Source organism: Zootoca vivipara, chromosome 1 (genome assembly GCF_963506605.1).
Source record: "Zootoca vivipara chromosome 1, rZooViv1.1, whole genome shotgun sequence".
Classification (NCBI taxonomy): Eukaryota; Metazoa; Chordata; class Lepidosauria; order Squamata; family Lacertidae; genus Zootoca; species Zootoca vivipara.
The window spans coordinates 96,157,326-96,392,822 of NC_083276.1; the positions used below are offsets into that span (position 1 = coordinate 96,157,326).

A 235,497-nucleotide genomic window follows, 5' to 3' on the forward strand; every position below is an offset into this window, starting at 1 on the left:
TCCATTCAGTGGTTTTATTTTATCCATCTTGTCTATTATCTGTCCAGTCAATTTCATTGAGGGCTCAGGTGCAGTGAGGCTGCAAGCAGCTGGGGGCTAACAAGGGAAGGTGAAATAATCACAGGGCAATCACTTTGGGATAAAATAGGCTACAACTTTATTGATTACAAATGTAAGAAACTCTTGGCATAGGCAATGGTTGTATATCCAGAATCACCCAACACGACTTCTGGTTGATTACTGAGTAGGGTTAATCCCAGGTTAAGGATCACCTCTTGATGTATATCTTTTCTTTTTTAATATGATTTTTAATTGAAATCTTTGAACGTATGTGAAATATACTCGGAGTCGAGAGTGAATTTCATGCTCTTTATTCAGCTCATAGTCATCAAGGAGGAGAAGAGAAGACGAATGGCTCTTTTCCCAAAACCATCTGCTTATATACATTATTTACACAATGGGCCTTGCGTGATTGGCTACTTCAGGGCTACACCTGTGGGCCAATTATATTGTGGATTGACTTCTGCCTGCAGCCTGATTGGCTGCTCCTACAGGCCAATCAGGTAGCAGATTCACTTCTGCCAGCCGCCTGATTGGCTGCTCCAGCAGGCCAATCAGGTTGCGGATTCACTTCCACCTGGAGTTGGATTGGGTAGCTCCCGCTGATTCTGAATCCTATTGTTCTAGGATTCAGCTCAGTACATAACACCCCTCCCCTCTAAGTTCCAGTCCTGCCCGGGAAGTTGCATTCGTAGTCCCCAAGGTCTGCTGGCCGCCTCCGTGTGCGTTGTGGCCTGGGGTGTTCCTTGGTCAGGGGTTCTGGTTCTGGCTCGTGTTCCGAGGCTGCTGGCTGTGCCGGGGCTGTCTGGTCTGGCGCCACTGAACCACTAGGTTGTAGCTCTGGTTCCGGTGTCCTTCCAGCCTCGGGGCGCCCCTCTGTGCCTACTGCTTCTGCTTCCCCTGCCCACCCCTCTCGCTCTACAGGCCTCACTGCCCTGCTGTCCCCTTGGGACCCCTCTGTCCCGCTCTCCTCCCGGGTTCCTCCTGGGAATCGTCGCCGTAGCTGGTCGCAGTGGCGGCGCCAACATTGCCCCCCTTCCGTTAGTACCTCGTACGACACGGGACCGGTCACCTTGGTGACTGTGGCGGGTACCCATGCTGGGCCTGCCCCAAAATTCTTTGCATACACTGGGTCCTGGGCCACAAATGTCCGGGGGTTCCTGCCTTTCCCCACCACTACCTCATCCTGAGCTCTGTCGGGGTGAAGTCGGTCCAGTCTAGTTGCAAGGCGCCGGCCCATTAGTAATTCAGCTGGGCTCCGGCCCGTCGTTGTGCTTGGGGTGCTGTGCTGTGCTAGAAGAAATGTGGCAAGGCGGTATTCCCAGTCCCCTTGTGTCATGCGGCGGAGGCTGTCCTTGGTGGTCCGCACCATGCGCTCCGCTTGGCCATTGGTGGCAGGGTGGAATGGTGCTGAGCGGATGTGGCGGATGGCGTTCTGCGCTGTGAAGGTCTGGAACTCCTCTGACGTGAATGCGGTTCCATTGTCCGAGACGAGGGTGTCAGGGAGCCCGTGGGTCGCAAACAGCTTACGTAGTACCCTGATGGCTGCCGCCGTAGAAGTGGATGGTACCAGTGCGACCTCCAGCCATTTGGTGTAGGAATCCACCACTATGAAGAATGTTTTTCCCTGGAAGGGGCCAGCGAAGTCCACGTGCAAGCGTGACCATGGATGTCGGGCGGACTCCCAGGGCTGGACTGGGGCCCTTGGGGGATCCGGGCGGGATTCTTGGCAGGTCTGGCAGTGTTGGACCCAGGCCTCTATCTCTCTGTCAATCCCCGGCCACCACACATAACTCCTGGCAAGGGCCTTCATCCTCACTACCCCTGGGTGTGTCTCGTGTAGGGCTGTGAGGACCCTTTTGCGGAGGGGCTGGGGAACAACAACCCTGCTTCCCCATAACAGGCACCCCTTGTGGGCCGACAGTTCATGTTTGCGGTTTGTGTAGCCAGCGAATTCTGGCCCGGGGCTGCTGCTGGGCCATCCTCGCCACACCCAGTCCAGGACCCGGGAGATGACCCTATCTTTTGTGGAATGGTGCGCAACTTCTTGTGCCTGAATGGGTCGGTCGGGAAGCAGCTCCAGGGTCATAACCTCTTGTGCAGGCGCTGGGTCGGGGCCTGTTTCTGGTAGTGGTAGCCTGCTGAGGGCGTCTGCGTGGCCCATCGCCTTCCCAGGGCGGTGGATTAGTGCATACTGGTAGCCGGCAAGGAAAATTGACCACCTGAGGACACGTGGAGACAACACTTGGGGGGTCTGCTTCTCAGGGGCAAACAGGCCAAGCAACGGCTTGTGGTCAGTCACTATGGTAAAGGGCCGCCCGTACAAGAAATCATGGAATTTTTTTACGCCCTTCACGATTGCCAGACCCTCCTTGTCAATCTGTGAGTAGTTTCGTTCGGCTGCAGCAAGCGTCTGGGAGAAGTATGCCACCGGCACCTCTCTTCCATCCGGGAGTTGGTGTCCCAGGACAGCGCCGATGCCATAGGGAGAGGCGTCGCATGCCAGCACCACTGGCAGCCTCTCGTCGAAGTGTGCTAAGACCGAGTTCGAGACGAGCAAGTCCTTGACTGCCTGGAATGCGGCCCTTTGTCGCTGGCCCCACACCCAAGGGGCCCTTTTATCTAGGAGTCTGTGTAGGGGCTCCGCTACCGCTGCCTTATGTGGAAGGAAGGCATGGTAAAAGTTCAATAGTCCCAAGAATGACTGAAGTTCGGGCTTGCTCTTGGGCGCTGGGGCCTCACAAATGGCCCGTACCTTGTCACCGGTTGGATGGACCCCTTCTGCGTCCACCTTAAATCCCAGAAAGTCCACCTGCGGCACTCCCAGTAAACACTTTTCCCGCTTCACCTTGAGGCCCGCCGTCTGGAAACGGTGCAGGACGGAGCGGAGGCGGTCCTCAAATTCCTCTGGTGTGGGCCCGGCGATCAGTACATCATCGAAGAAGGGGGTGACGCCAGGAATCCCTTTGAGGAGAGAGTCCATTAGATTCTGGAATATGCCTGGTGCCACGCTAACGCCAAATTGCAGCCGCTTTACTCTGAATGCCCCTCTGTGCGTCACAATCGTCTGAGCCTCTGCTGTGGCTTCGTCCACAGGCAACTGTTGATACGCTTGGGCCAAGTCCAGTTTGCCAAAGATTTTTGACCCAGCCAGGGTGGCGAGGACATGGCTGACCACTGGCACTGGGTATGCATGGGCCGTGAGAGCCTTGTTTATGGTGCATTTGTAGTCTGCACAGATGCGGACCGAACCGTTAGGCTTGACGGGTGTGACAATTGGAGTTTCCCAGGGGGCGTTGGGCACCGGCTCCAGCACTCCTTGCTCCACGAGCCGGTCCAATTCCTCGTCTATGCGGGGTTTCAGGGCGAACGGGACCCGGCGGGCCTTGTGTCTGATGGGTCGTACAGCGGGGTCTAGCTGTAGGGCAATGGGGGGTCCTGTATATCGTCCCAATGCCCCATCGAAAACCCCTGGAAACTCTTTGCATATGGCGTCCACGTCCACTTGTAAGCTAGTGCGGTTCACCCCGGTAACGGCTAGCCCCAGAGGTCCAAACCATGCCAGTCCCAGTAAGCTAACGTAGGGGCCCTTAACTACCAGCAAGTCCAATTGTTGCTTTCGCCCTCGATATTGCACCCTGAAGGTCCCCACCCCCATAGTAGGGACCTTACGTTTCTGGAAGTCCCGGAGGGTGAATGGGGCCGGCCTTAGTTTGGGACCCCCATTAGGGCACAGTTCCCTTAATGTTCGGGCCGAGATTATGGATAGAGTTGAACCCGTGTCCAGCTCCATGCGGCATGGGGCTCCCTCTATCTGTACCTCTATATAAATTTTCTCTGTGCTGGGATGGGGCAACTGGAATACCTGGTAGTCCGTGATCTCCGTTGAGTTGCCTCCAAACAAATCTAAAAAAAATATAGAATGAAAGGGGGGGGACAAGAAAGAAAGAAAAAAAAAGGAGGGAAAAGAAAGAGAGAGAGAAAAGAATAATATACAGAGCCCACTATCAGGGGTAGATCTTAACTCTTGTCTCACACAAAAGGGGGAGGACCTTTCCAGCTCTCAACGTGGAAGCTTCTAGGGTGGTCCCTCCCCTTACCTGGCCAATCCCCTGGCAATGCCTCCCCAGGCAGGATTGGGCAGTTGACTGAGGTAGACAGAGACCCCAAGTATCCAGCCTGTGGAGGATGAAGCCAGTGCAAACTACCAGGAGCCACACTGGGATCCAGGGGGCTGCGTGCGACCACACAAAAGTTCCCCCTCATTTGATATTAGGGGTGGTCATTCTACTTCCAGCCCCCCAGCCTGGGAGTTCTTCTCTTCCCTGCCTGTCATGCAGGGTTCTTCATCAGTCATCCATCATCTTCCTGACATATACCATATTGAGGTATTTGATTAGTCAGAACCATGGATGAGTCAGTGGAAGCCCCTGTGACCACTGGAGGAGGAAATAATATCCTTCCTGGTCCCACAGGAAACCAGCACCCCCACCCCACCCCCAGAGTCACTGTGACCTGCATCGGACCACAATCACTGCACATCAGGGGAAGAAGCAAGCAGTCCTTGTGTAACCCTGAATTCTACCATTACAAGAGTGCAGAGAAAATATTGTCTCTCTCCACATTCTCCAAATCACACATCACAACACACTGGTTTCAAGGGCAGATTTGCTACCTGAAGTAATTAGATGTCTGTTAGCTCTTGAAGCAAAATTCTGTTTACCCAACTGCCAATGACACTTTCACAGTTGTGATCCCACTCAAATCAAATGCAAGGAGAGCAACAAAGAACAGCCTGCCATTCCGCTATGGAAATAGGAGATCTTGCCACTGACTGAACTCTTTAACAATAACATTGTCTTTCCAGAATATTAATGTATCTCACAAGCTCTTAACCGTTTTCTCAGTGATGTTGATTGAAGGGCCTGAAGGAGATCAATAAAAAGTGCTGCATAAGGCTTATTTGTTTTAATCACCTTCAGATAAACCATAAGATATTGATCTTAAGCTTTTCAGCAGCTTGAAAAGGAGCCAAATCTTTATCAGTTTCTAATAGCATGCAGACATTCTGAGGACTAATACCACACTGTTAGGGAAAGTTCCATGTGCTGTACTACCATAGAAGCCTTGGAAAGCCAATCCTCCAGTTTATGGCTGCTTGCAAGTTTTTGCTTCCTCCCTTGCTGGTTGTGATGGAGAACTGGAGCTGTCAATAGATTCTGATTAATGGACAAGGAAACTAGGTAATGCTGCAGAACTTGATGGCTGAAAAACATATTTTTAATTTATTTCATAAAATTCATACACTGCTTGATTGTAAAAAACAAAACAAAAACTCAAAGCGGTTTACAAAAATTGTGACTTTTATCTCCCCTCCCCTTTTTTGGTTTCTGATGTTCTTTTGAACTCTGGTTTCTCCTCTTCATGATGATCTTATTTTGCAGTTTGAAAATATCTTGACATAGCTTTCAACTCTGCTTCAAATTTTGTAACCTACACTGTTCCTGTTGTCTTCACTGTTCCTTATTTAGTATGTTTCATCAACCCGTGCCTTTGAACAGCTGAAGTAAATGGCTGTATTCCATTAAGAGCTTAAATGAAAAGTAAACTACTTGTAGAAAACTTTTTTTAAAAAAGCTGCTCCTTACAACCTAGCTTTGTATGCATTTCAACAATAAACTGAGCACTCTGGAATAAATTTTTCATAAGCTAGTCTTCATTAAATAGCAGCACAAGATCAGCATTGACGTGAGCAGGGCACCCATCCATTAGTAGTGATGCAGCTTGGGCAGTTCATTTGATATGTAGAAAGATGTAACAGCAAGCAGTATACGGTATTCTAATTTCAATACATGCCAAAGAATACTGCAGAGTAATTGGAGATTTTTCATTGCAACGTCACTGAGGCTAGCAATGTTATTTAAGGGTATTGCTCACATGTGGAGTTGCATCATATGAAGGGTTCTAACATATTAATGATCACATAGTTTATCCCACAATTTACCCTAACCCTATCCCCTATCTACATTTTAACTTCACACAACTAACCTGTGAAACTGGTTAAGTCAGGATAAAAGGGAATGATTTGCTCAAAGTCACCCAGTGAGCTTGGCTGACCTTGAATCTAACACATTCCAACACTCTCCAGTCTGAGTCTATCCACTACAACACAATGGTTCTGATGATGTTTGGACAAAGTATAATAACTCCAAAGCCAAATCTGGTAGCCTCTGAAGCAATAACATCTAACCATTCTAGGAAGCATATACAGTAGATCCCTACTCAAGGGGCTGTGGTTTGGGGCAGCAGTTGTGTTGAAAACAAAACATTTGAATTTGATCGTAGATTATTTAAGTCCATGGAAGCCTGTCAGTGCAGAGAGTTGACTATACCCAATGACCTTTGTAGAGTTCTGTGGATTCCTATTACACTGAATTTATCATGATGAACCTTGCCTTCTACAAAATGTCATGCAACATTTAATTGTTTTATGACACAAATGGCATTTTCTTTTGCTGCCATTTAAACTGTGTTGAAAAGATATGTTCTACTTTTACTTCCTCTTCATACATCTCAACACAGCTGACAACTGCAAAGAAGTTTTCCACTACCTTTCCCTCAATAAACTGTTTCCATTTGTTTTGCAAGAACTGCAAGATCCAGTGCCCCAGGTTAACCACCTAATGTATATCATAGTTTGTGAAATGAATTTATGGTGCAATATAAATGCCTATGGTAAACTTAGCTTTTGACCTTTATTTAATGTGTACACTGATTGCTTCAGTATTTAGAGGTAAAACCTTTGAAGTTTAAGGTAGGTATTTTGACAAATAAAATGCCCTGCGTTGATTACTGTGCAGGTTAACATTTAAAATGTCAAACATTTGGGGGCATAGTCAAAATATAATTCTAACGTGTATGTCATTCTGTTGGAACAGCAAGAAAAAGCTAAAGTGCAAGAAGCAAAACGGGAACTAAAGCACAGGAAGAAATTCTTACTAAGCTTCTGTTTTTCTTCCTCCATTTTAGCTTTCTATTGCAAACATTTATGGCATTGTCCTTTGAAATACTTCTTTGAAGCATCACTTATGTAGCTGCTGTGGTAGAAAGTCAGAGGAGCTTTCAGGCTTCCAGGAAGAACATATACTGCTACTTTCTAACAGGACTTAACCATTTATTTTAATGTAGAACACAATCAAGGTCAGAGCCTCTAACAGCAGTCAGCCATCTTCACATAAACAACAACAAGCTGTTCTTCTCGTGCTGCCTCAGGAAGGTAGGTGGCATCTCCTACAATTATTAGCCATTCACTCTCCCAGTATTGAAAAACCTATTTGTTTATCCACAGAGCTGGCAGTGCTATTACGTAACATCAGGTCAGGCCATGGTGATCCGCATGAATGAAGAAAGAACTGAACTGGTGAAACCTCAGGGGGTAAACTACGTGCATCTACCCTAACCCAGATGTGCCCACCCAGATAGCACCAGTCCATAGCTGTCAAGTTCTCCCTTTTTTAAAGGGAAATTCCCTTATGCTGAATAGGCTTCCTCGCGAGAAAAGGGAAAACTTGACAGCTATGCACCAGTCCAGACTTGATACTGGGGTGGGCTTAGAGGGTCTGCACATGGTGCTTTGCCTGTGAGACCCCACCCCTTTTATTGAAGTTGGTGGAGATTGTCAAGGTGGGGCAACTGCAGACTTCTGTAGATAATATGGATTATCTAGACCAGGCACACCCAAACTTTGGCCCTCCAGATGTTTTGGACTACAATTCCCATCTTCCCCAACCACTGGTCCTGTTAGCTAGGGATCATGGGTGTTGTAGGCCAAAACATCTGGAGGGCCGCAGTTTGGGGATGCCTGATCTAGACTCATTCCAGTTTGGTTTCAGGCTTGGTCAGGGAACTGAAAGCTTTGCTTATCCTGATGGATTCCCTTTTATTTAGAATGGGATCAGCAGCATGCAACCTTATTCCATCTTCTCCTTCCCTGCACCTTTTGTTACCACTGACTATGAGATACTCCTGGACCAGCTGTGTGGGGACACTTTGTTAGAGTGGTTATGGTCCTACCTATGGAGCTGAGACTGGAAAATAGTAGCATGTTTTTCAGCTCCCTGGCAGTGGGCACACTTGGAATTTTGAGATACTGCTATTGGCACCTGGCACAAAATGGCTGCTGTGTTGTGTGTGACTTCCACATTGAAAACAGCATAAAAAGAGATGAAAATGGTGCAGATGGTCTCCCAAATCTCATATATGGTGGATTTCTGAGTGGATATTTGCTGAAACTTTCCACGGATGCCAGAGGGAGTACTGGTGACTATGGGCAGCAAGTTGACAACCCCTGTTCTAGGCAGATGCTCCATATCACAGTTCATTGGCTCCCCACAAAGCTGCACACAAGGTTACCTGCTGGGACAAACTTTGGTGATACAGCTCCCTGAGTGAGGACAAAATTTTGTGCCCCCCCCAGTCTTATTTTCACAACAATTCCTTTTTAATTCATTATTCTTTTTTAATTCATCATTATATTGTGCCCCCTCAGCTCAGCGGTTGGCAATGCCCTTGCTGAGGTTTATGTAGTATTTTGTGATTTGATGCTGCTCAGAATCTCAGAATATTAGATAAAATTCAAGTGTTCTAATCACTAGGTGTATTCTACCACTGCCTGAAACAGAGTAGGAAGGAAATCTGATGAAATTATTCAGAGTAATATACCAAGAGAGCCATGAAAAGACTCTGTAGCAAAGCTTTCCCCCCATTGCTTCTGTTGTTACTCATATTTCATCTGGATGTTCATTCACCATTGACCTCTTTGTAGCATGTTGTTAAATCAAATTTACTTGAGGTTAAATTGGTATGCTGCTTGGTGAGAGATTTTACTTTAAAGTCAAAGCTGACATGATGTCCCATCTCAAGAATAAACACTGAGACATAAAATATTATCACTTCTGTTAACTTCTAGAAAGGGGGTTTCAGGTTTCGGGATATAACTGGACGAAGCTCAGGAAGACATTCTTACTCCAGTGAAGTGGTGTAGTGATTGTTAGGTCATTCAGATGTTTCAGTTCCTGAAAACTGAGCACCAAGTGTTCTCAAGGCCACATTATGAATTCACATAAACCATTTGCTCTTTGGGCCTCATTCCAATGCCGTCCTGAAAAAGAGTATGGTACAATTTCTGATAATGTAATCAAAGTTTCCAAAGAATGTTTTTACATGTATTGTTTGGTCTTTGTATTGTTTGGTCTTATTCATGTGTGTACATTTCCAGTAACTTTTGAGATAGTAAAATAATGTCTATTTTTTCAAAAATAATTACCGCATTATTTAATGCGTTCCTACTTGTTACTGCTCATGAACCAAGACACTGTGCTTTATCTCGCTTCCTCCTTGTTGCTGTCCCTTAATTTACAAATAACAGTACAACCACTTACAATAATAAATTAATCACCTGGTGAGGATTTCCTTTTATGCCTGCATTTCCAGGCCTACACTAAATGGTTTTAGGTTTTGTTTTGTTTCATTTTATTCTTTTAGTCAAATAGGTGCCCAAACAGAATATTAAGTGCAATTTATAAGAGAATGTTGATTTCTTCTACAACAAAATCTGTGCTTTCTCTGATGGGAGCACCAATTGTCATAGTATACTCAGCATTATTATTATTTTGTTTTGTTTCATGAAAGAAAGATGTGCAGTTTTGTAGTTTAACAGCAATCCAATGAACACTTGCAGGGGAGTAAGCCTCTCTGAACTCATTCGTACTTATTTCCAAGTAAAAGAGTTTAGCATTGTGTTTTTAATCCCATTACCTATTCAGATAGATCCTATTTATCTAGGATTTGTTGTTGTTGTTTAGTCGTTTAGTCGTGTCCGACTCTTCGTGACCCCATGGACCATAGCACGCCAGGCACTCCTGTCTTGCACTGCCTCCCGCAGTTTGGTCAAACTCATGTTCGTAGCTTCGAGAACACTGTCCAACCATCTTGTCCTCTGTCGTCCCCTTCTCCTAGTGCCCTCAATCTTTCCCAACATCAGGGTCTTTTCCAAGGATTCTTCTCTTCTCATGAGGTGGCCAAAGTATTGGAGCCTCAGCTTCACGATCTGTCCTTCCAGGGAGCACTCAGGGCTGATTTCCTTAAGAATGGATAGGTTTGATCTTCTAGCAGTCCATGGGACTCTCAAGAGTCTCCTCCAGCACCACAATTCAAAAGCATCAATTCTTCGACGATCAGCCTTCTTTATGGTCCAGCTCTCACTTCCATACATCACTACTGGGAAAACCATAGCTTTAACTATACGGACCTTTGTTGGCAAAGTGATGTCTCTGCTTTTTAAGATGCTGTCTAGGTTTGTCATTGCTTTTCTCCCAAGAAGCAGGCGTCTTTTAATTTCGTGACTGCTGTCACCATCTGCAGTGATCAAGGAGCCCAAGAAAGTAAAATCTCTCACTGCCTCCATTTCTTCCCCTTCTATTTGCCAGGAGGTGATGGGACCAGTGGCCATGATCTTGGTTTTTTTGATGTTGAGCTTCAGACCATATTTTGCGCTCTCCTCTTTCACCCTCATTAAAAGGTTCTTTAATTCCTCCTCGCTTTCTGCCATCAAGGTTGTGTCATCTGCATATCTGAGGTTGTTGATATTTCTTCCGGCAATCTTAATTCCGGCTTGGGATTCATCTAGTCCAGCCTTTCGCATGATGAATTCTGCATATAAGTTAAATAAGCAGGGAGACAATATACAACCTTGTCGTACTCCTTTCCCAATTTTGAACCAATCAGTTGTTCCATATCCAGTTCTAACTGTAGCTTCTTGTCCCACATAGAGATTTCTCAGGAGACAGATGAGGTGATCAGGCACTCCCATTTCTTTAAGAACTTGCCATAGTTTGCTGTGGTCGACACAGTCAAAGGCTTTGGCATAGTCAATGAAGCAGAAGTAGACGTTTTTCTGGAACTCTCTAGCTTTCTCCATAATCCAGCGCATGTTTGCTATTTGGTCTCTGGTTCCTCTGCCCTTTCGAAATCCAGCTTGCACTTCTGGGAGTTCTCGGTCCACATACTGCCTAAGCCTGCCTTGTAGAATTTTAAGCATAACCTTGCTAGCGTGTGAAATGAGCGCAATTGTGCGGTAGTTGGAGCATTCTTTGGCACTGCCCTTCTTTGGAATTGGGATGTAGACTGATCTTCTCCAATCCTCTGGCCATTGCTGAGTTTTCCAAACTTGCTGGCATATTGGGTGTAGCACCTTAACAGCATCATCTTTTAAAATTTTAAATTATCTAGGATTACAATAACCTTTATCCTGTTCTTCTCTCCTAAACTGCCACTGTCTGTGGATAGAGATAGCATTGTTTGGGTGCTATAATTACTATATATAAAATTTCAAACCACACCACAAATTTGTCAAAGTCTGTTCTAGGAAGGCAGCAAGGTAGCAATGGTTTTGTTTCTTATAACTGTAAAGCATGAAAAATGCATTAGACAGAGGCAGGGATGGGTTGCCAGGTGGAGCAAATCTGCAGTAGTAGCCTCCCTACCACTTAAAGGCAAGCAGAGGAACAAGACAGACTCCTGTTCAGTCCTTCCCTCTCTCTGACTGCTGGTCAAAGTCCTCCCACCTCCTTGATGTGCATCTCCAGTCCACAGAAAGGGCAGAGGAGAGAGCCAGCATCTATTCTTCCCACTGCCTAGCATCTAGGGTTACCACACTCCTCTACGTCTGGGTGCCAATCTTACAGCCCCAACCCCCACTTGCTCCTTCTCCTCCTTCCTTGGTAGCAGCTCAGTTGGTAGAGCATGAGACTCTTAATCTCAGGGTCGTGGGTTCAAGCCCCATATTGGGCAAAATATTGCTGCATTGCATGAGGTTGGACTAGATGACCTTTGTGATATCTTCCAACTCTACAATTCTATGATTCCTCTTCTGTCTGAGGCTGCCAAGCCATGCAATTTCAATCTTGCTATTTCGATCTCTGCCCCACAAAATGTGAAATAAGAGAAATGATTGAACACTTTCCCACACCTCTTCTATTTTCACAAGCACATCCTTCTCTGTGTCCTGAAAAGAAAATATTTAAATTCCAAACCACCCATGGGAAGTTAAACCCTAACCAACAACACATCTTAACTGCTACAATGCCTGCAAATTTCACCCACTTCTATCAAAGGATTGGAGTGGAGTTATGGCCATTTGAAAATTTCCTAATAATTAATACGGGTGAGGAAATGAAGAAATGGCGGCCCTTGTGGAAAAACCACGGGGGGGGGGAACCTTCTGAAATTTGGTAGGATATATATGCCCTCAGAAGTAGAAACTTGCTGCAAATTTCATATTATTCTGTCCTTTTTACAACACACAAAAAGCACTTCGGATCAAGATCAATAATTAGTTTTTATGGTTTATAGCAAGAGTCAGAAACTTGTGGCCATCCGGGTGTTGCCAGACTGCAACACCTTTCATCCCTGAACTTTTGCCAAGCTGGCTGGAGCTGATGGGAGTGGAGTCCATCCTTGTTTTATAGAGAACTTAGACCCAGGTGTGACTTGTGATCCAGGTATCATGAAATTCCCATGGGAGTCTCCAGGATTATTCCAGAGGTGTTAGTTGTGGATTACATTCACAGGACACTATTCAGTCAAATGTAAGCTCATGCTTAGCTCTATCACATTAACAGTGATACTTAGAAGTGCTTTATTTTGGCTGAATCACACTCTTAGTGTTTTTCTCAAGTCTGCTCAGCTGCTGAGCTGGATTATAGCTCAAGTCTCTCAGGTACAAATATAACAATAGCCACTGAACCAGAGGAGCTCAGCTGTAAATGTATGTTTCAGTTGCCACACTGGTGTCTCTGGAGTTGCTGCCTTGAATGCCATGTGTTATTAACTATTGAGAAATTTGGATGGGAGAATAGCACTATTGGTGTTTTATATATGAACTACCTCCCTCCTTGTGTCCTTCAGTCTAGTATAATTAAATTGAGGGTTGGATTCTTCAAAGAACTGTGTTATGCAGTAACATGAATAAATGAATATATAAAATTAGATTAATTTCTTATATTGCAATTGTGATGATAATGCCCGTTCACATAGAGCAGTGTTTCTCAACCTTTTTTGGGCCACGACACACTTGTTCCGTGAAAAAAATCACGAGGCACACCACCATTAAAAAAGTTAAAAAAATTAACTCTGTGCCGCCCTATATTATAATTATGACTGTAAGAAACACTTGCCAAATATTGCTTTCCGGCGGGTCAGCACTGTGTATTGGCGGCCACCAGGCACGTGACAATGCAAATCGCCCTTCTCGTCGCTGCACATCGCGGCACACCAGCCAGCGTCTCGCGGCACACTAGTGTGCCGCGGAACAGTGGTTGAGAAACGCTGACATAGAGCAAGTTCATGTACTTCTTACTTAAATCTTACAGTTGAGAGGGGTGGTATGGATGGTGTGGTGCTTGTTTTTAACAGCAGCTTCATGTGCAGAATCAGAATATGAAAGTTTTAATGGGAGAAAAATAAATATTATCATTTACCATTGTCTGCACATCAAACTGGAAACCCTATTCTCACTCAGTTGTCAGAACACAAAAGGTGGCCCAAGGTCAATAGCACTTATTTCACACACAGAAAAGGTTTCCCACCTGCATGCAACTTTACGCGTTTTCTTTCTATGCCACTTTTCTTAATTTTACAAATTGATGTTTGATCTCTGCTTTGAAGGGTTGCCGAGCAGAGTGTTAACTGATCTAACAGCAGCAAATCCTTCTTGTAGGGAATCTAAATCAACTCCCTGTGTTGAGTTCTCCATCACTAAAACAGAATCCTCCCTCTTGGCTTAATTATAACAAAGCTTTTCTGTTGGAGAAGAAGAAAAGAAGTTACGCTGCCACCAAAATAAACAAACCTCATAATTCTTCTCCCAAACTGCAATCACTCAGCTCTCAATAGAATGAAACTTCACTTTATTGGGTTCATTTTCAAGGCTGTCATCTTTGCTCGCAACCCTGGGATGAACTCACTCCTATTGTATTCACAATGCCATCATGGCTATAGAAAGAGCAGAGCTGATCTGAAACACAGGTAAAATTGTCCCCTCAGCCTGCAGTCCTTCAAGTTTCCTCAGTGGTGTTGCCAATTTAAAGATGACAACTGTTCCTCTGAGATTCACTTTCCATCTGCCTCTGCTTTCAAAACACTCAACAACACTTCTACTCCTTAACTCCTAAATATATTCACTGATAGATTTTATGCACACACAAAATAAACCATTAAAAATTGCCGTACCTGAACAGATCATTGGTTCATCTGTTCTCATATTCTGCCTTGGCAGTATCTCAAAGGAAACTTAAAGCTCTCATTCTGCACCTGGCCAATTAAAAAGTGCTATATGTGAACAATGCCATTTACTTCCTGGTTACTTTGGCCACCTAAAAAAGAAAAAGAAACCTTTTATTGCCTAGTTGCAAAGGAGGGTATTTCTACAAATAGAGTTGTGCAATGTGTTATATATTCTCACAGGACACAAGCCAAGAGGAGCATAGCCAAGAACAACTTCAACGATAAACCAAACTTAAGTAGAACTAGGGGTAGGGACTCTCCAGCCCTGGGAGCCTCTTCAGGCCTTTCTCCATGTCCCTCAAGTGTTTTTGCCTGGCTGTATGTGTCTTTGAACTGTGATGCCTATTGTTTGCCTGAATGGAGAGAAGTCTTTCGCGCTGTAGACAACTCTGACTTGCATGACTCAAATGTAGCCTACTTTAAAAGGAGCATTTGAAACTGGGACAAAAGTGCTAGCATAATAATCAGGAAAACTATCATGGCTATAACCTTCTGAATGCACCCCTGTTGTTGGTGTCCCTGGTTTCCACTCTACTGTCCCAATGGGCACCAGCCACCACCACTGCACATTTTATTCAACACGACCTAGTCTGTTTAAAATTACCCTAATATGCCATCACTGTTTTTCTTATTCCATATGCCTGTTATTTGTCTGTGGGAAATGCTGTTTCAATTTAGTATGCTATATAAATCAGCTAATATTAACCTGCTTCTCCAGTGCACAGGGTATTATATTCAGGGCTGTCTCGAGCAGGTCAGGGGCCCTGGTGCAGAGGTGCAGAGATCGCTCCGGGCCCCCGCCCGCACAGCATGGCTTCCGCGCGGCTTTGTTGTGCAGCCGGCCCCATGCCCTAGCGCCCCGCGCCACCAGAACTGCACCTAGAGCCGGGCCTAATTATATTTTCTTAAGTGTGTTGTCTCCAAATGTAATCAGTTTACTGGATATTTATATGCAAGTCTGTAGAGCAAATCCAGGTGTGTTTCTGAACTCATTTTGGATGCAGTCTGTTCTAGAGGAAGCTACATCTGAAAAATAAAAAGGCATCATTCCAAGTGGCATAAATGTGTGCATAATGCAAAAAACGAAGAAATGTAATTCCTGCTTGGCTTAAAATTTATAGTGATAGAGAAAGTGAGAAAGAACCCCCTTAGGTCTCAGAATTCTGCCTTAAGAACACTAGGAACTATGTTCCCTTTTGGGACAAGGAGGCACAACAGAGGCGGTGGTGTCTTTATGATATATGCTTTATTTACACATATATACAACCTGAACCTAGATGGAGGGATTGTGGGGCATTCACATCCTAAGAGGGGCTTGTCCTTTCCAGCAGCACAGCATTGGATTCAGGGGCATCCTAAGCGCCCGCCACCCCCCTGTCTCTCTTTAACAGCCTCCTCAAGCCATCCAGTATGGCTGCTATCCCTCAGTCCCCATATGGAGTTATGCCCACTTCCTCCTCATTTCCAGCAACATTTGCAGAAAAACAACTACTACTCCCCTTCTACTTCCAGCAAACACACATCCCGGTCACACTGGCATGTCCGGAAGTGCGTAGAAGTGACTTCTGGCGCTGCAGACATTTTGGAAATGGGCACAGCGGCATCGGAAGTCACTTCTACGCATGTCCAGAAGTGAGTAGAAGCGACTTCCGGTGCCGCAGCGCTGCTGATCCCGGATTTTTCAATCTAGAACTTGGCACCTATGTGGAAATATAAACTGTTAAATGTTTAAAATATGCCCTTTAAAGGGAGTTCCAAAGTTTCTCTCTAGCAAAGAAAAAGACAACATGTTTGGCAAGTTAAAAAAGGGGTTACTTACAAACTCTTCAAAGGTCAGGTACATGTGCTTCAGAAAGTTGCACAGGCAGTAAAACTTGGCTTAGTTAAAAAGTGGTGAACGTTCCTAATTTACTGGTACAGTATAAGAATTCAAGAGTGAGAGCCTTGCAGTTTGAGCTGGAACAACCAGTTCAAACTTCTTTACATGCTGAGCAACTCAGGTAGACTGAGGAACAATAGGCTTGATTACCCATTTCCTCCCATGGTAAGGGAAGTGGACATAGCTATGGCTGGCAGGACAGTTTACTCTATGGTATTAACCCCTTCGTGCATTAATTAGTTTTAAGCGTGTTGATCAGGGATCCCCAAACTAAGGCCCAGGGGCCGGATGCGGTCCAATCGCCTTCTGAATCCGGCCCACGGACGGTCCAGGAATCAGCATGTTTTTACATGAGTAGAATGTGTCCTTTTATTTAAAATGCATCTCTGGGTCATTTGTGGGGCCTGCCTGGTGTTTTTACATGAGTAGAATGTGTCCTTTTATTTAAAATGCATCTCTGGGTTACTCGTGGGGCAAAGGAATTCGTTCATTTCCCCCCCCCCCAAAAAAAATATAGTCCAGCCCCCCACAAGGTCTGAGGGACAGTGGACCAGCCCCCTGCTGAAAAAGTTTGCTGACCCCTGGTGTTGATTATATGAGGCTGGTTATCCCAAGATATTCACATATATCATAATATGTGCCTTCAACATATGTATGCCTTTATTTGAGGGTTTATGGTGCTGTGGTCTAAACCACTGAGCCTAGGGCTTACCGATCAGAAGGTCGGCGGTTCGAATCCCTGCGATGGGGTGAGCTCCCGTTGTTTGGTCCCAGCTCCTGCTCACCTAGCAGTTCGAAAGCACATCAAAGTGCAAGTAGGAACCGCTCTGGCGGGAAGGTAAACGGCATTTCCGTGTCCTGCTCTGGTTCACCAGAAGCGGCTTAGTCATGCTGGCCACATGACCTGGAAGCTGTCTGCGAACAAACACCAGCTCCCTCAGCCTATAGAGGAAGATGAGTGCGCAACCCTAGAGTTGTCCGTGACTGGACCTAACAGTCAGCGGTAACTTTACCTTTACCTTTTTACCCCACTCTTAAACAAATTCCATGACTGGTTTACAAAAAAAAAACACCTACTAGGATTAAATATTAGCAAAGGGGTTGCCTTATAATGTCCCTGTAATTTCCCCAAATAACCATTTCCATGATGCTTGTCTGTTCAGCAGCTACTGGTACCTACCTGTGTGTCCTTAGTATTGCTTTGCTGATTCAGTGATGTCAATGAATAAGTGTTCTAGTATTCTAGTGAGAGCAGCATGGGCACTTCAGTTGGCAAAAAAGATACTCCCCTCATGGTAATTATTACAGTGTGGGAATATTTTGTCCAACATGGGGCTCAACCCAATGACCCTGATATTAAGAGTCTCATACTTTACCCACTGACCTATCCCAGAATGGAGAATACCATTCCTTCACCTTTGAATAACTACAGTGAGTCTTTGCATTGTAATTGGGACTTTGGGCCAGGTATTCCTGAGCCAGTGCCGCCTCTTTCAGACACTGACCACTCACTATTTGTGAAACATTCTTTTAATTATTTGAGACGCTGATTTTGTAAGACACGCTTGATGATACACCGATTTTCAAAAGATTTCACAAGGTGCCTTATGGCCGGGATATATATTGTTCTAGCAAATACGCACAATGGATTATAGCTTATGTTCTTAACTCTAATGCTCTAGCAGTCTGAATATAAAAAGAATCCTCAATAAATGATTTGCTGAAAACAAGGGCAGCTAGCAAGGGATGCTACTTTATTTCCAATATTATGAACCCCTTAACTATTTCTAAGATCAAGTGAGGACTCATTTCTTTCATTAAATCAAAACGGGGTGGGGGGAGGCATGCTGTTTCTATGCTGGTCTGTTTCTTCCAAGAAACAAGCAATATTAATCCCCCTTAATTGTGCTGCTTCATGCTCTGTTTTTCTTTGCCTGTCTGCAGTTCACACACAGAAATGCTCATTAGTAAGTGTGGGGAGTGGCAAGTTGCAGCACTTCCTTGCCAGAGAAACAGTGAAGGTGAATGACTGGGGCCTGCCTGTTGCCACAATAAATCTGTCTGCAGGAGAAAGGTGCAGCCTATGGCGTCAAGCTGCAGCCTGCAGCCCAGTTGTGTCAATGGACAAGAAAAGGTTTCTGTCTGACATGAGTCACCAGGCTGCAGACTTCCTACTAGCAAACAGATACATTTGAAGTTAATGGGTTTCATTTAGGGTTATTGCTTTAGAAGTACTAATTTTCCCAGAGCAACAAAACAAAAATTGAAATGATAGCAGGTTCAGCTTGCACTAGCGATTTACAAAATATATTGTTGTGTGTGAAGATATGTTGGGCAGATCCATCTTCAGATGGCTCTCTCCCTAGGAAATTAAAAACCTTTCCTTCCTGGTGCCCTTAATTTCCTAGACCATTTTTGTAGACCTTAACAATTGTGGTATTGGGGTGTATGTGTATTACAATGCATAGAGTGTTCTGGGCAGCTGTGGTGTGTGAGGTAGGGAGCTGCTGCTTCCTGGATGCAGTGGTACTGCCACTCCAGACTCCAGATGGGCTGGGGCAGGGTGGCAGTGAGGGTTGAGGAAGCACTAGGTTGGCAGCGGCAGGGGCAACTAGCTGCACCCAGCACTGCCAACCCATTGCTCCCCAATCCTCAACACCACCCTCCTTCACCCTACCAGTCATGGAGAGTGGCAGCACCACTGCAGCTGGTACAGTAGCACAGCTGCAGCCCCCTACCACGTACACTGTGACTTGTTTTGGAGAGGTGTCTCTGTCATGGTGAGTTCCTCAGTCCCCTCCCTATGCAGGCAACATAAGGGAAGTAGTGGAACAGAAACAGTACTTTATTGGTTGGCCCTAGTGGAGTTTCCAGGCTGCTCTGGATGTTTCTTCAGTTTTCCTGCAACATTTTGCATATTCTGGTTGTAGATTTCCCCTCCCCTCACTGACTGAGCAAGCGTTCAGTCCGATGGTTGTTCCATTGACATAGTGGCAGCCTGCCTCTGGTCTCAGCATTATATGAGTGTGGATTGTTCTGCTTGTCACCTATTCAGACGTCTGCCATTATGAGTAAAAAAAATTCACTGCAGTGTTTCTGAAGAAAAGCATAAGACATTTTATGAGAAGTTCTGAAAATGGCACGGTTTAAACTTCAAATAACCCAGAGCTGAATTTGTTTTAAATCACATTGATCCACTTTCGAAAATTGTGGCTTCCATTGGCTTTTAAAGACGGAAGCAAAACGGTTACTAAAACGCCCACCCTGCAAATGCCTGTGGGTTGAATTGCAAGCCGCACACATGGTGAAGCAATCAGAATGACCACCTTGCTGTATGCCAGATGCTGCATTCTCAAGGAATTCAACAAGCATGGGCCAAACTCAGCCCACCTTCTCAATGCATCCTCATAGCTTATGTAACTTGACCCCAGAATTTCTGGGAAGCCATCCTGAGACCTGGTGGGCAAATGTCCTAAGCGAGATTCTCCACTGGAATTGCATTTAAATAATTATTTTGCCATTTCCAACTTCCAACCAATGTCAGCTGCTGTCATTTTTAGCTGACATTTTTAGACGTTCTGAGGAAAATTCCTAGTTATTATTAAACAAAGTAACTTGCCTACTTATATAAACTTTTGAAATTGTCCTTCAATAATAATTATTTTTCTTATTTGGTGAAACTGCAAAGCAGGCAACTGTTAGCAATGTGCCCATTAGGGAGGACATTCTGAACTCTGGATGCAACTGCAGGAAAAGCCCCCTCCTTTGTGGAAACAAAGTGTGTCTCTACTAAAGAGTATACTTGGGTCAGGGCCTCTCCAGGAGATCTTAGGATTGGACAGGCTTGTATGGGAAGAGTCACTCTTTTAGGTATTTGGTTCCTAGTCATTTAGGGCTTTAAAGTTAAGCACCACTGCTTAAATTGGTCTCAGAAGTGAGAAGACAGCCAACATAGATCTTTCAAAGTAGGTTGAATAGGAATGACTCCAGCCATTCCTATCATTACTCTTGTCACCAAATCCTACACTAACTGAAGCTTCTTGGTGATATTTAATCGCCAAAAAATATGGACAAGTCTGATCAGTCATGATTTATATACTGAATATGAACAGGAATTGAACAAGAAAATTTAGACGTCTGGGAAAGCTTGAATTATTGGCTTCCATCTCTGAAATAGTTTCAGTAAGTCTCCCCCCCCTTTTTTTCTTGTTACAAAGTCCAATTAATGTGACCAGTTCATTTGAATTACAAATCACTAGCAACCTTAATTTCAAAATATATTGAAAAAGTTAACAGCACTCATAGCCTTTGCTCCCAGGGTCAAGACATTCTGCTGGTGAGTAGCTATTTCAATTAATGCCTCTGACAAACGTTCACCCTTTAAAACCAGCAAATATTCCTGGCAAAATATGATTTGAAATAATTTGGTTTTCTAGTGCTCAAGGTCTTTATGTACTTGCCTTACTCTTTGATATTTTTCTTATCATTACTTCCATGGCCTGACTTTAGGACTTTGAACTCCTAGAGGTAGCTTTCATCTTTATATGTGGTTGTAAAGTGCCATAGATATCCATTGAGCTACAATAAAACTGGCAATGAATAAGAAATTAGATCCTGAGCTTCTCAGAAGAGAACTGTATCTTTTTGTACTCTATAGTAATTTTTATCCACCTGTAACCCTTAATAAGGCAATCAGCAGTTCTTAAATAATAGAAATACTATAGAATGAGCAGTTGTTTCTACAGGAAAAACTTTGCCCTTTCCTGTGGTGAGGCAGAATATCTTTATACTTCAGGGCTAAAAGTTGACTAGGAACACATGATCTGCATTTAGTCAATATATTTGTTGCTAGACAACACCACTTCAGATTACATATGCAGGATCAGCTATGTAATGGTCCCCATAGGATAACTTCCTCCATATAAAAAATTACAATGTCAGGATTCTACTTTGTGACTTTATATCTCAATAGGAATATGGAAGTCCAGAATATAAGAATTTGAACACACTGCTTCTGCTATGAATTAGTGAACATTTGCATTGGGTAACATACATTAAATTTTGTAATATCAAATTTGTGGTCAAACAACAAAACCAAAAACTGATAACACCACATATACCCTGCCTCTGGATTCTGTTAGATCAAACCCAGCCCCTTCTGCATGCAAGGCATGTGCTCTGCCACTAAACTAGGGTCCCTGGACATTTTGTAGGTCAAATTCCACCAAGTTAAGCAGCAGTCAACCAAAACTACTGTATGAGAGAGAACCACAGTAGTGAAATACAACCAGAACTGCTGCAAAACTTCCTTGAATCCCCAACTTCCACAAGCAACCAAAAAATAATTCTGTTTTCTACTTAATGAAAAGCCTCCAAGAGGTCAAGGGAAATTAAGTCACGCTCCTCTCTGCCCAGGTAATAAATGGATCCTCTTCCTTAAACACAGGCCTGAGGTGCAATGGAAAGGAATTCAGAAAATCAGTAGACAGGGACTTGGTTGTTATATGGTGGTTCTGTTCTTACATCCTGATTTAATTGTTATTGTTTTCTTTTTCTGTTTAGTAAACTCCTGTGACCTATTGCTATGAGTGTTGTGTCCTATGCTGTGACTTACAGCTAAATTCTGCACATATCTATTAAAAAACTGCACAACACTACAATGTTTACCCAACAGTAAGTCCAGTTGAGGTTAGTGGGGTTTACTCCCAGATAAGAGGCTACAGGAATATAGCCTGACCTGATACACGCCTACTCTTAAAAAAAAAAAGTACCCTGGAGGACATTGGGGTTAAATTTCCAGCAAGCAGACACAGGATTGCGGACTAACAGTGCAATTATATACATCCCTACTTTAAAATAAGTACCACAGAGGTAAATGTGGCTTACATCTAGGTACATGGGCAACAGCAATCCTATACTTTCTATGGCTGGTATTCTATACCCACTTTCTTGGGGGGAAGCTCTGTTGACCTCAAGGAGAATAAGATCTGAATTACACATATGTAGGATCACTTCTGAATAGATTGAACTGTAAATCCCAGCATAAGACACAGCCATAGGTCTCAACAGTTTACCAAGCAGAAAACAAAAACCTTACTACAAGTTAATTAATTGACTACATTATTGGAATGCACTCTGTGTCAGGTTTCCCATGAAGATGGTCCAGAAGCTGCCTCTGGTGCAAAATACCACTGACCAGCTAGTATCTGGTGCAGCAAGTAGGGATGGGGGATCATATTGCTCTGATCTTCCAAACTTTGCACTGCCTCTTTGTGAGCTGCTAGACTGGTACAAAGCCTTGAATGACCTGGGGATCAACTACCTGAAGGAAAGCCTTCTCCTGTTTTCTCCCATACAATCATTAACATCGGCAGGAGATGCCTGCTTATTGTCCCACCACTGGCTATTGCTAGCTGGTCAGTGCTCCATGACACAAGGCAGGCATCCCCAAACTTGGCCCTCCAGATGTTTTGGGACTACAACTCCCATCATCCCTAGCCAACAGGACCAGTAGTCAGGGATAATGGGAGCTGTAGTCCGTTTGGGGGTGCCTGACACAAGGCATTCCCAGAAACAGAACCTATAACCTAATTGAGCTGTGAGATTATGGCTCTCCTGATTTCTGCTTGATAGTCCCCCCATACTGGATATTTTTAGACATTGTGTGTGTACACACACAACACCACCATCACCATCACCACCACCAGGCCTCTGGAGTATAACAAATTTTCCACTGACTGTGCTGCTTTGTTTTATTCAGTTTTAGTATGGTTGGTTTGTATGTTTTCTGTTAGCATTTTAAGCTACGTTTTGTTTGTTGTTACTGAAACCTGTATTGTTAGCCACCTTGGGTTCCAATTAGGATGAAGGGTGAAGTATACATCTATAGAAATAAATATATCTGTTTTTTCTTATAATCATTCATTCTTGACAATCGCCACAAACATTTCACATACTGAAAAGCATTCCAGAGAATGCAGGTCTGAACTCTGCTAACCTTATTTCACCTTAAGTCCTGAAACGGAATAGGGTTCACAAACCCACACACAAAACCTCTAGCATGATTTCTGCTGCTTTCTCTTCATGAAAAGAGCCTGTTTTATAAAGCATATGAATCACAGGAGAATACTTCTAAAGTTGCCCATCTTTTCTAACAAAATAAGGCTTTGATCACTAATAACCTATGAGCATTATAAATTCCAAATGTCTCATTAAATGTCAAGGGCTTTTTATACATATTATCATAGAATACTATATGCTACAATGTACAACTGCTGATTGTGCCAGCCTTCCTGGAGATAAAGACTTCAATGTTACTTTGTGAATTTAATTAAGTCTTCGGCAACTGCATTTCAGAATCTAATGTATGTGTCTCCCCTGAAAAACAAATTAGTAGTATTTTGTACCAGTTATGCTTTCATCCACAGCAATCAAGCAAATTGTACTACCTTACCATTTGGTTTTCTTCCATTACTATGGATAGTTTTCTTGCATTATAAGCTGCATTATTCAGGCTGGGTCTTGCAAATGGTACGGTACAACATGTACAAATATATATAAGGTTGTTTGGCTATTGGTCTAACATATTAACTTTGTTCTGAACACACATTGCAATCTTCATATGAGTTACACAGGAAGTAAGCCCCATTCATTCCAGTGGAAATACTCAACTTTTTAAAAACTTTTTTTAAAAAACAACAACAAACAAAACAAAACCCAGAGAATTTACACTGACCACCAGATGTCACCCATCTTCCATTGGTTGGCTTTATGCATCTGTCTTTAAAAATACCCCAAATGTTGACTCCAACAAATTATTTTGCCATTCATAAGCAAATAGGGAAGGGGCCATGTCTCAGTGGCAGAGCATGGGGTTTGCATGCAAAAATGGTCCCAGATTCAAGCCACAGCATCACAAGGTAGGACTGGGAAAGTCTCTTGCCTCAAACCCAGGAGAGCTTAGGCCGCCAATCTATGTTAGCAATATTGAGCTAGACAGCCTGATAGTCTTATCTCAGTACAAGGCGATTTCCTGTACCAAGTAACTTAGTACCAAGTAACTTAGACTGTGGCAATTCTTTTTTCTTTGTTGTACTACAGTTCAATTTTTCAATTATTAGTATTATTATTTTCTATTAAAATAATTATTTCTTCATGTAAGTCTGCACTCAGCGGAACAGTATGGCGTGGAATATCTTAGATTTATTTATTTTATTTTTTATTTTAAAAATTACTAAGCTTAGTAATAGCAAATATGCACACTGTATTCCCTGTTCTGGACCAAAAGGCATGAAGCAGGGAATAGAAAAGAGACCAAATAAATAAATAAATAAATAAATAAATGCCTTAAAAAAACCCAAAAACTTCCAGGTACTGGAAGTGACAAGTGCAAATGACAGTGCCCCTCTTTTAAAAGCCCAAATAGAATATGCTTATAGTGAACTCATTGCTCAAATATGCACTGTATTTTTTAAAAAAAAGGTGATTTGGCATGCCATGGGGTGTATAAACCTGTTTAAGGTTGTGTGCTATGGGCATTTAGTTTGGGCAAAATATGGTGCTTGGGTAAATAAAGATGAAATATAATAAGGATAAATGGAAAAAAAGATGAGAGAAAATAAAAGCACACGTGGTGATATGTTAAAAGCCCAGCAATTAGCATACACCAATGGTAAATTAAAATGTCACCTGCTCTACCGTAGTCTTCCTTCAGAACTAAGTTAAACATACCCTCTAATTTCAGTGATCCCCATTAAATAAAGCTGAAGGTAGAATCTTGAGAAGATTTTCTTTTTTCACTGTGAAATCACTAGCAGTTTAGCTTACAGGCTCCTGTCTGTAAAGGTCTGACCAAACTTACATGCTTTGATCATACTCTACAGTATCAATATCTAGGTCTGGGTAACAGTGTCTTACAGTTAGTGTCAGGCCTATAACATCTTTAACATTGAAATTTATGTCTTGGAGTATCACCATATAGTATTCATAGAGGGATGTAGCAAATCTATAACGGAAATATGATGAAACACACATCTTACATTTTAATCGTTGGGCAATCGATACAGAAAGATATTATTTTGAAATCTCAGGCTGCCAGATAGTAAGAGTGATGTCTCATTTATACCCTAGCCACCCTTTTCGTCTAAGCCATTGATTGTTTTAAACTGTCTTTTATCAGGCAAGTCCAATGCAGAGTTAGATTAATTGATTTCAGAGGGCTCCTGTACACCTAACTGCACAAATATGGCTGCAAGAACTATTAACAGCCGGCAAACACTCTAATAGAAAAGGTTATAAATTCCATCGGGAGAGGATAAGATTCATATATGTTAATAGGACTCTTCCATATAAATGACACTAAACTTATCCTTGCTTGATCTGCTTTCTTGATGGCTGTACTGTATTTCAGGCCACTTTGACAAAATGGAGAATATTTTAATTGATGGCTTAAAGAACAGTATATATAGCCAACATTAGTCATACTGGGAGTAGACTCACTTAAATCAGTTTGTCTACTCTGAATATGACTAAGGTTGGCTGATAATAACTTTTAAAGTATATATTACAAGGTGCAACCCTGACACAAAGCTGACATTGACACCCCAAAAATAGAACGTGGCAACTGATGCGTGGAGTGCTGGAGATGCCAAGAAGCATGTGTAGCTTGTTTTCTCCTCTTTCCACATCATTAAAATCTCACTTCTCTTTCTCTCCATTGTCCTTGTTTTCTTCTGCAGCAGGAATGGGCAACATGGTGCCCTCCAGATGTTGGTGGGCTACAACTGCCATGATTCACAGCCAGCAAGACCAATGATCAGAAATTTATGGTAGCTGTAGTCTGACAACATCTGAAGGGCATCATGTTGGTTACTCTGCTTTAAGAATCAAACTACGTGTGACATTTGTCATGTAGTTTGTCTTGGCATGACTGATTGAGCCAGATCTGGACCAAGACATGGTGTGAAGACATGCCCTTGCTGCATCCTGATTCACTTTGTCTCTGCCCCTCCCACCAACTTCAGTCTGATTTCAAGCAGCCACCTTCCTCTTCCTAGGCTTAGTCAATCCAGAGCTCAGCAGGGAAGGGGATGGGGCCCCGGGGCAAAACTATAATTGTTGGGTGTTGCCTGCCATTAGCTCTGGCTCCACCTGCTGCTGGTCACCTTGCAATGGAACCAGCCACCATTGCCACCATCATGTCCAAGTAAACAGCAGTGACACCAGTGACAGGAGGATGGGGTTTGCATTGCAGGGGATAGATGATCACCAGGGTCCCTTCCAACTACTGATTCTCATTGGTCAGGATTCCCCCTTACACTACACATGGGAGGGTCTATATCTGTATCATCTCACTTGTGAACAATGCTTGCAATGCATGACCATGTGAAACACCCCCAGGGATTCTTCAAAAACGTTTTGGGGGTGGCCATTTGTACCACAGTTATTCAATACATGATGGCTGGCAGCTGATTATGTCAACTGACTGAATTGGAAAGCGTTGCATTTAGGGGTTGGTGTTTGCTTGTTGAAGTGGTATGGAAATGTGATATTTGAGCCAGTCGCTCATTCACCACGTGTTAACAGCTGTCGGGCGTATGGGCCTTTATTGCGTGGGGAGCTGCACTACAGGGTCGTAGCTGGTTCTAAATCAGGCTCTCACCAAACTTCCCACTTCTAGTTCCGTAATGGGTATTTACGCAGAAAGCTCCGATTGTGGTTATGTGTTTTCCACTGCCGTGCAATGTGCACGTAATCTTCGTGCATGCATCATTTAAGTTTATGCCTTGGTACCTATTAAGGTACGAAACGCTGCACTGCAGAGCAGTCCATTGGGTTGCCTCTAGCCGCTTTGGGGCCGTGGCCAGCAGACGGGAAATCTATGATTGTCTGTGCTTTTTTTAAAGAAGGGGGGGGGGGAACGGGAAGTTTTAGGTTTATCTAACCGTATTATGTGTTAATGATGCCCGGTCGTCTCGGCGGCTAGGCGGGGACTTTTGCAACCACAAACGGAGAGGGTTTTGTGGGCAGGTTTTCCTGGGCAACGGGACCCGGGAAGCTGCAGATGCTTCCTGCTCATGCAGTGTTGTTTTACACACAGAGATGAAGGATTTAACCCCTTCATGCTGAGGACTTTCTGGAGCAATGTGGGACGTGCTGCCGCTCGGCGCATTAAAACGACAACAACGCGGCAGCCAAACGCTCACACGGTGTCATGCGCCTCCGTGGAGGCCTGCCAAGAGCCTCGCTCTCTCACAAGTCCTGATTTGCTGCGGTCTTTCTCCCATGCCGGTGGATACGAGTGTGGCACTTTGGAGACGCTCCCTTTCTCTCGCGGCAGGCGGCTCTCCCCCCACCCTTGTTGTTTTCGTTGCGCGCGCTCGCCGCCAGGGTGGGCACTTTGCAGACGCTCCCTAGCTCTCTGGCGAGGCGAGGCTGCTATACACGCTCCCGGCCGGGCGGGAGGCTCGTAGACGCTCCCTGCTCGGCCCGGGCTCCTTGACCCTGCTGCAGGAGCCGGCGTACAAGGAGCCGCCGAGCACGGGCCGCTCCGCGCAGGATTCCGGCGCTGCAGTCGCGAGCCTGGCCCTGGGAGAAGCAGGGCGCCAAGCGCCGACGCCTCCGACGCCACTACTGCGTTGCTCCAGGTCCGGCCTCCCCGCCAGTCCGGCGGGGGGGCCAAGCCCCGGCCGCGCTTGGGAGAGTAGGATGGGCGAGGAGGGCGGCGGGGAGACTCGCCGGCGAAACTGGTAAGCGGCGGGGTTGCGGGGCTTCTCTCTCTCTCTCCTCCACTCTGCTCTGCCTCCCTGTAGCCCGAGAGCAGCACCGGCGTGCTCCGGTAAGATCGCTTGGAAAGGCGGCTTCTCCCAGCGCCTCGAGGGCCCGGCGGGGTGTGCAACGGCGGCGGCGGCGTTGCCGGGCGCCGGTGGCTGGCGGGGAAGGATTGGGGGGGGGGGGGAGCGGAGTGCAGTGGCTCCGTCTCCCCTCCCTCGTTACTCCGCCGTAGTTAAACGTGCTGCTTCTCTCTCCCCCCCCCAACCTCTCTCTGTGTGGTCAGGATGGAAGCAGTTCGCCTTTCCTTGCCCGCATTTACGCGGGGGGTGGGGGGTGGAGAGCGGTGGAAGAAAGAGCGTACTATTCCCCCTCGTGTGCTGGAGCAGAGGCAGGCAGAGGAGTAGGTCTGCTCCTTTGCTTGCCTGCCTGCCTGCCTGCGCCTATTGGGTGGAGAGCGCGGTTAAAATGCTGCTTCGCCCTCGCTTGCCTTCTGGCGGCAGACCAGCTTTGCCAGGGCGCTCCTCTCTCGACGGAGGAATGGATGAGTGACAAGGTGGCTTCTGCTTCCTGCTCTCCAGCGCGTCCCGCGTGGTGGCCGCGTCCTGCGCACAGTCACTTCCCTGCTCGGGTATCTCGCTATCCCTTCCTCCACCTTGTCAGTGTGGACGACGAGGGTGTGTTATCTCCAGTCCCTTTGCCCTCTGCTTTTGTCAGGCAGGTAAGACCAACAAGGAGAGGGGGCTCTTTCCTATCATTAGGACAGTAATTGCTTATCTCCCCCTCCAATGCCCATTCTTCTTGGCCACGAGATATGCGGAACAGGTTGCCACACCTGCGTCTACTTTCCAGGTTGATGGAGTGGAGAAATAGGAACCTGGGAAGCTGCCATTGGGGCAGGTCGGTCCACATCGACTGGCAGCGCCTCTCCATGCTTGGGGATGCCCAGGATTGAACCCAGTACAGCTCCTGTACGCAAAGCAGATTCTCCAGCCCTTTTCATCTGCCTCCTACTAAGGGGCCTTTTCCCTTGGTGTGCCGGTTTCGCTCCCCTGCCTTGTGCGTCCCCCTGAGCAGAGTCTGCCACCTTGCTATCTTTTCTTGAGGGAATATAGTAAACATTATTCCTGGGATATATCAAAGTGTTTCAGTGGGATGAGGGAGCCCCCTTGGCTCTCTTCCTGGCTTTTCCAGGCTCTGGTTTGTAATGTGCACCGCTGTTTGCTTCCAGCCTTTGTCTTTGTGGACAGCTATTATTGGTCTTCCATGAAAGAAAAGTCTTTTTTCTCCTGTTCTCTTCCCTCCCCCCACCTCCCAGTGCCAACGAGCTGGTGGTGATGTTCCCAGCCCAATTTCCGAGGGAGGGATGCAGCTTTTGCCAGTAAAGATACTCCGCCAAGTATCTTCATGGCCTGAGGGATGGCTACAATGCCTTTTTTTCTGTGTCACCCAGCAGAAGGAACACTTGTTGGCCTTCTTTTACCCACCCTGCCTTCCCTTTGGGCCGGTGGATTATGTGATGCTTCCCTGAGATTGTAGGCAGAGATGGGGTGTGTGTGTGCGCGTTGCAGGGGACTATATCATTCATCTGCTGCATTTATACTCAGCCTTAATGTCAAAGCATTTGCATTGCAGGTATGTGCAGGAACAAAGGGGCCTGGTGTGTGTGTCCCCTATGGTGTGCACTTCAAGCTTTTCATTGCTCTTCAGGAAGAGCATTTATTTGCGCTTCAGGAAGAGACTCAGGGTGCATTCAGAAATTCAGCAGCTCAACTAGAGTTTGTATTTCCCTAAACCTATTGTTTCCCAACACACAAACACACAAATATATGGCTAGGAAGTCCATAGGGTACCTGAGGTCACTGAAAGGCATCTACAGCTTTTGCCTGGTGGTTGTAATATCTCTCTTTGTGCAATTGGAAATGACATGTGTCTGTATGTATGGCTAGGGGGTGGCAATTGGCCACACCAGCAAACTTGGCATGTCAAGATTATATTGACATTTTTATACTGAATTTCTATACTGCCCTTCATCCAAGGATCATAGGGCAGTTTACAGTATGAAAACACAAAAAATATATAGCATAGTAACAAACAAAAACAATAAGCTTCCCACCCCACGGAGAGTTTAAAAGGCCATATGTTGTTGTTATTTATTAAATTTCTATGCCCTCTGTTGCTGGGTAGTAATGTGACAGTGGCACCATACCTAAAGCTACTTCAGAATGTAGCACACTTCATGCTAAATGTGACAAAGCCAGAATGTTAAATCTGGGCATTAAAATTCCCAAGTCCAGTGTAGCATGCTGTCACATTTTTTTGCTAATATAAATGATAATTTTATACAGAATGGAAAAGAGCAGGGAGATGGGTTCATTCCACAGTGGAATTCAAATATAGCACAGCATGAAATGACAGTAAACAATGCAGGGAGAGCAAGCATACTCGTGATAAAAGATAATGAGGTATACTTGTGTTTCCCTAGGCAAGGATGGCCAAAAGGTTTATTATGCTCTGTGAGAGGAACATTGCGCAGAGCACAATGAGTAGGAACACTGGTTTTTAGTGTTGAAGTAGAAAATAACTTTGTGGTATTGACTGACTTCTGTATTTAGCCTCAAGTTTGCTTAAACTTCTTCATTGCCAATCAGAGGTATATAAGCATCCCAAAATGTGAAGTTGGTAGAGTGCTCCAAAATGTTTGTGATTTTGAAAGGATGCTTCATTTTTTGCATGCTGTGATTATGGTTACCGTTAATTGGTGAGGACTCTTTGAATTGTGTGTTATAACTTAAACAGTAGCTTATGGGTCCAATTCTGTATTCCTTGTATCTGCAAATTTCTCACAAAGGTCTACAGGTGTTCTGAGTGCTCATGTAAGGCTGCATCAGGACCTATATGTTTTTAGTGGGTAGAGTGGTAGAGATTAAAAATTCATAGAATTGTAGAGTTGGAAGGGACTCCAAGAGTGATTTAGTCCAACCCCCTGCAATGCTTGAATCTCAACTAGATCATACATGACAGATTGCCATCTAACCTCTACCTAAAAACCACCAAGGAAGGAGAGTCCACAACCTCCCAATGAAGTCCGTTCCACTGTTGAGTAGCTCTTACTGTCAGAAAGTTATTTGTCTTGTTTAGTTGGAATCTCCTTTCTTGTAACTTGAACCCATTGGTTTGAGTCCTACCCTCCAGAGCAGGAGAAAACAAGCTTGTTCGATCTTCCATTTGACAGTCCTTAAGACATTTGAAGCTGGCTATCATATCTCTTCTTAGTCTCATTTTTACCAGGCTAAACATACCCAGTTCCCTCAACCATTCCTCCTAAGGCTTGGTTCCAGACCATTTATAATCTTGGTCAGCCTCATCTACACACATTCCAGCTTGTCAATTTCCTCCTTAAATTGTGATGCCCAGAACTGGACACAGTAACTCCCAAGGCGCAATAGAGTAAGAGTATTACTTCCCTTGATCGGGACACTAAATGCAGCTTAAAATAGCATTAGCTTTTTTTGCTGCTACTTCACACTGTTTAAGCATGTTAAGCTGGTGGTTTTCTGGGATCCTTAGATCCTTTTCACATGGCAATTCAGGTGTCTTGTATTTGTGCCGCTGGTTCATGTCGTAAGTGTAGAACCTTACATTTTTCCCTATTGAAATTCATAAAAAAATATTTAATGGCTTAAATCCTCTGTTAACATATTTCCTAAATCTTGCACACTGAGGCACAGAAATATAGTTTGTATAGTTAATAAAAGTGAAGCATAATTTATTCATCTGTTAGAAAATAGGGTTTAAATACCAGTAATAATAATAATGCTACAATACAAATTTATAGATGTTTTCTTCTTAAAACAAACCTTATTGGAAGTAGAAAAATTTCTTAATTAGTTGCCCATTCAGTGTATCTAGTGTATCAGACTTCCTGCACATTATAGATAAATGTCCTATTGTGCTGCACTGCTTGAGTTCAAAAGTGCTGTGGTCTGAACCCCTCAAATCTCCCCACAGTCTCTTGGACTTCCCCAAATGTCATGCTATCTTCAGAGTAGAGCTGGGGGTAAAATCAGATGTCTGGTTGCTGAAGGATGCAAAATAATAAATAAAAATGAGACTGTGCCCAAATCTGCACTCCTGTATCCTCTTACCTGGAATAAGCTTAGCTGAACTCAGTGAGTTGACATGCATAGGATTGAGACAGCTATAATCTTTCTTGCACATCTTGTCTCCTCAGAATCATTTCCCCCCATCCTAGATTCTGAAAGTCTGTTAGCTTGAATGCATGTAAATATCATAGCTCTCTGTGCTAATAAAACCAAAATTCTACATGTTAGATGAATTATTGCTGCTTGTACATGTTCATCTTCTGTTGTTTTCTTGAATGGAGGTGGGGGTGCCAAGGGACTGTGTTGGCAGATGTGATGGCATGAGAAATGTGATTTGTCTATACTGTGACCTAATAATTCCCACAGCTGTATTTATTTATTTTTGTCTTTTGAGGAAAGAGAGAAAAAAAATCTGATCCAACACCCTTTGGCGTTGATGGGGAAACTCCAGTTGATCATAATTAAATTTAGTTAAGAAAATGTTAACATGCTCTGTTTTGTTCCTTAGGTCTATATGTAGCAACAGTCTCATACTCTACTGTTCTACTGGGAGTTCTTCAGACTCCCCTGAACCAAATTCATGGGGGCAAAAGATAAGGAAAAACCCCATTTTGCAGGAAGAATTCCTTTCACAGGGCTTCTCCTGATAGGAACTCATTAATTGAATTTCCCCCTAAGTCTCCAAGAGAACTGTTATTTTGGAGAGTTGAAATCCCTGCATTTCAGGGAGTTGGACTAGGGTAACCCTTGGGGGCCCTTTCAACCCTAGGCACATTTTGCGACAGGGAATTTCATTAGTGCGAGCAGTTTCTGAGCACTAATTCTGAGATTAAAACTGCAGAGTGGAAGGAAAGGTGGACCTTTTCCTGCCTCTGCACTTCCAGCTACTCTCTGAAGACTGGAGGAGAGACCCTCTTAAGAATATTAAGGGGGTGGGCAGGTGAAGGACTAGACCACGTGAAAAATGAACATCATATTTTAGCTGTCATTCATTCATTTTCAGCTTTGTATTCTTATTATAAAAAAGTGTGTCTAGGCATTCCGTTGTTGCGCCCATAACCTAGGTTTAAGGAGTCATTTAGCTCCTAGCTTTCATATCAGTTTCTAACACTGCTTCCAACTCTACAGTTCTTTGAGTCTATGAACCTGCCTAGTGCTTACCCTACCTTGAAAGTCATTACTCAAGGTGGCTTGCAAAATATAATGCCAAGTGTAAAATAGAAATCCATAATTAGAACACAATTTCCAGACTTAAAAGCCTGTAAATTGCATCAATAAGAGCCAAAACTTAACTATCCATTAAATCAAGTAACAAATTAATTTTGTTATGGCATCCATCAAAGATTGCAACAAGAGTGTTTTAAGACAGTAGGTGTCCATACCAAAAAGAATTAAAATGTTGTGACAGAGGTGACTACATAAAATTTCTGTGTTGTGCCTGTGAGCTATCCATCTGATTATGCATTTGTACTACTGGAGTTAAGTCTCTGTTGCTCTGTTTTTATTGAATCGTGTTATTTTTTTGCCGTGTGTGTGTGTGTGTGTGTGTGTGTGTGTGTGTGTTGTAAGCCTCATTGAGTTTTCTTAGCAGCCTAATGGACAGATATAAGCTTGTAAAGAGAAGAACAAAGTAATCTTCCAAGCATTGGGAATTTTTGTCCTGTTAGTTTAAAATGTAATGAAAACATGAAGGTTAGACTTAATTACAAAATTTGGCACAGATCAGAACAGCATACTAGTAGGTGTTACCACAACTTTTTGCATGTTTGTGTGATCATTTTTGGTATGGTTCACAGTATATTGTCTTATATAAATTATGAAGAACTCATTTTTGTGGGGAATTTTTTAATTATTAGAAGGGAGGAGCCAACAAATGTGCCTAGTAACTGGAATGGGCCATCTTTCTTGGTTTCTGCTCCACAAAGGGTGTCTTTTGTATCTGCCTGATTAGATTTACAAGGTTGCAGAGGCAGTCACATATGCCATAAATCGCTGACATTGACACCACGACAACTTGGGCCCCATTTTTGAATGTAGCACATATGGCTAGCAACTTGCTAAAGTCAGTTGCCAGAGACTAGGTTCTGCACTTGAATAGAAAGCCTGTAGATACACTGCCATCTACAGTCAGATGGCTTCTCCCCACCTCGAGTTCTGATTGCTTTTCCAGCACCGCAATCTAGACTTTTTGTAATTATATTCCTTTGACTACAGAGTTTCTTGCTAGCCATTACAGAGTAGCTATGTTCTGCTACAGTTGTTACAATTTGGGCAAAGTTGCTCAGGGCATGTTCATCTAAGGCAGGCATAGGCAAACTCGGCCCTCCAGATGTTTTGGGACTACAACTCCCATCATCCCTAGCTAACAGGACCAGTAGTCAGGGGTGATGGGAATTGTAGTCCCAGAACATCTGGAGGGCCGAGTTTGGCCAGGCCTGAGCTAAGGAACTTAAGTGCTGGAGACACATTTCTCAACCAGAAAGTTGAGATTCTTAAGAAATCAATATGCTAGTCATCATCAAAACGCAGGCTCTCAGTTGTCAAGCTAATTTAGGCAACTAGCCTGGTACATTTCTACATCTATCTTAGCACTAATGTCATAGCTGCCAAGTTTTCCCTTTTCTCGTGAGGAAGCCTATTCAGTATAAGGGAAAATCCCTTAAAAAAAGGGATAACTTGGCAGCTATGCTAATGTATTTTCTGCATTTCAGTATTACTTTCCTGTTAAGATAATTAGAGAAAAGATAAAAAGACGAAAGAGCCAGAGTCAAAAATGTTGTTATAAGGATGACATTGACTTTATGAGACTGGCAGTATGGTACATGTTGACGAAAATTCAGTACCAAGAATTTTTTTTGGTACATTCTTAATTTCCCAAGAAAAGAGAAGAAAGCTGGTAGCATTCTATAAATGATGCTTCTAATAATCTATGGGTGCTATTCAACTAAATTAGTTGAATCCATTGATTTCAGTGACTCTGCTCCTCCAGTTAGAGAAATAAAATTTGTACACCCTTAATTTTAAACTAATAAAATGACTGGTCTTATTAATCTAAAGCAGGCATAGGCAAACTCGGCCCTCCAGATGTTTTGGGACTACAACTCCCATCATCCTTGGCCACTGGTCCTGTTAGCTAGGGATCATGGGAGTTGTAGTCCCAAAACATCTGAAGGGCCGAGTTTGCATATGCCTGATCTAAGGGCAATATTGAACTAAAAGCTGTTTAAATCCTTTGATAGCTACTAAAAGTGTGACTTAACATTGGATATCATCATAATTTGGGGGTTGGTTTTTTTGGTGACAAGTCGTTTTATTGAAAAGATTTCAATTATAGATAATTTAAACATCATTTAAGAACAGTTTTCCTAGCAGCTTAAAGCAGGAGCAAATGAAAACAAAAAGTAAGAGATTTGAAATGCCTCAAAATAAACTAAATCCAGATGAGAAAAGGTGTGACAACTTTGTGAAAGCTCAGTAGGGATGAGGCCCTCCTCCATCCCAAGGATGGATATCCAGAGCCTTCTAATTTGCAGGAATTGTAACAGGTAGCAGGAAAACATTCTTGTGGTCAAGGGAACATGCGATAGCTGCCTTATACCAAGCCAGAATACTCATCAGTATCCTGAATACTGACTGGAAGTAGCTCTCTACAGATTCGGGCTGCATAATTTCACAGCCTACCTGGAGATGCAAAGGATTAAGCCTGGCACCTAAACCTTTGCATCATTGTCTTAGGGTAATTTAAATGCCATTACGCCAACAATACCGCCTTGAATTATGTTTCGTTGCTTGTCTCTGGCATTTTTGTATTGTTTTATTTTGCTATGGCTGTATGCTAACGCAATAAAGATTTGAGCATAAAAAAAGCCTGGAACTCTTTGCATGCAAAGCATGTATATGAGCACACCTGTTAGCATAAATGTATTCTGAAAGTTTATTTCTCCTAGAGCAGAGTTCTTAAAACTGGAATTCCAGGATGTTGGTGGACTACAACCCCCACCATCCTCAACCATCTTAGCTAATAGTAAGTGATGATGAGAGTTGGAAGTCCAACAATATCTGAGGGCACAAGGTTGGGGAGAGCTGTGCTAGAGGACTTTATGTGAAATTACCGGTGAAGTTGGAAAATATGATCAAATGACCCTTATATATGGACCTGGCACAAGAGAAAAGTGACAGTTTCCTCAAGTATTCATCTTTGAGTACACTTTATTTACAGCTTCTGTTGGAAATACTGAATTGCAATCAATTTGTGACCTTGAATTGCAGCTTTTGTTCTTGTGGAGTAGATGCTTTGCTAATGATGAAGTGGTTTTTTGTCTGTCTCTCCAACTCCTCCTTACCCTGTACTACCTTCCATGCTGTCTTCCCAGAACACCTTAGTCCCCCCAGAACAGATTCTTGGTGTGTGTTATGCAGGGGGCTTCAGTAGGAAAGAATGTAGCCTGTCCTCCTTTTACATTACAGTACTCTGTGATCATCACCTGAGGCTTTTCTTTTTGTGTCTCTCCTCCATGAGAGGTCTGGAGTGTGGTAACACATGAATGGACCTTTTCTGCTGTGACTCCCCATTTGTGGCATGCTTTCCACAGGGAGGCACCATCTTTACATCTATTTAGGCACCAGGCAAAAACATTCTTTTCCCAGACCTTTGGCTAATTAAACAATCTATGGCCTTTTAAATTGGGGTGGATTTTTTTTGTTCGTTATTTTTGTGTTTTTATACTGTGAACTGCCCTTTGATTCTCAGATGAGGGACAGTATATAAAACTGATAAGTAAATAAAATAAATTCAAAGTATTCTACAAATATATCACTCTAAATCTGTCTTCCCATTCTGCCAAACCTCTTCAGAGAGGATACAGAGCCTGAGAAGCAGAAGGAGAAAGTACAGTAGCACCTATTGTCTTTGGTGAGTCTTCTGCAGCAACTTTGGGCCAGACAACTTTGGCTGCACACAAACATGCAATCATATACTGTACAGTACTCCCCTATCAATCCATACCTATCTCTTTTCCTCCCATCTACACCCCAATTATCCTTTTTATTTTCAAGACGTCAGCAAGCAGAAAGAGGAAAGTTTTCAGGGTGGGACAAAAGGTTGGTGCTTTGCTTTTCAATAGTACTTACTATACTGGCCAAAACCCTTATCTATTTAGTGTTCTAAAAATTGCTCGAATGATCTGGACATTCTTAATTTGCCATTCTGTTTCAACAGTAACTATTCATATGTTTCCAGAAGCGCGCATACAGAATATGATCAGGAATGATGTCCTTTGATTTACTGCGAACTGTCAACAGTCTTTTTCCACCCTGCAGTGAAATTGGGAAAGGGGTTGTTTGTACATCTCTTGCCTTGCTTGCATAGTGCTTTCACTGTATGCTGTGTCATGTAATGTTTGAGCAAGAAGATGTATGCTTGTGTAAATGAAGGATCACCTTCTGAAATGTGGCACTTTTTCCTGGATCTTGGGCAAGTCAATTGGCAAATCGGGCCTTTTGGGGCAACTCTGGGGTTTGTAAAAGAAAAAGCTCAACAATTTTTGGAGTCTTCCTAAAAACTATAAACTTTTGGGGTGTCCTGGTTTTTACTTTTTGAAATATGGCAACCCTAATGGCAGGCAAGATAGGGCATAGACCTGGAGCAGGTTATTTATGGTGAGGTTCCCTGGGAAGTTGGTTGTGTTTCATTTAGGATTTCACTGAGCAGAAGCAATTTGTAAGTAATAGTGTGTGCTGAGAATAGTACAGATCTATGCATCTACAAAATGAAGTTGTCAAAATTAAGCAGGTAATCAATATGCCAACTGAGATGCCTACAAACTGACTTTAAAAACAGAACCTGACTTCTTGTCTTCCCATTAGCTTTGCTGTGAAAAAGACATATTTAGCTATAGGTGAAACTCGGAAAATTAGAATATCGTCGAAAAGTGCATTTATTTCAGTAAAGCAACTTATTTTTTATTTTTATTTTTACAAATGCTTTCTTTTGGAAATTCCACAGTAATAAAACAAATAGTTACAATAATACAAAAATAAACATTGCAATTACATTTCATGAATTACATTCCATTTATATTTGACCCGCCTAATGACAAATAATTACAATTACAACAAATAAAGGCTTGACATATCTTGCTTTGCATGTCATGCATCTATCTCATATATTGGTTTCCCCTTTTAAGTTGCGTTACTGAAATGAATGCACTTTTCGACGATATTCTAATTTTCCGAGTTTCACCTATATATGCAAGCCCAGTGATGATTGATTAGCCTTGCTTCAATCCCTCCATATTTTAAGCAGAGTGTTTGCCTTTTTTCATTTACAAAGAACTGAGTGTATGCTTATTCAATTAAATGTAAACCTGTTCCTTTTGTGTACCTTTTTTATTTATTTAAAAAAAGCACAAAGAAGTTTGTTAAAAAAACTATGATACTGCTCCAGGGATATGATGAATGGGTCATGATGTCATGAACTGAGCCAATTGGCCTACTCAGGTTATATGCATTTATACAGAACATATGAATACTTGGTTGGTTGCAGTTGAAGTTTCCAATTAGAAGCAATTTGTGAACTGAGCAGATGATTCACTTTTCACATTTCATGTTGTTTCTGTCTTATGCAATTTCTGGTGTTGGGCTTTGGGGTATGGTTCATTATGGGTCACACAAGTAAAAGCCAAAGCAAGCTAGAATGGATACAGGAGCCAGTGACGTAAATAAGGGATTCCACTATAATAGATTGGAATTTATATTCAGGCGGATACATGGGTTACCCATGCAGCCTCCCACTCAGTTATGTACCTTCATACTATGTCCCACCTAATCAAATGCTGACACTTGAGGAAAATTTGCTTTGCAGATAAGTTGACAATACAAAAAGTCTGCTAAAGTGCTCATAGGGTGGATCTACACACTGGGGGGGGGGGCAACCCCGCTATAAATAAGTCAGAAACTGTTAAAACTAAAGAAAAAAAGCTATGTAAAAAATGCATAGAAATTTGTTTTGCTCTCTGGCACCATCTGGTGTTGCATGTTTATAATGCATTCAAAATGTTGTTTTTTGACTAATGTAGCTGAGTCTTGCTTAATTAGATGTTTGAGTGCTTGCTTAATTAGATAAAATTGCATAGTCATTTATTTCTGTTTTAATAATCTAATATTTGTTATCTGTTGAAGGCTGGTGGCCAGAAGTTGTGTCTTTTAGTTTAGTTGTGTTTGTTTCCAGTTGTTTCATGATACAGCTGCAATGAAAGTATGTCAAGTATGTGGTTTTTAAGGACTTATTGAATAGGTTTAAAGTTTATGTGAATGTGTTTAACACCACTGCATATGGACTCACATCTGCAATCATAGTTTTCTGTATTCAAGAAAAACAAAAGGAGAACTAACTGGGTGAGAGAGGGTTAATGAAGGATTGCTGTATGCCTCCTTAACTTTTATATGGAGGTTGCTCTTAATATTTTAGCCTTCTACATTATAGTCTGGTAGAAGATTTATTCTTCCCATATCATAATTGGGATGTGACTCTGGGGGGTCAATGTGTGTGTGAAATGTTACATGTTGTAATCCTTTGAATCATTTGACTTCTTCTTCTCCTTTTTTTTTTTTTTACTAAAATAGCTTCTAAGTTTGTATTCTGGACTCTTGTCATGCAGTGAATCTCAGTCATATATAAAGGTTTCAGTTCTGTTCTTATTGTCTATTGGTGATGGTAATTAGCCTCTTGTTAGGCTTCAGTGCATCAGTAGGCCTCATTTCTTGTCAAGACATACTGTATTGGAGAGGTATGTTACCTCTGTATTTTGCATTATGAAGACCAATAAAATGACCTTTAAAATAGCCCGAGAGACCGTTGTGGTGTAATAATCTAAAACAAAAAAACACCCTTCTTCCTATTAATAGGGATGCTCAGAGAACATTATAAATAGATGGAATTCTTAAAATATTCTGGTAAAGGGATATTTATAGAAACAGACAAAGCCTTACATAAATGGCTGCTTTTACAGATACAGAGCTGTTTATGAACAGATACAGATTGTATTTCTGAGTAGTTTTTGGCCAGTATCATTTTTGTTTTGATTACTGACTTGGCCAATGAGTTTTACATTTTGTATACTGTACATGAAAGAGGAAGATGGTGTACGCAGTCAATAACAACAGGAGCCTTTTTTATAAAAAGGTTGGGTTTTTGAAAGCTGTAAGTTTGAACACATAAGATGAATCTTATCAGCTTTTCACTTACTTCCAAAACGACAGCAAAATGCCAATAACTTAAAATTTAATTTTTTTAAAAAAAATGCTTTTTAAAGAAAAATCACAAGATAATTTCTTAGTTCCAGTATTATTAGTAGAAACACACATTATAATCCTCATCATATATTTATATATTTATATTTGTATTTATATTGTATATATATTTACAGTGGTACCTTGACATCCGAATGCCTCGACTTACGAAGGTTTCGACTTACAAAGTTGGCAAACCCGGAAGTCTTTTTGCCGTGCGTGTGTTCTGCGCCTGCGCAGAAGCAGCGTGCAGGGTCGGCGCACGCGCAGAAGCGCAAAATCGCGCATGCGCAACATGGACAACCAAAGGTTTCGACTTATGAAGAGCGTCGCGGAACAGATCGCCTTCGTAAGTCGAGATACCACTGTATATTTGTTATATTTAAAACATTTTTTTTTCAACTGCGAGTGAGGCATTCCTTGGAGGCTGGATCTGCTGCCCCTATGGATATTGCACCTGAGGCAGTCACCTCACCTTACTTCATGGGTGGACCAGCCCTGAAAGTAAAGGTAGAGAAAGAGGATGCTAATTTTCACTGGACTTTTTTGCGGTCCACATGGATAAATCAGCAGAATGGGCATGAGGACAGGTTGACATCTTCCCTCAATTTCTTTACAACACTGGGATTGTGAGCAACTAGCACTGTGTGATATTAGTGGTGCTATTAGAGGAAGTCCAATCACAGCCTTTGCTAACCTGGTGCCTTCCAGATCTTTCAACCACATCTCCCACAGTGCTGTCTGGGGCTGATAAGAGCTGTAATTCAGACTATCTGGAAGACGCAACATTGGCAAAGGCTGTCCTGTTGCTTTAGGAGTAACAATGGGCTTCTCACTGTGTTTGCTACGGGCAGTAGGCCATCAGTGAAAGGATATCAAAGTGTAACATTTTGGATTGTCACTTTGTTTTTGTTGCACCCGAGTTAAGTTGTGATGTGCTTTGATGATTTAGGTGCCATGTTAACTCCCCCCCCCCCGGACTTTTATTGGTGAGTTTTGCTATACCAACACCAATCCTAGTTTGTCGATTAGTAATTATTGCGGTTTTCTTGTGAATAACGTTTTGATCTGTAAACTGTTTTAGGAGCTTATGGTTGACAGCTGAAATAGAAATTATATATATTTCTTGTTCACTTTGACTTCTGTATATACTTAATCTTTTTTCTTGCATTTTGTACACTTCAAGCATTTTGCATGTATTATCTCAGTAATCCTTACAACAATTTTGCAAAGCAGATCTGTAAAGGTGGTAGAAAGTGCAGCTGGGGTTCTGTCAGTGATGGCTTTCCTAAAGCAAGGTTCCATAGATCTTGCCTGGCTTTGATAGCTAGCCAGCTTTTGCAAGCCCCAGGACTCTGCATTTATCCCTGACTGGAGGGAGTATTCTGTTACAGTGACAATTGTGATAAATTTACATAAGAAAACAGAGCATGAAACAGTTTAGGAGGATGACAGGGAATTGCGCAGCATGGTTGCCTTTTTGGATAATCTGAGAGAACCTCTAAGTGCACCATGACAAGACAGATACCGCCCCCCACCCCCAAACCACAGCCATCCTCTAAATTCTTAGGAGAAGGGTAGAAGGGTGCGGGCATAGCTTCTTGGTCAGAAGTTGCCAGATCCTGTCTATTAAACTTGTGGGCTCTTGCCTAAGACCACCTAATGTATGCAGTAAGTTTGGACCAGTGGATTTACAGCTGCTTAATAATAATAATAATAATAAATAGCTACAGCTACTGGTGTAGGCACATCTTTTTATTATTGTTTATTTCAGTGTACAAATAACTAAAAGTTGATGAACTTTATGTTAACACATCTTTGGGGATTATAACACATCTTTTCTTCTCCCAGATATTTGCATTTTAGCTGAGAGTGATACATTCTTAGTTCTTCTGCAACAGTATGGGTCCAGTGAATATGTTGGTCACCCCTACTGATCATTCCATACTGTTGTTGAATCACTACAATTTCCATCTCAGTCATAAATTATTTAATGAGTTTCGGTAGGTTACCTTAATGTTTCCAACTTCCTGATTCCAACTCTTCCTGCTGTTTGAGGCTAGTGACTAATTTTCTGTCTGCTCCAGGAAAATGAAGCCTTTGAAATTTCAGCAGTCAGGGGAAGTCACTCTTAAGAGAGCTTCAATTATCTAGAATGGGAAGCTGAATGTTGTTCTTGATCTAGATAACACATCTTGTGAAATATATTGTATTTGTCTGTGTAACTCTCTAAAAGGCATGGATTTCTTTTTGGTTGCTGCAGAAAAGGCTTGACATGAGTAAGTGAATAATCTTCCGAAATCTTCATTGGCTAATCATAGCAAAGAGTGAGCAATCATTTCACTCCTATACTTATATCCTATATTATCCCTGAACAGTGTGTGCACAGGGGCGTAGGAAGGGGGGTGCAGCCCGCCCCAGGTGTCACCCTGAGGGGGGGTGACAAAATGGCGGCTGGCACTCAGGTGCCCGCAGGCTCTGTGCTGTCTGCCAGCTGCCTCCCCACCAGCTGTAGGGCGGCTGACGCCCCACGCCGTGCTCACCGTCCATATGGGCGATGCGCACCCTGCCCCTGTGGGCGTTTTGCCCTGCCCCTTGGTGCACCGCACCAGGTGCCTGAGAGCCTTCCTCTGCCACTGTGTGCATGCAATAATTTTGAAGCTGCAAAGTTTGGCATCCAGGGCTGAGTTTTGTGAAGTGGGAGAGCATTTACTTCAGCTACCTTTATTCTTGTAACTCCCTGAACTACGCACAAACACCGAGACTTTATTTTGAACCATTGCATCTTGCTTTTCCTCCCAAAGTAGATCAGAGCATAGTGTACAATAAGACACTTAAAAATAATAAAACACTAAGCAGTCTAAAATAATAACAGCAGAGCAGTCTAAATATCTAGAAGGGCTCAAAAGCCTGATATGTTTCAACTGCCTTCTAAACATAAGCAGCAAAGGAGCCATATGACATTCCTTAAAACTGCTCTAAGTGACCAATGTTATTGTATAATACTGATAAGGAATGTTTTTAAATGTTTGAAGCATACCATTATGCCCAGTAGAAAGGATGGGTACCGCTGGATACTAGTGGACTGTTGTGTTTCATTGTCTTGGATGAAACAACTTGTATCCAATTGATTTATATCACCCGCCTGCCTATAACATGACTAGTCCTACTCATTCTGGATTTCAAGGGTGTTTGAAATAATTGCTTCCCTGGATCAGGTTAACATGCCCTGTGGGCTCTGAGAATTCTTACTGAAGGGAGTTCAGAGTCCACTGATGTATCTTATTGCTAACAACCTACCATTTGTAAGCTTGTCTTAAGCCACAGAGCTCACTCCTTTGCATGGCTAATGGACAGTAAAGCCAGCAATTGCTGGAATTGAACTGAAATTGAACTGCCACTGACATAGGTGAGAAAGAACTCCCTGCTCTCCTGGCTTGGACCTTGTCTGATCCATTCCCAAATTTGTTTTTTGGAGGGAGGGGGAAAATGGATGCTTACAAGGAATGTTGGCTCTCCAAGACCACCAGATACTGCATAGTCAATCACCATAAGATGCTCCTTAGAGCAGGCATAGGCAAACTCGGCCCTCCTGATGTTTTGGGACTACAATTCCCATCATCCCTGGCCACTGGTCCTGTTAGCTACGGATCATGGGAGTTGTACTCCCAAAACATCTTGAAGGCTGAGTTTCCCTATGCCTGCCTTTGAGGGTAAAAAAATCTACATGCATAAGCCCATCACTGCTGAGATTGTAAAAGTTACTGGAACATGTTTGAAGCAGCTATTTTTAACTATGGTATGTAAACTTGCTGTGAGTACTTTCTTTTGAAGCTTAGTGTACATTTATTGCTTAATTTCTCAAATTCCCGGTGGGTCAGTGGTTTTTATTGGCGGCCGCCAGGCACGTGACAATGCAAATCACCCTTCTCGTCGCCGCACGTCGCGGCACACCAGCCAGCGTCTCGCGGCACACTAGTGTGCCGCGGAACAGCGGTTGAGAAACGCTGCTCTAACACATGAAGGAGTATCTCAGCAAATGAATGCACCGGTGTTCTGTCTTGCCCAAAATAAAATTACATTATTTTCCCCACTGCCATCATCTCCATGGAGATGTCCAAACTCTCAGTGTTTCATTTAAAGTTGCATTTTGCTGAAGGATTTGATACACATCTGTGCTTGTGTCAGCTAGGACTTGGATGGAGATGAACACCTTGTTAGCTTATCAGACTAGTCCTTTACATAGCTACTTTGCAGCCACTTTCATTCTTGACTGACCTAATTACACTAATAAAAAAATTCCTTCAGTAGCACCTTAAAGACCAACCAAGTTTTTATTTTGGAATGAGCTTTCGTGTGTATGCCCACTTCTTCAGAAGTGTATCTGAAGAAGTGGTATCTGAAGAAGTGTGCATACACACGAAAGCTCATACCAAAATAAAAACTTAGTTGGTCTTTAAGGTGCTACTGAAGGAATTTTTTTATTTCGCTTCAGCTCAGACCAACACGGCTACCTACCTGTAACTAATTACACTAAAAGACTGTTGCAGAATGAAAAAAAATAGTACAAGTCATCTTACACCTTACAATTTTTTTTGGTAGAACTTGTGCTCCCATTAACTTAAACCTTTAAGGTAGCTACTGAATACTGTATTAAATGGAAATGCATAGAAGTGGCAATAAGCTACTGAGAAATGTGATTGTAGAGTACAGTCTTACCTCGGGTTACAGACACTTCAGGTTGTACGTTTTTGGGTTGCGCACCGCGCCGAACCCGGAAGTACCGGAACAGGTTACTTCCGGGTTTTGGCACTCACGCATGCACAGAAGCACTAAATCACGCTTTGCGCAGAACCGCCGAATCGCAACCCGCGTGTGCGCAGACGTGGTGCTGCAGGTTGCGAACGCTGAGGGTTGCGAACGTGCCTCCCGCACGGATCATGTTCGCAACCCAAGCGTCCACTGTAAATAGAGTATGAGGCTGTTTCAAGTTAAACTCTGCTGTTTCGACTAATTTCCCATAGTTGCTTTACTCATCAAATTGGTTGAAAGCAGCATGGCGTTAGAGAAGGATAGCATTGATAACACTACTTCATAGAGATCAAGTGTACTTCATGCATACCAAGATATTGGCATACATGTAGCAGATGCCTACAGCCCTGAAAACAGTTAAGTCTTTTAGTAAGACAAGACAGTTATCCCATTTATAAGGAGGTGAGCTTCATGAATATTGCTGTGATTGAAATACATATTGATTTTAGTTTGTGTTTAAATTAGCATTGTACTGTGTCTGGAAAGAAAGACTGGCATGATTTGCATGTTGCATTAAACTGCAGTTAAAATAAACCATGGTTTTGTGTGAATGAGCAATATACTGGTGCATGTTGATGAAACTGAGAGTTCTTTGCTGGTCACCCACTCCTGTGATTGTCATGCTGCCAGGAAACAAGCCATGGTTTGGCTTGTTGTGTTTCAATACTGGCTCATGGTTTGTTTCTCTCCCAAAATGCCTCATAAGTGAAAGCTAAGCTTTGTTATGAAGCCATAGATTGCTTAAACTATGATTTAATGTAATGTGTGAACCAAGCAAGTTATTTACTCTACAGTCAAGGAATGACTATAAAGTTCTTGGAATTGCAGTCTGTCTCCTATGTGTTTACAGCTTCAGAATAAGCTTAAAACTGTTGCTGTTCAGACACCAGCAAACATTGCCTGCTAGCTTTAGCCACTATGAGGGAAATAATTCTGACTTGTGTAACCTGAAAAATCTGAATGCCATCATCAAGTGGGCTGGGATAAGAAGAGCTACTTCAGGGGTGCCAGTGGGGCTGTACATTTATTTTTCTTTGAACACAAATCTGTGCTACTTCACAAACTACTTTTGAAAGTCCCATCTATTTCCTGTTCCATGGGAGTACGTCCTGAAGTAGTACAAGCATAAAGCCTCAGGTACATGGAACTTGTACAGCTATTGGCATTCAGCCCTGGTATTATTGCTACCTGTCATTTGCAAGTACAGGTACCGGTAACTCACAATTTATGAGCATTTAACTTGTGCACATTGAGCTTTATACATTTGGAATTAAAATAAATAAATAAAAAGGGGGTGGGCATCCAGGGAAAAATGACTTTGGCAATTCCACTTGATATACCTGATATTGGCTGGGAAGTGCAGTTGGGGAGGAGTGTCAGTGGCACAATGGGTCAGTGTATCTGGCTGTTAACCAGAAGGTTGATGATTCAAGCCCACCCAGGGATGGCTGTGGGCAGGATTCCTGCATTACAGGGGGTTGGACTAGTTGACTCGGGGACCCTTCCAATTTGTATGATTCTATGACTCTCTGAGTGACTTACATGTTGATGTGACATTCTGTCTTGGTATTTGCTCAGTATATTAAAAAAAGGTAAAGGGACCCCTGACCATTAGGTCCAGTCGTGACCGACTCTGGGGTTGTGCGCTCATCTCACATTATTGGCTGAGGGAGCCGGCGTACAGCTTCCAGGTCATGTGGCCGCTTCTGGTAAACCAGAGCAGCACACGGAAACACCGTTTACCTTCCCGCTGTAGCGGTCCCTATTTATCTACTTGCACTTTGACGTGCTTTTGAACTGCTAGGATGGCAGGAGCTGGGACTGAGCAACGGGAGCTCACCCCGTCGCAGGGATTCGAACTGCTGACCTTCTGATCAGCAAGCCCCAGGCTCTGTTGTTTAACCCACAGTGCCACCTGCATCCCTGCTCAGTATATTAGGACACTATAATTAGGCAATTGGGGCTCACCTCCTCCAAATGCAACCTACTTGGCAAGTGCTTTGTGTTGAATCGTATCAAAATAGTCACAAGAATATAGAAAAACAAACAAACAAACAAAAATCAATTGAGAAGCAGTTTTGAAATGGCTTTGCCTTCTACAGTAATCCCAATGGCTGGTTCCAAATGGGACTTTGGGTTTATGTGTGTCAAACATAGCAAAGTTATTTAAAAATGAGGAGTTTCATAAGCAGTTTAAATATGGCATGAAAGTTCTGCTGCTAAAAGAAAAATAGTTATATGAAAAATTCAGCTAGACATGCCAAATCCTACTGTGCACCTAAAATAGCTCTTTGGATCCCAGTCTATGAAATATTTATTTAGAAAGTTATGTGAATTTACCTTTTGCATTCAGATTTTAAATCCTATTTTATTCAAATTTTCCTCTGCACTGTAAAACTAGCAAGTTCTTTTTCTTTTTTCTGTTTCTATTATTTTAATATTTGCTTGGTTTTGTTTCAAATGTGTATATGTACCTGTTTATGGAAAAATTAAAAAAGAATTCATTTTTTATATCTTATCTGCTTGCATTTTGTTCTGTAAAAAGCAGCAGAATGATTGTCTTCCTCTTCCTTGGAACTATGAAATGTGCTGTTTTCCCCTGTTGTCAAATTAAGCTTTCCCTGCTAGCAAGAAGAAGCATTACTGTAAGTTTTGAAGAGTGTTTATCCATCTGGAATTCCTTGTACAGTCTCTTTATCAGATAAAGTGGTTCTCAAGGTTATACTGACAATCATTTCCCTCAAACGCCTCTGCTGTATCATATAATACGATCTGTGGATTCCCTGTCTTTTACCTTCCAGGAAACGAGGGGAAGCGTGCTGCACATTTTGAATGGATTGGAAAATGAAAATATTGCCATGAAATATCCTAAGTGGGGGTTGGGGGGGGAGGATGTATGATGTGGCAGATGGTATACCACTTCTGAAGCTCTGCTGGCTTGCCCAAGGCGTGGTGCAAAATGTAAGGGGTTGGACTTACCCTGTGTGTATCTTTATTTTTCAATCTGGCTCCTATTTCACAGATGCTCCTATTTCACAGCTCCTCTCCAAAAAATGAAGGGAGCTTGGATTTAGCAGATCTGAAGCTTCCTCTGCTCCACCCCTAAAATGCCCATTTGGGGACCTAGCACTGGTTGCGTGCAGAAGCGTCATTGTCAATGTGGATTATACTACTGGGCTGGCTGCAGGTGTAGTAAGGCATATGCAGTGGATGTGCTCCTTTGCCAGCAGAGCTCTTCTCTACAAATAGAGAGGTGACACTGTTCCTTTTTAATCCCTTCTAGCTAGTTGATCTGGGGGTTAGGACACCTAGAATTGCAAGCTTCTGCACAGAACCTTCATGCTACCTCATGCTGCCTTGCTCCTTCCCCTCTTAGTATCTGGTAGTGTTTGGAAGCTAGGTGAGCAATGCTGCCCTGCTTGCATGCCACTTCTGTGTTAACATCAATAAATATATATAATAATCCCATTTTTAACAATGTAGCTCAGTGCTAGAGCAGCTACTTTGCATGAAGAAGGTCCCATATTCAACCCCCTATGTCTCCAGGTACTGTTGGAAGAGACTCTAATATGAAATCCTGAGAGTTGCTTGTATACAGTGTAGACAGTACTGAGCTATATGGACCATTGGTCTGATTCAGTATATAGGGCAGCTTTCTGTGTTTTCATGTCCTCAGACTCTAAAAGGTTCCATACCCCTGACTTAAGTTACAGTAATTCTAGATCATGTCTAAGTCAGATATGGCCTTTCTTTTTGCCCCAGTGCCCCAGCCCTCATCCTCTCTTCCTTCCTGGCAGTCAGAGTGTGTATTGCTTGACCTTTGTGTCAACCCTGGCTAATATTCTGAAGGTCATGCCAAACTGTCGGTTTTGCATACAAAACCTATAAATATGAAACCTAGCCTACCTTGGATAAGTTGCCTTCAGCTGGAATCAGTATTACATGCTTCTTCATTTCCAAGGAGGATATTGATTTCTGTTTCCATAATTGCTTCTTCCACAGCCCATAAGAGATTAACTACATGCCCGTTATACCAGCTGTGGCAAGACCTTGGCAGTTATATTCAAGATTTTCATTATTTAATTGTCTGCCATATTTATGTGTTATATGTTCTGATTGATAAACTATACAACCCCCCCCCCATATATATACACACAGAGAGAGAGAGAGAGAGAGAGAGAGAGAGAGAGAGAGAGAGAGAGAGAGAGAGAGTTTAAGTGATATACAGTATTGTGTTCTGATCTGGGCATACATTTTGAACCACTGTATATCATTCTGTTTTTCTTCTGATTCAAACTACTGTCCGGGCATATGTTACCCTTCTAGGGAGTTGGGTAGACAGAAATTGAGAGCTGGCAGAGCGGTGTGTCACAGTACCCTAGTCAGATTCCTCTACTTGCTACACTTAGTATCTCACTGCAGGTTTAACTCAGCCTGTGTTGGCAGCTAGGATTCCCTGGGCTGTCTTAGTGTTCATTTAGTCCCAGTAGTAAAGTTGGGAGAATTAAACATGCATTTGACCCTGCATACTTCATGAGCTTATGGTGCACAAGGTTAAAGGCTCTCTTAGAAGGACACCAGGGATGCTAGAGTGCCAGTGCCTGGCTGTATACACAACACTGTGCCACTTCCCACCCTTGAAAGCACTTGAAAGCATTCTCATTTTTTCCCTGTGTGGAGGAGGCAATATAGAGCTAAATATATCACTTGCCATTTTTATTCCTCCTTAAGGTGTTATATTAGTCAGTCTGGCTCCTAAATTTCATTTCATTTTGATTTAGTTTGGGTATTTATATCCTGCCGTTAAACAAATTCTCATGGCAGCTATATAAATATTGTCAGGAAGAGATTGTAACAGCCCCCTGAAATACAAGCAATACATCTAGAAAAAGATTTGGAAAAAGGTGTAGGAAAGGGGAAATGAAGATAGCTAATTAATACACTGTTTTTCTTTTCTTGCTTTGTGCACTGAATTTTAAAATGAGATGGAAAGGTTTTGATAAACCATTCAGGAGGGGAGCTCCGCTCATTTGATTTAGACCATCTTTTTCAATGGCGTTTTCAGATAAAAATTATCTAAAAGTGCCACTGAAGTCTCTGAGTGCTGTTCTAACATTGTAATTTGAAAATATCAAGTGTGTCTACCTTTTGTGAATGGTGTACAAAAGGACTGAAATTTGTTTTGCTTAGTTCCAGCATTTTTTCCGGTGATATATATTGAACTGATAATTCAGCTTGGGAGATTTGTGCAGCTGGGGTGGGGCAGAGAGGGTAAACTTGTGGTTTATTGGGGAAAGAAAAAACCCAAAGGTTCCTTACACAATCCCACCCTCCTTTATTCCTCTCTGCCTCTCTTAAGAAATTCATGAATAGTCTACCTGGTCTCTCTTATATTATTTATTGTTGCTTACCATTATTTTTCAGTGGTGCAACTTGCAATAGCTGCAGTATGGAGTTTGTTCAGGATTTCAGCTAGCCAGCAACACATCACATTCTAGTATATTTTATTCCATTCCTCTCCCCTTAATAGTCAATCAGGTTTTCATGTGTATTGATCATGCTAAATCTTTGGGAACACTCCACCTTTAGGTATTATTAGCATTGGTATTATAATATGGCATTGGTAATTATAATATGTTTATGGTGCTGGAGGAGATTCTTGAGAATCCCATGGACTGCAAGAAGATCAAACGTATCCATTCTTAAGGAAATCAGCCCTGAGTGCTCCCTGGAAGGACAGATCCTGAAGCTGAGGCCTCCAATACTTTGGCCACCTCATGAGAGGAGAAGACTCCCTGGAAAAGACCCTGATGTTGGGAAAGATGGAAGGCACAAGGAGAAAGGGACGACAGAGGATGAGATGGTTGGACAGTGTTCTCGAAGCTACGAACATGAGTCTGACCAAACTGCGAGAGGCAGTGCAAGACAGGAGTGCCTGGCGTGCTCTGGTCCATGAGGTCACGAAGAATCGGACACGACTAAACGACTAAACAACAACATATAATAATCAGCATTATTGCTATGGTTATCATTATAAATTTCTGCAAGCACACTGATCCTGCTGATACCCACATCTTTGTTGGTGCTATTTTGGCTATATAAAGAGAAGGTAGTAAATAAGAGAACATAATATCTAATAAATACCTCTTTAACTGCAACACACGCAAACAATGCACACGAACACACTCACCAGTTTTTTATGATCATCCTCATCAGTTCAGTTGCTGTCAAAATTGGGAAATGGCTGCATGAATTTTACTAGTTCCAACAAGTAGAAATCCATTTACAGGAACTTTTGCTATTTTAAATGCTTTCCTATATATATATTTTTTAAAAAAAATCAGTTTCTCTCTACACAAAGTCAGTCTCTTTAAATTGTATACCCATTAATTCAGGAGCATTCCAATCTCTCTTCACTGTTCACCTTGAAAGCAGAAATTAGTGATCTTTTGAGTCTGGAAACCTTAAAGAGAAACTACCGGTAGCAGACCCTTTGCTTGGAAATTAAACAAAGGGTCTGCTGGTTTCTCTTTAAGGTTTCCAGACTCAAAAGAGAGCAGGGCAATTAAAGGCACAGAAGTCTTGTTCACTATTGAGTCTGGTAACCCTATGTACCAAACCTGTTCAACAGAAAGATACAGAATGAATGGTTCAGCAAATTTTAGTTGCAGACATAGTTTTCTCCAAGTCACTGACCTGTTATTCTGTAGATGCTAATATTCAAGTTCATTGGGGCTTAGTTGTTTATCAGAGCTGCCCTGAAGTGCAACATTGCTGATTCCTAAGGGACAAGTGTTAAACAGTGACTTGCCTCCTTGGTCATGGTAAGTAAGAATTGCCTCCAGGTGAGCGGCTGAGAAGGTTTTTGTAAATGAGAGGACAATGCTTTTGCTTTCTCTTCCAGCCTCTTAAATTTCCACAAATTACTTATGCTGGTATGCATTTGTAGGTGGGCTACAAAATTTCTGTGGAATTATTTACAATAGTGTCTTAAGGTTAATTTTCTACCTTCTTTTAAAAATTGTGTGGTGATAATTGGGTGCTCCCTTTTTGTGAAGCTGATTGTTGTGTTAATAATAGTGGGAGAGAATGAAATGAGATGTTTTCCTTAATAGACCATCTACTTGCAGAGCGAAATCAGTGTTCTGCCAGTGGTGGGGGTGTAGATCTGGGCTATAATTGTTAAATGAGAATGTAGGTGGGTTTTTTCCACTTAAAGAGAAGAAACCTTCGTTGCATTCTTTTAATGGGAGCAGGGTGGTAAGTGCAAGGTGCTTAAGTGCAAGTTGAATGTCTGAATCAATACATTTTACAGTTGTACATTTTCCTTGATTTTTTTCTTCTTCAATCAACTACAGCTGAATTACTGAATTACTTTAGAGAGCTCACTTCAGTAGCAAGTAGATTTAAAATGAGGTCAGTACTCATAGAGTTGTCACTCTTGCGTAACCAAAGCAGATCTGTTGCTGGTTAAAGGGTTGTAATACTTGGTTAAGAAAAAGGTTGAGTTTCTTGTTGCTGTTATATTCATTTGAAGCCACCTGTGCTAAATACTATAAGCAAGGCAGTACAATAGTGAAAACCTAAGTTAACACTGATGTGATTTGTACATAGAAATCACGACTGTTTTATAAGCAAGCGTAAGAATTTAGATAGGAAACAAGTAGGCATCCTCCATCTGGCTTGCAGTAATTATATAAATTAAAGCTGTGTTTCTATGGCCTGCTTTCAGATAATTTTTACTGACATAATACATGCTTGATCCTCCCAGGGAACTTAATCTGGCCTCATTCTGCTGAGTGATGACATCACCATATACTATGCAACATAAGCTATTTGTTAAAGCAGAACCACAGCAATCTGTTTGGTTCCCAAGCTACAAGTGCAGTGTATTATATAATAGTCTGCCACTTGAGCTGAAGTTCTCTAGAGTTCATTTTGTGGATTGGCTGCTTTTGATGGATGGTAGCAAAGCAATTTGCTAATTTTGCTTCTGGTTTGTTTGCATCATGTTTTACTTGTTTGGGTCCTCCTTTTAGTATTTTTTGTTGGTCCCTCCCCCAAAAGTCTAAACTGGCTTCCCACTATCTCTGCACAAGGACCAGATGTTAGCCGAATGAAGGTAATGCGCTGTACAGTAAGGGCTGTTCAACGGTGGAACAGTCTCCCTTGGGAAGTTGTGGATTTTCCCTCCTTGGAGGTTTTTAAGCAGAGGTTGAATGTCAATCTGTCATGGATGCTTTAGCTGGACTAGATGACCCTTGGGGTTCCTTCTAACTCTACAATTCTATGATTCTATGGAAGGGAGGTGGTTTTGTTGATTATATTTTCAAATATTTTTTTCTGTTATGCAACTAGACTGGCCTCTGTACAGATGCAACATGTTTACGTACCTGGAGTTTTGTTTTGTTTTGTTGTTTTTGAAAATCACAAATGCTTTGTAGTAGCTTTTGAACACATGCCAACCATAAACTCACTACCTCAAAAGCCTCTCAAGGCCCTCATTGCAGTTTTCACAACTGGGAAGACTTCAGAAATGTTCATCTCTCCAAAAAGCTACTAAATATAAAACAAAACTATGATAATCATATTCTACATTAGAAAAAACAACAGAGTTTGATTAAAGAAAAGCCATTCCAAACCTTAATTTCAAGAATGTCTTTGCAATTTTAATATTTTGTTTCTACTTCACTTTAAAGTTCTCATTGTTAATATGTTGGTATAGTTGCATGGCTTTTAGCACTTTTTTGTAGTTGCACTTGTAAAAGTGCCACTTTCCACAGATTGACCCAGTTGAGTGGGCACATATGGGTTAAAGTGATCCTTCAAGTAAACAAGTCCTAAGCTGTAAAGGCCTTAAGGAGGGAAAATCCAAAATCTATCATAGAGAAGTTAATAACTGTGATGAGACAGACAAGTCTAATCTACATCTGGCCTGTCTGATTTTCCTTTTGTCTGATGATAGGTTCCTGATATCCAAAGTGGAATTCAGCATATGCATTTACTTATGTTGTAGAAATCAGCAGCAGGCTAGCACATTCCACTATGACCAATCGCAATACAGAAACAAATACTATTATTTCTAAACAGCTGGAAACTCTTGTATTCACCATCTCTTGCACTAGATTATAGTGTTATGAAGCTTCAATTAGTATAATTAGGTTGACAGCTGCACATTCACAATGAGTGAAAATCCAATTGTTGACTCTTCTGGATTGGACTCCCAGGACCTTATTGAATTACATCAGAAGGGATGTATTTGTTAGCGATGTGACGCATTTAAAGTACTGTAGAGAAAAGCTAAGCAAATAAACCAGGGTCGGCCCTAAGGCAAGGCTGGGTGGCGCAATGCGCCAGGGCGCCGGGCTGCCAGGGGGCGCCGCGCTGGGAAACGGGGGGGGGGGCGGGGCGGAGGGATCTTCGCACCAGGGCACCAGATATGCTTACGACGGCCCTGAAATAAACCATTGTTCTAGGGGCTTATGCTTGTAACTTAATTCTAAACTCTAATTTGTGAACCTGTTCTAAACTTGTAATAAGAGCACAATTATTATTTTTTTAAAGGTAGTAAAAGCTTTGCCTGCTGACTGACTTGTAGAATTACTGTTAGTGTTGTCTTCAATATAGAATGATCAGAAGAAGATTTCTTAAGCTAAATGTCAAAGAGTAAAAACTTGTATAAAGATACATTTTAAGAAAGGTATGTCGTGGCTTTTGTTAGGAAGTTGTCAGATTCCTTTTAACAGGTTTTTGTGTGTGGCATTTTTATAGATAAAGATGTAAAGTATTTTTGGTGGGGGGAATTGCCAGAAAAAGCCATGCTATGCAGACAGGTTAAGATAAATGTTCATAGCCGATGGTTTGAGTATGAACCCGTCAGACCTTTTATAGCTACTCACAGCCTCTAATTCAGTGGTTCCCAACAGGTGGTCCGGGGACCCCCAGGGGTCCGCGAGCTATGCCAGAGGGGTCCGCAAGATGCTATTAGAATAAAAAATATATTTCGTATGATAACAGATTTTTTGTTTTGGCCGCTTCCTGCATGAGCAGAGTCTAGCCTAGCGGAAAACTAGAATTAGATAGAGGTAGTAGTTCTGCTGTATGCCGTTAGGTGGCGCTTTACAAACACTACTGTTTTGCAAAGAGGCAGCGCGCGCATTCTACTAACGCTCACCTCCCCAAGATGCTTTGCGCGCGTCGGCTTCATTTGTGCGCTACTGCGCAGGTACCCTGTCTTTTTAATTTTAGGATTAGGAATTATTGGGGGTCCTTGTCACAATAGCGGCTCGATGAGGGGTCCTCGAGAAAATTTTGTTGGGAACCCCTGCTCTAATTTTCAAAACTTGCAGTAGCTGAGGGCGACATAAAGTGATACAGTAGATGTATGGTTGGCCAAAGTTGAAGAGGATAGTCCTTATATTTACTGTGTTTTGTTACCGTACATGTTTTTCCATATGAAGGGTTTTCTCCAGCAGCTTAGAATGAATACTCCTATTTTAGATGCCTAGGTACAAGAGTAGTCACTGTGATAGGGGAGTGCTATAGATTGGAACCATGTTCCCTACAGCAGCAGTACTGCCACATACCTAGATAATGTAGAGTTGGGGTGGCAGCAAAGTCAGGGCTGCAAAATTGCACCGATGGAGCAACAATGCAATATTCAGAGGATGGCTCCTGAATATGTATTAATGTTAAACATAGTTCCACGGTCTCAGAACTCTTTCTCCAAGGTCAGCAGGATCTGTGGGCATGACTGATTATAGAGCAAAGCTGAACCAGGAAGCCTCCAAACAAATGTGCATGCTTTAAATGACACCGCGTTTTCACATTGGATTGGCCTCTGAACGAGTGGGAAAGTTATGGAGTGGGGTGGGGGAGAGAGAATAAACACCTGTGGCCTGTCCTGTGCTAAAATCTGTTTTTCGAGTGAACAAAATATTATGATACAAACAATCAACAACTTGCTCATAAACACAAATAAAACTAAGGAGCTTGTGGTGGACTTTAGGAGACAGAAGAACGAGGTCCAGCCACTCTTGATTGACAGAATTTGTGTGGAGAGGGTAACAACGTTTAGATTTCTAGGCATTGAATTACAGGAGGATCTGTCCTGGAGTGTTAATACAAGGGGGCTTGTGAAGAAGGCACAGCAGAGACTGTATTTTTTGAGAATTTTAAGGAAAAACCATATTCCACAAAAGCTGCTGCTTGCCTTCTATCACTGTGCCATACAGAGCGTGCTCACGTACGGTTTATGTGTGTGGTACGGAAGCTGTACTTCCCAGGACAGAGCAGGGCTGTGTAGAATTATTAAAACAGCAGAGAGCATTATTGGCTGCTCACTCACCACCTTAGAACAAATTTACACCACCAGGTGCCATAGAAAAGCACTAGACATATCAAGAGATTCAGCGCACCCTGGTCACCATTTCTTTCAGCTCCTGCCATCGGGACGGAGATATAGAACAATGCAGGCAAGAACGAGCCGTCTCAGGAACAGTTTCTTCTCTAGAGCAATTTTGGCCTTAAATGGAAAGCCCGGACTTTGAAGTCATCTTATTTTACTTGTTATTTTGTAGTATATTTACTGTTTTTAATTAGCTTTTTGTAATTTTGGATTATGCGGAATGCTTTATCTGAGTGGATGTAGCAACCGAGTAATTTCGTTGTTCCCGCAAGGGGACAATGACAATAAAGATATCTTATCTTATAATCCTAATAAATAGCAGGAAGAATGAATACATAGAACCTGGAGCAAGCCACATTAAAATGAAGTCAAAGGCTTTTGGGGGGGAAAAACCTCTACAAATGATAGCAGAGGGGAGGTTAAGGAGATATCTTTGACAAAAGAATTCAGTCTCCCATGGCAGCCACAAAAAGCCCCTCTCTTGTAGTGACTAACATAGACCCTATCTGAGTTGGACTATGAATCAGAGTGGCCCCAGAAGATTATCTGCTTGCATTGCTAAATGTTTTCCCCTCCTCTAAATAATATGGCACATGAAGCATTTGCTAGCACATTGGTTCTGTACTCTTAGAAACTGTGTACATGGCAGAATGTGTTCTCTGTGTTGTTTCATCATTAATATAAACACTTTTATTCAGTTTTGGCTCTTAGATAGTTCCCCTCCCCACTCTTTTAAAAACTCATTTGAGACACTAATCTTGTCCTATTGGAGCTGTTCTTGATGCTTAAACTCTCTTCTATGTACTCATTAAGCTCACTGAATTCAACTTCTGCAGAGTTATTAGCTGCCTTACTTCATGTGTATGAAATGGCATCCTTTGTTAATTCAGACCTATAGACAGCAGCAGATCCCTGGAAAATTCTGTGTTCACAGATTGAGGTGGCACAATTGGTATTGCTCTCTGCTAAAACTCTTTTCCTTGAGTGTAAATCAGTGTCATTTGGTATGGTAGGCACACATCAATAGCTGTATAATTTATCTCAAGATGTGAGCTCGATTAAGTGCAGAGTGTCTTTGTAAACACCTGCAGGGTTACTGAATAATAATAAAAAAGAATCTCTTGGAAAACCTTGAATCATCCTTGAACACTTTGACACACCTTGTTGCATAAACATGTTTCCCTGAAATATGAAATTCTTTACTGGGGATACTTGCTTTTAAAAATGGTTTTTTTGTTTGTTTGAAGAACTAGAACTGCTTCCTGCCATGATATCCTCCTACACCTTTCCTGCAATTTAGTTTGCTGACACAGAACATTTATACTATGGATGGGGAATCTGTGGCCCTCCAGATGTCATTGGACTTTAACTTATACTGGCCTTAGCCAGCAGGGCCAATGGTTAAGGACAGAAGGAATTGTAGTCCAACATCTGGAGGGTCAAACATTCCCCATTCTTTGTTTATGCAAAGCTTGCCAATTATATCAAATTCAGTAAACAAATATTTTCACAAGTTTGTAAATATTCTACTATCTCCTAGGCTGGTGGTATTGGTGGGCTGGTCCCACTGATGCAGGTGATAAATAATGGTAATATTGTAAACTGAGGTTTTCCATTCTTCCCTGTCCTCTGCTTATTCCCCATTGACAGTTTTTTATGTAGTTTCTTGTTAAGGCAATCATTAGTTTTATGTACACACCTCTTCCCTTTTTATGGATTTGGTTCAACTTGCAAGCACCTGTCTTGCCCAAATTTTATTTATTTGTGCTGCATTCAACAGCAACCTGTTTAAGAATTGCTGTTCCCTCAGTCTGGGTGGAGTGCATGTCTCCTCGTACTCCTGCTAGAAACATTTATGGGATCGGGTAGTTAAAATAAAAATGGCGAGAAGAATGTACAGGGCGAGTCCTTTAAAAGAGGCCCCATGGATACAGAGTACACGTTTCTCGGGGCCTCTTTTAAAAGACTTGCCCTGTATTATTGCTGTGTGTGTAAGTAAGTAGGTGTAATTGAATTGCCTGAATTCTGCTGCTATCTGATCCCGTCCAATTGTACCTCCGTGATGTCCATGAGAAGGTAGAAAGGGAAAATGAGTTGAGGATGTACTATGCATTACATTTATAGTCTACTTTTCTTTCATCATAGAACTTGAGGCAATTTGCATAGGATTCCCAAGTAGGCTCCCTTCTAGGCACTCACAAGACACAGGCCTATTTAACTTCAGCAGAGTTGAAACACCATATGCTTGTAGAGCATGCTGTATATCAAGGGTTCTTCCCCAAGCTTCTATTGCTCCATGGTCAAATTTCTGCCTGTTGCTCATATGAGAAAGTCCATGGCCTTTTCAATATTGGTGCTTTTATTTCTGTAGTCACACTGTGTGGGTAGCAGAAAATGCAGAAATACGGATGAGGTGCTGGTGTTGACCTACAAAACCCTAAATGATTTTGGACCTTGCATCTCTCCCTGTGACAGACTGTCCTGTGCTTCTAGATCTATAGGTGAGCCCCTCATCCTCTTACATCACTCAGTGGAGAACATTCTGCAGTGACATGGGATGCAGAGCATTCTGAGTAGTGGTATCCCACTTTGAGAATGCCCTGCTCCTAGAGAGGCATAAGAGGCATGGGCAAGTATTTGTCATTTGGTTTGGAAGCTGCGGCTGGTGCAAAATATGGTGGCTCAACTGCTCACTGGGGCAAGACATTGTTTTACACTGCTGTTTGAAGAATTGCACTTGCTGTCAATTATGTGCTGAGTTAAGTTCAGCATGCTGGTTTTAGTGTATAGAACCCTATGCTGGGACCACCAGGAAACCTGAAAGATCATCTCACCACTTACTGTATTTACCCAATTCATCAGTGCACTCTATGGACAAGGATCTCCTGCAGATACCATCTTACCATTAGGTCTCTTCCATACAATGTAGCAATCAGGCCTTTAGTGTTGTAGCACCTACACTTGTGGAATTATTCCCCCATGAATATAAGGTCCTGTGTCTTTTCAGCACCTACTGAAGACCTTCCTATTCCAACAAGGTGATAGCTTTCCTAGCCTGCATCTATATTGGAGTTGTTTTTAAGTTTTGATTTGTTTTGTTTGGTTGTTTGTTTGCTTGCCACCCCGGTCTCTTTTGAGAGGAACAAGGTATATAAATTTAATAAATAAATAACTTTTCCAGCACTAGGTGAAAACTCATCTGTTTGCTTTTTGGAGTTGCTGTGAATTTTGTCATTACTGTAAGTTACTGCCCAGGCTGTGACTCCCTGTGTGTTTAGAGTGCTATATTTTTTTTATCTGCTTCCATAAGTTGTGCTGAATTGGTTCTACTGCCATGTTATTGTGCTGCTTTATTATATTGTAATCTGCCCTGGGGCCATATGATGAAGGGTTGGGTAGACATTCTCTTACAAATAAAATAAATAAATGTGTTCTCAGCTCCCACAAAGCTATGTGTTTTGGTGAAAGAACGTGTCAAGGAAAGAAAGCTGGTTGGCTTTGCAGCTTTCAGCAAAGAACCTGCAGTAAGCAGAGAGTAATACATTTCTCCCCTTTAGATTTGTCGTCTAATCTTTTACTTCTTACCTTCACTATGACCTGTATTTGTCAGATCCCCTGAGGCTAGCATTGTTAGTGAATGTGGTGACAGCTGTGCCATGTTAATGAGTCAGTAAAATGGGACAGTTGTCTGGCTGTTGCAACTCCTGCAGAATATTTATCAGCTTTGTCATATATTTTTTAAGGGCACATGTCCTGGTGCAGCATTGGTAACTTGATAAAAATAGAGAAGCAAGTGCACAAATGGCAGAAGGGAAATTGATTAATTAGAGTATGAGATCTTGAGACCTCATCAGAATGTGTTAAACCTTAGTAAATTTGCCTGCATAATGCTTAAAGTTTTTTGACAAACACAAATGAATTTGTTACTGTGGATTTTATTACACAGGGCATATTTAGTCTTCAGGCGCTAGCTACCAAAACAGCAGATCCATTATTGGGGTACTACACATAAGAACATAAGAAGAGCCTACTGGATCAGGCGATGGCCCATCTAGTTCAGTATCACGTTCTCACAGTAGCCAACCAGATGCCTATGGAAAACCCACAAGCAGGACCCTAAGCACATGAGCACTATCCCTTCCTATGGTTTCAAGCAACTGATATTCAGAGGCATACTGCCTGCAATGGGTGGGCGTTTATTTGTTGGGCATCTATATTCTTCAAGAAAAGAATCTAGACTACTGCCACATAACTAAGATTCCTGACGGTGGTCCAAATACTAGGATCACTTTTTAAGAACTATGTGAAAGCTCTGCTCATGTGAACAAAAAGTGAAGGTTTTGCTTGCCAACAGCTGTGTTGTTTTAAGCAGCAAAAATACACCAGTAATAGATTTCCTCAAGGGACTTGGAAATGTTATTGTGTGGGTTCTTCATTATTGTACTTAGTCCTAAGCCTGCAGATCAAGTGTCCTGATCAAGGGAAGTAATAGTCCTGTTCTATTCTGCCTTGGTCAGACCACACTTGGAATACAGTCATACCTCGGTTTAAGTACGCTTCGGTTTGAGTACTTTCAGTTTAAGTACTCCACAGACCCATCTGGAACTGATTAATCCACTTTCCATTACTTTCAGTGGGAAAGTTCGCTTCAGGTTAAGTACGCTTCAGGTTAAGTACAGACTTCCGGAACCAATTACAGTCATAACTCGGGTTAAGTACACTTCAGGTTGAGTACTTCGCAGACCTGTCTGGAACGGTTTAATCCACTTTCCATTACTTTCAATGGGAAAGTTCGCTTCAGGTTAAGTACGCTTCAGGTTAAGTACAGACTTCTGGAACCAATTGTGTACTTAAACCGAGGTACCACTGTACTGTGTCCAGTTCTGGGCTCTGCAGTTTAAGAAGGATATTGACAAGCTTGAACATATGCAGAGAAGTGAGGCCAAAATAATAGTGTCTTGAAACTAAGCCTTATGAAGAACAGTTGAAGAAGTTGGGTATTTTTAGCATGGAAAAGAGGAGACTGAGAGGAGACATGATAGCCATCTTAAAGTATCTAAAGGGATGTCACATGAAGGATGGAGCAAACTTGTTTTCTCCTGCTCTGGAGGGTAGAGCCTGAGCCAATGACTTCAAGTTAAAAGAAAGAAGATTCTGACATAACATTAGGAAGAACCTTATGATGGTAAAAGCTGGTTTGATAGTGGAAAGGCTCCATTGGAAGGTTGTGGACTTCCTGTCTTGGAGGTTTTTAAGCAGAGGTTGGATGGCCACCTGTCATGTATCATCTAGTTGAAATTCCTGCATCACAGGGGGTTGGACTAGATGACCCTCAGTGTCCCTTCTAACACTACAACTTTGACTCTGTTATTCAAGTATATGCTTTCCTTCTTTCAAACTAAACTGTTCTTCTGTTAAAGTAATCCGCATTCTGTTTAGATGAGCAGGAGCTGTGAAAATAACATTCCATTTAGAAAGAGGCATGTGTTATGAGGATTTGTTCATAGGTTATATGTGTCAAGGGAGTTCTGGGAGAAAATGGACAAGGGTGAACAAGCATCAATGAAGGGAAATTAATGCCTTAATTACAATGTTCCAATGCAAGATGAATACTTCTCATCTAGGAGCATGAACCACCGGGGTATAAATGCTATGCATTCATATAATTAGTAGTTGATATTTCAAAAGCAAAGCAAAGAAAATACTTGAAATGCCACTGATGTGTACAAAGGTATAAAATTGGAAGAACCCCCTCCCCAAAGCAAAGTAAAATAAGTGCAGTATTGATCAGTTCCACTTACAATGGGTGGCAGTGTTGCTAACTCTCTGCATTAAAAAATATTAGTTAGGATTCAAGTAGAGCCACTGCCACTGATTTGTTTTCCATTTTATGTCAATAATGATACATATTATAAATTAGACTAAATCCATCTGTCTTGAGGTTATGTGGTTTATGTATAGTTCATGTATAGAGAATGAATAGTTTTGGAATTATCATTACAAAAAAAGTGATGGGGGGGATATTAAACACTTAAAGCAATCTTCCAAGTGGTGATCTTTACAGCAGACCTATAAAGATGCCCAGTACAAAGTACGGTAAATTATGGTTCAAGGTGTTTTAGCAAGTGTTGATGTTTCATTATGGCTTTAATTTCAGCGTTCTATCTTACAAATAAAAATTGTCTTCACTGAAAATGTTCAGGGTTGAAACCTTTGTGAAGTCAAGGAAATTCACCCCCACCCTTACTTCAGTTACTGAATATGAAAAAAGTCACTGGCAGCAATTTCAGGAGTGTAGTCCAGTTGATTCAAACTAATGAATCATTTTATTCGATGTAGTTTTGGTTTGCTTTGCTTAGTATGGACCAGGGCCGGATTTAGGTTTGATGAGGCCCTAAGCTACTGAAGGTAAAGGTAAAGGAGCCCCTGACCATCAGGTCCAGTCGTGTCCGACTCTGGGGTTGCGGCGCTCATCTCGCTCTATAGGCCGAGGGAGCCAGCTTTTGTCTGCAGACAGCTTCCAGGTCATGTGGCCAGCATGACAAAGCTGCTTTCGGTGAACCAGAGCAGCGCACGGAAACACTGTTTATCTTCCCGCCGGAGCGGTCCCTATTTATCTACTTGCACTTTGATGTGCTTTCGAACTGTTAGGTGGGCAGGAGCTGGGACCGAGCAACGGGAGCTCACCCCATTGCAGGGATTCGAACCGCTGACCTTCTGATCAGCAAGCCCTAGACTCTGTGGTTTAACCCACAGCGCCACCATGGGGCCTTTTATATAGCAAGTGGGGCCCATTACTTACATCATAGGAGCCTACACAACACAAAACACTGTTGCTGTATGTAGGTTTTATTTTATTTGTTTTTTTATCTTATATTTTGTAAATGTACATCTGGTGGATTTTTCCTTTACATTTTTTGGGGAGAGCGGGGCCCTAAGCTATAGCTTGTTTAGCTTATACATAAATACATAAATCCGGCACTGGTATGGACTCTCAAGCTTCTTCCATTGCAAAATCTGGTGCCTCTGAACATCTTTGCCTTGAAGATTTTAACCAAGTATGAATTGAAAATATCTGTTCACAAAGTGGCATTTTAAGTCTGCAATCTTAAACATTGTTACTACGTAAGTGCACTAAAACAATTTCCACTAAGTTTCAACTACACATGTTGAGGATCAGGTTGTGAAATCTTAAGTTGCAACACTATTTCATAGAATCATAGAACTGTAGAGTTGGAAGGGACCCCGGGGGGCATCTAAGCCAACCCCTTACAATGCAGGAATATCAACAATTTCAGGAGAATGTAAAGTCGAGGAAAATTATCAGTTGAGAAGTGCACTGAAAATACAGCTCCTGAGAACTAGAACTTGCTTATTATGTTTATGTATGTTAGGCTAGGGACGCGGGTGGATCTGTGGGTTAAACGACAGAGCCTAGGGCTTGCTGATCAGAAGGTCGGCGTTTTAAATCCCCGCGATGGGGTGAGCTCCCGTTGCTCGGTCCTAGCTCCTGCCAACCTAGCAGTTCGAAAGCGCCTCAGAGTGTAAGTAGATCAGGCACCCCCAAACTTCGGCCCTCCAGATGTTTTGGACCTTAATTCCCATCATCCCTGACCATTGGTCCTCTTAACTAGGGATCATGGGAGTTGTAGGCCAAAACATCTGGAGGGCTGAAGTTTGGGGATGCCTGAAGTAGATAAATAGGTACCGCTAAAGTGGGAAGGTAAACGGCGTTTCCGTGTGCTGCTCTGGTTCGCCAGAAGCGGCTTTGTCATGCTGGCCACATGACTTGGAAGCTGTATGCCGGCTCCCTCGGCCAATAACGCAAGATGAGTGGCGCAACCCCAGAGTCGGTCACGACTGGACCTAATGGTCAGGGGTCCCTTTACCTTTACCTTTATGTCAGGCTAAGAGGTGATGGTATTGCCCTGTCTGTTCCAATAAATGAAATATGATCTGCTTTAACTAGAAACTGCTGACAGAATTGCTCTACAAAATTTTAAATCAAAGTATATGAGTATGCTTTACATACAAGCTGTGAATTGGTTTTTCCTATGTGAACAAAAATTCACCGAGTTCTAATATTTAGATACTGACTTGTGGGAAGTCTCTTGGTTTTCATGTTCATCTGTGTTAAAATGAAAGGTCTGCAAGTGCATTGTATGCAAGCTTCTTTATTTGAGGAAGTAATGTTGTACAGATTTTTTTGTGGTGATTACTGAGTTGGCTGCCGTGTGCAGATAAGAACACGCTGCTGTACTGTGCAATCACTGGCTTTCTATCTGTAAGCTTTAGAGTTGTTGCTATAAAAGACTAACCTTCTGCAGGTACTGTACATGACTGCAACAGGTTCCTGACCCTGGGTCCTCTGGGCTGTCAGTCAAAGATTCATACTATAAATTGCTACCCAGCTCTAGACCAAGAAGCAGCAGCAGCACAGGAATTCACAGGTCAGGTGAGAGTCATTGACCTCTATAAAAGCTTCCAGATCCAGTTGTCTCATTGATCTGATTAACTGGGGCAGAAGTGGGTAGACTTTCAGGTTTGTTTTAAATAGAAACTTGAGATCCACCAGCCAGAGTCAGGTTGAGGATAGTGGGTGGGTCTGAGCACATCTCAACCCAGGAATTTGTTTCTAGTGACAAAAGTGAGTTATTGATTTGTTGGCACACAAATCTCTTACTTGTTATACAGTAAGCTTTCTTTCTTCCAGCAGCTGAATTTAGAGAAACAATACTTTGTTGTATTAGTTAGTTACTTCGTATTGCTTAGTTAGTCATTTGGCTATACAGATTAAGGCTCTTTCTCAAGTTCATGTCTAAACATTGCTGCTGCTTTTACACCAATCATACTCTGTTTAAGAATGTTGGTTCTGGATTCTTAGTCAACATGGGTGGTGAATGTACAGCTTTTGATGGCAACCTGCTTGCACCTTTGCCTGTATTATTCTGCGAAGCACTATGTGTGGAAAGTGGAACTTGAGCCCCTAAAAATGACTACCTGGTTGTGTGCATGAGACTCATCCAAACCATATTGGAATGGAGGTTAACATATTTATGTTAGGTGACTGCCACAATTCAGCAGCAGTCCATTTGTTGAATTCTGTCCCAAGAGTGGTTCCCCTAATGCAGGCATTGCCATCTTTTGGATGCCAGGCGAATAAGTTCTTATTTTCCCAGGCAAAAATGGCCACTGGTATTGTGTTGGTTTTTGTGATATTCCTTTGGAAGCAGGGAAGAAATAATCTGTGTTGTAATTGATCTCCATGCGCGATTTTCTTAGTGTATTAGTTTTTTAAACAGATATATTCATTACAATTTTTTTTTTTGCGGCCATGAGTTGTATCAGGACTTCAGTGTTTGTAGAAAGCAATACATAAATAAATAATAATAGCAAGTACCCTGTGTCTAGACTTTGCAACTATCAAGAGGCAATGCATTGTTGCACATGAAATTGTTTGATGTCTTCTTATGGAAATTTTTGATTCTTTTAAAAAAAACACTATGATTTTGCTTGCAAACTGCATGGCAAAAGGCATGAGCAACTAGAGAGCTGAGCTACAGGTCTCCCTGCATTTTATTAAAGGGTGTTCAGGAAATGTTGAGAGGACTCCTTAATATCTATTCCTGTATCTAGAGTTTCAGTCTTAACAATGTAATTAATAGCTTGGCTTGAGTGTTGCCTCCCCTCCTCCCCTTTGACACAAATTGCAGGGATTGGAAGTTGCGGTTCCAGCTATACTTCTTGACTTACATATTATTGAACTAGTTCACCATTTCTCTTGTCAGTGCAGAGAGCAGGGTCAGGGACAGGCCATTAAAGCAATGGAATGGCAGCTAAATTATCTAGCTGCATTGGAATTATTAACTAAATGGCTACTCCTGGACAACAGGTAATCATTTTTCTCCAGGCCATTACCTCTGGATCAATTCAGATGCCATCTGAAACCATAGTTTGTGAAGCTTAAATCCAAACCTTTATTACCACTAACTTTCTATTGAAATACCTTCCTGAAGTTATCGGAAGTTAATGCAGACTGACTTGGGCATGTGAAACTAACAGTATTGTCGGCATAACAGCATGCATGAGAAATTATTCTTGCCAGAGATGCCAATAAATATTTTACTCTCTTTAAGTTATCTCGTTTATGTAAAAATTGAAACGAGATCTTACATGAAGCATTGTTTACAGAAATGAATGAGTAGAGCTCTTGGCAGAAGGACAGCAGGAAAAGACTACCGTATGGCTTCAGGACTTCCAAGCTATACTGTTGATGAGGTACTGGAATCACAGGGTGGGGTTGGATAGTACTAGTGACTAAGAATGTTAAAGAGTCCAACTCCACTTCTTCAGGTTCTGCTCTAGCAACAACAACTAAGCTTGTCTACTCTCTTACAGCCTCTCCCTTTCTCTGTCTCATGTTTGCAGTGCACTCATGCTGGTTTCGAAATGGCACCAATGTCCACAGCACTTTTCTGTCCAGTTAGGAATGCTGAAGCCAGCTGTACGTTGTTCTACACTTCAGTGTTTTCTTAAGTGCAGTACATAAATGACATTTGTAAAAGCTACACTTAAGTTTCCTTTAGAAACAAAGCATATGTATTTGATGAGTTCAGTAATAATTACTGAATAAATCTTGGCTACACATCCTGGTTAGTGAGACACAGCTTAACCATGAACCCAAGTTTGGAATACATGCTAAGCCAAACCTTGGCGTAGTTCAGCAAAGCCAGGGAGTACCGGTATACTGTATATTAAAAAAGACCAGGAAGGAGCAGTAAAAGTGGTTTTAAACTTTGCTGCTACCCAGGAGTCTCCATGTTTCCACAGTCCTGGTAAGCCCTGGGTGGCTTAGTGTGGTGTGCAAACTGGGGCATTTTCTCAGATGAGGCGGGGGAAGGTATTTTAGAGTGCAATTACAGTATTGACTTTGCAAATATTAGACAAAAGGAATCTGCATCAACTTTGGTCTGTACTGCTTGCTCCTAATGTAGCTATATAGATGTAAACTAATTTATATTAGCAGGTAGAAGCAACTGATTACACTCTTAAGGAATCCTCGGGTTGGTGTAAAATTCATTCCAAACTGTGCAGTAAGTGAGCCTGGGAAGTTCTGTTTTGAGAAGAGTAGCTTTTTATCCAGCTAGTCATTAAAATCAATTTTCTTTCCTACTTGATTCAATTTTTTTCCTAAGGCAGTAAAAGATTTCTGCTTATTCCCTAAACTGTCTGGCAGTCTGGGGAGAGTGCCAGTATAGGGGAAATGGAGGAGCTCTGTTTTGTAGTTAATGATATCAGCTGGAAAAATCAGAGAGGCTGTCAAAATGGTACGCTGTTGCCAAAACAGGTAATTCTTTAAACTTCATGTAATAGAAGCTGGTAGAGTAGGGGAAGAGGAAGTAGATTCTGATCTGAAAGTTTCATTTACTCACTCTGTGTGTGTGTGTGTGTGTGTGTCTGTGTGTGTGTGTCTGCGTATATGTTGTGATATGAGTAGCTTCTAAGGACAGGCAGCAAGCCAAAATAAGAGTTGTGGTATTATGTAGAATTTTAAAGTGGTCAGAGTTAAAGATATGCCTCATTGGGGCATGTCGGAGGGTGCAGGGGGAGAGAAGAAAGAAAACTGTGCAATCACATAAACAAGAGTAGCCAACACGGTGTCCTTCAGATATTGTCGGACTAAAACTCCCATCATTCCTGACCATTGGCCATTGCCGACTAGGCTGATGGGTGTTGGGAATTCAGCAGCACCTGGATGGCATCATTTCGGCTGCCCAATACAAACCATGATGGCCACATAAAAGCATTCTGCATGGAAGCTGTATTGCAAACTATGAATCTGTGTGAGCCTGAGTGCTGTTGAGCCATGAGCCTGGTGGCAGCCCTCCAAGGTGCCTGTGTGGGGGCCCCGTTGCACCTGAACCTGGCCCATATTTGAGTGAAATGCCTTTCATTATGATAGTAGGGAGAGGCTGTGTATTGTAGAAATTTATCTGGGTAGCAGTACAGCTATCTCTTGTTTCTGCAAGGCTGGGCAATGGTGAAGGAAGGATGTGGTGATGACTCAGTAGGCAAACGAATGAAGCTGCTTGCACAGTCAGGCCATTGTTCCATCTAGCTCAGTATTACAGTATCTACGCTTAATGGCAATAGCTGTCCCAGAGTTCTGGGCCAGGGATTGAACTTGGGACATTCTGCAGGCAAGGCATGTGTTCTGCCACATTAGATTGAATGGTTAGATTGAAGTTGTATCTACTGAGCATATCTCAGGATGAGGCCACCCAAGTACTTAAAGTGCTGTTAACCAGATTTGTGGCATGTAATGTACTCTCTGTTCTGCAAATCTGCCCTGCATATGATGGAAAAAAGAGCATATTATGTCATCTGCTTCTGGTGCACTCTTCTGAAATAAATTAAATTAAGCATCTTTTTTATATGAAATTGTTTACAGTTGGTAGAAAACATAGATGCAATTTATTTTTAGACCTGTGTAATAAGATTCTCTTTTAAATATTTATTTTGTGGAGGCGTCATGAGCAGCTCAAAGCTAAGGCTCAGTTGGCAGAAAATTGCTGTTAGTGCTTCTTTTAATCTTATGGAACAGGATCAGTTACTTTAGCAAAAACATCTAACACTAAGGCAAATAATTGTTTTCTGTTTTTATATATATTATATACCTTGTATGCAGATTGGTAGATATTTTTAGATCTGGCCTTTGAGTGGCTTTTTCTAGCCCGGGTGTGGGATTTATTAAGGAACAGCTTTTGATGGTTGATTAAAATGGACATAAGATCTTTTAAAGTCCTGTTGATTTAAGAAAAGAAGAAGAGACTGTTGGGTGATACCAGTGAGCCATCTAGTCCAGGATTCTGTTCTCACAGTGGCCAACCAGTACTATTGGAAGCCCATATGCAAGCCCTGAGCGCAGGAGTGTTCTTTCTCCTCACTTGTGAGGCATGCTACCTCTGCCAATGGAAGAGTTTCAGTGGGAGACTTAAGCATATGGTGCATATTCCTTTTGTTAACACTTAACTTTGGCTTAGTTGTATCCAAAGTTCTTAATTGTCACAATATTTGGCATGTAGCTGCCATATTCTTAATTCCTGGAATTTTGAATGGAATCAATTTCACCTGGGCCATCTTTCTTGTTGACCTGTTGCTCCTTACATATGTAGATCCACTTCTGAGTATTAACTCAAGAGTCATTTGAACCATTTCATTTGAATGCTCGATCAGCAGGAAACTAACAGGAAAATCACAGATTTTCCATTCTTAGAATGTACTGTTGGAGTTGGAGATTTCTTACAAATTAAGCTGTGTGTTATCTCTAACAATGGCATTAATGTGCCCTTCACTAGTTTTCAAGCCCTTGCATCTTTTTGTATTATTCTTTTGCATCTCTAACCAGTCTTCAATGTCTTTAATCTTTTTGTCATTATTGTTCAGCTTTGACAACACTGTCCTATCTTGTATCACTATAATGCCTGTGGCTTTGTCTTTGATCTTCATCCTTAGAAAATAGTATATGTAGCACTGGTGGGTGTTTTTTTAATATTATAGATATGTGTTGTGTGGAAATAAAATGGCTTAACAAGAACTGGATGCTCAGGGCCATATAATTTTCCTTGTTCGATATTACCATGCTGGTATTGAATTCCTTACAACCCAAGACTTAATCAGAGGTCCACAAATTATGGCTTTGCTTGGTAGCTCAAGCACTAATTCCTACTTTCCATCTCTGAGATGCAGTCCAACCAGGTTAGTGCAACAATAGTATTATCAATCTATAAGCACAGATATGGTGGAAATTATGTAAATAGGCTTATTTCCTCTCTTGCCCCCTTTTAAATCTAAGATTGATGTCAGTTTTGGCAGGGTTGTGTTGTAGTTGTTTTCCTTTGAAAAATTCCAAGACTGTCATGTTAGTTTAGGTAGTTAGCTTCCATTGGTGTTTTCTGGCAAAAACCATCAAATGTTGGGAAAGTGTGGAACTTAGCCAGTAAAATGTTTGTTTTAATTTTCTGTCTAATAAAAGTTGTAAAATGAAGGGAAGAATTTTTTTCACAAATGAGTCCTATGACATGTTAAATACTTCCCCCCCTGAAGTTTTCATAACAAGAAAAAGTGTACTTCTGAGATGAATCTACTCCCTCCCCCCAAGCTTTATCACTGAAAATATCTACCCACAGCTACATGTGTTTCATAGAATTGTGGAGTTGGAAGGGACCTCATCTAGTCCAACCTTGCACTGTACTTTCTTCTCTGACAGAGGATTGATGTCCAAGATCAGGGGATGGAGTTTATTTTGTAGCTCCAAATACACAGCATGACTCCTGCTTTTTTGTGTCACATTCCACCAGGGGTTCACCTCCTGAACTGGGCAATCTTCCTCCTCCCTAGGGGTACTGCCCCTGCATCTCTGTTCCAAGACAGTCCACTCTGGTCTAGTGAGAATTTCCTCATCTTGTTTGTGTTTATCAGAATTCATGAAAAAACTTATAAAACTTCATTTATTTTATTTTTATTTTATTACATTTCTATTCCAACTTTCCTTCAAGGACCTCAACTTGGCATACATGGATCTCCCCCACTCCATTTTGTCTTCAAAACCCACTACCAGTCAGTGTAGACAATAATGTGTTAGATGGACTTATAGTTTAACTTTGTATGAGGCAGCTTCCTATGTTCCTTAGGGCAATAAAACAGAATTTATTTACCCTTCTTCCTCTGTTCTTTATTTTAAGCTCTCTCAAGAGTAGTTCAGTTTGCGAGGCTCATGATGAGTTTTAATTGCCACATTACCAAGCTCTGAAGAAAACATTGGCTCCAAATTCATATGGGCAGGTGGTTAAGCAAATCAAGGGCAGCAAGGAAAAAGGGGGCACAAGTAGCTCCACTGTGACTATCATATAACTGTCTCTGGGAGTTATTGTGAGGCTTTTGTCTACACACATCATAGCCCAACAAATTTAACTTTTCCCCAGGAGCCATATCAGTTTAGTAACTATACAGATACCCAGCTGCGTCTCAGACATATGCCATGTTATGCTGTCAAGCTGATTATAATTATTACTTTAAATGAAATTGGGGGTAATTGTTTAGAACCTTAATGGAGTATTGTTTGTTTCTTGAACAAAACTCACAGAACTGTTAGTAGTTGTAGGACCGCTTTCCACATCAACATGTATGCTGAAGAGCTACGTTATCCTACAAAGGGTTCTGGAAGTGCTCAGTATGTTGAAGGAAAAGTATAATTTGGAAAAGTTTGTCCCCATGGGTAAACCCCTGATAGCTGCTGCAAATCCCAGGGTTTCCTGACACACTTGAAAACAATTGTTATCCAGGGAGCTGTAAATTTTGGCTTGGTAGCCAAACATCTTTTCCAGAAGCCAGGAAGTCTAACTTACTTATATCTATTGACCAAGAAATGGGTAAGTGCATCACTTCTGCAGCCTTTTCCCTTGGTGAGGTGGAGTTAGCGGGAAGGAGTAGCAGGCAGGCTGAAAAGTGTGTTGCCAGCAACACATTCCCTGTAATCCACGACACTGCATCGCAGCAGAAGTTGCAGGCCATTTCCATCTTCATTCTTTGCTTTCCTGAATTGCCTGATGATGGGAAGACTCCATGTTTGCCCCTTTCAGCAGAGTAGTAGGATCCCTGTTGGTGAGCGTTGGAGCAATATTATAAAACACCTCACAAAAAGCCCTATGAGTTCCATATCAAAGATGGGACCTACTAGTAACTAGACCAAATTAGTTTCTGCAGCTTCGGAACAAGGCATTGTAACCGTACTTGCATGTCACAGGGGAAATCATGAGACTACAACTGAGTTGACATCCAGATTTCAGCATCATCGTGGCGATTACATCCTGGAAATAGGAGTCATTTGCCCTCAAGCCAGCTTCTGCCAACTCTTTAAACCTAGTTACAGGTAGGTAGCCGTGTTGGTCTGGATCGAAGTAAAATAAAAAAAAATTCCTTCAGTAGCACCTTAAAGACCAACTAAGTTTTTATTTTCTTTAAACCTAGAAGACGAAGGGAGAACATTTGGGGCAGGTGAAGTGTTTTTCCGGGGGAAGCTCAAAGGGCATTCCTGCTTATTATTCTGTTCTTGTTATTACTGGCCAATTAAAGGCTGACCATAAGTTTGGGAAGATTCTGTTCAGACTTTGTAAACATGATATTAAATAGTGAGAGGCTCTGGAAGGCCTGTTGTTTTAAAGCCTCCATTTGTCTTCATGCAAATGATGATTCAGGGACAAGCAAAAAAAGAAAAAGAAAAAAGGTTGATCACACCATGAGAAAAGTGTCTGCTGATGGATTCATTTCTGTGGGGCTAAGCCGTGTAAGATGGCATGCTTGACAGAAAGTTGGAGAGGTTTCAAGATGCTCAGTGCAACCAAGGACTCCTGTATCTGTTAGAATCATGGGTGGTTGCCACAGGCCTGTTCAGCAGCACTCCAAGCACAAAGGAGACTTCTCCCTGCCCCCCACCCTGAAAATAGAACTACATTGCTTGCTCAAGGTTAAAAGTGATTTCATGTTGCATTATCTTAACGTCTACCCTTGTCAGTTCTCATACATGTCTATTTAGAAGGGAGGAAGTAAGTGTGTGTGTGTGTGTGTGTGTGTGTGTGTGTGTGTGTGTGAGAGAGAGAGAGAGAGAGAGAGAGAGAGAGAGAGAGAGAGAGAGGTATAGACCATGGCACTTAGAGCTTAGCCTCCTTCAGCCCATCTGCCTCTCATCTCTCTGCATAGTATATTTTTAATCATTTTCAGTAGAGGTTATTGTTAGAAAGCGGGAGGTGGCAGATATCACCGTATAAAGGAGGATTACCATCTGACATTAAGAAGGGAAGGACTTCAGTATGTAACATTGCAAGAACAGCCTGAGAAGAATGGAGTGTGACTATCTGTGGGCTGTCCATAAGGAGATGTGGGAGAGCAGCTGTTTTTGTGATGTATAGATGGGGGAACAGGATTGACCCAAGACCTCTTCTTTATTTTATGTATTTGAGAGCATTTATGCTGGCCACATGACCTGGAAGCTATACGCTGGCTCCCTCGGCCAATAATGTGAGATGAGTGCGCAACCCCAGAGTCGGTCACGACTGGACCTAATGGTCAGGGGTCCCTTTACCTTTACCTTTTTATAGATCACTTAATCTTGCAGCTTGAGGTGAAGCAGCAAATGGTTTTCTCCCCACCCCTGCCCTTGCACCTTGGGACTCAAGGTGCAAGCTTGGGCAGCTGAGGCAGGAAATCCCACAAGTATGGTACTACTCCCTCCCCTTGGCAGTAAAAATACAATAACAACTGACAATTTGCTGCACTTTGGCAACATCTGAAGTCATCAGCTGGATGCAACCATCTCTGCCAAGAGGACTGACAATAAACCATCCTCCTAATCTTTATAAGCGAATGATTAACAAAATATGAAATAATTATTTGTGGAAGTCACTCATTGATTTTAGGCTGTGTGTGTTCTTCGAAAAGATAAGCTTAAACTATATTTCCATTATATCACAGGATGAAACTGGAAACAACTTTCTTTTCCAAATTATCTACACCATTCTTCCCCAGTCTTAGGTCTCCACATGCTGTTCAGCCACAACTTCTATCATCACTGACCATTGACCCATTGGCTAAGGATGGTGTGGGGATGTGCATGTAGCAACATTGTGGCTGTGCATGGTTGCATAAATTGTGCTTGAATACTTCTGTTAGGGGAGGGGTAGTACCTTTGGTAGGGGATACATCATGCTCCTTCTGGGGAAGTTTGTCCATCTTTGGTCCCCAACCTGCACTCAGCTCTCACCTGTGGCTCCTAGAACCTGTCAGCCTGAAACAGTAGCCATACCCTGACTAAACCAGCAGCAAATGACATTTCTGTGTGGTCTGGCACCCGTCATGGTGTTCCGTGTGCCAGAAGCGATTTAGTCATGCTGTCACATGACCCGGAAAAGCTGTCTGCAGACAAATCGCTAGTTCCCTCAGCCTGAAAGTGGAGATGAGTGCCACATCCCATAGTCAGATTCAACTGGACTTAACCGTCCAGGGGTTCTTTACCTTTTACCTTTCAAACCAGGCTGGCTAAACCAGGTGAAGGTAGCTGGTGGGTCTCAAATGCTCAGTGAGTTAGGGACGTCCCCTGCATGCCAAAGACAGGCTCTGGAGGATTGAGTGGAAGAGACCAATAGTGGACCCAGTGGTCAAGAAGGCGGTTTGTGTACATGCTATAGAGGGAAATGAAGGGCAACCTGGGAAGGTAGCCCATCTCAGATAAGGAAGACTCTGATCCTAAACCTCTGCTGCTTTGCAGGATATATTCGGGAGAACAAAAGGCTAAGGCGTAAACCAGGCACCCCCAAACTTCGGCTCTCCACTGCAGCCAAGCTGGTGCCAAATGTATTGCTCTGCTTTTTTTTAAACCACATTGGCAAGGCCAAGAGGGGGATCTTGTCGTCTGGGCAGCCCAGCACCTCCATACTCACTGCCTATGTTTGCGCTCCAGGGTGATCACTTTGGTGCTGCTAACACAGCAGTTTGACTTCACTCCCCAGAGGCAGACTCCATTGTCTCTTGAGACAGATGGATGCTAACAACTCTTCTGTCCCAAATGTAATGTCTTGCACATATACTATAGGACATCAGGTGATAAGGTCAGCCCAGGGACCATATCTGTTAAAGACACATTTCTTGATCCATTCCTGAATGTTTCCTGGACTCTATGGTCACTTGTGTCATAAAATATTGATTCATAACAATTAAAAATTTACCAAGAAAGCACATTGTCCTGCTTTCCAAGGCTGGCAATGGGGAGTTATAAACATGAAAACAGCTTTGAAGAGTTTTGGTGGGTATTTTTGCTACTCTAAATTGCCATATGTTTCCTTTTCTCTTGCAGCAGCAGGATGGAGTTGAATAGCAGCAATATGTTGACTAAGGAGCCAGCGTGAATAGCACCGGAATTTTGTTTGTTACTTGCCTGGACTATGAACTGAGACATTGGCTTGGACTTTTCAAACCTTTTCCAGTTGACTCCAGAGCTGGTTGAACAGCCATGGCATTTTTTACTCCATGGAAGTTGTCCTCTCAGAAACTTGGCTTTTTTCTGGTGACCTTTGGCTTCATTTGGGGAATGATGCTGCTGCATTTTACAATCCAACAGAAGACTCAGCACGAAAGCAGTTCGGTGCTTCGTGAGCAAATACTGGACCTCAGCAAAAGATACATAAAAGCACTGGCGGAAGAGAATAGGAACGTGGTGGATGGACCATATGTTGGTACGATGACTGCGTATGGTGAGTCGGCTTCCTAAAACAATTAGACACTGTCCAGGGGCTGCTGTTGTAACAAGAATTATCTGGAGACCAAGTTCAATCCTTTCTAGTTCACCTCCAATGTCAGTTGACCCATTCAAGCATATTCTCCCATTGTTAGGGCCCCCCAAAAAAGAAAGGATGCAAGGTTCTTCCCTATTTTATCCTTACAACATCCATACAGTATAAGGTAGTTTAGGCTGAGAGAGACTGGTTCAGGGTTATCCAAGTGAGCTTCTTGTGGCTGAGTCAGGATTTGAACCCATGTCACCCTAGTTATCTAACACTTTTAACTATGAAGGATATATGATGGCATGAATGGGAATTAGATGATGGCAGGAAGACAGGTAAAGTGGGAGTCAGTTTTAGAGAACTACAGGAAGAGAAAAAACACTGGGATTTCTTTATCTGTCTTCAAATACTTGTTGAATTGTCTGTTTAGGTTTGTCTGTTTAGGTTTTGTGAGAAATACATGCGGTAGTAAATATATCAACTAGTAAGTTCTAAGAAAGCATTTGATTATCGAAACTGGAATAGCTTTTGGAATATTGTGTGTGTGTGTGTGTGTGTGTGTCTTCTTAATGTAGCCTTAAAATATTGTTACTGAAAGAACATTGAGGTAAGAGTATATAGAATATACCAAACAAGTTTTCATTACCATACAGAATTTTAAAATTGACTTTACCCGATATTAAAAATATTGTTGTTGTATATATAGTTGCATAATAATGTATGTTACTCTTTAAAAAAGTATCCTTTGTGACTCTTAGGTTTCTAAATGTGCATTACCTATGTTTGCCTCTTGAGCTTTTTATAGACATGTAACATCTGGTTAGTCACTGTAAGAATAGAATGCTTGTATTCATGCGCTTTAGGTCTGATCCAAAAGAAATGTCCTTACATTTCTATTGTTAAGATAATGCTTTTGAGATAATAAATTAAATTTGCTTCCCCCCCCCCCCCCCGGGGGAATGCTCTAATTCACCCTTTATGGCTTCAAGTATACACCTAACATTTTCTGCTAAAATTATAATGCATCAGGCAGATTTAGGTGCACATTTGCATGCATCACTGATACACAAACAAGAGAGGTAAAACTAACTGCAGCTCTCAGTTGGTTATACATTCAGTGGTACCCCTGCTTTTACTGCAATGAAATATGTGGAATGCTCCAAATTGTTTCCTTTAATCACAAGAGTGAGAAACCTGTGGCCCACCAGATGTTGTACTCCATAACTCCCATCAGCTCTAGCGAGCATAGTCAATAGTCAAGAGATGGTAAGAATTGTAGTCCAGCAAATCTGGAAGGCTAACGGTTCCTCATCCTTGCTTGAACATATATTGCATCTAAAATTCCTTCATGGCATACAGTTTGCGCCTTGGGGCTGTAAATGAGACCACTGAATGTTTGGAAATGTTCACGTCACTTGCCAGTTTCTAAATATATCATTGTGTAATATGTGCTTCAATGCAAATAAGCCTTGGGAAAGTCTACTGATTGATATACCATGTCATCTAAGACCACTTCTACCTGCCCCATTCATTTTCAAACTAAAGTTTTAGTTAAATAATGATTCTTTTTAAAAAGCCCTTCATGTCTTCACGTACTTCAGTATAACTACTTACCTAATTGCCTCACTAATAATCATGTTCCTGCTGGAATATGTTTGTCAAATGGGTTGGTGGTCAAAATAGTGTAACAAGATCAGTGGGAAGGTGCGGTAACCATAGTACTAAACCAAATGCATTAGGGCTTGTAGCTCAGTGGTGGAGCATCTACTTTCATGCAGAAAGTCCCAGGTTTAACCTCTGACATCCCCAGATAGGGCTGGAGAAACTCTGGAGAGTCATTGTCAGTCATTGTAGAAGGCTGGACTAGATGGTCCAATGGCAGCTTCCTATTCTTTATGTTGAAGGTACCTCTTGTTCTAGATCTCCAACAATAGGGAGGGACTGCTATTGTCACATAGTAAGATTTTTTTCTAGAGCAAGATTAACCCTACAATTCCCCACTGTCTTGGAACAGAGTTATTTTTTGCTATGGCAAATAAGCCCTAATTGCTAAGTATGCATTCCACATCCTCCCACCCATTGCCCCGCTCTGCCAACCCGTTCCCTATTTTAGTGACTCAAAGTGTCAACAATAGTGGCTATAAGGAATTGGGCTTATAACTACACAGCAGGAACTCCCCAACTTCTTTAAATGTCACTTTAGGTGGTTTAGGCAAAGAAACATCACCCACTTTGTGGTTGAAATGTGGTGTTTCAGACTTACTGGTTTTTTCAATTTTTTTATTTCATAGGAAAAGTTTTTCCAAGCTAAAAAGTTGCATATTAATAGCTGGCAATGACCACAGTGAGCTCAGCCTTTTCCACTGGCTGAAACCCAAATACTAGCCTTCATTTTTTGCCAGGGAGCAGCTTCTTCTCAAAAAGTTTCAGTTCAAAGGCCTTTTTCTCTTACCAAAGATTTGGATGAATAGCAAATATCTGATAAAATGGCAGGCCAGCAGCTTGAAGGGCATTGTACATGGGAGGGGCAGAGAGATTTTTCAGTTTGTCAGCCATATCTTGCTGCAGGGCACCCTTTTGACCTGGGATAGTCATTGTGATGTCCTCCATACATTGTTTAAAAGCCTGAATGTCTGGGACTCAGGATCTGCCGCTGAGGGTCTCCCTATGTATGCCAAAATCCAAAAGTCAGTGTTGATTGGGATACCTATGAGGCCAGAACTAGAGCAATGATGATAACCACATAAGAGCCCTTCAGGGTCTGGCCATATGGTCATCTAGTCCAGCATTTCATTCTCACAGTGGCCAACCAGATGCCACTCTCTGTGTGTGATTTAAGGTTAGTGAAAATGTTTTAATGACCTTAACATTGCTGCATTGCAAAATGCAGGTGTAGTTAATATTGTCAAGTTGTAATATTTTAGCTGTATCTTGTGAATTTCCTTGCTGTACTCTTCAAACTGTACTCCACTCTTGGCACCGCGCTTACCTTTTCCTTTTTTCTGTTATTAACTATGTCTGTCCTTTCTTTTTCTCTCACCACCTCCTACTCCCCCCACCACTTGTTGTTATTTCTTTTTTGTCTCTCTCTCATTTTCATTTTTGTTCACTTTATTCTGTCTTGTGTCACCTTGTGACTCCCAATCCACAATTTCATGGAAATTATGACAGTCAAATCCCAACTCCAGATGAGAGGCTACATCAGTGATGACCAAACTCGGCTCTCCAGCTGTTTTGGGACTACAACTCCCACCATCCCTAGCTAACAGGACCAGTGGTCAGGGATGATGGGAATTGTATGGGAATTGTAACAGCTGGAGGGCCAAGTTTGGCCATCACTGGGCTACTTGCCATCCACCTCATCTTCAGTTAGTATTTCACCTTCCAGTTTGAACCCCAGACAGGTTAGGCTTAGGAATGTTCCATAACCCCCAAATCAACCTACATGCAAGATTTGTAGCTTTATATAACAGAACAGTCTGCAACAGAATAGTCCATTTCCTTCACAGTACATAAGAACAATTCAGGAACTGGAGGAAGTAACACTGAATCATTTTTTTTAATTTCTCCTCCCAACTGCATGGGAGAAATGAGGTGGAAGCACTTGAGCCAAATATTTCTCAAAGACACCTGCACACAATGTCAAATCATAGTTTAGCATCATGTGTAAATGAGGTCAGTGTTAAGGTGAACAATTATGCATTCATTTATGATGACAGCTAAAGCTGGTAGGGAAAGCAAAGTAAATGTTTGAAGACTTGTTCTAATGTGTGTAAATGAACAAGCTTCTCTATTTGCAAGGAATGTTTATTTGTTTCGGTGCTTATAAGACTGAGTAAAGGCTGAAGCTATGTCTCACCTTTGTGCTACTACCAACCAACCTGGCAATTCATAATTAATTACTATAAATGCAGTTGATTATAATAGATTATGTGCTTCGGTTACCTCTTTGTAACTAGCACCATTATTTAAACATTTGTATGTCACTTCAATTGATAGGAACAAGGGTTGCTCAAAATGTATTAGATATAGGGGAAAGAAAAACAACAATAGCCCTTACTGATCTGTTAAAAAGAAACAAAACCAATGTTTTATGAACCGCAGTGACGAAATATTTTGATTGTTCAGATGCAGAGTCCTATTCCTTGCATATGCATTTCATATGGTAAGAGAGAATTGGATCAATCTGTCTGGTTCGGAATGATATGATTTTGACTATAGCAAAAGCATGACTTTAGCTTCACTCACTTAGCAACTTCTCCTGGGATGAGCTGGCTGTCCTTTTGGGTTCCACTGTTTTATGATTCTGCTGCAAGGTAAATCCAGCTAGTGAAGCAGGAGCATGTGTTCCTCTGTGTTTTGGGAAGAATAAAAACAATTCATTAAGTGGCTCAGACCAAAAGCCACCCAAAATCTTGGCACAGATGCTGCCCACAGATAAAAATAAGTTGTACCAGAAATGGGAAGCATGGCTTAACTTGTATGTGTTGTGTTTTATTGGTATTTATTTATTTATTTATTGAATTTAGAAACTTTCCACCACTTTTCATTATTGACTTTCAGGAGCCCCCCCCCCCCCCCGAAAAAAATCCTGTTTACCCAGGCATTTGATGGTTGAAAGATACTGTTCCAGGCAACATTGAAATAATTGGTTAAGCGCATGTGATTGTTTTTAACTGTTTCTGGAATATTTTAATGATATTGATGTGTTTGCCACCCTGGGTTCCTTTGGCAGGAAGGGGCGGAATATAAACGCAATAAATAAATTTAAAAAATATTGTGGTGTACAAAGAGAAGTAAAATAAAATGCAAAGCTAAAGCTGTAAGACTATGTTAAACCCATTTGTAAAATTCCCAAGAGCAATACCCACCAATTCTACCTTGAAAAAGCCTAGTTGGATAAAACAGTGCTGTATTTGTGTGAGCAGGCACACATGTGCACAAATGCACATAGAAACGTTTTATTCGCAAACTACATGCAGGAGCTCTCTAAAGGCTTTTTCTGTATATAGTTGCTACACGGGTCATAATCTTGTTTATATCCCTGTGTTGATGTCCCACATCTCTAATTTTAAGTGACATTGGCTCTGATAATCCAAATAGTGTCCCTGTTTTCCATCAATCACATGCAAACCTTTTCACTGGAAAAATACAGCCATTAGTAAACAAGGGAAGGTCTGTCAGCGTAAGTACTTAATTGCATGGGAACCAAGCAAAATTTACTGAACTGCCATATAACATCAGAGGTGCATTCCTTCTGAAAGTGGACTCATTTTACATTAATTCCACATGTAAACCACTACTGGAATATTTTAGGTTAGTTACACAGCCTGGAGAAAGCTACAGTAAACCTTCCTTGTCTTTTAAGGTGCCCCATGACTTTACTCAGAAAAAAAACCCAAGATAACATCCTCCGTGATCCCCCTCCAATGTTCTAATGTTGCATGAAATTCATTAGAGCCATGAGAATATAGTATTTATGCTGTTACTGTCATGTAAGAAGTGGATCCTAAGTTCTGAAGCAAGGTTTTTCTTGTGTTAGGCTCTGTGCAATCCCTTTTTTCATTTTAAAAAAAAGGTCAGTGGTTGATTTCTATAAGGCAACAACAATGTGTGTTGTTATGTGATTACATCAGACATTTTCTTTGTCTTTATGCAATGTACACTTTGAATCTTCTATTTTGAAGCATAAAACTAACATTGAGTACAGGGGTTGTTAACCCATTTTACCTGTTTTTCTACCTTTCGATGGAAACAAGGTATGTTTATGGGGAGAGTGTTGAATGGGGGGTGCATTTGTGGAAAGGTTAAGAAACAAATGTTAAAGTTTTGCATAATGTGAATAAGAGTCTGAAAAAAATAAGCATGGAACTACATGTAGTATGTAGAATTTCTCTAAGCTGAAGACTGGTAATGATGGGAAGAAACCATCCTTGCCAGGCTTGATAACTGGGCTCAAAACCCAGTTTCTTTTTCCCGTATGCTCAGCACCTGCCTCCCTCTTCCTACCACCAAACTCTCTACTTTCCTTGGGGAACTGCGTTAGGGGAATGAATGATGGAGAAGAAATATCCCCCCCTTCCTGGTACAATGTTATGGCTGCAAGCCAAACACAAGCAGTGCTGGGAAACAGCATTTCCATGTGCTTCTTTTGTCTGGCATGCAGCCATAGCATCGTACTGGGCGTTAGACAGGAAAAGGGTACAGAAACCTTTCTCTGTTCTCTTGCTCCCATAGAAGTAAGTAAGTGGAGATATGGGAGGGAGGGGAAAGGAGGCAGGATAAGAGGGCTGAAGGTCTCTGTTTAAGATTTAATCAAAAGATCTCTCAGGCCTACAACAAGAGCATCATATTTGAGGTGAACATTATGAGCCAAAAAATACCATCACTAGTTAACAGTGTTTGTATTTATCTATTATTCATTGCAATTAAAGCAGTGCGATAAGTTTTTAAAAAGTTTCCACATTATGGGTAGCACAGACAATAAAAGGTTTCCCAACCCTGGCTTGCCGTTCTCATCAAATACTAAGATATATTCAAATAAAATACTAAAATATATGTAGCTTTAGCACAATATTACGTAATTAAACGGCAGCTATATAAGTGATCCTTTAACCATGCACCAAGAAAGCATACTGTATATCCCAAGGTATATTGAAAGTGATGAATCAGATCGGTCTTTGCTAACCTGGTGCCCTCCAGATATTTTGGGCTCCAACTACCATCAGTCTGAGCCAGTACAGCTGAGCTGGCTGTACCTGATGGGGGTTGTAGCCCAAAACACGTGGGGGACACCAGGCTGGCAAAGGCTGTCTTGGTTTGTTTATCAGATCAAGCCATTCACTTCATATGTGAAAAGTGCATGGAAGAATATACTTGGGCATATACTTGGGTTTGAATTGTGATCTTATACTTCATGAGAATTTTGTGCAGTGAATCTGTGCAGTGCCCCTTTAAATGCAGTGTGACTGTGTGTGTTCCCTGTACATTGGTTTTCATTTTCTGACCTTTCTGTTTGTTTTGCTAGAAGGCACCTGCCGCTTTAGAAAGCTAGATGCCAATTAGTTGTTCACCTTGTTTTCACTTACAATGGTCCTTTTCCCCCATCACTATCTTATCATTGCGAGATCTAACTTGGTTTGTCTGTTAATCTTGCCAAAGGAGAAGGGAGCTGTGATGCTCACAAGTCAGAGCATACAGCCATTCATTTACTGCTTCGGGTATCTTCTTCCCCTTCCTCTGTTAGGAATGAAAGCCCTTCTTTAGAACTGGTGCCAGAGATGCCAGGGTGCCATGCTGCTTTTGTATACCTTTGTCTCATTTTCTGATAAGATGCTGGTGTTTCTGTGAATACATTTGCTTGAAAGGTTGAGGCCACCATCCCCTAGGCAGCTGACTGTTGCATCACTTTGTAGCTGAAGTAACAAATATCCCTTGTTCTGTAGCTCATGTTTGTCTGTGGCAGCCTCCAGGCTATGGTAGCTTGCATTGTGATTTTACTGTGTATTGCAAACCAAGCAGAATCTGTGCTAGGCTGGCACTTGCATGGAACAAATTTAGAGCATGGTGATGATGTGCTGCTTTCCTCTTCACAAGGAGCCTTTTAAAAAATTAACAAAAAAAGAAGATCCACTAAGGCATATGAATGCTAAAGGCTGTTCTGAAAGCAAAGCCTTTATACCTTGATCCTAAGTCGCAAGGGAACCAAGTACATTTCCTGAGGGTGTTTTTAAAAATAGCAACCTGCCAAGATTAGAAACTTGCCTGGACCAAATGTTCACTTCATTTGGCTTGTTAGCTATAACCGTTGAAGATCTTCTGCATCTGCATTGTTCAGCCATCAAGTATGTTGACTGCTTCAGAAAACTTGCCTTAATTCCCTCCCCACAAGGAAATAATTTCTAATTTCTATGGTTTCAAAGGATGGGGAGTTATCAAGTAGTATCTGTTGAAGGTTTTTAGAAGTCTGAGTTAGGACGTAGGAGTGCTTTCTATTCCAGGAGAAAGAAAAGCAGAAAATTCCCGCAATAATGCAGGTTTTTTTTTTATTACCACAGGTCAAATTTCCAGCCAAAATCACTTACCAGAAACTAGTGGTAAATTTGGAAATTAATTTTCAGTTGGAAAAATATTGTAAGATGTTGTAATATAATTCTGCTTTTTCTTCTCCAAGTATTTCACGCTATGGCCTGGTTTTCACGATGTAGCAAGCCAAACCATGGCTTACTGGGACTGCACAAAAGTTTGCTCTTGGCTACAACTTGTGTTGAAGAAAGAGCTTAACCACAAGCCTGAGATCAGATGACATGTGGCATGGGAATAAAAAAGAGCAGGGTGGAGCAAGGCCCCTGCAATCTCCTCTAATATAAGTTATCTTTAAGAAGTGTATAAGATAGGGTTGTTGCTTACATATTTCTAGATCATTGAGGAAAACTGAAATACAGGAATAGTGGGTTGAGTTAATAAGGCCACTAGAAGTACGGTACTCATGTCAGTCTGAGCCGGAACTGCTAGTGCTTATAACTGCACTGCTACTCTAGTGTACAAACCTACAAATTATGTGGTAGAATGGGTGCTGACTTCCAACATGGAGTTGTCCAAAGGTCTGAAGTTATTGGGTGCAAAGTTCTCAAATAATCAACCAAATAACAGGAGTTATTTGATGTTATTCATACATCATATACAAGATGTGTTAAAGAAAGAGAATGAAAGTTTGATTGTTAACCTTTTCAAGTATGGCAAATATTGTTGCTCAGTACAGTACTGGTGACATTTAGCAACCCCATCTATTAAGAAAAATGGCTATTTAAACGGTTAGAAACTGCACATATGGACAAGTTGAGATGGTATACAGATGAAATTGACAAGTTATAAAAAGTGTATCCCCTCCCCACAAAAGGTAGCCTTTTACTTTGTATTGAAATACTCTTTGGGGGGGGTTAAAGGTAAAGGTAAAAGACCCCTGACCAATAGGTCCAGTCATGACTGACTCTGGAGTTGTGGCGCTCATCTCACGTTATTGGCCGAGGGAGCCAGCGTACAGCTTCCAGGTCATGTAGGCAGCATGACAAAGCCACTTCTGGCAAACCAGAGCAGCACACAGAAATGGCGTTTACCTTCCCGCTGTAGCGGTACCTATTTATCTACTTGCATTTTGACATGCTTTTGAACTGCTAGGTTGGCAGGAGCTGGGACTGAGCAACGGGAGCTCACCCTGTTGCAGGGATTCGAACCGCTAACCTTCTAATCTGCAAGCCCTAGGCTCTGTGGTTTAACCCACAGTGCCACCCGTGTCCCATTTTTGGGGTTAAGAAGGTGCATATCTCTGTAGTTAGAAAAAACATAACTGTTGTCTGTAAATGTTCATTATTATAATAAACCATATTGACAGCATATGGCTGTAGAATGCCTTTAGCCTTAGAAACACACTTAGGTAGTTAAGGAAGATCTGTGGAAATATTTAGGTAAGAAATTAGAGGGTTGGAAGGGTTTGTTGCAACCCTGTTACTTTTACGAAATGGGTATATTTCCTGGTATATGTTGTTCTGTGTAAGGTTAACTGACTTTATTTTTCTTAACTTAGATCTGAAGAAAACTCTTGCCGTCCTACTAGACAACATCCTACAACGCATTGGGAAGCTTGAGTCTAAAGTGGAGAACCTTGTAATCAATGGCACAGGTGCAAACTCCACAAATAGTACCTCCACTGCTACTCCCAGTTCAGGAGCAGCTGAAAAACTCAATGTTGCAGGTGGGTATGAAAGTTGCTGTGCCTTTTTAAAAAATTCTGTTTTAGAGTATCAAATATCCAAGATGGTATGATTTCTTTCTTCTGTTTTTTTAAACGGCAATGGACTTCAGTCTTTGGTGTCAAATCTTAACTGAAGGCAATTGCACCTCTTGTCTGATCCTAATGTACTTTTGCATAAGACTTAGGCTGCAGTCATACTAGTGATTAAATCCTACTGGTCTGAATGGAACTCCTAGTCTGAGTAAACAGGCTTGAGCCCTCTAATGAATAATGCTTAGCATTTACCTTCATTCATGGGCTCAGGGTCTTCCCATACATTTTAGTTAGTTGTTTGTTTTATTATTTATATGCTGCCCATCTGACTGGGCTGCACCAGCCACTCTAGATAGCTTCCAACAAAATATTTAAACACAAAAAATACAAACACTTCAAACATTAAAAAACCAGCAGTATAGGGCTGCCTTCAGATGTCTTGTAAAAGTCAGATAGATGTTTATTTCCTTGATATCTGGTGGGAGGGCGATTCACAGGGCGGGCATGACTACTGATAAGTTAGGTTTCATGGACATGCATTAGTTAAAGCTATTATTGTTGCATAACCAGCATTAAGTGAACTGGTTTAGTGAGATCAATGAGTTTTAACTAATGCTGGTGCCTGTGACTTAAAAGTTATCTAATCAGCAAACATGCTTTGCTAAAGAAGGTTAATGCAAGGAAGCTGGACTAACCTCAGTGGTCAACCATGTAAAATAAAGCAGCCCACCTGCAACATAACAGTTTATTGTGATGTTATGTAATCCCTTAATGTTTAAGTAACATGAAAAGGTATGCAATTATATAGCTTTTGTATTGATATCAAAACCGGATCAGAGAATCCACCTTAAAAAAATAAAAAATCCTTAAACATTTTTGTTTCTCTTGGCAAGCATGAGGCACACAGTTACGTGTCTGTCTTTTATATCTAAAAGTGTAGAATTCAGGTTTAAGTTGATGCCGATATTTTACCACTTTTTGGTGCAGGGCAATAATATAAATAATATGTCAGTAAAGGGAATTTGTTTTTAAAAGATTGCACATAGCAGATGTAATACAGATAAATTTGAGCAATTGTGAGTGCTTTTTTAACCCCCTTGGAGGAATGTTTAAGCTTCAGAGAACACGGGAAATGTGATAAGGGTGTTTTTGCTTCTTTATAAAAGATCTGCTATGTGACTCTTAGACTACCTTTTTATTTTTTTAGTTGTGTCTATGATTACCACACACGGTGTGATGAAAAAGTTACTAAAAGTCTTTAAAGTTTTAAAGAAGAGTGCTATCTAGAAGATGCATAATTTGTTGAACAATAAGTAGCAGGCTTATAAGACACTAAAAGCTTAGAGTTTCCCAAGGGGGGCAACTGAACGAGAGAAGGAGAGAAACCCAAAGTCCCATTGTGCAAGCAGACTTCAATTGTTCAAGTTGGCAGACATCAGTAGATATTGCACCATATGGATATTTCATTTTTTAAGATACACAGTTGTACCTTTGAAGTTGAACTGAATCAGTTCTGAAGTCCGTTCAACTTCCAAAATGTTCAGTAACCAAAGTGTGGCTTCTGATTGGCTGCAGGAAGCTCTTGCAGCTAATCGGAAGTTGCGGAAGCCCCGTCAGACGTTCGGCTTCCAAAAATAGTTCGCAGACCACAACAGTCACTTCCAGGTTTGCAGCGTTTGGGAGCCAAAACATTAGAGAACTAAGCTGTTCAAAAACCGAGATACGACTGTACAAATAATACTACATTATTTGGAGCTAAAATTTGATTTCTTGTTTTCTTGTTTCTTTATTTGGCACCTTGACCTTTCAATGCATTAGGTCTTATGTATTCTAAGGGACACTTTTATAGAGCCATGTTTAAAACATAGGTCTTGACTCTTTCCCCTTAAAAAGCAATGTTTTTCTTTTTTCATGATGTGTCACATGAGCTGTCTGTTTCAACAACATGCTGTAGTTTCCTCTAAGCTCTTTAGCTTGTTGTGTCTGTCTGTTGTCCCACCGGCATATGACACTATGAATTTCCACTCATGTTATGTATTTCACGCTTCATAGAACTTAGAAGAAGCATTAGCTTTGCAGTGCTTCTTCAAAAATGAAACTCATTTGAAACAACTAAATCTCCCCATTTTATGAAATCAGAACCAAAATATAATGGCTTGTGGAAGGACAGGAACTGAGGGGTTTATGCTTATAGTGAGATTTGATCAGATGTGTTGCATATACTAGTCAAACACAGTAACATCATACCAAATTAACATTTTGTGATGCAGCAGCAAAAAAGCTAATGCTATTCTAGGCTGCATCAACAGAAGTCTAGTGTCCTGATCAAGTGAAATGATATTCCCAATCTATTCTGCCTTAGTCAGACCACACCTGGAGTACTGTGTCCAGTTTTGGGCAGCACAATTTAAGAAGGATATTGACAAGCTGGAACATGTGCACAGGAGGAGGGCAAACAAGATTATAAAAGGTCTGGAAACCAAGCCTCATGATTAACAATCGAGGGAATTCAGTATATTTAGCCTGGTAAAGAGGAGAGAGGAGATATTATAGTCATTTTCAGATATCTAAAGGGCTGTCACATGGAAGATGGAGCAAGCTTGTTTTCTCCTTCTCCAGAGGCTAGGATCTGAACCAATAGCTTCAAGTTACAAGAAAAGAGATTCTGACTCCTTCAGGAAGAACTTTCTGACAGTAAGTGCTGTTTGACAGTGGAATGGACTACCTTGGAATGTGGTGGACTCTCCTTCCTTTTAGGTTTTAAGCAGAGGTTAGGTGGCCATCTGTTATGTATGTTCTAGTTGAGATTCCTGTATTGCAGGGGGTTGGACTAGATGACCCTACAATTCTGTGACTGTATTATCACTTGAAGCATGGAGTTTGTACTGAGAGAGCAGGAGGGCAGATCTCTTTCACAAAAGATAAAGGTGTGACCTTGCATGATTGAGTTGCTGTGAAGCTGCACTGCTTCCTGACTCTTCAAAGGTCTGCCATGAGCATATGATTAGAATGTTGCAATAATATATTTGCTGATCACATCTTTCTTGCTTTTAGTGCACAGAGTAAACCAAAATCTTTTTCATTAAAAAAAAGTGCATGTCAATAACCAACCATTTAAGAAATGGTGGCATTTCAGCTCTGTTTTGAAGTTCATCAGTCTCACATGAGGTCTTTGAAGCACAGCAACTCTGTTAATACATAGTCTTTTACTATTGATCCCCCAGAAAATCCTCACAATAAGGTTAATTCTGCATTACCTACTACCCAAATACCTACTAACCATTGATCTAAGTATGAAGGTGTTATTTACTGCTATGTTGTTTGCTTAAACTATTTTGCTCACCTATAATGTTGTTTTCTTATTTACTGTATATCCATTTAATTTGGGAGGCTTGCATCCAATAACTTTGGAGGGCAACTGGAATCAAAGAACACTGAAAATTGCCTGATTGGGTCATGGTGGTGACACCCCTGTCTGTAACTATTAAAGCTCTTGTGATAAATATGTTTTAGAAAAACTGAAATGTGCTGTAGGTGGTCTGCAGTCAGTATTGGGGATTAACTACTTGACAGTTACGTGAACATTTTAAAAGTTGCATTATTTCAGTCAAGTGTTAATGGAAAGCTGCTAGCTCAGCAGGTATTTTTTGAGAACAGAAGGAATTTACTTTTATTTCTTCCCAAAAAGCCATTAATGCTTCTGTTGGCATGGAACTGTGAAGCATTTTACCATCTCATTCAAAAAGAAAAGGTTTTCATAATTCATATCACTTCTGCCTAAGCCCCTTTTTGTGAGTCGAAGGGAAAAAATGAGTGTATAAATAAGAAAAGAGGTTATAAAGTAACTATTAATGCTACTTCAGCTTATATGTGAATTTCAACTTTGGGCACTTGTTCTCAAGACAGAAATAGTTTTGGGTTTGGGAGAAGACAAAACAATAAGAGTTTTGTGGGAACTCTGAAGAGTTGACAGATAATAATTAATTTTGAAAAGGAAATGGGCATGTCTGCAATAAATGAGTAAAAGCAAATGGAAAAGTCTAATCATAAGTGCAATAATTATACAACAAATCAACAACACCAAAACTGGCACATTGCACTTTAGTTTGCTCATTGTTTATTAGGTTTATGAGTTTATATACCTATTCTAGTAAAATTGTCCTTTATATTCATAAGACAGTCTTGGTGTTGTTGGTTTGTTGTATTTGTTGTTTAGTCGTTTAGTCGTGTCCGACTCTTCGTGACCCCATGGACCATAGCACGCCAGGCACTCCTGTCTTCCACTGCCTCCCGCAGTTTGGTCAAACTCATGTTGGTAGCTTCGAGAATACTGTCCAACCATCTTGTCCTCTGACGTCCCCTTCTCCTAGTGCCCTCAATCTTTCCCAACATCAGGGTCTTTTCCAAGGATTCTTCTCTTCTCATGAGGTGGCCAAAGTATTGGAGCCTCAGCTTCACGATCTGTCCTTCCAGGGAGCACTCAGGGCTGATTTCCTTAAGAATGGATAGGTTTGATCTTCTTGCAGTCCATGGGACTCTCAAGAGTCTCCTCCAGCACCATAATTCAAAAGCATCAATTCTTCGGCGATCAGCCTTCTTTATGGTCCAGCTCTCACTTCCATACATCACTACTGGGAAAACCATAATCATTGTCATTACACCTGATACTTTTTGTGTATACTAATCCTAAGTGCAGTCTCCCCAAGTTACACAAAACTAGGATTTTTATTTATTTATTATAGCTATGATAAACGTAATGCAGAAGGATCCCAAGAGGGGCTTCCACCAGTGAGCTCACCAGACCCGGTCCTCCTTAGCTTGAGCAAGGTTGCTGATCATGTGCCTTCAGACAACATTGAAAGCAAGCCCTCAGAAGAGGGGTAGCCCACATGGTGCCCTCCAGATGTTGTTGGACTACAACTCCCATAATTCCTTATCACTGGCCATGTTGGTTTGGGCTGATGACAGTTGGAGTCCAACAACATGTGCAGGGCACCATGTTGGTTGCTTTAGATCAGGGGTCAGCAAACTTTTTCAGCAGGGGAGGTGGTCCACTGTGCCTCAGACCTTGTGGGGGGGCCAGGCTATTTTTTTGGGGGGGAGGGAAATGAATGAATTCCTATGCCCCACAAATAACCCAAAGATCTATGCATTTTAAATAAAAGCACACATTCTACTCATGTAAAAACACCAGACAGGTCTCACAAATAACCCAGAGATGCATTTTAAATAAAAGGACACATTCTACTCATATAAAAACACGCTGATTCCCAGACCAGCCGTGGGTCTGATTTAGAAGGGAATTGGGCCAGATCCGGCCCCCGGGCCTTGGTTCGTCTACCCATGCTTTAGATGCTATGGTGCAACCTGGGTGCCAGACAAACTTTAATTAATGTCCCATGTTTTCCCCACATCGGATGAGGCAAATGTATTCAAGTGAGCCAACAGCTACTGCTTGCCGCAAGCTAATGTATTGGGGCCAATTTGGATGCCCCCCTCTCTGCAATAATGAGTTTCAAAATCTTAGTAGTGCAGGGCAGAAATAGAATAGCTGAGCAAGGACAGGAGCTGACAGCTAAATCCAAGCTGCAGCATCACATGTAAAAAGAAATTTGATTTATTTTAAGGAAATTAGAATCAAAGCAGATTCACACGTATACGCTAAAAGAATGTATTTCAAAATCTGGCCAAGAACCAGGCATCCTTATTGTACATTCTTAAAATTTGCCCTAGGTTCTTAGGGTGAAGGGTGGGATCGTCACCATCACCATAGGAATGATATCTGTCAAATTTGGTTTGCAAGGCTGATTCTTATAAGGATCTTACCTGTGGAGTCAAAAACGTTCTCTACCCCTGGAATAAATGGAAGCAGTCAGGGTTTTAAAGAACCATTGTGAGTATAGACCTGGTAGATCAGGCATCCCCAAACTTCGGCCCTCCAGATGTTTTGGACTACAGTTCCCATCTTCCCCGACCACTGGTCCTGTTAGCTAGGGATCATGGGAGTTGTAGGCCAAAATATATTGTGTATCTGAAGAAGTGTGCATGCACATGAAAGCTCATACCAAAATATAAACTTAGTTCGTCTTTAAGGTGCTACTGAAGGAATTTTTTTATTTTGCTTCTTGGATAAAGTGTGGCAAAGTTTCAGTTTGGGGATGCCTGTGGTAGATGATCCAATAAATGATTACATTTCTGGGGTGATATTAGCATGCTGGTCCTACTCAAAGAAGACCCATTGCATTTTAATGGCTATGACTCATTTAGGTCTGTTAACTTTGATGGGTTTACTCTGAGTAGGACTTAGTTAAATGCAACCCCTATTCTTCTTCTTTTTTTTAATGACTTACTGTCTTGGAACCGAAAAAAGCATTGTGATGAAACTGCACTCTGTTGCTCCTCATTCCTTGTATTGTATTGCCGAACTGGTTTTAGAGAAAACCTACCCTACACACAGAATTGCTGAAGCGTGTTGACTACATTTTTCTTTAACATATAAAAGGATACCTATTTGTTTCCTTGCTGGAGTTGTTCCGTGGACCTAACAAGGTGTAGCTTGCACTCACCTTAAAATATTTGGCTGTAGTATTGTATCACAGCCCTGATGTGCCCTTTGTGGGTGGAAAGTGTACCTTATTTGGCAGCAATCATGAAAAGCTTGTCAAGACGGGAGGATAGAATTGCAAGTTTTGATATGCCCATGTGGATGAATACCCTTCCAACGTATCTTGGAGCTGGCAGGTGCTTCATGCTTTGCTTCCACAAAGTAATGATAAACAATGTGACATCATTATTCCAGCTAACCCAATTTATTTATTTTTACCTTTTTTGGTCAGTATATCAAACAAAAGACTACTAATGCAGGAAAACACCCTTATAATACTTTGGATAGGCTCAGAATTGTAAGGTGCAGGCTTAAAACATGTTTTTCCCTTGTAATGTATGTCTCCACACAGATGGTCCAATTGCGGAGTGTGCGCGCGCTTATGCAATGATTTTTCTCACAATGTTGAGTGTAATTCTTTTCATTGTATGATAGGATTGGATATTACTATTTGTAGTTAGTACGGTATTCCTGGTATGTTGATGGTTTCCCTCGCCACCCCCACCTTATTTGTTAGCTAGTGAAATGATGTATTTTCTTGGGTACCGTAGGTTGAAACACCTGCAACTCCATCTCAAATACTAGTTGCATTTGTAGTTAGTCAATTATCTTTGACTATAGAGTGAAGGATTTATATTTTTCGTGCTTCATGCATATACAAGACAGTATTGTTTTGTTCAGGAAGTTGCAATACACTTCATGTTTCCTAAACAACTGAAGTTTAGGATGTCTTTTTGAATAACTCCTCCTGGTCTTATCTCTTCATGCTGCATCACTGAAAGTGTGTCTTTGGGTTATGTGCTTCTTCTTCATTCCTTATTTCACAGAGAAGGCAACGCCAGAATTGGGTTTCAATGTTTAAATGTAAGATTTCCTAGTTTAGGTACTAACTTTTTATGCATGTGAGAAAGTGTGAGCTCAAAAAGCTGTCCTGATTTTATCAACACATAGAAGCAAGATCATATAAGGGCTGAATACCCCCATGTTTGCATACATTTAAGTTCTCCCTACATTTCCCCAAAATGCCTGTTTCTCCCACCCTGTGGTTTCAAAATGCCTACATTGCATGCTTTTGTATTAATGTTGAAAAGCATTTATTGTTGTTGCTGCTGCTGCTGCTGCATTTTAAAGGCCAGAGCTCACCATAGTTGTTGACTTTGGTTTCATAGCAAGTTAAATTTAATGCTGCATAGAAAGCTGAGGAGGAGGAAATATGAAGTAGAATGCCTGAGCCTGCATCTGGTTTCTGATCCTCCAGACCACTGAACCAGAGCCAGTGCCTGGCAGATAGCCCCATATGCTACCTGCAGCAGAAAGTGAGAATTAAGCATGGTTCCTATTGCAAAGGATAGTGAAAGGTGAATATTTCCTCCTTGAAATTTTGCACCCTCTCCTACAATCTTCAAGCTACCCTTTTCAGACATATCTCTAGGGTGTGTGTGTGTGTGTGTGTGTGAGAGAGAGAGAGAGAGAGAGAGAGAGAGAATATTATTTCTTTCTCCCTTGTTGCAGGGTGTGGGGAGTCCTTCTAGAAATTATAAATAGAAAGGCCATTTTCTATTCAAGCCCATGACAGAAAAATCTATAATGAATCTCTTGCAAACTTCTCTTTGAATTAGCTTGCAGGTTGTGTACTGAAGGACAAGTATAGGACTCAGCTAAATTAGTGACCCTACATAGGCTTTTAATGCTTGCTAAAGCTGTAGTCAAAATGTCAGCTGTCCAGCTCAAACTCATCAGATATTGGCTTCAATTATGTTTCTTAATTGTTGGGAATCTGATTGAATTGACAGTAATCATTGTTGTTACCAATACATTTCAGTTCTTCTTCGTGTAGTTCCAAGGACTTTGAGGCAGAGAGGGCAGTGCCCTTCAAGCAAAACCCCATTTATTGTCCTTGATACACTACCTTCATGATAACTCCCAGCTGAGTCAATATTATTTGCAAACAAGCCTTGACATGTTGTTTTGATACATCTGGTGCTCTCTCTGTGTTATGTTTTATTTAAGCATTCCTGTTACGACCTGAGCTTTATCATAGCATACAAGCTATGTATGCAAGTACTTAACAGTAGCGTTCTATCTCCTTGGTTTGGTATTAATTTTGTGTACTCTTCTTTTGCTGCCTACACTGTGCTATAGTTTGCCTACAATGACATTTTAAGTAAAGCTTGAACCATTTTAATATGCTAGGAGATGTGTGGGTTGGAAATGGCTATACTTGTGCCTTGAGGTGATATTCACATGCTAAAGAGTCCCTTCACATTATATATAGCACAACTCTTCTGAAAGACTCCCCAAGGAGACAATGGGTGCAGAAAACTATTGCTGCTATGCTGCCATTGCCAAAACAAAGTAGGCACACTAATGTGCCATTCTGGAGGTCATAATTGATTCAAGTTTTCCACCACCTATATTTAGTAACAAATCTAAAACACTGCAAATGAACACTTAACATATAAAATGCAGGGCTGGAGAGAGTGTAATTGAGTTACACCATCACCCAGCTAACCAGCACCATGCCTAGATGTTCAGATGAAAATCTGAGTTATTTCTGTATTGCACAGATGAACGATTGTAGGGATGAAGAACTTGTGGCCCGCCAGATAAAGGTTGGACTCCAGCTTCCATCAGCCTAAGCCAGCATGACCAGTGGTCATGGATGACGGGAGATGTAGTCCACAACATCTGGGGGGCGGCGGCTGCAGGTTCCTCATCCTTGTCCTCTGTACAAAGTCACATGTGCATACACATACTTCTCACACATGACTTTCGGAATCAAATGAGGACTGGGTAGAGGCAGATAGCAAAGAGAAAGAAATCTCTGGTGTTCAGATCCCAAGGTTCTGACCAACATCCCATCTCTCTCTATTTTCATACCCATAATCATGCGTGCCACTGTAAATGCATGTGCTCCATGCAGTGATAATAGGGAGCGCAGCTTTAAAATGAATTAAGCTTCCATCTGTGTTCTGAGGTTTGTCAAACATTTGACTCTCAACTGCTCATTGAATGATTGCTGTACTTCAGTTTTAACAAATAGGTTAATTGCATTTCTGCTTAGGAATTTGGCTGTGCTTAATTATAAATGATGAGGAATTATTTCCATTTTTAATTCTTAACAACCTGTCCTGATTGAGCACAATTGATGCACATTCAGTTTTATTCCTACCTGGTTGTATGGCCTGGTTGTATTCCTACCTGGTTGTATTCTCTGTTTTTTGGGGGGGTTGGTGGGAGAAAGGCAGTGCTCATTTTTATAATTCAGTTGGAATTTGGGTGGTGATCCATCTGCACAGCTGGTTGAGATGAAGTATGAATAAGTTACGAAGTGTACTACAATTATTGAATGATATTCTCTCTCTCTCTCTCTCTCTCTCTCTCTCTCTCTTTCTTCTCAGATCTCATTAATGGAGCCCAGGAACAGTGTGAATTGCCTCCCATGGATGGCTTCCCCCACTGTGAGGGCAAAATAAAAGTAAGATTGCATTTCTTTATTGAGTGGACCAATGGTCTGATTTGATATAAGGCAGCTTCCTAGCCCGAAAAAGCCCCATATATAGAACAGATCTTGGTCCACTTACATTGTGTGCACAGCAGTAAACCATATGTTGATGCCTTGACTAACACTGAGGTTATCCTACATGTTCATCCATGAAATATTAACATGATTAATAATCGCTGCAGCTGACTTTGCTGATCTCAAATGCTGCTTTCTACCAGTTCACCCATATTATATATGTATGGTTGGTATTGTAGCTACGCTTATAAACCCCATATCTGCTGACTGTATGTGTTGTTTTTTTAATCTTCTAGTGGATGAAAGATATGTGGCGATCTGATCCTTGTTACGCAAGTTACGGTGTGGATGGATCAACATGCTCCTTCTTTATTTACCTCAGTGAGGTCAGTAAATTTGTATTGCGACTGATATGTAAAGCTGTTGAAAAATCCCAATGACTGACTGGAGTTTAAAATAAAATTTCAAGCAGTAATTGTTTAGCACAATAAATCATAATTAACGCTAACCACAATTTAACCCCATAGGCCCCATGCTAGTGTGGAGAGGCAAAGTGGCTCAGTACATAGTTTTTTTGGAAACCTTTAACTGCGATTTAGATTGGTGGGCAAAAAAGTACCGGTAATTAGTCTTGCCCTTTGATATGTACACTGCATCGTTCTGATCATAGTCTGCACAATTATGATCAGTAGGGTGCCCCCCCCCCCGGCAGTATGTTACTGTTTGTACTTTATAACACGTGTAAGATGGAAAACGTTTTTATTTTCTTTTGTTTATTTCTCTCCGGTATCATTCCCTGCATATTCAAAGTACAGATTGACCATGAGTTATCCTGGGTGAACTCTTCAATTTTGTTGCACTTTAAAGATTAGTTCCCTTTTAAGGAAGGTCTTTCCTTAATAGAATTTAACTGTCTTTGAATCATCAGCATTTCTTGCTGATGTAGCTAATGAAGAACGTAGAATTCTTCTTTTAAATTATTAAAATGCTATGTGCATACTGTGTGTCATAGTATTTCCCCCCCCCAAAAAAATGGCATATTTATTCTCTCAGCTTTCAAGAGGTAATGAAAGGCCAAAACATCTTCTTAGAGCAAGTTAGCTTGTTAATATCTCCCTCACTTCAGGAGGTATCATAGTGTTTCCGGCATGTGTCAGTGAGTATTACCGGTATCTTTTTATAGACATGCTAATTAAGCTCAATATAGATGATGGAACAAATACAGTTCACAAGAGAATGCCAGCAAAGGAGTGCCATAACTTGGGTGAAAACAGATTTTTAGAAGATCAGTACATCCAATATTGATGGCTATTGATCAGCTTGTGGCTTAACTTCTAAACTGTTGCTTATTAGATTTAATAAGCTTGTGGCTTAACTTCTAAACTGTTGCTTATTAGGTGGCGCTGTGGTTAAACCACTGAGCCTAGGACTTGCTGATCAGAAGGTCGGCGGTTCGAATCCCTGTGACGGGGTGAGCTCCCGTTGCTTGGTCCCAGCTCCTGCCAACCTAGCAGTTCGAAAGCATGTCAAAATGCAAGTAGATAAATAGGAACCGCTACAGCGGGAAGGTAAACGGCGTTTCCATGTGCTGCTCTGGTTTGCCAGAAGCGGCTTTGTCATGCTGGCCACATGACCTGGAAGCTATACGCTGGCTCCCTCGGCCAATAATGCGAGATGAGCGTGCAACCCCAGAGTCGGTCACGACTGGACCTAATGGTCAGGGGTCCCTTTACCTTTACCTTATTAGATTTACAGTCTATCTTACTAATAGGTTCTGCGTGAGTTAAAATGGTTTGAAGAAAGAGATGGAACATGCAGTCCCAGTGAACCTCAGCAGTGGCTCTTGCTGTCATTTGCTGGCTACCAGCTTACACTGGGCAGCACACACTCCCACAATTAAAAGAAAATAAAAGCATTCTAGAACAGTTACAACACTGTAAAAAGATTTACAATTAAAAACACGATTTCATCCAGTGATCTCAGGGTTGCCAGGTGTGCAGTATTCTTCAGCCATTATTTAGGAACGTTTTCAAATTCCTCTTCACTATGATTCACCTCTCTGGTGAACTATTGCATGAGGCTTCACTGTTTAACATCTACAAATATATCACATGCAGAGACTTTTGCGGGGATAATAGAAAGACAGAATTGCAGTGGTAAATTATTTTGAATATGTTCTTTTAGAGTGTAGGAGGAGCATATTCTCAAACAGTTCAGATTGGAGAGTAATTTTGCCTTTGCTCATCTCATTTTTCTAAAAAGCAAGGTGTAATGATAAGGCTATAAATATATAAGTTTGTGGAGCGGGTGTTTTAACCTCATCAGTCATACTTTTAAGACGTGTTTTCTAGGTTGTGTATTGTTGAAAAGATTTTTCTTTACCAGAGTCCATTACCCCATTTTTAGAGTGAGTGTAAGAACTGAAATCTGGGAGAGGTGCATATAAGTGTTCTGTGACACCTACTGTAGCATCATATGACCTAACATGTTGGCTAGGAGAACACCCTATAGACTTCCATTTTGTGCAAGGCCATTATATACATCAGGTTAGAGCTATGCAGCCAATGGGGCAAAATGTTGTTTATAACACCCAATTCACTATCAGTGCTCTCAGCCATCTTGTAACTGTTGATGGAGAAAAAAATGTCAAGGCCTGGTGATTTGTGTTTATCATGTCCTTTGCTTGAGATATTAGGATGCTTCTGTATTTAGGAAAAAATAGTGAATCCTAGATCTTCAAACACTCCAGAATTTAGGGAATTTATGAAGTTCTTTGTGTGACATTTGTTACAGTACATAATTGTATAGAATTCATTGTGCTTCCCTGAAGAAGAAATGATCCATATTACTCATCAATCTGTTTTATGTTTAGTGAACAGCAAACATAAAAGTCTTTGGGGGGTTTCCTAAGAGGTTTCTTTTTGACAGCACATAAAACTAATATTGTTTGGTCATGGTATTAACCTTGAGCTTAAATTCAGCATACTTAATCCTGTGATTAATGTTATGCTTAAGCTAAACAGCAAATTCTGAAAGCTTAAATATTTGTGAATGCAAGCATGGAATAAAATTATAATAACCACTACAATGATGTGGATATATGAACTGTGTTGCTTGCTAAAGATAACCTGGAACTGGTATCTAATTAAATAATTTGTCAATAGGCAGTGATGGAGAATTGATAGTTCATGATATGCATGAAACCTGAATGCTAAAATGGGTGACTGTGTAAAGTTGTTCTGGGAAGTTAAAAAGAAAAGAAAGCTGTGTTAAATGACAATATTTTCGTTTAAAATGTAATCACTGTGTCCCAAAACATGTTTTTTGAATAATAGAACAATAATTTTAATTTCTAGATTCTTCATCATATTTCATGAGATGTCAGGGTTTGTTTGTTTGTTTGTTTGTTTGGGTTTTGAATGGTTTGCAGGAACATATGAAATACGTGGAATGGTTGGAATTTTTAAAGTGTCTTGATAAAGACCTTTGAGAGTAGATGACCTTTGAGAGTACAGCATATAGTTGAGTTGCTTTGTTTATGTGCCACATTTTCAGCAAATACAGTTGTGCTCGGGAATCTGGAAGCAGGATGGGAATGAATAAACTAAAGCTGACAATGAATAAACTAAATTCTGACAAGATAAAGGTGTGCCCATGGATTGGTCAGCCTGGGAGCTGGATGCACAGCTCCTTCTGAATGGGGTAACACCCCCCAAAAAAGGATTGAAGTTCATACTTTAGCATGCTCCTTGATGCTGCTGAGTCACTGAAGGTTCAAGTATCCACAGTGGCATGGCATGTATATTGCTAGCTCTGCCTGTTCCTGTTGGTATCTGAAGAAGTGTGCATGCACACGAAAGCTCATACCAAAATAAAAACTTAGTTGGTCTTTAAGGTGCTACTGAAGGAATTTTTTTTATTTTGTTCCTAGACAGAGATAGCCTGACCACAGTAATACTAGCCTAGTAACTGGGGGGATCTTTAAAAGATGACATGCAAAATACTGACAGGCCAGGAGCAAACTAAAACAGATTGTTGCATAACTTTTCATGAAATAGAAGACTATGTGTGAGTATTTTTTCAAGAACTGACAATATTTTAAAGGTATTGTTCCAAGATTTTGGGACATGCAGGGAATTTTTACTTACTGTAGTTAGGAGCCCAGAGTTTGTTAAGATGATATTTGCAGGTGACTTGCGACGTTTTTGAGATGCAGGCATTGAAAAAACAGCAAACAGTGTGTCTACAAAAATTGAAACATTATATCTGTCTGGGACACCTCTATGGTGTACAGTAGTGCCTCGCTAGACGAATGCCCCGTCAGACAAATTTTTCGCTTAATGGAGAGATTTTTCAAGCGGAGGTTGCCTCGCAAGACGAATTTGTTTTACGAAAAATTCGTCTAGCGAATCGCGGTTTCCCATAGGAATGCATTGAAATTCAATTAATGCGTTCCTATGGGCAATATATATATATATTTCAATGCATTCCTATGGGATTTGCTAGACGAATTTTTCGTTAAAGAATTGACCTGTGGAACGAATTAAATTCGTCTAGCGAGGCACCACTGTATATGCTATTTTTATACAAAAGAGTCCCCACAAAAGAGTAGGAGAGATTTAGTGAATCCAAAACTATAAAGGCTGAATTAATCCCTGAAGTTATTTATCTGTAATTTGTCAGGTGTTGTTGATTTATGAGATGCTACAATGCCTGCAAATTTAATCCAGTTCTGTGAAAAGGAAAAAAAGTTAAAGCCTTTTAAATATTCACATAATAGTGGATGGGGTGGCATAAATATTCATTCGTAAAATGTCATCTATCTCATACACCTGTTCGATGTTGAATGGACAGGTGTACTGGGTCTCTTAACTTGCATTAAGTTTTTATTTTATTTTACATCTATAAGATATCAAAGATACTGCCTAGTATGTGTCAGTCTTCTTGTCTGCACAACTTGTCAACAGTTCCTTTGTCTCTGGGTGTTCCTAACTTTTAAAAAGCACAGGAAGCAGTGGCAGCTGGCTGTGGTGTATCCCACTTCCTAGAAAAGTGTGGTGCTTCCTTTGTCTTTGCCCCCTGCAGGCTTTCAGCCACAGTGAAAATGGATCAAAAACCTGTCTTCTTTTTGCAGCAGACTCTTCCCTGGTCTACCTTTCTATCTGATGCTCCAAAGTCATGGAGAATTATTTCTCCAGGCATCCTCTCAGAGATGGAAGATTCTTTCTCAACACAATTCACTCTTTAAATCATTCATCATAATTTTCAACTAGAGTTCTAGACATGGATATTCTGCATTAAGGAATGTGGTAGTTTCAGTAAGGAACGAGAACAGTACTAAAAAGGAAAATTGGGTTTTTGGGGGGTGGGTAGAATAATTTATGTGCTTTAGCTTAGTAATTCACCATAGGTGCGAACTATTTTTCTCTAGTGACTTCTGACGAGGAGATTCTGCTTAAAATGTGTAGTTGTTCCTCAGTATGTAGCATGGTGAAGTACCTCTGCTGCAAGACAAAATTATAAAGTTGCTTGTGAAGAAGCTTGCTTGGTAATAGTGTGCCATTGGCTAAAATTTTGATTGCTGATGACAATCCTACCATCCCTCTAGCTGTTCTTTCTATCAGAATTAGGCAATAGAGATTCTAACATGGTCAGAAGCATTTCTTTATTCATCTATTTATCCCCCCCCCCAAAAAAAATAGTACTAACAAAAAGCAGATTATATAAGGCTGTCTTTTTATGGATTAAATTTTGGACTATAGCCTACTTTAAATCACAGATTTCAAAGTCCCTGTCCTAGGACTAACAGCAGTTTAGGGTGGGGTGTTGTTGTTTTTTTAGCACAGTGGTGCAGGAGGAAAGGGTTGATCACGGACACGGTGGAATCCTAATCAGACCTCCTTGCACTTTCCATTTCTATTTTAACAACAACAACAAAACATTAATGAAAGTAATGAGCAAACCATGATAGTGTTATGGGCAATTTGGCAGATGGACTCAAACTCTTTTGACTGGTAAGTTATTAACTCCTCTGCTAGCACTGAAGATTTTGGTGAGTGGCAAAGGTTTTGGCCTTTTTGTAGTGAATCATTTTTTTTAGTGTCCTTATCACTGGAACACTCATTTTTGGACTGTAGAAAAATATTTGCTGTTATGAATCCCACGTGTTTTTGGATGCCAATGTGCATTAGTACCGCCAGGAAATCCATTACGATAGGAGAATGGATTCATGGCATCCTGTGTTCTCATATATTCATTGTTGTTGGCATCTGTCCGTCTCGAGGGACAATGTAAGGGAAGTGTTGCCTTCTGTGGATATTGGTGTTCCTTCTTCTAAAGAAGTAAAGTCTTAATGTCATAGTTTTTTATTTATTATTGACTATTGTTGTGCTTTATTCATGCATAATGATTTAAACACATTTTTCTCCATGTGCCAGCTGTCCTGTTGTGCTGAGCACTCCAATTTTCTCATATCAACTTCTTCAGGGTTGTTTCATACGATACGTATATGTTACGTTGAAGATTTGATCAGTTAATGAAAGGGAGCCAGTTTATTGAAGAGGTCAAAGATAAGACTTTTAATAGCCAATCTGTTTTCGTCGTCTTTTGAAAATGCTATTGCTGTTGCTATGATATCTTCAAAGAGGTGCCTTTTTTCTGGTTTGTTGCCTACTGCCCTTGTGCTGTTTTGTTATGGCTGCCAGCAAATGAGAATGGGGTCGCATCAAGGAAATAGCCGAATGAACATCTTGCTTGATGCATCTGAAGCTGTGCCTAACAAAAGATCCCTATATCTGCAGGTTGAAAACTGGTGTCCTCGTTTACCCTGGAGAGCAAAAAATACTAATGAAGAAACTGATCAAAAGACAATGGTAAGGAGTATGGTTAACAAAGTGGCCTTGGAGTTACCTTAAGTTCAGCTTTCAGTGTAGGGAGGAAAAAACAAAAAACAAATCTTGGGTCATAAAGTAAACCTAAACTGTCTGAATGCCTAGTAATTCTCGTCCTAATCTCACACACTTGCTTTTTCTTGCCGTTCTTTTGGAAACATGCACTTGTTGGACATACTTAGAAGTTAATACACAATTTTTAGATACTACAGCAAATATTTGGAAGCATACTCTTTATATTGCAGGTAGGTCTATTCAGTCAGCAGACATATTTGGTGTACATAAAGTCAACTTCATTAAAATTGGGAGCCTGGGGGGGGGAGAGAAACATTAAATTATATAATAATATATTTATTATATAATAATAAAGTAATAGTATGTCACAAGTTAAGATCCTTTCTTTCTAATGAAAGAGTTGCAGTACTGAATAAAGCAAATGTTATACTATTAACTTAACAATTAAGAGCCACTCCATAAATTTACTATTTCAGGTGTATGTTTAAAAATGTGAATATGAGAAGCAAGCACATAATGGCTAACCTGTATATCATATCGGTATGGTAGCTGGGGAAATGTATTTTTCTTAATGTATGAAATTACCAAAGTAATATGCAGGGAGGGGAGAACACATGATGAGCTCAGTTATCACATGGATAATACCCGAGAGCTTACTTTTCATTTTCCGACTTTGTGAGTTTGAATTTTGGAATATCTGTATGCAATTTTTAAATAAATGAAGTGAAATGACACTGTGCCTCACACACCCACACACTTTAGAGAGATTTCTTATTAGGAAAAAAATAATCATTTCTGCAATATCACATTTAAAACTTTTCTGTTTAATTGAAGGCTGAAATCAGAACAAATTTTGAATTGCTATACAAAATGATGTCCAGGCATGAAGAATTCCGGTGGATGATGCTACGAATAAGAAGGATGGCAGACACTTGGATAGAAGCAATTAAATCACTTGCTGAAAAACAAAACCTGGAGAAGAGAAAACGAAAAAAAGTGAGTTTTGCTCCAAGGCAGAAATACCATTTACATTGCTGCATCCATAAAACTGCCCCATTAGCTCTAAGGGTCGAGTAGGAGTTGGTTCAATATACTTGCCATATGTCAGTATGGTACAGTATACCTCTTCGTATGTCAGAGAAAAAGAGAGAGGTAACCAAGCTAGCAATTCAAAATGCTTCCAAATGGTGACACTTAAGTAGGTAGTGTATGCTAACTAAAAACCAGTTACAATTCTCTGCCAGTGGGATTTTAATCCAATTAAAAACATGAATCCAAGGAAAGGAGCATTTTGAGGATAAAGGTAAAATAGTATCTGAATAATCTTGATTCTGGGCAGACAGGTATTGACTTGCAGTCTCTCCGTGGTGTTAAGGGCCTGATATAAGCTGATTTCAAATGTCAGACCCTCCAAATGTCCCTATTTTCCAGGGACAGTGCAGGATTTACAGAAGCCGCCCTGGTTTCTGATTTGATCCTGAAATGTCTCGCTTTTCCTTAGGATGTCCCTACTATTTTAATTGGATAAATGTTGGAGGGTATGGAGTTATGCGACCCCTGAGTAAAGGAGATTATAACTATGCAACCTATAGTAGACACCTGAAGGCAGCCCTGTATAGGGAAGTTTTTAAATGTTTGTTTTGTTATATTTTTCTATATGTTGGAAGCTGCCAGAGTGGTTGGGGCAACCCAGTCAGATGGGTGGAGCATGATGATGATGACTAAATAGGGCATCCCTATTTTCATCAGAGTAATGTTGGATACTATGAAATATTAGCATCCTGTATGGAATACCTTAATTTTAATCCAGATGTCTGGAGTTAGAATTATACCCCGGGTGCACTTTTTTATTGCAGAATTTATCTACAATGTAGTCTTTCTAGGACTAAAAAGGAGCCACATACTATTTACAGTTTTCTATCTGTGCACAAAAAGCACCTGGGACACACAAAATATCCTAAGAAAACTAATTGCAGTTTATATGTGAGGTGCTTTTTTGGCCTTGCAAATACAATAATTTGGGATATGATTTTCCTAGTCATCACAGAATTGTAGAGTTGGATGAGACCATGAGGGTTGTTTTTATCCAGCTCCCTGCAATGCAGAAATATTTTGCCCAGTGTGGGGCTCGGACCCACATCCCTGTGATCCAACCAGGTTGGTACAGGTTTATGGTGAGATGGTGTTGTTTGTCATTGGTGTACTTTATTGCTCCAGCCACTGTTAATATCCTGGCATTGAAAAAGTCCCATGGTTTTTTCAAACAAAAACTGACATGACACTTTTTGGGGACATCTTACAACCCCAAGTTTCACTCCCAAAACTTACTGTTTTTGAAGTTTATTTTATTGCTATATTGAATTGGTATTTTGTGCTGTTTTATGTGAATCTCTTAGAGACTGCGATTTAGTGGTATTTGAATATTGCTGGCTAAATAAATGATACTGCTGAGAGTAGCCCTATTCATGTTTTGCATAGGGCATAAATGTTTAGGGAGTGGGGAGTGGCTCACTTTTAGTCCACCTTCTTACGGGTTATGTAAGGGGAAAATACCAATGTATGAGCACATTTGCAGGAGCTCCATGTAGTCTGAGAACCTAATTGTGGGGTGTGTGCCAACCAGTGGCGTAGCGTGGGTTGCCTGGGGCAAGGCAAGTATCTTTGCAGCTGTGATGCCTGTGAGCATTGAGCAGGATGGGGGTTTGGTCGGGAGCAGGTATCTTTCTAAAGCCCGTGCAGAGGGAACCTGAGCAACTGGCCATTGCCTAAATCTTCTCCTCCACCCACATGAGGAAGAGGGTGTGTTGTTGTTGTTGTTGTTTATTAGAAATTTTGTACCCCTAACAATTTTGTGCCCAGGGCAACTTCCCCCATTGCCCTGCCCACGCACGCCACGGGTCCCAGCTGTGCAGATCCCCAACTCACAAACAGGAGCTTGCATATGCTTCTCACACAAAAGTGAGGCCTTGCTTCTCTCTCTGCACACTTCTGCCCATATGAGTAGGTCTTAAGTAACTTCAATAATTGATGCCTTTGAATGCATGACTTATTCTCTTAGTTTCTTTCCCTTTTGCATTGTGCCTGTTAGCCTGTGAGTCTGTGGCTGAAGAGTATTTTGTCTGTGTTTTTAACGTTCTGTAGATGCTGTAAATGAACAGCTTCTAGGTGTTTTATAAGTGATTGAAATAATTAAGTACAAATATTTAATATGCTATGTTGTAGCACTAACAATTGGGGCTATTGATGTAAAATGATGTTATAGTTAAACCCTCTGTTCCATATATATCCAGTACTGAATACTTACGTTTCTGCTTTCTTTTTCAGGTCCTTGTTCATCTGGGACTCCTCACAAAAGAATCTGGATTCAAGATTGCAGAAAATGCCTTTAGTGGTGGCCCACTTGGTGAATTAGTCCAGTGGAGTGATTTAATTACATCTCTCTATTTACTAGGCCATGACATTAGGATTTCAGCTTCATTGGCGGAGCTCAAGGAGTAAGGAGATTATTTTCCACTTTGAAACTTGAGTACCAAAAAAACCCCTTCTTTTAACTGCAAAATCTATTGAAGCCTTTATTCTACAGCCTATAATTTTGTGAAGAGGAAAATGAAAGTGATAATTCACTAAACAGATGATAAGTAGATTATTTTCATAAGCTAAATATGTGCACCATGAAAAGCATAATATGTTTTCATTGTCACTGCTTCCTCCTGAGGCTTCATAAATGAATGCTGGAAAATTCAAAACTAAGCAGTTCTATTCTCTGCCGTTACAGGTGTGCTAGACATCTGTAGCAAGAGAAATGTATTCTAATTTGTTTCCTCTTTTTCTTAAATAACCTTTATTTCCAACATGAAACTGTTTATCAGCAAATTAAATTGGTTGTGGTTAATTTGTGTGAAAGCCATCATTTTTTCCCAGAAAGGTTTTGGATTTTGAGCTATTTTCTGAAGGTCCTGTTCTTCAGCATTCCACCCATAATTTCTAAATTATTTCATTGGAAACACATTGAGAATTAAGCCCATGGTTACACTGTATTGTGCTGGGGGCAATGTTTAATAGCACAGGTGTTGGTACAGTAAGTCCACAACTTATGCACACTTAACTAGTTGGCATTCAGCTTTATGCTCTTGGCAAAAAAAATGCAAACAAATAATAAAAGATAAAAGCAGGCAGAAAGGGGGCAGGCTTCTGGGAACAAAGGCAAACCCCACACACCATTACATCTAACGTGTTTTGACTATACGTGGTTTTAGGCGTGATCCCAGGAACGTAACCCCCACATAAGTTGTGGGTTTACTGTATTTGTATGTCAGAAACCGATGAGTTTGGATTTCAAGGCCTCAAAGAGCTGCTGCACCATGTACTCAATAAGCCTGAAATACTTCTCTATTACGCTTCCTTGTAAATTAAGCCAGACAGCTAATGTATGGCAGCTAGTCCGGGAAGTGTGTATGCTTGTATCTGTATACTATACATAAGCAGCCAGGAATGAAAATGTTTACAATATGGGCTTAAAGGATTAGTCATACTATTTGGTGACACTCCTGTGGTACATGAATAGCCCATCTGTGGAAAGAATTATGTGAGTTTAACATAATAGGGTATCCCTATCTGTTTTAATCTGGTCTGGTTTCACTGTATTTCTGCCAGTGCAGTGAGCACATGTTTATGCTAAGGAAGTTATCAAGTGTTAACCCTGTTGTGGACATTTCCATGCATTAATACCTCTGTCAGTAGTACTGTTTGCTGAAATGCGAGACTAATGCTATTTCAAAATGAGACTAGCATAATTTCTCTGGAGATGGAGGATCTGGCAAGTTAGTTGCATCTGGAAAGACCAATTTTTTGGAGCCATCTCACTTTCCCAATATATAAAACCCTAATAAGAAATTGGAAGCACATTGTAGGTCACCTACTACCAAATTTGGAAAGAAGAGCTATTGCGCATGTGTACACCCATGTGCACATCCATGCCATGGTAAGCTTGGGGATTTATTCCTCTTGCAGTGTTTCACAAGTATACAGTACAAGGAGAATTGGCTTCTCTGAAACATGTAGCTCACAGAGGGAAAACAGAACTCAAGGTCAGTTGTGAGGGTTACCTATCAGTATTGGATTGCTAGGCAGGAAATGGGGAGGTGGCACTCAATGAAGGGTGGGGAAAGGCATAGGTACTTCATTATAGGGAAAATGGCTTCCAGCTCCAACCTATTCCATTTCCTGCTTCCATTCCCTGACACAATATTCCACTTCATTCTAGTGGGGCTCCTGGAAAAGGCTGCAGTGAAGAGTAGAGGCAGGAAAGCCATGTTGCACAAACCATATTTTTCACATTAGTCTTTGCTTGCACAATACAGTTAGACAAACAATTGTTTTCTGGGACTGTGTGGATGTGCAGGTACAAGGAGAGTTGGTTGCAACCATTATGCTTCTTCCTGGTCTTTTTTAACTCCTCTGCTGAGCTAACCAATGATTGTTTAGCTTGTTTTCCAAACCCAAGTGCTGAGAACAAGGCTTGGCTGTAGCTCACAGTTAGCAAGAAAAGAGCCTAACCACAAGGCCAGGTTTTGATGACGCACTAAATCAAACCATGGCTTAGCTCAACAAAGGACAAGAATAATAAAAAAGACTGGGGATGAGTAAAGTGGGGATGAGTAAATGTTAGATCAGTGCTGAGGGTTAGAATACTGCCTTGGGCAGGCTTTTGGAATTACAGTGACTCCTTCTCAGACACTGCTCTTCAAAAATCATGTTGAGGCAACACATGTGCATACATACATACATACATATACATACATACATACATACACACACACACACACACTGGTTTGTTAGTCATTCTGTCTCTGGGAATGGAAAAATAAAAGCTCACTGTTAAGACTAAATTTATTTCATTCTTATGTATGAATGCAGGAATTCGGTGGAAATAAAGTTATTATTTTTTCTTACTATTAGGATTATGAAGAAGGTTGTTGGTAACAGATCTGGCTGCCCAACTCAAGGGGATAAAGTAGTGGAACTAATTTACATTGACATTGTTGGGCTCACTCAGTTCAAGAAAACCCTTGGACCATCCTGGGTTCACTACCAGTAAGTATTCCTTTCTAAAGAAATTTATCAGAAGGAATTGTGGTTCCACATATCTAGTGCATTTTTACATATTTCTCCTCATTGTTCGTGATGTTGAATCTGAATTTCTAAACTAGCCCTATTTATGTGCTACTCTCCTATAGAGCATTCACATAAGGCCATGGCACCAGTGTCACATACCCAGGCTGTCCTCACATCTTGTGTGGACGTCGGAAAAGAACTCCTGTGTATGAGTAGCTGCTTCTTCATAGGAGCGCTGTTCATTTGCAGGCCTGTGCTCAACAAGCAGCCTTGCTCCTGCTTTAAAACGCAAGTGCCCAACCTGTAAGAAATTGTATGACAGTAGCTTCTGCACCCCCTTATGTCCCTCAAGGCCAGAGCATTGGGAGTCTCCCCCCCCCCCTCCTTCAGAGAAGTGGAACTGGAAAATTCCGGGATATCAGGAGGATAAATCTTGTACAGAGCAGAAATGTAATATTTTTATCTTAAGACTAAGATTCCTGATTTATTCAAGCCTGAATCTGATTCTATTATGGAGTAGCTAATCCACTAATTGTCGTTTATATGCTACTGAAGAAGAAGTCTGAAATGCATCTGGCAATTGGAGTCACTACTTTTTGCTGATTAGATTTATTAATCTCTGTTTTGTTTTTTAATATTTGATTATGCGTATCTGAAAGTAAACTTAACAAAAATGAATTGTATTATTTTGTATTCTTCCTGCTTTTTAGTTGCTTTAGTTTTTTGTGGTCAGGGTGACTCAGGTGTATCTCCAGACTTTATTTTGGTGCACTGTGTACAAACCTTGTTTTCATACCCTCCCTTCTCCCCACTGACACCCAATTACTTCCTCTTACACACAATCCAGGGCTTGTTTTTCTATCCAGTGTGGTGAACTGAACCAAAGTTTATACTTGCTCTCCAAACCATCTTTTCAAATCAGCTTCAAGCTGTGGTTTGCCATTCTAGTTTGTAGTGAAAGCATAATCCATATGGCTCAAATGTAATAGGCTTGCAGGAAAATGGAAGTAAATATTTTTTCAGATGAGCAAGGAGAGTGTGCATGTGTGTGCAAGCTTTATTACGTAACACAAGCCATGGTTTGCAGCTGTAGCTGAACAGAGCCTGAGAAACATAATTGAAAATATGAATGGGCAACATATATTCACTCATTTTTCATTCATGCAGGTTTACATTGCCACTGGATTCCAAATTTTAGAAACTGAGCAGATTCTATTAGGCAGAAGATGGGAGGAAAAATGTGCCTGACAAACTAAAACCTCATTGCTTTCCTTCTTCCTAGTTCATTAAATATATGAAATAACATGGATATTTCAACTGCTTTTCTTTACCAAATGGTTCAAATTTTTAAAAGGCAGTTTTTGGCATTTGAGGTAACTTGGTTAACTATTCATTTTGCAGCATGAACTGAGTGATTGAATAAAGTGCTTTGGAAAGCTGTGGGCTCTGGAGGCATTTGTTGACAATGGATTCCAACAATATCTTGCTTTTTCAGTTCAGGAAGTTGAATTAGTTATCCTTTGGTTTTCTTTAAGTTTTCTGTTTTCCAGTTATTCTTTGGTAGTCTATAAAGTGGAAGTCAGCAAAACACCTCCAAGTGGTATAGCAGTAAAACTGCTAGCACATTTGCAAAGCTAAGTAGAGTCTGGTATGGTTTCAAATTGGATGGGGAACCATGTGTTGAGATTCCTGCATTGCAGGGGTTGGACTAGATGGCCCCTGGGATCCCTTTCAGCCCTATAATTCTATGAAAAGTAGAGAAGAAGAATACTTAACAGTAAAGCTACTTTAGGAATCACATTATATACCTTTTCTTAACTTTGGTTAACTTTCCTTCAAACATTATTTTTAAGAGTGCGCCATATGCATAACAGTGCATTAAAACTTGGCTTGGTGATTCATTTCTTTGTTATCAGTTTTAATGCAATGGGGAGAATAATAAATATTATGTAACCTGTCACTGTATTTCAGATAGTTAATTCAGCCTACTCATTTTGCTAATCCTTATCTTCCAAGAATCATCCCACGTCCTGCATTTGGCTTAAAACCAAATGCTTTTATTCAAATCCCACTCTCCTTTCCACAGTATAACCCAACAGATTCCTTCTGCTGTATGATTTATTCTACTAAATAATACGTTTGGTTCCCGACAAGCACTTGATGTAATCAAAAAACAATTCTGCTGCTGTAAAATGTTTTCACTGGAAGCAGTTGACATAAAGCTTTGAATTTTAGCTACCTAGTGCAGACTTAGGGGACTTAGAATGTGGAAGTATCATGGATGCATAAAATAGAATCACAGAATTGTAGCATTAGAAGGGACACTGAGGGTCATCTAGTCCAACCCTCTGCAATACAGGAAACTCAGCTAAACCATCCATGACAGATAGCCGTCCAACCTCTGCTTAAAAACCTCCAAGGAAGGAAAGTCCACCTCCTGAGGGAGTCTGATCCACTCTCCAACAGTTGTTAATGTCAGAAAATTCTTCTTTATGTTTAATTTCTTGCAACTCTTCTCCCCCCCTCCCCGATCCTATCCCAACTCTGAAGCTGCCTTTCAAATACTTTTTCTATCAAAACTTCTCAACAAAGTACTCCTAGGCCATTGTTAAGAAGTACTTCTAGCCCATTTGTCAGTGGACATGTGCAAGTAAGAATAATAATACCTGGTATTTGGGGAGAATGGGCTATTTCTAAGTCACAGGATTGCTAGGTTTATGGTGTAAATTGGCCCATGGTGTTGCTATCAGAGGCAGGTGTTTACTGTATTTTCTTTGGCGTGAATAATTATGGATAGTAACTATGCTGAGTTGATGCATATCATGGTATTGCTTTTATTTTCGGTTATGCCAGAAATTTCTGTATCAGCTTTAGAAAGCATGGTCACCAGTTACTAACACTGTTGTTGCCTTCCTTTATCTTTGCACAGGTGCATGTTACGAGTGCTAGATTCATTTGGGACCGAACCAGAGTTTAACCATGCTCATTATGCCCAATCTAAAGGCCACAAAACTCCATGGGGAAAATGGAACCTTAACCCACAACAATTCTACACAATGTTTCGTAAGTTCAAGTTGTTTACAAAAGCAATTTTTGCTTTTCAGAATAGGAGTTAGCCCTCGGAGTCCTCCAAGTGGAGATATTACATTAAAAAAGAATATATGTTCACATATTAAACTGTTTTTATAGGTCTGTAGTTATTTTGGTATTCTTCACTTTTAATATCAAAAGTCTTTGAATATAATGAAAAAGTAAACATATATTCTAGGTACTTATTAGATGCTAGGGGCTGCACCCCTGCTCCCTTTGCTGAACAATCCCACCTACCCTTATCAACCCCTCACCAAAGCCACCCACTCCCCTTAAAGGTAAAGAGACCCCTGACCATTAGGTCCAGTCGCGGACAACTTTGGGGTTGCGGTGCTCATCTTGCTTTACTGGCCGAGGGAGCTGGCGTACAGCTTCCGGGTCATGTGGCCAGCATGATTAAGCCGCTTCTGGCGAACCAGAGCAGCACACAGAAACGCTGTTTACCTTCCCGCCGGAGTGGTACCTATTTATCTACTTGCACTTTGACGTGCTTTCGAACTGCTAGGTTGGCAGGAGCTGGGACTGAGCAACGGGAGCTCACCCCGTCGCGGGGATTCGAACTGCCGACGTTCTGATCAGCAAGCCCTAGGCTCAGTGGTTTAACCCACTCCCCTTACTCCTCATCAAAGACATTTCTCTTCCCATTTCTCCTTACAACTTGCCAAACATCTTGTTCACTTACCTGCCCCCCCACCCTCTGGCCTGTGCCACCTTCTGCCTTTCTATCTCCCTCCTCCTCAGCCCCTTATGCTGCTGCATTGGCCCAGCAGTTCTGAGCCCAGTTGTTTTTTTTACCATGCTGTACCTCACAGTGCTACCTGTCAACAGCCATGTGAATTGCAGCATGACAATATCCTTCGGATAATACATAATAGAAGATAAGATTTATGACAGTGTTGCAGTGATGCATAATGATGCAGTGCTGATTTTTTGTTTGGTTGGTTTACAGCTCACACTCCAGACAATAGTTTCCTTGGTTTTGTTGTGGAACAATATCTGAATTCCAGTGACATCAAGCACTTCAATGTAATTAAACGGCAGGACCAGTCGCTTGTCTATGGCAAAGTTGATAACTTCTGGAAGGTGAGTTGCTATGCTGAACAGATCCTTTCTTGGAAGTTCATTTTCAAAGACTGAGCAGAACACAAAGTTGCAAGCTTAAACTGAACTATATTTTAATTAGTGTTTGACAAGTACTTTTTAGAAAACAATGCTGGCAGATATCTGTTCAAGGAGGTTTTTAACAAAAGATGCATCTCATTTATACTATAGTCTTGCATACAATTTTACATCATTATATGTTCAGCCAGATTTATTGCACCATGTTTATAACTGAAAGATTTGGAAGGAAAAAGGGACGTGCCATTAATCTGTACCAAGCCACTAACTGGTTGATCATAATGTGTATGAGCAAGTACAAACATTTGACAATTCTCTTCTCCCCTCTCCTCAATTCTCATGCATTGAAAAGAAACTTAGAGCTCCTGGTTGGGGTCTCAGTCAAACTAGTTTCCATATTATATCTGAATATTGGAAACAAAAACTCTCCTAGCTGTACTTACTGGGTGGAATTCAACATCTTGCTCTTCCAATCATTCTATCTGTGCAAGCATTACAACTTGTCAGGTGGAATGGTTCCTCTCTCTCCTACCTCCTCGTGTTGTTCATGTGGCTTTACTGCTTCCACCCCCCCCCCAAAAAAAAACAAATTTCAGGGAGTGCAGGATCCAAATTGTACATGTGGAAGTCCTTGAACGGGGCTTCTGTTGATGAGGCTGGTTAGGTGAATCCTGCCCACTGTCTTTAATACACTGTTTCTGTGTTCCCATTTGTGAGATTTCTAGTGTGTCACATTCTTTTTACCAAAGGATCTCCAGCTAATTGTCACCTTAACTGAATATTTAGCCTTACAAGTGCCTGCAACAAAAATCCCTGTTTGCAACACTCTAAAGTTTCTTTGTAATCAAAGTATTGGGGTTGCGGCGCTTATCTTGCTTTATTGGCCGTGGGAGCCGGCGTACAGCTTCCAGGAAGATAGAGGCCCTGGTTTGTGCATCTACACATTGTGAAGCCAAAGAACGACCAAAGGAGACTTATTTCAAAACTCTCATTTGTTATAAGTAATTGGTCTCTGGGTAGCAGCCTCTGGCCAAACTTGCTTGTGGATTCATGTGTTGTTGAACTTGTAGGTACTGAAAGAAAAACAGAAGAGTTGATTTCTCTAGCTTCAGTTATTATTTGTCTTTCCAAAATGCTCAAAGGAATTGCTTTTATGTGTTTAAAGATCCATTGAATTAGGTATTACGTATTTTAAAAGTATTGTTTATGAAGTGCCAATGGTAGACTAGGCCAGGCATCTGTTAGCTAGGGGTCATTGGAGTTGTAGGCCAAAACATCTGGAGGGCCGCAGTTTGGGGATGCCTGGACTAGGCCATTCGCACTTCCAAAAATGATAACCTATGTGTTATCTTTTGTTGAAAGTTTTTTTTCTTTTTTCCTTGCTAACTTGCTGTTTCCCTGAAATCATAATATTAAATAATTCACTTCTTTTCACATGCACAGCAAAGTCTTGCCTGAGTCAAACCTCTTAGCGCTGACTTCAAGGCATTCTCCTCATCCAGATAGCAGTGCAGAGAGAGAGAGAGAGAGAGAGAGAGAGAGAGAGAGAGAGAGAGAGAGAGAGAGAGAGAGAGAGAGAGAGAGAGAGAGCTGGGTGCTTACCAAAGAGATTTTCTTTTGTTCATTTCCCTTGAGAATTAAGCATACAGCTCCAGAGAGCAAGGGCAAAAAAAAAAATCCTTGGTCACCTCTGGTCTGCTAGAAGAACAAACATATTGGGGTATCGGTATCCTTCCCCATCCTATTGCCCTCTAGATGTTTAGGACTCTAGCTCCTATCAGCCCCAGCTAGCATGACCACTGGTCAGTGATTATGGGAGTTGTAGTCCAAAACATCTGCAGGGTACTAGGTTAGGGAAGGCTGCTTTGGGGCGTTCTCCAAATTGCCCTCCATTCTCAGTAGAAAGACTTCATGTTGTCCCATTATTGCCCAGAGGGCACGGCCATCGTCCATAATACAACACAAGTATTCAGTGAAGCAAATGCAGCAAGTACTACTCTGTGCAATTAAAGTTCTGTAATTTCTAGCTCTTCATAAGAGGTAGCTGCTGAGACCCAGATGAGGTAATCTTAACCTTTTGTGCTTACATGCTGTCATTTCATTGGGTAAATGGCTAGTTGAAATGCAGTTGTAACAAACTGAATTATAATGGCATGTTAACAGCCAAAGGCAGGTGTTAGCATGTAAGCAAGAAGCTTCAAAATCCAGTTGGCCAATCAAAACATTGCAAATTTGTTGCAAGCTTTTGTGTTGTCCAGACAAGATGTTACATAAAGCAGGAGATGAGGGTTTTTCTTTGTTTGTTTTTAGTACAGAAAGGTTAGGCTAGATATTGTAGCATGCTTGAGGTGGATCTTGCAGGCTGGGTAAATCCTTGGTGCTACAAATACCAGGTTTTACACCTCACATCCTAGAATAAAGAATCAGTAGCTTGCAACCCAGATATGTACTTTAGTTACTGAAAGCGGGATTTCAGCTAGTCACAACATAAAGAGTTTGGGTTGAGGAAAATAATTGACTGGATTTGCATTGTTTAAAAGTTCAATTTTGCTTGCACACAAAAGTAAAATATTGTTTATGCAAGAAGGCATCTCTGTTCTCTTACCTTCCAAAAGAGCTATCATCTATACTAAGCAGTGTCTGTAAATCACAGAGAAGGTACTTTAATGCTAGCTTCTGAGTCTGGCTTGTTTGGAAGCTATTAGCCATACTCCTTTATTCAGACCAAAGGAGAATTTATCTGGTTTGTTTCACCGTTCAAGTGAAGGGAGGGGTAGAGGAGATGCATATCAACTGTATATATGCTGGCTTATTAGACCAGGATCTTATTATGCACACGCAGCCACAGATGTCATAGAGTGGATGCTACTCTGTTTTAAACTATTAGAGGACACTCAGTCAACCAGGTACATCACCCTTTTTTGCCATTAACCTATGACTAAAAGCTGCTTCGTAGATACAGTGTTTCTCAACCTTTTTTGGGCCACGGCACACTTGTTCCGTGAAAAAAATCACGAGGCACACCACCATTAAAAAAGTTTAAAAATTTAACTCTGTGCCGCCCTATATTATAATTATGATTGTAAGAAACACTTGCCAAATATTGCTTTCCGGTGGGTCAGTGCTGTTTATTGGCGGCCGCCAGGCTCGTTTGCACTGAGCTTTGGGAAAGAGGAGGAGACATATTGCTTTCCGGCGGGTTTAGTGCTGTATATTGGCGGCCGCCAGGCACGTGACAATGCAAATTGCCCTTCTCGTCGCGGCACGTCGCGGCACACCAGTGTGCCGCGGAACAGCGGTTGAGAAACGCTGGATTAGAATGTGTAGGCATCCTGGGAAATTGTTGAATAAATCCCAAAAAATTAATGGGTGGGTGTATGGTGTATACCAGCTTCCCTGAACTTGGTGCCCTCTCGCAGGGTGCCGTCTTGAACTATAACTCCCATCAGTGATGCTAGAAGTTGTTGGGGGAATACTGATTTACAGTGTTGCATTTAGAATATTTAGGAAGCCACAGCCAATTCAAGCTGTCATACATGCATGTATGCAGTGGTGTACAGATGCATATAGAAACTTTTAACATGATGGCAAACATGATGTGTGTGGGTGCACATGTACATTATCTAGTGCTAAAGCAGCTCTTATAATTTCTTTGTGTAATTAAAATATTGTTCCTTAAGGAAAAACTAGTGTACGTGGTTATCTTAAGCTGTTGCTCAGTTCATTATAGAAACATGCCAGACTAAGGATTTAAGAGTACAAATTTAGGAGTACAGGTGTCATTTCAATTTTCAAGGGTTTCACAAATTATTTGAGTTTTGTGGGGCATCTTAGTTCTGGCTAGCAGCAGAAAACCATGAGAGCTCTTAGTACAGACCTTGGACACGTAGTTTCTTCATCCGTACTGTAGTAATTTCCTGGGATTTCCCAGTGATTTAAAGCCACAGTGTACAAACCTTCTCGGTGAAAGCATTTCTCATTATACGTCCCATAGGGATAAATCTGCTAGGTTAAGCCCACTTCAATAAGGCGCCATGGCAGAAGAAAAGAGACACAGAGAGAATGATAAATGTCTAGTTGCCCCTTTGCCAGCCTATTTTGCCTGCCCATTACAAAGCCTGGAGGCCTATTAAGCCTTTTTCTCTGTGTGGCAGCTGTCTGTATATTCATTTCATTTGTTTAGCAGCATCTTGAGGTTTTGATTGTCCTATATTTGCCCATGGTTCTTGAGCAGAATTATTATTTTCTTAATATTTAAGTGGTAGTTGTGCTGCTTTCATTGTGATTTTAGAAGAAAAAGATTCATTAACTTTTTCATCCTCATTTACGAACACTCTAGGATTTTAGAGTGTGCTCCTTGTGCTAGAGTACACATCTTAGCAGCATTGGAAACTGTTAATTCATTTTCAGCTTTTGTGATTATGCATTCTGTTCTATTATCAGTACTAGGAGACTTTTAAAAGCCTCAATAAAAACTGAGTACTATTAGTGTATTTCCTGATGTGATTAGTAGTACATCAGAAGAATAGCCTGTAAGATAGACTTGGGTTTTTAGTGAAAAAGATGTATCAGACTTATTTTCAGATTTTTCTTTCAGTTTATTTCCCCCCAGCTCCCTCCTTTGGTTCCTTCCTTTCCTCCCTGTCAATTTGTCTGCCATATCCAGCATATTTGTATCCGTTGTTAAATGCTCCATCTGTTAAATAGCTCTTTCCAGAAATGTCAATGAATGTCTCCTTGCATGTTAACTCACTGTGGAAAAGATAAAATATTATCTTAACCAGTATAGTGTTTGCCCTTCTCTCACTCCCCTGGTCTACCCACTATACAGATACATCTGCTGAAATGATTAGGGAATCCTCCTTGAATCCTTAGATCTTTGCCTTTCTCGGGGGATGAAAATTTTCTAGTGCCGCTTGTTCTGTGTTACATGTTACCCATCTTCCTAGCCTAATTAAAGACCATCTGGAGGATGCATGCTTGTAAGGGTAAGGGCAGTGACAGCAGCCTCCTGATCATTACACATCTCCAGGTTCCCAACTGTTAAATGAACAGTTGTAACAGGCAAAACTGATAATAGGTGGATAGAACTTGCTGCAGAATGTGAACAGTGTGTGGCATTGGTGGACAGGAGAGAAAAAAAAGGGACCCAGGTGGCGCTGTGGGTTAAACCGCAGAGTCTAGGGCTTGCTGATCAGAAGGTCGGCGGTTCGAATCCCTGCGACGGGGTGAGCTCCCGTTGCTCGGTCCCAGCTCCTGCCCACCTAGCAGTTCGAAAGCACATCAAAGTGCAAGTAGATAAATAGGGACCGCTCCGGCGGGAAGGTAAACGGCGTTTCCGTGTGCTGCTCTGGTTCGCCAGAAGCGGCTTTGTCATGCTGGCCACATGACCCGGAAGCTGTCTGCGGGCAAACGCCGGCTCCCTCGGCCTATAGAGCGAGATGAGCGCCGCAACCCCAGAGTCGGACACGACTGGACCTGATGGTCAGGGGCCCCTTTACCCCTTTACCTAACAGGCAAAACTGATAATAGGTGGATAGAACTTGCTGCAGAATGTGAACAGTGTGTGGCATTGGTGGACAGGAGAGAAAAAATGGTATTTGTTTGTATTCAGGAGAATAGAGTTTCTTCCTCAAACATTTGGGATTGCAGGCTCCCATACATTCATCTTCTCCAGTTTACTAATGATACACACAGAAAAGCTCATCGGGGATCCTACCTCTCCAAATTTGGGGGAAGGGAGCTGCTGATTTATACCAAACAGTCATTGCTTTTTAATATAGGGAAAAAAGGTGTTGGTACTCATCATTAAGTTGTTACAGTACATGCTGCACTTTTAACTGGGGTGGGGGTGGGGAGGAGGTGCCAGTACTATGTGCCATTGAGCATCCCTAGAAAAAAATGTTCTGCAAATTGTTAATAGGCATATAACAAGTGGCGACCGGCAAGAAAACGTTAGAGTGTGCTGTGCTTTCACTCAGAGTTCCAGCCAATCCATTCCATTGCTCCTTCCACTAGTCTGGTTTTCCTCAGTTAGTATCAGTCAGTTAATATTCTGTGCTCACTGAGAGTGCTCAGCACTCAGTGGCTTGTTTTGTCACAAGGGTTCTCCATTTGGGGATGTTTTTAGGGTGTGAAGTAGATACAGTCTCCCAGTTCCATTCCTAAAGGCAGGTGGATTTTGGTCCGCCCCCCCCCCGGCATCTGCAAACATCACGATTACCTCAAGTCTGCATGGGTGGTGCTGTTTTGCCTACACCTTCACAAGCATAGGTAGATAAATAAGAGATGCAGGGAATGAATATTATATTTTCAACCTACTGAATTTGAATCCTACTCTCCAAAGTTTGTACTGTTTGTTCGTTCCTTGCTTAACATATGTTTGCAAATAAAGAGTCAATCTCTTGAATCTGCAAATAATGATTAAATAGTTCTTTGGAAGAATTTTCAACTGTAATTAAGGTAAACCCAGATTTACATCTGCGCCAGCCCAGATTTCATAGTAATGACTGCATTTGTATAGTCACATTTTTATCTATAAAATAAGGCTGAGTATTTGTCATGCTGTCTTTATACAGTGGTTCTTTTGAGGCTCACTACCTTGTGCTATATTCATTCCTTAATTATCTGTGCTACACCAGGTTTATGTCTTTATATAGCTTATAAACAGTGATAAAGTGCTTGAGCACCAGAACTAAGAATGCTATGTTCAAAAGCGAGTAAGAATTTGGGGGTGATTAAAATTGCAGCACAATCATCACCTCTAGTTTGTCCTTGATTGTGTTTATGAAATTTAGCTGTGATGCCATGCACAGAAAAGCCACTCACCCTGATTGTGAGATAATCCTAGGGTTGTTCCAAAGCCATGGCTAGATGACGAGGGTGTTTCAGAACAAAATATATTAGGATTGTAAGGATTGTGTAGCAAATGCATGCATTCTTCCTAATAGACGGAATCTATTTAGTTAGATGGCGTGTGTGAGGGACAGAAGCTACAGGCAGGTCCCTCCCATCTTAAGTACCAGCTTGTCGCCCAGCGCTAGTGCTAGTGGGGAGGGAGATATCTCCAGCGGCGACTCAGGAAGTGGTGACCGAGGCTCAGGCAAGGTAGCAGAGCCCATGCCTAGTGTGGGAAGGGAAGTGGGAGGCAAGGGAAGAAGGCCGATCCCGCCGACCCCGGAATTGCGCAGGAAACGACGGGGGCGGAGATTCAGTATCCCTAGACTACTTTGCTGGAAGAAAACGCGCAAACCTCCATTCGGAGGTTCTGACCCCTAACTGACAACATGTACATAGCACTGTTCTGCACTGTAAATAATCAGCACTGAATAAAAGCATGAAAAGACAACGCTTTGAGGAGTCGTTACTCTAGAGTAGCCGCTACCGCGCCTGTGACAGCGTGGAATAGGGATATGAATAGAAAGACTCTTCCTTGTGCAATAGAGACAAAATATTTCACAAGATTCCACTCAGTTGGCACCTGTTTGAGGAAATAGCAGTTTACACATGTGTTTCTGGGAATGTAATTTGTTTTACAGAAGCTGTATTATTGAGAATGAAATCCAAGAAGGAATAACATATCCTTCTGCCAAATTGAATTTATATCACTGGCACTCAGAAGCTCTTTTTGTATGCTTCGGCATTAAGCAGGATTGAAAAGAGAAAACATAGATAGATTTAAGATTCTACCATATTCCCTCGTGAGATTTTGAAAAAGTATCTGCTATTGAGAGTTACAATTAACTTCTAGTTCCACACATCTTGCTGCATTAAATGTGACATTTTAAAAATAACAAAATTGTCCCCAATCATGTTCACCTGCTTCAAATCTTTCCTGAAGTTTGTCTCATTTAATCTTGTAACAATAGCAAGACTTTTTATTTTCCTATCTGTAGTCACATCTGCAGAGTCGTTATGGAATACAGAACTAAAGACTAGAGGAGAGGGGTAGCCAACATGATGTCATCCCAACCGAGTTGGACACCTATTCCCATCAGCCCCAGCCAAGGATGATGGGAGTTTTAGTCTATCAACATCTGCAGGGCACTATGATAGGTATCCCTTGGCTAGAATTACTGGTCAATTCCACCTAAAGCAGATTGCTAACAAAATGTTGGGTGCTGTGTCTGGGTTGTAGCGTTTAATCCTGCAAGTGAAACTGACATGCTTGAACGCTGCTCCACTAAATGGCATCATAATACATCGGAAACTGTGCAGGAGAAAGCTAGACTAGCTCCTTTAGGTCTAGCTTTCTACATGGAGGGTTTTGTTTTGTCTTTTGTACAGAGAAAAATTCCATTAAATCGTGAACGATTTACCAACTCACTGGAAAATAGACCTTAGATACATGCACACTTTTATATATCTTTTAGAAATCCTGCACTTACCTTTTAAAAAGCATGTGCTGTGGTCTCCAACCATGTATCCAGCTGTGTAGCAATAGTTATTTTTTAAAAAATGCTTCCAGTACAGGTATCGGCAGCATGATGCTCTCCAGATGTTGCAGACATCAGCCCCAGCCAGCATGGGCAGTGGTCAGGAATTCTGGGAGTTGTAGTCCAACAACATCTGGAGAGTGCCATGTTGGCTACCCCTGTTCTCTTGTTTTCCATTGAATTCTATGAGAAGTCAGAACATAGAGCTATAGAACAAGACTGCCTGGTGCGGTGACAATCGAGCAGTGAGGTAATGCTTGGGCTCCCCCCACGCACAGAGTATAGCCAGATTGCACTTTGTTCCTGTGGCTTTTAGCAGATCATTGATTAACAGGATTACTATTCTGTGGAGGTGACCTGCATAATTTTTAAATAATGCACATTTTTGCTAATTGTAGGTTGCCAAGTTGATGGCTCAGCCAGCTTTACATCCTCCTTCTTACTATCTCCATTTAAAACAGAACACTTGTACTGTATTCTTTCTTTCCTCCCTATGTTTCTGCAGCTGATTACCATAAAGAAAGCTTGTGGAAATTTGCCCCTTTCCCATTGAAAATTGTACGCCTCTCCACACACATGATTATATTTTCCAGTTTAATGTTGCTTTAAGAGGGAGAAACGCATCAGGCTTTGTCATCCCATTCTCTGATGTGAAAGGTCTTGCATACGGAGGAGGGTTGTAGGTGGAAAATAATTGGCACAAAGTAATAACAGTTGTGTATTTGATGATCAACAGAAGTGCCATCAGTAAATGGCAAGTTTATTGTAGCTGTCAAGAAGAAAGCAGCTGCTGGTTCTGCCGGAGTAATAAGAACCGCTCTTTTGCTGCTCTGCGGTAGAGTTTAGTGTTCGGAGCCTAGCTTTTCTCTAAAAAAGCCTTGGCAAATGAAGTTCCCTCTGGCTGTGCAGCACTGCACCCCTGGAGTGTCATTTGCACCTGGCCAGGAAGAGATAAGATGCATGGACGTGCATGTAGAGGTCTGCACACACATAAACATCTCTATCGGGGGAGTGGCTGTGGGGTTTGTACCACGCCCCCTTTGGCCTCGTTGGGCATTTTGGAGGCCTGATGTTCTGAGTTGTGGGGCCCTTAGCCTGGATACCTCGTGCCTAGAGTTGTAAGGCCCTGGCATGAGACAGGGTCAGGAAGGCATCCCTGTTCACTGGAAGGTAAGGCCTAGGCAATGGAGCTATGCCTGATCATTACCCTTGCTGAGGACAGGACTAGGTGCATACAAGGCAGTCATAATAATAATAATTTATTATTTATACCCTGCCCATCTGGCTGGGTTTCCCCTTCCACTCTGGGCGGCTCCCAATCAAATACAGTGGTACCTCGGGTTAAGAACTTAATTCGTTCTGGAGGTCCATTCTTAACCTGAAACTGTTCTTAACCCGAGGTACCACTTTAGCTAATGGGGCCTCCCACTGCCGCTGCCGTGCCACCGCCACACAATTTCTGTTCTCATCCTGAAGCAAAGTTCTTAACCTGAGGTACTATTTATGGGTTAGCGTAGGGTTACCAGATGTCCCCGGATTCACCAATCTGTCCCTGGACAAAATATGTCCCCGGAATGATGCCTGGGGACTTCTGGCAAGGCAACATGGCGAGCGCCATGGCAGCGAGCAGCACTGGAGGTCCCGGCCACGTCAAAGTTCCAGCCAGCCAATCCGCCGGCTTGGGGGGGGGATGGCTATTTAAACCGAGGCGTGAGCCAGAGAGTTTTTTTCTGGCTCGCTTCCTCGATCAACGATCGCCCGAACTTGCACAGAGCTGCCTGCAGCAGAAGAGCCCGTGGCACTCTTCTGCTGTGGGCTCTGTGCACCCAAGTTGGGGGGGGGGGCAAGCGAGGTGCTGAGGCAGTGAAGACGAGGAGGAGAAGCATAGAAAAGAGCTGTGCCGCGTTGTGAGACAGAGAGAGAGAGAAAGAGAGACGGAACATGGCGGAGGCTTCTCATGGGAACAAAGTGGAACGAAAGCGAAGGCTGGGGGGGAAATGAGCGGGGGAGGCAGGCAGGTGGGCTCCTTTGCTTTCTCTCCCTCCTCTCCCTTCAACGGCCACTGCAGAAATGGTGAGTTTAACGGGGGGGGTTGAGGAAAGTGCTGCAGCGCCCCTTGTCCCTGGTGGTGCCACGCTGCCTTCCTGCCAGGAGTGGGAGGTGGGGTTTGAAACATTCTTGTGAGATGAAGCCTCCCCCCTCCTCCAGCACCAGCAGCCTCTCTTGTGAGGAGGGCTGTGTGCGAGTCCACCGTTTGTCCACCTGTGGTAATGAGATACCACCACCGCCAGTTAAATCTTCATAGAGACTGCACTCGCCCTCCATCAGTCTCCCGGTTATGGGAAGCCGGTGCCTTATGTGTGTGTTTTAATGCGTGTTTTCCCAAGACCAGTGAGCGCCTTTACTCGCTCTCTCTCCACCCCCCCCCCACCAACCTCTTTCTCTTTTTTATCTTAGATAATTCATTTGGTGTGTGAGCTAATCCTTGAAATTAAAAAAAGTATTGTAAATTCTAAAAGGATTAAGAAATTAAAATTTATAATACTGTACAAAAGAAAATATGACATGATTTACTATTACATTCACAGTAATCACATTGTGCTCTAAAACCCTTTGATTAGAATATTAACATTCCTATGGAGCAGGGGTGGGCAGTCTTTTCTGGCTAGATACTTATCTCTCTCTCACACATACCCCACCATGGACTGAAGTTGATAGTTGCTATCGTAGTGATGTTGAGAGATTCTTCCTTTTGAAGACACACACACTCCATCGTTGATTGGACTTCAAAACAAACCGTGGGGCTTTAAAATAGCCCTTTTGTAAACATTCACCAATGGGGATGTTTACAAAGGGCTCTCTCTCTCTCTCCCTCTCTCCCACCCACACCCTTGAGTTTCTCCTTCAATTCTCTGCAGAGTTTTGAAGGAGAAATGTTGGAGGGATGTGTTGAAAGTATGGAGCAATGCAATGCATGCTCCTACAGCCTGTTGGTTGATCCCAAATGCCCCCCTCCACGTTTTTCCTTCAAAGCACAGAGATTTAAAGGAGCAGTGTGAATGGGTTGTGTGTGTTGAAGGTGTTCTCATAGTACCCATCACCTGGGAATGCATCTTGCTTGATCAAAGGAACAACCAAGAGCTTTAATCTCACCTTAGCATCTGTCTGAGCAGCCCCATACTGATCTTGATTCAAGCTCTATTTCAAAGACCACAGTCATTTAAATAATGTGTGAGGGTTTGTAGATGCTAGAATTGTTGTTGTCATCATCAGCACCATTATTAAAATTTCCTACCCACCCTTCACCATAAGGTCTAAACATGGGTTACATCAAGAACACAATACAATTTTAAAAACTAACAACCATACAAAACAAGTTAATTAGGCACACTTCTCTTTGAGGAAGAATTTGCCTTTAAAAAAACAACTCCAACCTCATTGAGTTTCATGAGATCAGAAAAATTAAGCCAAGCTGTTTAATTTTGTTTTTTTTTCTGGCTTGGGTTTTCATGAAGACAGGGTTTGGAATTTACAGATAAGCCCAGGAACTGGCTGTCTGTACTATAGTAGGGAAGTGAGCAAGGCAAAGAGATCTGAGCTCCAAGGAAAGCTAAGTGGAAGCATCTTCAAGGAAGGGGTGCTGAAGACTGCTGATATCTTGGGATCAGAAACTAATTGTTGTAGTCCAAAAAGGAGGACAATTTTTTAAGACCAAAGGGAAGACCAAATCATCACCTCCTCCTTCACTGGATGTGTGATCTTAAACAGCAATAGAGAAGGATTTTTCAGTGGTAGACAGTCAACTACAAAACACACACACACACACCCCAAAAAAGAGGCTTGGCTGGCATGGCACCAGTGTTGCCATGGGGGAGGGACCATTTTGGAAGCAAAATGTTTTTGTTTCCACAATCATTTTAATGGGTTGGAGGTTTCACTTTCTGGATTTTATTTATTGTCCTATTGCCCTGTTAAGATCACTGATCATACACCATCATGAAAACCCCCAAAAGAATGAAATGTGGTATTGAACTTTTGAAATAAATTTTAATTAAATAAAACTTCTTACAATATATTTATTCTTCGTTAGAAGATGTAATAGCTAGTGTCTTTTGTGTTCTTAAACTGATAATTCAAATATATGTGAAGATGCTTGGATTTTACAAGGCTCAAGGCAGGAAGATTCTTCCTAGTCTCCTGTAACCTTTGAATGAGCATCTGTGCATGGCTTTTAACCAACATACAGGGAATAGTGTGTTGCTGTTGCATGTGATGGAACTAAAAGATGCAAAACACAAGCTTGTGCTTTCTGATCCCACTGAAGACAAAGGGTACATTTATTTCTCAACTAGAAATCAGACTTTGAGGTTGCTGATCTACACAGTTGAGAAGTCTCATTCATGCAATATGTTTCAAGGGTTATTCTATACTGAGCACTTCACAATCCATCTTTGAATGAGTTCTAGAGAAGAGGAAAGCAGGTCAAGGTGTTTTTTTTTAATGAAATAAATTTCTCCCAAACAAAGCACCTAGTTTTCCACATTGCTCCAAGTCCTAGTATATGGAGGGAAACCAAGAGACTTTGTGGCTCAATCGGGAGAAGAATTTTTAAATGCCACTATGTATGTAAAGAGCAGCATGACTCTACCATTAAGCTTTTGTGAACTGGGGAAGAAGAGAGGGATTCTTTTTCTTCAAAGCACTTGCATAGGCGGAGTTAAATTTGGGAGAGGATCAGAAATTATTTTGTGTGGCTCAGATGTGTGGGGCCCAAAACTTAGTATAGCCAGTCTCCTTGGTGAAATAAGAACTTAGATTTTAACTGGTTCCAATGGTGGGAGTACTGATGGGGCACTGCAGCAGTAGGTGGAGCAGCATTTTTTGCTGATCTGACCACTGCTACAGCCCCTTTGCCCCTTGAAATCCTGCGCGGTAGGATCAGGGAAGTCTTGGAGCAGCATGAGATATTGTATTGTGTAGTGGTGGTGGGTCATTAGATAGATAGGCCTCTGCATTATGTGAAGACTCAATTTTGGTTGGCTTATGTTTCCTTACTAGGATAAGAAAGCTTATTTGGATGTCATTCATACCTATACAGAAGTTCATGGAACTGTCCACGGGACAAGTACTGTCTACATGCCCAGCTATGTTAAAAACCATGGCATCCTCAGTGGCCGAGATTTGCAGTTCCTGCTGAGAGGGACAAAGGTAAGTTGGCTTGTATGCAAAAAAAGAAAAAGAAAAGATTAAAATACATGTGGATTCAAATGCATTTACTCCCCCCCTCCGCCCCAAATGAAACGCCTGGCACATTATGCTCATTGTACCATAACAGCTTTAAACATTTGCCAATGTCCAGTGTCCCAAAGATTCCACTGGTTTCAATTTCTCATTGGGATGGTGCTTCATATGTGTGTGAAGTTTGTTTAGAAAAATGAAAGCTTTCACTGTTAAATCTACCCCTTCCAAGCTTTGCATGCATGAGAACCAAGTTTGTTTGGTGATTTCAGAAACTCTTCTCCTACACAAATTCACTTCAGAATATGGCTCAGCAAACTTGAAGTAAAATCCCTCTCACACAAATACACACAAATAGCTGTTTATTCTGTTATGTTGTGTTTCTGTTATGCTATTTTTTTATTTGCCTATCAGCCTGAAAAGGTTCCCAAGGCAGCGCACAAAGTACAAACAAATAAATGTGAATACAAAATAATGCAAATGCAGACAGTACAAATGAAAAAAATTCGAGAAAAATATTAATATTTCAAAAGTATTAAACACCAAATACATGTGTGTTCCTGCCAAAAAAGCAAACAACATTCCCCACAAAAATACTGAAAATATTCTTTCAAAACGGCTAAAAGGATTTGCTTGCATGGGATCTTTTTGAAAGAAGCAAAACATCACTCAGTAAAATAATTTCCTTTCTTATTGAAACAATGGTGTGTGCTGCTTATAATTTTGATCCACTTGGTGAAGTATGTGGTGTAGTTACTTCCAAGTTATACTTCACAGATGGTAGCAGCTATTTAATATGAGTGGAGGACAGTTGGTGCTGTATTTATTATTAAGTGGTAACAGAAGTCCCTGTGCTGTCAAGACATGTGAGCTGCACACTCTCCCCTAAGGAGCTTTTGTTAAATAAGTTGACAGCATATAGAACAGAAAAGATATTTCAACAGTGTCAAGGTAAAAAGTGGAGAATGCTTATCTACCCATCCAGTATCATTTTCTGTAACTAATTAAAACTCAGCCACTGCTGAATTGTTGGTGACATTTTAAAGTCCTTTAATTAATGGTTTGGCCATGTTTCTGCTGCTGCTAATTAAAAGATATAATTTAATTGCTTATCAGACTTGTCTACCTTTTTTGTTTGCTGCATGGGAATGCAGAAATAGATCAGGTTGTTCTCTGTAAATGTTGAGCCCATTAAATCTGCTTTAAAAAAAAAAAGAGTGGGAACTCATAATGCAGTTTGATATATCAGTAGGTTTTGTTAGGTTTTCTTTTCCTGTATTTCACTGTCAGCCTCTCCACAAAAGGCACTCTGTAATAAGGGTTATAACATTTTTCAGCCAGATGGCACTTTGCCCTATTTTTCTTTTGAAGAGGTATATTCATAATCTATACTAAAAATTTGTTGCTTTAATATCCAGTATTGTTCATCTCAAAAGAGCCTGAATTATGCCCACTTAAGATTTACAAGTTAATAATTATCAGCATCAGTCCTTGCCAGGAGCTTTTGGGGATTAAAACTTGCCCCTGCTCCAATGGCAAAGATCATTGCAGGATGTCCGAATCAAGATTTGTGCATGGAAGCTCAACAAAGGTGCCTTCAAATGATTACCCTTTTCCTCAGTCATATGAGGTTCCAAAGTCATCCGTAGACTTTTAGATGTGGCAATTTGCTGAAAGTGTGATGGCTGGAAAGACCCATTCATGTGGCCATACTTGCTGAGGACTTCCTTTTTTCAGAAGAGAGGGGGATGGAGTAAGGAAGATTGAAACCAGTAAGGAAGATTGAAAGAGTAAGGAAGATTGAAACCAGTAAAAAAGAGAAAGTCAGGACATTTAAGTAGCAGAAACTTTTTGAGAAAGTGGCCAAATAATTCTCAAATTCATCAAAAGCGAATGAGTTGAATTTCAGGGGGGAAACCCTGATTTTAATAAGCTCAGAGAAATACTAGATAGGGAAATTCTTCAGGTGGCCGAGAGTTCCTGAAGAAGGGAGGCACAGCTAAGAGAGATTGAGAGAGAGGTATACAAAAGGCAATGTGGCTTCACAAAAAGTATAGTGAGGAGCTAAAAATAAAAAGGTCATTTATAAAGGGAGGACAGGTAACAAAGGACAAGTGCAGACAAGGAATCCAGACTAGTAGGGACAGTGTCAGGAAAGCTAGAATGAGCTGAAGCTGGCTAGAGATGCTGAGAGCAACAGAAAGGGTTTTTCAGGTCCGTACAATGGACTTCTCAGTAAGAATGGTGAAATGCTAAAGGGTGACACAGAGAAGGCAGCATTGCTTAAATTTGATCTTACATTCATCTTCTCTCAAAAGAGGAAGTGTGAAACCTTGCATAATTAGCATTAATGAAGGTCAGGATTGCAGTTCAGATAGATAAGGAATTAGTCAATAGAAACAAAGATGCCCGAGTTCAAGTATTGATGGCCAGACAAATTGCATCCTAAAGTACTAAAGGAACTCACTGATGTACTTTGAGAACATTTGTCTATAATAATTGAGAAATCCTGGAAAACAAGTGAGAAGAGGCAGAACTGCCCAATTTTCAAAAAGGGTAGTGAAAGCTGAATCAAGGAAACTACATACCAGTCAGTCCAGTTTCATTACCAGTTTCATGCATGCACACGAAAGCTCATACCAAAATAAAAACTTAGTTGGTCTTTAAGGTGCTACTGAAGGATTTTTTTATATATTATAAAGGAGTCAGATTGAAAGCAACTTGATAAGAATGCAGTATTAGTAGAAACATATATAATTTTGTAATTAATTATCTTGCCAGAATAAATTTATCATCTTTGTTGAGTTACTGGTTTTGTGGGTTGTGGGATGCTCATGATATGTCTATATTTTAGCAGAGACTTTGACAAAGTCCCCCATTGTACCTTGGTTAGCAAACTGTTTAAATGCAGGCTAAATGACAGTGCTGTCAGGTGGATTCACAGCTGGTGTGAAATTGTACTCATTAGTAGTTCCTTATCAGACTGGAATGAGATTTCAAGTGAGGTGTTGCAGGGTTGTGGCTTCAACTTTTTATATATATCAAGGGGTGGAATGAGTCACCACATTTGCAAATGACACAAAAGTAGGAGGGAGAACCTCTCAGAAGATTAAAATAAAATTCAAGTTGACATTGACAGGATGGAAAACTGGGCTGAAGCTGACCAAGCGAAGTTCGGCAAAAACTAAGGCAAAGTTCTTCAGTGTGAGAGAAATCAAATGAACAGGTATAGGACAGATGATTCTCACTTGGCAGTAGTTCATGCAAACAGGACCTCAGGATTGTAGCCAGCCACATGCTGAAATGAGTCAGCAACATGATGCAGCGGCAAAAAAGAAAAAATTGGCTTCAGACTGCATCAATAGAGTCATCGTTTCCAGGACATGGAAAGTAAAGTAATTAAGTTCCATTTTATTCACTAATCAGACCCCCCTGGAGTTCAGTGTCCCATTTCTGGGTGCTACACTTTAATAAAGATGTGAACAGAGTGGAGTGGTTTAGATGAGAATAATGATTATAGTGAGCAGTATAAAAAAACAGGGATGCGGGTGGCGCTGTGGGTTAAACCACAGAGCCTAGGGCTTGCCAATCAGAAGGTAGGCGGTTCGAATCCCCGCGATGGGGTGAGCTCCCGTTGCTCGGTCCTAGCTCCTGCCAACCTAGCAGTTTGAAAGCACATCAAAGTGCAAGTAGATAAATAGGTACTGCTCCGGTGGGAAGGTAAACAGCGTTTCCGTGCGCTGCTCTGGTTTGCCAGAAGCGGCTTAGTCATGCTGGGCACATGACTAATGACCTCGGCCAATAAAGTGAGATGAGCGCCGCACCCCAGAGTCAGTCACGACTGGACCTAATGGTCAGGGGTCCCTTTACCTTTTATAAAAAAACAAGTTTTATGAGGTAAGGTCAAGTCAGGGATTGGAGTCTGCGCCTCTTCAGGTGTCTTTGGACTGCAGCTGCCATCATCTCTGATGATTGGACATGCTGGCTGATGGTCATTGGAGTTCAACAATACCTGGAGGCCAACAGGTTAGCCTTCTTTGGGTTAAAAGAACTGGGAATATTTAGTCCAGTTTCCCAAACTTGGGTCTCTAGCTGTTTTTGGACTACATTTCGCATCATCTCTGACCACTGCTAGCTAGGGATGATGGGAGTGGTAGTCAAAAAACAGTTGGAGACCCAAGTTTGGGGAAACCTGGTTTAGGCAAAGGAGAGAAGACCAAGGGGGCAGGATAGCACTCCTGTAGATGTCTGAGGCGTAGCCATGTAGCTCTCGGTTTCCTGCATCAGGCTGGGGTTGGACAAAATGGTCTATAAGACCAGATACTTCTATGCAACTTTCTTTCGGGTGACTTTTTGCAGACCACTCACACTCCCTTCTTTCATCTCTTATGCTAAACAGTTTCCAAGAACAGCCTTTTCACACAGCTTTCCATGTAGTTTGAGCTGGACTTGCTGTTGTAGACTAAGTGCACATTCCTGCAAACTTTGCTGCCACCTGCCGTTGGTCTTTGGAAGTCTAGTGCTGTTTGAAGAATATGCTTATTCAAGAATGTCACCCTGTTCGGCTACTCTATGCAAGACATTTTAAGCCATTTGTGTAGTAATCATTGTGCGGCACAAGTTCAAGCAAAGTTTTTGCTAACTCCCCAAGGACATGTTTTCTCCTTATGCCAGGGTCTAATGTGGTTCTATTACTCTGTGATGGGCCTAGAATATCTTAAGGTCTGTGAATTGTGGTTGTGGATGAAGTGAACATTGGTCAAAGCTTAGGACTTGGTGATATATGTTACCAAGAAAGTGGGCGAAAATACATTCTCCCAATAATGGAAAGACAGTGTGCCTTGCTTCACATTTTTCACTGTGCTTTTGGCTGTAAAGAAATCTAAAAATATTTTAGAAAAGGGTTTCATCATTTTCACTTTTGCCCATTATAAAAAGGTTATCAGGTTTGCAGTATATTTTCATGGCTCTTTCAGGTGAGTGGCATGTTGCAAAAGCAAGCACCTTTGGCAGTCGTCAGAGAGCATCTTGGATAGGGTAGGAAGCTGCCTTACTTTGTGAGTTACGTCCAGGTTGACCCTCCTGTTATGCCACAGGCAGCCTCCCCAAACCACGTGTCCTTGTGTCAATAATAAATACAAAAGAATCAATCCATGCAACATTGCATAAAATAAGTTATAAAGTAAGCTAACCAAATTTTACAGTTTAAAACTAATCAGGAAAGGGAATAATGCCCAACACAGAAATAAAATGTAGCAGAGAAAAGGAAGTAAAGGCTAATGTTATGAGTGTTTCTATTTTACAGCTCTTTGTTGGTCTTGGTTTTCCATATGAGGGACCTGCCCCTCTAGAGGCCATTGCAAATGGATGTGCATTTCTGAATCCAAAATTTAATCCACCCAAAAGCAGCAAAAACACAGATTTCTTCAAAGGCAAGCCAACACTCCGAGAGGTAAGCAATCAATATCCATATTCACAATTTTCTATTGTGTGTACTGCTGGTTGGAAATTTCAACAGTAGCTTTTGTAGCACATCCTTTTTTTAAAATTTCCAAGCATCCAAGTATGGGATTTCATTGCTATTGCCATAGCAAACTCTTGATCTGAGATTGTTTCCTTCTGAGCCTATCTCCTGCAATTACTTTTAGACATTTGTATCTAGAATAGTATCAGTGCTCAATTCTTTCAATTGATTCAGTTTACACAGGAAATCCTCATTGTTAAAAACAAAAATCAATGTATGAAAATCTTAATAGTGTAATTTTAAGCAGGCCACAGGTTGTTGTTTTTTTGTGAGGTGTGTTTGTACATTTATTTAGCTTTATGTACATTAAATGCAAGAAAGATAAACTCTGTCCAATTTCCAGCAAGGAAAGAAAAAAACAACACCAAACCACTTGAATTATTTTGCTAGACTTTAGGGGCAAGGTCCTTGCACCCCCCTCCCAAACCTTCCCTGTGTTGGGTGATGGAGGTCTACAGTGAACTTTTACTTGCAGCCACACATTTCAAGGTTCCTGATCAGGATTCTACTCAAATTCAAACACAGGGATAGTCAGGGATTAAGTGAAGGGGGTGAGGTGGATGCAGATATTGGGCCAGGGCTTGTTTGCATACCCTACTCCCTTCCCATAGATCAGAGGCTGACAACCTAAGGCTCATGGGCCGGTTCTGGCCCATGAGTTTCCTGAACTGGCCCACGGCCGTTCTGTGGATTGGTGTGGGGATTCCGTGCTTTTTTTTGCAGTGCCATTTTTTCTCTCGTCGCAGGGCACACTTCTGGGATGGAAGTGCGCACTTCTGGGATGGAGGAGCGCCTGTGCGCATGCACACATACTATTTCTGGCGCTCTTCCAACCTGGAAATAGCTTGAGAGCACTCACGGGTGCGCACGCTCCAGCACTGAGAGGTCTGCTGGGGAGTGGACCAGAACGGCCTCAAAAAACACTGCCGACCCCTGCCATAGATAATAGAGTCCACGTGTTCACTCCTGAGCATACTTCTTGTTACTTGGAAATAACAGCTTGTTCCTCAATATTTACAGTCATCACCACCTGAATATTGTACAGTCATCACCACCTGAATCCTGTATGCTGACAGCACATAGCCTATTAAAAGAGTGTAAATAAAATTCTATGAAGATATTTGTATTTAAATCAATATAAAGAATATTTGTTTAGCTGTTTTAGTTCCTAGAAAGGGCAGTCAGAGGGGGCCATTAATTTAATAAAAGGGATAAACATAGCATTGGGGAGGGGAACCAATTCTTTTCATAAACTGCTTGAGTGGCAATAGCCTCTTTCTTGTAAAAGAAACATTTGGTTTACAAGGTGATTTCACTCTGTACAGGCAGCAAATATAAGCTGATAAGGATTTGTCCTCAAAATATGTGTCAACAGCAAGAATTGGCTTTGTAAATATGACATTCAGAAAGTAAAGCAAGGGAGATTAGGATTGAAGGCTCCTCATTTATCTACACATGTGTTAGCTGCCTTTTAGCCTTCACTGGGCAGGAAGCAAGGTCTCGCCAGCCTTTAGCTAACATTAAGAATCATCAAACAGTGGAGTATTTTGGGCATAATGCCCAGCACTATAACTCTGTAGCATTAATTCTGAAGGCTTTTAGAAGAACGAGGCTATCTAGAAGTACAGGAGGTGATGACTCGTGGACTACAGACTCATGGGCTACCAAGGGGCTGGGACATGTGCATGGCAGTGCTTTACATGACCTCATATGCATCTCTGCCAAATGCATAATATCAGGCAAGGAAGTGGCTGCAGGAGAAAGCCAATTCAGGTGGGAACAGTTCCTAAAGAAGTAAACAGTGCCTATAATATTTTGAAGCAAGGTAATAGGGGGTTATAGAAAGAGTGGGTGCAGAATGTTTTGGAACACCATGAAGGTAAAATAAAAAAAGAGATGGCTTAGATAGCATATGCTCTGAATTTGTTTTTTAAGCTGTATTAAGTTTTTCAAAACGTTAAGTAAATAAGCTACAAATTAAGCAATCTTATCAAGTCTTCCAGCTTCGACACAAATGGAAATGACTGAGCATACAATTCTCATATAAATACTAATTAGCTTGGCAAGAGATACTAGAGAGGTCAGAATTTAGTATCAGAATGTTAGGATGCTTTATTGCAAGATACACTAGACTGTCTGCTTCCCTTTTTCAAGATGCATTACACTGTCCCTGACACTTATCTAGTTACTTGCCCCATATTTCAATGATTAGGTTCTAAGGAAATCTTGACAGATAATTCATTTTTGGTGACTATGATGACGTGAGCAAAGCTTTGAAAACAAAGGAATAAATGGCTCGAGTGTTATGTTATCTACACATTTTGCATCTTATTGAAATTTGCCTACTGAAATGAACACTATTCCCGGAAAGATGACATTTGATCGTTTTTCTTTCAGTTAACATCTCAACACCCCTATGCTGAAGTTTACATCGGGAAGCCTCATGTTTGGACTGTAAACATCAATGACCTCTCTGAAGTTGAGAAGGCAGTGAAAGCAATTTTGAATCAAAAGGTTAACAGTTTTGTGTGTTGTTGATTTTTTTTTAAAAAAAACCACCCACTGCATTTGTAAATCAATGCATAAATATGGAATAGAAACATACGATAGTGTGAGATTTATCAGAAAGAGCTCAATATGAAACTAAAAGCCTTAAATAATCCAACAAAAATAAAACTTTCTATGTTTTTTGGCTATGATGAATTAAAGCTTGTTGCAAACTCACATGGATCATTATATAAGATCCATGAATATGCAAAACCTATATATTGCAAATACCATGCAATATGCAAAATATGAATGACATTATTTCAAAAGATAGACTGTTTATATCCTGTTAAGAACTTGAAACTGGGGGGGGGGCACTCAGCTGGTAACTCCGCAGCCCTGCCCATCCAATATAGCTAGAATGTCATGTTTGAATATATGTATAGATTGTACTTTGTTAAAGCAGATGCCATTTTACTATGCATCCTGAGCAAATAAGAAGCTTCGGGGGGTGGGGGTGGGGAGTTACAGATCAAAAAAGCACAAAATTATTTCTCTGGTAGCTGAGAGCTTTAATGGTAGGGGAAACTGGGCTAGGAAATACTACGGGTGTGAAAGTTGCCGAGTGTTTATATAGTTTCAAGTAATGGCAGATGCCTTACTTAACAACTTCATAACTAATACCTGAGCACCTGCACAAACATATGTTACAGTGGTGCCTTGGATAATATTTTTTAAAAAGAAGGAACTAACCTGCACATTTTATTTTAACAGATTGAACCTTACCTGCCCTTTGAATTCACATGTGAGGGGATGCTCCAGAGAATGAATGTTTTCATAGAGAAACAGGTATGTTCTCCATGTGTATGCCACTATATTACCAATGCTTGTTCTCTGTTGAATAGAACTGGAATAGACTAAAGCTCACAGTTGTGCAACTAATTTCACTTAACCAGTAAACTAACTGGTAGAGGGCTATTTTATAAAGCACTCTTATCAGCGTCCAAAACAAATCTTGTGGTCAGTGCACACCTCTAATAGATTGCTTGGTGATGCTTTTTTGTTGTTGCTGAGCCATTTTCAGTGCTCTTTTAATATTTTTATTTTATTAGTTGGCTGCTGTTCATTGCCTTGGGGGTCCCACATTTTTAGACAGAAAACATACATTAAAAGCTGCCTTCTACTAAAACCAAACATTGGTCCATCTAGCTGTGTTTACCCTGAGTGGTGGTGGCTTTCAAGTTTCAGACAGGAGCCTGAAACAAGATTATACATTTGGCGGAGATCTAGGCAGTCCTGAGATCCATGCTGGTTACCTTAGTCTTGATTGAACCGTCTGGAGATTGAAGCTTTGAGTAACAACAGCGTATTGAGTAAAATCACTTTTTGCCCTGTCATTATGAAATGTACTTTTTTTCAGGATTTCTGTCACGGGCAAGTGATGTGGCCCCCATTAAGTGCCCTTCAGGTTAAAATTGCTGGGTCTGGGAAATCATGTAAGCAGGTTTGTCAAGAAAATCAGCTCATCTGTGAGCCATCCTTTTTCCAGCACCTGAACAAGGACAAAGACCTCTTGAAGTAAGTACTGCAGTTCCAAGGACAAGAAAAGAAAGTTGCAAGAAAACATTTTCAGCACATTTTGAATGTTGCTCTGGAACAGGGTTTTGATCTCACCACGAGATAGAAACTTCAGAGGCTTTGGAATATTTGTGTTCATGCATCTATATGCCTGCATAGCACAATATTCAGAGAAAAGTGAACCAAATGATGCCGTGCATGTTGCTAAGCACAGAGAATTTACCATAGCTTTCCTTTGTATTGCAACCAATTCCCGGGCTTCTGCCTACCTTGACCTACAAGTTACAATTGATGTTTAGATCTACTTTTCAAATAATTTCCCCTAGACTGGTGTATTGGCGAAAAAGAAACCCCCATCTCCCTATATACTCTCGTGTATGTTAACTTACATATGCTCGCTGAGAACTGTGTTAAATCATGGTTTGTTTAGGTATATGCCCCCAGTAAACTTGTCACATGGGACAATTATTGTATGAAGTGAGTCAACCGTGGTATTAGTGTGGAAGATTTCCATTGTACTATAGGAATAATAGTAGCATTACTAGAATCACGTTTGTGAATGTGCATCTGCCACTGCTTTTTGTTCAATCATCATCCTTAAAATAGTTGCCAGCTTCTAGCTTTACTCTACACTGCTGCATATATAGGCGGGTTTGCTGGATGAATTAGAAAAGTGTAAACTGGCCCATAGGCTTGGGGAATGTCCTATACAAGACAGTCACTACTTTCCAGAGCAGTGTGCCACAGTGCCCAGGCAACCTAATTCCGAATCACTCATTCTCACCATCACCACATGATAAGCATTGCATGAGGAGAAGTGCAAACAAGGAGTGATTCCTGCACACTCCATCATTGTTCCTGCAGTTCACTGCTTGTTGGGAACATGTTGTACTGAAGCAGACTTGCCACGATTTAGAACTTCCAGGGTTTTCAATTGCGCAGGGAGCCTACTTGACTAGAACAGGCAGCGTGCTGTAGAGGGAGGATGAAGGATTGGGGAAGTGGTGGGGGGCAGTGGGCTCATCCCTACTTTTCTTTTTATGGAAGGGAAGGGGGGATATAATGAATAGGCCTATAGTAAAACTGCATTGTACAGATATCATACATTCTAGTTATCCACTTTTAACTGTGAACTCTATGCCACTTCATGTCAAAGAGAACTCTGGATTATAGTATTTCTGCTCATCAGTGTTTGTGTAACCAAGTATTCTGGGATGCTGTCAATCTGTTCCGAGTAAGTGAGGCTCTGACTTCTTGTAACAAGCTTTTGAAATTATCGGTGTGATTTTTGACATTGTGAGTTGGGCAGCTTACGGGACCTGGTTGCTGAGATGTCAGTTTTATGTATGAACTGAATCTCTGCATTACCTACCTTTGGCACCATGAGTTGGAAGTGCTGCTGCTGCTGCTGCTGCTTGCTGAATTATTGCAGGTGATGTAGGTTGTCTTACTTTTCCTTTTCTTTTCCAGATACAACATTGAATGTCATACAGCAGAGTCTGCAAATGATATTGTGGTTCCATCTTTTGATGAAAAGAGAAAACACTGTGTTTTCCAGGGTGATCTCTTGTTGTTCAGCTGTGCAGGATCTCATCCAAGCCACAAAAGAATCTGCCCTTGCAGAGACTACCTTAAAGGACAAGTTGCACTTTGTAAAGACTGTCTATAGCAGCAGCTCACTTGACTTGATGAAGGGACAAAGCCAGTGGCTTAGTGAGAGCTGCTGCAATTTCTTGCACTTTGCTACTGCAGGCAGAACAATTGCTGAGGAGCAAACATCTGTGCTACGATGGAACAGAAAAGCGATTTTAAAAAAATCTCAAATGATTTATATTTTTTTCCTAAGCAAGCAATTCTAGTGACACAGAAATCTCTTTAATTTACTTAAGGAGGTAACAAACGAAGTCCGGCATTTTTTAAAGGTAAATTAAGAGTGTTGGTTTCTTTTACCAACAACTTCTCATGATAAACAACTTTTCTGAATATTATTTCCAGTACAAAAAAACAAAACCAGACCTGGAAGAGATTGGTCAGTACAGGAAAGACTAACACAATCCTGGGTATTGTTTATGGGGGTCTTCTGAATCCTGAATGGCTGGTGAACATGGAACCACAACGGAACACAGCTACAGAATATCTATTGGTTTTTATCTCATCTGACACATTCTGCAAATCCACAGCTATGTGGTGGTCTCCACATAGCTAAGCAAGTAGCACCATTAACTGGTGGCTTCCTGAGTCGCAGATCATTTTGGTTTGATAATGGATTATGATTGTGCCATTCATTGGGGCTTCTAAGCCACATAAGCGTAATATTTAAAATGTATGGTCTTGTCTAGAATTATGAGTGTACCCATCTTTCCCGGTCCCACAAAGTTTTGTTGTAGGGTGGTGATTAGACATACTGTTAGATCACTGAAAATAAAATGGTGCCATTGGAGCAATATTTTCCTCGGTATAAGGTGGAGAAACAGTGACTGAAAGTTGAAAATAGAAGTGAGGCAGTCAAATTGTGCTAGTCTGTCTTTGACAGCTTGTGGGGATTTAACAAGTTTTTATAGGACGGACGGACATGAACAAAACAATGACTATAAGCAAGTGAGATCTCTTCCTGAAGTCCTTAATTAAAAGTAGTTGTAGACCAGCTTTTCCCTCTTTTTAGGAAAAAGGGGTTGCTTTTGCAGCACAGCTGACTTCTTTAAAAGCACTGTTTGTGGAAGGCAAAAGAGACATTAGATAGAAAATGGATGTTTCCTCACTTTGAAGCTAAAAGCTACCACAGGTTGGGAAGAAATAACTTGGACAATTTTCAATATTATATCAGAGTATGATACTTCAGTTATTTGCTTCTCCCCCCTCTACCCTAAACATTCCTTACTATTTCTACTGGTGGGATAATACACTTCTTTCTGCTCTTTTGTAATGTAACTTAATTCATTATTTGGCATTCACTGTTTATTGTGGGAAGCACTCACATATCTTTTGACATACCAAAGACCATAAGGGAAAACACCTCTTTTTTTAAGTACTATTTAATATCGGCAGGGCATAGCTCCAGAAATGTTTGACAAGACTACAAACTTTTAATTGTTTGTGCATAGGATTAAAAATTAGCAGTGGCTGGCCCCAGTTCCAGTAACTCGTGACTGGCTTTTGTGTGATGTCTTGGACTTCTGTAATAGTTAACACTTGGAATCTAGCCTTGTGTGTTAAGTTACCAGGCAGTTTCTGCCCCACACTTGTAAGTACACGGGAGCCCATCCCTCTTTCCTTCCTTTTTAAAATGATCACTCTTCAACATTGATACCCTTGTTGGTTATTGACTTATTTGTTCTAATGTGTTCTTTATGAGGACAAACCATCATCAAACTAGACCTGGCAATAAACAAAGCACTACCAATTGCTGCTGCAGCAAAAATGTTTGAGAATATATGTGCTGTAAATGCATCTTAGTTAGCACATTCAGATTAGTTTGGCTTTAGTAACAGGGCCAGTTCCAATCTAATATTTCTTCTCCAGAGAAAGATATAAAGTAAATGTTGATATACAGTTTTACGAATCTGATCATTTGCTTAGATATTTTTCTTTCAACAATAACATAAATTTTGTCCTCTACTGCAACATTTTAAATGTGTTTTTGTTTTCATACATTGCATCAAACAAGCCCCAAGAGAAGGATTTGAGTTTTGTTAGTTTGTTGGTGCAATGAATAATATAGTCTTTCAGCAGGGGGTATATTTGTAAATTGCTAGTTTAGACATACTGTATGTTGGCCAAATGCTATGTGGTTATAATGAGTGGCAGTGTACCGAGAAGGTTTAATTGATAACATTTTTGTAGGGTGGTATCAGAGTAAGCCATATTCAGAGCAGGCCACTGAAATGAATGGACTTAAATTATGACTAACTTCAAGTTATTGGGTTTACTCTGCATATGGCATGGTCTCCCATTATTTCTTCAAGCGTTTTATGATATCACTGAGAATAGGATCAGACCTTTGATAGGCTCATCCAGTTATTTCATAGCTGCATTTTTTAAAGTAACAGTATACACCAATTGTGGAAAAGAAATGAATTTGTGTATTAGCCTTATTATGGTGTTTACTATGAAGACTTGGCAGATGGTACAAAATAAGTTTCATCTAACCATGTTGTAGTTAGTACAGGGTCAGTGTACCTCACGCTTTTTAAGCATCAAAATGTGGAAGCAAATTAAACTTGTACCATGATCCACACTATCTAGAAGGTTTTTCTTCAAACCTATCTCTATGAATACCTTTAATGAATGACACATTGAAAACAAATGCCTTCATAATCCTCTGCCAGCATAAAGAGCAGATGGCAGGTGATGATTAAGGTGGTTTTTCATTAAAGCCAGACAAACTTATATATTTGAGGGGAATGCCTTTCTTGACTGAAACCTGGACCATTTTTTAAAAGTTCAAATGCAGAAATGTGGCATTTCACTTGAGGATTATTAGGAGATCTAAGGGGATAAATAGAATTGCAAATCATTTTGGCAGGTTTTGGCTTTGGGTGTAGTGGTCTACAATTCATGGAGCTCCCTGAAGTCTGAAATAAAATGAAAAAATGCATCATGCCAGAAGCATCATGTCTTCATATATCAAAATTTTCTCCCTTATTTTACAAGTTTGTAACTTGGTATTTTTTATTTTTTTATAAAAAGAAATCTTGTTCTAAGAGATCACCAAAACCTGAGAGAAGCATTTACGTAATTTATTTTTAAAGAACTTTAACATTAAAGCTTACCTTTGAAAGGTAAAGATTGAATACACTGTTTAAAAATGCCAATAAAAACCTCATTTATTTCATATATGCAAGTTGATTTGCACATCTATAAATAGGTATGCTTTTCAGTACATTTCACCTAGTTTTGATCATTTGTCTCTCTTGTGGTTCAGTGGGTGGGGTTGGTTTCTGCATGGCAGTGTTGAAGCACATTCTGCTAATATGTGTGCCTTTTAATTTTTTATTTTAAATTGTGTGTTTGGGATGTGAACATTGCCTGAGCAATTATAATGGAACACTAATTTGAGGATTTATATACTTTCTGTAAATATTGGTATGATTTATAAAGAGTATTTTTTAATATTGGAAAAAAGACAAAGCAAAAGTACGTACTTCAAGCTGCAACAGCTCAAAGAGAATGCTACCTATTGATATTTGTACTTGAATGTTTGTGTCTAAACACAATGCGCTTATATATGATGCATTATCCATGCTAAATCTTAGTAAAGGAGGGAGGAGAGAATATAGTTAGCTAATCCCCATCTGCCTGGTCTTAAATGGTTTGGTAGTGTACTTTTCATGTTCCAAGTGACAGGAAATTGTTGACGTCCAATATCAAAGAATTAGAAATGTAAATTGGTATGTACATGATTTTTCTCTCTCTCTCAAAAGAATGCAGTTCAGTATGTTCTTCTATAAATTACTAGTACTTCACTGGCATGATCTTTTGAAGAAATAGGTTATTTTCTTGTAGGAAATGAAGTTCTTAACACAAACTTTCGCAAGTATGAAGGCACTCCTGTTAAGTTCTTCACATTTAGTAGTAGGTAAGGTTGACCACATAAGCACTCCAGAAGTTGTTTAGAGAGAAAAGTCCCTTCCTGTTTTTCTTCAAAGGAGGTGTAATTGCTCATCCCTGTAGCATCAGAGAGTGCATGTCCCCTAGCTCAAGTTCACACAGCTGCCATGGCATGTTATGTGCTTCTAACATTCACACCACTCTTGTAGAATAAGGATTATCAGACGCCTAACACCAAGTCACAAGGAGCAGCCTAACCACCTCAAGCAAGTGCAGAGAGACTGGTGTTGTATGGGTCTACCTATGCACTTCCTCAAAAATAGTCAGATATACTACAGGATAAATTTTTGAGCACAAGTGGTGACACTTGTAATAGCATTGGGCTTCCTTCTTTTTACAAATTGCCACAGAGAAGAACATTGCCTCCCAACATGACTGAATACTCGCACGTTATTTTGTCAGTGTGGCTCTGGTTATATAGCTGTCCAATATGGAGAATTTTTAGTGTGTGTAAGTAGGCCCTAAATCAATTCCTCTGAAAAGTCTATAGAAACTTCCATTTGTAACTGGGGATAAAAATGTATTTAGCATTATAATTAATCATTCAACATTTTATACCTTGATGGTACGATGCCCACTGGTTGTCTTGACAGGCTGCTTAGTTTTTTAAAAATGTGCTTGGGAGCAATTCAGGGACGGTTCACTATGTCGTCCCGTCCCCCCCAATAACTTTTGTTGCAAAAGTTATAAAGTTTTTGAGGCACACAATTGAATTAACTACATAACGCAGTGGCCTCCCCATAATTAGTGCCTTTGTTCTTCTATTTTTGAAAGTGAGCTTTCTAAAGAAAGAATAGCCTTCATACAGGTTCTGAATTGAAAAGGGTGTCGTGACAGCTACAAAATCACTGTGCATTCACAATGGATGTTAGTACTAGTAATTGTGGTGGGTTATGCCTGAAGATTATAAATCTCAATAGGTTTCATACAATACTAGATCATTGCTTCCTGCCTTTTGGGCAAAATAGAGGCCATTCATATTCTAGGTAACTGCTGTTTATTTAGTGCAACAATTGAAGAGAGTTACTGTTGAAAAGGCATTGATAGGTGTTTTAAGCTGGTTATGCAGTATGTCCTCTGGCTTTGATTATATGTGGTGCTCTAGATGGCTGTTGTGAAATGCAACAAGCAATTGCAATTGTCATGCAAGTTTTTGTTTTATATATATAAAAAAGTATCAACATGCAGAGTTGTACATAGCCCATCAATGTCCTTAGTAATAGCTGGTTCCTTCCACCCTTTGATAAAAATCTTATCTTTCATCCACAATAAGAACCTCTTTTTTAAAAAGTCTTATTCAAAGGAGGCATCTTCCAGCAATCCATCTTAATCTATCAAATGCCTTTTCCTTTTAAAAACAAAAACAAAAACTGGGTGTTTTGCTGCTACCAGCATGATTAGGTGCTCTTTGAACCAATTCCTCTTTGAACCAATTCACCTAATATGAAACCATATGTTATACAAAGATGCTATAACTATTATTTTACTTTGATTGGTTCTCAGCAGTTTTAAATGATTGGTGTGGTTTCTGCTTTGCTAAAGGAACCCTATACACCATTTTTATAGATGGTCTTTTTGCTTATTTTTTTTAATCAATAACTTTAGAGGTAATAAAGTACCATTCCAACTTAAATTATTGGTGCCATCACATTAAAATAGCATAATAGGTACACAGAAAGAGACATTTTCAAAGTCTATTCTGTATTCTCTTCCACCAGAACAACCTTGCAAGGAAATCCAGGAACAGGTGCATCCTTCCAACTCATGCCAATTTGTATCATGTTAACCTTCCTTCCACATGAAACTAGACTAATTCAAAATATCTGAAATTACAACCTCCTGCTTATAATGTTGCAAGAATAATTAGGATTGTTCTGCAGAAAACTTAGTAAATAGTCACTCAGATGCTTGAACTACAAATTGCCTTAAGGCAATGCTGTGGACCTGGTGGTCCTCCAGCTTTTACCGCAGTCCCATTATATCTGACCACTGCTGATGCCAGTCAGTGCTGATAGGATTTGGGAGTCTAACAGTACCTGGAAAGCAAGAGAGTGGCTATTTAAGAAGCTTTGCTCATGGCTAGCGCTATTTTTCTAGGAAAAGGTGCTGGAACTCACCCTGAACGCCTCCCTTGTTCTCTTATAATGGCAATGACACCCACCTGAGAGGGACAAAAAATAATTAAAAAATCCTACCCATGGCTTACAGTGCAGCTAGGGCTTTCTTTTTCTCACTTTGGAGCAAAGCTGGTTTAGGGAAAAGCACATCAGAATGCAGCATTTTATATGAAACAACAGGGCAGATATGAATTGCAGCTAAAGTCATGTGCACACCACTTCCCAAACCAGGAGTTTACTGGATACAAAGTAAACAGGCATGTATACACTGCCCAAGACAAAGCCTAACTACTGTCACCTTGCTTGTGCTGATATTTTAACAACCACATTTAAGCAGTTTGAATCAATTTAAAGCAACTAAAATTACCGCCTAGTTTCAATTATGCATTCTCTGTTGTCCTTAACTTTGTTTTACTAGGATAGGTAGCAGCTATTGAGGAGTGAATGTACACAGCATATAAAATAAGAAGAGCCTGCTGGATTAGGCCAGCGGCTCATCTAGTCCAGCATCTTGTTCTCACAGTGGCTGAACAAGTTGCATATGCTTCAGACATAAGACTCACACCTGCAGCAACTTCCACATTCCATCTGCCATAAATAATTGGGTTCTAATGGCCAGTATTGATATCTCTCTTATCTGTGCTTGTTTCTATTTATCCCAGTCTCCTGGAATTGATTTCCAGTACCTTAAGCTTCTTATACTGAGTGGCTCATGCTTCGCTTCTTCTTATTCTAAAAAATTTAAATGTTTTCCACAATTCTACCCATAGCTGCCAAGTTTTCCCTTTTCTCGCGAGGAAGCCTATTCAGCATAAGGGAAAATCCCTTAAAAAAAGGGATAACTTGGCAGCTATGATTCTACCTTTCACACTCTAAATCTCCTCTGGATGTAAAATTCCCATAGTAAAGACTGAACATATTGTGCATAAATTGACTATATTACAGAGCAGGTAGGAAGGTCAGTCAATATATTGCAAATGTTAAAGTGTGTGTGTATATATATATGTTATGCTATAGAAATAGCATATACAAGATGAATGTACCTTGGTATTATATCTTACTGAATACTATATATTCAGGACACTGAATGATGCTACTTAACTATGCCCTGTCATTTTTTATATATATAAACAAATTAATTTCCTTGGTATTGATGTATACATGAAGGTACCAGCTTTGCTTAATAACCCACCATTTGGAGTGTGTTTGTATCAAGTGACCCCCCCCACACACACTACTACTACAATTATGAGAGTGACTTCTTGTATTGGAATTGGTCATATCCTGTATATAGCAGTAGGTGTTTATGGGACACTTTCAGTTGCTAGTTCTAATTAAACTTCTCCTTGAACCCAATGCCACAGGGCAAGTAGTTTACAATATGACTTTTCACTGGCAAACCATGCAGAAGGCTTGCATAGCTTACTGAAACCCAGGTTCTAGGCAAATGGCATTGTTTTTGTCTGACAAAACAAAGCTTACCTCCCAACTTAGACTTGTCCTATTTTTTAGAACAGAAAGCAGTGAGTAGTACATATATTCACGGCTCTCCTGTTTCACTAAAATAAGCTAAGCAGTCCATAGCCAGGGGTCAAGATCACAACATTAACATTTGGCTAATAAGAGAAACCCTAAAAAAAGTGTGCAACAGAGAATAGCAAGTCACTGACTATCTCTATAAATATAACATTGAAAGTCAAAATATTGTTTGTAATGAGAAGTGTTAGCTTCCCAGTTCTGAGTACTGTTCAGCAGAGTAGTAGGTTAAGGTTTAATAAGGATTTTAATCTGTTTCACAAGCACTGATTATGTTTTTTAAAACAATACATGCTTGAAATTTTGTGGGGGTTTTTTTATTTCTTAAATTGTGTTCCGTTATATTTTGTTTAAGCAGGTTGCTTCACAGCAAGTAACTGTAAAATTAGAAGATTAACAACATGGGAAACTTAAAACCAAGGTGTAAATATGTATGTATTCTCATGGCTGACAATGCTTCCTTTCCCCACCCCCACCAACTGTTGTAGGGCAAACTAGGGAAAATTTTATTTTTCAATAAACTTTTTCTTGTGTGACTGCATTGTTTTCACCTTTTCTTTTATCCAACCACACTGTGCTTGAAATTAAAATTAAGATCAGAGTTTTCTTATAAATGACTGATAGTTATTAAAACAGAGGAAGCCAAAAGCACACTTCCCCCTCTTTTAAGAATTGAAAGTCCCTGCTTTCATTTTTCTGCTTTTGGTTGTTGTTTTTTAAAAAAGAGGGATAGTTACTACCTTGCCAATGCAACTGATATTCTCCTGCTATAAAATTCATGAAATCAGCCTTACACATATGGGTGTGAGGCCTGGTTGATGGTTTCACAGCACAAGTTCTGTATGCCTGAAACAAAGGTGTCAGAAAAACAGTAGAAGCTGTAAATATGTGCAAAGTATGAATATCAGTTGCATTACCAATTAATCTATTTACCATGGGTGCTGCCAGCTCTTGGTACATTTTGTACCAAGCTCTTGGGGCCTGTTGGTACATTTGCAAACCGCAGAAAATTATGCGCACTAACTAGATGCATAGTGCGGCTATTCTGTTTGCTATACAATCAATGCTTCTTTCAAGGCTGGGAGAGGAGATGCTGTGGCCTTTTGGGAATACCTCTATTTGTATGCCCACTGGTATCATATTGGCAATCTGTGCTGCACACCAAGTGATCTTTATTTAACCATGCCAAACACACACACACAGCTGGGATCCTAAGCTTTTGTTCTGTGAACAGAAGGAATTCCTGGAGGAAAAGTCCTCTATGCAGAGAAAGCTAGCTGGCCAATTCATTGCTTGGAATCTATGACTCCTTTTTGTAACAGATTCTTCCTAGTGTGGGAGAAAATATTTGCATCATTTCTACCAACTGACCCCATATGTTGCTGTAGTGGACTAGATGCCAAATGTGTTTAACAGGATTTCTCTGGAGGCGATTACAGACCTGATTTCTTACGAGAACCCTCATTTCTGAGGTGTCACATAAGATAATGAACTTCATTGTTAACACTGTCATACACCCTTCAACAAGCAATTTCAGGCAATTGCACTTCAGTGTTTTTTAACTGGAGATAAGCATTTTTTTAAATAAAAATGTTTAATGCCTACACCTACTACCATCAGTCTCACATTTTGAGTTCTATGCAGATTTACTATATAGCAGGTGTAAGAAAAAACGTATTAAAGAAGGGTAGAGGAGCTGCTGTGTTGATTACTCAGTATGTGACTATATGTAAACTTTTATTCCACTTACATATTTCTGTGGAAGCTGCTGCTTGGGTAAAGGTCTCATTTCTACCTTTGCAAAATGCAGTATCAAAACAGTAAGAGGTACGAAGTTATGTTTTGATAATTTCTGCATACTCACCCAATGTAAAACTCACGTAGAAAGGGCTGAAAAAATGGCAGCAACATTTCAGAGGGCTTTTGTACAAGACGACTTGTTCTATTGAGGAAGCAATCTTGAACACACTTACAAGTTAGTAAGCACCATTGAAGACAGCAGGACTTAACTTTAAATAAGTACATAGATTGTATTGTTAATGTATTATCTAGAGAGCTTTTTTAAAGCTTAATTACAGGTACTGTATAAAATAGGTAACAGCTTTATTGATTTACATAATGGGAGTCATAACTTGTAATCCATATATTAAATTACATAAGATGGTGGGTGGGAACATGGAACACCTACAGAATAGCCTAACTAACAGCAGAAAGGCTATCTTACTACCACCTTGAAACCATCACTTTTACCAGACAACAGGACACCCAAGTATTTACCCATATATACCGCTACATAAGTGCATAATACAGCCATAGACATATAATCAAACTCTACCCCCTCTTGCTTTTTTGGCTTTTGCCTGTACATTAACACTTTGTGCTTATTTTTTCTGTGCAGCTTAATATATTTCATAATGTGTTGCTTCATATTTATGCAGTGCAGAGAATTTTAGAAAATAGTATGAAATTCACATTAGATTCTTTGAATTTAAAAATGTAGCAGTTTGGGAAAGGGGGTTGATTTGAGGCTGGTGGGGTGGGGGAATTAATTTCATGCATCAAGTAGTGTCTGTTGGCCCCCATAAGCTAAGTACAATACCACTGAGTTCTGTGCAGAAGACACTGGAAATTCTCACTTGCTGGCACATTCTGGAACGTTGGTGGCAACGTAACTAAAGGCCATCTCTTGTCTATATTGGATGCAGTAGTAGTCTCTTGTCTATAGAAGCTCATGCCACAATAAACCTTTTAGTCCTTAAGGTGCCATGGTAAAAGACTACTGTGGTTGCGCCCTTTCGGGTTTCGCTCCTTTATATAGGCATCTGTTGTGTTGAAGAACTCAGTATTCCAGAAGACAAAACATGGCGGCTTGATTAGAACTGTGAACTTTGCTCATCTCAGTTACCATTTGCAGGATTTTAAATAGCACACACAAAAGAAAACGGCTGCTTGTTGCTACTTTTGCCAAGATCTAAGCGGTGTACATATTTGCCTAATTGTACAGATTGACCTTTTCTTGGAAAGATAATGTAAAAAGAAAATATACCATGAGAAACAAAGTGCAATCTTGTAAATATAATTGGCACCGTTTGCCAGGATGTAGTAAGTTATCACATTTTGCAAAATTTTATTCAGTCCATGGAGCTCGTCTTTATTCAAACATTTCATAATGACGTGTTTGCCGTACACGAGGAACCATGTCCACAAGTAGTCTGGAAATGAAAGCACATGTTGATGAAGGACAAAAGTCACAAGTTGTGAGCAGAAAATCATGGACAATGGTGCTGGAAGATTTTTGAAAATATATCTTTGTATTCTATCCAGAGCTCAACCACTTCGAAGTGGATTTTGATAAGGTGGTTTCTAAAAGGTGTTCTAAGCAAGGCATGCAATTATAAGTCATCCAGTACATTGATATTTAAGCAATGAAACTTTGTAGTAATAAGGTAAGGGCAATGGTAATAAAGGTAATAAAAGTAAGGGCAATGGTAAATAATGAAGATACACCACTGCAAAGTAAGTGCAACATCTAAGGAAACAGTCTTGAGGCTGCTACCCCATGCCTCAAGCATCATATACAAGGAGCAGATCATCACAGTATCTGTTAAGCATGCAAACACAAAGAATAAGGTGAAAAAAGGAACAACTGCACTTACTTAGCTCCATAAGCAAATATTGTCAGTCCAATTAGAACACCTATACTTCCATCCAGGTACCAAACAGCAGCATTGTGTTTAAAAACCTCCGCACTTATAAGTATGGAGAATCCCATTATTCCTCCTACCAGAGAGTTGAAACCTGAGATAAAAAGTATAAATTTAGACTTGTCCAAGAACCAGAGAGTTTGCACATGAGTTTAATGAGTTACATGTGTACCATTGTCAACTCACATAAAACAAAACCCACTAAGAAATTTAAGGTTTTCTAGGTACTGGCCACAAGATGTCACTCTGATCATGTCCCTCACATGAAAATACTGACCACTTTGATACTGCAGTGTTGTTGTTTTAATAAGACTTTGCTTATGTTTACATTTGATAGTTAGGAATCTATGATAAGTGCAGGGAACATGCATCTCCCTTCATCACAGAGCTTGTTCTGTAGGTTTTAAGGAAACCTATGACAGCTTGGCTAACTCTCAACTACCCTTCATTGCCTTTTCTCCAGAGGTCTCCCTATACACTATATGGTGAAAGAGTCAGAGTGTCTGAGCTTTTAGGAATTCATAAGCAACAGCCCAAGTAATCCTCTGCATCCAAGTGCTAAGGATGTTTTGTATTCACTGCAGTGCCTTGGAATTTCCACCACTCATCCCACCTTGCACTTCAAGCTGCTCCATTTCTTCCTAGTTCTCACTCAGGTATCCACACCATTTCGCAGCATTGCGAATTACCGGTCGGCATTCTAACTTCTCTCTGTAACCCAGTTTCACTCTATGCATGTCTATCCAGCATCTGCCATCTTCACACCCCATTTGCAATTGGATTCCTCCCATCTCTGCTGCCTCTTAGGGTGCTGGTCCAAACAGAATGCTGTCTTTGGGTGCTTCCAGATGCGGACCAATAGGCATTTCAAATCAGACTGCTATGTGTGTATTCAATATGTTAGTTTCCACACATTCCTGTTTGTTTCCCCCCAGTCATGGCTGTTCCACTGCTTGCCACTCGCACTAGTGGATGGAGGTTGCTGGAATGACTCTGGGGGACTTTTTGGTTGTACACTCAAGTTACTCCCACTCGGCCATTCATTGCTTTTTCTGTTCTGGGCATGCCCTGAGGCACTGCTGCACTTTGCACTCACCACCTATAATGATATGCATTAGGGTGCCTAAATGTGTGCTGGGGGGTGCCTTATTTCATGAGCACCCAATCTATTGCTAGGGGTGGGCACTGAAGTTCCCCTTGGGGGTGGGAATCACTGGAATGAAAAATACTTAAAAGGGGAATAAAAATAGCAAAAGCACCCTATTTCAGCTCAGCCTAATGGCAATTGGCCTTCCCTTGTTTACCATACTAACACCTAGGGATGCTATTTCCTTATCTGGCTGGCCACAAGATGTCTCTCCTGTGCAGCGAGAAGTCTTTGAGAAATTGTAGTCCTGACTATTGCTGGTAAAACATAAAATACTGCCTTGCCTGTTGCGCTGTTGCTGTTCTATCCATGTTTCGAAGTAGCTACTGATTATACCACACAACAAATTAATATTTATTTTACTTAACAGAATTGGCATACCGCTTAATTGTAAATAAAATCTCCAAGCGGTTTACATAGAATATAGTTTGGATTGTGGAAATCATCACAAACAGAAGGAAGCTTGGAGAATGGGACTTGCCTACTCTCCATCCCAGCCCCCCAGCTTTGTAGTTGGATTACTTTCAGATTCAAATGAAATTTGCATTTGGAGAGAAAAGGATTAATGGGGCCAGAGTGACTGCTTAAAGTTCCTTAATAGTCAAGCTGCCATCCTCATCACTTGTTAGAAAAGTTACAGGTAAATAGCCCAGAATCCCCAAGGAAATAGCTAGAGTTAGGAAGCATATCTCCAAGCTAAGGACAACCTTAAGCAAGTGTGTACATGCACACATTTGCCCATAGAAATAGGTAAAGGTAAAGGGACCCCTGACCATTAGGTCTAGTCGTGACCGACTCTGGGGTTGCGCGCTCATCTCGCATTATTGGCCGAGGGAGCCGGCGTATAGTTTCCAGATCATGTGGCCAGCAAGACAAAGCCACTTCTGGCAAACCAGAGCAGCACACGGAAACGCCGTTTACCTTCCCGCTGTAGCGGTTCCTATTTATCTACTTGCATTTTGATGTGCTTTCAAACTGCTAGGTTGGCAGGAGCTGGGACCGAGCAACGGGAGCTCACCCCGCCACAGGGATTCGAACCGCTGACCTTCTGATCAGCAAGCCCTAGGCTCAGTGGTTTAACCCACAGAGCCACCTGGGTATATATAGACAGAAACAAAAAACTGCAGTTTGAATCAGGAAGGCAGAATGAGCTTTTGGAGATCTGATGGAGCAGCGATTTCAATGATGCTATGTCCTGTCTCCACCTATGCTCTGCTTGTGTATCTGTAAATAACCTGAATATTACAAAAAGTATTAAATCACCAATGATATATTTTCCAAAGGCAGTCAGACCTGGATGAGCACTGCCCCTAGAAGATTTCACCACTTGGAGAAATGGTAGCATACATAATACTATTCTTGGGTTCAACTTATGTGACAGTAGCAGGGTCTGTTGAAAACATTCGGGCACTTAAGGCGGACCCCCAAATGGCACTACCCCTCCAGGGGCAGAGGAAGGGGGTGCGGTGAGTGCGGACCACCCTAGGTGTCACCACTGAGGGGGGATGACAAAATGCTGGGTGGCACTTACCCGGGAGAGACGTGGTGGCTTGGACAGGAAACAGGCTCCGTGCTACCCAAATAGTCCGCCCGCTGCCTCCCCCACCAGCTGTAGGGCAACTGAGTGGGAGGAGGCAGGCAGGCTCCGGAGGCACCACGGCGCATCGCCCCAGGCGCCCAAGCAGTTTCCTCTGCTGCTGCCCCCCTCACCAGGGAAGAAGGGGTGAGGGAAGATTTACAACAGAAACAAGTGGTGGTGGGATCTGCTGTCCTGCTGGATCATGCTGCCTGAGGCAGTTACCTCACCTTGGCTCATTGGTGGGCTGGCCTTGGACAGCAGCAATATACAAGGGTAAATAGATAGTTCAGTTATCTATTGTTATCCATAAGTCTCTGCCTGCTGACCAGGTTCCATCTTGAGCCTTCCCAGATACCATATTGTCTCTGTTGAGAACATTGGCAAGCATAATATATGCCTCCTCACTTAGCATGTTTTTAAACAATTAACTAAGACTAAATACAGGAGACATCTGCAGACTTAAAAAAAGAAATCCCTGCTAGATAGGAAATGCTGGATTCTGCCCCTCTGTGCTGTCTAAAAGAAACTTACAGTTCCACAGGCTGTCACAGCAGGAAGCAAATTAACAGGAATCAGAAAAGTGCTAACAGGCAAAAGAGACATACTAATTCACTTTGTGCAACTGCTGCTTCCACCCCCATGCTGTATTGCTTGTTTGTGGGTGGGAATCTCACCCTCCCAAAGATTATATTCCACCAAAATCCAAAAATACAAAGAGAGAAATCTGTGCGTAGCTGCCTGACTAAAATAGCTTGAATGCACAGACACCAGGCTAATTACAGAGTTCAGTCTCTAATTTAGCTAACAATAAAATCAGCAGCAACACAATTATCACGACGATGTAATTAATGGAAGAGAAGTTCCTCAGCTATTTGCAAAATGCAGGACTAGTTGAGAACAGTGGTACAGTGGTGCCTCGCTAGACGAAATTAATTCGTTCCAGGACTAAATTCGTCCTACGAAAATTTCGTCTAGCGAGGCACCGTTTCCCATAGGAATGCATTAAAAGTCAATTAATGCGTTCCTATGGGCTCCGGGGGAACTGGTGGCGGTGGCGGCGCCTGTTCTCTTGGCTCGGGGAAGGCAGGCAGGCGCTTCCCCGAGCCAAGAGAGCAAGCGCCGCTGCTGCCAATGACAGAGCCGGATTGGACGAAGCTTCAGAAGCTTCGTCGGATCGGCTCTGTCGGGCGGGGTGGGGGAAAGGCGACGGAACGATCCTGCGCCTTTCCCCCACCGCTGCCAAGCCCCATGCCGACAGTGCGTGGCGGGGGACGGCGACGGGAGAAAAGCTTCTCTCGTCGCCGCCTCCCGCCTGCCTCCCCCAACATTGAGCGCAGCTTCGGAGGTCTCCGAAGCTGCGCTCAATGCCGGCTGTGCGTGGTGGGAGGCGGCGACGGGAGAAGAGCTTCTCCTTGCCGCCGCCTCCCGCCTGGATCGGACACGAGGCGGGGAAAGACCTTTGCCTTCTTTCTGCGCTAGTGTTCCGCTGGTCTCTGCCGGTTGCCCCTCACTGCTCGGGGCAACCGGCAGAGACCAGTGGAAAACAAAGGGGAACCAGCCGCAGCTGGAAGAAGGCAAAGGAAGATCAGCTGAGAGGTGCTGACAGCTGTCAGCGCCTCTCAGCTGATCTTTCTTTGCCTTCTTCCCTTCCTACAGCTGGTTCCCCTTTTGCTAGACGAATGCCTTTTGCAAATAGGTTTTGTGATCGGAGGTTTTTATGGCCACGCTTCGCAAGACGAAGCGGCGGCCATAGAAAACCTCGTCGTCTTGCGAGGCAACCTCCGATCGCAAAATCCATTCGTATAGCGGAAATTTCGTTAAGCAGGGCATTCGTAAAGCGAGGCACCACTGTAATTGTGGCCTATTAAACAGGTAAAGAAGTGGGACAAAACATTCCATCAGTTTTACCACTGAGCCGATTCAGATGGTCTTATCTTGGTTTAATAAGCAGAGATATGAATGAGCCTTTTTTTATCAACACACACAACCGCTTTGTTTGAGCTGCAATTAAACCCAGAATTCTCTAATTCCCATTTTTGATGTAACTGACATCTGGTGAAACTATGGTCAGTTACATAGTATTTAAACCAGGCATCCCCAAACTTTGGCCCTCCCATCATCCCTGACCACTGGTCCTGTTAGCTAGGGATCATGGGAGTTGTAGGCCAAAACATCTGGAGGGCTGCAGTTTGGGGATGCCTGAGGTAAACCTTTGCTGCCTCCATGCTCTGCTTTTGCTGCTGCTCTTCCTGAAAGTGAAGAAGCCAGACCATTCCTGGGGGACCAGAGAGAGACACACAGACATGCAAAAATCACTGAAATGAAGCAGCTGGCCTTGATTATAGACTTCTAGGAGTGGTGGGGAAATTAAACAACAACAACTGTTTTGGGGCTAAAGAGGGGGCATTTGTGTTGAGTTAATTACCATAGCACAACTCACTCCAGTACTTTAGCCTCCAAGTTTCAGTAGTTCAAACTTAAAAGCATCTCAGCACTCTCATCAATCATGGATTTTCTTAGAAGAAAAAAAGAATTGCCACAATTGTTTGCTCACAGCTGATGGCTCTGACAGCTGTGATGATGTGAAAGCAGTCAGCTTTTTCTGCTACCACAGGCACCACTCGCTCCTCCAACAGTTGTCATCCTTCTTCAACAGTCAAATCATCTAGGGAATTTTTACTCATGACGCTACTCATGTTTCTGGGAGCCAAAGGTTGCCTATGCCTGCGCTACACCCTACAGAATATCACAGGGCAGTATTTTCGCCCATTCCAGAGGGTGGAAAGAGCAACCCTGAACCTCCTAAACTTAAGGAATGCTTTAGCTTGTAACAAAGAGCCTCCTGTTTTCTTACAACCAATGTTTCACTGTGAGGAGAGGGGCTTATACCAATAAAGAGAAATGGTCTTTAAGGTACATAGGCCTCAGGCAATTAAGAGCGTCAAAACATAAGAACCAACACTAGGAAGCTAACCAGCAACCAGTGCAACCGCTGCAGTGCTGAGTGAATATGGTCTCAACCTCCCAAAATGTACCAGTAGGAAAGCAGTGGCATTCTGTAGGTTCTAAATGATCTGTTTGGCACTCTCTCACACAAAGCGCAATGCAGTGAGACTATAAAAGCTAAAAAAAAAAATCCTTCCAGTAGCACCTTAGAGACCAACTAAGTTTGTCATAGGTATGAGCTTTCTTCAGAAGTGTGCATGCCCACGAAAGCTCATACCTATGACAAACTTAGCTGGTCTCTAAGGTGCTACTGGAAGGAATTTTTATTTTTATTTTTTGTTTCGACTACGTCAGACCAACATGGCTATCTACCTATAAAAGCTCAGTACACATGGCTAGAGCTTAGATGACACAGTTGTTGTTGTTTTTTAAAAAAATAATGTTTATATGTTACTTTTCAACAGTTTATCCAAGATTTGAACCATATTTAATTGCATTAAAATGAAATTAGTGGTATCAAAGCATCTGTTTCCAGCTTTTGTTTTCAGGTTCACAGAAAGGCACCATGCTTCAGAATACCACACAGCAGGAAAAGCCTATTACACTCATTGGACCACATGATGGATCACTGTGGGAAACAGGATGACTAGGTCAATAGGCCTTTCTCTGTGCTCCTTACTTGAATTTCTCATGTCTGCTGTCTTGACTCCTGTGGGATTTTTCGTTTGGAGCAAGACAAACAGGGTTGTCCCTCATAAGTACCGGTAATTACAGTATTCTTGCTGCTGTTTGACATCTTTTTATGCACTACACAGCAGCCTGCATGGACAAAACCACCCAGTATCAGAAGAAGCCTATGATTTGGCCATTTTGGGGGGGCCTCTCATTTCCTGCAACACACACACTCCATCTGACTACTATTAATGCATTCAAGCTCTCCTGACTTGCTTGCAATAGTATTACTAATATTAACTCCTTGGAGTTTACTGGTCTCCATGCTTTATTTAAAGGGCTACTTCCATCCATCGTTTTGTCACTTTGAATGTCTTCATTTTTTTATAGCTTGTAGTTGCCAGAAATGCCAGAAATAAAAATCTCTGCAAATCAGGGAAGCTAAGGCTGCATACATACAATGCATTTAATCATTTGTTAAAAGTGCTGGGAATTAGCTCTGTGTAGGGTAAACTACGGTTCCTATTAATCTTGGCGCGGGTGTGTGTGTCTGTCCTTACAGCATTTGGTGATTATGCAGTCTGAATCACATGTTTAATTTAATTGTAAGAAACTCAACAATTCTGTCAGCTGCATGTTAACTGGTAGCCCATATCTGTAGCTGTTTTTGTATTTTACCTTATGTTCATCTCACTCATCTTTCATCTTATATAAAAGTAGCCAAAACATAGAGGAATGTGATACGTGCTACTTACCATCAGTTAACAATGCTCTGCTTGTGAGCACATTCCCCAACATAAATTTGATCACTGCCAAGGTAGTACAAAGGATTCCACTTAAAATAGAAACACTATATAGAAAGTTATCCTGGAAAAGAAAAATGAAAAATAATTATGTGTCACTTTTGCCATGTAATACAAAGCTGTCAAATAATTGTATAGATATGGGCTCAAGCCAAAAGCTTCTGGGGGTGGCTTTGGCTAGATATATCTGAGCAGCTGGGAGTGTGGGCACACATATCTCAATCAGGAAATGTTATCTTTGAAAGGGAACTACATTTCTCTCCCATAGGGATATGTGAGAGTGATGCTCTTACCCTCTCTGTGAAAGAAAGATCAACAACTTCCCCATTCAAACATACTTGAGGAGCATGAAAAAGGTGCAAGATTCAGCAGCACATCTGGTGGAGCACACCCAAGCCTCCCATGATGGATCAAAAACCACAATGGCTCAGCAAAAAAAGGAGGAACTAATCCCTAGCAGCTTGTCTGGCAAGTATCCTGGAAGGGGGAATTAAGTTGCAAGGATGTGTACTATGAGAGTAAACATACAGGTTCTGAATATGACCAGTGATACCTTAGCTATATAACAGAAAACAAGGTTTCTGGAGAGTGGAAAGGGGACAGCCATGGGAGTAGCCAGGATTTATTTAGGGGGTAGGCTTTATGTTTAGGGGACAGAACAAAGTTATCTGCAACACAACTGGTCAGTTAAGTATTTTTATTTACTTACTTGATTTAGCGGGGGGGGGGGCAGCTGCACCCACCTGGTTATGCCCATGGGGGCAACTGTGACTCCTTCCCTGCACTTTCCTCTAGCATTATATAGGAATAATGAAAAGAGGAAAAATTAGACCCATTCTCTTTCCCAGCTTCCCTGCTCTATCAGTGCTCATATTCAGGGTCACTATGCAATCCTAAACCTGATCCCTCCTTCTCTTTATAGAACAGGAAAGGGGAAGAATAAAAGGGTCCATTTCCCTTTCACCCTTCCAGAAATGCCTCTCCTGCCAGGCCTGGACATTTCAAACCAGCCTGGAACAGGAAAACTCTCCTTAAGGGATAGGGATACAGCGCAACATTTCATTGCACATGCCACATGCACTGTCTATTTTTGAACTAGAAATACGGTAGGTTATTATACCAACTAAAAGAGTATTCTCATTCTAGGATTTTATTTTATTTCAAAGTTGCATGCTCTATGCAAATATTATGACTGAAACACTATTTACAACCCCCAGCTTTATTTAATACAAGTAAAGAGCTGAAATGAAGGAACAGAGGAGGAAAAGCAAGTGTAGGAGAGCAAAGGAACCCAGTTTTCAAGTACTTGAGACCAGAGAGAGATCTGTTCAAGGAATCCCTGCAGTATTTCAATGCATCCACAGAGTGGTGCTACTCACCACAATATTTGTATGCCTAGTCTCTATGCTTCTTTACGAACCAAAACGGCTCCCAGTGCTCCCCACCACCTTCCCCAGGATTCCCACTACCACCAGTACCAAGTACCACTGACAAATACACAACTAGTACAGTCTAGATTACATTTGGGAGGCAGAATGAATGAGCTGAATTATGAGTAGGTTTGTGCACTTCCTGAGGGTCTAGTGAGTTGTGTTGTGCACCACGGGGTCAAGGATAAAAGATATGGCAAGAGACAAGTGGAAGTGCTTGTTATGAAGATGAAAACTGAAATGGCAAGGAGATGGGCAGTGACCTGGTATCAGCCATCACTGGTAACACATCAGGAGCCTCAACAGCATCCCACTTGGTGTGAATGATTACCTTTCCAAATTAATTCATCTTCCAGAAAACTGATCAGAATAGACACTTTAATATGGTAGTAAATTAATAAAATAACGCTGACCATCTGCTGCCATGTCCCTCAGGACCTTTCCTCTTTGTCGCCTCAGATTACCTTCTTGCCATTGCTTCTGAAAATCATTAAATAAGGAATCAAATCCATCGAGATTCATTGTTCGCTACCTCACTAGATTTTAATTGGAGCAACAGCACTGAATTAGAAAGAGAAGATTAATTTTTTTAAAAAAACAAACAAAAACTAAACACTTCCATAATCTGCAGCCTTCTTTTGTTTGAAATGAAACTCATTTTTGTCCAGTTGTGCCATCGTTTATATCTGCATAAGTATATCCCATTCTACCCTAAACATCTTTGCTCGTGACATAATGCAGCTACAAATAATTATGTATTTAACTACGTTTTACACTATGCTTTCATGTTACACTGCCATAGCCATTCCAGTTACAAATCCTATACTAAATACACCCACAGTAAATCTGTGAACAAAGCAAAGTGTATACACAACAGACCTGAATGTATAGAATCAAGCCTTCTCCCTCAGTAACTGAAATGCTTTTGAACTTTTCCTTCTCTCCCTCTCCCTCTCTCATATTTTGCTTACAAGTCTGCTGGGCCAGAAAGACCTCATCTGCCGAGCTTGTTTACTTGTTCACAAACCTTAATTTGCATCTCTGCATACAGATCTATTAGCATATGCCAATTTCTATCACAGGTCTGTGCTTTGAGTCTTTTAAGTGCTTGATCGTGCCCCTGATAGGAAAGAAGTGGGGGAAAGAACAGGGCAGACTTTTCTGTCCTTTTTCTTTATGGTTATGCAATGATTGAACTGCAAGGCAAGCTGAAATCTTATCATATATTTCACTATACTAGGAAATCCATCTCAATAAAAGCACTCAGGGCATCACCATGGAAACTGCACATTACAAAGAGCAAACAAGGAAGGTATTTGTGGCACACTACCATTCCTTGCTAAGGTTATATCCTTGCATCCAGTTTTTACAATAGGCATGCTTACTAGTATACTGTGGATGCCCTCTAGCCCAATAAAACATTGTTGAGTGGCAGTGACTTCAGCTGTTTCCAAATCACTTAATGCCCATCATCAATGAGAGTGCTGGTTTCATAAACAGGCAACACACAACTTCAGGACTGCTCATACCTGAGGAGGTTCTTTCAAGAGTGTTTCTTTCTTACTGCACTAAAACAACACTATTTGTTCCTTCATGCCTTGCACTGGGTGAACACTGTATGTAAAATTTAAGACTATATAACAGGTTCCTGTAGTTGACTCAAGTGCCTTTCTCTCCAAGTATGAAATTTAGGGAAAGGTAATTCTGTGCAATAGGACCCGCATTTGGTTAATGTACAACCGTACTAACTGCAATGCAGATACTGCTCACAGAGAATATCTACTTTCTATAAATGAAAGTATGAAAACCAGAGTGTGCTGTAATTTAGACAAGGAAAGAAGGCACTTGGATTTGATCCTAATATTGCAAAAAATAGAATAGCTCTCATAAACTGGGGAAATGTTTAAAAACAACCATAGGTACAAACCAATAAATAATATTAGTATGAATAATATTAGTATGAAATTCTGCCTCATACCACACCCACTGTATCTTTGCGACTGGGTGGTGGAACCTCCTGTATGGGACTAAGAGAAGCTACCAGGCAGATACACCCAAATTCTCTTTGTACAAACACACACACACGTGATATACTCCATAACTGATTTTTACTTAAACTGTGTTGTTGTTGTTTTAACTCCCAGAGAGGTAACGTTAAAAACAAAAAATGTCTGGTAGCATCTTAAAGACCAACAGTGGCAAAGCAAAGGCTGGACCCGGGGGCCACAGTCCCTGCTGCCCAAGCTCCTTGATATTGCTACCCAAAGTGTGGCAGATGATGCAACTGTGAAAAGCAAGTTCAGCATCTTTGTTCAGCCACCAGTTTGCAAGTGTATATACTGTCCTGCACCAAAACACCACAGGGCAATTTAAAGCATAAAAATGCATTAACCACACAACCCAATAACGTCAATTATTTCATGCTACAAAGCTGCTTTTGCTGCTCCTACGTCATTTCAATTTGGCATGCTATCCCCTTTAAACCCTTATTCTTTATTTTTTAAAAATGTAATTATACCTGCAGCATAGTTACTACTGTTCTGTGAAGGAAGCATATTTTGATAAACTCAATTCATAGAGTGATCAAAGTCAATGCAATATTGTGTGCATTCTCAAGAGGAGTATCACCAGTTCCCCCCAGTTACCTTTTTAGCAAATATACATTTAAGATGTGACTGTGTGCACCAGCACAGTCACAGATCTACCGGTAGTAGCAAACAGGATCAGTGTATGAGCTGCACTGCTGTAGTCCTAGTTTTCAACCAGTACATTGCGTCTCTTAGACTAGACGTATTTTCACTATTCATCTAATAGCACAGCTAGTGTTACAATAGCTTCTTAAGAAACATTTTCTACTGGAACTTCAGCTTTCCCTTGTTGTGGCAAATGAAGTAACCCTATTCACATCCTAGCAAACAACATCCTGGATCATATTAATGAATGTAAACTGCACTGCCACTGCATAGAAGATACTGCTGCCTGGGGAAATAAACACTCCCTGAATTGCAAGTAGCTATTGATTTAGCACACCAAGTAAATGGTTGTACTCTCCCTGGCCCTTTGACTTGCTTTATCAAACAAGAAATTGTATGCATTTTGTAGTACATAACAAGAGAGATAACCTATTTTGGGGGATATGGAATTATGATAAATTATAATAAATTGTTGAATTTACAGTCTACAACAAGAAGAGAAAAACTCAAAAAGATTGTTAGTTCCTCTGAAAGAAACTAATAGCTTAACTGAAAAAATATGTCAAAACTACCAGCGCACTTGAAAGTAACTTTCAGAAAACCATTTTCAAAATATGGGCTGTTTTTCGTGCCACTATACCAAGCTTGGGACGTGGGTGGCGCTGTGGTGTAAACCACTGAGCCTTGGGCTTGCTGATCGGAAAGTCGGCGGTTCAAATACCCGCGACGGGGTGAGCTCCTGTTGCTTGGTCCCTGCTCCTGCCAACCTAGCAGTTCAAAAGCACGAAGTGCAAGTAGATAAATAGGTACCTCTCTGGCAGGAAGGTAAACATGAGTTTCCGTGAGCTGCTCTGGTTTCGCCAGAAGCAGCTTAGTCACGCTGGCCACATGACCCGAAAAAACTGTCTGCGGACAAATGTCGGCTCCCTCGGCCAGTAAGTGAGATGAGCGCCACAACCCCAGAGTCGTTCACGGCTGGACTTAACTGTCAGGGGTCCTTTACCTGTACTGAGTTTAATAATCTCTGGTTTATGCAAAGTGCTCTAGTGCAAGGAACTTTTTTTTTTTAATGCGATCTATTTCAGAAAGCAGGATATTCAGTAAGGTTACAGCATTATTTTAGACCAATTCTCAGTGGGTTATCTCGTCTTAGAAAGTACAGAGATTATTCAGAATTAGCCCCAAGTGCGCTTGTTAGGGGCTTGACTAGCTTTTACTTGCTCACTATAGTAAAGAGCCCACGGACAGCATTTTTCCAGTTATCAGAGTGATGCCACTACCAACACAATTGCAAAGCTGAAATGATTTTTTGGGATGATTCAATTTGCAACAGAGGGCAGTAGCAGGCCACAGGAATATAAGATACGACGACAAGAGTTGCAGCAAGCAGAGTCAAATCAATCTATCTGAGATAACAAGGTTATCTCAGAGTGCTGTCTACAGGTCATCAACAACCCATCCTGAACCGTGGGGAAAGAAACCTCATTCAAGTTCATACAAGGCTTCCAGCCAATGAGCTGTAAGTAAATGAAGGTGTAAGGAAAACTTAAAATGTTACCTTTGCATCATGGGAGCATTTGCAGATGCAGGTTGCTGGTACAAGACCTGACTCTGAAACTGAAATAATGCCAAAATGGCCCCAGGAAGCCCAGAATGAAACATTTATGCAGTCTGCTACTTCCCAGGCCTTCCTTGCAACTCAGGCCTCTCTGGCTAGGAACCGAAAAGATGCACCACAGCTTCACAAGAGGACTTTCTAAGCTGCGGCAATCTGAAAAACTTGAGGTAAAAGACAAAAGGGTGCCTCCGCCATTCCATGCACAGAAGCTAACACAAACGCTGCCTTCTAGCATATTTGTGCACCCTGCGTATACCCAGAGACACAAGCATCTGTTGGCATTATTAATTATGCCACCTGAGGCAGCCACCTCACCCTTACTAATGATAGGGCTGGCCCTGGTGAAAAAGTGTGCCCCTTGATAAATAGAAAATCTATGTGAGCTACTGCCATACAGCAGCAGCTTCCAAAATTGATTCTGAACTACACATCATATTGAGTGATTAGTCAATATAATCCATATCTACAGCATATGGTCAAGTGGCTTTGACCAAGTTTCCATCTTTCAGTCTGAAACTACCTCACTAGGTTGTTATAAGACACTCCACTCTAAAGTCCTTAAAGAAAGGGGGAAGAGAAACATTAACTCCTAAAAAGGCCCAGAAACAAATGCAGTCTAGAAGCCCAGCATAAAAAAAACTTATACTTGTCCCGTTCTTTGATAGAAAATGTTTTAATCTGCTATGTAAATTATATTGCTCCAAACCAAGAGTTAAATGTTATCTTTCTTAACATTTAAGGAATGGCAACATTTTCTAGTGGAAAAGCGTTGTTCCACAACCGCATGACTCAAAATCAGAGTCATGCTGCTTAAATTTTACACCAAGCTAGGAAAGCCTATTCTGAAAAGAAACTTAATTCATGAAATCTTACATTTTCAAATAAATTAACATTTCTAAAAGTCTCTGGAAAATATGCTGCTTTGTGTCAATTTAAATGGGTTACAATGCACTACATGGGGTTCATTTTCAGACATTGCTGGGTAAAATTCCACACTTACGTAAATGCAATCTGAACTCTAGCACAAAATACTATTTTGAAGACTCTAAACTTTCACTTTAAACTGCTTCAAGCCTTTAGGGATGTAGGCGTGAATTATTATTTTTCCAGTAACCCAATTCACACATAAGAGGTGGCTCTTTAATCCAAATTATACACAAAATCCACCTGCATGTGGAAAACATCCAAACATATTAGTAACCCGTTAATATATGTACATCTCCATGTATTATCCATATAGAAGCCTGTGCTATCATGTCCACCTGTCCTCTTTTATATAGAACAAATGTCCGGTTATTTTACAGAAGATGGTTTTGATATCCATTGCAGGCCAGAAAAGGGTATGAGGGAAAGAAGGCAGCAGGATGGTTGCCATATTACTTTAAAATCATAGCACTTTCTGGTTTCTATTTACAGTACTGTATTACTCCTTTCACACATATAGTAAGTTGGATACAGCACCAATATGTTGTGCTTTTCCAGCACATGTGATTTGCATAATTTTGACAACTTCCAGACATGCAGCATGAGTGTTCTTCCATGAGTGTTTGTGAATATTGTTCAATGTTCACTTTCACAGCCTGTATACAAGGTCACCCGTTTTGCAAAGCAACAATGTGCCTGTAGCCTCAAGTTGACATATGGTTTCTCGGCTGCAGCAAGTTATGGAACATAAATTTACAGTTTAGAAATGTAAGTAAATCTGAATCCAACCCATCTACCTTCTTCTTAAAGCTTCCCTAGATTCTCCATCTTTGGATTAAAGCTATATCTCTCCAGATGTTGTTGGACTCTACAACGTCCTTCAGACCTGGCCAACATGACCAACTGCCAGAGTTTAAGGGAGATGTAATCTGAAGGGCCACGGCCTCCTCTTTTCTGTTCTAATCATTCCTAGGTCCATTGTCTAAAGCAGTGTTTCCCAAACTTGGGTCTCCAGCTGCTTTTGGACTACAATTCCCATCATTCCTGACCACTGATCTTGCTAACTAGGGATGATGGGAGTTGTAGTCCAAAAACAGCTGGAGACCCAAGTTTGGGAAACACTGGTCTAAAGTGTAAAATACAGTGGCATTTTTTTATTTCTAGAAGTGAATAGATTTTAGCTATTATTGCAAAGAAAAACCATATTTGGAGTCAAATACATACATTAAGAATATTTTCATGCAGTTCTGTTGAATTATACAGGGACCAAGCTATAAGTGGACATAGGCATGTGCCTCCAATACCATACTATTCTAAGGCTAGATTTTAAGTTTTTCATTTAAAAAAAATAATATAAAAGGTCTTACCACTTCTGGAAGCAATTTAATTGCAAGGTCGTGGATGGCTTTGATCACTATACATAGCGAAGACAGGAGAAATATCACACCCAAGATGACACAGGCACTGTAAAAAAGAAGAAAGGAAGAAATATTTGTAAGTCATTTGGAGCTTTGTGGCCTATTGATTGATGGCACACAGGATTCTACAATGAACATAATGTTCAGAGAATGAATGTCTACTGAAGTCCTAGAGGCTGCTTTACTGAATGAAGAGAAGCACACTGCCCTTTGCCATCGGACAGGAAACCAAAGGCCACTGGGAAACTGCTCCTCCTACATTCCATGAAAAATTATCACTGCAAAGGGAGAAAACATCACTGCAATCTTGAGGGAAAATCATCACTGCAAAGGAGAAGAACAGCCTGGCCCCATGCAACAGCAAGGGTTAAATATCAGATCCTTTTTAACACAAAAATGGAAAAGAGAATCACTGTTAGGAACTCCAAGGTCTGAATTAGACATTTTGCAGTCATATGACACATGCCCTATCAACTAGTAAGCTACCAGAGTCTGAATATCCTCAGGCCTCATGGTCCAGGAGCTGGGAGGCTGGGGAGGGGCAGTTTGACAAGGTAAATGTGTACAAACTTTCTAAGAAGCCTTTAGCAATTTTCCTGTTGTATTTCTCAGTGTTTATAAGTTTAAATGATACTGTGTAAATAAGATAGAAACCTATGCAGAGGTTTCTAAACTGCAATTTCAAGTTGAAACTGTGCTGCACTGCTAATGGAAGTCATTTTTAGGGAGTTCTCTATCTCAAACAAATCCTACGTAAACAGAACTCCTGGTAACCACAGTGTTTTGAACATCTCCCAGACTATTCTGATAAATGATGCTGTATGATAATTCCTTTTGTAACCAGCATCTGTTTTCTTCATAATAAGAAATAAAGACGCAACGATTCTCATCTGGCATTCAGTGTCTTGTCACCTATTGGGAGCACAGTCTGAGGCTGTTATAATTAGCACAGCAGTGCGCTACTATTTTTTACCCTGTAGACATTAGCCAATCTGGAGGTTTGGCAGAACATGCAAAATTTACATCGAACTCATTAAAGAGGCTGCAAGGGAGTCAGCAGGGTTCTGCCAAGCTTAAGAAATGCAAGCTCAAGTTGTGACATCGTCACAACATTTTGTGGCATACCATATTCAGAAATGAAGACATGGGGCCTTATGCTAGACTAGAGCACATTTGCTGGCGATTCCAAGATGCTAAAGCTCTGTGTTGCTCTCCCAGGAACAACTGTAAGAGCAGGAAGGAAGATTGGCTGCATAGATCACTGCAAAATCAGACAGGATTTTCTCACTGATGTTACAGCAAGACTACAGAATCCCGTCACTGGAGAAATGAGGACAAACCTTCACTGATCTTAGGATAAATATATATTCAACACTTTGTGAAGGCAGACATCCAAAATAAACTTGCGTAAGGTAACATCCTCTACCTGTAGCAGAGATGGCACAGGCAATCACAGGACTGCTGGACCCTTGGTCAAAGCTCATGCACTCAAGAGTGTGTCTATACCAAAATGTATCCTTAGCACTTGTCCCAACCTCTGCTTCTGCATCAACTCCCAGCCCAAACCAGCTTGTTTCCATTTGTTTCACAAAGCCAAATCTCACTGATGCAGACAGGAACAGGTGCAAAAATTTTTTTTAGGAAATCTAACTGGTTCTGATCATTACTGAGCCAATCTTAATTCAGAAATTATCTGTCCACACCACTGAGAGCTCCCAAACCCCTTCCTTTCTACCAACACCCATCCACTGATTCTTCAACCCACTTTCTTCTCTGCCCCACTTTCTTGGGTGGCAGTTCTCCAGTGGTGGCAGCAAACGGGGAAGGGAAGAATTTCTGCAGGTAGCAACATTGTTCTGCCAATAGCAGCAGACACAAAAGGAAAGGCCTCTCCATCTTCCCCTCCCATGCCTTTTTTCAGGCCACAAACAGCCTGTGGAAATGTAGCTTCCCCAAGGCAGACGTTGCAGTAGACCTTGAGGAAATGATATTTCACATATGTGGCTTACCATTTGCACACAAAGAGGGGAGGCTTAAAATAAGGGTTTTACTCTATAACCTAAATTTGTTGCCTCCTTTTCTACCCAGCAGAGAGGAAACATACAAGGAATCAAAATTTGAATAGCTTATTACATCAAAAATCGGAAGCTTGTGTCCACATCAAATGGGATAAAATGTACTGGAAACTATGGCTAAAATGGAAATTTATGTTTCAGTATTATTGAAATAATAATAATTCTGTGGCAGCTGCCACAGACAACAGCTATCAGTTTATATTTAGCAGAATATTGACACCTCAGATAGGGTGAAAATTTGAACAAAAAGGGAAACAAGCGCTATTATCTTTTGAATGATTTATCACTCATTCATCATATTTAGCTAGGGCAGCATCTTTTTTAATATACTTGCTGCGAAATTCTGCGGTCATGCAAAATTCATGAGTGCGCCTGTCTTTATACCTATACTAGAATATCTTAATGGCTGAGGCACTTCTAAGTGTGCTGATATCTCTCTGCACTGCAGCTAGAATGCTTTATTGTACACTAGACTGTTCTAGTGCTAGCAAACGATAACCTAATAAAACTAGAAAATCACCCAAAGAGGTACGTAAGAAGGAGAAAACAACATTTTTTAATAAAATTATAAAGGGCTATACCTAGAGAAAAGCCTGTGGAATACATCTGGGGTGCAAGTTAACTTTCCCAGCCCCTCTTCACCTACACAACACACACACACACACACACACACACACACAGCCTCTCTAGGGTCTGGTAATCTAAACAATGTGACCTGTGATGTAAGGGAGATGCTTGAAAATTAGGTAAAGGCAATGGAAAATAGCTCATTTTTCAAGGATCCCCTCTATTACTGCTCAATATACAATGTATAATTCCCTATTCCATGACTTACTGGGGAGGCACATAGTATGTGTTTTGCAGCAATTGGTTGAGTTGGAACAGAGCCTACAGGTGAGCATGACTTGAGTTGGAACAGAGCCTACAGGTGAGCATGGGTATTTTTAAGGAAGCTTCCTTCGGTAGTGTGGAAAAAATGCTTCCAGTTCATGAGACCTAGGAATAGAGCTGCCTGACCTTTGAGATACAACCACTTAGAAACTACATGTGGGAAGTGATAGGGAGCAGTACCAGCAGGTTTAAATAGGTTGTGGTGAAATGTTTTTCCCCTGATACACAAAAAAGGACAACCTCAATGCTTAACACCTTTTGGGGGAAAAGGCAACCTGCCGCTACTTAATGGTTTGTGCTGAGCATTATTCAAATAGCAATACGAAATTGCTGAAGAAGTTCCTAAAAATCCAAAATGAGGCCGTAAGTATCTCCTCCTTATTGCTCAAAATTAAGATAAAGTGGCCTGTAAATAATATATAATGGCAATAGTAAGTAAGTAAAACCTTTATTGGCATCAAACAAACTCACAGACAAAATAATAAGAGATTAAAACTGTCACTGTGGCAAACACTGTGTTAAGAGAGAGAAGGGAATATCCGCTATCCGCTCTCACAATGGGGCTTCTAATAATTCAGACGACTGCAGAGTACAACGACGAGAAAATAGTAAATTAAGATATTGAGCCACCATCTTGGTGAGGACCTGGTCCTTCCCCAGCAAAAGGAATTGTAAGATTTCCCGCTCTGGTCTCCTTCTGGGGATGCCGAGCCAGTCCAGGAATTGTTGACGAAGGTCGACGTAAAGATTACAATGAAAAACCATATGTAGAAGGCTTTCCACCTGAGGGTCATGACACAGACAGAACCTCTCGTCCTTCGCCCTGCCCGAGAATCTTCCCCACAGGAGGTTCGATGGATTTGCGTTGAACCTGGCCAACGAAAATGCCCTTCTTTCTTGTGGGTTCAGTAGGAAGTCAAGATACACAAAAAAGGACAACCTCAATGCTTAACAACTTTTGGGGGGAAAGGCAACCTGCCGCTACTTAATGGTTTGTGCTGAGCATTATTCAAATAGCAATACGAAATTGCTGAAGAAGTTCCTAAAAATCCAAAATGAGGCCGTAAGTATCTCCTCCTTATTGCTCAAAATTAAGATAAAGTGGCCTGTAAATAATATATAATGGCAATACGCTCATGAAACTCGTTTTTCACCGACTGACTCCACTTGAATAAAAAAAATTGCTTTAAAATTACCAAATGTGGGGGGGGGGGAATTCATGAAAGAGAAAACAGTTAATTGTTGGTAAGATAAGCTATGCATCTCCACTACAATTTAACAAAGGTGTGGAAGGAAACCACATGTCTGAAAATACATTAGTAAGAAGCACCAGGAATTTCAGCTAGCCACAATTTCTGAGTGGCATTTGTCTTGCCTCTTTAAGCATGCAGCTCCCATCAACACATAACTATGGCCACTGTAGTAGATAAACAATGTTTTGCCTTTTCTATAAATCTGAAGCGGCCCAATGTCAAAAACAAAACTAGTATCTTCAAAGTAATTATTCAAGTAGGCAAATGTCTAGGTGAGTCATCAAAACTAGGGCTGGGGTAGGGAGCCTATGGCCCTCCATATTACGTTGGATCAAACTCCCATCAGCCCCAACCAGCATTGCCTATAGTCCAGAATGATGGGAGTTAACAGTCCAGCAACATCTGGAGGACCACAGTTCCCCATCTCCGGATTAGGGATGTATAGGATGTTGCTTTTTGTTCTGTTTTGAGTGAATAGAACCCTAAATGTGTGTTTATGCCCATGTGGTGGTAGCATCCCATTCTCTTTCAGATGATTCCTTCAGCCTACAAGCAGAGCTGTGATGTCATGATCACCATCTACTGGTACTGGAAAAGAATGGCTCTGTAACAGCATGTGAAGTTGTCTGCATCTCTTTGTGAGGCTAGCCCTCAGGCTTTGCAATCTCAAAGGCTTTTCTGTTTCGAGTCATCCCTCTGAAAATTGTTAACCACTCCACTGTTCCCTGTAAGAATATTCAGCAATGTTTAGTTGCAACTGCTATTTTACAGTACATCTCTCTCTCTCTAACTGAAGAGCAAAATGTGGTTTATATAATTTAGCTTCTGTAAAATATCCAATGTGGGATATCTCCCTGTCTAATTATAATCCCGCTGACTTTCCAGCAAACAGAATGTAGTAACAATATGTCTAAATGGGTATATAATAAAGCCCTTGGTAATTACTACTCTCAGTTCAATCTGCTGAGAGCAGCAGAGGTGTGGCAACAGAATTAAGCATTAAGTAAAAATTAGTGAAGCATGCAAATACAATCTGTACAAATGTTTTCACTTAAACTTGCCAGTACATAGATATTATGCTGCCTCCCTCCTTTAGTGCATTCTGCGTAGCAAGATATCTTTCACATGGAGTTGAAACCAATTTTAGCAGCTCTCCACATAGTTAATTAGGATATTCACTGAACTGTGATGACATTATGCTAAATAAAAACAAGATTGTCAATATCAGTCAAATAACTAGCTAGTCGACTTTGTTAGCTTGTGCTTATCTTACAGCTTGGCTGTCAAAGCTGCCAGAAAAACAGACCTCGTTTTCTTCTAACATAAGACCTTTTTATAAAAAAAACCCAACCAAATGTTTTATTGTTATTACAAAGCAATAGCTAAAATAGTATGTCCAAATTCTCGTGCGACAATTAAGCATGTGCTTCACATTTCCATTGAGGTCAATGGGATTTTAGATTGCTGAACCCTTTGACTGCATTGTATCTTTGATTTATGTTCACCGTGAAATGTTCAACATCTTTGGGAGGCATTATTGTGTGTACCCCAGGAATCTAACCTTCAAGCTAAGGGTGAAACAAATTTAAAGACTGTAAGAAGATTATTCAGCTGAGCAAAAGTACTCCGGGCCACCACCAAAATCAGGATAAGACAGGTCCAGGTACAATTTCTGTGGTTATAAAAAGTTAATCAGGAGTTTACTTGTTAAAAAGGAAGGTAAAACTATACCTCAGAGTTGAGGGAACAACTGCATATTTCTAGCTCAACAATCATTTTACCAACACAATCCTATGTGTAGCTACTCAGAAGTCCTACTGAGTCCAAAGTGACTTGCTCACCAGTAAGTGTGTGCTATAAGGTGCCTGTGGGATCAATAATACCCCTGAGGTCTTCCCCTGGTGCCCATGAAGCCTCAGCCCTGCCCCTGACACACTGCACCATGGTCATGAGGTGGTGAGGGCAATTGTCTCCCCCCCCTGAAAAGTACTAGAGCTAAAGGAAGAAGAGTGACCATCTTCCTCACCCATGAAAGAGACACCTTGTGGACCACTTGTATAACACTGTGCCCATCCTCACTTACAGCAGCAAAAGGCTCTCAGACTGGAACCAATGTCTTGCTCATGTCCATTAGGGTTTTAACCTAGGGAGTTAATACATTTTAACACCCTTTACAAAATATTTGCACACTTTGTACAGTATATCTTTTTGGCTTAACAACCAGTAAGCCTCCATGAAGGTTCTATAGCACAAGTAGCCCATCTTTCATTTGGAAGCACCAACTATTGTGAAATATAATTGATGATTTAATATCCGTGCTGCATTTGTCTTTATTTCTTACAAAACAAACTGAAAATTGTTGGTTAATGTCAATGATCAAGTAGACAAGAAAATATCTTCACCCCATGTGCAGTTCTCATGCTTTAAAAATTCTATTACTATGTCCTTGGTTAGAGTAAACAACATTAAGGAAAAGGCGGTGAACAGCTGGTCATCATGCTTGTACATACTGTATAATCATCTGTTTTTCGGTATCCTGAATGCTTCTTTGTGTTTATCAGAGTACTGTAAGTTAATTTAATACGTGACAGGGATTTAGATGAGTTTTCAAATAGCAGTAAAAATTCATTTATCATAACAAAAATAACAAATAACAAAGAGTCTTGCGACTCCTTAAAGAGTAATAAATTTGTTATGGTATAAGTTTTAATGGACTCAAGCCCACTGCACATGTGATGAAGTGGACTGTGATCCAAAATGTTTATGCTATAATAGGTGTGTTAATCTTCAAGGTGTCACAAGGCTCTTGGTTATAGACTGATTTAACAGTATTAATTAGTTCTGCACTCTGGGTGTTTTTTTTAAAAAAAGTACTGTATTTGGTGCTTAAGTTGTCATTAGACTCTCACAGCACTACAGCAATGAAAACATAAGTCATGGGGCTGTGCCAACATGTGGCAGGAGAGACTCTGGCCTCCGTTTTCTTTCTTGGGCAGGAAGAGGGTTATTGGAAAGTGGGAGATATTGACATCAGTCCCTTGTCATGGTTGGATCACCTCCTGCTGAGTTTTAAGCTTTCGGCACCTTTTCCCCTCTGGCAGAGGTGAGGGACCTATTAGGATGATCTGCCCTTAGATTCTGATGGATTCAATTGGCTTCCAGGTGGCTGGCAGGGAGTTAGAGCCAATATGACTGGCACTCCTGTTGAAGCCCTGGCAGATTTATGAAATATGCAAATAACACAAGTCATTGACCTGGTAGTCCCTGAGCTCGCTCTTTTGGAGCCCACTTGACTCCTTGCTATACACCAGAGCTTTGGGCAATGAAACACACCAGGAAATGACTTGAACATAGATGAATGGGCAGTGGGCAGTAAAGGCAACAAGGGAGACCTATTTTTCTGCCTCCATTGCAACCTCATTTTGCCGCCCCTCAGAGCTTTCCCAGGTAGTTTGGGGCCTTTTACAGTCTGGCCCAAATGAGATGGTGGAACTGATAGTAGCTTGCTGAAACTTTTTTGCAAAGCATCTTGAGGATAAAATTGCTTGCCTCTGCCAGGACCTTGTCTCCACCGTTATGAGCATCAAAAGGTGTCCAGAGCACTGTCTAGGCATGTTGTGTTGGAAGAGTTTCAGTTAATAAGGCTTGAGGACATCTGGAAGGTGTTTGATTCAGTCTAGGTAACCACTTGCACTCTTGAACCGCACTGCTTATAAAAACAAGCTTCTGGGCCAGGGAGGTGATTAACAACTCCTGGTGAGAGGGGGTGTTCCCTGCCTGCTCAAGGAGACAGTGGTAAGACCACCCCTTTAAAAAAAAACACCTTCCATGGATCCACAGAATTCAATTGTATCCCCATGCTGTTTAACATCTACAGCCTCTCTATGGAATGGCACACAACCCTTGAGTTGAGCTTACCGAAAACGTATTTATGCTCCTAGGTTGTTACAGATACTTAATTCCAGTGGGTTATTAATCCTGCCCTGGGTTATCAGATGTATTTTGGTACTGTAATTTCAATGCTTTGTTTACCTATTTTAAATTTTGTTGCAAACCACCTAGAAACTCGTGAAAGGCAGGATAAAAAGGTTAAAATAAATAAGACTTTGTAGTCAGCTGTATAAGAGCAGGGAGGCTCATATCAGTATGGCTATTATGTTGCTAGGAGAACATAAAGAGGGAAACTGCCCAGAGGAAGCAGATTTTTTCTCCTTTTATCTTCTCAGACTTTGATAAGTGCTAAAAATAACCACAAGTACTCACATGTATTCTCTGTGCGCTGAATGTACTGCAGCTGCATTGCTGTAGCGCCACAGAACTATCACCGATGACAACACATCCAAAGTGGCATCAAACTGGAAAAGATACAGAAGTCATTAAGGCAAGCCATGCTTAAATCAATACACTGCTAATTGTGCCACAAGCCTGTAGACTAACTTAGTATAAATCATTTGAATAAAAGGATAAGCACAGATTAAAGCGAGCTTTAAGCACAGATTAAAGGTCAGCACATTCCCCTGCCCCAAGAATCCTGGGAAACGTGGTTTTCACTCACAGAGAAACAATTCTCAGAACTCTTAAACTGCAGTTCCCAGGATTCTCGGTTTGTGCTTTAAATGGGTAGGGTGCATGCAGCCTTCATTGTGTCAGTCAAGAAAGTTAAAGGAACTTATTCAGTTGTTCCCTACCAGTTTACTTACTGCAAGATACCCCTACCACAAAATAAGTTGTTAAATGCTTACTGATCTTTCTACATCCTGCTTGAGAAGCATAATTCTATTCATGTAGAGAGGAGGAGGAATGTGAATGTAGACTTCTTACTAATTTGGGTACAATTTGAGCATCCCCAAGAGGATAGTTTATGGGTAGGGTGCATATGGATACCAAACATGGTGGAAGCATTTTGCATCCAGAATGAGAGGCAGCTTGTCTCTGAACATCAGTTGCTGGAAAGAAGAGAAGGGGCTGCTTTGCCCATGGTCCTACTTGGGGGGAACACTGGAAAAAATGCTTTTGGGCAATCTTTTGAACACATTGAGTAAAAGATATATAAATGCAACAAATCACAAGCGCAACTTCATTTCGATAATAAAAAATAAAATAAAAATCTTGCATTGTGAACTAATTATCTTCATGGTCTCTGTAGAGGAAAAACATAGTGATCTGACCATAATAATAATAATATTTTATTATTTATATCCCCGCCCATCTGGCTAAGCTTCCCCAGCCACTCTAGGCGGCTCCCAATCGAGTGTTAAAACAATACAGCATTAAATATTAAAAACTTCCCTAACAGGGCTGCCTTCAGATGTCTTTTAAAAATAGGATAGCTGCTTATTTCCTTGACGTCTGATGGGAGGGCGTTCCACAGGGAGGGTGCCACTACCGAGAAGGCCCTCTGTCTGGTTCCCTGTAACCTCACTTATCACAATGAGGGAACCACCAGAATGCCCTCGGTGGTGGATCTCAGTGTCCGGGCTGAATGATGGGGGTGGAGATGCTCCTTTAGGTATACAGGACTGAGGCCATTTAGGGCTTTAAAGGTCAGCACCAACACTTTGAATTGTGCTCGGAAATGTACTGGGAGCCAATGCAGATCTCTCTGGACCAGTGTTATATGGTCCCAGCGGCCACTCCCGGTCACCAGTCTAGCTGCCGCATTCTGGATTAATTGGAATTTCTGGGTCACCTTCAAAGGTAGCCCCACGTAGAGCGCATTGCAGCAGTCCAAGTGGGAGATAACTAGAGCATGCACCACTCTGGCAAGACAGTCCGTGGGCAGGTAGGGTCCCAGCCTGTGTACCAGATGGAGCTGGTAGACAGCCGCCCGGAACACAGATTTAACCTGTGCTTCCATGGACAGCTGTGAGTCCAAAATGACTCCCAGGTTGTGCACCTGGTCCTTCAGGGGCACAGTCACCCCATTCAGGACCAGGGAGTTGTGCAATGTACATTTCAGTTAAGAGACTACTTACAGCAAATCCAAATGATGAAGCACTGTACCTCATTACGGAAACAGCTAAAAGAAAAAGAAAAAGAAATACTCTTTTGAACTTTTTGTTCACTGAAGTGAGGAAAAGTTGCAGTTTGAAGAGAAATAAACAAATAAAATATCACAATATATTCATTATATTCATTAGCAATGGTAGAGACTCCACCAAGCTTCTGTAAATCAAAGGAGGAACAATCTGTCACTTAGGAGATGCACATGAAAATCATTTGTAACATTTGAGGCTGAAATAGAAGCCAACTAAACATGCCGGTAACACCACCCAATTTTTTTATTTTCAAGAAGTAAGCAACTTCACAACAGAGCTTATTCAGAGCAAAGGTGCAACCCAAATAAGTTATCATGAAATGCCACTGAGAAGTCTACAAAATCAAGTGCAAGCCAACACTTCCATTTCTTCTGGTTTCCCTCTCAAAATCAGATCTGAAATTAGATTAAAGTGGACCCAGATAAGCCAGCCTTATCAAAGAGACCCTGGATCTGGTTAGCTACCACCTCATTTTAACAACTTACTTGAGAAAGGAAAGATTTGAAACTGAACAACGGGGACACATTTCCCCCAAAAACTACTTAATTTTTTAAAGGGGGAGGGGGACAATTGACAGCAGTCTGGTTAGATTTATCTATGAAGGGCAAACGTCTAAAGGTCAAGATCACTGGCTGGCCATTCAGCTCAAAGGACTCGATCCATATTTCCAAGTTACAGGTACTCACTTATCTAACCAACAGCCAAGAGGTTCAGGACACCTTAGATCATAGCTGCCAAGTATCCCGTTTCCGCCGGGAAAACCCCTTTTTTCTTTTTTCCCTGCGGTCTCCCGTTTAGTGAAAAATCCTGGTAATGTCCCTTAAATCGGCTTCTGCCCGGCGGCCATTTTTCTGGTGCCGCTTTGCCCTTCTATGGGCACCAGAAAATGGCAGCGCCGGAAGTCGCTTTCGCGCATGACCGGAAGTTGCGTGACGCGACTTCCGGTGGCGATTGCCCTTCTATGGGCATCAGAAAATGGCGCCGGCGCCAGAAGTCGCTTTTACGTGTTTCCGGTCATGCGCGGAAGCGACTTCCGGCGCTGGCGCCACCATTTTCTGGTGCCCATAGAAGGGCGAAGCGCCACCGGAAGTTGCGTCACGCAACTTCCGGTCATGCGCGCGCTGCCGATCCCGGATCTTTACGTCCCGAACTTGGCAGGTATGCCTTAGATACAGAAACTGTATTCAAGCAGAAATACAGAGATTTGACATAATTTATCCAAGCAATGTTTTACAAACATGCCATTGTGAACTATGGAATAATCAGCATTAACAAATAATGGCTCAATAGCTATTAAAGCCAGGTATTATCCAAAATAGCTCAACTTACTTACACTCCACAGACAATGATGTGGAAAAATACAGCATGTACACTTTGCTGCCATCACTACACACAGTGGTGCAGTTAGAGATTTCAGACTCATTATTTAAGGGTCTTGCCCCTTGAGGTGGCAGCATTACTTCAAAATATAACCCACCTCTGCTGCATTTAGGGGGTTTCCTTTTGTACCCTGACAGCACCACTGATTGCACCAAGCAGATACTGATTATTTTCAAATTGTGTTCTGTTGGCTTTTTTCCAAGTTTTCTTCCACCTACATTCTAGCAATCACACCTCCACTTTGTTGCATGCGGTTGATCAGTTTACCATGGGATTTAACAAGTACTACTATCAGAAAGGAAGAAGTTGTCTGGGAAATAATAATAATAATAATAAACTCTGAAGAATTGTTAAAACCAATTGTTATTGGCATTTCCACAGTGGGACTGACCCAAAGGGAATATTTAATTTTCAGCATTGCAATAAGAACAAGCCCTAATTACAACATTCCTGAGTAAAGTAGGAATAATGGGGGTTAGTGGAATATTTATCATGCTTGCATCCCACCCATTCCTGTCCGCAATAGGGACTATGCCAAAACCCAACAAAAGCATTACACCAATTCAGAACATCAGACCCATCCAACATCTTTAGTCTATCTGCAACACTCCAACAACAAGCACCAAAGCAGCCAAAGCTATTTTGGGCAAGTGTTATGTCCTTTTCAACTCAAAGAAGAAAATGTGGTTTATGAGAAGGACTGCATTTTTCCCCAAGATCTCAGAAACTTGAAGAAACCTGAACCACTTGTAAAGAGCCTCGTACAAACAAGCTGAAGACTCAATTTACTGATAAAAAAGAGCACTAGGGAGAAAGGCTAGTGCTTGGAATTCTAGGCAAAGAGGTTTATTGAATAATGAAGCTAATGGAGGACTTAACCTTTCACAAAGCCACAGAGATGGCGAAGCAATCCAAATTCATCAAAAGCCCAGTTTTAGGGAGGGAAGACAATTTTGCTCTACTCCCATAAAAACACGAGAAATAGCCATTTTGAAAAGGGCAAATTCACTCCTCGTGTCTCTGCAGAAACAGCACAAAAGCCAGTCCAGAAAAATTGGCACAGTGATTTTAAAAGCACTCTACAGTATAGCAAAAGGACCAACCTTTCAGATCATATATGCAAGGGATGGAAAAGTTTGCAACATTGGAGGGTTAGTTCAGATAGAGCAACACAGCACAACCACTGTTCAGAAACAGAGCATTTTGCTTGTGTGTGGTACAAGAAGTGACCACAGCAATGGATGGCAAATACAGTAAAGGCACTGGTTCTCCCAACGACTCATTTTAAAACAGAATAAGGAAACAGTAACTCCAGTTTGTTCAAGGGACAAACATGGTGACTTGCATTTTTCGCAGGTAGACAGTTTCTCATGAGTAGCTCAACCCAGGTAGTGAGAGCATAAAATGAGAACACGTACATTTCCGGGGGGGGGGGGGAGCTGCAAATACTTCTAGATATGCATAAGCCAGTAGCCATTGCATATAGTCCAGGGAATGCCCTCTTTTGGATGCTTTGCAACAGAACCTTTAAAAAGAAGCAGTTTGTGTTTACTGTGTACGCAGTATGAAGCTGTTAAGCAGAATAATCATTTGCTTTCCAGGTTCAGTTTAAACTGCTAGTTTGGGTCTATAGAGCTTTAAGCAGTTCAGGACCCCAACGCCTCAGGGAAAATCTTTGCCCATATAAACCTACCTAGATCCTGTATTCATTAGAGACCCTTCTCACAGTGCCCCCTTCCAAGGGATGTGCAGAAGGTCACATTGTGAGAAACACAACGTGTGGAATGCTCTCCCTAGAGAAGCACACCTGGTATTATCACTGCTGGCTTTAAGATTCCAGGCTAAGGCATTCCAGTTAATCCAGCCTTTGGGTTGATTTAATTGGGATCATACTATAATAAGATCTCTGGTCTGTTTGCTACCCTTTAGTTGAATAGAGTAGGTCTTGTCCTTTTTAAAATATTGCTGGATGAGCACTTTACAGATTTTATCACACATCTCATGATATCACAAGGAATTGCCTAAAGAACTGCAGCAGGAATTGCCTAAAGGCAAAACACATGACTGTGACTATCATGCCGTTTCATCATGTGCCTACCCCATTACATATAAGGTAGAGAGGTGGAGACTAATTTCCATACCAAAAGTACAGCTTTGTGGAAAGTACACAGGATATCTGTGATAGGATTTCCCTGTGTTTTTAAAAGGGCAAATGACTGTGTAGGGGGATTACAATTTGAATCAGGGAGATCTGATCTGATGTTACAACTGGGCTACACTTCTCCACCCCTAGACTCAATGCACCTTTTTCAAAAATAATGGTCTCTTTATAGAGAGAATAAGGAAACAACCAGAAACTAAAAATAGAGGCAGACTAGAGAAACAACTCCACCACTGTCTTTAATTAAGGAAGCTGTACAGAATGTATTTAAAAGGATGACCCAGATTTGGTTCAAAAATTTTAAAGTTATCCCACATTGACTAGAGATCACCTGTCAACACTCTAGTAGGGTAGTTATGTCCTATCACATGTTTTGTATTACTAGAAACTGGCTACATTCTGATGCAACATTAAGACCTTGGTTGAAAATAAGCTAAAGTGTAACACATTCAAGAGATTTGCCCTTCCCAACTCCCAACATGACCATGGAGGAGAGGAAACAGCTCCCAAACAAGCCACTGTCTGGCTTGTCATGATATGTGAACCTGGTTTGTGGTTTGATTCCTCCAAACAAACCACAAGCATAAACCTTGGTTTACAACTCACAGCTTGTCTGGAAGAAACAAACTACAGTATGAGATTCTGACTTGTGTCTTGCTCTATGTGGCACAGTTAGGGTCAGGGAAGGAACTATGGTTTAACACCCTGTGCAAACCAGGCCACAAATTAAAGGAGGAGATTCACCACTGCTACTGAAAACCAGAATTCCTCAACTGCTGTAATCTCTAGTCCAGGCACCCCCAACTCCCATGATCCCTAGCTAACAGGACCAGTGGTCAGGGAAGATGGGAATTGTAGTCCAAAACATCTGGAGGGCCGAAGTTTGGGGATGCCTGGTCTAGTCAAAGCCTGCGGGAAAAACCTAAACAGGTGATCCAAATGTGCAGTGAGACATACTTAGTAAGACTATACCTTCTGCAAGCTAAACTCGAAATGCCTTGGAATACAGAGAGTGTTTACTAAAATCCACTTCAAAATCAAAGTCTGTTTTCACCTGCAGTTGTCAGAGGTTAAGGATAATTTATTTATACTATCTATCAATCTAAAAAACAGACAAGTTGCTCCATTTCCCATTACATGCCTAAAAATGTATTCATCCAGCCATTTATCAGAGGGATCAGCATTGTAATATTGAGGTCATGGGGAAAGAAAATAGGTTTAAAAATATATAACAGAGTAGTTGCTTAATTGTTTATATAAAAACTGCTGCTGTTGTTTTTTTCAAAGCTAGATTGACATACTTTTTATAGCCAACACAGTTTTTATAAATATTTAAATGTCCACTTCAGATTTGTGATGCAAGCAGAGCACTTTAAAGAAATGAATTGATTTTTTTCATGCCTCCATTATCATTCAATACTATTTACAACCATTTCTTTTCCATGTTCTACGGTATTATATAAACTTAAACCCAGGACTTTGTGTGTTCCCTGCTCCATATGGAATATGTGCTTGGATATAATTTGACAGCCTTAAAAATCTCATTTTTTGTAAGTGCAGCAGTCTGGTATCTTGTTTATCTATGAACAATCGAATGCAGATATTGCATTGTTAAACAGTCTCATTTATTTCAGAACCTTTTCCCTCCCCCTTTTCAGAAGAAAATAGAAATAAAGATTTCTAGTGTACTATTTCCTAGGTGGGAACCACTAAATGTTGCTTCCACATGAGAGTGCCCCACACACTGCTTGTAACATAAAAACTTCTTTTCAGGTGGTTCTAACACATTGTGTGCAGATTCTCTAACCCAGTACTAGAGAAAATAAGGCTCCGCAGAAAGTGACTTTCAGCAGAATAATTTATGCATAATGGCTCTTGAGCAGCCTTCATAGTAGAGCTTACTGAAACAAGCAAACCCTAAAAGTGAGTTGACAGATGGTAACAAAAAAAATTACAACACAAAACAAACAACAACAACAACAACAACAACAAACATGTGATTCTTTCTGTCAGGCCACATCACATTGTCTCTGGCACAATGTCTACAACAAGAAGGTGGCATAAAACTGAGAATTAAGTTCTAAAACTTGTGCCCAGCCTATGGCCAGATTAAATGTGCCATTGGCATTTCCCTCATGAAGATGCAAAGGCTCAGAATACAGAAATACTATGAAACCGAGATGCACTGACCATATTACAGTAGTTTCAGCACCAGACAGGTCTCTCCTGCTTCCCCATTAGTTTAATTGAGTGTAAACTAGTCTCTTTATAATTTCCTGTATCTTAGTCTCAGCACATTCCTTCAAACAAAAACCAACATTTATGAAAGTCTGTTTTCAAATTAGAGTCTCTACCCAGTAATTTAAAATAAATAAAATTCAGCATAAAAAATATTTACACATGGATTTCTATCCTGCTTCTCTTCTAGGAAAAGTCCAAGGCAGCCATAAAACAAAACAGACAAAAAAAATCCCCTACATTTTTAAAAGAAAAGAACAAAACTTTAAAACAGAAAACTAAGTCAAGGTGCCAGATCATCAATAATGCTGGACATACAATATGTCAAGCAAATGGAATGCCTTCCAGAATTTAAAAGAAGTACTGAAGAGATAAAATTATAGCAATGAGGAAACCAGATGGATATCTGAGGGCAGAGACCACATCCCAGCCAAATGTACTTTAGACAGAAGACATGCACAGGAAAGGGAAGGGTAATACGGGTTACTTTGAGAGTGCCGAGATGACACATTTTAAACAAGAAGCTAGTTGCTGTTCTTATGGGAAAACAGCAAGTTTCCCTCATAAAAAGACACAGGTCTGACAAACTCATGCAAATACTTCCCCAGCCAATCCCAACTTGCCTTTATCAGTCAGGAGAAGCAAGAATCAAGCAAACATGTGACACTTCTCTTTGATACAAGCGGAGGCCAATGTTCTTGAGGTGCAATTGACTCAAAGCAAGTATAAACAACCTGGTATCATTGACATCTTCGACAGAAGCCCTTTTTAAACTGCCAAGTAGGCCTTTTTAAACTGCCAAGTAGGTGCAATTTTATCAAAGTAATTTTAAAAACCACATCACAACAAATGGTATGCACTGCTTCATCAGAGTTGCATAGTCTAAACTGTAGCAAGCCATTCTCGACCCATAACTATTCTATTGGATGGGACACCATTGATTCAATGGTAGTCAAAGAGAACCTGGCTTTTTCAGAAAAAACACACAGCTAGCATACATCATAGAGTGTGACAGACGTCTACATTTCTATAAAATGCATTTTATCCATACATTTCCCCCTAACAAATATGCTTTTATTTATATCCTTGATTCTACCACCTCATTGCCTAAAAATGGGCTTTCTAACATGTCCTATCTAATTCAGCACAATTTTTCCTGCAAGTTTTAGCCCGCTCTGCAGTAAACCAAGGTGCTTAATTTAAAAGTCAATAGTGAAGGCCAGCTTCCTATTTTGGCAGAGAGAATCACCATCAGTCAAATAATTCCCCAAGAGAATTCTGGGAAATTGACCAGATACACAAGTTGGAGATCGACAAACCTGCAGGGTCCAATGATTTTGCTGCAGTCCAATGTTTGGTCATATTACAAAGGAAGTGATGATTCAGTACAATGTAGCATTTTGTGTTTAAACTGTCAGGCAGCTGGGATAGCTCAGTCAATAGAGCATGAGACTCTCAGGATCGTGGATTTGAGTCTCATGTTGGGTAGAAGATTCCTGCATTGCAGGGGGTTGATGACCCTGGCATTCCTTCCAACTCTACAATCCTATGATTCTACATTGCACAATGAAATAACCAATATCATCCTTACAACAAGGTTGTGTCTTGCTGGAATGAAGTACAAGCTAAATAATTATACCGCTAAATGCATGATACATGCACTTTGGTACCAAGGACAGCAACACTGGCATAGGCAAATAAACAATAGCAGCAGTATGCTAACCTAGAAGAAACTTAATTTCAGAGAATCTCCTTGACCTTTCAGTTGCATGTCAATCCTCACTGCATTGTGAAGCTGTGAATAAGTAAATGTTTCATGTCCATCTCTCTAGCACAGCAGGTCTCATCACCACAGAAAAGCTTTGTCAATAAAACACATACATATCTGGCAAGGCACAGAGCCAGGCATACTTCCAAATTTCTATGCAAAGTATCTTAATTACACTGCCTCTTAATATAGTGTTGTTTATATCCTGTGATCAGCAGCATGTGCCCTTCTGATCAGATTAATCAAATTCCTCTATTCTGGAGTGTTTCACAGGGTTTCACTCTCATTAGAACAGATTTTATTTATTCATTGATTTTCATCACACTTCCTCTTAATGACAGAGGTGGTGTACAATTTTTTAACAAAAGTAAGAAAAGCCATGAAGAAGAAGAGTTTGGATTTGATATCCCGCTTTATCACTACCCGAAGGAGTCTCAAAGCGGCTAACAATCTCCTTTTCCCCTCCTCCCCCACAACAAACACTCTGTGAGGTGAGTGGGGCTGAGAGACTTCAAAGAAGTGTGACTAGCCCGAGGTCACCCAGCAGCTGCATGTGGAGGAGCGGAGATGCGAACCCGGTTCCCCAGATTACGAGTCTACCACTCTTAACCACTACACCACACTGGCTAATATGCATTGCAACAGATCAAACAGGCACAATTACTATTCAACCCCAAAACTATTTTAAATAAAAGACTTTACACTTCTCTAAAAGTGAAGGATCAGGTCCACTGGCACACATTTACAGATGCTTCCTCAGGGCTGGAACTGATAAAACCCTATTCCTGGGATAGTTGGATTTCACAGTCCTATAATGTAGACCAGGCATCCCCAAACTTCGGCCCTCCAGATATTTTGGACTACAATTCCCATCTTCCCCGACCACTGGTCCTGTTAGCTAGGGATCATGGGAGTTGTAGGCCAAAACATCTGGAGGGCTGCAGTTTGGGGATGCCTGGTGTAGACCGTCAGTCAGGTCATGTATCCATAGCAGTGACTAAAGGAGAAATTACCTCTGGGAGGAGTGCAGAGACGAGAAGTGCCATGGCACACCTGTAGCAGCAAAACCAGACTTCTTCATCTGCCCCAGCTGCAAAACCTGTCTCTCCCATACTGGTCTCTACAGCTACAGCAGGTGCCGTAACTCTCCAAAGGTTTGACTTCACCCGTAAAGGTACATTCTTCCATTGTCTCCCCAAACAAACAGATGCCAACAATTAATCATGTTCGTGTAATCTGGTGCAGGTAACATCAGCTAACCATGCCTGTCTACTGCAGTTTTCATGCCTGAGCAGCCTGACCACAAAATGCTATTTAGCCATCTAATCATTATGTTTAAAGTAGGCAGGCAATCATAAATCAGCCTTCATTTATTTGGTTCAATTGGATTAATGAGCTTCTTATCCTGTAATCCATACCATGCAGTGTTAAATTAAACTGAGGTGGGAGTAAAATCTGCCAGATTGGGTTGGGGGAGGGTATTTTAAAAACACACCAAAAGCTTTTACCACACTGGGAAAACCAATTAGCATTAATCATTCATTAATTCATTAGCACACTTCATGGATTATGTGCAGCTAAATTTTAGTTGAATATTCAAATTAGGGCTACCCAAAGCCCTAAGATTCAGATATTAGTATTTATGAATGCATAAAGGAAATGATAGATTGAACTTGTAGTAGTCTTATATAACTGAGTAATTCTAAATGCATATGTTTTGCTGGGATATTTTATTGGTTTTTCTTTTTCAAACAAGTTATCACAACAGAATGTTTTACAATTTTTCAAACTGAAATGTTAAAGCCAAACATTGAAATAGTACCCACAGCTCATATTACAATACAGAAACCTGCATAATTAAATTCTATCATGCCATCAGGGCTACACATGTTTTTAAGAAACACCTTGCCTCCCATTAAACATGCAAATCCTGTTTTGAAATTTAAACACTTTGCAATATAGAGCAGGGGGGAGGTTACCATTCAAAGAAAAAGATCAAACAAAAAGTCATGATGGGCATGTGCTGGTAGTTAGACTCGTTCCTAAAATAAGTCTGAAGTGCACATCTGTATGTATACATCTCTAGTGGTATTCAACTACGTTTTACTCAGAGTAAACCTACTGAAATTAACAGCTCTAACTTAGGCTGTGTACATACACCGCGTTTAAATTTGCATCCAGTGTACTCCCATCTCTATTTTGTGAAGCCATGCACACATAACATTAGCCATACCCTAATTCACATGTATCCTGTAGCTTGATAAATATTGTGTTTTCCTGAGTTTTTCCCAAACCAGCTTCAATTTGATTTGAAAATGGGATGATTTCCTGAACAAATTGCAGGTTCCAAAGGTCTTATCCAGATCAGCACCAGAGTGGGGCACAGGGGGCTAAATACCCCCTACCACAATACAGGCCGCAGGATCAAGTCATTTTTCTGTTAGAAGCCATGTATGTTAAGGCAGAGATATTTAATGTATCCTCTAGCTTGGCCATCACATAGCTGCCAAGTATTCCCTTTTCTCACGAGGAAGCCTATTCAGCATAAGGGAAAATCCCTTAAAAAAGGGGATAACTTGGCAGATATGCCATCATCTTCTCTCTCCCCTCTACTCCTTTCTAAACAGTCTTGAACATGTGAAATGTTAATTAAATTACTGGTGAACAATTTAGTCGGTATAGCAGTGCATTAAAAGCTACAACAAACATGTTGTCTTATTCAGCCCAATCTCTCTTTCTTTGAGGAGTTAACAACCTTCAGGTCATTTTGTGCTTGGTGAGCTATATGAACTGTGGGTGCATCGTTAATACATTCAGCAAATTTAGTCTAAATACATGCAGGAAACAGCAAGGATGAACCTGCTGGATTTATATTGAAATCTACAGTAAAAGTAAGTTCTAGTATCAGGTTTTTATGTTTATTTTAGCCACACCCATTTGCTGAGCAGGTAAAGGAGTAATGAGAGGATGCAACAAATATAAAATATTTCTCTCTCACATACAGTTATTTGCTGCATGCTAAATGTTTGTTCTCTAAATATTTTAATCACTTCTAGAATAAATAAAACATGATGACTGACTGAGCCAGGATACCCTGGTTATTATAATTACTCCTCTTTTGTATCATTCTATTCATATGAAATAACCTGGGTTTTAATTAGTTAGAAATAAACTCTGCTTCAGATATGACAAGCTGCAAAGGCCAATTAAATAGATTGACAGTATGTTAGCATGACACTACAAGACTTTCATTGTTTACAATGGATCTTAAGCCCAAAGAGCTGTGATATGATACAGAATGCAATATTCTTGACAACATTTATTTTTGCATTCTGCGGCCACAGGGGCTCCAATTTTGATCAGAACAGCATGCTAGTGAGATGAAGTTTAACCTTTTCCCCTGCACTATTTTTCTGGTTTAAACCTCCTCTGCACCTGGAGCTGTCATTAGCCCTGCTGGGAAACAGTGCGGAAAACAGGTACCAGCATTTTTCCCAGGGGGGCTAATGATAACTTCAGGACAGGAGATGTTCAGTCAGGAAAAGAACACTGGAGCCACTGCTACAGCAATCAATCACGGAGGCCACCAGTGCCTGGATTACCGTGGCCAAGTTATCTCTGTCCAGGAAGGGTTGTAGCTATAAGCCAGAGCTGGTGAAAGGCATCCCTAGGCACTGAGATCACCTGGGCCTCTAAAGAAAAAGATGGATCCTGGTGCATTTCCAGTCTATGAACCTACTTCTATAGACAAGTGCGACCACATCCAGAATGCATAACTAACCTCTCCAGTCTAAGGCTTGCAAAAATATACCTGACTCACATGCAGTGGAGAAATAGATACTGGTAGCATCTCACTCCAAATCCCCTAATGACCACTCCCAATGCTAAACAGCTTTGGTGGCAATATAAGTTACTTGTGGCACCCCATGACATAATTGTCAGAGGGCTGAATAGCATCCCTCAACACTACTTTGCAAAATGACTCCTCTGAAGTACAGCACCCCTGATACCCATCCCATGGAGTCAGTCTGGATACCATGTTGATAGTGTCAAAAGCCACAGAGAGATCAAACAAGAGGAAGCAGGGTCACATGTACCATCTCTCTTTCAATAAAGGTCATCCACCATAGCGAAGGACAGTTCAGTCCACAAACCCTGACTAAAAAGGGTCTAGATCAGGCATCCCCAACCTTCGGCCCTCCAGATGTTTTGGACTACAATTCCCATCATCCCTGACCACTGGTCCTGTTAGCTAGGGATCATGGGAGTTGTAGGCCAAAACATCTGGAGGGCCGCCGATTGGGGGTGCCTGGTCTAGATAAAATCAGTGTCTTCCAGGAATGCCTGTTAATATGGGCAAAGACCTAAGGCTGGAAGCTTCAGGAGCTGCACAATGCACAATATGCGCTCAAAGTGTTGAATTATTCCTACTTTTAGAAGAGCGAGTGTACCTTGATATATCTCATCCTATTTCCTGCCCCATTTTAGGCAGACCTATGTGTGCTACTGCTGAACACCAACATTCAGTGTATAGAAATGCTGAGTTCTGCAAACTGCATATGCATATTTGTGATACTTTGCATAATTTATTCTGCTTCTACCAAGAAACTAAGAAGGCAGGAGCCACACATGGCACAAGAGCCAACACCCACAACCACTGTGTTTCTGTCTTTCTTCAAGTACATAAAACCCAGGTCAGCATTTCTAAATTAGTTTAACCCCTTTTCCCCTTTTCTTTCTTAAATGAAAAAAGAAATGAATTAATGAATGAATAAATAAATAAATAATATCAAGTTTCCCAGGGATCTAAATTTTTAATCAATTTCTACACTCACTCTGCAGAATCACAACACATATAGCTTGGGTATGTCTATGTTGTCAAGAGAAGGCAGGCTAATTCTTACATTTCTGTAAACTACCAACAAGGCACCACCCCTTGCTTCAAACAGGTCACACTATAGTCCTTTGTTTTTTTTGTGTGTTATTTTTTATAAAGGGTAATAACTACCCCCACAGTGCAGTGCTCCACCTTTTCCATCCTTGCTGAAAGAACAGCAGTTGTTAATGCCAACTATATGGTTGGCTTTTCAAATTGTTTGCAAACTTTTGCATAAAAGAAAATTGCACAGTTGGCAGCTTAATGGATGTTTACTACAGTTCTAAATACAACTTGAGAAATTATGCATATCAAATGTGTTTGTAATTGCATGATTTATTGTTGACTTTATGTAAATACGCACTTCAGTCAATAGCCAGTTATTGCCATTAAAATGTATTCAAGGCTGCATGCTCAAGTCAGCACACACTCACCCTTCACTCTGTTATTCTTAAGCAAGGATAATGTTACCAGAATTGTTTGTTTTCTGAAAACACATTTATACAAGCTGTTATCAGGCAGTTTCTGTACGCTTACAGCAACATGCTTTACTCAATAATATATATTTCAACCAACCTGATTTGCCTAGGACAGACTACCTCAACATCACAAATGATGGAACCAGTTGAGGACATAAGAGATTTAAGAAGACTATAAGAAGACTTGGAAAATTTAAGGTGGCCTTGAAATGATCTCTTCACTCCAGCTGGATTTATTTTTATTTGACATCATTTATTAACTGCTTAATAGGCAAAGTCTACAATTGGTTTGCATAAAAACAATATAAAATGGTCATTAAAATACAAATCAAACTTTAACCAACCTTAAAAAAACCAAGTTGACAAAATAAAATTTATCTATGTAGAAACGTCAAAATAGCACATCGGGGTAGACTTGCCCAAACAATTTATTGTTTTAACAAGCCTTTAAAATGTATAGTAAAGGTGCCTGCTTAATATTAATCTGCAGGGAGCTCCAGACAACAGGTGCTGCCACACTGAAGGATCAATTTACTTGTAAAAGAATAATAGAATTGGAAGGGACCCCAATGGTAATCTAGTCCAACCCCATGCAATGCAGGAAACTCAACATTATACGGCATTTGCAAAAGTGCCAGTTACACAGGTTGAAGCTGTTGAGTGGATGAGCAAGGTAAACTGGTCACAAGCTGTAACAGGTGTTACTAATAGTAGCACCTTGAATTTGGCCCAGGGCCATGGGTGTTCTAGGCTGACAGAATCTCATTCCCACCAATCACGCTGCAATTTTAGTTTCCAAACCAAGTGAGGGAAGCCCCATACAGAATGCACTGCAGTGATCCAATTTTTAAAGACACTAAAGCCTGGACTACTGTGGTCAAGCTTTCATGGTCCAAGAATGGCAATAGATATTGTTCCAGCAGAAGCAGATAAAAGGCATTCCTAGCCACTGAGGCCTCATGGGCCTCCAGTGACAAAGCTGGATCCAGAAGGATCCCCAAACTGTGGTACCTGCTCCTTCAGGGACAAACAATTGGCCAATTTCTTAGACATGGGAACCACTCGCCCATAGTGCCTGGTTACAAGCTGAGTAATGAGCAGGACTATTAAAGACTCGTATGCAATTAGGAGAGAGTCTTTCCTCTCCCAGTTTCCAGGATCCATGCTCTAAATCATAATTTTAACAAGTTTTCAAAACAACAACAACACCCAAACCCTGATAAACCCATTCACAGATGTGGAGGATGGAAGGAGAAACAAAACTGAAAAAGTAGTTTCTCCCATTCATAATTCCAAGAAATTTACTGAATATTTACAGTATATTCCTGCGTATAAGACTACTTTTTAACCCAGGAAAATCTTCTCAAAAGTCGGGGGTCATCTTATATGCCGGGTCGTATTTCTTATACGGCGAGTATATCCCAAACTCTATATTTTAACTGGAAAAGTTGGGGGTCGTCTTATATGCCCAGTCGTCTTATACGCCAGAAATACAGGACATCTCGCAGAACAGACGGTTCAGGGATTATCCATTCTGTTACTGTGGTAGGCTTTTCTTTTTAGCCACCCCCCCCCATCCTACCCAAATTCTGCTTGTTGTTGCTAATTCTTCCTTCTCATCTAAACCTGCTTGGGTTAGTCAGTGGCATCTGTTGCCTTGGACAGGAGAGTAAATACACAGGATAGTGTGTGCATTGCTGAGATGAATGAACAAATCTTAATCTAATGATTAAATCTAATAAGAAGGTCGAGTTTTAGCATGTCTCATTGATCTTACGAGCTGGCATCACTTTCTAAATTCCCTGTGATTTTTTTTCTGCTTTATTTGTTCATTGCATCTGATGGAAACATAATACAACTAAACTCAGGGCTGCTCAAGCAACATTGTTTGTATTTAAATGTCAGCAGCTGCACACCTGACTAGTTGATTTGCCACCACAATCCTGCACCCTGTGATGTTGATTTGCAACAATGCATGGGAATATTTGGTTATTTAGAATGCTTGATAGTGAAAATTCAGAGCATCCTGTCCTTTTAGCTTGCTTTGAATCTAAGGCTAGATGGAAGTATTTTGCTTAAAAAACCATTATGCTGGCAGCTCTGGAAAAGACATTCTGTTGGAGTACTTTATTAATCAAATACACCTTCTTTGGTATTCCCAGTGCGCCAGATTTGCTGCTTCCATTTCTGAGGAATGAAAGGCTTTGAACCTGCTCAGCCTGATGAGACAATGAGACAATGGCCCAAAGTCCCTCTGTGACGTAAGCACCGCAGACTCTAAATGATTTCTACTTGCTGCTGCCTGAAGACAGCAACATGGGAGGCAATGAGAGGTGAAAGGTGATGTTACAAGGCTTTGTCAAAAGAGAGACTTCGTGTTCAATTATATGTCAAACTGGCTTCCAGGTATATAGATCTTGACTATTAATACACTATTAACTGTAGTAGCTCTTTCTTTTCTTTATCATAAAGAATTCTGTTTTGTTGCCAGGCATTGTGAGCTTGCTGCATTTTGTAGTCTGCAAAGGTCAAGTGTTTGCAACAAAAAGGAGAATACTGTGAAACTTAAAGCAGATCAAATGTGTGCAGTGATAGTTCACAGGTTTCTATAGCTCCAGTAGCCAATTAAAATCTTATTTGTTTTTTACTGCTAAAATAGGGTAATGTGAGGGTGGGCATTTTTTGACAAGGGGAGAGGGGAGAATTCAACAGCAGTAACACTACATAAAAGTGAAGGAAGGAAGAAAAAAGGAAAATTTAGACAGGGTTGAACAATGTTTATCGATTGGCATATCAAAGCCCATTCACAAGATCCAAAGCCTGAGATATAACGTAATTTCAAAATGTGAATGTAATGTTTTTCACTCCTATTTTTCTATACTAGCTTTTCTTTCATTCATTTTATATATACTAATGCTACTAATAATAATAGGAATCAAAGGGCCCATCTAGGTATGCAAATCACCTCTGTGAAGAAAAGATATGGGGAGAGTAGGTAAGTAAAGGAAAAATTATGGGGAGAACATGTATCTGCCCACATGCCACATCAATTGTGGTGGCTGAATAACTGTTTAAGCTCTACATCCACACACAAACACATGGCACTCTGCACAGTACATGTTCATGAAAACAAGCCCCAGTTCCCATTCGGTTTTTTTAAGGACAAATTAAAATTTAATCTTTGATATTTTAATATTTATTTCTAATTAATCAAAAGCGTAATTCAGTAACATGTAGAAAGTAAAGGGAGTAAATGCAAGTGAATAGAATTGAAATTGAACACACATGCACACAGTACAATTCTGGGATTTTACATGTTTTGTGGATCCTTTACCCTTTTCTATAAACCTTGGAACCCCCCTCTTGTGCATAAGTGTGTCTTTTAGCTACATAAGCACTGGCACTCATGCCTGGAAAATAAGAAACGGAATGATATCATAAAAACTACGGTATAAACCCCAACACTGCTCTCAACTCTCTTCTTTTCTGTAATACATTCCAAATTAAGCATTGGCAGCTGGCACACAAGAAACAGATGATATCTTAGTTGTTTATCTCAAGGTAAAAGTACAGAACAGGTGTTGATATTTTAGAACTATATTTCATTTTTCATAGGTTCTATAGCTCCAATGCACTAGGACTATGCATGCTGGTTTTTGCACCAAGGACCTCCTTCTAATGATGGATAGTTTATTTGGAGTGGGAGTAGACTTGGGCAGCACTACATTGGCCATTCCCAGAAATGGTTTGGGGAAACCAAAGACAACATTAAAACCAACAGCAAAGGGAAAGTTAAAAGGGTCTCAAAGATATTATTAAAAGACATTGGGGAAACACAATACAGTAGACTTAATCTGGCATCCACAGGTTAGGTTAGAATGGTTCAGGCACATATGTCTAGGGGGAAAGTTCTACAGTCTGGGTATAACCACCATTTTCAATATTAACCTGCCTTAATTAAGGAGATAGGGTGCATCCAGAACAGGTCCTCTGAGGTAGTGAAGTCATGAGATAAAGTAGGGCTATTTGTAAAAGAACATCCCCTTGCACCTCACTAACCAGCACAAACATGGAACTTAAGTTTCTGACTGTCACAGGAATAAATGGTTCAGTTTAATCCTACAGAATTCAGAGAAAGATGCTCCTGCACAGAATTCAACGATGGAGGCTGAAGGCCACCCATCCCCAAGGGGATGCACATTCCAATTCTATCCCCATAGCTTCTGAACCCCATGGGAGTTAACAGAAGACTAAAAGCTGGTCGCCCTCCTTTCGTACAGATTATTCAGTGGGAACATATCAGCCTACACCCCATCAATGCTGCCCCCCCCCAAACAATTCTACCCCCTATATTCATTAGGAACCAAGAAATAGAAGCTTATGAGGTCAAATCCCTGACTTCAGCATTTGAACCATGAGGGTTGTCTTCAGCACCTCCCCTTCTCATTTTCTCCTCGGGGTTTTAAGCGTCTTGATAGATAGAGGATAGGGCTAACACTGCCCCTCCTCTGAAATAGCTCTCTGTGCATGTTGGCCAGCCAGAAGAAGAAAAGCCACTACAAACAGTGTCAGTACCTTTGGGAAGCCTATCTACCCACTCACCTAAGAGGCCTATGATGTCCAAAGTGGCTTTTCTTTTGGGAACTGACTACAACATGCTGAAAAATCATACCTACTTAGAAGTAAGCATTGAATGAAGGGCAGGAAGCTTCCCCTGTGGAACCAACTGTCCCTTTAGATACCCAGGTCCCAAGCCATTTGGATCTTTTAAACCACAAGCACTATGAATTGAACCGAGAAACAAAGTGTTAGTCAGTATACCAGAGCATTCTCTCTTTGCTAGACCTTATCAGTCACAATGGATCAGAATCGTAGAGTTGGAAGGCACCCCAAGGGTCATCTAGTCCAACCCCCTGCAATGCAGGAATCTCAACACGTGGTCCCCCATCCAATTTGAAGACATACCAGACCCTGCTTAGCTGTGCAAATGTGCTAGCCATTTTATTGCTGTACAACCTGGTCCCCCACATGACAGAAGGGGGTACTTACCACTACTGTATACTAATGAGGAACAAGAAATGCTATTTTCTAATGATAGAATACATAGAAACACAAAGTTGCAGTGACCTGGGGTCCTTGTTTATGGTTGCAATAACTTGATATAAATATCACTCTGACATACAACAGAAAAAACTGGGGTTCTTCTCCCCCACCCATCTGCTCTGGGGTTCTTCCCCCTATCAGCTCTTTTATTCTATTCTATAATGAAGTAGCTCTCAACTTACTTCAAGGACTCTCAGCCTTCTAAGTCATTACTCCAATATTCTTTTATCACATACAAGGCCGGATCGATTAAACCACCACTGAAATAACAGAATATCACTAGTGTTTGCTAGGTGTTGCACCATAAAATATCATTTACAGGATAAAAATAAAATTAACCGAAGTTCATCCAATCTAGTTTAATCTTCAGTGTAGATTAGCTTCTATAACAAAGTAAAAGAATTGAGAAAGGCATTCTGGCTACTGCTATGAATCTGGTAGCAAGATCTACCAGGGGTGCATTCTCCTTCCCAGGAAAAATACTGTTGCAGCAACAGAAAAACCAGCCGAGCTTGTGTCATTGGCTAAAGGAGAAACTTGCTTTCTGCTTTTTGCCACAAAGAACTCTGTTACTGTCAGATGCCCTGGGCTGAAGAAATGAGACACTCTCCCAACAACCTAAAGGACCATTGTTTAGTTTCATTGTTTCTACCCAAGCAAAAACTCCAGCAAACATCAGCCAGGCCCCAACTGAATATAAAAATGCATTGTCAGGGTCCAAGGACACATTCCAGCCATGCAAGTACACTTCAGGAGAGAGCTGAGGACCAGATACAGAGGTGTGGAGGGCTGCATCCCCCCACCCCCACCACCGGCCAGAGATTCCCTACCTCTATACTAAAGATTCAGTTAGATCGAAAAGCTGAAGAACAACCTGCCTGATATTCCTATACTCACAGAAGAGTAGGGAAGAAAAAAGGAGGGAGAAGAGCCTGACACTGGTATAGATAAATAGAAGGGATTTAAACACCAAAAAAAATCTAGTGGCAGTTCGATGTTCAACAAGGAAGTATGAATAAAATGGAGTCACGTGTATGGAATGAGGGAATACAATTTTATTCAAGCAATATTTGCTCTATTAAAATAATCCATCAAGAATAAACTGACAAAGTCATTGTTGTTTGGGGAGATTGCTTAACTATATTAAAGGTTTATAAGTGCCACATTTGTAAATTCATCATTCCTGCAGTAGACTACACAATAAAAGATAGCATATGCTAACAGATATTAGCAGTTGTAAAGAAAAGCAAGAATAGCTTCCAGGAGGAAAACGTTAGTTGGATTATGTTCATGTCTAGCTCCTTCTTGTCTTTTACAACTACAGTTTCTTCTGGCTTCCTTCTGGTTTCTGCTGTAGCATTCTTAAGTGAAAACTGTCAAATTCCCCCAAGGCAAGGGTGCTATACATAGCACAGTCTGGCTCCAGAGATGTTCAGCCAATGTGGTTCAATCAACACTATTCCAGGTGGATTAATTACGTGCCTACACATCACATTTATCCATTGTCCAGATTTGCAGCAGCATGGCTTCTGGTCATGCTTCAAAATGATGAGCAGCATAAAGATTGCATCCATTGCTCTGCCTAACACTATCCAGCTCTACCCTACATGCCATAATTACTATGGGAAAATTGCTATGGAAATAAGGAAGTGGACTATTGCTACAAAAACATTCCCTAGTTCCTCAGCCAACATTTCTACTCTTAAGGCTGCATTCCCCAACCTGGTACGCTCCAATGTTTGGGACTACAACTTCCACCAGCATGGCCAACACCTCGGGATTATAAATGCTGCCCATCAGAAAGGAAAGCAGCATTAGGGTTTCATGCAAACTGGCTCAAGGAGGGCAATACCACATTGTAATCCTCTGGAAATCTCATGCCAATGGTGGGTGTGGCCATTCCACATATGCATGCACAGATCTAACCCTTGTTAGATGCTTGTGACATCTGAAATACATAAGCACTGTTTCTGTTCACGAGGACTCCGTTGGGATTCTTGTTCCTCCTCTGAATTTCAAGGGAAGTCTGTTTGTAGCCTCTGTCATGTGTGCCAGAGCTGCTGTAGATCTTGCTTGCCTGCATGTTTGTAGAGTACAGGAAGCTGCTCCTGCATTGGTCATCTCCACCCATTCTCACTGGGTGGACATGCAAGGTGAGTGTTGGCCAACTTGAAATCACCACCTTGCTCCACCTGTAGAGTAGGAGTTTTCCTCCCTATTATAGTGCTCAGCTAAAATAAAATTGTTCCCTGCTCTTCAGAGACCTATCTATGAACAGCAGAGGAGACAATCGTCCTCCCTATCATGGCACTGGACTGAGTAGAATCTTGTAGCAGCTGCTGAAATTGCTGCAGGTTCTGTGCAAAATTTCCAGCCCTGGGACACAATGGGAAAGGAAACCATGTCCTCTCAGATCTAAAAGGGATTGTGGCAACTTTGTTCTCCACTGTGGCACTGGACTGGAAAAGAATTAATAGTTCTTCAAGCAGCATATGGTTGCCTTGGGAGCTGCAGGTGAGAGAGGAGGAGAAAGAAATTGTGGCTGGCTTTGTAGTATGGGAATGTTAGGGATGTGGATTAGGATATATTTATTAGATAGATCCTATCCAAGCTTGTGTTAGCAAGCTTCCAATATCAGCAGAGTGACATTCCCCTTTTGTGCGCAGCAAAGCATGTGCGTTAGATTCGCTAGAATCTCTATAACAATATTACACTTTATAGTTCAATATTACACTTCCTGGCAAAGGTCCCCTTTGTCCCTCTTAAAAGAAATACACAACACAGTGTTTATAAAATAAGATAGAGTTTACTTACAGTTTCATCCTGAGTTACAGCATAATCTCAGAAAGGCAGGCTTGCTTAGAAAAGTTACAAGTACATATATATCTAGAGACTACTTAGTAAAGTAAGACTCCATTTGGTCTCACTCTTGGCTGCAGGCCTAGAGTGAGAACCATGCTAACTAGAGATTCTCTGGAGATGTGTCCTCATCGAGGGAGGAAGTAGCTAAGAGAGAGAGTGATTGCAGGCTAGGGCTTTTGTCTAATCCAACTCATTTGCATGTCTGAGGGAACAGGAACTGACCTGTAGTCAGGTGTCCCTCCAGGTGAGTTCCTGTTAGTGGACACTCTAGGAACTGTTGTGACTTGTCTGCCCCAGTGTTCCATCCCACAAACCCCTTCTCAGGCAATTCACAACATTCATTACATACAAAACAAAACATAAGCAACTTTATTCAACCACCCAAGAGTCCCAGCTTGACACGCAGGTTCTGGAAACTCTGTCTTGGCAGGGGTTTTGTTAGGATGTCTGCTGTCATCTCCGATGTGCAGCAGTACGACACTTCGACAAGTCCATCTTGTATCATCTGGCGAACGTAGTGGTACCTGACCCCAATGTGTTTTGAGCGTGCTAGGAACTTCTCATTCTGCGCCAGCTTTAGACAGCTTTGGTTGTCCTCCAGCAGGCTTATAGGTTCCTTTCTCTCCACGCCAAAGTCTGTTAGGAGTTGGTCCAGCCAGGAAATCTCTCTGCACGCTTCTGTAGCCGCAACATATTCCGATTCTGTAGACGATAAAGCTATACATTTCTGTTTATAACTGCCCCATGTGATAGCTCCGCCCCCATACATAAAGACATGCCCGCTTGTGGATTTATAATCAGAATTATCACCCGCCCAGTCAGCATCAGTGTACCCAATGAGCTTAGGGTCACTGACAGCTGGTAACTTTAATTTACAATCCATTGTACCCTTAAGATATCGAACCACCCTCTTCACACCAACCCAATCATGCTCAGTGGGACTACTCACTTTCCTGCTGAGAATCCCTACTGCATTGGCTAAATCAGGTCTGCACGTGGTAACTAAATACAAAAGTTTACCAATCGCTGAACGATACTCTGTGTTGTTTGGCAGCAGCTTCGAATCCTCTTGGTTCTTTAAGAAGTCTGTAGCCATCGGGGTGTCGACGGGTTTTGCATCCTGCAATTGCATACTCTCCAACAGTTCAATTATCTTTTGCTTCTGATTAAGTAGAAATGAACCATCCTGTTCTCTTTCCACTTGAATCCCGAGGTAATACTCAACTGGTCCTAATTCCTTCACTTGCACTTCCTTGTTGAGGTGCTGGACTACATTTTTATAATCCCTGTCATTTGACGTTGCGATTAAAAGGTCGTCAACGAAGGCAAGAATATAAGAAAATTGTCCATTACTCTGCTTAGTGTACAAACACTTGTCAGCTTCACCTTGCTTGTACCCAAGTTTCACCAGCATTCCATGCAATTTCAAGTTCCAGGCTCTGGCTGCTTGTTTTAAACCATACAGTCCCTTTTGAAGCTTGCAAACCAAATGTGCCTCATTTGGCTTTATAAAACCTTTAGGCTGCTTCATGTAAATTTCTTCAGAAATTTCCCCATGCAAAAACGCAGTAGCTATATCGATGTGTTTCACCTCCATCCCTTTTGATGCTGCGATGCTTAAAAGTAATCTTACGCTACTGTATCTTACTGTCGGTGCAAAGACTTGGTCATAGTCGTGGCCATATTGCTGTGAAAAACCTTGTGCCACTAGTCTTGCTTTGTAACGTTGCACCTCCCCTTCTGAACCCCTTTTAACCTTGAACACCCATTTGCTCCCAATTGCTTTCTTACCAGCAGGCAATTCTGTGAGTGTCCAGGTCTTGTTCTTGTGCAGTGCGTCAATCTCCTCCTGCGCGGCTTTCCTCCAGAGACTGGCTTCGGTGGCTGGCATCTGCTCTACCTCTTCCCAAGTGGAAGGTTCTGGTGGAGACGCCGACCCTGCAAAGTAGGACAGTCGTAGTGGCGGAACGCCCTTGTTGGTTCTGGATGAGCATCTGACCTCTGGTTGTGCAACCACATCAGCATCCTCATCCTCCTCCAACGCTGGCATGTCCACGTACAGCTCCTCCTCTTCGTCTCTGGTGCCGCCAGGGGTCTGGACCTCTGCGTCTTCTGGGGTGTCGCCTGTAGGGGGTGTTGTGACACTAGAAGGTATATTAGTTCCTTGTGCTAAAGGAAAACTTATAAACTCTTCATCTGGTGACTCTCTAGAACAGTCAATAACAGTGTTCTTTGTATCAAACTTTCCTAGTTCATCAAAATGAACCACATGGTATGGGTCTACTCTGCCACTCTTTGGATCTAGAACTCTATATCCCTTACCTCCAGGAGCATATCCAACCAGGATACCTGCTTTTGCTCTGGAGTCAAGCTTGTGTCTGCGCTCTTTGGGCACGTGGTAATAACAGACACTTCCAAACACACGTATGTGCTGCAGACTTGGGACTCTCCCGTGCCAAAGTTCAAATGGTGTGCGTTCTGCACCCTTTGTAGGCAATCTGTTTTGCAAATAAATCGCCGTATTCGCCGCTTCACCCCATAGCTTCTGTGACAAGTTGGCCTCTTTTAACATGCACCTTGTCATCTCCATAATAGACCTAAACTTTCTCTCAGCAATGGAGTTCTGTTGAGGCGTGTAAGCAACTGTAGTTACATGTGCTATGCCTTCTTGTGCCATGATGGCCTTCATCTGCCGTGAGCAAAACTCTCCACCATTATCCGAAATTAAGGTGGAAGGAGCTCTCTGGAATTTGTTCTTCACCATGTTTAAGTACAGTTTGAACAATTCCGGTGTCTGACTCTTTTCTTCTAGAAAATATCCAACACAATATCTTGAGAAGTCATCTATAAATATCAGAATGTACTTATTGTTTCCTAGGGAAGGTACATTCAGCGGACCACATAGGTCAGTATGAACAGTGTCCATGACTTTTGTGCTTCTCTTCTCTGTACAACGTGGGAAGGAAGGCTTGACTGCCTTTTCAGTTATGCAAGTTGTACAGTTTGGCATTGGTGTACTGCAATTCTTTACCTGTAGACCTTTTACCAGATTTTCCTTCTGCATTTTCAGGATAAGGTTGGTATCCCTGTGTCCAAGCCTTTTGTGCCAGAGTTCCAGATCTGGTTGATCCTTTCTGCTGGGTTGTGCAACCCTTGCAGACTCATTCTCTGAAATATCAATCTCATACACATCATTGATTAGTTTGGCTTGAATAAACACTTCACCATCTTTTATCACATTGCATTGTCCATTTTTAAATATAATTTCAAAACCTTTCTTGTCCAAACTAGACACACTTATTAGATTACAGTTCAGCTTTGGTGCATACTTAACATTACTCACTGTAGTATCAAAAGACTCATTGTTCACTTTGAAATTCAAGTTCAAAGATCCTGCACCTATTGACTTTATAACATTTCCATCAGCAATTTCAATCTCAGACTGTTTATTATTGTCTATTTCATTGAAATATTCCCTTTTATAACAGAAGTGGCTGCTTGCTGCACTGTCCAGAAGCCACTTATTGCGCTTTCCTTCACAGCTCTGGAAAGCTACATTTCTTTCTTGCAATATCATTGCACGCCCATGACCCCCCTTCTTTTCGCCTTTTGGTGGAAAGGGGCGGGATTTATTCTTTGTAGATGCTCCATACTTGCGCTCAATATCCTTTAAGATTTGCGCTGCATCATCTCTGCTATTAATTGACGTTAGATGCTTATTGCGAAGTCCACTCAAAATTATGTGTCTGGCCTCGCTGTTCATGCGTTTCCAAGTTGCTATCTTTGCTAAATCCTCTTCTGTTTCACCAGTAGGCATAGGATTTTCAATGGCATCCAAAACATTCCTTGCATCTAAAAATGCTATCAGGCGTTGTTTCCAAAATACATAATTGTCATCATCTAGAGCCATGAATCCTGGCTTAACTCCACTATCAAAATCTGCAAAAGCCATCTTGGAATCTCAAAATTCTAAAAATTTCTCAAAATTCAAAAATTTGCCAAAAATTCCAAAATCAAAATCTCTAAAAATATCTCAAAATGCAAAATAATCTTCACTGCCTCTGAGTTCTCAGTGCTGTAAACTCTGAGGGAGGGGAGGGGTAGCTAATCCCCTAGGCACACTGGAGAACAATAGACCATGTGATTACCAGGAAGTTCTAACTGAAAAAATCCTACTCAGTTCAAAATCACAATCCAAAGCAATCCTTCAAAAATACACAAAAATACGCAGTCCTGGGCCCATAACCCTTTATGGGAATGTTAGGGATGTGGATTAGGATATATTTATTAGATAGATCCTATCCAAGCTTGTGTTAGCAAGCTTCCAATATCAGCAGAGTGACATTCCCCTTTTGTGCGCAGCAAAGCATGTGCGTTAGATTCGCTAGAATCTCTATAACAATATTACACTTTATAGTTCAATATTACACTTCCTGGCAAAGGTCCCCTTTGTCCCTCTTAAAAGAAATACACAACACAGTGTTTATAAAATAAGATAGAGTTTACTTACAGTTTCATCCTGAGTTACAGCATAATCTCAGAAAGGCAGGCTTGCTTAGAAAAGTTACAAGTACATATATATCTAGAGACTACTTAGTAAAGTAAGACTCCATTTGGTCTCACTCTTGGCTGCAGGCCTAGAGTGAGAACCATGCTAACTAGAGATTCTCTGGAGATGTGTCCTCATCGAGGGAGGAAGTAGCTAAGAGAGAGAGTGATTGCAGGCTAGGGCTTTTGTCTAATCCAACTCATTTGCATGTCTGAGGGAACAGGAACTGACCTGTAGTCAGGTGTCCCTCCAGGTGAGTTCCTGTTAGTGGACACTCTAGGAACTGTTGTGACTTGTCTGCCCCAGTGTTCCATCCCACATGTAGGAGCAGCGATATCAGGGCTAAATGTCACCACCACCATTGCCCGCCATTTCAAAATGGACAGAGAGCACGCCAGAGACACCAGAGCTTGTAAATGTCTCCCTCTCACACAACACTAGAACTCAATGATATTCGATGAAGCTGAATGTTGGAAGATTTGGAACAGAGAAAAGAAAATACTTCACCACACTGTGTATTTAAAACTAAACTATGGAAATTGCATATTTACAACTATGGAACTTGCTTGTCGAGGAGACAGCGATTGCCATCAACTTGCATGGCTTTAAAAGAAAACTAGACAAATTCATGGATAATAAGGCTATTAATGCCTACTAGCCGTGATGACTGTGTTCTGCCTCCACTGTCAGAGGCAATATGCCACCGAATACCAGTTGCTGCAAATTGCAAGTACTTTTGTGCTCATGTCCAGCTTGTAGGATTTCCACAAGCATCAGTTTGGCCACTGTGAAAACAGGATCCTGGACTAGATGGGCCATTGGCCTGATACAGCAGGCTTGTCTTATGTTCTTATGCACAGCAAAAAAGAAAAAAAGAAAGAGGAAAACTCATCATGATTTTATTTCTTTTAAGAATATTGATATACTGTACATAGTTGCTCAGTGTCACCGGTATATGCAAACGTCTGGATCATCTGAGACTTTACAGAACTTCTATGCTCAGTAGTGGTAAAACTCAAAGTGGGAAAATACTTTTGTTTTTACATGTCTTCATCGTTGCTTTGATTCTTTGTTTTCTGTTTCCTTTTGGTTAAATGTGTACTTTAAGAAAACCAATTAAATATTATAAGTGAAAAAAGAGAAAACAAGCAGTGGGGCAGTGGAGGGGACCTTGATCACCAGCTTTTCCTGAGCCATCTACTGCAATTTATGTAACCAGCAAATGTGTAACCACAGTGCCAAGTGTGCAGTGCCAAGCAAAAAGACTTGGGAGGCTGGATCAGGGCTGGGGGCCAGCACTTCACCACACCAGCTGCAGGTAGGCCATCCACTACCCTACTTTCTCCAAATTAATCTAGAGCAGGGCATATTTGTCAGAGCTGCAACAGCTACGAAGTGTTAGTTCTGGGTTTAAGCACAATATGACACACTTAGGGAAGAAGACTATATAACACCAATCTCATATATTAGAGAAAGAATCTTGTGACAAGGTGTGTGCCTTGTCTTGCTAAAATGATGTTCTTAAATGCCTTTCCATTAAACAGGATATCTAGAACATATGAATAGACTAACAAGCGGGTCACCTGAAGGAAATCCCAAGAGAAAAAAATGCACAGATTATATGTGCACGTTTGTTTATTTATTTACTCATTGCCTAGTAATGCATGCCAGATAAATGAATGCTACTGAATTAAATAAAATTGCATCCAGCAACTGAATCTACCTGCTGTGATATCCTCATTCTTCTTGTCACTCCACTGTTTCTTGTAACCATTTTTGTTTCATTTGCATTGCCCACTATTCCTGCTGTATTTTCCTGTCTAGAAATCCCCCTCAATGTATCTTATCCAATTCAGCACCTTAATACTAGCTGCATATTAGTATGTTCAACCTATAAGTAACAAAAACATTGCTGTATTGACACACACCCAAACACCTATCAAAACCATAGATTGGTTCCTGCAAAAATGCACTTTTGAGGAGAAAGAAATGGATATTTTCCATTACAAAGGCTTTGAGGGGGAAATGATCACAATTTTATAATGCTGTTACGCACTACAAGGAAGCATAGAGAAATCAACCATCTTTTTGGTGACTCCTACCATTTCTCTTTAGGATGTGACCTAAAAAGCTTGGAATCCTCAGGAACCAACACAAAGTCCATGCCTGGTCTTAACTATCCAGCGATTTCTGTCACTGAATAATTGTCTATCAGCCCATGAAACCATGTTAAGCTCATTATACGAGCTAGAATTTAATCTGATATGGGATTCAGAAGCACCAAGTACTAATTACAAAATGGGGGGGGGGGGGTGCTAATCATTTCTCTTCCTGACAATTAGATGAATTAGACTTCAGTATTACAGACAATTAGGCTGTGATAGGAAACCTATAACTAGCCCTTTCCTATCAGTTTGAGAATCCCAATTTATGATGGAATCTTTAAAAACAAATTAAAGAAAAATTAAGTCTGAGCTGAACTTTTAACACCAGTATAAATCTTTGTAAACAATACCTTAACAATACCTTCATAATAAAGTGCCTTGAATTATGATAAACTCACAAGCTGATTAACCTGCTTTACTCATAGCTGCCAAGTTATCCCTTTTTTACAGGGATTTTCCCTTATGCTGAATAGGCTTCCTCGCGAGAAAACGGAAAACTTTGCAGCTATGGCTTTACTTCTGATTTTGAAAACAAAAGCTAATTCTGACCATTCCGTACAAAATGAACAAAATTATATCTGTCCTGTCATATTTATTTATATCACTGTTCCACTCACTTGGGCTGCAATCCGATGTCTATTTAGCTAGGAATAAGCCCAACTGGAATCAACAGGATTTTGAGTCTGCATAGGATTGTACTGTTAATAGAATGTTTAGGGAAATAAAGTAAAGTTGATCTACTCATTTGTTTCCCTTAATTCAGTGAACATCCACAAATCTCACTAGTCCATCAAATATTTGTTTATTTATAACTAAAAGAAAGTGCCTTGCACTGCCCAGGAATTCGGGGGGGGGGGCTGTGATCTATAAATGGACACGCAGAGACAGACAGAGAGAGAGAGAGATGCAGGGCTCAGTGAGTCCAATGGTGTTTCCATCTCAGGAAATCTTGTTTCAAATCCAAATGAGTGAACTCATGCGAAAGTCATATTTCAGTCCACCATCTTGATTCAAAATGGCATTGATTCCAAACCCAGACCAAGAATGAAGCCTTACCCTTGAGAACCCTTGTGCTAAGTCAGGCAATTATATAGTCAGACATGTCCAAATTGGTGCATGTTAGAAGCAGCACACCAAATTGGGTGACAAAACCTTCAGAATCATCCAAATTAGTGCAGTTTGGACCCATGATACCAAATTGAGCAGAGTCACACCAAACTGGATGATGATGCTCAGCAGATTCAACAAAACTATGCATTAAACATCACTGTGGCTTGTATCGGATATGGCTCTAAGTAACTGTCCCATCAGTGCAAGGATTTCTGCATAACAGAACTTTGTCCCTTTCCTTGCCGACCCCTAAATCTGTGGATTTCTCTAATCCTCCAGAATAGAGTTGGGGACAGTGCAAGGGCAGGGGAAAGCCCTATTACACAAGCCAAAAACCTTGCACTGAGAGGATGGTTACTTGGATACTACCGTAGCCAGAATAAACATTTGTATTTATTTATTGAATTTATATACCGCCCTATACCTGCAGGTCTCAAAAATTATTGGAGAGACCTGTTTCAATCCAAAATAATTAATGATCTTTCAAATGTAATATAAATATTTGTTAAAATGTGAAGCGCGGATTTTTGTAAATTTTCCTGCACTCTACGCATTCCTAGCCTAGGCAATTATTCAGCTCTATTGTATCTGTATCCACTGCTTTCTGCTCTCTCGTGCTTGTAGACCAGGCATAGGCAAACTCAGCCCTCCAGATGTTTTTGGACTACAACTCCCATCATCCTTGATCACTGGTCCTGTTAGTTGGGATGATGGGAGTTGTACTCCCAAAACATCTGGAGGGCCGATTTTGCCTATGCCTGTTGTAGACATTTCCATCCTGTGGCATCTGTGTCCCATGTTAAACACTGTAAGATAGATACGTTACATTTATGTATCTTTAGGTTCTTCATTACACTGATGCTGTCTGAATATTATTTGCACTGCAAGTATATGGCTCAGGACCTCAATTCCCATACGAACCAACTCAGATCCTGCACTGGTCACCTGCCCTTCTCTATGTTCCGCCTCCTTGACAGGTTTAGAGGGTAGCAACACAAAAGCGTGCCTTTTCTGTGGTGGCTCCCTCTGTGGAATGCTCTCCCCGGATAGATTCGCCTAGCGTCATCATTTCATGTCTTTAGGTGCCAGGCAAAACCATTCCTCTTTACCCAGGCCTCTGCACATTAAATAATCTATGGCCTGTTAAGACCACAGGGGAGGGCTGCTATTGTGATTATTTTAGCATTATGCTGTCTATTCTTAGGGTTTTTATTATGTTTTTATAATTGTGATCTGTAAAATATGTTATTAATGTTTTACATCACCCTGGGATATTTGAAAAAGCGTGGTATAAATCAAAATAAATAAATGAAAACAATGTATCTCAGTATTTAATAGAAGAAAAAAGCATCATGTACCTGGCTGTAAATGGAACGCGGGTGGCGCTGTGGGTTAAACCAGAGCCTAGGGCTTGCCGATCAGAAGGTCGGCCGTTTGAATCCCCGCGACGGGGTGAGCTCCCGTTGCTCAGTCCCAGCTCCTGCCAACCTAGCAGTTCAAAAGCACATCAAAGTGCTAGTAGATAAATAAGTAATACAGCGGGAAGGTAAACGGCGTTTCCGTGTGCTGCTCTGGTTCGCCAGAAGCAGCTTTGTCATGCTGGCCACATGACCTGGAAACTGTATGCCGGCTCCCTCGACCTATAACGCGAGGTGAGCACCACAACCCCAGAGTTGGTCATGACTGGACCTAATGGTCAGGAGTCCCTTTACCTTTACCTGGCTGTAAGCTGCCCAGAGTGGCTGCAGAAACCCAGCCAGATGAGCAGAGTATAAATAATAAAATTATTCATTATTATTAGTAGTAGTAGTATTTACAATATAAACTTTGGAAGAGAATAGGAAATGTGTAGAGCTCCTATAGGGAGGGCTATTTCTTTTTATTCTCATGAGGATTATTGATTTAATGTTGTTATGTCCTTCTAGCTGCACAAAGTGGTGAAGAAAACATCACAGTTTTTTCCATACTTTATTATTTTTTGCACATGTATGAATTCCTAATCTTGCAGCAAGATGTTGACAGAACAAAGATCATAACCTAACATAGGGCACAGTATTGATTTCTCAAGAGACCAGAATATGATTGGCACACATGATCTATGAATAATTCAAGTCTTTCAGTCTGGGGGGAAAACCCTGCTATCTAACAGTTTAAATCATCCTGTGTTAAACAAGTGTTTTAAAAAGAACAATTTGTAAATACTAACATTTCCTAAAACACATTACTTGCATCAGTTAGGATTATGCTAGTAGTCAATACAAGAAAAATGACTTGCATATATATACGAGTTAAGCAAATTATGAGAATTTGGGCAGTTAGTCTGGGTCAAGACTCTGTCATGTCACTGGTGGTTTTATGCAAGTCTCTTCACACAAGATGCTCTTCAGGAAATCGGGGTCAGATTTGGGGGTGGGAGATCATAAACCATTTAAATCCCAGCAGCTCACATTATAAATATCATTATAGTCAGATTTCAACATATGAAATGCATTTATCTCCAGGGTAAATTTGTTACAGTACTGTAATGAGAATGAGTTGTACTACTTTGCCTTGCGGTATGTTTCCCCAGAAATTATTTACTTTTTCCAGATTCACGTTTTCAGAAGAGATTAGAACTGCCTAATGTGCGATTATTTCTACATCTTCTCCCTAGGCACAGGCAATGAACTAAAGAGTATATTTTAGTACAAAATTAGACCAGTTTAGAGATTCACTAGCAAATTTCTCAGTGTCTTTTTCAGGCTGCTGCAACTGCACAATCATAGTGGCTGTAGATGAAAAGCCTGCTTGTAGACACCAGTACTCAAAAAGCAATTTGATCCATGTCTGGGGGAATTCCCCACCAGGGTCCTGAAGAATTAGCATGGGGGTTGCAGCAAATGTGAACTATCCCACTGAGAAATCCTTATCTGTCTGCGACTTTTTAATATATACCTTAAGACCACATACAGGGCATCTGAACATTAAGCTTTTTTTTAAAGGAAGGAAGGAAGGAAGGAAGGAAGGAAGGAAGGAAGGAAGGAAGGAAGGAAGGAAGGAAGGAAGGAAGGAAGGAAGGAAGACCTGTGCCTCATGTGACAGATGAAATGCCAGTTTTGTTTTATAGATTATTCTACATTGTGAAACCATTGCTCTCCTAATGCGTGTTGGTGTGGATTCCTAAAAACCACACCTACCGTATGTTGCAAAGACAGTGACAGAAAAACAACCTGGAATACACAAATGAATGACTGGAGAAAAGAAGGATCTGAAGAAAATGGGTACGTGTCACAGGATACAGAAAATAGAATATCCGTATTCATTCCACACACACACCCATGAAGGAAGTGTAACAATTATCTTCAAGAACTACTACATGCATCATTTTTACTCCCATTTTGTCTAAGACCAGCACTTTAGCTAAAAGCAAAAGGCTTGAAGGGAAAGGTTTTGGAATGTCAAAAAAAGAAGAAGACCTTGGTCAAATGCTTGCCAATGAATGCCAAATGAGTAACACAATGTCTACTTTACATAATATCATGTTCCAAATAAGATTTGAGTTATGCATTACCCAAAAGCATTTGTATGATGGATTATGTTTCACATTTAGCTTTTCTAGTGAATGATATTGCATTAACGACACATGATATATTCAAAAATTATGAAATTTGATCAGTCTTGTCTTTCTTAATGTAAAAAAAGCCACAAGGTTAGCTCTTAACAAAAGAAATGGCTACAATAATCTAATATAGGTTGACATGTTATAGTTTCAGCAACTGATTTCATGGAGTAGGACCTACAGGGCATGAGCTGCTGTGCTCACTGAGCATGAAACCCAGCCAAGTCTGTAAAGTTTGTGTTTTTCTAATAACTCCAGCTTTGAACCGTGTGATTTACTGACCAGCTGACTCTGTGACAATATCTAAGGCAGGCATAGGCAAACTCGGCCCTCTAGATGTTTTGGGACTACATCATCCCTAGCTAACATCTGGAGGGCCAAGTTTGCCTATGCCTGATCTAAGGCTTCCACACTTCCACACTAGCTCTGAAGCACACACATACAAATCTATCATTTGGATCTCAGAGGAAAATTCTTCATTCAGAAACCAGGAAGAAGAGGTGTGGCTGGTGTGACTTTTTATGTCATTGTTGAACAAATTCATTATTTAGTATTTTCACTCTATTAGCTTAATTTAGAGCTGGAAATAGATAAGTTTGTTTTGCATTGCTACAAAGCAATAATGTGATTTTCTTAGGTTGAAGGAAAATCTGACAGCACAAGACTGAAAATATATTATAAATATAAAATGCTATAGAAAACTTCAAATGCTACTGTGGCAGCTCCTTTTTCTCATACAATAGTTTTTTGTACAACTGCTGTTTAATTATCATATAAAACAGTTTAATTCTCATGGGAATGTATTTTTCTATCTTGCCTACCTATAGTATGTGAAGTGTTATACACAAACTCTTGCTGCTGCATCAATATCATCCAAAACAACTCTGCAGCTCCAGCAGCAATCAAATGCTACCCATGAAAATCTATACATTTATGCAATGTTATGCTATGTTAACGTCATTTGTTTTCACAGGTATAAATATAACTTCAGTGTGACCTTGTCAGTTTCCCAGTGAGAATGATCAACTGCTAATCTGTGAAGTTCATACCATCCCTTTCACAAGTGCACATTAAAAATATAAAAGCTATGATCTAGGTTATTTTCAAAAGGATTAAAAAGTTACCTGAATGATTGCTCAAGTTCCTCTAGTCTAGTCCCACAGGCACAGAATAAGCCACTCCTTTATCACTTTATGGCCCAAAAAGAATGAAAACCTGGCTACAGGCCTAATTAAAGGCTGAATTGTACAGCCATCAGAGGCCTTAAATTCAGAAACTAGTAGCCCTTTAAAAAAAACCCTCAGGAATCAAATGCTCAAGAGGATTGAACATGTGTGTGCCTGAGTGTGCATAAATCTGCAAAGCTATAGAAGCAGTCAAGAGACATTCCCTGGGAAACCATTGAACAGAGGGTAGCAGGTGAGAGGATTTGTAGTTCTCCTACCCCACGCTTACCAATAAAAGAGATGGATGAAGAAGCGCTCTGAGTTTCTATTCAATAATCATGACTCACAGCTTTTAATAGAATTGTCCTCCATTAATATACCAAATCTTTTCTCCCCTTTCATTTCTTCAAAGCTAGTAATTACCATAATATCTTGTAATTTCATACGTTAATTATTAACTCTGAAGTGGTATATGCTATGTAAGTTTGTGATCAACACTAATTTGACTTCACTGGATGTCCCCAAGTTTAGTACAAATGAAGAAATTGCTTGTCTGCTCTCCTCAATACAGTACTGTAATAGGTTTCTCTATTTAAGATGCAACCCTATATACACTTACAGTTGCCCGAGATTAATAAGTCCCCTCAAACTCAGTGAGACTTACTTCCGAGTATACAGTACATACATAGGACTGCCCTGTGAAGCTTTAAAGCTTTTAAACATTTATTTAAAACTGCAATCCTACGTGCACTCATAAAGAGGTTCCAATTAGGTTATAGTTGGACTTATACACAAATAAGTGGATACAGGTTTTTAACCAAACTGTTGACAATTTTAGTTTCTTTCCATACCCTTTTTCAGACTGTATTTTTGTTTAATATATTATGACCAAAATAATACATAGCAGCATTATACAAATATGTGGCGCGGTTGAACATACAATAGCATTTTGCATTATTCACTCCCAAGAGAAGCTGCATATCAAGAAAAAACCCTGATATGAACAAAAATAATTTGACATTCAATTCAAGAAATGAAAATCCTTCCTTCCTTCCACCAGGGCTGTCATGAATCATTTTGCTACAGGAGGAGATGGCATCTCCCACTTCCATCTGGGCTGGAACTAAGTTTCAGTTGCAAAACCGGCAATGTGATAGCGTCCACACTGCTCCACAGAATAGTAGGCTAGCTCAGGGGACTTCAAGTCATTTAACCCTGCCTAATGATACACAATAAAGAAGGCTGATCGCTGAAGAATTGATGCTTTGAATTTTGGTGCTGGAGGAGACTCTTGAGAGTCCCATGGACTGCAAGAAGATCAAACCTATCCATTCTTAAGGAAATCAGCCCTGAGTGCTCACTGGAAGGACAGATCCTGAAGCTGAGGCTCCAATACTTTGGCTACCTCATGAGAAGAGAAGACTCCCTGGAAAAGAGAATGAGAAGGGGACGACAGAGGACGAGATGGTTGGACAGTGTTCTCAAAGCTACCAACATGAGCTTGATCAAACTGCGGGAGGCAGTGGAAGACAGGAGTGCCTGGTGTGCTCTGGTCCATGGCGGTCACAAAGAGTCAGACACGACTAAACAACAACAACAAACAAATAATGATACAGCTACCCCTCCATTCCTGCATTGTGGGGTGAAAGCACAATACTATACAGCAATACCTTAATACCCGAAAATAATGAGCAACCTTTTGAGTTCTCCAGATCTCTTTTTAAGATGGATGTTAAGCAACAACAACAACAACAAAAAGGGGAGGGGAGGATGAGTGAAAAAGCTGAGTGTGCTGGAGCGCAGAAGTCTGTAGACTGTAACCATCTTGAGATGCTGCCTAAAAACAACTACGGTAGTGTTGAAATATACTGATGAATTTCAATCCACATTTTAATAGTTTATCTTACTTTTTACAACATACCTTTCTAAAAAGATCCACAATACAGCTAGTGGCAGTGTTTGGAAAAGTCTAGCATCTTATTTCCAGCTATAAGATGACACATGCCTCCCGCAGGCACAGATTTAAATTACTATAAAGTATTCCAGATTTTGCCTAAATCCAGATATGCTGAATTATCATACACTTGTATCAAGGCATAGACAGATTATTATTGTTTCCAGCTGGACTAAAACTTGTAGATTACACAGCTATGGTTGTACATCTTCCTCAGCATCAAACCATACAGGTCGAAAACTAAGCTTCTGGCATAAGATGCACTATGCCCATGACAACCTGTTCATAAAGCACAGATGGCAATATCATACCCTAAATTATATTTCCTGCAAAATGTACCACTTGGATGGCAGTTAAACAGATTAATTACAAGGAAAGGTCAGGTGTTTATGCACCTTGTGCTACATGATTAATTATTTATACTTGCATAAAATATATTACCAAGAGGACAAAATATTTGAATGATGTAGTTGTGTTGATACATAGCTGGTAAAACTTGTTTTTCTTGGAAAACAAAGTACAATAAGTTTTGGTGTGCATTTTTAAAAGAAGCCAGGGCATTTTAAACTGCCATTCCTACATCACTGAACCAAGGTATGTCCGCTATAACTACTTTCTGTTACTAAGTGCTCGGGAAGTCATTCAGTGGTTTATTATAACAATTATCATTTATACAGTATATCCCTTTTCACTGCTCGATGAGTTTCACACACTCAATAATCATCAAAACCACCTTTAAAAGACAGGCTGATATCATTGCCTATATTAAAGCTGGAGGACTGGCAGATGAACATTTATACAGTCCTTTACAACTTCCTTTGGTAGTTTATGTAACAAAAAAGCTTAGGGAAATAAAAAGGAAATCCAGGAGGACAGCTAAATCAGGGCTAGGTGCACCATCACTGAGAAGGCTCTGCACCTAGAAGCTACCTCAATTCCAATGATAAGGATGCCCAGATAAGGCCTTCTTCATTTTTAATGCTAGTGGGATCAAATGCATCTCAGCAGTTCTAAGGGATAAGAGACAATGGAACAGATGAGAAAGTAAGAGAAGAGCTCTATAAAGGCTGTGTACCTGTGAAGCACACTCAAAGCACATTATTTCAAAGAATTTTGGCCACCTCACCCTGAATTACATTTCCCAATGACTGTTAAACTACAGTACCCAGAATTCTTTGTAGAAATGAATGCGCTTTAAATCTGTATTTTATACACAGTCTTAAGACATAAGAAAGTAGACAGGATTTCGCTTAACAGGAAAATCTTTCACACGTACACATACACACACAACCCAAGGGTTACATCATATGAACATACTTTTAAGGGCATAAAGAAATTTCAAATTTTAGCTACAATGATTTGTTGACATCACAGCATGATGTAATATCAAGGCAGGAGGGCAAGAAAAAATATATACAACATCTCATTTCACATTAAATTTTAGGCCTCCTACCGTGTAATCAACCTGCTTATGCCATTTATTCATTCTGTCCATGACAGTACACTATAGAGTTGTTTTCTATATTTCATAGCTGATTATTCTACCATAAAACTGCACTATTGAATTTTTTTTAGTCTTTTTCACTAAAAATACATTCATTAGTTGTGCTCTATTACGTTTTGAAATATCAAGACTTGTTAATTAAAATGATAAGTTTGTGTTGCATACCTAACACCCCACACATCAAACCCATAGAACAGGCCCCTTTGGGTATTATTAGTTCCACACAGCTGGAAATGATAGTTGATAAATGTTGGCTGCCACAGTAAATCACACAACAGTAAGGCTGTTGTGTCAGGAAGCAAGCATTAATTAGTAAAGGCTGATTTAACTCAAAGGATTAACATCCTCAAGCATACAGTGAGCCCTTCTTCCACACCACTCCTAGTGATCTGATAAAGAGTTTGAGGTCAACTTAAAACATTCAGCTCATAATCATGGCTGCCAAGTTTTCCCTTTTCTCGCGAGGAAGCCTATTCAGCATAATGGAATTTCCCTTTAAAAAAGGGAGAACTTGGCAGCTATGCATAATATCTTGCTGATATTTTTGCTAAGGTAACAAACATCCTGCTACTCAGTCAATGAGAGTTTTTGTCCATTGTTTCAAAGAATCGGGAAGTAGTCTGTTAAGGCCTATTAAAACAATATTGCTCTAAAATCATCTTGTATTTAGCTCTGAAGAGATCTTTACCCTCATTAATAACATTACATTTTGAAGCATTTCAAATACCACGATTCACAAAACCATGAGGTGGAATCCAACTGTGCCCTTCTAATAGCAAAATGGTTATTAATCCAACAGACACCTCAGCTAGCAAAAGAGGGTACGTGATTTTTAACGAACTCTACCTCTCTCCTGTTGGAAATAAAGCTGCATCTGAAATGGGGTGGGGGTGGTTTTCATTCTTTCTTCGCCCTCCTTCAATTAAGATTAGAGACTTTCCTTTTGTTAAGGACTCAATGATGGCAACATGTAAGCTTGTCCTCAGAATGGCTTCGATTACTACTAGGAAGAATGAATCTTAAACATATTTCTTCTTTCAACCAGCTGTCTTACCAGACTATTTATTCCTGTACTCTGCTATGACATACAGTACATGCCCAACTCCAACATCTCTTGCAGCCTTTTTACACTTTCCAAAAATATATTCAGGAGTTCAGGAACATTCAAGAACAGTAATGAAGGGTAAGTAGTACAAAGGGCTGCAGGTGGGAGGGGTAAATCTGGGAACAAGCAATGCCATCAGTACTGCTGGCATGGTTCTCAGAGCAATGCATTGTGGGCAAAATCACTGAGAGCTGCTACCACTTTGCCAAAACCATGGCAAAATAGTTTAAAAGTGAAGGGCATCTTACACTAATTTGCCACCTCCATTGCTGGTTGTGACAGTGCTCTTGCAGTAGGTGGGTGAGCAGCAGAGGGAGGGAGAGTAGCAGGAGTTGAGTGAGGAGAAAGGAGAAGTAGGTCTGTTGGACAACCACTGAGTTGTAATTGGTTGGTGATTGGACATGCAGGGAGATAGCAGAGACATAATCTGTCATCTCACCCAATCTGCTGTCTCAGCCATATGGTTTAATGCAGCTCGTTACTTATTGATAGGTCACTCTACATAACTAGTACCCAATATTTGGGGAAAGATTCTACCAGGCTACATCTCAAACACTGCATGGGGAAAACATTTGGAAGCTAAATTGTAGATCATGTTTAGGGTAATTGATGGTCGTGGTATTCTGCTTTTCCAATGGAAAAGAAGTATTTATTGCGACCGACACGTATCTAAGTGTGCAAAATTCATATTCCTATAAATATTCTTAAGATCGTTGATTATGATGCACAGGTGTCAATCCCTTTTAGATTAGTTTTAGGGTATTACTGTCATTTTTAATGAAATCATAAGACTGCTCCATCTGGTCTTTAATGAAACACCTGTATCTACATGTAGAAAGCTCTTCTCTCCATACTCAGCTGGCTGCTACTTTAACCTGGTACTGAGAAGCATGTAAATTACAGTGTGATTCATATTTGAACTTAATTACAAATTGCATACATACACCATGAGCTACACTAAACCCACTAAGAGCTACACTCTGGTTTATGGTAAACCAAAATATGATGTTTCTTAAGCTGTTCTCTACATATGCAGAAAGATTAGAACAGGTAAGTAGAATTCATTCTAACTGGCCTTATAAGATTCGCCAGCCAAGTTTTTCTGATGGAAAGTGAATGATCAATGGTATATGGTTATTTCCATGCAAGTATTTGTTGACTTTTAAATCCTTTGAAAATATTGTAGTTAACACCAGAACTACATTATAGTTAGAATATATATGTGCAAATTGGAGTATCATGCTAGAAAATCTAATCAGCACATGTATCATAGGAGCCAACTCTTTGGTCCCCCCAAAAGAATATTTGAGCAGGCGAGGCCATTTTGGAAAATTGTTTCTTTGTTCCATTTTGGAAAGTTGTTTCTTTGTTCACTATTTATTAGGACATCTCTTAAGATATCGTGAACAGATTCTGCATGATAGTTCCCAAGATCAAGGTGCAGGTCTTCATCTATGTTTTGATACAGGTGGGCACCAATTTGAATCAAGATGACAGAATAAACTTTTCAATATGCAGTGTTTTCATTTATTGGAATCCCTGGGCAATTCCAGGTACAATGCTGCTAGTTATTAATGAAAAAAACTATTCAATTTAAATATATTTCATATTTTTAAAATAATAAGATATTAAAAAGTGAATGTTCTGTAATTTCTCCAACTATTTAGCATAATTCACATATTTTTGTCCTTAATTTGAAAAATCCACTGCAAAAATTGAATAGCCATGACATATATCCTAATTTCATATCATATAATCCTAATTTTGAATAGCATAAGCATGAACTATCACCAGCTACCAGAAGTTCAGAAAGGCTGAACTTGCTGATGACATAAAAACAAAAAGACTCAAAAGTCAAAGGGCGCATCTCTTCTACCTTTTTCTCCAGGACTTCACAAAGTGAAATGCATATTGGAGCCAAACATCCCCCCCCCCAATCATTCCAACCCACTTTTCCTCAGAAATTCAACAAGGATGGAATTACATGTTTGCACTGGAACTTGCTGATCTTTAGCCTTCAACATTAGTGCTCCCTCAGGCAAGGATAGCACTCTCAGTGCCTCAGACCCACCGCCTGCAATAACAACCTGTTTCATAGTTCTGAGCACTACCCTGGCTCAGGTGTAAATATTGCAATATGTTTAACATGGGGGACGGGGAATCAAGGAAGTGTAAACAAGCATTAGCTTTACCTGGTTGTATATTTTTAGGATAATATCTATGTTACACGTGAACCTCCATATTATTGGATTCTGTTAACAAACCTCTTGAATGTTGCGCTCCAGAAGCACATTCAGGGTGTCGCTATTGTCTTAGAAATCACTATTATGACTAATTTGAGGACCAAAAAGAAATGTACCAAAAAGAAAGACACAAAACATGTTCTCAATACACCCCAAACTGTATACTCTTCTGATCATGAATGATAGGCATTCATTCAATGCATGCAGCTGCCATAATCTGTAGACCCATAAATCTACAACAGTATTATTTCTGCTGACAACAGCAAAGTAAACTCCATGGAGGGGACAAATCTTCATAGCAACAATAGAGAACAGCGCTTGTTAGACTATCAGCTGTTTCTAAAGGAGTTTCTACATTAAATTAGTCATCTAGTAACTATTCGGGCAGCTGAGAATATATCACCTAAATATGATTCTTGACATTTGCACTGTCACCAGACATTTCCGCCTCCATAGTTCAGAGAATGACATGTCCTTAACTAGATTAACCAACAGGTTTTCAAGTTGAACAAGGAAATAATCCTGCTTTTGGATTCTATTTGGCTCCAATAATTCCTCATTATCTTTGGTTTGTCCAGAATATCTAATTTTTTCTTTGCATGGATAGGCGGAGTCCCCCAAACCCGCAGGCGACCCCCCCCCAAGCGGAATAAATACACGAGAAAATGTGCTATGGGATTCAAATTGGCCACAACTTTATTCAAATTCAGATGTAGGGAGACCATGGCTTCAGGCATTGGGCGTTATCCTTCCCAGTCCCCAGCCGGGGTTCTGGGAGGCTTTGGGGTCATCCACATGTATGGGGGTTGGGGCTGGCTCTGGAGAACATATGTTCAAACAGAGAGAGCCCGCCCCTTGTTCGCCGCTGCTGGTAGGGGGAAGTGATGACACCTATTGGCATGGTCAAGGCTTCCCCCAATACCCCAATCTTGTCGCCGCAAGGGGGTGAGGTCTCCGCCTCACACCCCTCCCTCTAGGAAAATCGCCAAAGAATTCCGTCCAAGGCCTGACACCACCAAGTTGTGACATATTGCTACAGGAAAGGCGAAACCTGCCAATGCAGGGAAATTCCTTTCCGACCCTTCAACAGCGGCCTTGATGTAGCAGCGCCTGAGAACCTGTAGAGAAAAGGTTAACCTGCAAAAGAACATGAATGAAGGGTGTGGAGGGTGGGAGAAGCTCTGGAACCAACTGCTGCTTGTAGGTAAGATTCAAAAGCTATTGTCCGAGCCGGATTGTCCCTCCCCTTACCTGGCCATCCCCTGGCAACACCTCCCCAGGCAGGATTGGATGCCAGGCTTGGGTAGGCGGAGACACCTGGCATGCTACCTGGGAAGGCGGTGCCAGACCTGAACTTCCAGGGAGATCAGGGGGCTGCACATGTCCACGCAAAAAGCGCCCCCCATTGATGTGTGGAGCGGTCATTGTTGCAACCTGGCAATCCTAAATAGGAAAATGGTTCTAGCCAGACCTGAAATAAAGATTGGAGAATCTACTACAGATACATTTAAGACTGTATTTTTCTGCTTTTTTATTAAACTATAATGAGAAAAAAATCATTCCAGGGTCTTTTTTTAATAACCTCGTCAATATATCTGAATATCTCATGCACCCTACTCTTATGTTAAAGCAATCAGAAGTCACATAAGTTTGCTTAAGAGCAGAAGGTAAATTATAAAGACTGAGGGCTCTTCCAGACCTGTGCTTGTCCCATGCCTAGAAAGCATGTATCCAAGCATTTTTCCACTTGCCCCAGTGTTTTCCCCCAGAAAACCTGCTTTTTTAGCAATAAATCAGCACAAACATCAACCCAGAGAAAACTCAATTGACACTTGTCAATTCAGTGCTAAAGATTGAGTTTCTTCTGAGGAAAGCAGCGGGGCAAGGGCAAGTCTGGATGAGCCCTGAATAATAGCATGTAAAAATAAACTGAGGTTTCAGAATGTATCTTAAAAGAAATGAAAATGTTGGAACACAGAAAGAAAGCAGTAACAGTCTGATAGCTACCGAAAGTGTTGGCTAGCTGGTCTGCATTCTCAAGAGAAGGGGATAGAAATCACTGGACTTCAATGCTAACACTTTGCCATTGTGAAAAAGCAGGAAGAAGCTGGGAAACAGAGTGCCATAAATAGCAGGTGTTTGGAAATGATTCTCCGAGTCAATCTAGCTATCCCAAATGACAAGCAGAAGTCAATCATATAACACAGGAAGCAATCACCAAGCTGTCTGGCAAGCATCTCAGCTTGAAAGATTGGCCAAACATGGGAACAGCTGACAAATGAAAGGAAATATGAAATATGGAGACAATGCAGCGTTATAGTAATGAACCATCAAACAACTGAATCATGCATAAAATTAAATCACTCCAACTTTATCCAGGCTATACTTGATATATTGAATTCACTGTAACACATTTTTATATTAGCTAATTACTTATCAGCCGACATATACTTCTTTACATTGAAGATATGTAGTGTGTCTCTGTATTGAATCTTCTGTAAACCTAAGGTATGGGAACTTCGTTGAAAGTTACATTAAGACAAATTGAAAATCAATCAAGCATTCTTATAGAAATGCTTATATTGATTAGAAAGCTATCTAGACAACACAGCGTTTAGCAAATGTATAAAATCTGAATATTCTGTTCACTTTATACTATTACGTAGCATTCTGCTGCAATCAGATTTAAAACAAGTATTTAACATGCAGAATATAGATCTGAGGGTCAAAAGATAATAGATTGTTGCTATTATCGTTTTAATAAGAATAATCAGGGTGTGGGGGGAGAAATGTAATCTGATCAAGACTGGAACACTGGGGAAAGGAGTGAGCAACCCACCCCCAATTTTGTCTCCTTACCTGTCATGGATCCCACCAAAGACCTACATGCCTTATTAGTGGGAAAACATGTCTCTGTATAATTAATGGGGCATACAGCAGCTTTGGAGATAAATTAGATCACAAACATGACACCAGTGCCCACTGCCACAGCCCCTGATCACATTTGGAAACCCTTGCAACTACTCCAAAAAGAAATAAAAGCAATCAGGCTATCCTGTCACAGATATCCAACTTACGTATTATCTAGCTTGAGCCCTTTGATTCTATACCATTTAAATCAGCATTGAACATGTTCCTTTCTTGTAGCATTAATGCTATGTACCTAATAAATCTATTTTACTATACAGTACTAAAATGCCTATGGGTTAAAAACCTTTATGATACTCAGGTTACAATCCTATGTGATTTTCTTCTGACCAAGTCCCATTGGAGTTCACTTCTGAGTAGAAACATATAAAACAGAAATGCTAGATGCTATGTTGTGTTCATGCTACTTGCAAGTTGATATATCTTGGGTTCCAGTATTAAAAAATACAAGTGTCTCTAAAGAGCACTTCAATTTTTTCTATGCAATTACTATCATTACTAGGATTTTTAAAAAATATTAAGGGAGGTGGCTGTAGATGGAAGGATATGACATCAATTTTAAAAATTGTTTGGTCTCCCACATGATACTTCAGTGCTTGAGACACAATGGGTGGTATTCAGGCAGTTTTTATTCAGAGTAGACCCACTGAATGAATGAACATGACTAAGGTAAGCCCATTAATTTCAGTGGGTCTACTGTAAAACATAGTTGAATACCACCCAATGTGCCCCTCTGTCTTTAATGTGGGCTCCTATGTCCTAACAGGTTTAATAGCAATAACCTGATATTTAGGAAATTAATTTAACTTGACTAATCCATGCAGCCCAGCATTGTATACTCTGAATTAAGCCCCACTGGTTTAAAGAGGACAAAGCAAAGTGTACACGGCACTCTTTTTCAACAGCATAATATTTCAACAAACTGCACCATTCGCTATACCGGTAGTTGGCATATTTACAGAATCAAAGTTCCATCAAAAATCTCCAGTGTGTGCCCTCTCCTTTCAAACTCATAGAAAAATTCTTAAAAGCCACAACTCATTCCGTCTACTAAATACTTCCTTGTGCCCTAATTGGATGCCAATGTATCATTAACATTGTTTGAGGACAATATAATTGTTGTTGTTCTGATCCCAAGGCAGTAAAATTATAGCAATGAAACAGGACAATTCTCTTGTCTGTGCTTTATTTCTTTTGTACTAGAGGAAACCCTGCTTTCACAATTTATTTTCTTCTTTCTTTTTAAATATTGACGCAGGGTGTGTGTGTGTGTGTGCGCGCGCGCGCGTGCCATACAAATTACTCCGAGTAATATATGCTGAGTATTGCAGAGCCCATTTGGCCAGATTCTAATAGCTCCCCTTGGGAGCTGACACCAGCTTTCAGCCATAGCCCATCACTGCAGATTAGCACAAGGACATGTGCTGCAACGGCATCCAGTTTTGCTTCTCTCACACCAAGAGATGATATTCTAAGAATCCACAAGCAAGTCCTGTGCGTCTCTGAGAACTGGAATACTATTTTTATGACGAGCAATATTAAACCAAAGATAAACCAACTAACTTTTCTGTTAAGCTACTGCAAAATCTTGTAATTCACGTCACAAGATGTCTCTACAGAGTTAAATAAAGTACATTTTGCATAATTCATAGGTTAGCACAACCTGCTACTAAGTGTGTAACATTTAAAACTATGCTGAGCTAGCGTCTTTCAATTTAAATGAAGCAAGCAGCCTTTAATTTCATTTGATTTTTAAAGGAAAATTTGCTTTAGAGAGATGATTTCTAGAATATTTAAAGAGCCTAAAGCAGAAAAGCCAGATCCACATGGGCATCATTAAATGTACCCCAATGAGCATATAATCTTATCAGAATGGTGGAGATTGTATTCCAAACATTAATTATGTATTATTAGCCACAGGAAAATAAATATTACACGTTTTGTGTGTTATTTTTCTGCCTTTGCTCTGTATTTTTTTAATGGCATCCAAGAAAGATACAGGCTTGTTTAAACTTCCTCAATTTAAAATAAATTCACCGTGTTTTATATTATTCAGAAAAAAGAATACATTTCCATATCTGCAAAGACTAACAGGAAACAAAAATCTGCTCCTTCATCTGACCTTCAACAATTATGTCCTCTTCAGCAAAAACAAAAACAAAAGAATACACACAGCTGTTTTATTAATTTATAAGCACCGGGCAAGCCTTCTCTAAATCACTTCAGTAGTACAGCTATATAAAAGCACAGAGCAGCATCGTGTATGGCTTTTTAAGCATTTGGGTATCCAAGACAAAGGCTGAAAGATTTGAAATAGGTTCAATACTCACTGAAGGCAGCAACTGCCAGAGCCAGTGTGACAATAATGGAAACCCATGAAACCCACAGTGCTTTCTTTCTGTAGCTTTGAGCTTCATGAGGTTTTAGTCTTGTGCTGCTTTCTAGTAAACCTGGTAAGGGAATCAGAAGAGGAAAGATGTGTGGGCTGTGTTTTATTCCTCTTTTAAAGAAAAAAAGAAATTAGGTCCATTCAGAACCAAACCAGGAATTCCTTGTGTACAGCATTTTTCCCGTTTAGGAGAAATCCTGTTCACCTTATTTATATACCATAAATAATGCTAAAGCAGGTACATGGGTTCAGGTTTGCCTTTGTATTTCACAGGATGTAAAAAAGAGAGTACGAATTGCTGCCTGGAGCAACCTGGAGCCAATTATAAAATAACCAGACATCTTTAGGTTTTTGCATTTTGCATTCATACACTCAATTCCTGATCAAACCTTAAAGAGCATGGGGAGAGATTGCTTAAGGTGCCAGTGAAACAGATGCAGAAACCAAGCAGCTGCTTGATAGGAGAGCAAAATAAAGGTGCTGATATGATGCATCTCTGAAAATCAGAGCAGGTACAGTAAAGGTTAACAAACGCCATTGTTGTGCAGGCATCTCCCCAAGCTTGTTGGTTTTTTGTATGTTTCAGTTCTAAGCACCTTACTTGCACTAGCAAATTTTAGTCAAAACAAAACAAAACACGTGTGTTCATGGATTAAGCTCCCCTCCCCTCTTCGTCTTGTTCACTCTGTGATCTCTGGAAAGAATACAAAAAATATTTCCAGTAGGATTTCGCTAACTCTTGGCAACAAATAAGCCAACTATCACAGGATCAGACTCACAAAACCCCAATGAATTAGGAGGATCTATGCCCAGCCAAAACAGAACACATACTTGTGGTGCAAAGTTAATGACGACATTATAGTAAAAATAGTTAAAACCAGTTATTGGTTGCTACTGGATTCTGAAAGATGGTACAAGTCTAAATTGTTTAAACACCTCTCGAGTTAAAATTTATGCATTTTACATTAAATTAAAATATTTGAATCTTACATACTATTAGAGTTGGACAAATATTTTACAATTTACCGGTATTACCTCTAGGGGGAAAAGGAATGTGTCACCAGGTAAATTGTTCCCCTTAAAACATATTGTGCTTGTATGTATGAAAAGTCTTTGGGGATTGCACACAAGCATCTAAATGCCAAACACATACAATGAAAATAGTTTCACAGGTAACACTAGACCTTTGCAGCTTATATCATGAGTGCAAATCCCATCCAAAATTTGACTTCAAATCTTCCTATGGCACATACCTGGGTAAATTTATACACAGACAAAACTAGAAAGCCTATATTATAATTATAAGGTCATGTTCACGTTTGAAGATTACTCCATTTGATATTTTAGCACATGTAATGAAAGATGTGATGTGTTTTATTAAATTTATGTTTTTTCCATTTGTCTGTAAAAAAATAATTTGTAATTGATACAATAAAACTCTCCTGCTGACAATATCTTTATGAAGCTGGTTTTTAAAATATGCTGCTTTAATTGGTATTACACATACTTTTAAAATTTCAGGTTACAGGTAGGTAGCCGTGTTGGTCTGGATCGAAGTAAAATAAAAAAAATTCCTTCAGTAGCACCTTAAAGACCAACTAAGTTTTTATTTTGGTATGAGCTTTCGTGTGCATGCACACTTCTTCAGATACTGAAGAATCTGAAGAAGTGAAGTATCTGAAGAAGTGTGCATGCACACGAAAGCTCATACCAAAATAAAAACTTAGTTGGTCTTTAAGGTGCTACTGAGGGAATTTTTTTTATTTTAAAATTTCAGATTAACTGAACTAATTTTAATGCATTTTCTTATACCAAATACAGTAGTCACACACAAAGATTCTCTGAATCCTAACGAAAGAAGAGAGGAGACTCTCACAACTTTGTTTTATACTAGACACTGAAAAAGACTAAGCTTCCCTAAAGTCTGAAACTAAAACCTTCATACTTTTGTCCATGATCCATCAAAATGTAACTGAACACCCTACAGACATAGCATTTCAAAAAGAAAAGAATAAATTCATTGAAATTTTGATTTGATTAAAGCAAAAAATAAAAACTATTCCTAACATTTCCTTGGAAAGAATAATAGTTCAGACCTGTGAGTTTGTTATCAATGGAAAGGGAGGAACAAGGAATGAGCTTATAGGTTCTTTGTCTTATTTTCCCCATACATCCATTATCTTTTACTAGGTCCTTTGTTCCTTCTCACCATCATCATCTTACATCTATAGAATATGTTTAGTGGGAATATCATTCCCAGGTGAATCAAGATCTCTCTATTCCTGAGCCCAAACTCTTGAATATAGACCAACTTGGCATATACTGCCCAATCCTTATAAAGTGACTAAGCCACTGCAAAAGGCCTTCATATCACTATTTCGTTAAGAGTGGCTCCTAATTAAATAAAAATAAAAATGGATGCACAGTGATCCATCATACCCAACAAGATTGTAGCCAGAATGCTGCCTGGGAATAGGATCATCCCTTTTTATAACTCATAAACTGAAAAAGAACTGTGGACAGTTGCAGAGAACGAAGAGCAAAGAGCAGGCTCCAAGTAAGGCAGGGAACTGTTTGGCTTCAGATGAAACAAAATGCCATGGGAAGAGTGCAGAGAAAGAAAAACACACAAATCTATTGAATAGGCACGTGCTTGGCAGGTGCCTGTTAGGGAGACAATAGATTGAATGCCCCTTCTTTCTAAGAAGGGGTGTGGAATGGGTAAAATAACATCCTTTCTTTGCAGTCAATGGGGACGCCTGTCTGCATTTTTGTGAATGCATTTTAAATTGCATTTTGAAGACTGGGTGGTTCAACGCTAAAGAAAAGGCTGGTGTTTCTTTGTTTAAGGCTGTCAGTGCTCAATTTCTTTTTTAAAATAAAAAAGAATGAGGTGAGCAAAGAATTTAACTGCATGGTTGGCAAAATAGATTGTGGTGTGTGTGTGTGTGTGTGTGTGTGTGTGTGTGTGTGTGTGAGAGAGAGAGAGAGAGAGAGAGAGAGAGAGAGAGAGAGAGAGAGAGAGAGAGAGAGAGAGAGGGAGAATTAAATAAGACAGACCAACAGCACAAGCTTAACCTTGTCTACTCTGAAGCAAGTCCTAATGGATTCAATGGGACTTACTCCCAAGTAAGCAGAGTTAGGATTTCAGTCCAACTATTAAGAAGGGTCAAGGGGGACAGAGAATGGTCATTCAGATGGCTGTTGCAGGTGATAAGACAATGGACAACAAGCAGTCGAGTTGTGAGGCGGAGGAGACAGACCAGGGGAGGTCCATAGATTATATATGAGAAGCAGGAGTGGCTGAGGAAGGTGAAATATAGGAGGCAGGATTCAGCAATGGAGGATGCACGGCAAAAATGGGTCCCAGCATCTATAGGAAGGAAAGGGCGGTAAAGGCATAAGAAGGGATGGACTGTGGGGTCTTGGCATGATAAAGCTGGTTACAAGAGCGACGTGGCAGAATTTAGTGGGGTTAAGAGTAGCGATTTATTGGTCAGCGAGGTAAATTAGAAAGTGCTAGGACGTCCGTGAAGGAGATATAGAGGGGAGCGGGTGGGCTGCAGAGACTTGGCCGGACCCGGGGTGGCGAGAAAGAGAGAGAGAGAGAAGTGTAGAAAGGAGCCGGCCATAAGGGTGAGGTGATTGAAGGCTTTCCTAGAGAGTCGCCTGGGAGCGGTGGCTTTGTAGTGGGTCGGTCCTGTTCGACGCCAACTTAATGAATCTTTCGGGAGCCGGCCAGGTGCAGGGCGCGCGCGGGAAAGGAAGAGAAATGGGCGCGTGACAGGAGCCTGCTTTTTGCGGGGGGAGGGAGAGGAGAAGCATGTTGTTGGGAGACGTCACTGGCCCCAAAGACTTACCTCTATCCTCCAGCTCTTCACTGAACTGCACGTCCTCCCCGACGCGCAGCGTCTCCGCTGGCTGCGGGTCCCGGGCAGGGTAGGCTGGCGGGGGAGTGGTCCCGGGGGGCTGCACGATGGTGGGCTCGGGGAGGCTGTTGCTGCTGCCGCCCAGTTCGTCTCCGGACGTCTCCATAGTTGGGCAAGGCGGCAGAGAAAGGCAAAGGAAGAAGAGGGCTAGGCGGCAGGGGACGCCAAGCCGGGGGAAAGGCGCGCGCGCGCGAGGGAAACGCCAAGGCTTCCTTCTCACGAGCCAGGCATGCAGCGAGCGAAAGTGGCCGTCGCCTCGCCTCGCCCTTGCCGCTCCTCCTCGCGCATCAACTGCAGGTGGGACCCGCCGGCGGCCTCCCCGGTCGCTCGGCTCCTCCCACCGTCCTCGAGGCGGACGAGAGCGCGCCCAAACTCCCCTCCCCGAGCTCCGGCGTCGGAGGGGCTCAAGAGCTGGCTGTGGTCTCTCCGGACTCGGAGTCCCAACAAACCTTGCCTAAAATCTGCCGTTAGCCGAAGGGAATGCTAGGCTGCAGTTAGCCGGAGGCTACACCTCGTGTTAGCACGAGTCACAGAGCTCCCACCCGCATCATGGGAAGTTTATGTTTAATTCAACTTGTGCGCTGCCCTATTATCGAAAGAGGTCTCGGTCGCGGCTGGTGGAAGCATCGCAGCCACCCTTTTTAAAATGCTATAAATTAAATGAGGAGGAGGAGGGCTCTCGGGCGTGTAGCAGCGATTGCGGTTTAAATAAAAACAAAAAACTCAGCTCGACCTTGCTTGTTTAAAGAGATGCAGCGCAATCTATAGTATGTTTACTCGAAAGTAGGTTTGGTTGAGCTCAGTGGGACTTACTACCTAGTGTTAGGGTTGCATACTTACCAAGGAGTAAGACTGCAATCCTAACCCTATCTACCTGGGAATAAACCCCGCTAAATTCAATAGGACTGAGAAGGCATGGTTAGGATTGTGGTGTAAGCCCCACTGAATACAGTTCTTCCCAGTAATCCTGAAAATCTGGAAGGGCGGCAAATCTTGAGCCACCCCATTGCCAACACCTCTTGCTTCATAGATTAGTAATCCTTAGACATTTTGATATGTAGCTGTACAGGTTTGGCCAGAACTCATTAGGGCAAAAACCAATCCCAGAAAATGGATGTCTATATAGGTAGGTTTGAGGCCTCATAGTGGTATACAGTCTGATTCTGTTGAGACACCATCCCTATTTGCAAGCATTCACAGTACACTTAGAGGGGAGGAATTTTAAGGGTAGAACCAGATGCTCCCCCTTCTAAATTCATATACATTGATCAGAGTGTTTACACAGTAGCCTTCTTACCAAATGGGTGCGTGACACATGGAAAATAACCCTCAGACCTCAAGATTACACCTGAATTGCAGGATATGAAGCACACCTTCATTTGAAATAAATTAGGTTTCCTTCCTATGGGGGGGGGGGATACAATATTACAGTCACCACTTACCAATTTTTCATCACTGGGCTGTTTATTAATATAGTGCAACCTTAAATATTAATTGTTTGGTTTTAGTCACTATGGTAGAATGTTGTCAAACAATTACCATAATTGCTAAAACCTCAAGTCTGAGAACTTTACAAAACCAAAAATAAATAGATAATCTGACATATACAACCAAAGTCTGCTAAAATAAAAGGGCTTTTAGTAACAGCAACAGCCAACCAAACTTCATGGGACAAAAAATTCCACAATGAAGGTGCAACCACTGAGAAGACTGTTTCATCCCACTTAAACATGCTTCTACCAAAGTGGAACCCAGAGAAGACCCTTTCCACCCAATTTTCAGCAGGCAGGGTGATATGGAAGGAAGCAATCTGGACTTATGTTATTTAGGTCTTTGGAGGCCACAATTCCAACTCAATCGTGTAACATTGGAAAATGTTGATCACTTCTACCTAGGCCAGGGGTTCCCAACAAATTTTTCTCGAGGACCCCTCATCGAGCCGCTATTGTGACAAGGACCCCCATTAATTCCTAATCCTAAAATTAAAAAGTGAGAGCCAAATTAAGAGTCTTTTTATATTTTATATTTATACGTTTTTTACAGTTACAACAGAGTACTCCATCAGTATACAGTTAGTTTTAATTTTCAGTTCTTAATGAGATGAACCACTTTTTAACCAACGGTCCATTTTTAACTACGCGAACTGTAGCTTCCGCGAAAAACAACGCTTTGTTTACAAACACTACTGTTTTGCAAAGAGGCAGCACGCGCCAGGGAGGAGGGAGGGGAATGGAGAAGACAGGGTACCTGTGCAGTAGTGCACAAATGAAGCCGATGCGCGCAAAGCATCTTGGGGAGGTGAGCGTTAGTAGAATGCGCGCGCTGCCTCTTTGCAAAACAGTAGTGTTTGTAAAGCGCCACCTAACTACTGCCTCTATCTAATTCTAGTTTTGCATCTGCTCATGCAGGAAGCAGCCAAAACAAAAAATCTGTTATCATACGAAATATATTTAATATATTTTTTAGCATCTTGCGGACCCCTCTGGCATAGCTCACGGACCCCTGGGGGTCCGCGGACCACCTGTTGGGAACCACTGACCTAGGCAGTTATATTTCCACAAGGGCCAACATTGATGCCGAAATCCAGCGCCACCTGAGTTCTGCAAGTGCGGCTTTCTCCTGATTGAAGTGCAGAGTATTTGGGGACTGGGACATTCGCAGGGAAACCAAAATGCTTGTTTACAAAGCTATTGTACTAACAACCTTACTGTATGCTTGTGAAACATGGACCACTTATAAACGCCATCTCCAACCCCTCGAAAGATTCCATCAACAGTGTCTCTGAAAAATTTTACACATCACTTGGGAAAAGAGGTGAACTAATATCGGTGTACTGGAAGAAGCAAAGATCACCTGTGTTGAAGCAATGATTCTTCAACATCAACTTCGTTGGACTGGTCATATTGTGTGGATGCCTGTTTGTCTTCCAAAGCAACTATTCTATTCCGAACTTAAAAATGGAAAGCGTAATGCTGGTGGTCAACAATAGAGGTTTAATTTGTCTCAAGGCAAATCTTAAAAAATGTATAAAATGTATAAACACTGACAACTGGGAAACACTGGCCTGCAAGCGCTCCAGTTGGAGAACAGCCTTTACCAAAGGTGTCATGGGCTTTGAAGACACTCAAACTCAGGATGCAATGGAGAAATGTGCTAAGAAGAAAGCACGCTTGGCAAATCCACACCGTGACCAACTCCCACCCGGAAACCAATGTCCCCACTGTGGAAGGACGCGTGGGTCCAGAATTGGCCGCCACAGTCACTTACGGACTCATTGTTAAAATCGTGTTTATGGAAGACAATCTTACTCGGCTACGAGTGATCGCCAAATAAGAAGAATTGCCAATGCTTTGAATTGTGCCAGGAAAAAAGCTGGTAATTAGTACAACGGGATTTCAGAGGTATGCACTCAGCAGCGTCCTTGCAGCTGCATACGGGACCATTTGAAGCTTCTCAAGACTTTTCAAATAAAGCCCCATGTACGCTGTTTAATTAATCCAACCTAGGCATGTTTTTTCATGCAAAGTTCTAGCCTCCTCAGAAATGAGCATAGCTGGTCAAATGCTCCTAGCTACATCCTCTCTCTGGTCTTTCATTTGTAAAACTGAGCCCCAAACACACCCACACCAGATTGTAATTACTCCAAAACAAGCTGAAACACTATTCCAGAGACAGTCTCTTTCCTTACCATTTTTAGATGGTACTTAATACATGCCAGGATTAATAAAATGTTTTCAACACTTGAAATACATGGTTTCCCCCTCAGATTTTTAAAATTATTATTCTATGTGGTTTGTTGGAAAGGGTAGCTGGAATTATTTCACAGATTTATGTACTTTAACTTAGTAATGAACCCTTTAACACCTTAAAATTCCTGGTATAAAATATATCAGAATTTGTTTTGGATATTAGGTGAATACAGAAATGGCTTTTAAAGGGTCTGTATTTGGCAAAAAAGGCTAAGGCATGTGTCTCTCAATCTATTTCCTATTGCTGTAACAAAATTATAATATAATTTATTTATATCCCACCCATCTGGTTGGGTTGTCCAAACCCCTCTCTTGCCTGCCCTAGTCTCTGTCCTCCTATCCAGCAACACGAGAAAGGTTCTTGTCCATTGTCTCTGAAGTCTCAGCCTTAACTACAGGTCCTATTTATGAATGAACACAGGGCGGCTTAAATTGAGCCAAATAAGGGGTTAGTCTAACCAAAGACCACTAATTTTGACTTAGTAAATTCTGACCATGTCAGAACCCCTGACATGTCAACAATCCTCTTTTTAATAAAAACATCGTTTCTGCTGAGCCTTTTAGGGTTATCCTTCCATCGAACCCACCTTATGTCCATCCTAATCTGTATTGAGGGTACCTAATAATAGCCATATTTACCTCAATATGGCTCAATACCAACACTCCAACTATTGCTATAATGCCAATTTACTCCTGGCAATATTCGCCTGTGAAGCTGGCACAGGCCTCATCCTTCTAGTCAGTTTTGTCATCCATCTGGTAGGGGAAAACTAAGAAATGTACATTTTACGCCTTTTACAGGTATTTCCCTGGCTTGATTATGTGGATAGATTGCTCAATTGGTAGCACTTGATCTCAGGAGCCTTATACTAGGCAAAAAGATTTCTGTATTGCATGGAGTTAGGCCAGATGACCCTCATAGTCCCTTCCAACTTTGCAATTCTATGATTTGTGTACTATTTTCTGCTTAAGTGCAGACTGATCAAACCTCAAAGATCCTCTCTTGTGGAGGTTAATCTCATCCACACACACTTCCTAGTACTCATCTTTAAAATAAATAGTTTGAATTGGACTTCTGTTAGCCTTCAACTGAAGCAAGTCAGGATCAGGTCCCAAGTACTCTCCTTGTCAATTATTTTATTATTTGATACATCAGCTAAATATTTGTGATTTGATTGTTAGCAGTTATTAGATGTGAAGAATAAAGAAAAGTGGGTTTAAAAATAAATGTAGTTCAAATCCATCCTGTTGAGCTTGTCTGAATGAGTATGTGGATGGTTTTCTAAAGTCAGCAATTTTCATTAATGGCAGAACTTCAGCAAAGCTTTTACAGCAACCATTTGGGACCGTTTGTTAGTGACTATTACAACAATGGCTTAAATATATATAATATCTCTTAATCCTAAATACTAATCCTTGAGATACATTCAGCTGAGCTTTCAAATATAAGTTTATTAAATAGGGAAATGGAACCGAGTAAAAAACATTAAGGTTGAACTAGAAGCTGGTTTATTTTAAATTTTCAAAGACCTATGCATATTAAATGTTTATTTGGTGCGGGGTGTGTGTGTTAACCAGTGGGACATATATTCCTTGTGACAGGATGCACGTGTAAATATATGGTGACTGTTTCCTTTATTAAATGTTGTATTGCTGTTAGTATTGCAGTATTTTCTTTCATATAGGAGGAGGACCCTAAAGCAGGTACAGGGAGCCTGTGGCTTTCCAGAAGCTTAACTACAACTCCCATAATTCCTGAGCATTGGCCACATTTGACTGGGGCTGATGGGGGTTGCCTTCCACCCCACCAGCCCCAATGGGCACCTGCCACTGCCTAGGAGTAAGCCCCACTGAACCCAATTGGACTTACTTCTTAGTAGACATATATAGGATTGCACTCTGTGCTGTGCCTATACCAGGCTTCCTCAACCTCAGCCCTCCAGATGTTTCTGGCCTACAACTCCCATGATCCCTAGCTAGCAGGACCAGTGGTCAGGGATGATGGGAATTGTAGTCTCAATTCATCTGGAGGGCCGAGGTTGAGGAAGCCTGGCCTATACAAAGGACTATAGCAGAATGCACCCATATGTGTGTGTGTATGTGTGTGTGTGTGTGTGTATGTATGTATGTATGTATGTATGTATGTATGTATGTAATACTTACTAGACACCTATTAAAAAGTCTCAAGGTGTCATACAATGAAGTTGTGATGGACACAAGTAATTTTACTCTCAAGACCAGTTGCAAACATGTCACAGCATGCCACTGAGGGGTTGACCACATCATACTAGGGCCAGATTTTAACATGCCTTGACTCACCAGGAAAAGGTCTGCTGGAGAACACTGAGTGGCTTGTGAAGAAAAAATGCATCTTCAACCATCATCACAGCCACGGAGTAATCTTAATAATGAGCTCATACCAATGTTCAGTTGTGTTCCCCCCACTTGGATTCCAGATGTTTCCAACTTGGAGTGGTGACTTGTGCCCATTGGAACTGGTGGGCTGGAAGACAGAAAGCCCAACAGTAGATGGAGCCAGAGCCAATGACAGGCAGATTCAACTACCGTATCTCTAGTTTTGTCCCCATCTTTCTCCCTGCTGAATTCTACAAGGGCAACACTGAGACTGAGGAGGACAATGATAAATGGTGACAACCCCTGGTCAGGCAGATGCAGGGAAGACTGAGGCTGATGCTCCACTAGCCCCAATGGACCAGCCTCCACTGCCAGCTTGCTTCAACATCCTCAGCTTAAGTGCATACCAAGGAGCAGTAAGGCTCTGCTAAGCAAGAGATGCTGCTTTGGAGTGATCTTGCCAACCACCTGAGTTATCCCTGTATTCCACAGATCAACCAGAGCTTCAAGAAAAGCACCAGCCAATGCCACAAAAGCTGGAAGATTCCCCCAGTGCATTCTGAAATTCATCAGAATTTACCAGCCTCCAGGAATGGGCTATCCAAAAATCTGTACAAATAAAGAACAATAGAGATTCAGTCTTATGATCAGTGGAGTTTCATTTGTTCCCTAGGAAGAGTTTTGAAGAAGTACATTAAACGAGGAGAAGAAGAAGAAACATACCGTAGAGGCTGTTATGCAAGCAAACCAGAAAAAAATTTCCCAGGTGTGTTTTAGAATATGCGTCAGGTAGTTTTCTGTTGACAATTTTTATACAGGTCATTATAATATAGAGAAACCAAATGTTGCATCACAGGTGCCTGAAAATGGTTTGTTTGTCTTTCCACATTGCTCGGTTCCCTAAGAGCACACTTACCACTTTAGTGTATTTTGATGCTAAGTGGTCAAACAAGTTTATTACTAGTCATTTACTTTCTTTCTTAGTACACTGAAGCAGAAACAACCCTGATTTGAGGGTGCTAAATGTGCAACATGTTACTGTAGTACTTTGTGTTTTTGCCATAAGCAATGAATATGGTGCTTGTCATCCCATCAGCTTACATTTATATTTAAAAATGTTTTAAATGTTCATCGTAGTGATTTTAGATATTATAATTATTATTATTTTCATTTTTTCTGCTTCATATTTTTAAGAAAAAATCTGAAAGTTTACAACACATTAGAACATCAAATAAAACAATCCAGGATAAAACATTACTAAAGAAACTAAAATATTCTCTTAAAGGTTTCAAAACAAAGCATTACACAGGAGGTTGACTACAGAATGCACATTTAACACAGTAAAGATAACAGAAAAATTATCTTAAACATTTCCAAAGAAAACATTACTAAAAGAAGTCAAATATAAAGTGCACATTTAAGTCAGTATAATTAACAAGAGAAAAAAATATTGTCATAAGCATAGAACAAATCTGCTGCTGTTGCTGCCAATCCTGCCAGTCGTGGTTCATGGCAGCTGTAGAAGCTCAAGCTCGATAACCTGGCACTAAGAGACAGCCAAGATGTTATCAAACTTTGTTAGAATAACAGGAAATGCAAGAACTCTACTGTGCTCCCAGTTAAGTGAGATTAGGATATTGTAGTCATACTTCAAGTGGACCCATTAAAATCACTGAATTTCAGTTAGCCACTTAAGTCCATTCACTTTACTGGGTCTATATTGAGTCAAATAACACTTCCTGTTTCACAGTCCATGTCATATGAAATAGGATTTGTTGCAATCTAGCCAGGGCCGTCTTACTCATTGGCGCTAGGGGTGCAGGGCGCCGGGCTCTCAGGGGCGCCAGGCCGAGAGTCTGGGGCCCAAGAGTTGAGTCTGGGGAAGAGCCCACCCATCGGTTGGAGCGCCGCAACGGGCGGCTCTGCGCCATGAGTTTGGGGGTGACTGAGCCAGCAAGATGCTGATGCGGCCGGCCGGCCGGCTGCACCCTCCTGCGCTCCTGGTACTGGGAAACCTGGGAGGGGGGCACTGGGCGGATCTTTGTACCCTGGTGACACATATGCTTAAGACAGCCCTGCATCTAACACAAGGAGAGTGAAATGTGCAAGCACCTGATGCATAAACAATATCTTCTTTCACTACAACAGAGTTTTTAAAGAACAAGCATCTCCAGTTATGAACAGATACTACAAAGGCCAATTGAGTTCTTTGCTTGAGGAACCTCACATGCAATCAACTTAATTTATTTTAGTGGTCACTGCGAAATGTAAAAAATAAAATAAAATCCAAACATGAGCTCTGGACGCTGTTTGAGAAACTGAGTTGCTATTATATAGCTATAGTAATCAAATATCAAGTGTGGCATAATTGAGAAAGCTTGACATAATATTATAAACCTCAGAAAAATGGGCTGTCACAGAAAAACTCTTTAATTTTTTTAAGAGATGACGCTTTGAATTTAATGGCCGTGTTCACAATTCATGTTAAGCCATAGCTAATGTTCAACTGTGGTTAACACAGACCAGCAGGGTGCTACCGGTAGTGTGTGGTGCTCAGAGCTCCCTGCCTCACTCATTCCTTACCAGCCTCTGGAATAATAATAATAATAATAATAATAATAATAATAATAATAATAATAAATTTATACCCCGCCCATCTGGCTGGGTTTCCCCAGCCACTCTGGGCGGCAGGTGGCTTCCAACAGAAACATTAAAATACACTAATTTCTTAAACATTAAATAATAATAATAATGGAATGGAAGCTTGTGAATCAAAAGTTCTGTGGACTGCTGGTAATGACAAATCTCTCGCAGTGCCACAGTACCAGGCCTGTAGTGATTAGGTTTCTTGACTCCACTAGTAGAGGGAGTGCTTTTCCAAGCAGCTTTGGCAGCCAGCTGTTTATGTGGAGCTTTGCCACCAGTGGACTCATGGGCAGTCTGCTTGGTACGGGCCATTTCCCTTTACTTTTTCACTTTCAGGAATGGACCTTTTAAAAACACTTCTGCTCCTTTCAGCTGCAAGGTACACGCCCTACACCCCAACAAACCCACTACTAGATCCAAACTTATTATGATAGAAGTTTTTGGGTTAGGCTCAGAAGGGTCTTGGTGGTGGTGGTGGTGGTTTTATAACAAGTTTTTTAATATATAAAACAACAGCAACAACCTTCCTTGAAATTCCAAATTCTTATGCCTCCTTATGATGCCTAATCATAAGTTGCACACATGACTCTTTCCAACAATGGAACTCTTTCAGAAAGCAAAATGGTCAAATCTTGAAAGTTACGTATGAATGTACATTTGCAACGTGCAACATAGAACAAATTCATATAACGTTAAATAGCAGACTTCTTATAATTTCAGAATGGTATTTTACAGCTCTCGTTGTCAATGTCCTAAAAAAAATCCCAGTTCCTCTGGACCTTATACTAATACTTCATTCCTGTCACCTCTGTCTTTCTGTTTGTCTGTTTCCATGAATCTTCAAGCCACCAATACCCCCAAATTTATGATACTCTATTATATAAGTTTAAAATTGAAATAGGGTTATGAGGACATGCTTTTAAAAAGTACTTTTATAATATTTTATATTCCTGTGGTTGGCTTTGTACTTTTTTAATTAAAAAAGTTGGTATATAAATCATTTAAATAATGCAATTGGTTTGAATAACCAGAAAAAAATAATGCATTTGAGGTTCAAAGAAAGACGTCTCATATACCAAGGATGCCTCCTGTGCTAGTTCAGAGCTGCTGATTCAGAAGCCATTGGTGAAGTCCAGCATCCATGAAATTGCATAACAAAGGTAGGACAGTTAGAATAATTTCACCACTTTGAAATATCCAGAAAGGAGAGGATATATAGACATCCCCAATATGTTAATTCTCCTACAGCAGTTTGTGTAATAAGTGGGGAATGGGTGTTACTCATGAATAGACGGAATGACCTGAATGCAAAAATTACCAGGTTGAAATCTCAGCATCTGGGAAAGAGAGGCACTTCTCTAAGGTCCTGCAGGATTGCTGCCAGTCAATGTAGACACTGAGCTAGATGAGCCAATGGCCTGACATCTAGGAAGCAGTCCAATGCACAACAGGTTATTACCATACATCTTAGTTGTTACTTAGCTATATTTTCATTTTACAGTCTGTTGCTTTTTAAGACTTCTCTTTTAGTTGTTCATCATGACCTTCTTGACCTAGGCTTTTAAAACAAAACTAGTGTCTCTTCTGCATGCATCACCTGTCCTTAAAAATGTAGCTTCCTATTTATTCGACCTATTACTTTAGATTCTGCATCTCTTAGTTTCCATCTCTTGTTTTGTCAGGCTGCTTGTTCCTTCCTCTCTTCCTCTTGGCACCACACTTGTTAAAATTTGAAAAGGATAACAGCAGAAGTGCCATAAACACTGAGAGTGTGACTTATGCTGGCAACACTCACCCACAACGCCTAATTTGCAATGGATTAACTTGCCCTTAATTTTCATTTAATTAAATGTGAAAACTGCACGTGGTATATGTACCTGTGAGAGTGTTTTTAAAAAATAAAAAATTAACAAGCTTTTAGAAATCTAAACAAGCTGCCACAAGACAATGTCCCAAGCTAGACAGGCTGAGCTAAATTCAGAATTCAGAAAATAGTTATTCCTGAATGCACAGCAGATGTGTACCTTTTTGTGTGCTGGATCCTGCTTAAGGCTTCTCATTGTTTCACTGCTACATTGCTGCACAAAGCTTAAGTTAATGAATTTGATTCATACAGCATCAGGCAAAACGAATTATTGGCACTTAAATTAACCTAGATGGAAGAAGGATCAAATTATACAATTTAATCTAGGTAATATTTACATGGAAGTGACAGCCCCTCTGTTCAGTGGTCCCAACTTCACTGTATGGGATTTCAGTCTATACAACTGAACATGACTGTGTGCAGATACAACAACAACAACAACAACAACAACAACAACAACAACAACAACAACAACAACAACAACAACAATTTATTTATGCCCCACCCATCTGGCTGGGTTCCCCCAGC

The 235,497-nt window shown here is 41.0% G+C and overlaps 3 protein-coding genes across 5 annotated transcripts; 1 reads left to right on the forward strand and 2 right to left on the reverse strand.

Annotated features, from left to right (window-relative positions):
- Nucleotides 1-655: 655 nt before the first annotated feature.
- Nucleotides 656-10,217, reverse strand: LOC132592722 (uncharacterized protein K02A2.6-like). The gene has a single exon (XM_060279321.1). It carries the CDS (start codon nucleotides 3,851-3,853, stop codon nucleotides 719-721), a length of 3,135 nt encoding a protein of 1,044 aa, XP_060135304.1. The 5' UTR covers nucleotides 3,854-10,217; the 3' UTR covers nucleotides 656-718.
- A 17,478-nt stretch (nucleotides 10,218-27,695) lies between these two features.
- Nucleotides 27,696-146,193, forward strand: MGAT5 (alpha-1,6-mannosylglycoprotein 6-beta-N-acetylglucosaminyltransferase). Of its 3 annotated transcripts, XM_060279337.1 has the most exons (18): nucleotides 27,696-28,029; nucleotides 40,584-40,795; nucleotides 75,573-75,969; nucleotides 85,583-85,750; nucleotides 95,789-95,865; nucleotides 96,204-96,293; nucleotides 102,708-102,779; nucleotides 103,647-103,808; nucleotides 106,137-106,306; nucleotides 108,771-108,905; nucleotides 111,856-111,989; nucleotides 112,966-113,099; nucleotides 126,629-126,778; nucleotides 132,114-132,260; nucleotides 134,730-134,846; nucleotides 135,594-135,668; nucleotides 136,240-136,397; nucleotides 137,868-146,193. In XM_060279337.1, the coding sequence occupies exons 3-18, from the start codon at nucleotides 75,729-75,731 to the stop codon at nucleotides 138,064-138,066; spliced, it is 2,229 nt and encodes a 742-aa protein (XP_060135320.1). In that variant the 5' UTR covers nucleotides 27,696-28,029; nucleotides 40,584-40,795; nucleotides 75,573-75,728; the 3' UTR covers nucleotides 138,067-146,193. The 3 variants fall into 3 exon arrangements, with proteins under 3 accessions (XP_060135320.1, XP_034986279.1, XP_034986288.1); XM_035130388.2 differs by lacking the exon at nucleotides 40,584-40,795; XM_035130397.2 differs by lacking the exons at nucleotides 27,696-28,029; nucleotides 40,584-40,795 and adding an exon at nucleotides 64,797-72,596.
- A 1,550-nt stretch (nucleotides 146,194-147,743) lies between these two features.
- On the reverse strand, nucleotides 147,744-224,581 carry TMEM163 (transmembrane protein 163). The gene is made up of 8 exons (XM_035130432.2): nucleotides 224,287-224,581; nucleotides 220,368-220,487; nucleotides 174,786-174,829; nucleotides 173,074-173,165; nucleotides 164,541-164,637; nucleotides 156,461-156,572; nucleotides 149,314-149,455; nucleotides 147,744-148,869 (listed from the first exon to the last, which is right to left on the reverse strand). Exons 1-8 carry the CDS (start codon nucleotides 224,459-224,461, stop codon nucleotides 148,809-148,811), a joined length of 843 nt encoding a protein of 280 aa, XP_034986323.1. The 5' UTR covers nucleotides 224,462-224,581; the 3' UTR covers nucleotides 147,744-148,808.
- Nucleotides 224,582-235,497: the final 10,916 nt, after the last annotated feature.

What these genes read in the sequence shown, in the direction of transcription:
- MGAT5 (XM_060279337.1), top strand. Translation starts at nt 75,729, where the DNA reads ATGGCATTTTTTACTCCATGGAAGTTGTCCTCTCAGAAACTTGGCTTT. An exon ending in TCCTGCTGAGAGGGACAAAG is followed by an intron (nt 126,779 to 132,113) that starts GTAAGTTGGCTT and finishes TCTATTTTACAG; the next exon opens with CTCTTTGTTGGTCTTGGTTT. An exon ending in GCAAGCCAACACTCCGAGAG is followed by an intron (nt 132,261 to 134,729) that starts GTAAGCAATCAA and finishes TTTTTCTTTCAG; the next exon opens with TTAACATCTCAACACCCCTA.
- TMEM163 (XM_035130432.2), bottom strand. Translation starts at nt 224,461, where the DNA reads ATGGAGACGTCCGGAGACGAACTGGGCGGCAGCAGCAACAGCCTCCCC. An exon ending in CTTCATCATTTGGATTTGCT is followed by an intron (nt 173,166 to 174,785) that starts GTAAGTAGTCTC and finishes TATCTTTTCCAG; the next exon opens with TTTGATGCCACTTTGGATGT. An exon ending in CAGAGCATTGTTAACTGATG is followed by an intron (nt 149,456 to 156,460) that starts GTAAGTAGCACG and finishes TTTTTATCTCAG; the next exon opens with GTTTCAACTCTCTGGTAGGA.
- LOC132592722 (XM_060279321.1), bottom strand. Translation starts at nt 3,853, where the DNA reads ATGGAGCTGGACACGGGTTCAACTCTATCCATAATCTCGGCCCGAACA.